This window comes from Schistocerca piceifrons, chromosome X, assembly GCF_021461385.2.
Source record: "Schistocerca piceifrons isolate TAMUIC-IGC-003096 chromosome X, iqSchPice1.1, whole genome shotgun sequence".
Classification (NCBI taxonomy): Eukaryota; Metazoa; Arthropoda; class Insecta; order Orthoptera; family Acrididae; genus Schistocerca; species Schistocerca piceifrons.
The window spans coordinates 976,729,013-977,017,370 of NC_060149.1; positions in this window are offsets into that span (position 1 = coordinate 976,729,013).

Sequence of the window (288,358 nt, forward strand, 5' to 3'; positions counted from 1 at the left end):
CTGTGTGTCATTGTGAAAGTGAAGGGCGAAGGGATAGAGTAAACCTACAGTAGAGCGTCGGAATCTAATACTGATCTCCCAGGAAACGCTCAAACAAACCACAAACAATGAGAAGTTTTAACCATCTTGTACATAAGTCGTCATTGCGCCTTTCGTATTAAATCCCGTTCAATATCTGTGTTTCATCGTAAATGTGAAGGTCCAAGTGAAAGAGTAAAGCTGCAGTAATGCATCGGAATCTAATACTGATCTACCAGGAAACGCTCAAAGCAAACCATAAACATCAAGGAAATTTACTCATCTTGTACTTACGTTGGCATTGCGCCTTTCGTATTAAATCCCGACGCCATTTCCGTGTTTCATCGTCAATGTGAAGGTCCAAGGGATAGAGTAAAACTGCAGTAGTGTATCGGAATCTAATACTGATCGCCCAAGAATCGCTTAAAGCAAACCTCAAAGAAAGCGAAGATATACTCTTCTTGTACTTAAGTTGGCATCGTGCCTTTTGTATTAAATCCCGACGCAATTTCTGTGTGTCATCGTCAATGTGAAGGTCAAAGGGATAGAAGAAAACTGCAGTAGTGCATCGGAATCAAATACTGATCTCCCAGGAAACGCTCAAAGCTAACCACAAACAATGTGAATATATACTCTTCTTGTACTTCAGTCAGCATTGTGCCTTTTGTATTAAATCCCGACGCAATATATGAGTTCATCGTCAATGAGAAGGTCCAATGGATAGATTAAAGCTGCACTATTGCATCCGAATCTAGTACTGATCTCCCAGGAATCGCTCAAAGCAAACCACAAACATCGAGAAGATTTACTCTTCATGTAGTTAAGTCGGCATTGTGCATTTTGTATTAAATTTCGGGGCAATTTCTGTGTTTTATGGTCAATGTGATGGTCCAAGGGATAGAGTAAAGCTGCAGTAGTGCATCGGAATCTAATACTGATCTCCCAGGAAACGTTCAAAGCAAACCGCAAACAAGGAGGAGATTTACTTTTCTTGTTCTTCAGTTGACATTGTAAATTTTGTTTTCAATCCCGACGCAATTTCTGTGTTACATCGGCAGTGTGAAGGTCCAAGGGATAGAGTAAAGATGCAGTAGTGCATCGGAATCTAATGCTGATCTTCCACGAAACGCTCAAAGCAAACCACAAACAATGATAAGATTTTCTCTTCATGTGCTTAAGTCCGCAGTGTGCATTTTGTATAAAATCCCGATGCTATTTCTGTGTTTCATCGTCAATGTGAAAGGCCAAGGGTTAGATAAAAATTGCAGTATTGGATTTGAATCTAGTACTGATCTCCCAGGAAACGCTCAAAGCAAACCACAAACATCGAGAAGATTTACCCTTCTTGTACTTAAGTCGGCATTGTGCATTTTGTATTAAATCCCGATGCTATTTCTGTGTTTCATCGTCAATGTGAAGGGCCAAGGGATAGGGTAAAGCTGCAGTAGTGCATCGAAATCTGATACTGATCTCGCAGGAAACTCTTAAACCAACCACATACAATGAGAAGTTTTAACCTTCTTGTACGTAAGTCGGCATTGTGCCTTTAGTGTTAAATCCCAAAGCAATTTCTGTGTGTCATCCTCAATGTGATGGTCCATGGGATAGAGTAAAGCTACAGTAGTGCATCGGAATCTAATACTGATCTCCCAGGAAACGCTCAAAGGAAACCACAAACAAAGACAACATTTACTCTTCTTGTACTTACGTCGGCATTGTGCCCTTTGTATTAAATCACGTCTCATTTTCTGTGCTTCGTCGTCACTGTGAAGGTCCGAGGGATAGAGTAAAGATGCAGTAGTGCATCGGAATCTAATACTGATCTCCCAGGAAACGCTAAAAGCAAACCACAAACAATGAGAAGATTTACTCTTCTTGTACTTATTACGTCATTGTGCCATTTGTGTTAAATCCTGACGCAATATCTGTGATCCATCGTGAATGTGAAGGTCCAAGGGATAGAGTAAAGCTTCAGTAGTGCATCGGAATCTAGTACTTATCCCCCAGGAAGCGCTCAGAGCAAACCACAGAAAATGAGAAGATTTACACTTCTTGTATTTAAGTCAGCAATGTGCCGTTTGTATTAAATCCCGACACATTTTCTTTGTTTCATCGTAAATGAGAAGATCCAAGGGATAGAGTAAAGCTGCAGTAGTGCAAACGAATCTAGTACTGATCTCCCAGGAAACACTCAAAGCAAACCACAAACAATGCGAATATTTACTCTTCTTGTACTTAAGTCGGCATTGTGCCTTTTGTATTAAATCCCGGGGCAATGTCTCCCTTTCATCGTCAATGTGAAGGTCCATGAGATAGAGTAAAGCTGCAGTAGTGCATCGGAAACTTATACTGAAATCCCAGGAAACGCACAAAGCAAACCACAAACAATGAAGGGATTTGCTCTTCTTGTACTTAAGTCGGCATTGTGCCTTTTGTATTTAATCCCGATGCAATTTCTTTGTTCAATCGTGAGTGTGAAGGTCCAAGGGATAGAGTAAAGCTGCAGTAGTGCAAACGAATCTAGTACTGATCTCCCAGGAAACGCTCAAAGCAAAGCACAAACATGAAGAAAATTTACTCTTCCTGTACTTAAGTTGGCATTGTGCCTTTCGTATTAAATCCCGACGCAATTTCTGTGTTTCATCGGCAATGTGAAGGTCCAAGGGTTAGAGTAAAGCTGCAGTGGTGCATCGGAATGTAATACTGATATATCAGGAAACGCTCGAAGCAAACCACAAGCAATGAGAAGATTTACTCTACCTGTACTCAAGTTGGCATTGTGCCTTTTGTATTATATCCCGACGCAATTTCTGTGATTCACCAACAATGTGAAAGTCCAAGGGATAGAGTATAGCTGCAGTAGTGCATCGGGAACTAATACTGATGTTCCAGGAAACGCTCAAAGCAAACCACAAACAATGAGAAGGTTTACCCCTCATGTACTTATGTCGGCGTTGTGCCTTTTGTATTAAATCCCGACGCAATTTCAGTCTTTCATCGTCAATGTAAGGTTCAAGAGATAGAGTAAAGCTGCAGTAGTGCATCGGAATCTAATACTGATCTCCCAGGAAACGCTCAAATTAAACCACAAACAATTAGAAGATTTACTCTTCCTGTTCTGAAGTCGGCATTGCGCCTTTTGTATTAAATCCCGTGGCAATTTCCGTGTTCCATCGTCAATGTGAAGGTCCAAGGGATAGTGTAAAGCTGAAGTAGTGCATTGGAATCTATTACTGATCTAACAGGAAACGCTCTAACAAACCACAAACAATGAGAAGATTTAACCTTCTTTTACTCAAGTCGCCATTGTGCCTTTTGTATTAAATCCGGACGAATTTCTGTGCTTCATCGTCAATGTGAAGTTCCAAACGATAGAGTAAAGCTGCACTAGTGCAACGGAATCTAATACTGAACTCCCAGGAAACGCTCAAAGCAAACCACAAGCAAAGAGAATCTTTACTCTTCTTGTACTTAAGTCGGCATTGTGCCAATTGTATTAATCCCCGACGCAATGTCTGTGTTTCATCGTCAATGTGAAGGTCTATGGGATAGAGTGAAGCTGCAATAGTGCAGCGGAATGTAATACAGATATCCCAGGAAACGCTCAAAGCAATCCACAAACAATGATAAGATTTAGCCTTCTTGTAAGTAAGTCGGTATTGTGCCTTTCGTATTAAAACACGACGCAATTTCTGTTTTTCATCGTCATTGTGAAGGTAAAAGGGAAAGAGTAAAGCTGCAGTAGTGCATCGGAATCTAATACTGATCTCCAAGGAAACGCTCAAAGCAAACCGCAAACAATGATAAGATTTACATTTCTGGTATTTAAGTCGGCATTGTGGCTTTTGTATTCAACTCCGACGCAATATCTTTGTTACATCGCCAATGTGAAGGTCCAACGGATAGTGTAAAGCTGCAGTAGTGCATCAGAATCTATTACTGATCTCCCAGGAAACGCTCGAACGAACCACAAACAATGAGAAGATTGAACTATCTTGTACATAAGACGGCATTGTGCCTTTCGTCTTAAATCCCGTTCAATTTCTGTGTATCATCGTCAATGTGAAGGTCCAGGGGATAGAGTAAAGCTGAAGTAGTGCATCGGAATCTAATACTGATTTTACAGGAACTGCTCAAAGCAAACCACAAACAATGAGAAGATTTACTCTTCTTGTACTTAAGTCGGCATTGTGCCTTTTTTATTAAATCGCGACGCAATTTCTGTGTTCCATCGTAAATGTGAAGTTCCAATGGATAGAGTAAAGCTGAAGTAGTGCATCGGAATCTAATACTGATCTCCCAGGAAACGCTCACAGCAAACCTCAAACAATGAGGGGATTTACTCCTCCTGTACTTAAGTTGGCATTGTGCCAATTGTATTAATTCTCGACGCAATTTCTGTGTTTCGTCATCAATGTGAAGGTAAAAGGGATAAAGTAAAGCTGCAGTAGTGCATCGGAATCTAATACTGATCTCCCAGGAAACGTTCAAACAAACCACAAACAATGAGAAGATTTACTCTTCTTGTACTTAAGTCGGCATTGTGAACCATGTATTAAATCCCGACGCCATTTCTGTGTTTCATCGTCAATGTGAAGGTCCTAGGGATAAAGTATTATTGCAATTGTGCATCGGAATGTAATACAGACATCCCAGGAAACGCTCAAAGCAAAAGGCAAACAATGAGAAGATTTACTCTTCTTGTACTCATGTTGGCATTGTGCCCTTTGTATTAAATCCCGACGCAATTTCTGTGCTTCTTCGACAATGTGAAAGTCGAGGTGTTAGAGTAAACCTGCAGTAGTGCATCGAAATCTAACACTGATCTTCCAGTTAACGCTGAAGGCAAACCACAAACAATGAGAAGCTATACTCTTCTTGTACTAAAGGCGGCATTGTGCCTTTTGTATTAAATCCCGACGCAATTTCTGTGTGTCATCGTCAATGTGAAGGTCAAAGGGATAGAAGAAAACTGCAGTAGTGCATCGGAATCAAATACTGATCTCCCAGGTAACGCTCAAAGCTAACCACAAACAATGTGAATATATACTCTTCTTGTACTTCAGTCAACATTGTGCCTTTTGTATTAAATCCCGACGCAATATATGAGTTCATCGTCAATGAGAAGGTCCAATGGTTAGATTAAAGCTGCACTATTGCATCCGAATCTAGTACTGATCTCCCAGGAATCGCTCAAAGCAAACCACAAACATCGAGAAGATTTACTCTTCATGTACTTAAGTTGGCATTGTGCATTTTGTATTAAATTTCGGGGCAATTTCTGTGTTTTATGGTCAATGTGATGGTCCAAGGGATAGAGTAAAGCTGCAGTAGTGCATCGGAATCTAACACTGATCTCCCAGGAAACGTTCAAAGCAAACCGCAAGCAAAGAGGAGATTTACTTTTCTTGTTCTTCAGTTGACATTGTAAATTTTGTTTTCAATCCCGACGCAATTTCTGTGTTACATCGGCAGTGTGAAGGTCCAAGGGATAGAGTAAAGATGCAGTAGTGCATCGGAATCTAATGCTGATCTTCCACGAAACGCTCAAAGCAAACCACAAACAATGATAAGATTTTCTCTTCTTGTGCTTAAGTCTGCAGTGTGCATTTTGTATAAAATCCCGATGCTATTTCTGTGTTTCATCGTCAATGTGAAAGGCCAAGGGTTAGATAAAAATTGCAGTATTGGATTTGAATCTAGTACTGATCTCCCAGGAAACGCTCAAAGCAAACCACAAACATCGAGAAGATTTACCCTTCTTGTACTTAAGTCGGCATTGTGCATTTTGTATTAAATCCCGATGCTATTTCTGTGTTTCATCGTCAATGTGAAGGGCCAAGGGATAGGGTAAAGCTGCAGTAGTGCATCGAAATCTGATACTGATCTCGCAGGAAACTCTTAAACCAACCACATACAATGAGAAGTTTTAACCTTCTTGTACTTAAGTCGGCAATGTGCCTTTAGTGTTAAATCCCAAAGCAATTTCTGTGTGTCATCCTCAATGTGATGGTCCATGGGATAGAGTAAAGCTACAGTAGTGCATCGGAATCTAATACTGATCTCCCAGGAAACGCTCAAAGGAAACCACAAACAAAGACAACATTTACTCTTCTTGTACTTACGTCGGCATTGTGCCCTTTGTATTAAATCACGACTCATTTTCTGTGCTTCGTCGTCACTGTGAAGGTCCGAGGGATAGAGTAAAGATGCAGTAGTGCATCGGAATCTAATACTGATCTCCCAGGAAACGCAAAAAGCAAACCACAAACAATGAGAAGATTTACTCTTCTTGTACTTATGACGTCATTGTGCCATTTGTGTTAAATCCTGACGCAATATCTGTGATCCATCGTGAATGTGAAGGTCCAAGGTATAGAGTAAAGCTTCAGTAGTGCATCGGAATCTAGTACTTATCCCCCAGGAAGCGCTCAGAGCAAACCACAGACAATGAGAAGATTTACACTTCTTGTATTTAAGTCGGCAATGTGCCGTTTGTATTAAATCCCGACACATTTTCTTTGTTTCATCGTAAATGTGAAGATCCAAGGGATAGAGTAAAGCTGCAGTAGTGCAAACGAATCTAGTACTGATCTCCCAGGAAACACTCAAAGCAAACCACAAACAATGCGAATATTTACTCTTCTTGTACTTAAGTCGGCATTGTGCCTTTTGTATTAAATCCCGCGGCAATGTCTGCGTTTCATCGTCAATGTGAAGGTCCATGAGATAGAGTAAAGCTGCAGTAGTGCATCGGAAACTTATACTGAAATCCCAGGAAACGCACAAAGCAAACCATAAACAATGAAGGGATTTGCTCTTCTTGTACTTAAGTCGGCATTGTGCCTTTTGTATTTAATCCCGACGCAACTTCTTTGTTCAATCGTGAGTGTGAAGGTCCAAGGGATAGAGTAAAGCTGCAGTAGTGCAAACGAATCTAGTACTGATCTCCCAGGAAACGCTCAAAGCAAACCACAAACATGAAGAAAATTTACTCTTCCTGTACTTAAGTTGGCATTGTGCCTTTCGTATTAAATCCCGACGCAATTTCTGTGTTTCATCGGCAATGTGAAGGTCCAAGGGTTAGAGTAAAGCTGCAGTGGTGCATCGGAATGTAATACTGATATATCAGGAAACGCTCGAAGCAAACCACAAGCAATGAGAAGATTTAATCTACCTGTACTCAAGTTGGCATTGTGCCTTTTGTATTATATCCCGACGCAATTTCTGTGATTCACCAACAATGTGAAAGTCCAAGGGATAGAGTAAAGCTGCAGTAGTGCATCGAAATCTTACATTGATCTCCAAGGAAACTTTCAAAGCAAACCACAAGCATTGAGAAGATTTAACCTTCTCGCACGTATGTCTTCATTGTGCCTTTTGTATTAAATTCCGGGGCAATTTCTGTGATTCATGGTCAATGTGAAGGTCCAGGGGATAGAGTAAAGCAGCAGTAGTGCAAACGAATCTAGTACTGATCTCCCAGGAAACGCTCAAAGTAAACCACAAACATCAAGAAAGTTTACTCTTCTTGTACTTAAGTTGACATTGTGCCTTTCGTATTAATTTCCGATTCAATTTCTGTGTTACATCGTCAATGTGAAGGTCCAAGGGATAGAGTAAAGCTGCAGTAGTCGATCGGAATCTAATACTGATCTCCAAGGAAACTCTCAATCAAACCACAAATAATGAGATAATTTGATTTTCTTGTACTTCAGTCGGCCTTGTGCCTTTTGTATTAAATCCCGAGGTAATTTCTGCGTTTCATCGTCAATGTGAAGGTCCATGGGATAGAATATAGCTGCAGTAGTGCATCGGAATCTAATACTGATCTCCCAGGAAACGCTCAAAGGAAATCACAACCAATTAACAGATTTACTCTTCTCGTACTTAAGTCGGCATTGTGCGATTTGTAATAAAACCCGATTCAATATCTGTGTTATATCGTCAATGTGAAGCCCCAAGGGATAGAGTAAATCTGCATTAGTGCATCGGAATCTAATACTGATCTCCCAGCAAGGGCTCAAGGCAAACCACAAACAATGCGAAGATTAACTCTTCATGTACTTAAGTCGGCATTGCGCCTTTTGTATTTAATCCCGACGTGATTTCTTAGTTCCATCGTGAGTGTGAAGGTCCATGGGATAGAGTAAAGCTGCAGTAGTGCAAACGAATCTATTACTGATCTCCCAGGAAACACTCAAAGCAAACCACAAACATCAAGAAAATTTACTCTTCCTGTACTTAAGTTGGCATTGTGCCTTTCGTATTAAATCCCGACGCAATTTCTGTATTTCATCGTCAATGTGAAGGACCAAGGGATAGAGTAAAGCTGCAGTTGTGCATCGGAATGTTATACTGATATATCAGGAAACGCTCGAAGCAAACCACAAGCAATGAGAAAATTTACTCTACTTGTACTCAAGTTGGCATTGTGCCTTTTGTATTATATCCCGACGCAATTTCTGTGTTTCACCAACAATGTGAAAGGCCAAGGGATAGAGTAAAGCTGCAGTAGTGCATCGAAATCTAACATTGATCTCCAAGGAAACTTTCAAAGCAAACCACAAGCATTGAGAAGAATTAACCTTCTTGTACTTAAGTCGGCATTGTGCCTTTTGTATTAAATCCCGACGCAATTTCTGTATTTCATCGCAATGTGAAGGTCCAAGGGATTGAGTAACGCTGCAGTTGTGCATCGGAATCTAATACTGATTTCCCAGGAAACGCTCAAACAAACCACAAACAATGACAAGATTTACTCTTCTTGTACTTAAGTCGGCATTCTGCCTTTTGTATTAAATCATAACGCAATTTCTGTGTTCCATCATGAATGTGAAGGTCCTAGGGATAGAGTAAAGCTGCAGTAGTCCAAACAAATCTAATACTGATCTCCCAGGAAACGCTCAAAGCAAACCACAAACAATGAGCAGATTTACTCTTCTTGTACTCAAGTCTGCATTGTGCCCTTTGTATTAAATCCCGACGCAATTTCTGTGTTCCATCGTGAATGTGAAGGTCCAATGGATAGAGTAAAGCTGCAGCAGTGCAAACGAATCTAGTACTGATCTCCCAGGAAACGCTCAAAGCAAACCACAAACATCGAGAAAATTTACTCTTCCTGTACCTAAGTTGGCATTGTGCCTTTCGTATTAAATCCCAACGCAATTTCTGTGTTTCATCGTCAATCAGAAGGTCCATGGAATGGAATAAAGCTGCAGTAGTGCATCGGATCCCAAATACTGGTCTTCCAGGAAACGCTCAAAACAAACCACAAACAATGCGAAGTAATATTCTTCCTGTACTTAAGTCGGCATTGTGAATTTCGTATTAAATCCCGACGCAATTTCTGTGTTTCATCGTCAACGTGTAGTTCCAAGGGATGGAGTAAGGCTGCAGTAGTGCATCGGAATCTAATACAGATCTATCAGGAAACGCACAAAGCAAACCACAAACAATGAGAAGATTTACTCTTCTTGTACTTAAGTCGGGATTGTGCCTTTTGTATTAAATCCAGACGCAATTTCGGTGTTTCATCGTCTATGTGAAGGTCCAAGGAATAGAGTAAAACTGCAGTAGTGCATCGGATTCTAATACTGATCTCCCACGAAACGCTCAAAGCAAACCACAGCCAATGAGAAGATTTACTCATCTTGTACTTAAGTCGGCATTGTGTCATTTGTATTAAATCCCGATGCTATATCTGTGTTATATCGTCAATGTGAAGGTCCAAGGGATAGAGTAAAGCAGCAGTAGTGCATCGGAATCTAATGCTGATCTCCCAGGAAACGCTCAATACAAACCGCAAAAAATGAAAAGATTTACTCTTCCTGTACTTACGTTCACATTGTAAACTTTGTTTTAAGCCCCAACGCAATTTCTGTGTTTCATCGTCAATCAGAAGGTCCAAGGGATAGAGTAAAGCTGCAGTAGTGCATCGGAATCTAATACTGAACTCCCAGGAAACGCTCAAAGGAAACCACAACCAATGAGAAGATTTACTCTTATTGTACTTAAGTCGTCATTGTGCCTGTTGTAATGAATCCCGACGCAATTTCAGTGTTTCCTCGTCAATGAGAAGGTCCAAGGGATAGAGTAAAGCTGCAGTAGTGCATCGGAATCTAATACTGATCTCCCAAGAAACGCTAAAAGCAAACCACAAACAATGAGAAGATTTACTCTTCTTGTACTTATGACGTCATTGTGCCATTTGTGTTAAATCCTGACGCAATATCTGTGATCCATCGTGAATGTGAAGGTCCAAGGGATAGAGTAAAGCTTCAGTAGTGCATCGGAATCTAGTACTTATCCCCCAGGAAGCGCTCAGAGCAAACCACAGACAATGAGAAGATTTACACTTCTTGTATTGAAGTCGGCAATGTGCCGTTTGTATTAAATCCCGACACATTTTCATTGTTTCATCGTAAATGTGAAGATCCAAGGGATAGAGTAAAGCTGCAGTAGTGCAAACGAATCTAGTACTGATCTCCCAGGAAACACTCAAAGCAAACCACAAACAATGCGAATATTTACTCTTCTTGTACTTAAGTCGGCATTGTGCCTTTTGTATTAAATCCCGCGGCAATGTCTGCGTTTCATCGTCAATGTGAAGGTCCATGAGATAGAATAAAGCTGCAGTAGTGCATCGGAAACTTATACTGAAATCCCAGGAAACGCACAAAGCAAACCACAAACAATGAAGGGATTTGCTCTTCTTTTACTTAAGTCGGCATTGTGCCTTTTGTATTTAATCCCGACGCAACTTCTTTGTTCAATCGTGAGTGTGAAGGTCCAAGGGATAGAGTAAAGCTGCAGTAGTGCAAACGAATCTAGTACTGATCTCCCAGGAAACGCTCAAAGCAAACCACAAACATGAAGAAAATTTACTCTTCCTGTACTTAAGTTGGCATTGTGCCTTTCGTATTAAATCCCGACGCAATTTCTGTGTTTCATCGGTAATGTGAAATTCCAAGGGTTAGAGTAAAGCTGCAGTGGTGCATCGGAATGTAATACTGATATATCAGGAAACGCTCGAAGCAAACGACAAGCAATGAGAAGATTTACTCTACCTGTACTCAAGTTGGCATTGTGCCTTTTGTATTATATCCCGACGCAATTTCTGTGATTCACCAACAATGTGAAAGTCCAAGGGATAGAGTAAAGCTGCAGTAGTGCATCGAAATCTAACATTGATCTCCAAGGAAACTTTCAAAGCAAACCACAAGCACTGAGAAGATTTAACCTTCTCGTACGTATGTCGGCATTGTGCCTTTTGTATTAAATTCCGGGGCAATTTCTGTGATTCATGGTCAATGTGAAGGTCCAGGGGATAGAGTAAAGCAGCAGTAGTGCAAACGAATCTAGTACTGATCTCCCAGGAAACGCTCAAAGTAAACCACAAACATCAAGAAAGTTTACTCTTCTTGTACTTAAGTTGACATTGTGCCTTTCGTATTAATTTCCGATTCAATTTCTGTGTTACATCGTCAATGTGAAGGTCCAAGGGATAGAGTAAAGCTGCAGTAGTCGATCGGAAACTAATACTGATCTCCAAGGAAACTCTCAATCAAACCACAAATAATGAGATAATTTGATCTTCTTGTACTTCGGTCGGCCTTGTGCCTTTTGTATTAAATCCCGAGGCAATTTCTGCGTTTCATCGTCAATGTGAAGGTCCATGGGATAGAATATAGCTGCAGTAGTGCATCGGAATCTAGTACTGATCTCCCAGGAAACGCTCAAACGAAATCACAACCAATGAACAGATTTACTCTTCTCGTACTTAAGTCGGCATTGTGCGATTTGTATTAAAACCCGATTCAATATCTGTGTTATATCGTCAATGTGAAGCCCCAAGGGATAGAGTAAATCTGCATTAGTGCATCGGAATCTAATACTGATCTCCCAGCAAGGGCTCAAGGCAAACCACAAACAATGCGAAGATTAACTCTTCATGTACTTAAGTCGGCATTGCGCCTTTTGTATTTAATCCCGACGTGATTTCTTAGTTCCATCGTGAGAGTGAAGGTCCATGGGATAGAGTAAAGCTGCAGTAGTGCAAACGAAACTATTACTGATCTCCCAGGAAACGCTCAAAGCAAACCACAAACATCAAGAAAATTTACTCTTCCTGTACTTAAGTTGGCATTGTGCCTTTCGTATTAAATCCCGACGCAATTTCTGTATTTCATCGTCAATGTGAAGGACCAAGGGATAGAGTAAAGCTGCAGTTGTGCATCGGAATGTTATACTGATATATCGGGAAACGCTCGAAGCAAACCACAAGCAATGAGAAAATTTACTCTACTTGTACTCAAGTTGGCATTGTGCCTTTTGTATTATATCCCCACGCAATTTCTGTGTTTCACCAACAATGTGAAAGTCCAAGGGATAGAGTAAAGCTGCAGTAGTGCATCGAAATCTAACATTGATCTCCAAGGAAACTTTCAAAGCAAACCACAAGCATTGAGAAGAATTAACCTTCTTGTACTTAAATCGGCATTGTGCCTTTTGTATTAAATCCCGACGCAATTTCTGTATTTCATCGCAATGTGAAGGTCCAAGGGATTGAGTAACGCTGCAGTTGTGCATCGGAATCTAATACTGATTTCCCAGGAAACGCTCAACCAACCACAAACAATGACAAGATTTACTCCTCTTGTACTTAAGTCGGCATTCTGCCTTTTGTATTAAATCATAACGCAATTTCTGTGTTCCATCATGAATGTGAAGGTCCTAGGGATAGAGTAAAGCTGCAGTAGTCCAAACAAATCTAATACTGATCTCCCAGGAAACGCTCAAAGCAAACCACAAACAATGAGCAGATTTACTCTTCTTGTACTTAAGTCTGCATTGTGCCCTTTGTATTAAATCCCGACGCAATTTCTGTGTTCCATCGTGAATGTGAAGGTCCTATGGATAGAGTAAAGCTGCAGTAGTGCAAACGAATCTAGTACTGATCTCCCAGGAAACGCTCAAAGCAAACCACAAACATCGAGAAAATTTACTCTTCCTGTACCTAAGTTGGCATTGCGCCTTTCGTATTAAATCCCAACGCAATTTCTGTGTTTCATCGTCAATCAGAAGGTCCATGGAATAGAATAAAGCTGCAGTAGAGCATCGGATCCCAAATACTGGTCTTCCAGGAAACGCTCAAAACAAACCACAAACAATGCGAAGATATATTCTTCCTGTACTTAAGTCGGCATTGTGAATTTCGTATTAAATCCCGACGCAATTTCTGTGTTTCATCGTCAACGTGTAGTTCCAAGGGATGGAGTAAGGCTGCAGTAGTGCATCGGAATCTAATACAGATCTATCAGGAAACGCACAAAGCAAACCACAAACAATGAGAAGATTTACTCTTCTTGTACTTAAGTCGGCATTGTGTCGTTTGTATTAAATCCCGATGCTATTTCTGTGTTATATCGTCAATGTGAAGGTCCAAGGGATAGAGTAAAGCAGCAGTAGTGCATCGGATTCTAATACTGATCTCCCACGAAACGCTCAAAGCAAAGCACAAACAATGAGATGATATACTCTTCTTGTACATAAGTCGGCATTGTGCATTTTGTATTAAATCCCGAAACAACTCCTATGTTTCATCGTCAATGTGAAGGTCCTGGGGACAGAGTAAAGCTGCAGTAGTGCATCGGAAACAAATACAGATCTCCCAGGAAACGCTCAAAGCAAACCAGAAACAATGAGAAGATTTACTCTTCTTGTACCTAAGTCGGCATTGTGCCTTTCGTGTTAAATCCCGGCACAATTTCTGTGTTTCATCGTCAATGTGAAGGTCCAAGTGATACAGTAAAGCTGCAGTAGTGCATCGGATTCAAATCTGATATCCCAGGAAACGCACAAAGTAAACCACAAGCAATGAGAGGATTTACTGTTCTTGTACTGAAGTTGGCATTGTGCCTTTTGTATTAAATCCCGACGCAATATCTGTATTTCATCGTCAATGTGAAAGTCCAAAGGATAGAGTAAAGCTGAAGTAGTGCATCGGAATCTACCACTGATCACCAAGGAAACGCTCAAAGTAAACCACAAACAATGAGAAGGTTTAACCTTCCTGTACTTAAGTCGGCATTGTGCCTTCTGTATTAAATCCCGCAGCAATTTCAGAGTTTCATCGTCAATGAGAAGGTCCTAGGGATAGAGTAAAGCTGCAGTAGCCCATCGGAATCTAGTACTGATCCCTTAAGAAACGCTCAAACAAACCACAAACAATGAGAAGATTTGTTCCTCTTGTACTTAAGTCGGCATTGTGCTTTTTGTATAAAATAACGATGCAATTTCAGTGTTTCATCGTGAATGTGAAGGTCAAAGTGATAGAGTAAAGCTGCAGTAGTGCATCGGAATCTAATACTGATCTCCCAGGAAACGCTCAAAGCAAACTGCCAACAATTAAAAGATTTGCTCATCTTGTACTTAAGTCGGCATTGTGCCAATTGTATTAAATCCTGACGCAATTACTGTGTTTCATCGTCAGTGTGAAAGTCTAAGAGAAAGAGTAAAGCTGCAGTAGTGCATCGCAATCTAATACTGATCTCCCAGGAATCTCTCAAAGCAACCCGCAAAAAGTGGGAAGATTTACTCTCCTTGTACTTAAGTTGACATTGTACATTTTGTTTTAAGCCCCAACGCAATTTCTGTGTTTCATCGTCAATCAGAAGGTGCATGGAATAGAGTCAAGCTGCAGTAGTGCATCGGATCCTAATACTGGTCTTCCAGGAAACGCTCAAAACAACCACATGCAAAGCGAAGATTTACTCTTCTTGTACTTAAGTCGGCATTGTGAATTTCGTATTAAATTGCGACGCAATTTCTGTGTATCATCGTCAATGTGTAGTTCCAAGGGATGGAGTAAGGCTGCAGTAGTGCATCGGAATCTAATACTGATCTCCCAGGAAACGCTCAAAACAAACCACAAACAAAGAGAAGATTTACTCTTCTTGTACTTAGGTCGTTATTGTGCCTTTCGTATTAAATCCGGGCGCAATTTCTGTGTTTCATCGTCAATGTGACGGTCCAAGTGATACAGTAAAGCTGCAGTTGTGCATAGGTATCTAATACTGATATCCCAGGGAACGCACAAAGTAAACCACAAGCATGAGAAAATTTACTCTTCTTGTACTTAAGTTGGCATTGTGCCTTTTGTATTAAATCCCGACGCAATTTCTGTGTTTCATCGTCAATGTGATGGTCTAAGAGAAAGAGTAAAGCTGCAGTAGTGCATCGCAGTCTAATACTGATCTCCCAGAAATCTCTCAAAGCAAACCGCAAAAAGTGAGAGGATTTACTCTTCTTGTACTTAAGTTGATATTGTAAATATTGTTTTAAGCCCCAACGCAATATTTGTGCTTCATCGTCAATCAGAAGGTCAATGGAATAGAGTAAAGCTGCAGTAGTGCATCGGATCCTAATACTGGTCTTCCAGGAAACGCTCAAAACAAACCACATACAATGCGAAGATTTACTCTTCTTGTACTTAAGTCGGCATTGTGAATTTCGTATTAAATCCCGACGCAATTTCTGTGTTTCATCGTCAATGTGTAGTTCCAAGGGATGGAGTAAGGCTGCAGTAGTGCATCAGAATCTAATACAGATCTCCCAGGAAACGCACAAAGCACACCACAAACGATGAAAAAATTTACTCCTCTTGTACTTAAGTCGGGATTGTGCCTTTTGTATTAAATCCCGACGCAATTTTTGTGTTTCATCGTCAATGTGAAGGTCCAAGGGATAGAGTAAAGCTGCAGTAGTGCATCGGAATCTAATACTGATCTCCCAGGAAACGCTCAAAGGAAACCACAACCAATAAGAAGATTTACTCTTCATGTACTTAAGTCGGCATTGTGTCATTTGTATTAAATCCCGATGCTATTTCTGTGTTATATCGTTAATGTGAAGGTCCGAGGGATTGAGTAAAGCAGCAGTAGTGCATCGGAATCTAATGCTGATCTCCCAGGAAACGCTCAAAGCAAACCGCAAAAAAATTAGAAGATTTACTCATCTTGTACTGAAGTTGACATTGTAAACTTTGTTTTAAGCCCCAACGCAATTTCTGTGTTTCATCGTCAATCAGAAGGTCCATGGAATAGAGTAAAGCTGCAGTAGTGCATCGGATCCTAATACTGGTCTTCCAGGAAACGCTCAAAACAAACCACAAAGAATGAGAAGATTTACTCTTCTTGTACTTAAGTCGTCATTGTGCCTTTTGTAATAAATCCCGACGCAGTTTCTGTGTTCCATCGTCAATGTGAAAGTCCAAGGGATACAGTAACGCTGCCGTGGTGCATCGGAATCTAATACTGATCTCCCTGAAAACGCACAAATCAAACCAAAAACAATGAGAAGATTTACTCTTCTTGTACTTAAGTCGGGATTGTGCCTTTTGTATGAAATCCCGACGCAATTTTTGTGTTTCATCGTCAATGTGAAGGTCCAAGTAATAGAGTAACGCTGCAGTAGTGCATCGGAATCTAATACTGATCTCCCAGGAAACGCTCAAAGGAAACCACAGCCAATGAGAAGATTTACTCATCTTGTACTTAAGTCGGCATTGTGTCATTTGTATTAAATCCCGATGCTATTTCTGCGTTATATCGTCAATGTGAAGGTCCAAGGGATAGAGTAAAGCAGCAGTAGTGCATCGGAATCTAATGCTGATCTCCCAGGAAACGCTCAATGCAAACCACAAAAAATGAGAAGATTTACTCTTCCTGTACTTATGTTCACATTGTAAACTTTGTTTTAAGCCCCAACGCAATTTCTGTGTTTCATCGTCAATCAGAAGGTCCAAGGGATAGAGTAAAGCTGCAGTAGTGCATCGGAATCTAATACTGAGCTCCCTGGAAACGCTCAAATCAAACCACAAACAATGAGATGATTTACTCTTCTTCCACTTAAGTCGGCATTGTGAATTTTGTATTAAATCCAGACGCAATTTCGGTGTTTCATCGTCTATGTGAAGGTCCAAGGAATAGAGTAAATCTGCATTAGTGCATCGGAATCTAATACTGATCTCCCAGCAAGGGCTCAAGGCAAACCACAAACAATGCGAAGATTAACTCTTCATGTGCTTAAGTCGGCATTGCGCCTTTTGTATTTAATCCCGGCGTGATTTCTTAGTTCCATCGTGAGTGTGAAGGTCCATGGGATAGAGTAAAGCTGCAGTAGTGCAAACGAATCTATTACTGATCTCCCAGGAAACACTCAAAGCAAACCACAAACATCAAGAAAATTTACTCTTCCTGTACTTAAGTTGGCATTGTGCCTTTCGTATTAAATCCCGACGCAATTTCTGTATTTCATCGTCAATGTGAAGGACCAAGGGATAGAGTAAAGCTGCAGTTGTGCATCGGAATGTTATACTGATATATCAGGAAACGCTCGAAGCAAACCACAAGCAATGAGAAAATTTACTCTACTTGTACTCAAGTTGGCATTGTGCCTTTTGTATTATATCCCGACGCAATTTCTGTGTTTCACCAACAATGTGAAAGGCCAAGGGATAGAGTAAAGCTGCAGTAGTGCATCGAAATCTAACATTGATCTCCAAGGAAACTTTCAAAGCAAACCACAAGCATTGAGAAGAATTAACCTTCTTGTACTTAAGTCGGCATTGTGCCTTTTGTATTAAATCCCGACGCAATTTCTGTATTTCATCGCAATGTGAAGGTCCAAGGGATTGAGTAACGCTGCAGTTGTGCATCGGAATCTAATACTGATTTCCCAGGAAACGCTCAAACAAACCACAAACAATGACAAGATTTACTCTTCTTGTACTTAAGTCGGCATTCTGCCTTTTGTATTAAATCATAACGCAATTTCTGTGTTCCATCATGAATGTGAAGGTCCTAGGGATAGAGTAAAGCTGCAGTAGTCCAAACAAATCTAATACTGATCTCCCAGGAAACGCTCAAAGCAAACCACAAACAATGAGCAGATTTACTCTTCTTGTACTTAAGTCTGCATTGTGCCCTTTGTATTAAATCCCGACGCAATTTCTGTGTTCCATCGTGAATGTGAAGGTCCTATGGATAGAGTAAAGCTGCAGTAGTGCAAACGAATCTAGTACTGATCTCCCAGGAAACGCTCAAAGCAAACCACAAACATCGAGAAAATTTACTCTTCCTGTACCTAAGTTGGCATTGTGCCTTTCGTATTAAATCCCGACGCAATTTCTGTGTTTCATCGTCAATCAGAAGGTCCATGGAATGGAATAAAGCTGCAGTAGTGCATCGGATCCCAAATACTGGTCTTCCAGGAAACGCTCAAAACAAACCACAAACAATGCGAAGTAATATTCTTCCTGTACTTAAGTCGGCATTGTGAATTTCGTATTAAATCCCGACGCAATTTCTGTGTTTCATCGTCAACGTGTAGTTCCAAGGGATGGAGTAAGGCTGCAGTAGTGCATCGGAATCTAATACAGATCTATCAGGAAACGCACAAAGCAAACCACAAACAATGAGAAGATTTACTCTTCTTGTACTTAAGTCGGGATTGTGCCTTTTGTATTAAATCCAGACGCAATTTCGGTGTTTCATCGTCTATGTGAAGGTCCAAGGAATAGAGTAAAACTGCAGTAGTGCATCGGATTCTAATACTGATCTCCCACGAAACGCTCAAAGCAAACCACAGCCAATGAGAAGATTTACTCATCTTGTACTTAAGTCGGCATTGTGTCATTTGTATTAAATCCCGATGCTATATCTGTGTTATATCGTCAATGTGAAGGTCCAAGGGATAGAGTAAAGCAGCAGTAGTGCATCGGAATCTAATGCTGATCTCCCAGGAAACGCTCAATACAAACCGCAAAAAATGAAAAGATTTACTCTTCCTGTACTTACGTTCACATTGTAAACTTTGTTTTAAGCCCCAACGCAATTTCTGTGTTTCATCGTCAATCAGAAGGTCCAAGGGATAGAGTAAAGCTGCAGTAGTGCATCGGAATCTAATACTGAACTCCCAGGAAACGCTCAAAGGAAACCACAACCAATGAGAAGATTTACTCTTATTGTACTTAAGTCGTCATTGTGCCTGTTGTAATGAATCCCGACGCAATTTCAGTGTTTCCTCGTCAATGAGAAGGTCCAAGGGATAGAGTAAAGCTGCAGTAGTGCATCGGAATCTAATACTGATCTCCCAAGAAACGCTAAAAGCAAACCACAAACAATGAGAAGATTTACTCTTCTTGTACTTATGACGTCATTGTGCCATTTGTGTTAAATCCTGACGCAATATCTGTGATCCATCGTGAATGTGAAGGTCCAAGGGATAGAGTAAAGCTTCAGTAGTGCATCGGAATCTAGTACTTATCCCCCAGGAAGCGCTCAGAGCAAACCACAGACAATGAGAAGATTTACACTTCTTGTATTGAAGTCGGCAATGTGCCGTTTGTATTAAATCCCGACACATTTTCTTTGTTTCATTGTAAATGTGAAGATCCAAGAGATAGAGTAAAGCTGCAGTAGTGCAAACGAATCTAGTACTGATCTCCCAGGAAACACTCAAAGCAAACCACAAACAATGCGAATATTTACTCTTCTTGTTCTTAAGTCGGCCTTGTGCCTTTTGTATTAAATCCCGCGGCAATGTCTGCGTTTCATCGTCAATGTGAAGGTCCGTGAGATAGAATAAAGCTGCAGTAGTGCATCGGAAACTTATACTGAAATCCCAGGAAACGCACAAAGCAAACCACAAACAATGAAGGGATTTGCTCTTCTTGTACTTAAGTCGGCATTGTGCCTTTTGTATTTAATCCCGACGCAACTTCTTTGTTCAATCGTGAGTGTGAAGGTCCAAGGGATAGAGTAAAGCTGCAGTAGTGCAAACGAATCTAGTACTGATCTCCCAGGAAACGCTCAAACAGAAATCACAACCAATGAACAGATTTACTCTTCTCGTACTTAAGTCGGCATTGTGCGATTTGTATTAAAACCCGATTCAATATCTGTGTTATATCGTCAATGTGAAGCCCCAAGGGATAGATTAAATCTGCATTAGTGCATCGGAATCTAATACTGATCTCCCAGCAAGGGCTCAAGGCAAACCACAAACAATGCGAAGATTAACTCTTCATGTACTTAAGTCGGCATTGCGCCTTTTGTATTTAATCCCGACGTGATTTCTTAGTTCCATCGTGAGTGTGAAGGTCCATGGGATAGAGTAAAGCTGCAGTAGTGCAAACGAAACTATTACTGATCTCCCAGGAAACGCTCAAAGCAAACCACAAACATCAAGAAAATTTACTCTTCCTGTACTTAAGTTGGCATTGTGCCTTTCGTATTAAATCCCGACGCAATTTCTGTATTTCATCGTCAATGTGAAGGACCAAGGGATAGAGTAAAGCTGCAGTAGTGCATCGAAATCTAACATTGATCTCCAAGGAAACTTTCAAAGCAAACCACAAGCATTGAGAAGAATTAACCTTCTTGTACTTAAATCGGCATTGTGCCTTTTGTATTAAATCCCGACGCAATTTCTGTATTTCATCGCAATGTGAAGGTCCAAGGGATTGAGTAACGCTGCAGTTGTGCATCGGAATCTAATACTGATTTCCCAGGAAACGCTCAACCAACCACAAACAATGACAAGATTTACTCTTCTTGTACTTAAGTCGGCATTCTGCCTTTTGTATTAAATCATAACGCAATTTCTGTGTTCCATCATGAATGTGAAGGTCCTAGGGATAGAGTAAAGCTGCAGTAGTCCAAACAAATCTAATACTGATCTCCCAGGAAACGCTCAAAGCAAACCACAAACAATGAGCAGATTTACTCTTCTTGTACTTAAGTCTGCATTGTGCCCTTTGTATTAAATCCCGACGCAATTTCTGTGTTCCATCGTGAATGTGAAGGTCCTATGGATAGAGTAAAGCTGCAGTAGTGCAAACGAATCAAGTACTGATCTCCCAGGAAACGCTCAAAGCAAACCACAAACATCGAGAAAATTTACTCTTCCTGTACCTAAGTTGGCATTGTGCCTTTCGTATTAAATCCCAACGCAATTTCTGTGTTTCATCGTCAATCAGAAGGTCCATGGAATAGAATAAAGCTGCAGTAGTGCATCGGATCCCAAATACTGGTCTTCCAGGAAACGCTCAAAACAAACCACAAACAATGCGAAGATATATTCTTCCTGTACTTAAGTCGGCATTGTGAATTTCGTATTAAATCCCGACGCAATTTCTGTGTTTCATCGTCAACGTGTAGTTCCAAGGGATGGAGTAAGGCTGCAGTAGTGCATCGGAATCTAATACAGATCTATCAGGAAACGCACAAAGCAAACCACAAACAATGAGAAGATTTACTCTTCTTGTACTTAAGTCGGCATTGTGTCGTTTGTATTAAATCCCGATGCTATTTCTGTGTTATATCGTCAATGTGAAGGTCCAAGGGATAGAGTAAAGCAGCAGTAGTGCATCGGATTCTAATACTGATCTCCCACGAAACGCTCAAAGCAAAGCACAAACAATGAGATGATATACTCTTCTTGTACATAAGTCGGCATTGTGCATTTTGTATTAAATCCCGAAGCAACTCCTATGTTTCATCGTCAATGTGAAGGTCCTGGGGACAGAGTAAAGCTGCAGTAGTGCATCGGAAACAAATACAGATCTCCCAGGAAACGCTCAAAGCAAACCAGAAACAATGAGAAGATTTACTCTTCTTGTACCTAAGTCGGCATTGTGCCTTTCGTGTTAAATCCCGGCACAATTTCTGTGTTTCATCGTCAATGTGAAGGTCCAAGTGATACAGTAAAGCTGCAGTAGTGCATCGGATTCAAATCTGATATCCCAGGAAACGCACAAAGTAAACCACAAGCAATGAGAGGATTTACTGTTCTTGTACTGAAGTTGGCATTGTGCCTTTTGTATTAAATCCCGACGGAATATCTGTATTTCATCGTCAATGTGAAAGTCCAAAGGATAGAGTAAAGCTGAAGTTGTGCATCGGAATCTACCACTGATCACCAAGGAAACGCTCAAAGTAAACCACAAACAATGAGAAGGTTTAACCTTCCTGTACTTAAGTCGGCATTGTGCCTTCTGTATTAAATCCCGCAGCAATTTCAGAGTTTCATCGTCAATGAGAAGGTCCTAGGGATAGAGTAAAGCTGCAGTAGCCCATCGGAATCTAGTACTGATCCCTTAAGAAACGCTCAAACTAACCACAAACAATGAGAAGATTTGTTCCTCTTGTACTTAAGTCGGCATTGTGCTTTTTGTATAAAATAACGATGCAATTTCAGTGTTTCATCGTGAATGTGAAGGTCAAAGTGATAGAGTAAAGCTGCAGTAGTGCATCGGAATCTAATACTGATCTCCCAGGAAACGCTCAAAGCAAACTGCCAACAATTAAAAGATTTGCTCATCTTGTACTTAAGTCGGCATTGTGCCAATTGTATTAAATCCCGACGCAATTACTGTGTTTCATCGTCAGTGTGAAAGTCTAAGAGAAAGAGTAAAGCTGCAGTAGTGCATCGCAGTCTAATACTGATCTCCCAGGAATCGCTCAAAGCAAACTGCCAACAATGAGAAGATTTACTCATTTGTTACTTAAGTAGGCATTGTGCCTAATGTGTCAAATCCCGGCGCAATATCTGTTTTGCATCGTCAATGTGAAGGTCAAACAGATAGATTAAAGCTGCAGTAACGTATCGGAATCTAATACTGATCTCCCAGGAAACGCTCAAAACAAACCACAAACAATGAGAAGATTTACTCTTCTTGTACTTAGGTCGTCATTGTGATTTTCGTATTAAATCCGGGCGCAATTTCTGTGTTTCATCGTCAATGTGACGGTCCAAGTGATACAGTAAAGCTGCAGTTGAGCGTCGGTATCTAATACTGATATCCCAGGGAACGCACAAAGTAAACCACAAACAATGAGCAGATTTACTCTTCTTGTACTTAAGTCTGCATTGTGCCCTTTGTATTAAATCCCGACGCAATTTCTGTGTTCCATCGTGAATGTGAAGGTCCTATGGATAGAGTAAAGCTGCAGTAGTGCAAACGAATCTAGTACTGATCTCCCAGGAAACGCTCAAAGCAAACCACAAACATCGAGAAAATTTACTCTTCCTGTACCTAAGTTGGCATTGTGCCTTTCGTATTAAATCCCGACGCAATTTCTGTGTTTCATCGTCAATCAGAAGGTCCATGGAATGGAATAAAGCTGCAGTAGTGCATCGGATCCCAAATACTGGTCTTCCAGGAAACGCTCAAAACAAACCACAAACAATGCGAAGTAATATTCTTCCTGTACTTAAGTCGGCATTGTGAATTTCGTATTAAATCCCGACGCAATTTCTGTGTTTCATCGTCAACGTGTAGTTCCAAGGGATGGAGTAAGGCTGCAGTAGTGCATCGGAATCTAATACAGATCTATCAGGAAACGCACAAAGCAAACCACAAACAATGAGAAGATTTACTCTTCTTGTACTTAAGTCGGGATTGTGCCTTTTGTATTAAATCCAGACGCAATTTCGGTGTTTCATCGTCTATGTGAAGGTCCAAGGAATAGAGTAAAACTGCAGTAGTGCATCGGATTCTAATACTGATCTCCCACGAAACGCTCAAAGCAAACCACAGCCAATGAGAAGATTTACTCATCTTGTACTTAAGTCGGCATTGTGTCATTTGTATTAAATCCCGATGCTATATCTGTGTTATATCGTCAATGTGAAGGTCCAAGGGATAGAGTAAAGCAGCAGTAGTGCATCGGAATCTAATGCTGATCTCCCAGGAAACGCTCAATACAAACCGCAAAAAATGAAAAGATTTACTCTTCCTGTACTTACGTTCACATTGTAAACTTTGTTTTAAGCCCCAACGCAATTTCTGTGTTTCATCGTCAATCAGAAGGTCCAAGGGATAGAGTAAAGCTGCAGTAGTGCATCGGAATCTAATACTGAACTCCCAGGAAACGCTCAAAGGAAACCACAACCAATGAGAAGATTTACTCTTATTGTACTTAAGTCGTCATTGTGCCTGTTGTAATGAATCCCGACGCAATTTCAGTGTTTCCTCGTCAATGAGAAGGTCCAAGGGATAGAGTAAAGCTGCAGTAGTGCATCGGAATCTAATACTGATCTCCCAAGAAACGCTAAAAGCAAACCACAAACAATGAGAAGATTTACTCTTCTTGTACTTATGACGTCATTGTGCCATTTGTGTTAAATCCTGACGCAATATCTGTGATCCATCGTGAATGTGAAGGTCCAAGGGATAGAGTAAAGCTTCAGTAGTGCATCGGAATCTAGTACTTATCCCCCAGGAAGCGCTCAGAGCAAACCACAGACAATGAGAAGATTTACACTTCTTGTATTGAAGTCGGCAATGTGCCGTTTGTATTAAATCCCGACACATTTTCTTTGTTTCATCGTAAATGTGAAGATCCAAGAGATAGAGTAAAGCTGCAGTAGTGCAAACGAATCTAGTACTGATCTCCCAGGAAACACTCAAAGCAAACCACAAACAATGCGAATATTTACTCTTCTTGTTCTTAAGTCGGCCTTGTGCCTTTTGTATTAAATCCCGCGGCAATGTCTGCGTTTCATCGTCAATGTGAAGGTCCGTGAGATAGAATAAAGCTGCAGTAGTGCATCGGAAACTTATACTGAAATCCCAGGAAACGCACAAAGCAAACCACAAACAATGAAGGGATTTGCTCTTCTTGTACTTAAGTCGGCATTGTGCCTTTTGTATTTAATCCCGACGCAACTTCTTTGTTCAATCGTGAGTGTGAAGGTCCAAGGGATAGAGTAAAGCTGCAGTAGTGCAAACGAATCTAGTACTGATCTCCCAGGAAACGCTCAAACAGAAATCACAACCAATGAACAGATTTACTCTTCTCGTACTTAAGTCGGCATTGTGCGATTTGTATTAAAACCCGATTCAATATCTGTGTTATATCGTCAATGTGAAGCCCCAAGGGATAGATTAAATCTGCATTAGTGCATCGGAATCTAATACTGATCTCCCAGCAAGGGCTCAAGGCAAACCACAAACAATGCGAAGATTAACTCTTCATGTACTTAAGTCGGCATTGCGCCTTTTGTATTTAATCCCGACGTGATTTCTTAGTTCCATCGTGAGTGTGAAGGTCCATGGGATAGAGTAAAGCTGCAGTAGTGCAAACGAAACTATTACTGATCTCCCAGGAAACGCTCAAAGCAAACCACAAACATCAAGAAAATTTACTCTTCCTGTACTTAAGTTGGCATTGTGCCTTTCGTATTAAATCCCGACGCAATTTCTGTATTTCATCGTCAATGTGAAGGACCAAGGGATAGAGTAAAGCTGCAGTAGTGCATCGAAATCTAACATTGATCTCCAAGGAAACTTTCAAAGCAAACCACAAGCATTGAGAAGAATTAACCTTCTTGTACTTAAATCGGCATTGTGCCTTTTGTATTAAATCCCGACGCAATTTCTGTATTTCATCGCAATGTGAAGGTCCAAGGGATTGAGTAACGCTGCAGTTGTGCATCGGAATCTAATACTGATTTCCCAGGAAACGCTCAACCAACCACAAACAATGACAAGATTTACTCTTCTTGTACTTAAGTCGGCATTCTGCCTTTTGTATTAAATCATAACGCAATTTCTGTGTTCCATCATGAATGTGAAGGTCCTAGGGATAGAGTAAAGCTGCAGTAGTCCAAACAAATCTAATACTGATCTCCCAGGAAACGCTCAAAGCAAACCACAAACAATGAGCAGATTTACTCTTCTTGTACTTAAGTCTGCATTGTGCCCTTTGTATTAAATCCCGACGCAATTTCTGTGTTCCATCGTGAATGTGAAGGTCCTATGGATAGAGTAAAGCTGCAGTAGTGCAAACGAATCAAGTACTGATCTCCCAGGAAACGCTCAAAGCAAACCACAAACATCGAGAAAATTTACTCTTCCTGTACCTAAGTTGGCATTGTGCCTTTCGTATTAAATCCCAACGCAATTTCTGTGTTTCATCGTCAATCAGAAGGTCCATGGAATAGAATAAAGCTGCAGTAGTGCATCGGATCCCAAATACTGGTCTTCCAGGAAACGCTCAAAACAAACCACAAACAATGCGAAGATATATTCTTCCTGTACTTAAGTCGGCATTGTGAATTTCGTATTAAATCCCGACGCAATTTCTGTGTTTCATCGTCAACGTGTAGTTCCAAGGGATGGAGTAAGGCTGCAGTAGTGCATCGGAATCTAATACAGATCTATCAGGAAACGCACAAAGCAAACCACAAACAATGAGAAGATTTACTCTTCTTGTACTTAAGTCGGCATTGTGTCGTTTGTATTAAATCCCGATGCTATTTCTGTGTTATATCGTCAATGTGAAGGTCCAAGGGATAGAGTAAAGCAGCAGTAGTGCATCGGATTCTAATACTGATCTCCCACGAAACGCTCAAAGCAAAGCACAAACAATGAGATGATATACTCTTCTTGTACATAAGTCGGCATTGTGCATTTTGTATTAAATCCCGAAGCAACTCCTATGTTTCATCGTCAATGTGAAGGTCCTGGGGACAGAGTAAAGCTGCAGTAGTGCATCGGAAACAAATACAGATCTCCCAGGAAACGCTCAAAGCAAACCAGAAACAATGAGAAGATTTACTCTTCTTGTACCTAAGTCGGCATTGTGCCTTTCGTGTTAAATCCCGGCACAATTTCTGTGTTTCATCGTCAATGTGAAGGTCCAAGTGATACAGTAAAGCTGCAGTAGTGCATCGGATTCAAATCTGATATCCCAGGAAACGCACAAAGTAAACCACAAGCAATGAGAGGATTTACTGTTCTTGTACTGAAGTTGGCATTGTGCCTTTTGTATTAAATCCCGACGGAATATCTGTATTTCATCGTCAATGTGAAAGTCCAAAGGATAGAGTAAAGCTGAAGTTGTGCATCGGAATCTACCACTGATCACCAAGGAAACGCTCAAAGTAAACCACAAACAATGAGAAGGTTTAACCTTCCTGTACTTAAGTCGGCATTGTGCCTTCTGTATTAAATCCCGCAGCAATTTCAGAGTTTCATCGTCAATGAGAAGGTCCTAGGGATAGAGTAAAGCTGCAGTAGCCCATCGGAATCTAGTACTGATCCCTTAAGAAACGCTCAAACTAACCACAAACAATGAGAAGATTTGTTCCTCTTGTACTTAAGTCGGCATTGTGCTTTTTGTATAAAATAACGATGCAATTTCAGTGTTTCATCGTGAATGTGAAGGTCAAAGTGATAGAGTAAAGCTGCAGTAGTGCATCGGAATCTAATACTGATCTCCCAGGAAACGCTCAAAGCAAACTGCCAACAATTAAAAGATTTGCTCATCTTGTACTTAAGTCGGCATTGTGCCAATTGTATTAAATCCCGACGCAATTACTGTGTTTCATCGTCAGTGTGAAAGTCTAAGAGAAAGAGTAAAGCTGCAGTAGTGCATCGCAGTCTAATACTGATCTCCCAGGAATCGCTCAAAGCAAACTGCCAACAATGAGAAGATTTACTCATTTGTTACTTAAGTAGGCATTGTGCCTAATGTGTCAAATCCCGGCGCAATATCTGTTTTGCATCGTCAATGTGAAGGTCAAACAGATAGATTAAAGCTGCAGTAACGTATCGGAATCTAATACTGATCTCCCAGGAAACGCTCAAAACAAACCACAAACAATGAGAAGATTTACTCTTCTTGTACTTAGGTCGTCATTGTGATTTTCGTATTAAATCCGGGCGCAATTTCTGTGTTTCATCGTCAATGTGACGGTCCAAGTGATACAGTAAAGCTGCAGTTGAGCGTCGGTATCTAATACTGATATCCCAGGGAACGCACAAAGTAAACCACAAGCATGAGAAAATTTACTCTTCTTGTACTTAAGATGGCATTGTGGCTTTTGTATTAAATCCCGACGCAATTTCTGTGTTTCATCGTCAATGTGATGGTCTAAGAGAAAGAGTAAAGCTGCAGTAGTGCATCGCAGTCTAATACTGATCTCCCTGAAATCTCTCAAAGCAAACCGCAAAAAGTGAGAGGACTTACTCTTCTTGTACTTAAGTTGATATTGTAAATTTTGTTTTAAGCCCCAACGCAATATTTGTGCTTCATCGTCAATCAGAAGGTCAATGGAATAGAGTAAAGCTGCAGTAGTGCATCGGATCCTAATACTGGTCTTCCAGGAAACGCTCAAAACAAACCACATACAATGCGAAGATTTACTCTTCTTGTACTTAAGTCGGCATTGTGAATTTCGTATTAAATCCCGACGCAATTTCTGTGTTTCATCGTCAATGTGTAGTTCCAAGGGATGGAGTAAGGCTGCAGTAGTGCATTGGAATCTAATACATATCTCCCACGAAACGCTCAAAGCAAACCACAAACAATGAGGTGATATACTCTTCTTGTACATAAGTCGGCATTGTGCCTTTTGTATTAAATCCCGACGAAATTTTTGTGTTTCATCGTCAATGTGAAGGTCCAAGGGATAGAGTAAAGCTGCAGTAGTGCATCGGAATCTAATACTGATCTCGCAGGAAACGCTCAAAGGAAACCAAAACCAATGAGAAGACTTACTCCTCATGTACTTAAGTCGGCATTGTGTCATTTGTATTACATCCCGATGCTATTTCTGTGTTATATCGTCAATGTGAAGGTCCGAGGGATTGAGTAAAGCAGCAGTAGTGCATCGGAATCTAATGCTGATCTCCCAGGAAACGCTCAAAGCAAACCGCAAAAAATTAGAAGATTTACTATTCATGTACTGAAGTTGACATTGTAAACTTTGTTTTAAGTACCAACGCAATTTCGGTGTTTCATCGTCAATCAGAAGGTCCATGGAATAGAGTAAAGCTGCAGTAGTGCATCGGATCCTAATGCTGGTCTTCCAGGAAACGTTCAAAACAAACCACAAACAATGAGAAGATTTACTCTTCTTGTACTTAAGTCGTCATTGTGCCTTTTGTAATAAATCCCGACGCAATTTCTGTGTTCCATCGTCAATGTGAAAGTCCAAGGGATACAGTAACGCTGCCGTGGTGCATCGGAATCTAATACTGATCTCCCTGAAAACGCACAAATCAAACCACAAACAATGAGATGATTTACTCTCCTTCCACTTAAGACGGCATTGTGAATTTTGTATTAAATCCCGGCGCAATTTCGGTGTTTCATCGTCTATGTGAAGGTCCAAGGAATAGAGTTAAGCAGCAGTAGTGCATCGGAATCTAATACTGACCTCCCAGGAAACGCTCCAAGCAGACTGCCAACAATGAGAAGATTTACTCATCTTGTACTTAAGTCGGCATTGTGCCGATTGTATTAAATCCCGGCGCAATATCTGTGTTTCATTGTCAATGTGAAGGTCCAATGGATAGATTAAAGCTGCAGTAGTGCATCGGAATCTAATACTGATCTCCCAGGAAACGCTCAAAGTAAACCACAACAAAGAGAAGATTTACTCTTCTTGTACTTAGATCGTCATAGTGCCTTGCGTATTAAATCCCGGCGCAATTTCTGTGTTTCATCGTCAACGTGACGGTCCAAGTGATACAGTGAAGCTGCAGTTGTGCATCGGTATCTTATACTGATATCCCAGGGAACCCACAAAGTAAACCACAAGCAATGGGAAGTTTTACTCTACTTGTACTGAAGTAGGCGCTGTGCCTTTTGTATTAAATCCCGACGCAATTTCTGTGTTTCATCGTCAATGTGAAAGTCCAAGGGATAGAGTAAAGCTGCAGTAGCACATCGGAATCTAGTACTGATCCCCTAGGAAACGCTCAAAGCAAACCACAAACGATGAGAAGATTTGTTCCTCTTGTACTTAAGTCGGCATTGTGTTTTTTTATTAAATCCCGACGCAATATCTGTGTTTCATCGTCAAAGTGAAGGTCTAAGGGATAAAGTAAAGCTGCAGTAGTGCATCGGAATCTAATACTGCTCTCCCAGGAAACGCTCAAAATAAACCTCAATCATTGAGAAGATTTACTCTTTTTGTACTTAAGTCGGCATTGTGCATTTTGTATTATATCCCGACGTAATTTCTGTGTGTCATTGTCAATGTGTAGTTCCATGGGATGTAGTAAGGCTGCAGTAGTGCATCGGAATCTAACGCTCATCTCCAAGGAAACACTCAAAGCAAACCGAAAAGAATGAGGAGATTTACTCTTCTTGTACTTAAGTCGGCATTGTGCCTTTTGTATTAAAGCCAGGCGCCGTATCTGTGTTTCATCGTCAATGTGAAGGTCCAAGGGATAGAGGAAAGCTGCGGTAGTGCATCGGAATCCTATACTGATCTCCCAGGAAATGCTCAAAGCAAACCACAAACAATGAGAAGATTTATTCTTCTTGTGATTAAGTCGGCATTGCGACTTTTGTATAAAATCGCGGTGCAATTTCTGTGTTTCGTCGTCAATGTGAAAGTCCAAGGGATAGAGTAAAGCTGCAGTAGTGCATCGGAATCTAATACAGATCTATCAGGAAAAGCTCAAAGCAAACCGCAAGCAATGAGAGGATTTACTCTCCTTGTACTTAAGTTCACATTGTGCCTTTTGTTTTAAATCCCGACGCTATATCTGTGTTTCATCGTCAATGTGATGGTCCAAGGGATAGAGTAAAGCTGCAGTAGTGCAACGAAATCTAATTCAGATCATCCAGGAAACGCTCAAAGCAAACCACAACAATGCGAAAATTTACTCTTCTTGTACTTAATTCGGCATTGTGCATTTTGTATTAAATCCCGACGCTATTTCTGTGATCCATCGTCAATGTGCAGGTCCGAGGGATAGAGTAAAGCTGCACTAGTGCATCGGAATCTAATACTGATCTCCCAGGAAACGCTCAAAGCAAACCACAAACAATAAGAAGATTTACTCTTCTTGTACATATGTCGGCATCGTGCCTTTTCTATTATATCCCGACGCAATTTCTGTGTTTCATCGTCAATGTGAACGTCCAAGGGATAGAGTAAAGCTGCAGTAGTGCATCGGAATATAACACAGAACTATAACGAAACGCTCGAAGAAAACCACAAACAATGAGAAGATTTAACCCTGTAGTACTTATCATGCAGTGAGCCTTCTGTATTAAATCCCGACGCAATTTCTGTGTTTCATCGTCAATGTGAAGGTCCAAGGGATAGAGTAAAGCTGCAGTTGTGCATCAGAATCTAATAATGATTTCCCAGGTAACGCTCAAAGCAAACCGCAAGCAATGAGAGGATTTACACTTCTTGTACTTAAGTTCACATTGTGCCTTTTGTTTTAGTTTCCGACGCAATATCTGTATTTCATCGTCTATCGGAAGGTCCCAAGGATAGAGTAAAGCTGCAGTAGTGCATGGGAATCTAATACAGATCTTGCGGGAAACGCTCTAAGCAAGCCACAAACCATACGATGATTTACTCTTCTTGTACTTAATTCGGCATTGTGCCTTTTGTATTAAATCCCGTCGCTATTTCTGTAGTCCGTCGTCAATGTGAAGGTCCAAGGGATAGAGTAAAGCTGCAGTAGTGCATCGGAATCTAATACTGATCTCCCAGGAAACGCTCAAAGCAAACCACAAACAAGGAGCAGATTAACTCTTCTTGTACTTAAGTCGGCATTGTGCCTTTAGTATTAAATCCCGACGCAATTTTTGTGTTTCATCGTCAATGTGAAGGTCCAAGGGATAGAGTAGTGCATCGGAATATAGTACTGATCTCCCAGGAAACGCTCAAAGGAAACCACAACCAATGGGAAGATTTACTCTTCTTGTACTTATGTCGGCATTATGTCATTTGTATTAAATCCGGATGCTATTTCTGTGTTTCCTCGTCAATGTGAGGGTCCAAGGGATAGAGTAAAGCTGCAGTAGTGCATCGGAATCTAATACTGATCTCCCTGGAAACGCTTAAAACAAACCACAAACAAGGAGCAGAATACCTCTTCTTGTACTTGAGTCGGCATTGTGCCTTTTGTATTAAATCCCGACGTAATTTCTATGTTTCATCGCCAATGCGAAGGTCCAAGTGATAGAGTATAGCTGCAGTAGTGCATCGGAATCTAATACTGATTTCCAAGGAAACGCTCAAAGCAAACCACAAACAATGAGAAGATTTACTCTTCTTGTACTTAAGTCGGCATTGTACCTTTTGTATTAAATCCGGGCGCAATTTCTGTGTTTCATCGTCAATGTGAAGGTCCAACAGATAGAGTAAAGCTGCAGTAGTGCATCGGAATCTAATACTGATCTCCCATGAAGTGCTCAAAGCAAACCACAAACAATGAGAAGATTTACTCTTCTTGTACTTAAGTCGGCATTGTGCCTTTTGTATTAAATCGCGGTGCAATTTCTGTTTTTTATTGTCAATGTGAATGTACAAGGGATGGAGTTCAGCTGCAGTAGTGCGTCGAAATCCAATACTGACCTCCCAGGAAATGCTCAAAGCAAACCACAAACAGTGAGAAGATTTACTCTTCTTGTACTTAAGTCGGCATTGTGCCTTTTCTATTAAATCCCGACGCAATATCTGTGTTTCATCGTCAATGTGAAGGTCCAAGGGATAGAGTAAAGCAGCAGTAGTGCATCGGAATCTACTACTGATCTCCCAAGAAACGCTCAAAGCAAACCAGAAGCAATGAGAAGATTTACTCTTCTTGTACTTAAGTCGACATTGTGCGTTTTGTATTTAATCCCGAAGCAATTTATATAATTCATCGTCAATGTGAAGGTCCAAGGGATAGAGTAAAGCTGCAGTAGTGCATCGGAATCTAATACTGATCTCCCAGGAAACGCTCAAAGCAAACCACAAACAATAAGAAGATTTACTCTTCTTGTACATATGTCTGCATCGTGCATTTTCTATTATATCCCGACGCAATTTCTGTGTTTCATCGTCAATGTGAACGTCCAAGGGATAGAGTAAAGCTGCAGTAGTGCATCGGAATATAACACAGAACTATAACGAAACGCTCGAAGTAAACCACAAACAATGAGAAGATTTAACCCTGTAGTACTTATTATGCATTGGGCCTTCTGTATTAAATCCCGACCCAATTTCTGTGTTTCATCGTCAATGCGAAGGTCCAAGGGATAGAGTAAAGCTGCAGTTGTGCATCGGAATCTAATAATGATCTCCCAGGTAACGCTCAAAGCAAAATGCAAACAATGAGAAGAATTACACTTCTTGGACTTAAGTTCACATTGTGCCTTTTGTTTTAGTTTCCGACGCAATATCTGTATTTCATCGTCTATCGGAAGGTCCCAGGGATAGAGTAAAGCTGCAGTAGTGCATGGGAATCTAATACAGATCTTGCGGGAAACGCTCTAAGCAAGCCACAAACCATACGATGATTTACTCTTCTTGTACTTAATTCCGCATTGTGCCTTTTGTATTAAATCCCGTCGCTATTTCTGTAGTCCGTCGTCAATGTGAAGGTCCAAGGGATAGAGTAAAGCTGCAGTAGTGCATCGGAATCTAATACTGATCTCCCAGGAAACGCTCAAAGCAAACCACAAACAAGGAGCAGATTAACTCTTTTTGTACTTTAGTCGGCATTGTGCCTTTTGTATTAAATCCCGACGCAATTTTTGTGTTTCATCGTCAATCGGAAGGTCCAAGGGATGGAGTAAAGCTGCAGTAGTGCAACGGAATCTAATACAGATCATCCAGGAAACGTTCAAAGCAAACCACAAACAATGCGTAGATTTACTCTTCTTGTACTTAATTCGGCATAGTGCACTTTGTATTGAATCCCGACGCTATTTCTGTGATCCATCGTCAATGTGAAGGTCCAAGGGATATAGTAACGCTGCACTATTGCTTCGGAATCTAATACTGATCTGCCAGCAAACGCCCAAAGCAAACCACAAACAATAAGAGGATTTATTCTTCTTGTACTTATGACGGCATTGTTCCTTTTGTATTAAATCCCGACGCAATATCTGTGTTCCATCGTCAATGTGAATGTCCAAGGGACAGAGTAAAGCTGCAGTAGTGCATCCGAATCTAATACTGATCCCCCACGAAACGCTCAAAGCAAACCACAAAGAATGAGAAGATTTACTCATCTTGTACTTAAGTCGGCATTGTGCCTTGTGTATTAAACCCCGACGCATTTTCTTTGTTTCATCGTCAATGCGAAGGTCCAAGTGATAGAGTATAGCTGCAGTAGTGCATTGGAATCTAATACTGATTTCCAAGGAAACGCTCAAAGCAAACCACAAACAATGAGAAGATTTACTCTTCTTGTACATATGTCGGCATTGTGCCTTTTGTATTAAATCCGGGCGCAATTTCTGTGTTTCATCGTCAATGTGAAGGTCCAACAAATAGAGTAAAGCTGCAGTAGTGCATCGGAATCTAATACTGATCTCCCATGAAGTGCTCAAAGCAAACCACAAACAATGAGAAGATTTACTCTTCTTGTACTTAAGTCGGCATTGTGCCTTTTGTATTAAATCGCGGTGCAATTTCTGTTTTTTATCGTCAATGTGAATGTACAAGGGATGGAGTTAAGCTGCAGTAGTGCGTCGAAATCCAACAATCATCACCAAGGAAACGCTCAAAGCAAACCACAAACAACGAGAAGATTAAACATTGATGTACTTATGTCGGCATTGTGCCATTTGTATTAAATCCCGACGCAATTTCTGTGTTTCATCGTCAATGAGAAGGTCCAAGGATAGATTAAAGCTCTATAAGTGCATCCGAATCTAGTACTGAACTCCCAGGAAACGCTCAAAGCAAACCACAACCAATGAGAAGATATACTCTTCTTGTAATTAAGTCGGCATTGTGCATTTTGTATTAAATCCCGACGCAATTACTATGTTTCATCGACAATGTGAAAGACCAAGGGATAGAGTAATGCTGCAGTAGTGCATCGGAATCTAACACTGATATCCCAGAAAACGCTCAAAGCAATCCACAAACAATGAGACGAATTACTCTTCTTGTACTTATGTCGGCTTTGTGCAATTTGTATTAAATCCCGACGCAATTTCTAAGTTTCATCGACAATGTGAAAGACCAAGGGATAGAGTAAAGCTGCAGTAGTGCATCGGAATCTAACACTGATCTCCCAGGACACGCTCAAATGAAACCACAAACATCGAAATGATTTACTCTTCTTGTACGTAAGTCGGCATTGTGCCTTTTGTATTAAATCCCGACGCAATTTCTGTGTTTCAACGTGATCGTGAATGTCCAAGGTATATAGTAAGGCCGCAGTGCTGCAACGGAATCGAATACTGATCTCAAAGCAAACGCTCAAAGCAAACCACAAACAGTGAGAAGATTTACTCTTCTTGTACTTAAGTCGGCATTGAGCCTTTTGAATTAAAACACGACGCAATTTCTGTGTTTCGTCGTCAATGTGAAGGTCCAAGGGATGGAGTAAAGCTGCAGTAGTGCATGGGAATCTAATACTGATCACACAGAAACGCTCAAAAGCAAACCATAAACAATGTGAAGATTTACTCTTCTTGTACTTAAGTCCGCACTGTGAATTTTGTATTAATCCCGACGCAATTTCTGTTTTTTATCGTCAATGTGAATGTCCAAGGGATGGAGTAAAGCTGCAATAGTGCATCGGAATCTAATACTGATCTCCCAGGAAACGCTCAGAGCAAACCACAAAAAATGAGAAGATATACTCTTCTTGTACTTAAGTCGGCATTGTGCCTTTTGTATTACGTCCCGACGAAATTTCTGTGTTTCATCGTCAATGTGAAGGTCCAAGGGATAGAGTAAAGCTGCAGTAGTGCATCGGAATCTAGTACTGATCTCCCAGGAAACGCTCAAAGGAAACCACAACCAATGAGAAGATTTACTCTTCTTGTACTTATGTCGGCATTGTGTCATTTGTATTAAATCCCGATGCTATTTCTGTGTTTCCTCGTCAATGTGAAGGTAAAAGGGATAGAGTAAAGCTGCAGTAGTGCATAGGAATCTAATACTGATCTCCCAGGAAACGCTTAAAACAAACCACAAACAAGGAGCAGAACAACTCTTCTTGTACTTGAGTCGGCATTGTGCCTTTTGTATTAAATCCCGACGTAATTTCTATGTTTCATCGTGAATGTGAAAGACCAAGGGATAGAGTAAAGCTGCAGTAATGCATCGGAATCTAAAACTGATCTCCCATGAAGTGCTCGAATGAAACAACAAACAATGAGAAGATTTACTCTTCTTGTACTTAAGTCGGCATTGTGCCTTCTGTATTAATTCGTGGTGCAATTTCTGTGTTTCATCGTCAATGTGAAGGTCCATGAGATAGAGTAAAGCTGCAGTAGTGCATCGGAATCTAATACTGATCTCCCAGGAAAAGCTCAAAGCAAACCGCAAACACTGAGAAGATTTACTCGTCTTGTACTGAAGTTCACATTGTGCCTTTTGTATTAAATCCCGACGCAATTTCTGTATTTCATCGTCAATCGGAAGGTCCAAGGGATGGAGTAAATCTGCAGTAGTGCAACGGAATCTAATACAGATCATTCAGGAAACGTTCAAAGCAAACCACAAACAATGCGTAGATTTACTCTTCTTGTACTTAATTCGGCATAGTGCATTATGTATTGAATCCCGACGCTATTTCTGTGATCCATCGTCATTGTGAAGGTCCAAGGGATATAGTAACGCTGCACTATTGCTTCGGAATATAATACTGATCTGCCAGCAAACGCTCAAAGCAAACCACAAACAATAAGAGGATTTATTCTTATTGTACTTATGACGGCATTGTGCCTTTTGTATTAAATCCCGACGCAATTTCTGTGTTCCATCGTCAATGTGAGCGTCCAAGGGATAGAGTAAAGCTGCAGTAGTGCATCCGAATCTAATACTGATCCCCCAAGAAACGCTCAAAGCAACCACAAAGAATGAGAAGATTTACTCCTTTTGTACTTAAGTCGGCATTGTGCCTTTTGTATTAAACCCCGACGCATTTTCTTTGTTTAATCGCCAATGCGAAGGTCCAAGTGATAGAGTATGGCTGCAGTAGTGCATCGGAATCTAATACTGATTTCCAAGGAAACGCTCAAAGCAAACCACAAACAATGAGAAGATTTACTCTTCTTGTACTTAAGTCGGCATTGTGCCTTTTGTATTAAATCCGGGCGCAATTTCTGTGATTCATCGTCAATGTGAAGGTCCAACAGATAGAGTAAAGCTGCAGTAGTGCATCGGAATCTAATACTGATCTCCCATGAAGTGCTCAAAGCAAACCACAAACAATGAGAAGATTTACTCTTCTTGTACTTAAGTCGGCATTGTACCTTTTGTATTAAATCGCGGTGCAATTTCTGTTTTTTATTGTCAATGTGAATGTACAAGGGATGGAGTTAAGCTGCAGTAGTGCGTCGAAATCCAATATTGACCTCCCAGGAAATGCTCAAAGCAAACCACAAACAGTGAGAAAATTTACTCTTCTTGTACTTAAGTCGGCATTGTGCCTTTTGTATTAAATCCCGACGCAATTTCTGTGTTTCATCGTCAATGAGAAGGTCCAAGGATAGATTAAAGCTCTATAAGTGCATCCGAATCTAGTACTGAACTCCCAGGAAACGCTCAAAGCAAACCACAAGCAATGAGACGAATTACTCTTCTTGTACTTATGTCGGCTTTGTGCAATTTGTATTAAATCCCGACGCAATTTCTATGTTTCATCGACAATGTGAAAGACCAAGGGATAGAGTAAAGCTGCAGTAGTGCATCGGAATCTAACACTGATGTTCCAGGACACGCTCAAATGAAACCACAAACATCGAAATGATTTACTCTTCTTGTACGTAAGTCGGCATTGTGCCTTTTGTATTAAATCCCGTCCCAATTTCTATGTTTCATCTACAATGTGAAAGACCAAGGGATAGAGTAAAGCTGCAGTAGTGCATCGGAATCTAATACTGATCACACAGAAACGCTCAAAAGCAAACCATAAACAATGTGAAGATTTACTCTTCTTGTACTTAAGTCCGCACTGTGAATTTTGTATTAATCCCGACGCAATTTCTGTTTTTTAACGTCAATGTGAATGTCCAAGGAATGGAGTAAAGCTGCAATAGTGCATCGGAATCTAATACTGATCTGACAGGAAACGCTCAGAGCAAACCACAAAAAATGAGAAGATATACTCTTCTTGTACTTAAGTCGGCATTGTGCCTTTTGTATTACTTCCCGACGAAATTTCTGTGTTTCATCGTCAATGTGAAGGTCCAAGGGATAGAGTAAAGCTGCAGTTGTGCATCAGAATCTAATAATGATCTCCCAGGTAACGCTCAAAGCTAAATGCAAACAATGAGTAGAATTACACTTCTTGTACTTAAGTTCACTTTATGCCTTTTGTTTTAGTTTCCGACGCAATATCTGTATTTCATCGTCTATCGGAAGGTCCCAGGGATGGAGTATAGCTGCAGTAGTGCATCGGAATCTAATACTGATTTCCAAGGAAACGCTCAAAGCAAACCACAAACAATGAGAAGATTTACTCTTCTTGTACATAAGTCGGCATTGTGCCTTTCGTATTAAATCCGGGCGCAATTTCTGTGTTTCATCGTCAATGTGAAGGTCCAACAGATAGAGTAAAGCTGCAGTAGTGCATCGGAATCTAATACTGATCTCCCATGAAGTGCTCAAAGCAAACCACAAACAATGAGAAGATTTACTCTTCTTGTACTTAAGTCGGCATTGTGCCTTTTGTATTAAATCCCGTCGCTATTTCTGTAGTCCGTCGTCAATGTGAAGGTCCAAGGGATAGAGTAAAGCTGCAGTAGTGCATCGGAATCTAATACTGATCTCCCAGGAAACGCTCAAAGCAAACCACAAACAAGGAGCAGATTCTCTCTTCTTGTACTTAAGTCGGCTTTGTGCCTTTTGTATTAAATCCCGACGCAATTTTTTGTGCTTCATCGTCAATGTGAAGGTCCAAGGGATAGAGTAAAGCTGCAGTAGTGCATCGGAATCTAGTACTGATCTCCCAGGAAACGCTCAAAGGAAACCACAACCAATGAGAAGATTTACTCTTCTTGTACTTATGTCGGCATTGTGTCATTTGTATTAAATCCCGATGCTATTTCTGTGTTTCCTCGTCAATGTGAAGGTAAAAGGGATAGAGTAAAGCTGCAATAGTGCATCGGAATCTAATACTGATCTCCCAGGAAACGCTCAGAGCAAACCACAAAAAATGAGAAGATATACTCTTCTTGTACTTAAGTCGGCATTGTGCCTTTTGTATTACTTTCCGACGAAATTTCTGTGTTTCATCGTCAATGTGAAGGTCCAAGGGATAGAGTAAAGCTGCAGTAGTGCATCGGAATCTAGTACTGTTCTCCCAGGAAACGCTCAAAGGAAACCACAACCAATGAGAAGATTTACTCTTCTTGTACTTATGTCGGCATTGTGTCATTTGTATTAAATCCCGATGCTATTTCTGTGTTTCCTCGTCAATGTGAAGGTAAAAGGGATAGAGTAAAGCTGCAGTAGTGCATAGGAATCTAATACTGATCTCCCAGGAAACGCTTAAAACAAACCACAAACAAGGAGCAGAACAACTCTTCTTGTACTTGAGTCGGCATTGTGCCTTTTGTATTAAATCCCGACGTAATTTCTATGTTTCATCGTGAATGTGAAGGACCAAGGGATAGAGTAAAGCTGCAGTAATGCATCGGAATCTAATACTGATTTCCCATGAAGTGCTCGAATGAAACAACAAACAATGAGAAGATTTACTCTTCTTGTACTTAAGTCGGCATTGTGCCTTTTGTATTAATTCGTGGTGCAATTTCTGTGTTTCATCGTCAATGTGAAGGTCCATGAGATAGAGTAAAGCTGCAGTAGTGCATCGGAATCTAATACTGATCTCCCAGGAAAAGCTCAAAGCAAACCGCAAAACACTGAGAAGATTTACTCGTCTTGTACTGAAGTTCACATTGTGCCTTTTGTATTAAATCCCGACGCAATTTCTGTATTTCATCGTCAATCGGAAGGTCCAAGGGATGGAGTAAATCTGCAGTAGTGCAACGGAATCTAATACAGATCATTCAGGAAACGTTCAAAGCAAACCACAAACAATGCGTAGATTTACTCTTCTTGTACTTAATTCGGCATAGTGCATTATGTATTGAATCCCGACGCTATTTCTGTGATCCATCGTCATTGTGAAGGTCCAAGGGATATAGTAACGCTGCACTATTGCTTCGGAATATAATACTGATCTGCCAGCAAACGCTCGAAGCAAACCACAAACAATAAGAGGATTTATTCTTCTTGTACTTATGACGGCATTGTGCCTTTTGTATTAAATCCCGACGCAATTTCTGTGTTCCATCGTCAATGTGAGCGTCCAAGGGATAGAGTAAAGCTGCAGTAGTGCATCCGAATCTAATACTGATCCCCCAAGAAACGCTCAAAGCAACCACAAAGAATGAGAAGATTTACTCTTCTTGTACTTAAGTCGGCATTGTGCCTTTTGTATTAAACCCCGACGCATTTTCTTTGTTTAATCGCCAATGCGAAGGTCTAAGTGATAGAGTATGGCTGCAGTAGTGCATCGGAATCTAATACTGATTTCCAAGGAAACGCTCAAAGCAAACCACAAACAATGAGAAGATTTACTCTTCTTGTACTTAAGTCGGCATTGTGCCTTTTGTATTAAATCCGGGCGCAATTTCTGTGATTCATCGTCAATGTGAAGGTCCAACAGATAGAGTAAAGCTGCAGTAGTGCATCGGAATCTAATACTGATCTCCCATGAAGTGCTCAAAGGAAACCACAAACAATGAGAAGATTTACTCTTCTTGTACTTAAGTCGGCATTGTACCTTTTGTATTAAATCGCGGTGCAATTTCTGTTTTATATTGTCAATGTGAATGTACAAGGGATGGAGTTAAGCTGCAGTAGTGCGTCGAAATCCAATATTGACCTCCCAGGAAATGCTCAAAGCAAACCACAAACAGTGAGAAGATTTACTCTTCTTGTACTTAAGTCGGCATTGTGCCTTTTGTATTAAATCCCGACGCAATTTCTGTGTTTCATCGTCAATGAGAAGGTCCAAGGATAGATTAAAGCTCTATAAGTGCATCCGAATCTAGTACTGAACTCCCAGGAAACGCTCAAAGCAAACCACAAGCAATGAGACGAATTAATCTTCTTGTACTTATGTCGTCTTTGTGCAATTTGTATTAAATCCCGACGCAATTTCTATGTTTCATCGACAATGTGAAAGACCAAGGGATAGAGTAAAGCTGCAGTAGTGCATCGGAATCTAACACTGATGTTCCAGGACACGCTCAAATGAAACCACAAACATCGAAATCATTTACTCTTCTTGTACGTAAGTCGGCATTGTGCATTTTGTATTACTTCCCGACGAAATTTCTGTGTTTCATCGTGAATGTGAAGGTCCAAGGGATAGAGTAAAGCTGCAGTTGTGCATCAGAATCTAATAATGATCTATCAGGTAACGCTCAAAGCTAAATGCAAACAATGAGTAGAATTACACTTCTTGTACTTAAGTTCACTTTGTGCCTTTTGTTTTAGTTTCCGACGCAATATCTGTATTTCATCGTCTATGGGAAGGTCCCAGGGATAGAGTATAGCTGCAGTAGTGCATCGGAATCTAATACTGATTTCCAAGGAAACGCTCAAAGCAAACCACAAACAATGAGAAGATTTACTCTTCTTGTACATAAGTCGGCATTGTGCCTTTCGTATTAAATCCGGGCGCAATTTCTGTGTTTCATCGTCAATGTGAAGGTCCAACAGATAGAGTAAAGCTGCAGTAGTGCATCGGAATCTAATACTGATCTCCCATGAAGTGCTCAAAGCAAACCACAGACAATGAGATGATTTACTCTTCTTGTACTTAAGTCGGCATTGTGCCTTTTGTATTAAATCCCGTCGTTATTTCTGTAGTCCGTCGTCAATGTGAAGGTCCAAGGGATAGAGTAAAGCTGCAGTAGTGCATCGGAATCTAATACTGATCTCCCAGGAAACGCTCAAAGCAAACCACAAACAAGGAGCAGATTAACTCTTCTTGTACTTAAGTCGGCTTTGTGCCTTTTGTATTAAATCCCGACGCAATTTTTTGTGCTTCATCGTCAATGTGAAGGTCCAAGGGATAGAGTAAAGCTGCAGTAGTGCATCGGAATCTAGTACTGATCTCCCAGGAAACGCTCAAAGGAAACCACAACCAATGAGAAGATTTACTCTTCTTGTACTTATGTCGGCATTGTGTCATTTGTATTAAACCCCGACGCATTTTCTTTGTTTAATCGCCAATGCGAAGGTCCAAGTGATAGAGTATGGCTGCAGTAGTGCATCGGAATCTAATACTGATTTCCAAGGAAACGCTCAAAGCAAACCACAAACAATGAGAAGATTTACTCTTCTTGTACTTAAGTCGGCATTGTGCCTTTTGTATTAAATCCGGGCGCAATTTCTGTGATTCATCGTCAATGTGAAGGTCCAACAGATAGAGTAAAGCTGCAGTAGTGCATCGGAATCTAATACTGATCTCCCATGAAGTGCTCAAAGCAAACCACAAACAATGAGAAGATTTACTCTTCTTGTACTTAAGTCAGCATTGTGCCTTTTGTATTAAATCCCGACGCAATTTCTGTGTTTCATCGTCAATGAGAAGGTCCAAGGATAGATTAAAGCTCTATAAGTGCATCCGAATCTAGTACTGAACTCCCAGGAAACGCTCAAAGCAAACCACAAGCAATGAGACGAATTAATCTTCTTGTACTTATGTCGGCTTTGTGCAATTTGTATTAAATCCCGACACAATTTCTATGTTTCATCGACAATGTGAAAGACCAAGGGATAGAGTAAAGCTGCAGTAGTGCATCGGAATCTAACACTGATGTTCCAGGACACGCTCAAATGAAACCACAAACATCGAAATGATTTACTCTTCTTGTACGTAAGTCGGCATTGTGCCTTTTGTATTAAATCCCGACGCAATTTCTATGTTTCATCGACAATGTGAAAGACCAAGGGATAGAGTAAAGCTGCAGTAGTGCATCGGAATCTAACACTGATATCCCAGAAAACGCTCAAAGCAAACCACAAACAATGAGACGAATTACTCTTCTTGTTCTTATGTCGGCTTTGTGCAATTTGTATTAAATCCCGACGCAATTTCTATGTTTCATCGACAATGTGAAAGACCAAGGGATAGAGTAAAGCTGCAGTAGTGCATCGGAATCTAACACTGATGTTCCAGGACACGCTCAAATGAAACCACAAACAACGAAATGATTTACTCTTCTTGTACATAAGTCGGCATTGTGCCTTTTGTATTAAATCCCGACGCAATATCTGTGTTTCAACGTGATCGTGAAGGTCCAAGGTATATAGTAAGGCTGCAGTACTGCAACGGAATCGAATACTGATCACAAAGCAAACGCTCAAAGCAAACCACAAACAGTGAGAAGATTTACTCTTCTTGTACTTAAGTCGGCATTGAGCCTCTTGAATTAAAACACGACGCAATTTCTGTGTTTCGTCGTCAATGTGAAGGTCCAAGGGATGGAGTAAAGCTGCAGTAGCGCATCGGAATCTAATACTGATCACACAGAAACGCTCAAAAGCAAACCATAAACAATGTGAAGATTTACTCTTCTTGTACTTAAGTCCGCACTGTGAATTTTGTATTAATCCCGACGCAATTTCTGTTTTTTATCGTCAATGTGAATGTCCAAGGGATGGAGTAAAGCTGCAATAGTGCATCGGAATCTAATACTGATCTCCCAGGAAACGCTCAGAGCAAACCACAAAAAATGAGAAGATATACTCTTCTTGTACTTAAGTCGGCATTGTGCCTTTTGTATTATATCCCGTCGCAATATCTGTGTTTCATCGTCAATGTGAACGTCCAAGGGATAGAGTAAAGCTGCAGTATTGCATCGGAATATAACTCTGATCTCCAAGGAAATGCTCAAAGTAAACCACAAACAATGAGAAGATTTAACCCCCTAGTACTTATTATGCATTGAGCATTCTGTATTAAATCCCGACGCAATTTCTGTGTTTCATCGTCAATGTGAAGGTACAAGGGATAGAGTAAAGCTGCAGTTGTGGATCGGAATGTAATACTGATCTCCCAGGTAACGCTCAAAGCAAAATGCAAACAATGAGAAGAATTACTCTTCTTGTACTTAAGTACACATTGTGCCTTTTGTTTTACTTTCCGACGCAATATCAGTGTTTCATTGTCTATCGGAATGTCCCAGGGATAGAGTATAGCTGCAGTAGTGCATCGGAATCTAATACTGATTTCCAAGGAAACGCTCAAAGCAAACCACAAACAATGAGAAGATTTACTCTTCTTGTACTTAAGTCGGCATTGTGCCTTTTGTATTAAATCCGGGCGCAATTTCTGTGATTCATCGTCAATGTCAAGGTCCAACAGATAGAGTAAAGCTGCAGTAGTGCATCGGAATCTAATACTGATCTCCCATGAAGTGCTCAAAGCAAACCACAAACAATGAGAAGATTTACTCTTCTTGTACTTAAGTCGGCATTGTGCCTTTTGTATTAAATCGCGGTGCAATTTCTGTTTTTTATTGTCAATGTGAATGTACAAGAGATTGAGTTAAGCTGCAGTAGTGCGTCGAAATCCAATATTGACCTCCCAGGAAATGCTCAAAGCAAACCACAAACAGTGAGAAGATTTACTCTTCTTGTACTTAAGTCGGCATTGTGCCTTTTGTATTAAATCCCGACGCAATATCTGTGTTTCATCGTCAATGTGATGGTCCAAGGGATAGAGTAAAGCAGCAGTAGTGCATCGGAATCTACTACTGATCACCCAGGAAACGCTCAAAGCAAACCAGAAGCAATGAGTAGATTTACTCTTCTTGTACTTAAGTCGGCATTGTTCGTTTTGAATTTAATCCCGAAGCAATTTATATAATTCATCGTCAAGTTGAAGGTCCAAGGGATAGAGTAAAGCTGCAGTAGTGCATCGGAATCTAATACTGATCTCCCAGGAAACGCTTAAAGCAAACCACAAACAATTGACAGATTAACTCTTCTTGTACGTCAGTCGGCATTGTGCATTTTGAATTAAATCCCTTCGCCGTATCTGTGTTTCATCGTCAATGTGAATGTCCAAGGGATAGAGGAAAGCTGCGGTAGTGCATCGGAATCCTATACTGATCTCCCAGGAAATGCTCAAAAGAAACCACAAACAATGAGAAGATTTACTCTTCTTGTGGTTAAGTCGGCATTGCGACTTTTGTATAAAATCGCGGTGCAATTTCTGTGTTTCGTCGTCAATGTGAAAGTCCAAGGGATAGAGTAAAGCTGCAGTAGTGCATCGGAATCTACCACAGATCTATCAGGAAACGCTCAATGCAAACCGCAAGCAATGAGAGGATTTACTCTTCTTGTACTTAAGTTCACATTGTGCCTTTTGTTTTAGATCCCGACGCAATATCTGTGTTTCATCGTCAATCGGAAGGTCCAAGGGATAGAGTAAAGCTGCAGTAGTGCAACGGAATCTAATTCAGATCATCCAGGAAACGCTAAAAGCAAACCACAACAATGCGAAGGTTTACTCTTCTTGTACTTAATTCGGCATTGTGCATTTTGTATTAAATCCCGATGCTATTTCTGTGATCCATCGTCAATGTGAAGGTCCGAGGGATAGAGTAAAGCTGCCCTAGTGCATCGGAATCTAATACTGATCTCTCAGGAAACGCTCAAAGCAAACCACAAACAATAAGAGGATTTACTCTTCTTGTACATATGTCTGCATCGTGCATTTTCTATTATATCCCGACGCAATTTCTGTGTTTCATCGTCAATGTGAACGTCCAAGGGATAGAGTAAAGCTGCAGTAGTGCATCGGAATACAACACAGAACTATAACGAAACGCTCGAGGTAAACCACAAACAATGAGAAGATTTAACCCTGTAGAACTTATTATGCATTTAGCCTTCTGTATTAAATCCCGAACCAATTTCTGTGTTTCATCGTCAATGTGAAGGTCCAAGGGATAGAGTAAAGATGCAGCTGTGCATCGGAATCTAATAATGATCTCCCAGGTAACGCTCAAAGCAAAATGCAAACAATGAGAAGAATTACACTTCTTGTACTTAAGTTCACATTGTGCCTTTTGTTTTAGTTTCCGACGCAATATCTGTATTTCATCGTCTATCGGAAGGTCCCAGGGATAGAGTAAAGCTGCAGTAGTGCATCGGAATCTAATACTGATCTCCCAGGAAACGCTCGAAGCAAACCACAAACAAGGAGCAGATTAACTCTTCTTGTACTTAAGTCGGCATTGTGCCTTTTGTATTAAGTCCCGACGCAATTTTTGTGTTTCATCGTCAATGTGAAGGTCCAAGGGATAGAGTAGTGCATCGGAATCTAGTACTGATCTCCCAGGAAACGCTCAAAGGAAACCACAACCAATGAGAAGATTTACTCTTCTTGTACTTATGTCGGCATTGTGTCATTTGTATTAAATCCCGATGTTATTTCTGTGTTTCCTCGTCAATGTGAAGGTCCAAGGATAGATTAAAGCTCTGTAAGTGCATCCGAATCTAATACTGAACTCCCAGGAAACGCTCAAAGCAAACCACAAGCAATGAGAAGATTTACTCTTCTTGTACTTAAGTCGGCATTGTGCATTTTGTATTAAATCCCGACGCAATTTCTATGTTTCATCGACAATGTGAAAGACCAAGGGATAGAGTAAAGCTGCAGTAGTGCATCGGAATCTAACACTGATATCCCAGAAAACGCTCAAAGCAAACCACAAACAATGAGACGAATTACTCTTCTTGTACTTATGTCGGCTTTGTGCAATTTGTATTAAATCCCGACGCAATTTCTATGTTTCATCGACAATGTGAAATACCAAGGGATAGAGTAAAGCTGCAGTAGTGCATCGGAATCTAACACTGATCTTCCAGGACACGCTCAAATGAAACCACAAACATCGAAATGATTTACTCTTCTTGTACGTAAGTCGGCACTGTGCCTTTTGTATTAAATCCCGACGCAATATCTGAGTTTCAACGTGATCGTGAAGGTCCAAGGTATATAGTAAGGCTGCAGTACTGCAACGGAATCGAATACTGATCTCAAAGCAAACGCTCAAAGCAAACCACAAACAGTGAGAAGATTTACTCTTCTTGTACTAAAGTCGGCATTGAGCCTCTTGAATTAAAACACGACGCAATTTCTGTGTTTCGTCGTCAATGTGAAGGTCCAAGGGATGGAGTAAAGCTGCAATAGTGCATCGGAATCTAATACTGATCTCCCAGGAAACGCTCAGAGCAAACCACAAAAAATGAGAAGATATACTCTTCTTGTACTTAAGTCGGCATTGTGCCTTTTGTATTACTTCCCGACGAAATTTCTGTGTTTCATCGTCAATGTGAAGGTCCAAGGGATAGAGTAAAGCTGCAGTAGTGCATCGGAATGTAATACTGATCTCCCAGGAAACGCTCAAAGCAAACCACAAACAAGGAGCAGATTAACTCTTCTTGTACTTAAGTCGGCATTGTGCCTATTGTATTAAATCCCGACGCAATTTTTGTGTTTCATCGTCAATGTGAAGGTCCAAGGGATAGAGTAGTGCATCGGAATCTAGTACTGATCTCCCAGGAAACGCTCAAAGGAAACCACAACCAATGAGAAGATTTACTCTTCTTGTACTTATGTCGGCATTGTGTCATTTGTATTAAATCCCGATGCTATTTCTGTGTTTCCTCGTCAATGTGAAGGTCCAAGGGATAGAGTAAAGCTGCAGTAGTGCATCGGAATCCAATACTGATCTCCCAGGAAACGCTTAAACCAAACCACAAACAAGGAGCAGAATAACTCTTCTTCTACTTGAGTCGGCATTGTGCCTTTTGTATTAAATCCCGACGTAATTTCTATGTTTCTTCGTGAATGTGAAGGTCCATGGGATGGAGTAAAGCTGCAGTAATGCATCGGAATCTAATACTGATCTCCCAAGAAGTGCTCAAATGAAACAACAAACAATGAGAAGATTTACTCTTCTTGTACTTAAGTCGGCATTGTGCCTTTTGTATTAAATCGCGGTGCTATTTCTGTGTTTCATCGTCAATGTGAAGGTCCATGAGATAGAGTAAAGCTGCAGTAGTGCATCGGAATCTAATACTGATCTCCCAGGAAAAGCTCAAAGCAAACCGCAAACACTGAGAAGATTTACTCGTCTTGTACTGAACTTCACATTGTGCCTTTTGTATTAAATCCCGACGCAATTTCTGTATTTCATCGTCAATCGGAAGGTCCAAGGGATGGAGAAAAGCTGCAGTAGTGCAACGGAATCTAATACAGATCATCCAGGAAACGTTCAAAGCAAACCACAAACAATGCGTAGATTTACTCTTCTTGTACTTATTTCGGCATAGTGCATTTTGTATTGAATCCCGACGCTATTTCTGTGATCCATCGTCAATGTGAAGGTCCAAGGGATATAGTAACGCTGCACTATTGCTTTGGAATCTAATACTGATCTGCCAGCAAACGCCCAAAGCAATCCACAAACAATAAGAGGATTTATTCTACATGTACTTATGACGGCATTGTTCCGTTTGTATTAAATCACGAAGCAATATCTGTGTTCCATCGTCAATGTGAACGTCCAAGGGACAGAGTATAGCTGCAGTAGTGCATCCGAATCTAATACTGATTTCCAAGGAAACGCTCAAAGCAAACCACAAACAATGAGAAGATTTACTCTTCTTGTACATAAGTCGGCATAGTGCCTTTTGTATTAAATCGCAGTGCAATTTCTGTTTTTTATCGTCAATGTGAATGTACAAGGGATGGAGTTAAGCTGCAGTAGTGCGTCGAAATCCAACAATCATCACCAAGGAAACGCTCAAAGCAAACCAGAAACAACGAGAAGATTAAACCTTCATGTACTTATGTCGGCATTGTGCCATTTGTATTAAATCCCGACGCAATTTCTGTGTTTCATCGTCAATGAGAAGGTCCAAGGATAGATTGAAGCTCTATAAGTGCATCCGAATCTAGTACTGAACTCCCAGGAAACGCTCAAAGCAAACCACAAGCAATGAGAAGATTTACTCTTCTTGTACTTAAGTCGGCATTGTGCATTTTGTATTAAATCCCGACGCAATTTCTATCTTTCATCGACAATGTGAAAGACCAAGGGATAGAGTAAAGCTGCAGTAGTGCATCGGAATCTAACACTGATCTTCCAGGACACGCTCAAATGAAACCACAAACATCGAAATGATTTACTCTTCTTGTACGTATTTCGGCATTGTGCCTTTTGTATTAAATCCCGACGCAATATCTGTGTTTCAACGTGATCGTGAAGGTCCAAGGTATATAGTAAGGCTGCAGTACTGCAATGGAATCGAATACTGATCTCGAAGCAAACGCTCAAAGCAAACCACAAACAGTGAGAAGATTTACTCTTCTTGTACTTAAGTCGGCATTGAGCCTCTTGAATTTAAACACGACGCAATTTCTGTGTTTCGTCGTCAATGTGAAGGTGCAAGGGATGGAGTAAAGCTGCAGTAGTGCATCGGAATCTAATACTGATCACACAGAAACGCTCAAAAGCAAACCATAAACAATGTGAAGATTTACTCTTCTTGTACTTAAGTCCGCACTGTGAATTTTGTATTAATCCCGACGCAATTTCTGTTTTTTATCGTCAATGTGAATGTCCAAGGGATGGAGTAAAGCTGCAATAGTGCATCGGAATCTAATACTGATCTCCCAGGAAACGCTCAGAGCAAACCACAAAAAATGAGAAGATATACTCTTCTTGTACTTAAGTCAGCATTGTGCCTTTTGTATTACTTCCCAACGAAATTTCTGTGTTTCATCGTCAATGTGAAGGTCCAAGGGATAGAGTAAAGCTGCAGTTGTGCATCGGAATCTAATAATGATCTCCCAGGTAACGCTCAAAGCAAACCACAACAATGCGAACATTTACTCTTCTTGTACTTAGTTCGGCATTGTGCATTTTGTATTAAATGCCGACGCTATTTCTGTCATCCATCGTCAATGTGAAGGTCCGAGGGATAGAGTAAAGCTGCACTAAGGCATCGGAATCTAATACTGATCTCCCAGGAAACGCTCAAAGCAAACCACAAACAATAAGAAGATTTACTCTTCTTATACTTATGTCGGCATTGTGCCTTTTGTATTATATCCCGTCGCAATTTCTGTGTTTCATCGTCAATGTGAACGTCCAAGGGATAGAGTAAAGCTGCAGTATTGCATCGGAATTTAACACTGATCTCCAACGAAACGCTCAAAGTAAACCACAAACAATGAGAAGATTTAACCCCCTAGTTCTTATTATGCATTGAGCCTTCTGTATTAAATCCCGACGCAATTTCTGTGTTTCATCGTCAATGTGAAGGTACAAGGGATAGAGTAAAGCTGCAGTTGTGGATCGGAATGTAATACTGATCTCCCAGGTAACGCTCAAAGCATAATGCAAACAATGAGAAGAATTACTCTTCTTGTACTTAAGTACACATTGTGCCTTTTGTTTTACTTTCCGACGCAATATCAGTGTTTCATCGTCTATCGGAATGTCCCAGGGATAGAGTAAAGCTGCTGTAGTGCATCGGAATCTAGTACTGATCTCCCAGGAATCGCTCATAACAAACCACAAACAAGGAGCAGATTAACTCTTCTTGTACTTGAGTCGGCATTGTGCCTTTTGTATTAAATCCCGACGTAATTTCTGTGTTTCATCGTGAATGTGAAGGTCCAAGGGGTAGAGTAAAGCTGCAGTAATGCATCGGAATCTAATACTGATCTCCCATGAAGTGCTCAAAGCAAACCACAAACAATGAGAAGATTTACTCTTCTTGTACTTAAGTCGGCATAGTGCATTTTGTATTGAATCCCGACGCTATTTCTGTGATCCATCGTCAATGTGAAGGTCCAAGGGATATAGTAACGCTGCACTATTGCTTCGGAATCTAATCCTGATCTGCCAGCAAACGTTCAAACCAAACCCCAAACAATAAGAGGATTTATTCATCTTGTACTTATGACGGCATTGTGCCTTTTGTATTAAATCCCGACGCAATTTCTGTGTTCCATCGTCAATGTGAACGTCCAAGGAATAGAGTAAAGCTGCAGTAGTGCATCCGAATCTAATACTGAACCCACAAGAAACGCTCAAAGCAAACCACAAAGAATGAGAAGATTTTTTCCTCTTGTACTTAAGTCGGCATTGTGCCTTTTGTATTAAACCCCGACGCATTTTCTTTGTTTCATCGTCAATGCGAAGGTCCAAGTGATAGAGTACAGCTGCAGTAGTCCATCGGAATCTAATACTGATTTCCAATGAAACGCTCAAAGCAAACCACAAACAATGAGAAGAATTACTCTCCTTGTACTTAAGTCGCCATTGTGCCTTTTGCATTAAATCCGAGCGCAATTTCTGTGTTTCATCGTCAATGTGAAGGTCCAACCGATAGAGTAAAGCTGCAGTAGTGCACCGGAATCTAATACTGATCTCCCATGAAGTACTCAAAGCAAACCACAAACAATGAGAAGATTTACTCTTCTTGTACTTAAGTCGGCATTGTGCATTTTGTATTAAATCCCAACGCAATTTCTATGTTTCATCGACAATGTGAAACACCAAGGGATAGAGTAAAGCTGCAGTAGTGCATCGGAATCTAACACTGATATCCCAGGAAACGCTCAAAGCAAACCACAAACAATTAGACGATTTACTCTTCCTGTACTTATGTCGGCTTTGTGCAATTTGTATTAAATCCCGACGCAATTTCTGTGTTTCATCGACAATGTGAAAGACCAAGGGATAGAGTAAAGCTGCAGTAGTGCATCGGAATCTAACACTGATGTCCCAGGACACGCTCAAATGAAACCACAAACATCGAAATGATTTACTCTTCTTGTACGTAAGTCGGCATTGTGCCTTTTGTATTAAATCCCGACGCAATTTCTGTGTTTCAACGTGATCGTGAAGGTCCAAGGTATATAGTAAAGCTGCAGTACTGCAACGGAATCGAATACTGATCTCAAAGCAAACGTTCAAAGCAAACCACAAACAGTGAGAAGATTTACACTTCTTCCACTTAAGTCCGCATTGTGAATTTTGTATTAAATCCCGACGCAATTTCTGTTTTTTATCGTCAATGTGAATGTCCAAGGGATGGAGTAAACCTGCAATAGTGCATCGGAATCTAATACTGATCTCCCAGGAAACGCTCAAAGCAAACCACAAACAATGAGCAGATTTACTCTTCTTGTACTTCAGTCGGCATTGTGCCTCTTGTATTAAATCCCGGCGCAGTATCTGTGTTTCATCGTCAATGTGAAGGTCCAAGGGATAGAGTACAGCTGCAGTAGTGCATCGGAATCCAATACTGACCTCCCACGAAATGCTCAAAGCAAACCACAAACAATGAGAAGATTTACTCTTCTTGTGCTTAAGTCGGCATTGCGCTTTTTGTATAATATCGCGGTGCAATCTCTGTGTTTCGTCGTCAATGTGAAAGTCCAAGGGATAGAGTAAAGCTGCAGTAGTGCATCGGCATGTAATACAGATCTGCCAGGAAACGCTCAAAGCAAACCGCAAGCAATGAGAGGATTTGCTCTTCTTGTACTTAATTTCACATTGTGCCTTTTGTTTTAGATCCCGACGCAATATCTGTCTTTCATCGTCAATCGGAAGGTCCAAGGGATAGAGTAAAGCTGCAGTAGTGCAACGGAATCTAATACAGATCATCCAGGAAACGCTCAAAGCAAACCACAACAATGCGAATATTTACTTTTCTTGTACTTAATTCGGCATTGTGCATTTTGCATTAAATCCCGACGCTATTTCTGTGATCCTTCGTCAATGTGAAGGTCCGAGGGATAGAGTAAAGCTGCACTAGTGCATCGGAATCTAATACTGATCTCCCAGGAAACGCTCAAAGCAAACCACAAACAATAAGAAGATTTACTCTTCTTGTACTTAATTTGGCATTGTGCCTTTTGTATTAAATCCCGCCGCTATTTCTGTCTTCCATCGTCTATGTGAAGCTCCAAGGGTTAGAGTAATGCTGTAGTAGTGCATAGGAATCTAATACTGATATCCCAGGAAACGCTCGAAGCAAATCACAAACAATGAGATGATCTACTCTTCTAGTACTTAAGTCGGCATTGTGCCTTTTGTATTAAATCCCGACGCTATTTCTGTGTTTCATCGTCAATGTGAAGGTCCAAAGGATACAGTAAAGCAGCAGTAGTGCATCGCAATCTAATTCTGATATCCCAGGAACCGCACAACGCAAACCACAAGCAATGAGAAAATTTGCTCTTCTTGAACTCAAGTTGGCATTGTGCCTTTTGTATTAAATCCCGAGGCAAATGCACTGTTTCATCGTCAATGTGAAAGTCCAGGGGATAGAGTAAACCTGCAGTAGTGCATCGGAATCTAACACTGATATCCAAGGAGACGCTCAAAGCAAACCACAAACAATGAGAAGATTTATCCCTCTTGTACTTAAGTCGACATTGTGCCTTCTGTATTAAATCCCGAAGCAATATCTGTGTTTCATCGTCAATGAGAAGATATAAGGGATAGAGTGAAGCTGCAGTAGTGCATCGGAATCTAGTTCTGATCCCCCAAGAAACGCTCAAAGCAACAACAAACAATGAGAAGATTTACTCCTCATGAACTTAAGTCGGCATTGTACCTTTTGTATTAAATCCGGGCGCAATTTCTCTGTTTCATCGTCAATAAGAAGGTCCAAGGGATTGCGTAAGTCTACAGTAGTGCATCGGAATTCAGTACTGATCTCCCAGGCAACGATCAAAGCAAACCACAAACAATGAGAAGACTTAACCTTCTTGTACTTAAGTCGGCATTGTGCCTTTTGTATTATATCCCGACGCTATTAGTGTGTTTCATCGTCAATGTGAAGGTCCAAGGGATACAGTAAAGCAGCAGTAGTGCATCGGAATCTAATTCTGATATCCCAAGAACCGCACAAAGCAAACCACAAGCAATGAGAAGATTTACTCTACTTGAACTCAAGTTGGCATTGTGCTTTTTGTATTAAATCCCGCGGCAATTTCTCCCTTTCATCGTCAATGTGAAAGTCCAAGGGATAGAGTAAAGCTGCAGTAGTGCATCGGAATCTAACACTGATCTCCAAGGAAACGCTCAAAGTAAACCACAAACAATGAGAAGATTTACCCTTCTTGTACTTAAGTCGGCTATGTTCCTTTTATATTAAATCCCAGCGCAATTTCTGTGTTTCATCGTCAAAGTGAAGGTCCAAGGGATAGAGTAAAACTGCAGTAGTGCGTCGGATCTAACACTGATCTCCAAGGAAACGCTCAAAGTAAACCACAAACAATGAGAAGATTTCCCCTTCTTGTACTTAAGTCGGCTTTGTTCCTTTTGTATTAAATCTCGGCGCAATTTCTGTGTTTCATCGTCAATGCGAAGGTCCAAGGGATAGAGTAATGCTGCAGTAGTCCTTAGGAATCAATTACTGATCTCCCAGGAGACGCTCAAACAAACCACAAACAATGAGAAGACTTAACCTTCTTGTACTTAAGTCGGCATTGTGCCTTTTGTATAATATCCCGACGCAGTTTCTGTGTTTCATCGTTAATGTGAAGGTCCAAGTTTTAGAGTAAAGCTGCAGTAGTGCATCATAATCTAATACTGATCTCCCAGGAAACGCTCAAAGCAAACCACACACAATGAGAAGATTTACTCTTCTTGTACTAAAGTTCACATTTTGCCTTTTGTTTTACATCCCGACGCAATCTCTGTGTTTCATCGCCATTCGGAAGGTCCAAGTTATAGAGTAAAGTTGCAGTAGTGCAAGGGAATCAAATACAGATCTGCCGGGAAACGTTCAAAGCTAATCACAAACTATGCGGAGATTTTCTCTTCTTGTACTTCATTCGGCATTGTGCCTTTTGTATTCAATCCCGTCGCAATTTCTGTGTTCCATCGTCATTGTGGAGGTTCAAGGGATAGAGTAAAGCTGCAGTAGTGCAACGGAATCTAATACTGATCTCGCAGGAAACACTCAAAACCAACCGCAAACAAAGATATATATTTACTCTTCTTTTACTTAAGTCGGCATTGTGCTTTATGTATTAAATCCTGACGCATTTTCTGAGTTTCATCGTCCATGTGAAGTTCCAAGGGATAGAGAAAAGCTGCAGTTGTGCATCGGAATCTAATACAGATCTCCCAGCATACGCTCAAAGCAAACAACAAACAATGAGAAGATTTACTCTTCTTGTACTTAAGTCGGCAATGTGCCTTTTGTATTAAAACCCGACGCTATTTCTGTGTTCCAACGTCATTGTGATGGTTCGAGGGATAGAGTAAAGCTGCAGTAGTGCATCGGAAACTAATACTGATCTCCCAATAAACGCTCAAAGCAAACCACAAACAAGGAGAAGATTTAATCTTGTTGTACTGAAGTCGGCATTGTGCTTTTGTAATTAATCCCGACGCAATTTCTGTGTTCCATCGTCAATGTAAAGGTCCAAGGGATAGAGTAAAGCTGCAGTAGTGCATCGGAATCTGGTACTGATTCCCCAGGCACGCTCAAAGGAAAACACAAACAATGAGAATATTTACTCTTCTTGTACTTAAGTCGGCATTAAGCCTTTCGTATTAAATCCCGACAAATTCTCTGTGTTTCATCGTCAAAGTGAAGGTTCAAGGGATAGAGTAAAGCTACAGTAGTGCATCGGAAACTAATACTGATCTCCCAGAGAACGCTCAAAGCAATCCACAAACAATGAGAAGATTTACTCTTCTTGTACTTATGTCGGCATTATACCTTTTCTATTAAGTCTCGGCGCAATATCTGTGTTTCATCGTCAATGTGAAGGTCCATGGGATAGAGCAAAGCTGCAGAAGTGAATCGGAATCTAATACTGATCTCCCAGGAAACGCTCAAAACCAAACACAAGCAATGAGAAGATTTACTCTTCTTGTACTTAAGTCGGCTTTGTGCCTTTTGTGTTAAAACCCAGCGCAATTTCTGTGTTTCATCGTCAATGTGGAGGTCGAAGGGATAGGGTAAGGCTGCAGTAGTGCATCGGAATGTAATTCTCATTTCCCAGGGAACGCTCAAAGCAAACCACAAACAAAGAGAATATTTTCTCATCTTGTTCTTAAGTCGGCATTAGGCTTTTTGTATTAAATCCCGACGCCATTTCTGTGTTTCATCGTCAATGTAAAGGTCCAAGGGATAGAGTAAAGCTGCTCTAGTGCATCGGAAACTAGTACTGATTCCCCAGGAACGCTCAAAGCAAACCACAAACAATGAGAAGATTTACTCCACTTATACTGAAGTCGGCATTGTGCCTTTTGTGTTAAATCCCAGCGCAATTTCTGTGTTTCATCGTCAATGTGAAGGTCCAAGGAATAGAGTAAAGCTGCAGTAGTGAATCGGAATGTAATACTGATCTCCCTGGAAACGCTCAAAGCATACCACAAACAATGAGAAGATTTACTGTATATGTACTGAAGTTGGCATTGTGCCTTTTGTTTTAAATCCCGACGCAATTTCAGTATTTCATCGACAATCTCTAGGTCCAAGGGATAGAGTAAAGCTGTAATAGTGCTTCGGAAACTAATACTGATCTCCAAAGAAACGCTCAAAGCAAACCACATACTATGAGAAGATTTACTCTTCTTGTACTTAAGTCTGAATTGTGTCTTTTCCATTAAATCCCGAAACAATTTCTGAGTTTCATCGTCAATGTGAAGGTCCAATTGATAGAGTAAAGCCGCTGTCGTGCATCGGAATCTTGTACTTATTCCCAAGGAACGCTCAAAGGAAAACACAAACAATGAGAAGATTTACTCTTCTTGCACATAAGTCGGCATTGTGCCTTTTGTATTTAATCCCGACGCAATTTATGTGTTTCATCGTCAATGTGAAGGTCTAAGGGATTAAGTAAAGCTGCAGTAGTGAATCGGAATCTAATACTGATCTCCCAGATAACGATCAAAGCAAACCACAAACAATGAGAAGATTTACTCTTCTTCTACATAAGTCGGCATTGTACGTTTTGTATTAAATCCCAACGCAATATCAGTGTTTCATCGTCAATGTAAAGGTCCTAGGGATAAGGTAAAGCTGCAGTAGTGCATCGGAATCTAGTACTGATTCCCCAGGAACGCTCAAAGCAAACCACAAACAATGTGAAGACTTACTCTTTTGTACTTAAGTCGGCATTGTGTCATTTCCAATAAATCCCAAAGCAATCTCTGTGTTTCATCGTCAATGTGAAGGTCCAAGGGATAGAGTAAAGCTTCAGTAGTGCATCGGAATCTTGTACTGATTCCCCAGGCACGCTCAAAGGAAAACACAAACAATGAGAAGATTTACTCTTCTTGTACTTAAGTCGGCATTGTGCTTTGGTATTTAATCCCGACGCAATTTCTGTCTTTCATCGTCAATGTAAAGGTCCAAGGGATAGAGTAAAGCTGCAGTAGTGCATCGGAATATAATAGTGATCTCCCTGGAATCGCTCAAACAAACCACAATGAGAAGATTTAACCTACTTGTACGTAAGACGGCATTTTTCTTTTCGTACTAAATCCCGACGCAATTTCTGTGTTTCATCGTTAATGTGAAGGTCCAAGGGATAGAGTAAAGCTGCAGCAGTGCATCGGAATCTAATACTGATCTCCCAGGAAACGCCCAAAGCAAACCACAAACAATGAGAAGATTTACTATATTTGTACTTAAGTTGTCATTGTGCCTTTTGTATTTAATCCCGACGCAATTTGTGTGTTTTATCGTCAATGTGAATGTCCAAGGGATAGAGTAATGCTGCAGTAGTGCATCGGAATCTGAACCTGATCTCCCAGGAGACGCTCAAAGCATACCGCAAAAATGAAAAGTTTTTTCCTTCTTGTACTTAGGCAGGCATTATCCTTTTCGTACTAATCCCGACACAATTTCTGTGTTTCATCGCGAATGCGGAGGTCCAAGGGAGGGAGTAAAGCTGCAGCAGTACATTGGAATCTAATACTGATCTCCCAGGAAACGCTCAAAGCAAACCTCAAACAATGAAACGATTTACTCTTCTTCTACTGAAGTCGTCATTGTGCTTTTGTATTAAATCCCGACGCAATTTCTGTGTTTCTTCGGCAATGTGAAGGTCCAAGGGATAGAGTAAAGCTGCAGTTGTGCATCGGAATGTAATACTGATCTCCCAGGAAACGCTCATACAAACCACAAACAATGAGAAGATTAATCCTGCTTGTACTTAAGTCGGCATTGTGCCTTTCGTATTAATTCCCGACGCAATTTATGTGTTTCATCGTCAATGAGACGGTCCAAGGAATACATAAAAGCTGCAGTAGTGCATCCCAATCTCATTCTGATCTCCAAGGAAACGCTCAAAGCAAACCACTAAAATGAGAAGATTTACTATATTTGTACTTAAGTTGGCATTGTGCCTTTAGTGTAAAATTGCGACGCAGTTTCAGTATTTCATCGTCAATCAGAAGGTCCAAGGGATAGAGCAAAGCTGCAGAAGTGAATCGGAATCTAATACTGATCTCCCAGGAAACGCTCAGAGCAAACCGCAAACAATGAAAAGATTAACTCTTCTTCTACTTAGGTCGGCATTGTGCCTTTTGTATTTAATCCCGACGCAATTTCTGTGTTTCATCGTCAATGTGAAGGTCCAAGGGATAGAGTAAAGCTGCAGTAGTGCATTGGAATCTAAACCTGATCTCCCAGGAGACGCTCAAAGCATTCCACAAAAAATGAAAAGTTTTTACCTTCTTGTACTTAAGCCGGCATTTTGCTTTTGGTACTAAATCCCGACACAAATTCTGTGTTTCATCGTTAATGTGGAGGTCCAAGGGATAGAGTAAAGCTACAGCAGTGCATCGGAATCTAATACTGATCTCCCAGGAAACTCTCAAAGCAAACCACAAGCAATGAGAAGATTTACTCTTCATGTGCTTAAGTCGGCATTGTGCCTTTTGCATTAAATCCCGACGCTATTTCTGTGTTCCAACGTCATTGTAATGGTCCGAGGGATAGAGTAAAGCTGCAGTAGTGCATCAGAAACTAATACTGATCTCCCAATAAACGCTCAAAGCAAACCACAAACAAGGAGAAGATTTAATCATCTTGTACTGAAGTCGGCATTGTGCTTTTGTAATTAATCACGACGCAATTTCTGTGTTTCATCGTCAATGTGAAGGTCCATGGGATAGAGCAAAGCTGCAGAAGTGAATCGGAATCTAATACTGATCTCCCAGGAAACGCTCAAAACCAAACACAAGCAATGAGAAGATTTACTCTTCTTGTACTTAAGTCGGCTTTGTGCCTTTTGTGTTAAAACCCAGCGCAATTTCTGTGTTTCATCGTCAATGTGGAGGTCGAAGGGATAGGGTAAGGCTGCAGTAGTGCATCGGAATGTAATTCTCATTTCCCAGGGAACGCTCAAAGCAAACCACAAAGAAAGAGAATATTTTCTCATCTTGTTCTTAAGTCGGCATTAGGCCCTTTGTATTAAATCCCGACGCCATTTCTGTGTTTTATCGTCAGTGTAAAGGTCCAAGGGATAGAGTAAAGCTGCTCTAGTGCATCGGAAACTAGTACTGATTCCCCAGGAACGCTCAAAGCAAACCACAAACAATGAGAAGATTTACTCCTCTTATACTGAAGTCGGCATTGTGCCTTTTGTGTTAAATCCCAGCGCAATTTCTGTGTGTCATCGTCAATGTGAAGGTCCAATGAATAGAGTAAAGCTGCAGTAGTGAATCGGAATCTAATACTGATCTCCCAGGAAACGCTCAAAGCAAACCACAAACAATGAGAAGATTTACTGTATATGTACTGAAGTTGGCATTGTGCCTTTTGTTTTAAATCCCGACGCAATTTCAGTATTTCATCGTCAATCTCTAGGTCCAAGGGATAGAGTAAAGCTGTAATAGTGTTTCGGAAACTAATACTGATCTCCAAAGAAACGCTCAAAGCAAACCACATACTATGAGAAGATTTACTCTTCTTGTACTTAAGTCTGAATTGTGTGTTTTGCATTAAATCCCGACGCAATATCTGTGTTTCATCGCCAATGTAAAGTTCCTAGGGATAGAGTAAAGCTGCAGTAGTGCATCGACCTGGTACTGATTCCCCAGGAACGGTCAATGCAAACCACAAACAATGAGAAGATTTACACTTCTTGTACTTAAGTCGGCATTGTGTCTTTTCCATTAAATCCCGAAACAATTTCTGAGTTTCATCGTCAATGTGAAGGTCCAATTGATAGAGTAAAGCCGCTGTCGTGCATCGGAATCTTGTACTGATTCCCAAGGAACGCTCAAAGGAAAACACAAACAATGAGAAGATTTTCTCTTCTTGCACATAAGTCGGCATTGTGCCTTTTGTATTTTATCCCGACGCAATTTCTGTGTTTAATCGTCAATGTGAAGGTCCTAGGTATACAGTAAAGCTGCAGAAGTGCATCAGAATCTAATACTGATCTCAAAGGAGCCGCTCAAAGCATACCACAAATAATGAAATGATTTAACCTTCGTATACTTAAGACGGCATTTTCCTTTTCTTACTAAATCCCAACGCAATATCTGTGTTTCATCGTTAATGTGAAGGTCCAAGGGATAGAGTAAAGCTGCAGCAGTGCATCGGGATCTAATACTGACCTCCCAGGAAACGCTCAAAGCAAACCACAAACAATGAGCGGATTTACTCTTCATGTACTTAAGTCGGCATTGTGCTTTTGTATTAAATCCCGACGCTATTTCTGTGTTCCAACGTCAATGTGAAGGTCCAAGGGATAGAGTAAAGCTGCAGTAGTGCATCGGAAACTTATACTGATCTCCCAGGAAACGCTCAAAGCAAACCACAAACAATGAGATTTACTCTTCTTGTACTGATGTCGGCATTGTGCTTTTGTAATTAATCCCGACGCAATTTCTGTGTTTCACAGTCAATGTAAAAGTCGAAGGGATAGAGTAAAGCTGCAGTAGTGCTTCGGAATCTGGTACTGATTCCCGAGGAACTCTCAAAGGAAAACACAAACAACGAGAAGATTTACTCTTCTTGTACTTAAGTCGGCATTGTGCCTTTTGTATTTAATCCCGACGCAATTTATGTGTTTCATCGTCAATGTGAAGGTCTAAGGGATTAAGTAAAGCTGCAGTAGTGAATCGGAATCTAATACTGATCTCCCAGGGAACGATCAAAGCAAACCACAAACAATGAGGAGATTTACTCTTCTTCTACATAAGTCGGCATTGTACCTTTTGTATTAAATCCCAACGCAATATCAGTGTTTCATCGTCAATGCGAAGGTCCAAGGGATAGAGTATAGCTGCACTAGGGCATCGGAATCTTATACGGTTATCCCTGGAAACGCTCAAAGCAAACCACAAACAATGAGAAGATTTGCTTTTCTTGTAGTTAAGTCGGCATTGCGCGTTTTGTATTAAATCCCGACGCAATATCTGTGTTTCATCGTCAATGTAAAGGTCCTAGGGATAGAGTAAAGCTGCAGTAGTGCATCGGAATCTAGTACTGATTCCCCAGGAACGCTCAAAGCAAACCACAAACAATGTGAAGACTTAATCTTTTGTACTTAAGTCGGCATTGTGTCATTTCCAATAAATCCCAAAGCAATCTCTGTGTTTCATCGTCAATGTGAAGGTCCAAGGGATAGAGTAAAGCTTCAGTAGTGCATCGGAATCTTGTACTGATTCCCCAGGCATGCTCAAAGGAAAACACAAACAATGAGAAGATTTACTCTTCTTGTACTTAAGTCGGCATTGTGCTTTGGTATTTAATCCCGACGCAATTTCTGTCTTTCATCGTCAATGTAAAGGTCCAAGGGATAGAGTAAAGCTGTGGTAGCGCATCGGAAACTAATACTGATCTCCCAGGGAACGCTCAAAGCAATCCACAAACAATGAGAAGATTTACTCTTCTTGTACTTAAGTCGGCATTGTGCCATTTGTATTAAATCCCGGCGCAATACCTGTGTTTCATCGTCAACGTAAAGGTGCAAGGGATAGAGTAAAGCTGCAGTAGTGCTTCGGAATCTATTACTGATCTCCCAGGAAACGCTCAAAGCAAACCACAAATAATGAGTAGATATACCCTTCTTGTACTGAAGTCGGCATTGTGCCTTTTGTGCTAAATTCCGACTCAAATTCTGTGTTTCATCGTCATTCTGATGGTCCAAGGTATAGTGTAAAGCTGAAGTAGTGCTTCGGAATCTAATACTGAACTCCCAGGAAACGCTCAAAGCAAACCACAAACAATGAGTAGACTTACTTTTCTTGTACTGAAGTCGGCATTATGCCTTTTGTACTAAATCCCGACGCAATATCTGTGTTTCATCGTCAATGTGAATGTACAAGGGTTGGGGTTATGCTAGAGTCGTGCATCGGAATCTAATACTGATCTCCCAGGAAACGCTCAGAGCAAACCACAAACAATGAGAAGATTTACTCTTCTTGTACTTAAGTCGGCATTAAGCCTTTCGTATTAAATCCCGACAAATTCTCTGTGTTTTATCGTCAATGTGAAGGTCCAAGGGATAGAGCAAAGCTGCAGAAGTGAATCGGAATCTAATACGGATCTCCCAGGAAACGCTCAAAGCAAACCACAAACAATGAGAAGATTTACTGTATATGTACTGAAGTTGGCATTGTGCCTTTTGTTTTAAATCCCGACGCAATTTCAGTATTTCATCGTCAATCTCTAGGTCCAAGGGATAGAGTAAAGCTGTAATAGTGCTTCGGAAACTAATACTGATCTCCCAAGAAACGCTCAAAGCAAACCACAAACTATGAGAAGATTTACTCTTCTTGTACTTAAGTCTGCATTGTGCGATTTGCATTAAACCCGACGCAATATCTGCGTTTCATCGTCAATGTAAAGTTCCTAGGAATAGAGTAAAGCTGCAGTAGTGCATCGATTTTGTACTCATTCCCCAGGAACGGTCAATGCAAACCACAAGCAATGAGAAGATTTACTCTTCTTGTACTTAAGTCGGCATTGTGCTTTTGTAATTAATCCCGACGCAATTTCTGTGTTTCATAGTCAATGTAAAGGTCGATGGGATAGAGTAAAGCTGCAGTAGTGCATCGGAATCTGGTACTGATTCCCGAGGAACCCTCAAAGGAAAACACAAACAACGAGAAGATTTACTCTTCCTGTACTTAAGTCGGCATTGTGCCTATTGTATTAAATCCCGACGCAATTTCTGTGTTTCATCGGCAATGTGAAATTCCAAGGGATAGAGTAATGCTGCAGTTGTGCATCGGAATGAAATACTGATCTCCCTGGAAACACACATACAAACCACAAACAATGAGAAGATTTATACTGCTTGTACATAAGACGGCATTGTGCCTTTTGTATTAAATCCCGACGCAATTTATGAGTTTCATCGTGAAAGTGAAGGTCGAAGGGATAGAGTAAGGCTGCATTAGTGCTTTGAAATCTAAAACTCATCTCCCAGGAAACGCTCAAAGCAAACCACAAACAAAGAGAATAGTTTCTCCTCTTGTACTTAAGTCGGTATTGTGCCTTTTGTATTAAATCCAGAAGCAATTTCTGTGTTTCATCGTCAATGTGAAGGTCCAATTGATAGAGTAAAGCCGCTGTCGTGCATCGGAATCTTGTACTTATTCCCAAGGAACGCTCAAAGGAAAACACAAACAATGAGAAGATTTACTCTTCTTGCACATAAGTCGGCATTGTGCCTTTTGTATTTAATCCCGACGCAATTTATGTGTTTCATCGTCAATGTGAAGGTCTAAGGGATTAAGTAAAGCTGCAGTAGTGAATCGGAATCTAATACTGATCTCCCAGATAACGAACAAAGCAAACCACAAACAATGAGAAGATTTACTCTTCTTCTACATAAGTCGGCATTGTACGTTTTGTATTAAATCCCAACGCAATATCAGTGTTTCATCGTCAATGTAAGGGTCCTAGGGATAAGGTAAAGCTGCAGTAGTGCATCGGAATCTAGTACTGATTCCCCAGGAACGCTCAAAGCAAACCACAAACAATGTGAAGACTTACTCTTTTGTACTTAAGTCGGCATTGTGTCATTTCCAATAAATCCCAAAGCAATCTCTGTGTTTCATCGTCAATGTGAAGGTCCAAGGGATAGAGTAAAGCTTCAGTAGTGCATCAGAATCTTGTACTGATTCCCCAGGCACGCTCAAAGGAAAACACAAACAATGAGAAGATTTACTCTTCTTGTACTTAAGTCTGCATTGTGCTTTGGTATTTAATCCCGACGCAATTTCTGTCTTTCATCGTCAATGTAAAGGTCCAAGGGATAGAGTAAAGCTGCAGTAGTGCATCGGAATATAATAGTGATCTCCCTGGAATCGCTCAAACAAACCACAATGAGAAGATTTAACCTACTTGTACGTAAGACGGCATTTTTCTTTTCGTACTAAATCCCGACGCAATTTCTGTGTTTCATCGTTAATGTGAAGGTCCAAGGGATAGAGTAAAGCTGCAGCAGTGCATCGGAATCTAATACTGATCTCCCAGGAAACGCCCAAAGCAAACCACAAACAATGAGAAGATTTACTATATTTGTACTTAAGTTGTCATTGTGCCTTTTGTATTTAATCCCGACGCAATTTGTGTGTTTTATCGTCAATGTGAATGTCCAAGGGATAGAGTAATGCTGCAGTAGTGCATCGGAATCTGATCCTGATCTCCCAGGAGACGCTCAAAGCATACCGCAAAAATGAAAAGTTTTTTCCTTCTTCTACTTAGGCAGGCATTATCCTTTTCGTACTAATCCCGACACAATTTCTGTGTTTCATCGCGAATGCGGAGGTCCAAGGGAGGGAGTAAAGCTGCAGCAGTGCATTGGAATCTAATACTGATCTCCCAGGAAACGCTCAAAGCAAACCTCAAACAATGAAAAGATTTACTCTTCTTCTACTGAAGTCGTCATTGTGCTTTTGTATTAAATCCCGACGCAATTTCTGTGTTTCTTCGGCAATGTGAAGGTCCAAGGGATAGAGTAAAGCTGCAGTTGTGCATCGGAATGTAATACTGATCTCCCAGGAAACGCTCATACAAACCACAAACAATGAGAAGATTAATCCTGCTTGTACTTAAGTCGGCATTGTGCCTTTCGTATTAATTCCCGACGCAATTTATGTGTTTCATCGTCAATGAGACGGTCCAAGGAATACATAAAAGCTGCAGTAGTGCATCCCAATCTCATTCTGATCTCCAAGGAAACGCTCAAAGCAAACCACTAAAATGAGAAGATTTACTATATTTGTACTTAAGTTGGCATTGTGCCTTTAGTGTAAAATTGCGACGCAGTTTCAGTATTTCATCGTCAATCAGAAGGTCCAAGGGATAGAGCAAAGCTGCAGAAGTGAATCGGAATCTAATACTGATCTCCCAGGAAACGCTCAGAGCAAACCGCAAACAATGAAAAGATTAACTCTTCTTCTACTTAGGTCGGCATTGTGCCTTTTGTATTTAATCCCGACGCAATTTCTGTGTTTCATCGTCAATGTGAAGGTCCAAGGGATAGAGTAAAGCTGCAGTAGTGCATTGGAATCTAAACCTGATCTCCCAGGAGACGCTCAAAGCATTCCACAAAAAATGAAAAGTTTTTACCTTCTTGTACTTAAGCCGGCATTTTGCTTTTGGTACTAAATCCCGACACAAATTCTGTGTTTCATCGTTAATGTGGAGGTCCAAGGGATAGAGTAAAGCTACAGCAGTGCATCGGAATCTAATACTGATCTCCCAGGAAACTCTCAAAGCAAACCACAAGCAATGAGAAGATTTACTCTTCATGTGCTTAAGTCGGCATTGTGCCTTTTGCATTAAATCCCGACGCTATTTCTGTGTTCCAACGTCATTTTAATGGTCCGAGGGATAGAGTAAAGCTGCAGTAGTGCATCAGAAACTAATACTGATCTCCCAATAAACGCTCAAAGCAAACCACAAACAAGGAGAAGATTTAATCTTCTTGTACTGAAGTCGGCATTGTGCTTTTGTAATTAATCACGACGCAATTTCTGTGTTTCATCGTCAATGTAAAGGTCCAAGGGATAGAGTAAAGCTGCAGTAGTGCATCGGAATCTGGTACTGATTCCGCAGGCACGCTCGAAGGAAAACACAATCAATGAGAAGATTTACTATTCATGTACTTAAGTCGGCATTGTGCCTTTCGTATTAAATCCCGACAAATTCTCTGTGTTTCATCGTCAATGTGAAGGTTCAAGGGATAGAGTAAAGCTACAGTAGTGCATCGGAAACTAATACTGATCTCCCAGAGAACGCTCAAAGCAATCCACAAACAATGAGAAGATTTACTCCTCTTGTATTGAAGTCGTCATTGTGCTTTTGTATTTAATCCCGACGCAATTTCTGTGTTTCTTCGGCAATGTGAAGGTCCAAGAGGTAGAGTAAGGCTGCAGTTGTGCATCGAAAAGTAATACTGATCTCCCAGGAAACGCTTATACAAACCATAAACAATGAGAAGATTAATCCTGCTTGTACTTAAGTCGCCATTGTGCCTTTTGTAATAATTCACGACGCAATTTATATGTTTCATCGTCAATGAGACGGTCCAAGGAATAGATAAATGCTGCAGTAGTGCATCCCAATCTAGTTCTGATCTCCCAGGAAACGCTCAAAGCAAACCACTAATAATGAGAAGATTTACTCTTCTTGTACTTAAGTCGGCATTGTGCCTTATGTACTAAATCCCGACGCATTTTCTGTGTTTCATCGTCAATGTAAAGTTCCAAGGTATATAGTAATGCTGCAGTAGTGCATCGGAATCTAGTACTGATCCCTAAGCAACGCTCAAGGCAAACCACAAACAATGAGAAGATTTACTCTTCTTGTACTTAAGTCGGCATTGCACCTTTTGTATTAAATCCCAACGCAATATCTGTGTTTCATCGTCAATGCGAAAGTCCAAGGGATAGAGTATAGCTGCACTAGTGCATCGGAATCTAATACGGGTCTCCCTGGTAACGCTAAAAGCAAACCACAAACAATGAGAAGATTTACTCTTCTTGTACTTAAGTCGGCATTGTGCCTTTTGAATTAATTCCCGACGCAAAATCTGTGTTTCGTCGTCAATGTAATGGTCCAAGGGATAGAGTAAAGCTGCAGTAGTGCATCGGAATCTTGTACTGATTCCCCAGGCACGCTCAAAGGAAAACACAAACATTGAGAGGATTTACTCTTCTTGTACTTAAGTCGACATTGTGCTATTTGTATTAAATCCCGGCGCAATATCTGTGTTTCACCGTCATTCTGAACGTCCAAGGGATAGAGTAAAGCTGCAGTTGTGCTTCGGAATCTAATACTGATCTCCCAGGAAACGCTCAAACAAACCACAAACAATGAGTAGATTTACTCTTCTTGTACTTAAGGCGGCCTTGTGCCTTTTGTATTAAATCCCGACGCAATTTATGTGTTTCATCGTTAATGTGGAGGTCCAAGGGATAGAGTAAAGCTGCAGTAGTGCATCGGAATATAATAGTGATCTCCCAGGAAACGCTCAAACAAACCACAAACAATGAGTAGATTTACTCTTCTTGTACTTAAGGCGGCATTGTGCCTTTTGTATTAAATCCCGACGCAATTTCTGTGTTTCATCGTTAATGTGGAAGTCCTAGGGGATAGAGTAAAGCTGTAGTAGTGCATCGGAAACTAGTACTGATTTCCCAGGAACGCTCAAAGCAAACCACAAACAATGAGAAAATTTACTTTTCTTGTACTTAAGTCGGCAATGTGCCTTTTGTATTAATTCCCGACGCAAATTCTGTGTTTCATCGTCAATGTGAAGGTGGATGGGATAGAGTAAGGCTGCAGTAGTGCGTCGGAATCTAATTCTCATTTCCCAGGGAACGCTCAAAGCAAACCACAAACATAGAGAATATTTTCTCCTCTTGTACGTATGTCGACATTATGCCTTTTGTATTAAATCCCGACGCATTTTCAGTGTTTCATCGTCAATGTAAAGGTAAAAGGGATAGAGTAAAGCTGCACTAGCGCCTCGGAATCTAGTACTGATTCCCCAGGAACGCTCAAAGCAAACCGCAAACAATAAGAAGATTTACTCCTCTTGTACTTAAGTGGGCATTGTGCCTTTTGTGTTACATCCCGGCGCAATTCCTGTGCTTCATCGTCAATGTGAAGGTCCAAGGAATAGAGTAAAGCTGCAGTAGTGAATCGGAATCCAATACTGATCTCCCAGCAAACGCTCAAAGCAAACCACAAATAATGAGAAGATATACTATATTTGTACTTAAGTTGGCATTGTGCCTTTTGTGTTAAATTCCGACGCAATTTCAGCATTTCATCGTCAATCAGAAGGTCCAATGGATAGAGTAAAGATGCAAAAGTGCTTCGGAAACTTATACTGACTTCCCAAGAAACGCTCAAAGCAAACCACAAACTATGAGATAATTTACTCTTCTTGTACTTAAGTCTGCATTGTGCGTTTTGCATTAAATCCCGACGCAATATCTGTGTTTCATCGTCAAAGTAAAGGTCCTATGGATAGAGTAAAGCTGAACTAGTGCATCGGAATCTAGTACTGATTCCCCAGGAACGCTCAAAGCAAACCGCAAGCAATGAGAAGATTTACTCCTATTGTACTTAAGTGGGCATTGTGCCTTTTGTGTTACATCCCGACGCAATTTCTGTGTCTCGTCGTCAATGTGAAGGGTCAACAGATAGAGTAAAGCTGCAGTAGTGCATCGGAATCTAATCCTGATCTCCCAGGAACCGCTCATACAAACCACAAACAATGTGAAGATTTATCCTGCTTGTACTTAAGTCAGCATTATGCCTCTTGCATTAAATCCCGACGCAATTTATGTGTTTCATCGTCAATGAGAAGGTCCAAGGGATAGATAAAAGGTGCAGTAGTGCATCTCAATCTAGTTCTGATCTCACAGGAAACGCTCAAAGGAAACCACAAACGATGAGAAAATTTACTCTTCTTGTACTTAAGTCGGCATTGTGCTTTTCGTATTAAATCCCGACAAATTTTCTGTGTTTCATCGTCAATGTGAAGGTCCAAGGGATAGAGTAAAGCTGCAGTAGTACAACGGAAACTAATACTGATCTCCCAGGGTACGCTCAGAGCAATCCACAAACTATGAGAAGATTTACTCTTCTTGTACTTAAGTCGACATTGTGCCATTTGTATTAAATCCCGGAGTAATATCTGAGTTTCATCGTCAATGTGAAGGTCCAAGGGCTAGAGTAAAGCTGCAGTAGTTCTTCGGAATCTAATACTGATCTTCCAGGAAACGCTAAAAGCAAATCACAAACAATAAGTAGATTTACTCTTCTTGTACTTAAGTCGGCATTGTGCCTTTTGTATTAAATCCCGACGCTAATTCTGTGTTTCATCGTCAATGTGAAGGTCCAAGGGATAGAGTAAAGCTGCACTAGTGCATCGGAATCTAATACTCATCTCCCAGGAAACGCTCAAAGCCAACCACAAACAAAGAGAAGATTTACTCTTCTTGTACTTAAGTCGGCATTGTGCCTTTTGCATTACATTCCGACGCAATTTCTGTGTTCATCGTCAATGTGAAGGTCCGAGGAATAGAGTAAAGCTGCAGTAGTGAATCGGAATCTAATACTGATCTCCCAGGAAGCTCAAAGCAAACCACAAACAATGAGAAGGTTTACTATTTTTGTACTTAAGTTGGCATTGTGCCTTTTGTTTTAAATCCCGACGCAATTTCAGTATCTCATCGTCAATCTGAAGGTCCAAGGGATAGAGTAAAGCTGCAATAGTGCTTCGGAAACTTATACTGATCTCACAAGAAACAATCAAAGCAAACCACAATCAATGAGAAGATTTACTCTTCTTGTACATAAGTCGGCATTGTGCAAGTTTCCTTAAATCCCGAAGCAATATCTGTGTTTCATCGTCAATGTAAAGGTCCTAGGGATAGAGTAAAAGTGCAGTAGTGCATCAGGATCTGGTACTGATTCCCCAGGAACGCTCAAAGCAAACCACAAACAAAGAGATTTACTCCTCTTGTACTTATGTCGGCATTGTGCCTTTTGTATTAAATCCCAGCGCAATTTCTGTGTTTCATCGTCAACGTGAAGGTCAAAGGGATACAGTAAAGCTGCAGTAGTTCATCGGAATATAATACTGATCTCCCAGGAAACGCTCAAACAAACCACAAACAATGAGAAGATTTAACCTGTTTGTACTTAAGTCGTCATTGTGCTTTTTGTATTCAATCCCGACGCAATTTCTGTGTATCATCGTCAATGTGAAGGTCGAAGGGATAGAGTAAAGCTGCAGTAGTCCATCGGATTCTGGTATTGATTCCCCAGGAACTCTCAAAGCAAACCTCAAACAATGAGAAGACTTACTCTTCTTGTACTTAAGTCGGCATTGTGTCTTTTGCATTAAATCCCGAAGCAATTTCTGTGTTTCATCGTCAATGTGAAGATCCAAGGGATAGAGTAAAGCTGCAGTAGTGCATCGGAATATAATAGTGATCTCCCAGTAAACGCTCAGACAAACCACAAAAAAAGAAAAGTTTTAACCTTCTTGTACTTAAGCCGGCATTTTCCTTTTCGTACTAAATCCCGACGCAATTTCTGTGTTTCATCGGTAATGTAAAGGTCCAAGGGATAGAGTAAAGCTGCAGTAGTGCATCGGAATCTAATACTGAACTCCCTGAAAACGCTCAAACAAACCACGAACAATGAGAAGATTTACAATTCTTCTAGTTAAGGTGGCGCTGTGCCTATTGTATTAAATCCCGACGGAATGTCAGTGTTTCATCATCAATGTGAAGGTCCAAAGAATAGAGTAAAACTGCAGTTGTGCTTCGGAACTGATTCTGATCTCCCAGCAAACGCTCAAAGCAAACCACAAACAATGAAAAGATTTACTCTCTTTGTACTTAAGTCGGCATTGTGCCTTTTGTATTAAATCCAGACGCAATTTCTGTGTTTTATCGTCAATTTTGAGGACCAAGGGATAGAGTATAGCTCCAGTAGTGCATCGGAATTTAATACTGATCTCCCAGGAAACTCCAACGCAAACCACAAACAAAGTGAATATTTTCTTCTCTTGTACTTAATTCGGCATTGTGCCATTTATATTAAATCCCGATGCAATTTCTGTGTGTAATCGTCAATGTGAAGGACCAACGGAGAGAGTAAGGCTGCAGTAGTGCATCGGAAACTAATACTGATATCCCAGGAAACCTTCAAAGCAAATCACAAACCATGAGAAGAATTGCTCTCCTTGAACTTAAGTTGGCATTGTGCCTTTTGTATTAATCCCGACGTAATTACTGTGTTTCATCGTCAATGTGAAGGTCCTAGGGATAGAGTAAAGCAGCAGTAGTGCATCGGATCTAATACTGATCTCCCAGGAAACGCTCAAAGCAAACAACAAACAAACAGGATATTTACTCCTCCTGTACTTAAGTTGGCATTGTGCCTTTAGTATTAAATCCCGACGCATTTTCTGTGTTTCATCGTCAATGTGAAGGTCCAAGAGATAGAGTTAAGCTGCAGTAGTGCATCGGAATGTAATACTGATCTCCCAGTAAACGCTCAAAGCAAACCACAAACAAAGAGAAGATTTACTCTTCTCGTACCTTTGTCTGCATTGTGCATTTTGTATTAAATCCCGATGAAATTTCTGTGTTTCCTCGTCAATGTGTAGGACCAGGAAATAAAGTAAAGTTGCAGTAGTGCATCGGAATCTAATACTCATCTCCCAGGAAACGCTCAAAGCAAACCACAAACAATGAGTGGATTTACTCTTCTTGTTCTTAAGTCTGCATTGTGCCTTTTGTAATAAATACCGAAGCAATTTTTGTGTTTCATCGTCAATGTGAAGTTCCAAGGGATAGAGCAATGCTGCAGTAGTGCATCGGAATCTAATACTGATACCCCAGAAACGCTCAAAGCAAACCACAAACAATGAAAAGATTTAATCTTTATGTACTTAAGTTTGCATTGTGATTTTTGGATCAAATCACGACTCAATATCTGTGTTTCAACGTCAATTTGAAGGTCCAAGGGATAGAGTAAAGCTGCAGTAGTGCATCGGAATCTAGTACTCTTCTCCCAGGAATCGCTCAAAGCAAACCAGAAACATTGAGGAGATTTACTCTTCTCGCACTTAAGTCGGCATTGTTTCTTTGGTATTAAAAGCCGACGCTATTTCTGTGTTTCATCGTCAATGTGAAGGTACAAGGGATAGAGCAATGCTGCAGTAGTGCAACGGAATCTAATACTGATCTCCCTGGAAACGCTCAAACAAACCACGAACAATGAGAAGATTTACTCTTCTTCTACTTAAGGTGGCGTTGCGCCTTTTGTATTAAATCCCGACGCAATTTCTACGTTTCATCGTCAATGGAAAGGTCCAAAGGATAGAGTAAAATTGCAGTTGTGGTTCGGAACTAATACTGACCTCCCAGGATACGCTCAAAGCAAACCACAAACAATGAGAAGATTTACTCTCCTTCTATTTAAGTCGGCATTTTGCATTTTGTATTAAATCCAGACGCAATTTCTGTGTTTCTTCGTCAATGTGGAGGTCCAAGGCATAGAGTAAAGCTGCAGTCGTGCATCGGAATCTAATACTGATTTCCCAGGAAACGCTCAAAGCAAACCACAAACAATGAGAAGATTTACTAATCTTGCACTTAAGTCGGCATTGTGCTTTTTGAATTAAGTCCCGGCGCAATTTCTGTGTTTCATCGTCAATGTGAATGTCCAAGGTATAGAGTAAAGCTGCAGGAGTGCATCAGAATCTAATACTGATCTCCCAGGAAATGCTCAAAGCAAACCACAAACAAAGAGGGTATTTACTCATCTTGTACTTATGTCGGCATTGTTCCTTTTGTATTAAATCCCGACGCATCTTCTGTCTTTCATCGTCAATGTAAAGGTCCAAGGGGTAGAGTAAAACTGCACAAGTGCATCGGAATCAAGTACTGATTCCCCAGGAACGCTCAAAGCAAACCACAAAAAATGAGAAGATTTACTCTTCTTGTACTTAAGTCGGCATTGTGCCTTTTGTATTAAATCCCAACGCAATTTCTGTGTTTCATTGTCAATGTGAATGTCCATGGGATAAAGTAAAGCTGCACTAGTGGATCGGAATCTAGTACTGATTCCCCAGGAACGCTTAAAGCATTCCACAAAGAATGAGAAGATTTATTCTTCTTGTACTTAAGTCGGCATTGTGTCTTTTGTATTAAATCCCAACGCAATATCTGTGTTTCATAGTAAATGTGAAGGTCCAAGGGATAGAGTAAAGCTGCGGTAGTGCATCGGAATCTAGTACTGATCTCCCAAGAAACGCTCAAAGCAATCCACAAACAATGGGAAGACTTACTCTTCTTGTACTTAAGTCGGCATTGTGCCTTTTGTATTAAATCCCGGAGCAATTTCTGTGTTTCATCGTCAATGTGAAGGCCCAAGGGATAGAGTGAAGCTGAGAAAGTGAATGGGAATCTAATACTGATCCTTCAGGAAACGCTCAAAGCAAACCACAAACATTGAGAAGATTTCCTCATCATGTACTTAAGTCGGCATTGTGCCTTTTGTATTAAACCCCGACGCAATTTCTATGCTGCATCGTCAATGTGAAGGTCCAAGGGATGGAGTAAAACGGCAGTAGTGCATCGGAATGTAATACTGAACTCCAAGGAAACGCTCAAAGCAAACCGCAAACAATGAGAAGATTCACTCTCCTTGTCCTTTAGTCGACATTATGCCTTTTGAGTTAAATCCAGACGCAATTTGTGTGTTTCATCGTCAATGTGGAGGTCCAAGGGATAGAGTAACGCTGCAGTAGTGAATCGGAATCTAATACTGATCTCCCAGGAAACGCTCGAAGCAAACCACAAACACAGAGAATATTTTCTCCTCTTGTACTTAAGTCGGCATTGTGCCTTTTGTATTAAATTCCGACGCCATTTCTGTGTTTCATCGTCAATGTGATCGTCCAAGCGATATAGTAAAGCTGCAGTAGTGCATCGGTATCTAATACTGATGTCCCTGGAAACGCTCAAACAAGCCGCGAACAATTAAAAGATTTACTCTTCTTCTACTTAGGTTGGCGTTGTGCTTTTTGTATTAAATCCCGACGCAATTTCAGTGTTTCATCGTCGATGTGAAGGTCCAACGGATAGAGTTAAGCTGCAGTAGTTGATCGTTATCTAATACTGATCGCCCAGGAAAAGCTCAAAGCAAACCACAATCAATGAGAAGAATTACACTTCCAGAACCGAAGTCTACATTGTGCCTATTGTATTAACTCCCGACACAATTTCTGTGTTTCATCGTCAATGTGCAGGTCCAAGGGATAGGGTAAAGCTGCAGTAGTCCATCGGAATCTAATACCGATCTCCCAGGAAACATTCAAAGCAAACCACAAACAATGAGAAGTTTTACTCCTCTAGTACTTAAGTCGGCATTGTGCCTTTTGTATTATGTCCCGGCGATATATCTGTGTTTGATCGTCAATGTGAAGGTCCAAGGTATAGGGTAAAGCTGGAGTAGTGCATCGGAATCTAATAATGATCTCCCAGGAAACGCTCAAAGCAAACCAAAAACTATGAGAAGAGTTATTCCTCTTGTACTTAAGTCGGCTTCTTGCCTTATGTATTAAATCCAGACGCTATTTTAATGTTTCATCGTAAATATGAAGGTCCAACGGATAGAGTATAGCTGCAGTAGTGCATCGGAATCTAATAGTGATCTCCCAGGAAACGCTCAAAGCAAAACACACAGTGAGAAGAAATACTCTTCTTTTACTTAAGTCGATATTGTGCCTCTTGTATTACATCCCGACGCAATTTCTGTGTTTCATCGTCAATGTGAAGGTCCATCGGATAGAGTAAAGCTGCATTAGTGGATCGGAATCTAATACTGATCCAACAGGAAACGCTCAAAGCAAACCACAAGCTATAAGAAGATTTAATCTTATTGCACTTAAGTCGTCATTGTGCCTTTTGTATTAAATCCCGACACTATTTCTGTGTTTCATTGTCACTGTGAAGGTTCAAGGTATAGAGTAAATCTGGAGTAGTGCATCGGAATCTAATAATGATCTCCCAGGAAACGCTCAAAGCAAACCACAGACTATGAGAAGATTTAATCTTCTTGTACTTAAGTCGGCTTCGTGCCTTATGTTTTAAATCCCGACGCTGCTTTAATGTTTCATCGTAAATATGAAGGTCCAACGGATAGAGTATAGCTGCAGTAGTGCATTAGAATCTAAAACTGATCTCCCAGGAGCCGCTCAAAGCATACCACAAAAAATGACAAGATTTAACCTTCTTGTACTTAAGACGGCATTTTTCATTTCGTACTAAATCCCAACGCCATTTCTGTGTTTCATCGTTAATGTGAAGGTCCTAGGGATAGAGTAAAGCTGCAGCAGTGCATCGGGATCTAATACTGATCTCCCAGGAAACGCTCAAAGCAAACCACAAACAATGAGAAAATTTACTCTTCATGTACTTAATTCGGCATTGTGCCTTTTGTATTAAATCCCGACGCTATTTCTGTGTTCCAACGTTAATGTGAAGGTCCAAGGGATAGAGTAAAGCTGCAGTAGTGCATCGGAAACTAATACTGATCTCCCAGGAATCGCTCAAAGGAAAACACAACCAATGAGAAGACTTACTCCTCTTGTACTTTACTCGGCATTGTGCCTTTTGTATTAAATCCCGACGCAATTTCTGTGTTTCATCGGCAATGTGAAAGTCCAAGGGATAGAGTAAATCTGCAGTTGTGCATCGGAATGTAATACTGATCTCCCAGGAAACACTGATACAAACCACAAACAATGAGAAAATTTATACTGCTTGTACATAATCGGCATTGTGCCTTTTGTGTTAAATCTCGACGCAATTTATGTGTTTCATCGTCAATGAGAAGGTCCAAGGGATAGAGTAAAGCTGCGGTAGTGAATCGGAATCTAATACTGATCTCCCAGGGAACGCTCAAAGCAAACCACAAACAATGAGAAGAATTACTATTCTTGTATTTAAGTTGGCATTGTGCCGTTTGTTTTAAACCCAGACGGAATTTCTGTGTTTCATCGTCAATCTGAATGTCCAAGGGATAGAGTAAAGCTGCAGTAGTGCTTCGGAATCTAATACTGATCTCCCAGGAAACGTTCAAAGCGAACCACAAACAATGAGTAGATTTACTCTTCTTGTACTTAAGTCGGCATTGTGCCTTTTGCATTACATCCCGACGCAATTTCTGTGTTTCATCGTCAATGTGAACGTCCAAGGGATAGAGTAAAGCTGCAGTAGTGCATCGGAATCTAATCCTGGCCTCCCAGGAGACGCTCAAATCATACCACCAAAAATGAAAAGATTTTACCTTCTTGTACTTAAGCCGGCATTTTTTTTTTCGTACTAAATCCCGACGCAATTTCTGTGTTTCATCGTTAATGCGAAGGTCCAAGGGATAGAGTAAAGCTGCAGTTGTGCATCGGAATGTAATACTGATCTCCCAGGATCCGCTCATACAAACCACAAACAATGTGAAGATTTATCCTGCTTGTACTTAAGTCAGCATTATGCCTCTTGTATTAAATCCCGACGCAATTTATGTGTTTCATCGTCAATGAGAAGGTCCAAGGAATAGATAAAAGCTGCAGTAGTGCATCTCAATCTAGTCCCGATCTCACAGGAAACGCTCAAAAGAAACCACAAACAAAGAGAAGATTTACTCTTCTTGTACTTAAGTCGGCATTGTGCCTTTTGCATTACATCCCGTCGCAATTTCTGTGTTCATCGTCAATGTGAAGGTCCGAGGAATAGAGTGAAGCTGCAGTAGTGAATCGGAATGTAATACTGATCTCCCAGGTAGCTTAAAGCAAACCACAAACAATGAGAAGATTTACTATTTTTGTACTTAAGTTGGCATTGTGCCTTTTGTCTTAAATCCCGACGCAATTTCAGTATCTCATCGTCAATCTGAAGGTCCAAGGGATAGAGTAAAGCTGCAATAGTGCTTCGGAAACTTATACTGATCTCCCAAGAAACGATCAAAGCAAACAACAAACAAAGCGATTTACTCCTCTTGTACTTATGTCTGCATTGTGCCTTTTGTATTAAATCCCAGCGCAATGTCTGTGCTTCATCGTCAATGTGAAGGTCAAAGGGATAGAGTAAAGCTGCAGTAGTGCATCGGAATATAATACTGATCTCCCAGGAAACGCTCAAACAAACCACAAACAATGAGAAGATTTAACCTGTTTGTACTTAAGTCGTCATTGTGCCTTTTGTATTTAATCCCGACGCAATCTCTGTGTTTCATCGGCAATGTGAAATTCCAAGGGATAGAGTAATGCTGCAGTTGTGCATCGGAATGAAATACTGATCTCCCTGGAAACACACATACAAACCACAAACAATGAGAAGATTTATACTGCTTGTACATAAGACGGCATTGTGCCTTTTGTATTAAATCCCGACGCAATTTATGAGTTTCATCGTGAAAGTGAAGGTCGAAGGGATAGAGTAAGGCTGCATTAGTGCTTCGAAATCTAAAACTCATCTCCCAGGAAACGCTCAAAGCAAACCACAAACAAAGAGAATAGTTTCTCCTCTTGTACTTAAGTCGGTATTGTGCCTTTTGTATTAAATCCAGAAGCAATTTCTGTGTTTCATCGTCAATGTGAAGGTCCAATTGATTGAGTAAAGCCGCTGTCGTGCATCGGAATCTTGTACTTATTCCCAAGGAACGCTCAAAGGAAAACACAAACAATGAGAAGATTTACTCTTCTTGCACATAAGTCGGCATTGTGCCTTTTGTATTTAATCCCGACGCAATTTATGTGTTTCATCGTCAATGTGAAGGTCTAAGGGATTAAGTAAAGCTGCAGTAGTGAATCGGAATCTAATACTGATCTCCCAGATAACGATCAAAGCAAACCACAAACAATGAGAAGATTTACTCTTCTTCTACATAAGTCGGCATTGTACGTTTTGTATTAAATCCCAACGCAATATCAGTGTTTCATCGTCAATGTAAAGGTCCTAGGGATAAGGTAAAGCTGCAGTAGTGCATCGGAATCTAGTACTGATTCCCCAGGAACGCTCAAAGCAAACCACAAACAATGTGAAGACTTACTCTTTTGTACTTAAGTCGGCATTGTGTCATTTCCAATAAATCCCAAAGCAATCTCTGTGTTTCATCGTCAATGTGAAGGTCCAAGGGATAGAGTAAAGCTTCAGTAGTGCATCGGAATCTTGTACTGATTCCCCAGGCACGCTCAAAGGAAAACACAAACAATGAGAAGATTTACTCTTCTTGTACTTAAGTCTGCATTGTGCTTTGGTATTTAATCCCGACGCAATTTCTGTCTTTCATCGTCAATGTAAAGGTTCAAGGGATAGAGTAAAGCTGCAGTAGTGCATCGGAATATAATAGTGATCTCCCTGGAATCGCTCAAACAAACCACAATGAGAAGATTTAACCTACTTGTACGTAAGACGGCATTTTTCTTTTCGTACTAAATCCCGACGCAATTTCTGTGTTTCATCGTTAATGTGAAGGGCCAAGGGATTGAGTAAAGCTGCAGCAGTGCATCGGAATCTAATACTGATCTCCCAGGAAACGCCCAAAGCAAACCACAAACAATGAGAAGATTTACTATATTTGTACTTAAGTTGTCATTGTGCCTTTTGTATTTAATCCCGACGCAATTTGTGTGTTTTATCGTCAATGTGAATGTCCAAGGGATAGAGTAATGCTGCAGTAGTGCATCGGAATCTGATCCTGATCTCCCAGGAGACGCTCAAAGCATACCGCAAAAATGAAAAGTTTTTTCCTTCTTCTACTTAGGCAGGCATTATCCTTTTCGTACTAATCCCGACACAATTTCTGTGTTTCATCGCGAATGCGGAGGTCCAAGGGAGGGAGTAAAGCTGCAGCAGTGCATTGGAATCTAATACTGATCTCCCAGGAAACGCTCAAAGCAAACCTCAAACAATGAAAAGATTTACTCTTCTTCTACTGAAGTCGTCATTGTGCTTTTGTATTAAATCCCGACGCAATTTCTGTGTTTCTTCGGCAATGTGAAGGTCCAAGGGATAGAGTAAAGCTGCAGTTGTGCATCGGAATGTAATACTGATCTCCCAGGAAACGCTCATACAAACCACAAACAATGAGAAGATTAATCCTGCTTGTACTTAAGTCGGCATTGTGCCTTTCGTATTAATTCCCGACGCAATTTATGTGTTTCATCGTCAATGAGACGGTCCAAGGAATACATAAAAGCTGCAGTAGTGCATCCCAATCTCATTCTGATCTCCAAGGAAACGCTCAAAGCAAACCACTAACAATGAGAAGATTTACTATATTTGTACTTAAGTTGGCATTGTGCCTTTAGTGTAAAATTGCGACGCAGTTTCAGTATTTCATCGTCAATCAGAAGGTCCAAGGGATAGAGCAAAGCTGCAGAAGTGAATCGGAATCTAATACTGATCTCCCAGGAAACGCTCAGAGCAAACCGCAAACAATGAAAAGATTAACTCTTCTTCTACTTAGGTCGGCATTGTGCCTTTTGTATTTAATCCCGACGCAATTTCTGTGTTTCATCGTCAATGTGAAGGTCCAAGGGATAGAGTAAAGCTGCAGTAGTGCATTGGAATCTAAACCTGATCTCCCAGGAGACGCTCAAAGCATTCCACAAAAAATGAAAAGTTTTTACCTTCTTGTACTTAAGCCAGCATTTTGCTTTTGGTACTAAATCCCGACACAAATTCTGTGTTTCATCGTTAATGTGGAGGTCCAAGGGATAGAGTAAAGCTACAGCAGTGCATCGGAATCTAATACTGATCTCCCAGGAAACTCTCAAAGCAAACCACAAGCAATGAGAAGATTTACTCTTCATGTGCTTAAGTCGGCATTGTGCCTTTTGCATTAAATCCCGACGCTATTTCTGTGTTCCAACGTCATTTTAATGGTCCGAGGGATAGAGTAAAGCTGCAGTAGTGCATCAGAAACTAATACTGATCTCCCAATAAACGCTCAAAGCAAACCACAAACAAGGAGAAGATTTAATCTTCTTGTACTGAAGTCGGCATTGTGCTTTTGTAATTAATCACGACGCAATTTCTGTGTTTCATCGTCAATGTAAAGGTCCAAGGGATAGAGTAAAGCTGCAGTAGTGCATCGGAATCTGGTACTGATTCCCCAGGCACGCTCGAAGGAAAACACAATCAATGAGAAGATTTACTATTCATGTACTTAAGTCGGCATTGTGCCTTTCGTATTAAATCCCGACAAATTCTCTGTGTTTCATCGTCAATGTGAAGGTTCAAGGGATAGAGTAAAGCTACAGTAGTGCATCGGAAACTAATACTGATCTCCCAGAGAACGCTCAAAGCAATCCACAAACAATGAGAAGATTTACTCTTCTTGTACTTATGTCGGCATTGTGCCTTTTGTATTAAGTCTCGGCGCAATATCTGTGTTTCATCGTCAATGTGAAGGTCCATGGGATAGAGCAAAGCTGCAGAAGTGAATCGGAATCTAATACTGATCTCCCAGGAAACGCTCAAAACCAAACACAAGCAATGAGAAGATTTACTCTTCTTGTACTTAAGTCGGCTTTGTGCCTTTTGTGTTAAAACCCAGCGCAATTTCTGTGTTTCATCGTCAATGTGGAGGTCGAAGGGATAGGGTAAGGCTACAGTAGTGCATCGGAATGTAATTCTCATTTCCCAGGGAACGCTCAAAGCAAACCACAAAGAAAGAGAATATTTTCTCATCTTGTTCTTAAGTCGGCATTAGGCCCTTTGTATTAAATCCCGACGCCATTTCTGTGTTTTATCGTCAATGTAAAGGTCCAAGGGATAGAGTAAAGCTGCTCTAGTGCATCGGAAACTAGTACTGATTCCCCAGGAACGCTCAAAGCAAACCACAAACAATGAGAAGATTTACTCCTCTTATACTGAAGTCGGCATTGTGCCTTTTGTGTTAAATCCCAGCGCAATTTCTGTGTGTCATCGTCAATGTGAAGGTCCAATGAATAGAGTAAAGCTGCAGTAGTGAATCGGAATCTAATACTGATCTCCCAGGAAACGCTCAAAGCAAACCACAAACAATGAGAAGATTTACTGTATATGTACTGAAGTTGGCATTGTGCCTTTTGTTTTAAATCCCGACGCAATTTCAGTATTTCATCGTCAATCTCTAGGTCCAAGGGATAGAGTAAAGCTGTAATAGTGTTTCGGAAACTAATACTGATCACCAAAGAAACGCTCAAAGCAAACCACATACTATGAGAAGATTTACTCTTCTTGTACTTAAGTCTGAATTGTGTGTTCTGCATTAAATCCCGACGCAATATCTGTGTTTCATCGTCAATGTAAAGTTCCTAGGGATAGAGTAAAGCTGCAGTAGTGCATCGACCTGGTACTGATTCCCCAGGAACGGTCAATGCAAACCACAAACAATGAGAAGATTTACACTTCTTGTACTTAAGTCGGCATTGTGTCTTTTCCATTAAATCCCGAAACAATTTCTGAGTTTCATCGTCAATGTGAAGATCCAATTGATAGAGTAAAGCCGCTGTCGTGCATCGGAATCTTGTACTGATTCCCAAGGAACGCTCAAAGGAAAACACAAACAATGAGAAGATTTTCTCTTCTTGCACATAAGTCGGCATTGTGCCTTTTGTATTTTATCCCGACGCAATTTCTGTGTTTAATCGTCAATGTGAAGGTCCTAGGTATACAGTAAAGCTGCAGAAGTGCATCAGAATCTAATACTGATCTCAAAGGAGCCGCTCAAAGCATACCACAAATAATGAAATGATTTAACCTTCGTATACTTAAGACGGCATTTTCCTTTTCTTACTAAATCCCAACGCAATATCTGTGTTTCATCGTTAATGTGAAGGTCCAAGGGATAGAATAAAGCTGCAGCAGTGCATCGGGATCTAATACTGACCTCCCAGGAAACGCTCAAAGCAAACCACAAACAATGAGCGGATTTACTCTTCATGTACTTAAGTCGGCATTGTGCTTTTGTATTAAATCCCGACGCTATTTCTGTGTTCCAACGTCAATGTGAAGGTCCAAGGGATAGAGTAAAGCTGCAGTAGTGCATCGGAAACTTATACTGATCTCCCAGGAAACGCTCAAAGCAAACCACAAACAATGAGATTTACTCTTCTTGTACTGATGTCGGCATTGTGCTTTTGTAATTAATCCCGACGCAATTTCTGTGTTTCACAGTCAATGTAAAAGTCGAAGGGATAGAGTAAAGCTGCAGTAGTGCTTCGGAATCTGGTACTGATTCCCGAGGAACTCTCAAAGGAAAACACAAACAACGAGAAGATTTACTCTTCTTGTACTTAAGTCGGCATTGTGCCTTTTGTATTTAATCCCGACGCAATTTATGTGTTTCATCGTCAATGTGAAGGTCTAAGGGATTAAGTAAAGCTGCAGTAGTGAATCGGAATCTAATACTAATCTCCCAGGGAACGATCAAAGCAAACCACAAACAATGAGGAGATTTACTCTTCTTCTACATAAGTCGGCATTGTACCTTTTGTATTAAATCCCAACGCAATATCAATGTTTCATCGTCAATGCGAAGGTCCAAGGGATAGAGTATAGCTGCACTAGGGCTTCGGAATCTTATACGGTTATCCCTGGAAACGCTCAAAGCAAACCACAAACAATGAGAAGATTTGCTTTTCTTGTACTTAAGTCGGCATTGCGCGTTTTGTATTAAATCCCGACGCAATATCTGTGTTTCATCGTCAATGTAATGGTCCTAGGGATAGAGTAAAGCTGCAGTAGTGCATCGGAATCTAGTACTGATTCCCCAGGAACGCTCAAAGCAAACCACAAACAATGTGAAGACTTAATCTTTTGTACTTAAGTCGGCATTGTGTCATTTCCAATAAATCCCAAAGCAATCTCTGTGTTTCATCGTCAATGTGAAGGTCCAAGGGATAGAGTAAAGCTTCAGTAGTGCATCGGAATCTTGTACTGATTCCCCAGGCACGCTCAAAGGAAAACACAAACAATGAGAAGATTTACTCTTCTTGTACTTAAGTCGGCATTGTGCTTTGGTATTTAATCCCGACGCAATTTCTGTCTTTCATCGTCAATGTAAAGGTCCAAGGGATAGAGTAAAGCTGTGGTAGCGCATCGGAAACTAATACTGATCTCCCAGGGAACGCTCAAAGCAATCCACAAACAATGAGAAGATTTACTCTTCTTGTACTTAAGTCGGCATTGTGCCATTTGTATTAAATCCCGGCGCAATACCTGTGTTTCATCGTCAACGTGAAGGTGCAAGGGATAGAGTAAAGCTGCAGTAGTGCTTCGGAATCTATTACTGATCTCCCAGGAAACGCTCAAAGCATACCACAAATAATGAGTAGATATACTCTTCTTGTACTGAAGTCGGCATTGTGCCTTTTGTGCTAAATTCCGACTCAAATTCTGTGTTTCATCGTCATTCTGATGGTCCAAGGTATAGTGTAAAGCTGAAGTAGTGCTTCGGAATCTAATACTGAACTCCCAGGAAACGCTCAAAGCAAACCACAAACAATGAGTAGACTTACCCTTCTTGTACTGAAGTCGGCATTATGCCTTTTGTACTAAATCCCGACGCAATATCTGTGTTTCATCGTCAATGTGAATGTACAAGGGTTGGGGTTATGCTAGAGTCGTGCATCGGAATCTAATACTGATCTCCCAGGAAACGCTCAGAGCAAACCACAAACAATGAGAAGATTTACTCTTCTTGTACTTAAGTCGGCATTAAGCCTTTCGTATTAAATCCCGACAAATTCTCTGTGTTTTATCGTCAATGTGAAGGTCCAAGGGATAGAGCAAAGCTGCAGAAGTGAATCGGAATCTAATACGGATCTCCCAGGAAACGCTCAAAGCAAACCACAAACAATGAGAAGATTTACTGTATATGTACTGAAGTTGGCATTGTGCCTTTTGTTTTAAATCCCGACGCAATTTCAGTATTTCATCGTCAATCTCTAGGTCCAAGGGATAGAGTAAAGCTGTAATAGTGCTTCGGAAACTAATACTGATCTCCCAAGAAACGCTCAAAGCAAACCACAAACTATGAGAAGATTTACTCTTCTTGTACTTAAGTCTGCATTGTGCGATTTGCATTAAACCCGACGCAATATCTGCGTTTCATCGTCAATGTAAAGTTCCTAGGAATAGAGTAAAGCTGCAGTAGTGCATCGATTTTGTACTGATTCCCCAGGAACGGTCAATGCAAACCACAAGCAATGAGAAGATTTACTCTTCTTGTACTTAAGTCGGCATTGTGTCTTTTCCATTAAATCCCGAAACAAATTCTGTGTTTCATCGTCAATGTGAAGGTCCAATTGATAGAGTAAACCTGCTGTCGTGCATCGGAATCTGGTACTGATTCCCGAGGAACGCTCAAAGTAAAACACAAACAATGAGAAGATTTACTCTACTTGCACATAAGTCGGCATTGTGCCTTTTGTATTTTTTCCCGACGCAATTTCTGTGTTTAATCGTCAATGTGAAGGTCCTAGGGATACAGCAAAGCTGCAGTAGTGCATCAGAATCTAATACTGATCCCAAAGGAGCCGCTCAAAGCATACCACAAATAAAGAAAAGATTTAACCTTCGTATACTTAAGACGGCATTATCCTTCTCGTACTAAATCCCAACGCAATATCTGTGTTTCATCGTTAATGTGAAGGTCCAAGGGACAGAGTAAAGCTGCAGCAGTGCATTGGGATGTAATACTGATCTCCCAGGAAACGCTCAAAGCAAACCACAAACAATGAGAGCGTTTACTCTTCATGTACTTAAGTCGGCATTGTGAATTTGTATTAAATCCCGACGCTATTTCTGTGTTCCAACGTCAATGTGAAGGTCCAAGGGATAGAGTAGAGCTGCAGTAGTACATCGGAAACTAATACTGATCTCTCAGGAAACCCTCAAAGCAAACCACAAACAATGAGATTTACTCTTCTTGTACTGAAGTCGGCATTGTGCTTTTGTAATTAATCCCGACGCAATTTCTGTGTTTCATAGTCAATGTAAAGGTCGATGGGATAGAGTAAAGCTGCAGTAGTGCATCGGAATCTGGTACTGATTCCCGAGGAACCCTCAAAGGAAAACACAAACAACGAGAAGATTTACTCTTCCTGTACTTAAGTCGGCATTGTGCCTATTGTATTAAATCCCGACGCAATTTCTGTGTTTCATCGGCAATGTCAAATTCCAAGGGATAGAGTAATGCTGCAGTTGTGCATCGGAATGAAATACTGATCTCCCTGGAAACACTCATACAAACCACAAACAATGAGAAGATTTATACTGCTTGTACATAAGACGGCATTGTGCCTTTTGTATTAAATCCCGACGCAATTTATGTGTTTCATCGTGAAAGTGAAGGTCGAAGGGATAGAGTAAGGCTGCATTAGTGCTTCGAAATCTAAAACTCATCTCCCAGGAAACGCTCAAAGCAAACCACAAACAAAGAGAATAGTTTCTCCTCTTGTACTTAAGTCGGTATTGTGCTTTTTGTATTAAATCCAGAAGCAATTTCTGTGTTTCATCGTCAATATGAAGGTCCAAGGGATAGAGTAAAGCTGCAGTAGTGCATCAGAATATAATAGTGATCTCCCAGGAAACGCTCAAACAAACCACAAACAATGAGTCGATTTACTCTTCTTGCACTGAAGTCGGCATTGTGACTTTTGTATTAAATCCCGACGCTATATCTGTGTTCTCACGTCAATGTGATGGTCCAAGGGATAGAGTGAAGCTGCAGTAGTGCATCGGAAACTAATACTGATCTCGCAGGAAAAGCTCAAAGCAAACCACAAACAATGAAAAGATTTACTCCTCTTGTATTGAAGTCGTCATTGTGCTTTTGTATTTAATCCCGACGCAATTTCTGTGTTTCTTCGGCAATGTGAAGGTCCAAGAGGTAGAGTAAGGCTGCAGTTGTGCATCGAAAAGTAATACTGATCTCCCAGGAAACGCTTATACAAACCATAAACAATGAGAAGATTAATCCTGCTTGTACTTAAGTCGCCATTGTGCCTTTTGTAATAATTCACGACGCAATTTATATGTTTCATCGTCAATGAGACGGTCCAAGGAATAGATAAATGCTGCAGTAGTGCATCCCAATCTAGTTCTGATCTCCCAGGAAACGCTCAAAGCAAACCACTAATAATGAGAAGATTTACTCTTCTTGTACTTAAGTCGGCATTGTGCCTTATGTACTAAATCCCGACGCATTTTCTGTGTTTCATCGTCAATGTAAAGTTCCAAGGTATATAGTAATGCTGCAGTAGTGCATCGGAATCTAGTACTGATCCCTAAGCAACGCTCAAGGCAAACCACAAACAATGAGAAGATTTACTCATCTTGTACTTAAGTCGGCATTGCACCTTTTGTATTAAATCCCAACGCAATATCTGTGTTTCATCGTCAATGCGAAAGTCCAAGGGATAGAGTATAGCTGCACTAGTGCATCGGAATCTAATACGGGTCTCCCTGGTAACGCTAAAAGCAAACCACAAACAATGAGAAGATTTACTCTTCTTGTACTTAAGTCGGCATTGTGCCTTTTGAATTAATTCCCGACGCAAAATCTGTGTTTCGTCGTCAATGTAATGGTCCAAGGGATAGAGTAAAGCTGCAGTAGTGCATCGGAATCTTGAACTGATTCCCCAGGCACGCTCAAAGGAAAACACAAACATTGAGAGGATTTACTCTTCTTGTACTTAAGTCGACATTGTGCTATTTGTATTAAATCCCGGCGCAATATCTGTGTTTCACCGTCATTCTGAACGTCCAAGGGATAGAGTAAAGCTGCAGTTGTGCTTCGGAATCTAATACTGATCTCCCAGGAAACGCTCAAACAAACCACAAACAATGAGTAGATTTACTCTTCTTGTACTTAAGGCGGCCTTGTGCCTTTTGTATTAAATCCCGACGCAATTTATGTGTTTCATCGTTAATGTGGAGGTCCAAGGGATAGAGTAAAGCTGCAGTAGTGCATCGGAATATAATAGTGATCTCCCAGGAAACGCTCAAACAAACCACAAACAATGAGTAGATTTACTCTTCTTGTACTTAAGGCGGCATTGTGCCTTTTGTATTAAATCCCGACGCAATTTCTGTGTTTCATCGTTAATGTGGAAGTCCTAGGGGATAGAGTAAAGCTGTAGTAGTGCATCGGAAACTAGTACTGATTTCCCAGGAACGCTCAAAGCAAACCACAAACAATGAGAAAATTTACTTTTCTTGTACTTAAGTCGGCAATGTGCCTTTTGTATTAATTCCCGACGCAAATTCTGTGTTTCATCGTCAATGTGAAGGTGGATGGGATAGAGTAAGGCTGCAGTAGTGCGTCGGAATCTAATTCTCATTTCCCAGGGAACGCTCAAAGCAAACCACAAACATAGAGAATATTTTCTCCTCTTGTACGTATGTCGACATTATGCCTTTTGTATTAAATCCCGACGCATTTTCAGTGTTTCATCGTCAATGTAAAGGTAAAAGGGATAGAGTAAAGCTGCACTAGCGCCTCGGAATCTAGTACTGATTCCCCAGGAACGCTCAAAGCAAACCGCAAACAATGAGAAGATTTACTCCTCTTGTACTTAAGTGGGCATTGTGCCTTTTGTGTTACATCCCGGCGCAATTCCTGTGCTTCATCGTCAATGTGACGGTCCAAGTGATACAGTAAAGCTGCAGTTGTGCATAGGTATCTAATACTGATATCCCAGGGAACGCACAAAGTAAACCACAAGCATGAGAAAATTTACTCTTCTTGTACTTAAGTTGGCATTGTGCCTTTTGTATTAAATCCCGACGCAATTTCTGTGTTTCATCGTCAATGTGATGGTCTAAGAGAAAGAGTAAAGCTGCAGTAGTGCATCGCAGTCTAATACTGATCTCCCAGAAATCTCTCAAAGCAAACCGCAAAAAGTGAGAGGATTTACTCTTCTTGTACTTAAGTTGATATTGTAAATATTGTTTTAAGCCCCAACGCAATATTTGTGCTTCATCGTCAATCAGAAGGTCAATGGAATAGAGTAAAGCTGCAGTAGTGCATCGGATCCTAATACTGGTCTTCCAGGAAACGCTCAAAACGAACCACATACAATGCGAAGATTTACTCTTCTTGTACTTAAGTCGGCATTGTGAATTTCGTATTAAATCCCGACGCAATTTCTGTGTTTCATCGTCAATGTGTAGTTCCAAGGGATGGAGTAAGGCTGCAGTAGTGCATCAGAATCTAATACAGATCTCCCAGGAAACGCACAAAGCACACCACAAACGATGAAAAAATTTACTCCTCTTGTACTTAAGTCGGGATTGTGCCTTTTGTATTAAATCCCGACGCAATTTTTGTGTTTCATCGTCAATGTGAAGGTCCAAGGGATAGAGTAAAGCTGCAGTAGTGCATCGGAATCTAATACTGATCTCCCAGGAAACGCTCAAAGGAAACCACAACCAATAAGAAGATTTACTCTTCATGTACTTAAGTCGGCATTGTGTCATTTGTATTAAATCCCGATGCTATTTCTGTGTTATATCGTTAATGTGAAGGTCCGAGGGATTGAGTAAAGCAGCAGTAGTGCATCGGAATCTAATGCTGATCTCCCAGGAAACGCTCAAAGCAAACCGCAAAAAAATTAGAAGATTTACTCATCTTGTACTGAAGTTGACATTGTAAACTTTGTTTTAAGCCCCAACGCAATTTCTGTGTTTCATCGTCAATCAGAAGGTCCATGGAATAGAGTAAAGCTGCAGTAGTGCATCGGATCCTAATACTGGTCTTCCAGGAAACGCTCAAAACAAACCACAAAGAATGAGAAGATTTACTCTTCTTGTACTTAAGTCGTCATTGTGCCTTTTGTAATAAATCCCGACGCAGTTTCTGTGTTCCATCGTCAATGTGAAAGTCCAAGGGATACAGTAACGCTGCCGTGGTGCATCGGAATCTAATACTGATCTCCCTGAAAACGCACAAATCAAACCAAAAACAATGAGAAGATTTACTCTTCTTGTACTTAAGTCGGGATTGTGCCTTTTGTATGAAATCCCGACGCAATTTTTGTGTTTCATCGTCAATGTGAAGGTCCAAGTAATAGAGTAACGCTGCAGTAGTGCATCGGAATCTAATACTGATCTCCCAGGAAACGCTCAAAGGAAACCACAGCCAATGAGAAGATTTACTCATCTTGTACTTAAGTCGGCATTGTGTCATTTGTATTAAATCCCGATGCTATTTCTGCGTTATATCGTCAATGTGAAGGTCCAAGGGATAGAGTAAAGCAGCAGTAGTGCATCGGAATCTAATGCTGATCTCCCAGGAAACGCTCAATGCAAACCACAAAAAATGAGAAGATTTACTCTTCCTGTACTTATGTTCACATTGTAAACTTTGTTTTAAGCCCCAACGCAATTTCTGTGTTTCATCGTCAATCAGAAGGTCCAAGGGATAGAGTAAAGCTGCAGTAGTGCATCGGAATCTAATACTGAGCTCCCTGGAAACGCTCAAATCAAACCACAAACAATGAGATGATTTACTCTTCTTCCACTTAAGTCGGCATTGTGAATTTTGTATTAAATCCAGACGCAATTTCGGTGTTTCATCGTCTATGTGAAGGTCCAAGGAATAGAGTAAATCTGCATTAGTGCATCGGAATCTAATACTGATCTCCCAGCAAGGGCTCAAGGCAAACCACAAACAATGCGAAGATTAACTCTTCATGTGCTTAAGTCGGCATTGCGCCTTTTGTGTTTAATCCCGGCGTGATTTCTTAGTTCCATCGTGAGTGTGAAGGTCCATGGGATAGAGTAAAGCTGCAGTAGTGCAAACGAATCTATTACTGATCTCCCAGGAAACACTCAAAGCAAACCACAAACATCAAGAAAATTTACTCTTCCTGTACTTAAGTTGGCATTGTGCCTTTCGTATTAAATCCCGACGCAATTTCTGTATTTCATCGTCAATGTGAAGGACCAAGGGATAGAGTAAAGCTGCAGTTGTGCATCGGAATGTTATACTGATATATCAGGAAACGCTCGAAGCAAACCACAAGCAATGAGAAAATTTACTCTACTTGTACTCAAGTTGGCATTGTGCCTTTTGTATTATATCCCGACGCAATTTCTGTGTTTCACCAACAATGTGAAAGGCCAAGGGATAGAGTAAAGCTGCAGTAGTGCATCGAAATCTAACATTGATCTCCAAGGAAACTTTCAAAGCAAACCACAAGCATTGAGAAGAATTAACCTTCTTGTACTTAAGTCGGCATTGTGCCTTTTGTATTAAATCCCGACGCAATTTCTGTATTTCATCGCAATGTGAAGGTCCAAGGGATTGAGTAACGCTGCAGTTGTGCATCGGAATCTAATACTGATTTCCCAGGAAACGCTCAAACAAACCACAAACAATGACAAGATTTACTCTTCTTGTACTTAAGTCGGCATTCTGCCTTTTGTATTAAATCATAACGCAATTTCTGTGTTCCATCATGAATGTGAAGGTCCTAGGGATAGAGTAAAGCTGCAGTAGTCCAAACAAATCTAATACTGATCTCCCAGGAAACGCTCAAAGCAAACCACAAACAATGAGCAGATTTACTCTTCTTGTACTTAAGTCTGCATTGTGCCCTTTGTATTAAATCCCGACGCAATTTCTGTGTTCCATCGTGAATGTGAAGGTCCTATGGATAGAGTAAAGCTGCAGTAGTGCAAACGAATCTAGTACTGATCTCCCAGGAAACGCTCAAAGCAAACCACAAACATCGAGAAAATTTACTCTTCCTGTACCTAAGTTGGCATTGTGCCTTTCGTATTAAATCCCGACGCAATTTCTGTGTTTCATCGTCAATCAGAAGGTCCATGGAATGGAATAAAGCTGCAGTAGTGCATCGGATCCCAAATACTGGTCTTCCAGGAAACGCTCAAAACAAACCACAAACAATGCGAAGTAATATTCTTCCTGTACTTAAGTCGGCATTGTGAATTTCGTATTAAATCCCGACGCAATTTCTGTGTTTCATCGTCAACGTGTAGTTCCAAGGGATGGAGTAAGGCTGCAGTAGTGCATCGGAATCTAATACAGATCTATCAGGAAACGCACAAAGCAAACCACAAACAATGAGAAGATTTACTCTTCTTGTACTTAAGTCGGGATTGTGCCTTTTGTATTAAATCCAGACGCAATTTCGGTGTTTCATCGTCTATGTGAAGGTCCAAGGAATAGAGTAAAACTGCAGTAGTGCATCGGATTCTAATACTGATCTCCCACGAAACGCTCAAAGCAAACCACAGCCAATGAGAAGATTTACTCATCTTGTACTTAAGTCGGCATTGTGTCATTTGTATTAAATCCCGATGCTATATCTGTGTTATATCGTCAATGTGAAGGTCCAAGGGATAGAGTAAAGCAGCAGTAGTGCATCGGAATCTAATGCTGATCTCCCAGGAAACGCTCAATACAAACCGCAAAAAATGAAAAGATTTACTCTTCCTGTACTTACGTTCACATTGTAAACTTTGTTTTAAGCCCCAACGCAATTTCTGTGTTTCATCGTCAATCAGAAGGTCCAAGGGATAGAGTAAAGCTGCAGTAGTGCATCGGAATCTAATACTGAACTCCCAGGAAACGCTCAAAGGAAACCACAACCAATGAGAAGATTTACTCTTATTGTACTTAAGTCGTCATTGTGCCTGTTGTAATGAATCCCGACGCAATTTCAGTGTTTCCTCGTCAATGAGAAGGTCCAAGGGATAGAGTAAAGCTGCAGTAGTGCATCGGAATCTAATACTGATCTCCCAAGAAACGCTAAAAGCAAACCACAAACAATGAGAAGATTTACTCTTCTTGTACTTATGACGTCATTGTGCCATTTGTGTTAAATCCTGACGCAATATCTGTGATCCATCGTGAATGTGAAGGTCCAAGGGATAGAGTAAAGCTTCAGTAGTGCATCGGAATCTAGTACTTATCCCCCAGGAAGCGCTCAGAGCAAACCACAGACAATGAGAAGATTTACACTTCTTGTATTGAAGTCGGCAATGTGCCGTTTGTATTAAATCCCGACACATTTTCTTTGTTTCATCGTAAATGTGAAGATCCAAGAGATAGAGTAAAGCTGCAGTAGTGCAAACGAATCTAGTACTGATCTCCCAGGAAACACTCAAAGCAAACCACAAACAATGCGAATATTTACTCTTCTTGTTCTTAAGTCGGCCTTGTGCCTTTTGTATTAAATCCCGCGGCAATGTCTGCGTTTCATCGTCAATGTGAAGGTCCGTGAGATAGAATAAAGCTGCAGTAGTGCATCGGAAACTTATACTGAAATCCCAGGAAACGCACAAAGCAAACCACAAACAATGAAGGGATTTGCTCTTCTTGTACTTAAGTCGGCATTGTGCCTTTTGTATTTAATCCCGACGCAACTTCTTTGTTCAATCGTGAGTGTGAAGGTCCAAGGGATAGAGTAAAGCTGCAGTAGTGCAAACGAATCTAGTACTGATCTCCCAGGAAACGCTCAAACAGAAATCACAACCAATGAACAGATTTACTCTTCTCGTACTTAAGTCGGCATTGTGCGATTTGTATTAAAACCCGATTCAATATCTGTGTTATATCGTCAATGTGAAGCCCCAAGGGATAGATTAAATCTGCATTAGTGCATCGGAATCTAATACTGATCTCCCAGCAAGGGCTCAAGGCAAACCACAAACAATGCGAAGATTAACTCTTCATGTACTTAAGTCGGCATTGCGCCTTTTGTATTTAATCCCGACGTGATTTCTTAGTTCCATCGTGAGTGTGAAGGTCCATGGGATAGAGTAAAGCTGCAGTAGTGCAAACGAAACTATTACTGATCTCCCAGGAAACGCTCAAAGCAAACCACAAACATCAAGAAAATTTACTCTTCCTGTACTTAAGTTGGCATTGTGCCTTTCGTATTAAATCCCGACGCAATTTCTGTATTTCATCGTCAATGTGAAGGACCAAGGGATAGAGTAAAGCTGCAGTAGTGCATCGAAATCTAACATTGATCTCCAAGGAAACTTTCAAAGCAAACCACAAGCATTGAGAAGAATTAACCTTCTTGTACTTAAATCGGCATTGTGCCTTTTGTATTAAATCCCGACGCAATTTCTGTATTTCATCGCAATGTGAAGGTCCAAGGGATTGAGTAACGCTGCAGTTGTGCATCGGAATCTAATACTGATTTCCCAGGAAACGCTCAACCAACCACAAACAATGACAAGATTTACTCTTCTTGTACTTAAGTCGGCATTCTGCCTTTTGTATTAAATCATAACGCAATTTCTGTGTTCCATCATGAATGTGAAGGTCCTAGGGATAGAGTAAAGCTGCAGTAGTCCAAACAAATCTAATACTGATCTCCCAGGAAACGCTCAAAGCAAACCACAAACAATGAGCAGATTTACTCTTCTTGTACTTAAGTCTGCATTGTGCCCTTTGTATTAAATCCCGACGCAATTTCTGTGTTCCATCGTGAATGTGAAGGTCCTATGGATAGAGTAAAGCTGCAGTAGTGCAAACGAATCAAGTACTGATCTCCCAGGAAACGCTCAAAGCAAACCACAAACATCGAGAAAATTTACTCTTCCTGTACCTAAGTTGGCATTGTGCCTTTCGTATTAAATCCCAACGCAATTTCTGTGTTTCATCGTCAATCAGAAGGTCCATGGAATAGAATAAAGCTGCAGTAGTGCATCGGATCCCAAATACTGGTCTTCCAGGAAACGCTCAAAACAAACCACAAACAATGCGAAGATATATTCTTCCTGTACTTAAGTCGGCATTGTGAATTTCGTATTAAATCCCGACGCAATTTCTGTGTTTCATCGTCAACGTGTAGTTCCAAGGGATGGAGTAAGGCTGCAGTAGTGCATCGGAATCTAATACAGATCTATCAGGAAACGCACAAAGCAAACCACAAACAATGAGAAGATTTACTCTTCTTGTACTTAAGTCGGCATTGTGTCGTTTGTATTAAATCCCGATGCTATTTCTGTGTTATATCGTCAATGTGAAGGTCCAAGGGATAGAGTAAAGCAGCAGTAGTGCATCGGATTCTAATACTGATCTCCCACGAAACGCTCAAAGCAAAGCACAAACAATGAGATGATATACTCTTCTTGTACATAAGTCGGCATTGTGCATTTTGTATTAAATCCCGAAGCAACTCCTATGTTTCATCGTCAATGTGAAGGTCCTGGGGACAGAGTAAAGCTGCAGTAGTGCATCGGAAACAAATACAGATCTCCCAGGAAACGCTCAAAGCAAACCAGAAACAATGAGAAGATTTACTCTTCTTGTACCTAAGTCGGCATTGTGCCTTTCGTGTTAAATCCCGGCACAATTTCTGTGTTTCATCGTCAATGTGAAGGTCCAAGTGATACAGTAAAGCTGCAGTAGTGCATCGGATTCAAATCTGATATCCCAGGAAACGCACAAAGTAAACCACAAGCAATGAGAGGATTTACTGTTCTTGTACTGAAGTTGGCATTGTGCCTTTTGTATTAAATCCCGACGGAATATCTGTATTTCATCGTCAATGTGAAAGTCCAAAGGATAGAGTAAAGCTGAAGTTGTGCATCGGAATCTACCACTGATCACCAAGGAAACGCTCAAAGTAAACCACAAACAATGAGAAGGTTTAACCTTCCTGTACTTAAGTCGGCATTGTGCCTTCTGTATTAAATCCCGCAGCAATTTCAGAGTTTCATCGTCAATGAGAAGGTCCTAGGGATAGAGTAAAGCTGCAGTAGCCCATCGGAATCTAGTACTGATCCCTTAAGAAACGCTCAAACTAACCACAAACAATGAGAAGATTTGTTCCTCTTGTACTTAAGTCGGCATTGTGCTTTTTGTATAAAATAACGATGCAATTTCAGTGTTTCATCGTGAATGTGAAGGTCAAAGTGATAGAGTAAAGCTGCAGTAGTGCATCGGAATCTAATACTGATCTCCCAGGAAACGCTCAAAGCAAACTGCCAACAATTAAAAGATTTGCTCATCTTGTACTTAAGTCGGCATTGTGCCAATTGTATTAAATCCCGACGCAATTACTGTGTTTCATCGTCAGTGTGAAAGTCTAAGAGAAAGAGTAAAGCTGCAGTAGTGCATCGCAGTCTAATACTGATCTCCCAGGAATCGCTCAAAGCAAACTGCCAACAATGAGAAGATTTACTCATTTGTTACTTAAGTAGGCATTGTGCCTAATGTGTCAAATCCCGGCGCAATATCTGTTTTGCATCGTCAATGTGAAGGTCAAACAGATAGATTAAAGCTGCAGTAACGTATCGGAATCTAATACTGATCTCCCAGGAAACGCTCAAAACAAACCACAAACAATGAGAAGATTTACTCTTCTTGTACTTAGGTCGTCATTGTGATTTTCGTATTAAATCCGGGCGCAATTTCTGTGTTTCATCGTCAATGTGACGGTCCAAGTGATACAGTAAAGCTGCAGTTGAGCGTCGGTATCTAATACTGATATCCCAGGGAACGCACAAAGTAAACCACAAGCATGAGAAAATTTACTCTTCTTGTACTTAAGATGGCATTGTGGCTTTTGTATTAAATCCCGACGCAATTTCTGTGTTTCATCGTCAATGTGATGGTCTAAGAGAAAGAGTAAAGCTGCAGTAGTGCATCGCAGTCTAATACTGATCTCCCTGAAATCTCTCAAAGCAAACCGCAAAAAGTGAGAGGACTTACTCTTCTTGTACTTAAGTTGATATTGTAAATTTTGTTTTAAGCCCCAACGCAATATTTGTGCTTCATCGTCAATCAGAAGGTCAATGGAATAGAGTAAAGCTGCAGTAGTGCATCGGATCCTAATACTGGTCTTCCAGGAAACGCTCAAAACAAACCACATACAATGCGAAGATTTACTCTTCTTGTACTTAAGTCGGCATTGTGAATTTCGTATTAAATCCCGACGCAATTTCTGTGTTTCATCGTCAATGTGTAGTTCCAAGGGATGGAGTAAGGCTGCAGTAGTGCATTGGAATCTAATACATATCTCCCACGAAACGCTCAAAGCAAACCACAAACAATGAGGTGATATACTCTTCTTGTACATAAGTCGGCATTGTGCCTTTTGTATTAAATCCCGACGAAATTTTTGTGTTTCATCGTCAATGTGAAGGTCCAAGGGATAGAGTAAAGCTGCAGTAGTGCATCGGAATCTAATACTGATCTCGCAGGAAACGCTCAAAGGAAACCAAAACCAATGAGAAGACTTACTCCTCATGTACTTAAGTCGGCATTGTGTCATTTGTATTACATCCCGATGCTATTTCTGTGTTATATCGTCAATGTGAAGGTCCGAGGGATTGAGTAAAGCAGCAGTAGTGCATCGGAATCTAATGCTGATCTCCCAGGAAACGCTCAAAGCAAACCGCAAAAAATTAGAAGATTTACTATTCATGTACTGAAGTTGACATTGTAAACTTTGTTTTAAGTACCAACGCAATTTCGGTGTTTCATCGTCAATCAGAAGGTCCATGGAATAGAGTAAAGCTGCAGTAGTGCATCGGATCCTAATGCTGGTCTTCCAGGAAACGTTCAAAACAAACCACAAACAATGAGAAGATTTACTCTTCTTGTACTTAAGTCGTCATTGTGCCTTTTGTAATAAATCCCGACGCAATTTCTGTGTTCCATCGTCAATGTGAAAGTCCAAGGGATACAGTAACGCTGCCGTGGTGCATCGGAATCTAATACTGATCTCCCTGAAAACGCACAAATCAAACCACAAACAATGAGATGATTTACTCTCCTTCCACTTAAGACGGCATTGTGAATTTTGTATTAAATCCCGGCGCAATTTCGGTGTTTCATCGTCTATGTGAAGGTCCAAGGAATAGAGTTAAGCAGCAGTAGTGCATCGGAATCTAATACTGACCTCCCAGGAAACGCTCCAAGCAGACTGCCAACAATGAGAAGATTTACTCATCTTGTACTTAAGTCGGCATTGTGCCGATTGTATTAAATCCCGGCGCAATATCTGTGTTTCATTGTCAATGTGAAGGTCCAATGGATAGATTAAAGCTGCAGTAGTGCATCGGAATCTAATACTGATCTCCCAGGAAACGCTCAAAGTAAACCACAACAAAGAGAAGATTTACTCTTCTTGTACTTAGATCGTCATAGTGCCTTGCGTATTAAATCCCGGCGCAATTTCTGTGTTTCATCGTCAACGTGACGGTCCAAGTGATACAGTGAAGCTGCAGTTGTGCATCGGTATCTTATACTGATATCCCAGGGAACCCACAAAGTAAACCACAAGCAATGGGAAGTTTTACTCTACTTGTACTGAAGTAGGCGCTGTGCCTTTTGTATTAAATCCCGACGCAATTTCTGTGTTTCATCGTCAATGTGAAAGTCCAAGGGATAGAGTAAAGCTGCAGTAGCACATCGGAATCTAGTACTGATCCCCTAGGAAACGCTCAAAGCAAACCACAAACGATGAGAAGATTTGTTCCTCTTGTACTTAAGTCGGCATTGTGTTTTTTTATTAAATCCCGACGCAATATCTGTGTTTCATCGTCAAAGTGAAGGTCTAAGGGATAAAGTAAAGCTGCAGTAGTGCATCGGAATCTAATACTGCTCTCCCAGGAAACGCTCAAAATAAACCTCAATCATTGAGAAGATTTACTCTTTTTGTACTTAAGTCGGCATTGTGCATTTTGTATTATATCCCGACGTAATTTCTGTGTGTCATTGTCAATGTGTAGTTCCATGGGATGTAGTAAGGCTGCAGTAGTGCATCGGAATCTAACGCTCATCTCCAAGGAAACACTCAAAGCAAACCGAAAAGAATGAGGAGATTTACTCTTCTTGTACTTAAGTCGGCATTGTGCCTTTTGTATTAAAGCCAGGCGCCGTATCTGTGTTTCATCGTCAATGTGAAGGTCCAAGGGATAGAGGAAAGCTGCGGTAGTGCATCGGAATCCTATACTGATCTCCCAGGAAATGCTCAAAGCAAACCACAAACAATGAGAAGATTTATTCTTCTTGTGATTAAGTCGGCATTGCGACTTTTGTATAAAATCGCGGTGCAATTTCTGTGTTTCGTCGTCAATGTGAAAGTCCAAGGGATAGAGTAAAGCTGCAGTAGTGCATCGGAATCTAATACAGATCTATCAGGAAAAGCTCAAAGCAAACCGCAAGCAATGAGAGGATTTACTCTCCTTGTACTTAAGTTCACATTGTGCCTTTTGTTTTAAATCCCGACGCTATATCTGTGTTTCATCGTCAATGTGATGGTCCAAGGGATAGAGTAAAGCTGCAGTAGTGCAACGAAATCTAATTCAGATCATCCAGGAAACGCTCAAAGCAAACCACAACAATGCGAAAATTTACTCTTCTTGTACTTAATTCGGCATTGTGCATTTTGTATTAAATCCCGACGCTATTTCTGTGATCCATCGTCAATGTGCAGGTCCGAGGGATAGAGTAAAGCTGCACTAGTGCATCGGAATCTAATACTGATCTCCCAGGAAACGCTCAAAGCAAACCACAAACAATAAGAAGATTTACTCTTCTTGTACATATGTCGGCATCGTGCCTTTTCTATTATATCCCGACGCAATTTCTGTGTTTCATCGTCAATGTGAACGTCCAAGGGATAGAGTAAAGCTGCAGTAGTGCATCGGAATATAACACAGAACTATAACGAAACGCTCGAAGAAAACCACAAACAATGAGAAGATTTAACCCTGTAGTACTTATCATGCAGTGAGCCTTCTGTATTAAATCCCGACGCAATTTCTGTGTTTCATCGTCAATGTGAAGGTCCAAGGGATAGAGTAAAGCTGCAGTTGTGCATCAGAATCTAATAATGATTTCCCAGGTAACGCTCAAAGCAAACCGCAAGCAATGAGAGGATTTACACTTCTTGTACTTAAGTTCACATTGTGCCTTTTGTTTTAGTTTCCGACGCAATATCTGTATTTCATCGTCTATCGGAAGGTCCCAAGGATAGAGTAAAGCTGCAGTAGTGCATGGGAATCTAATACAGATCTTGCGGGAAACGCTCTAAGCAAGCCACAAACCATACGATGATTTACTCTTCTTGTACTTAATTCGGCATTGTGCCTTTTGTATTAAATCCCGTCGCTATTTCTGTAGTCCGTCGTCAATGTGAAGGTCCAAGGGATAGAGTAAAGCTGCAGTAGTGCATCGGAATCTAATACTGATCTCCCAGGAAACGCTCAAAGCAAACCACAAACAAGGAGCAGATTAACTCTTCTTGTACTTAAGTCGGCATTGTGCCTTTAGTATTAAATCCCGACGCAATTTTTGTGTTTCATCGTCAATGTGAAGGTCCAAGGGATAGAGTAGTGCATCGGAATATAGTACTGATCTCCCAGGAAACGCTCAAAGGAAACCACAACCAATGGGAAGATTTACTCTTCTTGTACTTATGTCGGCATTATGTCATTTGTATTAAATCCGGATGCTATTTCTGTGTTTCCTCGTCAATGTGAGGGTCCAAGGGATAGAGTAAAGCTGCAGTAGTGCATCGGAATCTAATACTGATCTCCCTGGAAACGCTTAAAACAAACCACAAACAAGGAGCAGAATACCTCTTCTTGTACTTGAGTCGGCATTGTGCCTTTTGTATTAAATCCCGACGTAATTTCTATGTTTCATCGCCAATGCGAAGGTCCAAGTGATAGAGTATAGCTGCAGTAGTGCATCGGAATCTAATACTGATTTCCAAGGAAACGCTCAAAGCAAACCACAAACAATGAGAAGATTTACTCTTCTTGTACTTAAGTCGGCATTGTACCTTTTGTATTAAATCCGGGCGCAATTTCTGTGTTTCATCGTCAATGTGAAGGTCCAACAGATAGAGTAAAGCTGCAGTAGTGCATCGGAATCTAATACTGATCTCCCATGAAGTGCTCAAAGCAAACCACAAACAATGAGAAGATTTACTCTTCTTGTACTTAAGTCGGCATTGTGCCTTTTGTATTAAATCGCGGTGCAATTTCTGTTTTTTATTGTCAATGTGAATGTACAAGGGATGGAGTTCAGCTGCAGTAGTGCGTCGAAATCCAATACTGACCTCCCAGGAAATGCTCAAAGCAAACCACAAACAGTGAGAAGATTTACTCTTCTTGTACTTAAGTCGGCATTGTGCCTTTTCTATTAAATCCCGACGCAATATCTGTGTTTCATCGTCAATGTGAAGGTCCAAGGGATAGAGTAAAGCAGCAGTAGTGCATCGGAATCTACTACTGACCTCCCAAGAAACGCTCAAAGCAAACCAGAAGCAATGAGAAGATTTACTCTTCTTGTACTTAAGTCGACATTGTGCGTTTTGTATTTAATCCCGAAGCAATTTATATAATTCATCGTCAATGTGAAGGTCCAAGGGATAGAGTAAAGCTGCAGTAGTGCATCGGAATCTAATACTGATCTCCCAGGAAACGCTCAAAGCAAACCACAAACAATAAGAAGATTTACTCTTCTTGTACATATGTCTGCATCGTGCATTTTCTATTATATCCCGACGCAATTTCTGTGTTTCATCGTCAATGTGAACGTCCAAGGGATAGAGTAAAGCTGCAGTAGTGCATCGGAATATAACACAGAACTATAACGAAACGCTCGAAGTAAACCACAAACAATGAGAAGATTTAACCCTGTAGTACTTATTATGCATTGGGCCTTCTGTATTAAATCCCGACCCAATTTCTGTGTTTCATCGTCAATGCGAAGGTCCAAGGGATAGAGTAAAGCTGCAGTTGTGCATCGGAATCTAATAATGATCTCCCAGGTAACGCTCAAAGCAAAATGCAAACAATGAGAAGAATTACACTTCTTGGACTTAAGTTCACATTGTGCCTTTTGTTTTAGTTTCCGACGCAATATCTGTATTTCATCGTCTATCGGAAGGTCCCAGGGATAGAGTAAAGCTGCAGTAGTGCATGGGAATCTAATACAGATCTTGCGGGAAACGCTCTAAGCAAGCCACAAACCATACGATGATTTACTCTTCTTGTACTTAATTCCGCATTGTGCCTTTTGTATTAAATCCCGTCGCTATTTCTGTAGTCCGTCGTCAATGTGAAGGTCCAAGGGATAGAGTAAAGCTGCAGTAGTGCATCGGAATCTAATACTGATCTCCCAGGAAACGCTCAAAGCAAACCACAAACAAGGAGCAGATTAACTCTTTTTGTACTTTAGTCGGCATTGTGCCTTTTGTATTAAATCCCGACGCAATTTTTGTGTTTCATCGTCAATCGGAAGGTCCAAGGGATGGAGTAAAGCTGCAGTAGTGCAACGGAATCTAATACAGATCATCCAGGAAACGTTCAAAGCAAACCACAAACAATGCGTAGATTTACTCTTCTTGTACTTAATTCGGCATAGTGCACTTTGTATTGAATCCCGACGCTATTTCTGTGATCCATCGTCAATGTGAAGGTCCAAGGGATATAGTAACGCTGCACTATTGCTTCGGAATCTAATACTGATCTGCCAGCAAACGCCCAAAGCAAACCACAAACAATAAGAGGATTTATTCTTCTTGTACTTATGACGGCATTGTTCCTTTTGTATTAAATCCCGACGCAATATCTGTGTTCCATCGTCAATGTGAATGTCCAAGGGACAGAGTAAAGCTGCAGTAGTGCATCCGAATCTAATACTGATCCCCCAAGAAACGCTCAAAGCAAACCACAAAGAATGAGAAGATTTACTCATCTTGTACTTAAGTCGGCATTGTGCCTTGTGTATTAAACCCCGACGCATTTTCTTTGTTTCATCGTCAATGCGAAGGTCCAAGTGATAGAGTATAGCTGCAGTAGTGCATTGGAATCTAATACTGATTTCCAAGGAAACGCTCAAAGCAAACCACAAACAATGAGAAGATTTACTCTTCTTGTACATATGTCGGCATTGTGCCTTTTGTATTAAATCCGGGCGCAATTTCTGTGTTTCATCGTCAATGTGAAGGTCCAACAAATAGAGTAAAGCTGCAGTAGTGCATCGGAATCTAATACTGATCTCCCATGAAGTGCTCAAAGCAAACCACAAACAATGAGAAGATTTACTCTTCTTGTACTTAAGTCGGCATTGTGCCTTTTGTATTAAATCGCGGTGCAATTTCTGTTTTTTATCGTCAGTGTGAATGTACAAGGGATGGAGTTAAGCTGCAGTAGTGCGTCGAAATCCAACAATCATCACCAAGGAAACGCTCAAAGCAAACCACAAACAACGAGAAGATTAAACATTGATGTACTTATGTCGGCATTGTGCCATTTGTATTAAATCCCGACGCAATTTCTGTGTTTCATCGTCAATGAGAAGGTCCAAGGATAGATTAAAGCTCTATAAGTGCATCCGAATCTAGTACTGAACTCCCAGGAAACGCTCAAAGCAAACCACAACCAATGAGAAGATATACTCTTCTTGTAATTAAGTCGGCATTGTGCATTTTGTATTAAATCCCGACGCAATTACTATGTTTCATCGACAATGTGAAAGACCAAGGGATAGAGTAATGCTGCAGTAGTGCATCGGAATCTAACACTGATATCCCAGAAAACGCTCAAAGCAATCCACAAACAATGAGACGAATTACTCTTCTTGTACTTATGTCGGCTTTGTGCAATTTGTATTAAATCCCGACGCAATTTCTAAGTTTCATCGACAATGTGAAAGACCAAGGGATAGAGTAAAGCTGCAGTAGTGCATCGGAATCTAACACTGATCTCCCAGGACACGCTCAAATGAAACCACAAACATCGAAATGATTTACTCTTCTTGTACGTAAGTCGGCATTGTGCCTTTTGTATTAAATCCCGACGCAATTTCTGTGTTTCAACGTGATCGTGAATGTCCAAGGTATATAGTAAGGCCGCAGTGCTGCAACGGAATCGAATACTGATCTCAAAGCAAACGCTCAAAGCAAACCACAAACAGTGAGAAGATTTACTCTTCTTGTACTTAAGTCGGCATTGAGCCTTTTGAATTAAAACACGACGCAATTTCTGTGTTTCGTCGTCAATGTGAAGGTCCAAGGGATGGAGTAAAGCTGCAGTAGTGCATGGGAATCTAATACTGATCACACAGAAACGCTCAAAAGCAAACCATAAACAATGTGAAGATTTACTCTTCTTGTACTTAAGTCCGCACTGTGAATTTTGTATTAATCCCGACGCAATTTCTGTTTTTTATCGTCAATGTGAATGTCCAAGGGATGGAGTAAAGCTGCAATAGTGCATCGGAATCTAATACTGATCTCCCAGGAAACGCTCAGAGCAAACCACAAAAAATGAGAAGATATACTCTTCTTGTACTTAAGTCGGCATTGTGCCTTTTGTATTACGTCCCGACGAAATTTCTGTGTTTCATCGTCAATGTGAAGGTCCAAGGGATAGAGTAAAGCTGCAGTAGTGCATCGGAATCTAGTACTGATCTCCCAGGAAACGCTCAAAGGAAACCACAACCAATGAGAAGATTTACTCTTCTTGTACTTATGTCGGCATTGTGTCATTTGTATTAAATCCCGATGCTATTTCTGTGTTTCCTCGTCAATGTGAAGGTAAAAGGGATAGAGTAAAGCTGCAGTAGTGCATAGGAATCTAATACTGATCTCCCAGGAAACGCTTAAAACAAACCACAAACAAGGAGCAGAACAACTCTTCTTGTACTTGAGTCGGCATTGTGCCTTTTGTATTAAATCCCGACGTAATTTCTATGTTTCATCGTGAATGTGAAAGACCAAGGGATAGAGTAAAGCTGCAGTAATGCATCGGAATCTAAAACTGATCTCCCATGAAGTGCTCGAATGAAACAACAAACAATGGGAAGATTTACTCTTCTTGTACTTAAGTCGGCATTGTGCCTTCTGTATTAATTCGTGGTGCAATTTCTGTGTTTCATCGTCAATGTGAAGGTCCATGAGATAGAGTAAAGCTGCAGTAGTGCATCGGAATCTAATACTGATCTCCCAGGAAAAGCTCAAAGCAAACCGCAAACACTGAGAAGATTTACTCGTCTTGTACTGAAGTTCACATTGTGCCTTTTGTATTAAATCCCGACGCAATTTCTGTATTTCATCGTCAATCGGAAGGTCCAAGGGATGGAGTAAATCTGCAGTAGTGCAACGGAATCTAATACAGATCATTCAGGAAACGTTCAAAGCAAACCACAAACAATGCGTAGATTTACTCTTCTTGTACTTAATTCGGCATAGTGCATTATGTATTGAATCCCGACGCTATTTCTGTGATCCATCGTCATTGTGAAGGTCCAAGGGATATAGTAACGCTGCACTATTGCTTCGGAATATAATACTGATCTGCCAGCAAACGCTCAAAGCAAACCACAAACAATAAGAGGATTTATTCTTATTGTACTTATGACGGCATTGTGCCTTTTGTATTAAATCCCGACGCAATTTCTGTGTTCCATCGTCAATGTGAGCGTCCAAGGGATAGAGTAAAGCTGCAGTAGTGCATCCGAATCTAATACTGATCCCCCAAGAAACGCTCAAAGCAACCACAAAGAATGAGAAGATTTACTCCTTTTGTACTTAAGTCGGCATTGTGCCTTTTGTATTAAACCCCGACGCATTTTCTTTGTTTAATCGCCAATGCGAAGGTCCAAGTGATAGAGTATGGCTGCAGTAGTGCATCGGAATCTAATACTGATTTCCAAGGAAACGCTCAAAGCAAACCACAAACAATGAGAAGATTTACTCTTCTTGTACTTAAGTCGGCATTGTGCCTTTTGTATTAAATCCGGGCGCAATTTCTGTGATTCATCGTCAATGTGAAGGTCCAACAGATAGAGTAAAGCTGCAGTAGTGCATCGGAATCTAATACTGATCTCCCATGAAGTGCTCAAAGCAAACCACAAACAATGAGAAGATTTACTCTTCTTGTACTTAAGTCGGCATTGTACCTTTTGTATTAAATCGCGGTGCAATTTCTGTTTTTTATTGTCAATGTGAATGTACAAGGGATGGAGTTAAGCTGCAGTAGTGCGTCGAAATCCAATATTGACCTCCCAGGAAATGCTCAAAGCAAACCACAAACAGTGAGAAAATTTACTCTTCTTGTACTTAAGTCGGCATTGTGCCTTTTGTATTAAATCCCGACGCAATTTCTGTGTTTCATCGTCAATGAGAAGGTCCAAGGATAGATTAAAGCTCTATAAGTGCATCCGAATCTAGTACTGAACTCCCAGGAAACGCTCAAAGCAAACCACAAGCAATGAGACGAATTACTCTTCTTGTACTTATGTCGGCTTTGTGCAATTTGTATTAAATCCCGACGCAATTTCTATGTTTCATCGACAATGTGAAAGACCAAGGGATAGAGTAAAGCTGCAGTAGTGCATCGGAATCTAACACTGATGTTCCAGGACACGCTCAAATGAAACCACAAACATCGAAATGATTTACTCTTCTTGTACGTAAGTCGGCATTGTGCCTTTTGTATTAAATCCCGTCCCAATTTCTATGTTTCATCTACAATGTGAAAGACCAAGGGATAGAGTAAAGCTGCAGTAGTGCATCGGAATCTAATACTGATCACACAGAAACGCTCAAAAGCAAACCATAAACAATGTGAAGATTTACTCTTCTTGTACTTAAGTCCGCACTGTGAATTTTGTATTAATCCCGACGCAATTTCTGTTTTTTAACGTCAATGTGAATGTCCAAGGAATGGAGTAAAGCTGCAATAGTGCATCGGAATCTAATACTGATCTGACAGGAAACGCTCAGAGCAAACCACAAAAAATGAGAAGATATACTCTTCTTGTACTTAAGTCGGCATTGTGCCTTTTGTATTACTTCCCGACGAAATTTCTGTGTTTCATCGTCAATGTGAAGGTCCAAGGGATAGAGTAAAGCTGCAGTTGTGCATCAGAATCTAATAATGATCTCCCAGGTAACGCTCAAAGCTAAATGCAAACAATGAGTAGAATTACACTTCTTGTACTTAAGTTCACTTTATGCCTTTTGTTTTAGTTTCCGACGCAATATCTGTATTTCATCGTCTATCGGAAGGTCCCAGGGATGGAGTATAGCTGCAGTAGTGCATCGGAATCTAATACTGATTTCCAAGGAAACGCTCAAAGCAAACCACAAACAATGAGAAGATTTACTCTTCTTGTACATAAGTCGGCATTGTGCCTTTCGTATTAAATCCGGGCGCAATTTCTGTGTTTCATCGTCAATGTGAAGGTCCAACAGATAGAGTAAAGCTGCAGTAGTGCATCGGAATCTAATACTGATCTCCCATGAAGTGCTCAAAGCAAACCACAAACAATGAGAAGATTTACTCTTCTTGTACTTAAGTCGGCATTGTGCCTTTTGTATTAAATCCCGTCGCTATTTCTGTAGTCCGTCGTCAATGTGAAGGTCCAAGGGATAGAGTAAAGCTGCAGTAGTGCATCGGAATCTAATACTGATCTCCCAGGAAACGCTCAAAGCAAACCACAAACAAGGAGCAGATTCTCTCTTCTTGTACTTAAGTCGGCTTTGTGCCTTTTGTATTAAATCCCGACGCAATTTTTTGTGCTTCATCGTCAATGTGAAGGTCCAAGGGATAGAGTAAAGCTGCAGTAGTGCATCGGAATCTAGTACTGATCTCCCAGGAAACGCTCAAAGGAAACCACAACCAATGAGAAGATTTACTCTTCTTGTACTTATGTCGGCATTGTGTCATTTGTATTAAATCCCGATGCTATTTCTGTGTTTCCTCGTCAATGTGAAGGTAAAAGGGATAGAGTAAAGCTGCAATAGTGCATCGGAATCTAATACTGATCTCCCAGGAAACGCTCAGAGCAAACCACAAAAAATGAGAAGATATACTCTTCTTGTACTTAAGTCGGCATTGTGCCTTTTGTATTACTTTCCGACGAAATTTCTGTGTTTCATCGTCAATGTGAAGGTCCAAGGGATAGAGTAAAGCTGCAGTAGTGCATCGGAATCTAGTACTGTTCTCCCAGGAAACGCTCAAAGGAAACCACAACCAATGAGAAGATTTACTCTTCTTGTACTTATGTCGGCATTGTGTCATTTGTATTAAATCCCGATGCTATTTCTGTGTTTCCTCGTCAATGTGAAGGTAAAAGGGATAGAGTAAAGCTGCAGTAGTGCATAGGAATCTAATACTGATCTCCCAGGAAACGCTTAAAACAAACCACAAACAAGGAGCAGAACAACTCTTCTTGTACTTGAGTCGGCATTGTGCCTTTTGTATTAAATCCCGACGTAATTTCTATGTTTCATCGTGAATGTGAAGGACCAAGGGATAGAGTAAAGCTGCAGTAATGCATCGGAATCTAATACTGATTTCCCATGAAGTGCTCGAATGAAACAACAAACAATGAGAAGATTTACTCTTCTTGTACTTAAGTCGGCATTGTGCCTTTTGTATTAATTCGTGGTGCAATTTCTGTGTTTCATCGTCAATGTGAAGGTCCATGAGATAGAGTAAAGCTGCAGTAGTGCATCGGAATCTAATACTGATCTCCCAGGAAAAGCTCAAAGCAAACCGCAAAACACTGAGAAGATTTACTCGTCTTGTACTGAAGTTCACATTGTGCCTTTTGTATTAAATCCCGACGCAATTTCTGTATTTCATCGTCAATCGGAAGGTCCAAGGGATGGAGTAAATCTGCAGTAGTGCAACGGAATCTAATACAGATCATTCAGGAAACGTTCAAAGCAAACCACAAACAATGCGTAGATTTACTCTTCTTGTACTTAATTCGGCATAGTGCATTATGTATTGAATCCCGACGCTATTTCTGTGATCCATCGTCATTGTGAAGGTCCAAGGGATATAGTAACGCTGCACTATTGCTTCGGAATATAATACTGATCTGCCAGCAAACGCTCGAAGCAAACCACAAACAATAAGAGGATTTATTCTTCTTGTACTTATGACGGCATTGTGCCTTTTGTATTAAATCCCGACGCAATTTCTGTGTTCCATCGTCAATGTGAGCGTCCAAGGGATAGAGTAAAGCTGCAGTAGTGCATCCGAATCTAATACTGATCCCCCAAGAAACGCTCAAAGCAACCACAAAGAATGAGAAGATTTACTCTTCTTGTACTTAAGTCGGCATTGTGCCTTTTGTATTAAACCCCGACGCATTTTCTTTGTTTAATCGCCAATGCGAAGGTCTAAGTGATAGAGTATGGCTGCAGTAGTGCATCGGAATCTAATACTGATTTCCAAGGAAACGCTCAAAGCAAACCACAAACAATGAGAAGATTTACTCTTCTTGTACTTAAGTCGGCATTGTGCCTTTTGTATTAAATCCGGGCGCAATTTCTGTGATTCATCGTCAATGTGAAGGTCCAACAGATAGAGTAAAGCTGCAGTAGTGCATCGGAATCTAATACTGATCTCCCATGAAGTGCTCAAAGGAAACCACAAACAATGAGAAGATTTACTCTTCTTGTACTTAAGTCGGCATTGTACCTTTTGTATTAAATCGCGGTGCAATTTCTGTTTTATATTGTCAATGTGAATGTACAAGGGATGGAGTTAAGCTGCAGTAGTGCGTCGAAATCCAATATTGACCTCCCAGGAAATGCTCAAAGCAAACCACAAACAGTGAGAAGATTTACTCTTCTTGTACTTAAGTCGGCATTGTGCCTTTTGTATTAAATCCCGACGCAATTTCTGTGTTTCATCGTCAATGAGAAGGTCCAAGGATAGATTAAAGCTCTATAAGTGCATCCGAATCTAGTACTGAACTCCCAGGAAACGCTCAAAGCAAACCACAAGCAATGAGACGAATTAATCTTCTTGTACTTATGTCGTCTTTGTGCAATTTGTATTAAATCCCGACGCAATTTCTATGTTTCATCGACAATGTGAAAGACCAAGGGATAGAGTAAAGCTGCAGTAGTGCATCGGAATCTAACACTGATGTTCCAGGACACGCTCAAATGAAACCACAAACATCGAAATCATTTACTCTTCTTGTACGTAAGTCGGCATTGTGCATTTTGTATTACTTCCCGACGAAATTTCTGTGTTTCATCGTGAATGTGAAGGTCCAAGGGATAGAGTAAAGCTGCAGTTGTGCATCAGAATCTAATAATGATCTATCAGGTAACGCTCAAAGCTAAATGCAAACAATGAGTAGAATTACACTTCTTGTACTTAAGTTCACTTTGTGCCTTTTGTTTTAGTTTCCGACGCAATATCTGTATTTCATCGTCTATGGGAAGGTCCCAGGGATAGAGTATAGCTGCAGTAGTGCATCGGAATCTAATACTGATTTCCAAGGAAACGCTCAAAGCAAACCACAAACAATGAGAAGATTTACTCTTCTTGTACATAAGTCGGCATTGTGCCTTTCGTATTAAATCCGGGCGCAATTTCTGTGTTTCATCGTCAATGTGAAGGTCCAACAGATAGAGTAAAGCTGCAGTAGTGCATCGGAATCTAATACTGATCTCCCATGAAGTGCTCAAAGCAAACCACAGACAATGAGATGATTTACTCTTCTTGTACTTAAGTCGGCATTGTGCCTTTTGTATTAAATCCCGTCGTTATTTCTGTAGTCCGTCGTCAATGTGAAGGTCCAAGGGATAGAGTAAAGCTGCAGTAGTGCATCGGAATCTAATACTGATCTCCCAGGAAACGCTCAAAGCAAACCACAAACAAGGAGCAGATTAACTCTTCTTGTACTTAAGTCGGCTTTGTGCCTTTTGTATTAAATCCCGACGCAATTTTTTGTGCTTCATCGTCAATGTGAAGGTCCAAGGGATAGAGTAAAGCTGCAGTAGTGCATCGGAATCTAGTACTGATCTCCCAGGAAACGCTCAAAGGAAACCACAACCAATGAGAAGATTTACTCTTCTTGTACTTATGTCGGCATTGTGTCATTTGTATTAAACCCCGACGCATTTTCTTTGTTTAATCGCCAATGCGAAGGTCCAAGTGATAGAGTATGGCTGCAGTAGTGCATCGGAATCTAATACTGATTTCCAAGGAAACGCTCAAAGCAAACCACAAACAATGAGAAGATTTACTCTTCTTGTACTTAAGTCGGCATTGTGCCTTTTGTATTAAATCCGGGCGCAATTTCTGTGATTCATCGTCAATGTGAAGGTCCAACAGATAGAGTAAAGCTGCAGTAGTGCATCGGAATCTAATACTGATCTCCCATGAAGTGCTCAAAGCAAACCACAAACAATGAGAAGATTTACTCTTCTTGTACTTAAGTCAGCATTGTGCCTTTTGTATTAAATCCCGACGCAATTTCTGTGTTTCATCGTCAATGAGAAGGTCCAAGGATAGATTAAAGCTCTATAAGTGCATCCGAATCTAGTACTGAACTCCCAGGAAACGCTCAAAGCAAACCACAAGCAATGAGACGAATTAATCTTCTTGTACTTATGTCGGCTTTGTGCAATTTGTATTAAATCCCGACACAATTTCTATGTTTCATCGACAATGTGAAAGACCAAGGGATAGAGTAAAGCTGCAGTAGTGCATCGGAATCTAACACTGATGTTCCAGGACACGCTCAAATGAAACCACAAACATCGAAATGATTTACTCTTCTTGTACGTAAGTCGGCATTGTGCCTTTTGTATTAAATCCCGACGCAATTTCTATGTTTCATCGACAATGTGAAAGACCAAGGGATAGAGTAAAGCTGCAGTAGTGCATCGGAATCTAACACTGATATCCCAGAAAACGCTCAAAGCAAACCACAAACAATGAGACGAATTACTCTTCTTGTTCTTATGTCGGCTTTGTGCAATTTGTATTAAATCCCGACGCAATTTCTATGTTTCATCGACAATGTGAAAGACCAAGGGATAGAGTAAAGCTGCAGTAGTGCATCGGAATCTAACACTGATGTTCCAGGACACGCTCAAATGAAACCACAAACAACGAAATGATTTACTCTTCTTGTACATAAGTCGGCATTGTGCCTTTTGTATTAAATCCCGACGCAATATCTGTGTTTCAACGTGATCGTGAAGGTCCAAGGTATATAGTAAGGCTGCAGTACTGCAACGGAATCGAATACTGATCACAAAGCAAACGCTCAAAGCAAACCACAAACAGTGAGAAGATTTACTCTTCTTGTACTTAAGTCGGCATTGAGCCTCTTGAATTAAAACACGACGCAATTTCTGTGTTTCGTCGTCAATGTGAAGGTCCAAGGGATGGAGTAAAGCTGCAGTAGCGCATCGGAATCTAATACTGATCACACAGAAACGCTCAAAAGCAAACCATAAACAATGTGAAGATTTACTCTTCTTGTACTTAAGTCCGCACTGTGAATTTTGTATTAATCCCGACGCAATTTCTGTTTTTTATCGTCAATGTGAATGTCCAAGGGATGGAGTAAAGCTGCAATAGTGCATCGGAATCTAATACTGATCTCCCAGGAAACGCTCAGAGCAAACCACAAAAAATGAGAAGATATACTCTTCTTGTACTTAAGTCGGCATTGTGCCTTTTGTATTATATCCCGTCGCAATATCTGTGTTTCATCGTCAATGTGAACGTCCAAGGGATAGAGTAAAGCTGCAGTATTGCATCGGAATATAACTCTGATCTCCAAGGAAATGCTCAAAGTAAACCACAAACAATGAGAAGATTTAACCCCCTAGTACTTATTATGCATTGAGCATTCTGTATTAAATCCCGACGCAATTTCTGTGTTTCATCGTCAATGTGAAGGTACAAGGGATAGAGTAAAGCTGCAGTTGTGGATCGGAATGTAATACTGATCTCCCAGGTAACGCTCAAAGCAAAATGCAAACAATGAGAAGAATTACTCTTCTTGTACTTAAGTACACATTGTGCCTTTTGTTTTACTTTCCGACGCAATATCAGTGTTTCATTGTCTATCGGAATGTCCCAGGGATAGAGTATAGCTGCAGTAGTGCATCGGAATCTAATACTGATTTCCAAGGAAACGCTCAAAGCAAACCACAAACAATGAGAAGATTTACTCTTCTTGTACTTAAGTCGGCATTGTGCCTTTTGTATTAAATCCGGGCGCAATTTCTGTGATTCATCGTCAATGTCAAGGTCCAACAGATAGAGTAAAGCTGCAGTAGTGCATCGGAATCTAATACTGATCTCCCATGAAGTGCTCAAAGCAAACCACAAACAATGAGAAGATTTACTCTTCTTGTACTTAAGTCGGCATTGTGCCTTTTGTATTAAATCGCGGTGCAATTTCTGTTTTTTATTGTCAATGTGAATGTACAAGAGATTGAGTTAAGCTGCAGTAGTGCGTCGAAATCCAATATTGACCTCCCAGGAAATGCTCAAAGCAAACCACAAACAGTGAGAAGATTTACTCTTCTTGTACTTAAGTCGGCATTGTGCCTTTTGTATTAAATCCCGACGCAATATCTGTGTTTCATCGTCAATGTGATGGTCCAAGGGATAGAGTAAAGCAGCAGTAGTGCATCGGAATCTACTACTGATCACCCAGGAAACGCTCAAAGCAAACCAGAAGCAATGAGTAGATTTACTCTTCTTGTACTTAAGTCGGCATTGTTCGTTTTGAATTTAATCCCGAAGCAATTTATATAATTCATCGTCAAGTTGAAGGTCCAAGGGATAGAGTAAAGCAGCAGTAGTGCATCGGAATCTAATACTGATCTCCCAGGAAACGCTTAAAGCAAACCACAAACAATTGACAGATTAACTCTTCTTGTACGTCAGTCGGCATTGTGCATTTTGAATTAAATCCCTTCGCCGTATCTGTGTTTCATCGTCAATGTGAATGTCCAAGGGATAGAGGAAAGCTGCGGTAGTGCATCGGAATCCTATACTGATCTCCCAGGAAATGCTCAAAAGAAACCACAAACAATGAGAAGATTTACTCTTCTTGTGGTTAAGTCGGCATTGCGACTTTTGTATAAAATCGCGGTGCAATTTCTGTGTTTCGTCGTCAATGTGAAAGTCCAAGGGATAGAGTAAAGCTGCAGTAGTGCATCGGAATCTACCACAGATCTATCAGGAAACGCTCAATGCAAACCGCAAGCAATGAGAGGATTTACTCTTCTTGTACTTAAGTTCACATTGTGCCTTTTGTTTTAGATCCCGACGCAATATCTGTGTTTCATCGTCAATCGGAAGGTCCAAGAGATAGAGTAAAGCTGCAGTAGTGCAACGGAATCTAATTCAGATCATCCAGGAAACGCTAAAAGCAAACCACAACAATGCGAAGGTTTACTCTTCTTGTACTTAATTCGGCATTGTGCATTTTGTATTAAATCCCGATGCTATTTCTGTGATCCATCGTCAATGTGAAGGTCCGAGGGATAGAGTAAAGCTGCCCTAGTGCATCGGAATCTAATACTGATCTCTCAGGAAACGCTCAAAGCAAACCACAAACAATAAGAGGATTTACTCTTCTTGTACATATGTCTGCATCGTGCATTTTCTATTATATCCCGACGCAATTTCTGTGTTTCATCGTCAATGTGAACGTCCAAGGGATAGAGTAAAGCTGCAGTAGTGCATCGGAATACAACACAGAACTATAACGAAACGCTCGAGGTAAACCACAAACAATGAGAAGATTTAACCCTGTAGAACTTATTATGCATTTAGCCTTCTGTATTAAATCCCGAACCAATTTCTGTGTTTCATCGTCAATGTGAAGGTCCAAGGGATAGAGTAAAGATGCAGCTGTGCATCGGAATCTAATAATGATCTCCCAGGTAACGCTCAAAGCAAAATGCAAACAATGAGAAGAATTACACTTCTTGTACTTAAGTTCACATTGTGCCTTTTGTTTTAGTTTCCGACGCAATATCTGTATTTCATCGTCTATCGGAAGGTCCCAGGGATAGAGTAAAGCTGCAGTAGTGCATCGGAATCTAATACTGATCTCCCAGGAAACGCTCGAAGCAAACCACAAACAAGGAGCAGATTAACTCTTCTTGTACTTAAGTCGGCATTGTGCCTTTTGTATTAAGTCCCGACGCAATTTTTGTGTTTCATCGTCAATGTGAAGGTCCAAGGGATAGAGTAGTGCATCGGAATCTAGTACTGATCTCCCAGGAAACGCTCAAAGGAAACCACAACCAATGAGAAGATTTACTCTTCTTGTACTTATGTCGGCATTGTGTCATTTGTATTAAATCCCGATGTTATTTCTGTGTTTCCTCGTCAATGTGAAGGTCCAAGGATAGATTAAAGCTCTGTAAGTGCATCCGAATCTAATACTGAACTCCCAGGAAACGCTCAAAGCAAACCACAAGCAATGAGAAGATTTACTCTTCTTGTACTTAAGTCGGCATTGTGCATTTTGTATTAAATCCCGACGCAATTTCTATGTTTCATCGACAATGTGAAAGACCAAGGGATAGAGTAAAGCTGCAGTAGTGCATCGGAATCTAACACTGATATCCCAGAAAACGCTCAAAGCAAACCACAAACAATGAGACGAATTACTCTTCTTGTACTTATGTCGGCTTTGTGCAATTTGTATTAAATCCCGACGCAATTTCTATGTTTCATCGACAATGTGAAATACCAAGGGATAGAGTAAAGCTGCAGTAGTGCATCGGAATCTAACACTGATCTTCCAGGACACGCTCAAATGAAACCACAAACATCGAAATGATTTACTCTTCTTGTACGTAAGTCGGCACTGTGCCTTTTGTATTAAATCCCGACGCAATATCTGAGTTTCAACGTGATCGTGAAGGTCCAAGGTATATAGTAAGGCTGCAGTACTGCAACGGAATCGAATACTGATCTCAAAGCAAACGCTCAAAGCAAACCACAAACAGTGAGAAGATTTACTCTTCTTGTACTAAAGTCGGCATTGAGCCTCTTGAATTAAAACACGACGCAATTTCTGTGTTTCGTCGTCAATGTGAAGGTCCAAGGGATGGAGTAAAGCTGCAATAGTGCATCGGAATCTAATACTGATCTCCCAGGAAACGCTCAGAGCAAACCACAAAAAATGAGAAGATATACTCTTCTTGTACTTAAGTCGGCATTGTGCCTTTTGTATTACTTCCCGACGAAATTTCTGTGTTTCATCGTCAATGTGAAGGTCCAAGGGATAGAGTAAAGCTGCAGTAGTGCATCGGAATCTAATACTGATCTCCCAGGAAACGCTCAAAGCAAACCACAAACAAGGAGCAGATTAACTCTTCTTGTACTTAAGTCGGCATTGTGCCTATTGTATTAAATCCCGACGCAATTTTTGTGTTTCATCGTCAATGTGAAGGTCCAAGGGATAGAGTAGTGCATCGGAATCTAGTACTGATCTCCCAGGAAACGCTCAAAGGAAACCACAACCAATGAGAAGATTTACTCTTCTTGTACTTATGTCGGCATTGTGTCATTTGTATTAAATCCCGATGCTATTTCTGTGTTTCCTCGTCAATGTGAAGGTCCAAGGGATAGAGTAAAGCTGCAGTAGTGCATCGGAATCCAATACTGATCTCCCAGGAAACGCTTAAACCAAACCACAAACAAGGAGCAGAATAACTCTTCTTCTACTTGAGTCGGCATTGTGCCTTTTGTATTAAATCCCGACGTAATTTCTATGTTTCTTCGTGAATGTGAAGGTCCATGGGATGGAGTAAAGCTGCAGTAATGCATCGGAATCTAATACTGATCTCCCAAGAAGTGCTCAAATGAAACAACAAACAATGAGAAGATTTACTCTTCTTGTACTTAAGTCGGCATTGTGCCTTTTGTATTAAATCGCGGTGCTATTTCTGTGTTTCATCGTCAATGTGAAGGTCCATGAGATAGAGTAAAGCTGCAGTAGTGCATCGGAATCTAATACTGATCTCCCAGGAAAAGCTCAAAGCAAACCGCAAACACTGAGAAGATTTACTCGTCTTGTACTGAACTTCACATTGTGCCTTTTGTATTAAATCCCGACGCAATTTCTGTATTTCATCGTCAATCGGAAGGTCCAAGGGATGGAGAAAAGCTGCAGTAGTGCAACGGAATCTAATACAGATCATCCAGGAAACGTTCAAAGCAAACCACAAACAATGCGTAGATTTACTCTTCTTGTACTTATTTCGGCATAGTGCATTTTGTATTGAATCCCGACGCTATTTCTGTGATCCATCGTCAATGTGAAGGTCCAAGGGATATAGTAACGCTGCACTATTGCTTTGGAATCTAATACTGATCTGCCAGCAAACGCCCAAAGCAATCCACAAACAATAAGAGGATTTATTCTACATGTACTTATGACGGCATTGTTCCGTTTGTATTAAATCACGAAGCAATATCTGTGTTCCATCGTCAATGTGAACGTCCAAGGGACAGAGTATAGCTGCAGTAGTGCATCCGAATCTAATACTGATTTCCAAGGAAACGCTCAAAGCAAACCACAAACAATGAGAAGATTTACTCTTCTTGTACATAAGTCGGCATAGTGCCTTTTGTATTAAATCGCAGTGCAATTTCTGTTTTTTATCGTCAATGTGAATGTACAAGGGATGGAGTTAAGCTGCAGTAGTGCGTCGAAATCCAACAATCATCACCAAGGAAACGCTCAAAGCAAACCAGAAACAACGAGAAGATTAAACCTTCATGTACTTATGTCGGCATTGTGCCATTTGTATTAAATCCCGACGCAATTTCTGTGTTTCATCGTCAATGAGAAGGTCCAAGGATAGATTGAAGCTCTATAAGTGCATCCGAATCTAGTACTGAACTCCCAGGAAACGCTCAAAGCAAACCACAAGCAATGAGAAGATTTACTCTTCTTGTACTTAAGTCGGCATTGTGCATTTTGTATTAAATCCCGACGCAATTTCTATCTTTCATCGACAATGTGAAAGACCAAGGGATAGAGTAAAGCTGCAGTAGTGCATCGGAATCTAACACTGATCTTCCAGGACACGCTCAAATGAAACCACAAACATCGAAATGATTTACTCTTCTTGTACGTATTTCGGCATTGTGCCTTTTGTATTAAATCCCGACGCAATATCTGTGTTTCAACGTGATCGTGAAGGTCCAAGGTATATAGTAAGGCTGCAGTACTGCAATGGAATCGAATACTGATCTCGAAGCAAACGCTCAAAGCAAACCACAAACAGTGAGAAGATTTACTCTTCTTGTACTTAAGTCGGCATTGAGCCTCTTGAATTTAAACACGACGCAATTTCTGTGTTTCGTCGTCAATGTGAAGGTGCAAGGGATGGAGTAAAGCTGCAGTAGTGCATCGGAATCTAATACTGATCACACAGAAACGCTCAAAAGCAAACCATAAACAATGTGAAGATTTACTCTTCTTGTACTTAAGTCCGCACTGTGAATTTTGTATTAATCCCGACGCAATTTCTGTTTTTTATCGTCAATGTGAATGTCCAAGGGATGGAGTAAAGCTGCAATAGTGCATCGGAATCTAATACTGATCTCCCAGGAAACGCTCAGAGCAAACCACAAAAAATGAGAAGATATACTCTTCTTGTACTTAAGTCAGCATTGTGCCTTTTGTATTACTTCCCAACGAAATTTCTGTGTTTCATCGTCAATGTGAAGGTCCAAGGGATAGAGTAAAGCTGCAGTTGTGCATCGGAATCTAATAATGATCTCCCAGGTAACGCTCAAAGCAAACCACAACAATGCGAACATTTACTCTTCTTGTACTTAGTTCGGCATTGTGCATTTTGTATTAAATGCCGACGCTATTTCTGTCATCCATCGTCAATGTGAAGGTCCGAGGGATAGAGTAAAGCTGCACTAAGGCATCGGAATCTAATACTGATCTCCCAGGAAACGCTCAAAGCAAACCACAAACAATAAGAAGATTTACTCTTCTTATACTTATGTCGGCATTGTGCCTTTTGTATTATATCCCGTCGCAATTTCTGTGTTTCATCGTCAATGTGAACGTCCAAGGGATAGAGTAAAGCTGCAGTATTGCATCGGAATTTAACACTGATCTCCAACGAAACGCTCAAAGTAAACCACAAACAATGAGAAGATTTAACCCCCTAGTTCTTATTATGCATTGAGCCTTCTGTATTAAATCCCGACGCAATTTCTGTGTTTCATCGTCAATGTGAAGGTACAAGGGATAGAGTAAAGCTGCAGTTGTGGATCGGAATGTAATACTGATCTCCCAGGTAACGCTCAAAGCATAATGCAAACAATGAGAAGAATTACTCTTCTTGTACTTAAGTACACATTGTGCCTTTTGTTTTACTTTCCGACGCAATATCAGTGTTTCATCGTCTATCGGAATGTCCCAGGGATAGAGTAAAGCTGCTGTAGTGCATCGGAATCTAGTACTGATCTCCCAGGAATCGCTCATAACAAACCACAAACAAGGAGCAGATTAACTCTTCTTGTACTTGAGTCGGCATTGTGCCTTTTGTATTAAATCCCGACGTAATTTCTGTGTTTCATCGTGAATGTGAAGGTCCAAGGGGTAGAGTAAAGCTGCAGTAATGCATCGGAATCTAATACTGATCTCCCATGAAGTGCTCAAAGCAAACCACAAACAATGAGAAGATTTACTCTTCTTGTACTTAAGTCGGCATAGTGCATTTTGTATTGAATCCCGACGCTATTTCTGTGATCCATCGTCAATGTGAAGGTCCAAGGGATATAGTAACGCTGCACTATTGCTTCGGAATCTAATCCTGATCTGCCAGCAAACGTTCAAACCAAACCCCAAACAATAAGAGGATTTATTCATCTTGTACTTATGACGGCATTGTGCCTTTTGTATTAAATCCCGACGCAATTTCTGTGTTCCATCGTCAATGTGAACGTCCAAGGAATAGAGTAAAGCTGCAGTAGTGCATCCGAATCTAATACTGAACCCACAAGAAACGCTCAAAGCAAACCACAAAGAATGAGAAGATTTTTTCCTCTTGTACTTAAGTCGGCATTGTGCCTTTTGTATTAAACCCCGACGCATTTTCTTTGTTTCATCGTCAATGCGAAGGTCCAAGTGATAGAGTACAGCTGCAGTAGTCCATCGGAATCTAATACTGATTTCCAATGAAACGCTCAAAGCAAACCACAAACAATGAGAAGAATTACTCTCCTTGTACTTAAGTCGCCATTGTGCCTTTTGCATTAAATCCGAGCGCAATTTCTGTGTTTCATCGTCAATGTGAAGGTCCAACCGATAGAGTAAAGCTGCAGTAGTGCACCGGAATCTAATACTGATCTCCCATGAAGTACTCAAAGCAAACCACAAACAATGAGAAGATTTACTCTTCTTGTACTTAAGTCGGCATTGTGCATTTTGTATTAAATCCCAACGCAATTTCTATGTTTCATCGACAATGTGAAACACCAAGGGATAGAGTAAAGCTGCAGTAGTGCATCGGAATCTAACACTGATATCCCAGGAAACGCTCAAAGCAAACCACAAACAATTAGACGATTTACTCTTCCTGTACTTATGTCGGCTTTGTGCAATTTGTATTAAATCCCGACGCAATTTCTGTGTTTCATCGACAATGTGAAAGACCAAGGGATAGAGTAAAGCTGCAGTAGTGCATCGGAATCTAACACTGATGTCCCAGGACACGCTCAAATGAAACCACAAACATCGAAATGATTTACTCTTCTTGTACGTAAGTCGGCATTGTGCCTTTTGTATTAAATCCCGACGCAATTTCTGTGTTTCAACGTGATCGTGAAGGTCCAAGGTATATAGTAAAGCTGCAGTACTGCAACGGAATCGAATACTGATCTCAAAGCAAACGTTCAAAGCAAACCACAAACAGTGAGAAGATTTACACTTCTTCCACTTAAGTCCGCATTGTGAATTTTGTATTAAATCCCGACGCAATTTCTGTTTTTTATCGTCAATGTGAATGTCCAAGGGATGGAGTAAACCTGCAATAGTGCATCGGAATCTAATACTGATCTCCCAGGAAACGCTCAAAGCAAACCACAAACAATGAGCAGATTTACTCTTCTTGTACTTCAGTCGGCATTGTGCCTCTTGTATTAAATCCCGGCGCAGTATCTGTGTTTCATCGTCAATGTGAAGGTCCAAGGGATAGAGTACAGCTGCAGTAGTGCATCGGAATCCAATACTGACCTCCCACGAAATGCTCAAAGCAAACCACAAACAATGAGAAGATTTACTCTTCTTGTGCTTAAGTCGGCATTGCGCTTTTTGTATAATATCGCGGTGCAATCTCTGTGTTTCGTCGTCAATGTGAAAGTCCAAGGGATAGAGTAAAGCTGCAGTAGTGCATCGGCATGTAATACAGATCTGCCAGGAAACGCTCAAAGCAAACCGCAAGCAATGAGAGGATTTGCTCTTCTTGTACTTAATTTCACATTGTGCCTTTTGTTTTAGATCCCGACGCAATATCTGTCTTTCATCGTCAATCGGAAGGTCCAAGGGATAGAGTAAAGCTGCAGTAGTGCAACGGAATCTAATACAGATCATCCAGGAAACGCTCAAAGCAAACCACAACAATGCGAATATTTACTTTTCTTGTACTTAATTCGGCATTGTGCATTTTGCATTAAATCCCGACGCTATTTCTGTGATCCTTCGTCAATGTGAAGGTCCGAGGGATAGAGTAAAGCTGCACTAGTGCATCGGAATCTAATACTGATCTCCCAGGAAACGCTCAAAGCAAACCACAAACAATAAGAAGATTTACTCTTCTTGTACTTAATTTGGCATTGTGCCTTTTGTATTAAATCCCGCCGCTATTTCTGTCTTCCATCGTCTATGTGAAGCTCCAAGGGTTAGAGTAATGCTGTAGTAGTGCATCGGAATCTAATACTGATATCCCAGGAAACGCTCGAAGCAAATCACAAACAATGAGATGATCTACTCTTCTAGTACTTAAGTCGGCATTGTGCCTTTTGTATTAAATCCCGACGCTATTTCTGTGTTTCATCGTCAATGTGAAGGTCCAAAGGATACAGTAAAGCAGCAGTAGTGCATCGCAATCTAATTCTGATATCCCAGGAACCGCACAACGCAAACCACAAGCAATGAGAAAATTTGCTCTTCTTGAACTCAAGTTGGCATTGTGCCTTTTGTATTAAATCCCGAGGCAAATGCACTGTTTCATCGTCAATGTGAAAGTCCAGGGGATAGAGTAAACCTGCAGTAGTGCATCGGAATCTAACACTGATATCCAAGGAGACGCTCAAAGCAAACCACAAACAATGAGAAGATTTATCCCTCTTGTACTTAAGTCGACATTGTGCCTTCTGTATTAAATCCCGAAGCAATATCTGTGTTTCATCGTCAATGAGAAGATATAAGGGATAGAGTGAAGCTGCAGTAGTGCATCGGAATCTAGTTCTGATCCCCCAAGAAACGCTCAAAGCAACAACAAACAATGAGAAGATTTACTCCTCATGAACTTAAGTCGGCATTGTACCTTTTGTATTAAATCCGGGCGCAATTTCTCTGTTTCATCGTCAATAAGAAGGTCCAAGGGATTGCGTAAGTCTACAGTAGTGCATCGGAATTCAGTACTGATCTCCCAGGCAACGATCAAAGCAAACCACAAACAATGAGAAGACTTAACCTTCTTGTACTTAAGTCGGCATTGTGCCTTTTGTATTATATCCCGACGCTATTAGTGTGTTTCATCGTCAATGTGAAGGTCCAAGGGATACAGTAAAGCAGCAGTAGTGCATCGGAATCTAATTCTGATATCCCAAGAACCGCACAAAGCAAACCACAAGCAATGAGAAGATTTACTCTACTTGAACTCAAGTTGGCATTGTGCTTTTTGTATTAAATCCCGCGGCAATTTCTCCCTTTCATCGTCAATGTGAAAGTCCAAGGGATAGAGTAAAGCTGCAGTAGTGCATCGGAATCTAACACTGATCTCCAAGGAAACGCTCAAAGTAAACCACAAACAATGAGAAGATTTACCCTTCTTGTACTTAAGTCGGCTATGTTCCTTTTATATTAAATCCCAGCGCAATTTCTGTGTTTCATCGTCAAAGTGAAGGTCCAAGGGATAGAGTAAAACTGCAGTAGTGCGTCGGATCTAACACTGATCTCCAAGGAAACGCTCAAAGTAAACCACAAACAATGAGAAGATTTCCCCTTCTTGTACTTAAGTCGGCTTTGTTCCTTTTGTATTAAATCTCGGCGCAATTTCTGTGTTTCATCGTCAATGCGAAGGTCCAAGGGATAGAGTAATGCTGCAGTAGTCCTTAGGAATCAATTACTGATCTCCCAGGAGACGCTCAAACAAACCACAAACAATGAGAAGACTTAACCTTCTTGTACTTAAGTCGGCATTGTGCCTTTTGTATAATATCCCGACGCAGTTTCTGTGTTTCATCGTTAATGTGAAGGTCCAAGTTTTAGAGTAAAGCTGCAGTAGTGCATCATAATCTAATACTGATCTCCCAGGAAACGCTCAAAGCAAACCACACACAATGAGAAGATTTACTCTTCTTGTACTAAAGTTCACATTTTGCCTTTTGTTTTACATCCCGACGCAATCTCTGTGTTTCATCGCCATTCGGAAGGTCCAAGTTATAGAGTAAAGTTGCAGTAGTGCAAGGGAATCAAATACAGATCTGCCGGGAAACGTTCAAAGCTAATCACAAACTATGCGGAGATTTTCTCTTCTTGTACTTCATTCGGCATTGTGCCTTTTGTATTCAATCCCGTCGCAATTTCTGTGTTCCATCGTCATTGTGGAGGTTCAAGGGATAGAGTAAAGCTGCAGTAGTGCAACGGAATCTAATACTGATCTCGCAGGAAACACTCAAAACCAACCGCAAACAAAGATATATATTTACTCTTCTTTTACTTAAGTCGGCATTGTGCTTTATGTATTAAATCCTGACGCATTTTCTGAGTTTCATCGTCCATGTGAAGTTCCAAGGGATAGAGAAAAGCTGCAGTTGTGCATCGGAATCTAATACAGATCTCCCAGCATACGCTCAAAGCAAACAACAAACAATGAGAAGATTTACTCTTCTTGTACTTAAGTCGGCAATGTGCCTTTTGTATTAAAACCCGACGCTATTTCTGTGTTCCAACGTCATTGTGATGGTTCGAGGGATAGAGTAAAGCTGCAGTAGTGCATCGGAAACTAATACTGATCTCCCAATAAACGCTCAAAGCAAACCACAAACAAGGAGAAGATTTAATCTTGTTGTACTGAAGTCGGCATTGTGCTTTTGTAATTAATCCCGACGCAATTTCTGTGTTCCATCGTCAATGTAAAGGTCCAAGGGATAGAGTAAAGCTGCAGTAGTGCATCGGAATCTGGTACTGATTCCCCAGGCACGCTCAAAGGAAAACACAAACAATGAGAATATTTACTCTTCTTGTACTTAAGTCGGCATTAAGCCTTTCGTATTAAATCCCGACAAATTCTCTGTGTTTCATCGTCAAAGTGAAGGTTCAAGGGATAGAGTAAAGCTACAGTAGTGCATCGGAAACTAATACTGATCTCCCAGAGAACGCTCAAAGCAATCCACAAACAATGAGAAGATTTACTCTTCTTGTACTTATGTCGGCATTATACCTTTTCTATTAAGTCTCGGCGCAATATCTGTGTTTCATCGTCAATGTGAAGGTCCATGGGATAGAGCAAAGCTGCAGAAGTGAATCGGAATCTAATACTGATCTCCCAGGAAACGCTCAAAACCAAACACAAGCAATGAGAAGATTTACTCTTCTTGTACTTAAGTCGGCTTTGTGCCTTTTGTGTTAAAACCCAGCGCAATTTCTGTGTTTCATCGTCAATGTGGAGGTCGAAGGGATAGGGTAAGGCTGCAGTAGTGCATCGGAATGTAATTCTCATTTCCCAGGGAACGCTCAAAGCAAACCACAAACAAAGAGAATATTTTCTCATCTTGTTCTTAAGTCGGCATTAGGCTTTTTGTATTAAATCCCGACGCCATTTCTGTGTTTCATCGTCAATGTAAAGGTCCAAGGGATAGAGTAAAGCTGCTCTAGTGCATCGGAAACTAGTACTGATTCCCCAGGAACGCTCAAAGCAAACCACAAACAATGAGAAGATTTACTCCACTTATACTGAAGTCGGCATTGTGCCTTTTGTGTTAAATCCCAGCGCAATTTCTGTGTTTCATCGTCAATGTGAAGGTCCAAGGAATAGAGTAAAGCTGCAGTAGTGAATCGGAATGTAATACTGATCTCCCTGGAAACGCTCAAAGCATACCACAAACAATGAGAAGATTTACTGTATATGTACTGAAGTTGGCATTGTGCCTTTTGTTTTAAATCCCGACGCAATTTCAGTATTTCATCGACAATCTCTAGGTCCAAGGGATAGAGTAAAGCTGTAATAGTGCTTCGGAAACTAATACTGATCTCCAAAGAAACGCTCAAAGCAAACCACATACTATGAGAAGATTTACTCTTCTTGTACTTAAGTCTGAATTGTGTCTTTTCCATTAAATCCCGAAACAATTTCTGAGTTTCATCGTCAATGTGAAGGTCCAATTGATAGAGTAAAGCCGCTGTCGTGCATCGGAATCTTGTACTTATTCCCAAGGAACGCTCAAAGGAAAACACAAACAATGAGAAGATTTACTCTTCTTGCACATAAGTCGGCATTGTGCCTTTTGTATTTAATCCCTACGCAATTTATGTGTTTCATCGTCAATGTGAAGGTCTAAGGGATTAAGTAAAGCTGCAGTAGTGAATCGGAATCTAATACTGATCTCCCAGATAACGATCAAAGCAAACCACAAACAATGAGAAGATTTACTCTTCTTCTACATAAGTCGGCATTGTACGTTTTGTATTAAATCCCAACGCAATATCAGTGTTTCATCGTCAATGTAAAGGTCCTAGGGATAAGGTAAAGCTGCAGTAGTGCATCGGAATCTAGTACTGATTCCCCAGGAACGCTCAAAGCAAACCACAAACAATGTGAAGACTTACTCTTTTGTACTTAAGTCGGCATTGTGTCATTTCCAATAAATCCCAAAGCAATCTCTGTGTTTCATCGTCAATGTGAAGGTCCAAGGGATAGAGTAAAGCTTCAGTAGTGCATCGGAATCTTGTACTGATTCCCCAGGCACGCTCAAAGGAAAACACAAACAATGAGAAGATTTACTCTTCTTGTACTTAAGTCGGCATTGTGCTTTGGTATTTAATCCCGACGCAATTTCTGTCTTTCATCGTCAATGTAAAGGTCCAAGGGATAGAGTAAAGCTGCAGTAGTGCATCGGAATATAATAGTGATCTCCCTGGAATCGCTCAAACAAACCACAATGAGAAGATTTAACCTACTTGTACGTAAGACGGCATTTTTCTTTTCGTACTAAATCCCGACGCAATTTCTGTGTTTCATCGTTAATGTGAAGGTCCAAGGGATAGAGTAAAGCTGCAGCAGTGCATCGGAATCTAATACTGATCTCCCAGGAAACGCCCAAAGCAAACCACAAACAATGAGAAGATTTACTATATTTGTACTTAAGTTGTCATTGTGCCTTTTGTATTTAATCCCGACGCAATTTGTGTGTTTTATCGTCAATGTGAATGTCCAAGGGATAGAGTAATGCTGCAGTAGTGCATCGGAATCTGAACCTGATCTCCCAGGAGACGCTCAAAGCATACCGCAAAAATGAAAAGTTTTTTCCTTCTTGTACTTAGGCAGGCATTATCCTTTTCGTACTAATCCCGACACAATTTCTGTGTTTCATCGCGAATGCGGAGGTCCAAGGGAGGGAGTAAAGCTGCAGCAGTACATTGGAATCTAATACTGATCTCCCAGGAAACGCTCAAAGCAAACCTCAAACAATGAAACGATTTACTCTTCTTCTACTGAAGTCGTCATTGTGCTTTTGTATTAAATCCCGACGCAATTTCTGTGTTTCTTCGGCAATGTGAAGGTCCAAGGGATAGAGTAAAGCTGCAGTTGTGCATCGGAATGTAATACTGATCTCCCAGGAAACGCTCATACAAACCACAAACAATGAGAAGATTAATCCTGCTTGTACTTAAGTCGGCATTGTGCCTTTCGTATTAATTCCCGACGCAATTTATGTGTTTCATCGTCAATGAGACGGTCCAAGGAATACATAAAAGCTGCAGTAGTGCATCCCAATCTCATTCTGATCTCCAAGGAAACGCTCAAAGCAAACCACTAAAATGAGAAGATTTACTATATTTGTACTTAAGTTGGCATTGTGCCTTTAGTGTAAAATTGCGACGCAGTTTCAGTATTTCATCGTCAATCAGAAGGTCCAAGGGATAGAGCAAAGCTGCAGAAGTGAATCGGAATCTAATACTGATCTCCCAGGAAACGCTCAGAGCAAACCGCAAACAATGAAAAGATTAACTCTTCTTCTACTTAGGTCGGCATTGTGCCTTTTGTATTTAATCCCGACGCAATTTCTGTGTTTCATCGTCAATGTGAAGGTCCAAGGGATAGAGTAAAGCTGCAGTAGTGCATTGGAATCTAAACCTGATCTCCCAGGAGACGCTCAAAGCATTCCACAAAAAATGAAAAGTTTTTACCTTCTTGTACTTAAGCCGGCATTTTGCTTTTGGTACTAAATCCCGACACAAATTCTGTGTTTCATCGTTAATGTGGAGGTCCAAGGGATAGAGTAAAGCTACAGCAGTGCATCGGAATCTAATACTGATCTCCCAGGAAACTCTCAAAGCAAACCACAAGCAATGAGAAGATTTACTCTTCATGTGCTTAAGTCGGCATTGTGCCTTTTGCATTAAATCCCGACGCTATTTCTGTGTTCCAACGTCATTGTAATGGTCCGAGGGATAGAGTAAAGCTGCAGTAGTGCATCAGAAACTAATACTGATCTCCCAATAAACGCTCAAAGCAAACCACAAACAAGGAGAAGATTTAATCATCTTGTACTGAAGTCGGCATTGTGCTTTTGTAATTAATCACGACGCAATTTCTGTGTTTCATCGTCAATGTGAAGGTCCATGGGATAGAGCAAAGCTGCAGAAGTGAATCGGAATCTAATACTGATCTCCCAGGAAACGCTCAAAACCAAACACAAGCAATGAGAAGATTTACTCTTCTTGTACTTAAGTCGGCTTTGTGCCTTTTGTGTTAAAACCCAGCGCAATTTCTGTGTTTCATCGTCAATGTGGAGGTCGAAGGGATAGGGTAAGGCTGCAGTAGTGCATCGGAATGTAATTCTCATTTCCCAGGGAACGCTCAAAGCAAACCACAAAGAAAGAGAATATTTTCTCATCTTGTTCTTAAGTCGGCATTAGGCCCTTTGTATTAAATCCCGACGCCATTTCTGTGTTTTATCGTCAGTGTAAAGGTCCAAGGGATAGAGTAAAGCTGCTCTAGTGCATCGGAAACTAGTACTGATTCCCCAGGAACGCTCAAAGCAAACCACAAACAATGAGAAGATTTACTCCTCTTATACTGAAGTCGGCATTGTGCCTTTTGTGTTAAATCCCAGCGCAATTTCTGTGTGTCATCGTCAATGTGAAGGTCCAATGAATAGAGTAAAGCTGCAGTAGTGAATCGGAATCTAATACTGATCTCCCAGGAAACGCTCAAAGCAAACCACAAACAATGAGAAGATTTACTGTATATGTACTGAAGTTGGCATTGTGCCTTTTGTTTTAAATCCCGACGCAATTTCAGTATTTCATCGTCAATCTCTAGGTCCAAGGGATAGAGTAAAGCTGTAATAGTGTTTCGGAAACTAATACTGATCTCCAAAGAAACGCTCAAAGCAAACCACATACTATGAGAAGATTTACTCTTCTTGTACTTAAGTCTGAATTGTGTGTTTTGCATTAAATCCCGACGCAATATCTGTGTTTCATCGCCAATGTAAAGTTCCTAGGGATAGAGTAAAGCTGCAGTAGTGCATCGACCTGGTACTGATTCCCCAGGAACGGTCAATGCAAACCACAAACAATGAGAAGATTTACACTTCTTGTACTTAAGTCGGCATTGTGTCTTTTCCATTAAATCCCGAAACAATTTCTGAGTTTCATCGTCAATGTGAAGGTCCAATTGATAGAGTAAAGCCGCTGTCGTGCATCGGAATCTTGTACTGATTCCCAAGGAACGCTCAAAGGAAAACACAAACAATGAGAAGATTTTCTCTTCTTGCACATAAGTCGGCATTGTGCCTTTTGTATTTTATCCCGACGCAATTTCTGTGTTTAATCGTCAATGTGAAGGTCCTAGGTATACAGTAAAGCTGCAGAAGTGCATCAGAATCTAATACTGATCTCAAAGGAGCCGCTCAAAGCATACCACAAATAATGAAATGATTTAACCTTCGTATACTTAAGACGGCATTTTCCTTTTCTTACTAAATCCCAACGCAATATCTGTGTTTCATCGTTAATGTGAAGGTCCAAGGGATAGAGTAAAGCTGCAGCAGTGCATCGGGATCTAATACTGACCTCCCAGGAAACGCTCAAAGCAAACCACAAACAATGAGCGGATTTACTCTTCATGTACTTAAGTCGGCATTGTGCTTTTGTATTAAATCCCGACGCTATTTCTGTGTTCCAACGTCAATGTGAAGGTCCAAGGGATAGAGTAAAGCTGCAGTAGTGCATCGGAAACTTATACTGATCTCCCAGGAAACGCTCAAAGCAAACCACAAACAATGAGATTTACTCTTCTTGTACTGATGTCGGCATTGTGCTTTTGTAATTAATCCCGACGCAATTTCTGTGTTTCACAGTCAATGTAAAAGTCGAAGGGATAGAGTAAAGCTGCAGTAGTGCTTCGGAATCTGGTACTGATTCCCGAGGAACTCTCAAAGGAAAACACAAACAACGAGAAGATTTACTCTTCTTGTACTTAAGTCGGCATTGTGCCTTTTGTATTTAATCCCGACGCAATTTATGTGTTTCATCGTCAATGTGAAGGTCTAAGGGATTAAGTAAAGCTGCAGTAGTGAATCGGAATCTAATACTGATCTCCCAGGGAACGATCAAAGCAAACCACAAACAATGAGGAGATTTACTCTTCTTCTACATAAGTCGGCATTGTACCTTTTGTATTAAATCCCAACGCAATATCAGTGTTTCATCGTCAATGCGAAGGTCCAAGGGATAGAGTATAGCTGCACTAGGGCATCGGAATCTTATACGGTTATCCCTGGAAACGCTCAAAGCAAACCACAAACAATGAGAAGATTTGCTTTTCTTGTAGTTAAGTCGGCATTGCGCGTTTTGTATTAAATCCCGACGCAATATCTGTGTTTCATCGTCAATGTAAAGGTCCTAGGGATAGAGTAAAGCTGCAGTAGTGCATCGGAATCTAGTACTGATTCCCCAGGAACGCTCAAAGCAAACCACAAACAATGTGAAGACTTAATCTTTTGTACTTAAGTCGGCATTGTGTCATTTCCAATAAATCCCAAAGCAATCTCTGTGTTTCATCGTCAATGTGAAGGTCCAAGGGATAGAGTAAAGCTTCAGTAGTGCATCGGAATCTTGTACTGATTCCCCAGGCATGCTCAAAGGAAAACACAAACAATGAGAAGATTTACTCTTCTTGTACTTAAGTCGGCATTGTGCTTTGGTATTTAATCCCGACGCAATTTCTGTCTTTCATCGTCAATGTAAAGGTCCAAGGGATAGAGTAAAGCTGTGGTAGCGCATCGGAAACTAATACTGATCTCCCAGGGAACGCTCAAAGCAATCCACAAACAATGAGAAGATTTACTCTTCTTGTACTTAAGTCGGCATTGTGCCATTTGTATTAAATCCCGGCGCAATACCTGTGTTTCATCGTCAACGTAAAGGTGCAAGGGATAGAGTAAAGCTGCAGTAGTGCTTCGGAATCTATTACTGATCTCCCAGGAAACGCTCAAAGCAAACCACAAATAATGAGTAGATATACCCTTCTTGTACTGAAGTCGGCATTGTGCCTTTTGTGCTAAATTCCGACTCAAATTCTGTGTTTCATCGTCATTCTGATGGTCCAAGGTATAGTGTAAAGCTGAAGTAGTGCTTCGGAATCTAATACTGAACTCCCAGGAAACGCTCAAAGCAAACCACAAACAATGAGTAGACTTACTTTTCTTGTACTGAAGTCGGCATTATGCCTTTTGTACTAAATCCCGACGCAATATCTGTGTTTCATCGTCAATGTGAATGTACAAGGGTTGGGGTTATGCTAGAGTCGTGCATCGGAATCTAATACTGATCTCCCAGGAAACGCTCAGAGCAAACCACAAACAATGAGAAGATTTACTCTTCTTGTACTTAAGTCGGCATTAAGCCTTTCGTATTAAATCCCGACAAATTCTCTGTGTTTTATCGTCAATGTGAAGGTCCAAGGGATAGAGCAAAGCTGCAGAAGTGAATCGGAATCTAATACGGATCTCCCAGGAAACGCTCAAAGCAAACCACAAACAATGAGAAGATTTACTGTATATGTACTGAAGTTGGCATTGTGCCTTTTGTTTTAAATCCCGACGCAATTTCAGTATTTCATCGTCAATCTCTAGGTCCAAGGGATAGAGTAAAGCTGTAATAGTGCTTCGGAAACTAATACTGATCTCCCAAGAAACGCTCAAAGCAAACCACAAACTATGAGAAGATTTACTCTTCTTGTACTTAAGTCTGCATTGTGCGATTTGCATTAAACCCGACGCAATATCTGCGTTTCATCGTCAATGTAAAGTTCCTAGGAATAGAGTAAAGCTGCAGTAGTGCATCGATTTTGTACTCATTCCCCAGGAACGGTCAATGCAAACCACAAGCAATGAGAAGATTTACTCTTCTTGTACTTAAGTCGGCATTGTGCTTTTGTAATTAATCCCGACGCAATTTCTGTGTTTCATAGTCAATGTAAAGGTCGATGGGATAGAGTAAAGCTGCAGTAGTGCATCGGAATCTGGTACTGATTCCCGAGGAACCCTCAAAGGAAAACACAAACAACGAGAAGATTTACTCTTCCTGTACTTAAGTCGGCATTGTGCCTATTGTATTAAATCCCGACGCAATTTCTGTGTTTCATCGGCAATGTGAAATTCCAAGGGATAGAGTAATGCTGCAGTTGTGCATCGGAATGAAATACTGATCTCCCTGGAAACACACATACAAACCACAAACAATGAGAAGATTTATACTGCTTGTACATAAGACGGCATTGTGCCTTTTGTATTAAATCCCGACGCAATTTATGAGTTTCATCGTGAAAGTGAAGGTCGAAGGGATAGAGTAAGGCTGCATTAGTGCTTTGAAATCTAAAACTCATCTCCCAGGAAACGCTCAAAGCAAACCACAAACAAAGAGAATAGTTTCTCCTCTTGTACTTAAGTCGGTATTGTGCCTTTTGTATTAAATCCAGAAGCAATTTCTGTGTTTCATCGTCAATGTGAAGGTCCAATTGATAGAGTAAAGCCGCTGTCGTGCATCGGAATCTTGTACTTATTCCCAAGGAACGCTCAAAGGAAAACACAAACAATGAGAAGATTTACTCTTCTTGCACATAAGTCGGCATTGTGCCTTTTGTATTTAATCCCGACGCAATTTATGTGTTTCATCGTCAATGTGAAGGTCTAAGGGATTAAGTAAAGCTGCAGTAGTGAATCGGAATCTAATACTGATCTCCCAGATAACGAACAAAGCAAACCACAAACAATGAGAAGATTTACTCTTCTTCTACATAAGTCGGCATTGTACGTTTTGTATTAAATCCCAACGCAATATCAGTGTTTCATCGTCAATGTAAGGGTCCTAGGGATAAGGTAAAGCTGCAGTAGTGCATCGGAATCTAGTACTGATTCCCCAGGAACGCTCAAAGCAAACCACAAACAATGTGAAGACTTACTCTTTTGTACTTAAGTCGGCATTGTGTCATTTCCAATAAATCCCAAAGCAATCTCTGTGTTTCATCGTCAATGTGAAGGTCCAAGGGATAGAGTAAAGCTTCAGTAGTGCATCGGAATCTTGTACTGATTCCCCAGGCACGCTCAAAGGAAAACACAAACAATGAGAAGATTTACTCTTCTTGTACTTAAGTCTGCATTGTGCTTTGGTATTTAATCCCGACGCAATTTCTGTCTTTCATCGTCAATGTAAAGGTCCAAGGGATAGAGTAAAGCTGCAGTAGTGCATCGGAATATAATAGTGATCTCCCTGGAATCGCTCAAACAAACCACAATGAGAAGATTTAACCTACTTGTACGTAAGACGGCATTTTTCTTTTCGTACTAAATCCCGACGCAATTTCTGTGTTTCATCGTTAATGTGAAGGTCCAAGGGATAGAGTAAAGCTGCAGCAGTGCATCGGAATCTAATACTGATCTCCCAGGAAACGCCCAAAGCAAACCACAAACAATGAGAAGATTTACTATATTTGTACTTAAGTTGTCATTGTGCCTTTTGTATTTAATCCCGACGCAATTTGTGTGTTTTATCGTCAATGTGAATGTCCAAGGGATAGAGTAATGCTGCAGTAGTGCATCGGAATCTGATCCTGATCTCCCAGGAGACGCTCAAAGCATACCGCAAAAATGAAAAGTTTTTTCCTTCTTCTACTTAGGCAGGCATTATCCTTTTCGTACTAATCCCGACACAATTTCTGTGTTTCATCGCGAATGCGGAGGTCCAAGGGAGGGAGTAAAGCTGCAGCAGTGCATTGGAATCTAATACTGATCTCCCAGGAAACGCTCAAAGCAAACCTCAAACAATGAAAAGATTTACTCTTCTTCTACTGAAGTCGTCATTGTGCTTTTGTATTAAATCCCGACGCAATTTCTGTGTTTCTTCGGCAATGTGAAGGTCCAAGGGATAGAGTAAAGCTGCAGTTGTGCATCGGAATGTAATACTGATCTCCCAGGAAACGCTCATACAAACCACAAACAATGAGAAGATTAATCCTGCTTGTACTTAAGTCGGCATTGTGCCTTTCGTATTAATTCCCGACGCAATTTATGTGTTTCATCGTCAATGAGACGGTCCAAGGAATACATAAAAGCTGCAGTAGTGCATCCCAATCTCATTCTGATCTCCAAGGAAACGCTCAAAGCAAACCACTAAAATGAGAAGATTTACTATATTTGTACTTAAGTTGGCATTGTGCCTTTAGTGTAAAATTGCGACGCAGTTTCAGTATTTCATCGTCAATCAGAAGGTCCAAGGGATAGAGCAAAGCTGCAGAAGTGAATCGGAATCTAATACTGATCTCCCAGGAAACGCTCAGAGCAAACCGCAAACAATGAAAAGATTAACTCTTCTTCTACTTAGGTCGGCATTGTGCCTTTTGTATTTAATCCCGACGCAATTTCTGTGTTTCATCGTCAATGTGAAGGTCCAAGGGATAGAGTAAAGCTGCAGTAGTGCATTGGAATCTAAACCTGATCTCCCAGGAGACGCTCAAAGCATTCCACAAAAAATGAAAAGTTTTTACCTTCTTGTACTTAAGCCGGCATTTTGCTTTTGGTACTAAATCCCGACACAAATTCTGTGTTTCATCGTTAATGTGGAGGTCCAAGGGATAGAGTAAAGCTACAGCAGTGCATCGGAATCTAATACTGATCTCCCAGGAAACTCTCAAAGCAAACCACAAGCAATGAGAAGATTTACTCTTCATGTGCTTAAGTCGGCATTGTGCCTTTTGCATTAAATCCCGACGCTATTTCTGTGTTCCAACGTCATTTTAATGGTCCGAGGGATAGAGTAAAGCTGCAGTAGTGCATCAGAAACTAATACTGATCTCCCAATAAACGCTCAAAGCAAACCACAAACAAGGAGAAGATTTAATCTTCTTGTACTGAAGTCGGCATTGTGCTTTTGTAATTAATCACGACGCAATTTCTGTGTTTCATCGTCAATGTAAAGGTCCAAGGGATAGAGTAAAGCTGCAGTAGTGCATCGGAATCTGGTACTGATTCCGCAGGCACGCTCGAAGGAAAACACAATCAATGAGAAGATTTACTATTCATGTACTTAAGTCGGCATTGTGCCTTTCGTATTAAATCCCGACAAATTCTCTGTGTTTCATCGTCAATGTGAAGGTTCAAGGGATAGAGTAAAGCTACAGTAGTGCATCGGAAACTAATACTGATCTCCCAGAGAACGCTCAAAGCAATCCACAAACAATGAGAAGATTTACTCCTCTTGTATTGAAGTCGTCATTGTGCTTTTGTATTTAATCCCGACGCAATTTCTGTGTTTCTTCGGCAATGTGAAGGTCCAAGAGGTAGAGTAAGGCTGCAGTTGTGCATCGAAAAGTAATACTGATCTCCCAGGAAACGCTTATACAAACCATAAACAATGAGAAGATTAATCCTGCTTGTACTTAAGTCGCCATTGTGCCTTTTGTAATAATTCACGACGCAATTTATATGTTTCATCGTCAATGAGACGGTCCAAGGAATAGATAAATGCTGCAGTAGTGCATCCCAATCTAGTTCTGATCTCCCAGGAAACGCTCAAAGCAAACCACTAATAATGAGAAGATTTACTCTTCTTGTACTTAAGTCGGCATTGTGCCTTATGTACTAAATCCCGACGCATTTTCTGTGTTTCATCGTCAATGTAAAGTTCCAAGGTATATAGTAATGCTGCAGTAGTGCATCGGAATCTAGTACTGATCCCTAAGCAACGCTCAAGGCAAACCACAAACAATGAGAAGATTTACTCTTCTTGTACTTAAGTCGGCATTGCACCTTTTGTATTAAATCCCAACGCAATATCTGTGTTTCATCGTCAATGCGAAAGTCCAAGGGATAGAGTATAGCTGCACTAGTGCATCGGAATCTAATACGGGTCTCCCTGGTAACGCTAAAAGCAAACCACAAACAATGAGAAGATTTACTCTTCTTGTACTTAAGTCGGCATTGTGCCTTTTGAATTAATTCCCGACGCAAAATCTGTGTTTCGTCGTCAATGTAATGGTCCAAGGGATAGAGTAAAGCTGCAGTAGTGCATCGGAATCTTGTACTGATTCCCCAGGCACGCTCAAAGGAAAACACAAACATTGAGAGGATTTACTCTTCTTGTACTTAAGTCGACATTGTGCTATTTGTATTAAATCCCGGCGCAATATCTGTGTTTCACCGTCATTCTGAACGTCCAAGGGATAGAGTAAAGCTGCAGTTGTGCTTCGGAATCTAATACTGATCTCCCAGGAAACGCTCAAACAAACCACAAACAATGAGTAGATTTACTCTTCTTGTACTTAAGGCGGCCTTGTGCCTTTTGTATTAAATCCCGACGCAATTTATGTGTTTCATCGTTAATGTGGAGGTCCAAGGGATAGAGTAAAGCTGCAGTAGTGCATCGGAATATAATAGTGATCTCCCAGGAAACGCTCAAACAAACCACAAACAATGAGTAGATTTACTCTTCTTGTACTTAAGGCGGCATTGTGCCTTTTGTATTAAATCCCGACGCAATTTCTGTGTTTCATCGTTAATGTGGAAGTCCTAGGGGATAGAGTAAAGCTGTAGTAGTGCATCGGAAACTAGTACTGATTTCCCAGGAACGCTCAAAGCAAACCACAAACAATGAGAAAATTTACTTTTCTTGTACTTAAGTCGGCAATGTGCCTTTTGTATTAATTCCCGACGCAAATTCTGTGTTTCATCGTCAATGTGAAGGTGGATGGGATAGAGTAAGGCTGCAGTAGTGCGTCGGAATCTAATTCTCATTTCCCAGGGAACGCTCAAAGCAAACCACAAACATAGAGAATATTTTCTCCTCTTGTACGTATGTCGACATTATGCCTTTTGTATTAAATCCCGACGCATTTTCAGTGTTTCATCGTCAATGTAAAGGTAAAAGGGATAGAGTAAAGCTGCACTAGCGCCTCGGAATCTAGTACTGATTCCCCAGGAACGCTCAAAGCAAACCGCAAACAATAAGAAGATTTACTCCTCTTGTACTTAAGTGGGCATTGTGCCTTTTGTGTTACATCCCGGCGCAATTCCTGTGCTTCATCGTCAATGTGAAGGTCCAAGGAATAGAGTAAAGCTGCAGTAGTGAATCGGAATCCAATACTGATCTCCCAGCAAACGCTCAAAGCAAACCACAAATAATGAGAAGATATACTATATTTGTACTTAAGTTGGCATTGTGCCTTTTGTGTTAAATTCCGACGCAATTTCAGCATTTCATCGTCAATCAGAAGGTCCAATGGATAGAGTAAAGATGCAAAAGTGCTTCGGAAACTTATACTGACTTCCCAAGAAACGCTCAAAGCAAACCACAAACTATGAGATAATTTACTCTTCTTGTACTTAAGTCTGCATTGTGCGTTTTGCATTAAATCCCGACGCAATATCTGTGTTTCATCGTCAAAGTAAAGGTCCTATGGATAGAGTAAAGCTGAACTAGTGCATCGGAATCTAGTACTGATTCCCCAGGAACGCTCAAAGCAAACCGCAAGCAATGAGAAGATTTACTCCTATTGTACTTAAGTGGGCATTGTGCCTTTTGTGTTACATCCCGACGCAATTTCTGTGTCTCGTCGTCAATGTGAAGGGTCAACAGATAGAGTAAAGCTGCAGTAGTGCATCGGAATCTAATCCTGATCTCCCAGGAACCGCTCATACAAACCACAAACAATGTGAAGATTTATCCTGCTTGTACTTAAGTCAGCATTATGCCTCTTGCATTAAATCCCGACGCAATTTATGTGTTTCATCGTCAATGAGAAGGTCCAAGGGATAGATAAAAGGTGCAGTAGTGCATCTCAATCTAGTTCTGATCTCACAGGAAACGCTCAAAGGAAACCACAAACGATGAGAAAATTTACTCTTCTTGTACTTAAGTCGGCATTGTGCTTTTCGTATTAAATCCCGACAAATTTTCTGTGTTTCATCGTCAATGTGAAGGTCCAAGGGATAGAGTAAAGCTGCAGTAGTACAACGGAAACTAATACTGATCTCCCAGGGTACGCTCAGAGCAATCCACAAACTATGAGAAGATTTACTCTTCTTGTACTTAAGTCGACATTGTGCCATTTGTATTAAATCCCGGAGTAATATCTGAGTTTCATCGTCAATGTGAAGGTCCAAGGGCTAGAGTAAAGCTGCAGTAGTTCTTCGGAATCTAATACTGATCTTCCAGGAAACGCTAAAAGCAAATCACAAACAATAAGTAGATTTACTCTTCTTGTACTTAAGTCGGCATTGTGCCTTTTGTATTAAATCCCGACGCTAATTCTGTGTTTCATCGTCAATGTGAAGGTCCAAGGGATAGAGTAAAGCTGCACTAGTGCATCGGAATCTAATACTCATCTCCCAGGAAACGCTCAAAGCCAACCACAAACAAAGAGAAGATTTACTCTTCTTGTACTTAAGTCGGCATTGTGCCTTTTGCATTACATTCCGACGCAATTTCTGTGTTCATCGTCAATGTGAAGGTCCGAGGAATAGAGTAAAGCTGCAGTAGTGAATCGGAATCTAATACTGATCTCCCAGGAAGCTCAAAGCAAACCACAAACAATGAGAAGGTTTACTATTTTTGTACTTAAGTTGGCATTGTGCCTTTTGTTTTAAATCCCGACGCAATTTCAGTATCTCATCGTCAATCTGAAGGTCCAAGGGATAGAGTAAAGCTGCAATAGTGCTTCGGAAACTTATACTGATCTCACAAGAAACAATCAAAGCAAACCACAATCAATGAGAAGATTTACTCTTCTTGTACATAAGTCGGCATTGTGCAAGTTTCCTTAAATCCCGAAGCAATATCTGTGTTTCATCGTCAATGTAAAGGTCCTAGGGATAGAGTAAAAGTGCAGTAGTGCATCAGGATCTGGTACTGATTCCCCAGGAACGCTCAAAGCAAACCACAAACAAAGAGATTTACTCCTCTTGTACTTATGTCGGCATTGTGCCTTTTGTATTAAATCCCAGCGCAATTTCTGTGTTTCATCGTCAACGTGAAGGTCAAAGGGATACAGTAAAGCTGCAGTAGTTCATCGGAATATAATACTGATCTCCCAGGAAACGCTCAAACAAACCACAAACAATGAGAAGATTTAACCTGTTTGTACTTAAGTCGTCATTGTGCTTTTTGTATTCAATCCCGACGCAATTTCTGTGTATCATCGTCAATGTGAAGGTCGAAGGGATAGAGTAAAGCTGCAGTAGTCCATCGGATTCTGGTATTGATTCCCCAGGAACTCTCAAAGCAAACCTCAAACAATGAGAAGACTTACTCTTCTTGTACTTAAGTCGGCATTGTGTCTTTTGCATTAAATCCCGAAGCAATTTCTGTGTTTCATCGTCAATGTGAAGATCCAAGGGATAGAGTAAAGCTGCAGTAGTGCATCGGAATATAATAGTGATCTCCCAGTAAACGCTCAGACAAACCACAAAAAAAGAAAAGTTTTAACCTTCTTGTACTTAAGCCGGCATTTTCCTTTTCGTACTAAATCCCGACGCAATTTCTGTGTTTCATCGGTAATGTAAAGGTCCAAGGGATAGAGTAAAGCTGCAGTAGTGCATCGGAATCTAATACTGAACTCCCTGAAAACGCTCAAACAAACCACGAACAATGAGAAGATTTACAATTCTTCTAGTTAAGGTGGCGCTGTGCCTATTGTATTAAATCCCGACGGAATGTCAGTGTTTCATCATCAATGTGAAGGTCCAAAGAATAGAGTAAAACTGCAGTTGTGCTTCGGAACTGATTCTGATCTCCCAGCAAACGCTCAAAGCAAACCACAAACAATGAAAAGATTTACTCTCTTTGTACTTAAGTCGGCATTGTGCCTTTTGTATTAAATCCAGACGCAATTTCTGTGTTTTATCGTCAATTTTGAGGACCAAGGGATAGAGTATAGCTCCAGTAGTGCATCGGAATTTAATACTGATCTCCCAGGAAACTCCAACGCAAACCACAAACAAAGTGAATATTTTCTTCTCTTGTACTTAATTCGGCATTGTGCCATTTATATTAAATCCCGATGCAATTTCTGTGTGTAATCGTCAATGTGAAGGACCAACGGAGAGAGTAAGGCTGCAGTAGTGCATCGGAAACTAATACTGATATCCCAGGAAACCTTCAAAGCAAATCACAAACCATGAGAAGAATTGCTCTCCTTGAACTTAAGTTGGCATTGTGCCTTTTGTATTAATCCCGACGTAATTACTGTGTTTCATCGTCAATGTGAAGGTCCTAGGGATAGAGTAAAGCAGCAGTAGTGCATCGGATCTAATACTGATCTCCCAGGAAACGCTCAAAGCAAACAACAAACAAACAGGATATTTACTCCTCCTGTACTTAAGTTGGCATTGTGCCTTTAGTATTAAATCCCGACGCATTTTCTGTGTTTCATCGTCAATGTGAAGGTCCAAGAGATAGAGTTAAGCTGCAGTAGTGCATCGGAATGTAATACTGATCTCCCAGTAAACGCTCAAAGCAAACCACAAACAAAGAGAAGATTTACTCTTCTCGTACCTTTGTCTGCATTGTGCATTTTGTATTAAATCCCGATGAAATTTCTGTGTTTCCTCGTCAATGTGTAGGACCAGGAAATAAAGTAAAGTTGCAGTAGTGCATCGGAATCTAATACTCATCTCCCAGGAAACGCTCAAAGCAAACCACAAACAATGAGTGGATTTACTCTTCTTGTTCTTAAGTCTGCATTGTGCCTTTTGTAATAAATACCGAAGCAATTTTTGTGTTTCATCGTCAATGTGAAGTTCCAAGGGATAGAGCAATGCTGCAGTAGTGCATCGGAATCTAATACTGATACCCCAGAAACGCTCAAAGCAAACCACAAACAATGAAAAGATTTAATCTTTATGTACTTAAGTTTGCATTGTGATTTTTGGATCAAATCACGACTCAATATCTGTGTTTCAACGTCAATTTGAAGGTCCAAGGGATAGAGTAAAGCTGCAGTAGTGCATCGGAATCTAGTACTCTTCTCCCAGGAATCGCTCAAAGCAAACCAGAAACATTGAGGAGATTTACTCTTCTCGCACTTAAGTCGGCATTGTTTCTTTGGTATTAAAAGCCGACGCTATTTCTGTGTTTCATCGTCAATGTGAAGGTACAAGGGATAGAGCAATGCTGCAGTAGTGCAACGGAATCTAATACTGATCTCCCTGGAAACGCTCAAACAAACCACGAACAATGAGAAGATTTACTCTTCTTCTACTTAAGGTGGCGTTGCGCCTTTTGTATTAAATCCCGACGCAATTTCTACGTTTCATCGTCAATGGAAAGGTCCAAAGGATAGAGTAAAATTGCAGTTGTGGTTCGGAACTAATACTGACCTCCCAGGATACGCTCAAAGCAAACCACAAACAATGAGAAGATTTACTCTCCTTCTATTTAAGTCGGCATTTTGCATTTTGTATTAAATCCAGACGCAATTTCTGTGTTTCTTCGTCAATGTGGAGGTCCAAGGCATAGAGTAAAGCTGCAGTCGTGCATCGGAATCTAATACTGATTTCCCAGGAAACGCTCAAAGCAAACCACAAACAATGAGAAGATTTACTAATCTTGCACTTAAGTCGGCATTGTGCTTTTTGAATTAAGTCCCGGCGCAATTTCTGTCTTTCATCGTCAATGTGAATGTCCAAGGTATAGAGTAAAGCTGCAGGAGTGCATCAGAATCTAATACTGATCTCCCAGGAAATGCTCAAAGCAAACCACAAACAAAGAGGGTATTTACTCATCTTGTACTTATGTCGGCATTGTTCCTTTTGTATTAAATCCCGACGCATCTTCTGTCTTTCATCGTCAATGTAAAGGTCCAAGGGGTAGAGTAAAACTGCACAAGTGCATCGGAATCAAGTACTGATTCCCCAGGAACGCTCAAAGCAAACCACAAAAAATGAGAAGATTTACTCTTCTTGTACTTAAGTCGGCATTGTGCCTTTTGTATTAAATCCCAACGCAATTTCTGTGTTTCATTGTCAATGTGAATGTCCATGGGATAAAGTAAAGCTGCACTAGTGGATCGGAATCTAGTACTGATTCCCCAGGAACGCTTAAAGCATTCCACAAAGAATGAGAAGATTTATTCTTCTTGTACTTAAGTCGGCATTGTGTCTTTTGTATTAAATCCCAACGCAATATCTGTGTTTCATAGTAAATGTGAAGGTCCAAGGGATAGAGTAAAGCTGCGGTAGTGCATCGGAATCTAGTACTGATCTCCCAAGAAACGCTCAAAGCAATCCACAAACAATGGGAAGACTTACTCTTCTTGTACTTAAGTCGGCATTGTGCCTTTTGTATTAAATCCCGGAGCAATTTCTGTGTTTCATCGTCAATGTGAAGGCCCAAGGGATAGAGTGAAGCTGAGAAAGTGAATGGGAATCTAATACTGATCCTTCAGGAAACGCTCAAAGCAAACCACAAACATTGAGAAGATTTCCTCATCATGTACTTAAGTCGGCATTGTGCCTTTTGTATTAAACCCCGACGCAATTTCTATGCTGCATCGTCAATGTGAAGGTCCAAGGGATGGAGTAAAACGGCAGTAGTGCATCGGAATGTAATACTGAACTCCAAGGAAACGCTCAAAGCAAACCGCAAACAATGAGAAGATTCACTCTCCTTGTCCTTTAGTCGACATTATGCCTTTTGAGTTAAATCCAGACGCAATTTGTGTGTTTCATCGTCAATGTGGAGGTCCAAGGGATAGAGTAACGCTGCAGTAGTGAATCGGAATCTAATACTGATCTCCCAGGAAACGCTCGAAGCAAACCACAAACACAGAGAATATTTTCTCCTCTTGTACTTAAGTCGGCATTGTGCCTTTTGTATTAAATTCCGACGCCATTTCTGTGTTTCATCGTCAATGTGATCGTCCAAGCGATATAGTAAAGCTGCAGTAGTGCATCGGTATCTAATACTGATGTCCCTGGAAACGCTCAAACAAGCCGCGAACAATTAAAAGATTTACTCTTCTTCTACTTAGGTTGGCGTTGTGCTTTTTGTATTAAATCCCGACGCAATTTCAGTGTTTCATCGTCGATGTGAAGGTCCAACGGATAGAGTTAAGCTGCAGTAGTTGATCGTTATCTAATACTGATCGCCCAGGAAAAGCTCAAAGCAAACCACAATCAATGAGAAGAATTACACTTCCAGAACCGAAGTCTACATTGTGCCTATTGTATTAACTCCCGACACAATTTCTGTGTTTCATCGTCAATGTGCAGGTCCAAGGGATAGGGTAAAGCTGCAGTAGTCCATCGGAATCTAATACCGATCTCCCAGGAAACATTCAAAGCAAACCACAAACAATGAGAAGTTTTACTCCTCTAGTACTTAAGTCGGCATTGTGCCTTTTGTATTATGTCCCGGCGATATATCTGTGTTTGATCGTCAATGTGAAGGTCCAAGGTATAGGGTAAAGCTGGAGTAGTGCATCGGAATCTAATAATGATCTCCCAGGAAACGCTCAAAGCAAACCAAAAACTATGAGAAGAGTTATTCCTCTTGTACTTAAGTCGGCTTCTTGCCTTATGTATTAAATCCAGACGCTATTTTAATGTTTCATCGTAAATATGAAGGTCCAACGGATAGAGTATAGCTGCAGTAGTGCATCGGAATCTAATAGTGATCTCCCAGGAAACGCTCAAAGCAAAACACACAGTGAGAAGAAATACTCTTCTTTTACTTAAGTCGATATTGTGCCTCTTGTATTACATCCCGACGCAATTTCTGTGTTTCATCGTCAATGTGAAGGTCCATCGGATAGAGTAAAGCTGCATTAGTGGATCGGAATCTAATACTGATCCAACAGGAAACGCTCAAAGCAAACCACAAGCTATAAGAAGATTTAATCTTATTGCACTTAAGTCGTCATTGTGCCTTTTGTATTAAATCCCGACACTATTTCTGTGTTTCATTGTCACTGTGAAGGTTCAAGGTATAGAGTAAATCTGGAGTAGTGCATCGGAATCTAATAATGATCTCCCAGGAAACGCTCAAAGCAAACCACAGACTATGAGAAGATTTAATCTTCTTGTACTTAAGTCGGCTTCGTGCCTTATGTTTTAAATCCCGACGCTGCTTTAATGTTTCATCGTAAATATGAAGGTCCAACGGATAGAGTATAGCTGCAGTAGTGCATTAGAATCTAAAACTGATCTCCCAGGAGCCGCTCAAAGCATACCACAAAAAATGACAAGATTTAACCTTCTTGTACTTAAGACGGCATTTTTCATTTCGTACTAAATCCCAACGCCATTTCTGTGTTTCATCGTTAATGTGAAGGTCCTAGGGATAGAGTAAAGCTGCAGCAGTGCATCGGGATCTAATACTGATCTCCCAGGAAACGCTCAAAGCAAACCACAAACAATGAGAAAATTTACTCTTCATGTACTTAATTCGGCATTGTGCCTTTTGTATTAAATCCCGACGCTATTTCTGTGTTCCAACGTTAATGTGAAGGTCCAAGGGATAGAGTAAAGCTGCAGTAGTGCATCGGAAACTAATACTGATCTCCCAGGAATCGCTCAAAGGAAAACACAACCAATGAGAAGACTTACTCCTCTTGTACTTTACTCGGCATTGTGCCTTTTGTATTAAATCCCGACGCAATTTCTGTGTTTCATCGGCAATGTGAAAGTCCAAGGGATAGAGTAAATCTGCAGTTGTGCATCGGAATGTAATACTGATCTCCCAGGAAACACTGATACAAACCACAAACAATGAGAAAATTTATACTGCTTGTACATAATCGGCATTGTGCCTTTTGTGTTAAATCTCGACGCAATTTATGTGTTTCATCGTCAATGAGAAGGTCCAAGGGATAGAGTAAAGCTGCGGTAGTGAATCGGAATCTAATACTGATCTCCCAGGGAACGCTCAAAGCAAACCACAAACAATGAGAAGAATTACTATTCTTGTATTTAAGTTGGCATTGTGCCGTTTGTTTTAAACCCAGACGGAATTTCTGTGTTTCATCGTCAATCTGAATGTCCAAGGGATAGAGTAAAGCTGCAGTAGTGCTTCGGAATCTAATACTGATCTCCCAGGAAACGTTCAAAGCGAACCACAAACAATGAGTAGATTTACTCTTCTTGTACTTAAGTCGGCATTGTGCCTTTTGCATTACATCCCGACGCAATTTCTGTGTTTCATCGTCAATGTGAACGTCCAAGGGATAGAGTAAAGCTGCAGTAGTGCATCGGAATCTAATCCTGGCCTCCCAGGAGACGCTCAAATCATACCACCAAAAATGAAAAGATTTTACCTTCTTGTACTTAAGCCGGCATTTTTTTTTTCGTACTAAATCCCGACGCAATTTCTGTGTTTCATCGTTAATGCGAAGGTCCAAGGGATAGAGTAAAGCTGCAGTTGTGCATCGGAATGTAATACTGATCTCCCAGGATCCGCTCATACAAACCACAAACAATGTGAAGATTTATCCTGCTTGTACTTAAGTCAGCATTATGCCTCTTGTATTAAATCCCGACGCAATTTATGTGTTTCATCGTCAATGAGAAGGTCCAAGGAATAGATAAAAGCTGCAGTAGTGCATCTCAATCTAGTCCCGATCTCACAGGAAACGCTCAAAAGAAACCACAAACAAAGAGAAGATTTACTCTTCTTGTACTTAAGTCGGCATTGTGCCTTTTGCATTACATCCCGTCGCAATTTCTGTGTTCATCGTCAATGTGAAGGTCCGAGGAATAGAGTGAAGCTGCAGTAGTGAATCGGAATGTAATACTGATCTCCCAGGTAGCTTAAAGCAAACCACAAACAATGAGAAGATTTACTATTTTTGTACTTAAGTTGGCATTGTGCCTTTTGTCTTAAATCCCGACGCAATTTCAGTATCTCATCGTCAATCTGAAGGTCCAAGGGATAGAGTAAAGCTGCAATAGTGCTTCGGAAACTTATACTGATCTCCCAAGAAACGATCAAAGCAAACAACAAACAAAGCGATTTACTCCTCTTGTACTTATGTCGGCATTGTGCCTTTTGTATTAAATCCCAGCGCAATGTCTGTGCTTCATCGTCAATGTGAAGGTCAAAGGGATAGAGTAAAGCTGCAGTAGTGCATCGGAATATAATACTGATCTCTCAGGAAACGCTCAAACAAACCACAAACAATGAGAAGATTTAACCTGTTTGTACTTAAGTCGTCATTGTGCCTTTTGTATTTAATCCCGACGCAATCTCTGTGTTTCATCGGCAATGTGAAATTCCAAGGGATAGAGTAATGCTGCAGTTGTGCATCGGAATGAAATACTGATCTCCCTGGAAACACACATACAAACCACAAACAATGAGAAGATTTATACTGCTTGTACATAAGACGGCATTGTGCCTTTTGTATTAAATCCCGACGCAATTTATGAGTTTCATCGTGAAAGTGAAGGTCGAAGGGATAGAGTAAGGCTGCATTAGTGCTTCGAAATCTAAAACTCATCTCCCAGGAAACGCTCAAAGCAAACCACAAACAAAGAGAATAGTTTCTCCTCTTGTACTTAAGTCGGTATTGTGCCTTTTGTATTAAATCCAGAAGCAATTTCTGTGTTTCATCGTCAATGTGAAGGTCCAATTGATTGAGTAAAGCCGCTGTCGTGCATCGGAATCTTGTACTTATTCCCAAGGAACGCTCAAAGGAAAACACAAACAATGAGAAGATTTACTCTTCTTGCACATAAGTCGGCATTGTGCCTTTTGTATTTAATCCCGACGCAATTTATGTGTTTCATCGTCAATGTGAAGGTCTAAGGGATTAAGTAAAGCTGCAGTAGTGAATCGGAATCTAATACTGATCTCCCAGATAACGATCAAAGCAAACCACAAACAATGAGAAGATTTACTCTTCTTCTACATAAGTCGGCATTGTACGTTTTGTATTAAATCCCAACGCAATATCAGTGTTTCATCGTCAATGTAAAGGTCCTAGGGATAAGGTAAAGCTGCAGTAGTGCATCGGAATCTAGTACTGATTCCCCAGGAACGCTCAAAGCAAACCACAAACAATGTGAAGACTTACTCTTTTGTACTTAAGTCGGCATTGTGTCATTTCCAATAAATCCCAAAGCAATCTCTGTGTTTCATCGTCAATGTGAAGGTCCAAGGGATAGAGTAAAGCTTCAGTAGTGCATCGGAATCTTGTACTGATTCCCCAGGCACGCTCAAAGGAAAACACAAACAATGAGAAGATTTACTCTTCTTGTACTTAAGTCTGCATTGTGCTTTGGTATTTAATCCCGACGCAATTTCTGTCTTTCATCGTCAATGTAAAGGTTCAAGGGATAGAGTAAAGCTGCAGTAGTGCATCGGAATATAATAGTGATCTCCCTGGAATCGCTCAAACAAACCACAATGAGAAGATTTAACCTACTTGTACGTAAGACGGCATTTTTCTTTTCGTACTAAATCCCGACGCAATTTCTGTGTTTCATCGTTAATGTGAAGGGCCAAGGGATTGAGTAAAGCTGCAGCAGTGCATCGGAATCTAATACTGATCTCCCAGGAAACGCCCAAAGCAAACCACAAACAATGAGAAGATTTACTATATTTGTACTTAAGTTGTCATTGTGCCTTTTGTATTTAATCCCGACGCAATTTGTGTGTTTTATCGTCAATGTGAATGTCCAAGGGATAGAGTAATGCTGCAGTAGTGCATCGGAATCTGATCCTGATCTCCCAGGAGACGCTCAAAGCATACCGCAAAAATGAAAAGTTTTTTCCTTCTTCTACTTAGGCAGGCATTATCCTTTTCGTACTAATCCCGACACAATTTCTGTGTTTCATCGCGAATGCGGAGGTCCAAGGGAGGGAGTAAAGCTGCAGCAGTGCATTGGAATCTAATACTGATCTCCCAGGAAACGCTCAAAGCAAACCTCAAACAATGAAAAGATTTACTCTTCTTCTACTGAAGTCGTCATTGTGCTTTTGTATTAAATCCCGACGCAATTTCTGTGTTTCTTCGGCAATGTGAAGGTCCAAGGGATAGAGTAAAGCTGCAGTTGTGCATCGGAATGTAATACTGATCTCCCAGGAAACGCTCATACAAACCACAAACAATGAGAAGATTAATCCTGCTTGTACTTAAGTCGGCATTGTGCCTTTCGTATTAATTCCCGACGCAATTTATGTGTTTCATCGTCAATGAGACGGTCCAAGGAATACATAAAAGCTGCAGTAGTGCATCCCAATCTCATTCTGATCTCCAAGGAAACGCTCAAAGCAAACCACTAACAATGAGAAGATTTACTATATTTGTACTTAAGTTGGCATTGTGCCTTTAGTGTAAAATTGCGACGCAGTTTCAGTATTTCATCGTCAATCAGAAGGTCCAAGGGATAGAGCAAAGCTGCAGAAGTGAATCGGAATCTAATACTGATCTCCCAGGAAACGCTCAGAGCAAACCGCAAACAATGAAAAGATTAACTCTTCTTCTACTTAGGTCGGCATTGTGCCTTTTGTATTTAATCCCGACGCAATTTCTGTGTTTCATCGTCAATGTGAAGGTCCAAGGGATAGAGTAAAGCTGCAGTAGTGCATTGGAATCTAAACCTGATCTCCCAGGAGACGCTCAAAGCATTCCACAAAAAATGAAAAGTTTTTACCTTCTTGTACTTAAGCCAGCATTTTGCTTTTGGTACTAAATCCCGACACAAATTCTGTGTTTCATCGTTAATGTGGAGGTCCAAGGGATAGAGTAAAGCTACAGCAGTGCATCGGAATCTAATACTGATCTCCCAGGAAACTCTCAAAGCAAACCACAAGCAATGAGAAGATTTACTCTTCATGTGCTTAAGTCGGCATTGTGCCTTTTGCATTAAATCCCGACGCTATTTCTGTGTTCCAACGTCATTTTAATGGTCCGAGGGATAGAGTAAAGCTGCAGTAGTGCATCAGAAACTAATACTGATCTCCCAATAAACGCTCAAAGCAAACCACAAACAAGGAGAAGATTTAATCTTCTTGTACTGAAGTCGGCATTGTGCTTTTGTAATTAATCACGACGCAATTTCTGTGTTTCATCGTCAATGTAAAGGTCCAAGGGATAGAGTAAAGCTGCAGTAGTGCATCGGAATCTGGTACTGATTCCCCAGGCACGCTCGAAGGAAAACACAATCAATGAGAAGATTTACTATTCATGTACTTAAGTCGGCATTGTGCCTTTCGTATTAAATCCCGACAAATTCTCTGTGTTTCATCGTCAATGTGAAGGTTCAAGGGATAGAGTAAAGCTACAGTAGTGCATCGGAAACTAATACTGATCTCCCAGAGAACGCTCAAAGCAATCCACAAACAATGAGAAGATTTACTCTTCTTGTACTTATGTCGGCATTGTGCCTTTTGTATTAAGTCTCGGCGCAATATCTGTGTTTCATCGTCAATGTGAAGGTCCATGGGATAGAGCAAAGCTGCAGAAGTGAATCGGAATCTAATACTGATCTCCCAGGAAACGCTCAAAACCAAACACAAGCAATGAGAAGATTTACTCTTCTTGTACTTAAGTCGGCTTTGTGCCTTTTGTGTTAAAACCCAGCGCAATTTCTGTGTTTCATCGTCAATGTGGAGGTCGAAGGGATAGGGTAAGGCTACAGTAGTGCATCGGAATGTAATTCTCATTTCCCAGGGAACGCTCAAAGCAAACCACAAAGAAAGAGAATATTTTCTCATCTTGTTCTTAAGTCGGCATTAGGCCCTTTGTATTAAATCCCGACGCCATTTCTGTGTTTTATCGTCAATGTAAAGGTCCAAGGGATAGAGTAAAGCTGCTCTAGTGCATCGGAAACTAGTACTGATTCCCCAGGAACGCTCAAAGCAAACCACAAACAATGAGAAGATTTACTCCTCTTATACTGAAGTCGGCATTGTGCCTTTTGTGTTAAATCCCAGCGCAATTTCTGTGTGTCATCGTCAATGTGAAGGTCCAATGAATAGAGTAAAGCTGCAGTAGTGAATCGGAATCTAATACTGATCTCCCAGGAAACGCTCAAAGCAAACCACAAACAATGAGAAGATTTACTGTATATGTACTGAAGTTGGCATTGTGCCTTTTGTTTTAAATCCCGACGCAATTTCAGTATTTCATCGTCAATCTCTAGGTCCAAGGGATAGAGTAAAGCTGTAATAGTGTTTCGGAAACTAATACTGATCACCAAAGAAACGCTCAAAGCAAACCACATACTATGAGAAGATTTACTCTTCTTGTACTTAAGTCTGAATTGTGTGTTCTGCATTAAATCCCGACGCAATATCTGTGTTTCATCGTCAATGTAAAGTTCCTAGGGATAGAGTAAAGCTGCAGTAGTGCATCGACCTGGTACTGATTCCCCAGGAACGGTCAATGCAAACCACAAACAATGAGAAGATTTACACTTCTTGTACTTAAGTCGGCATTGTGTCTTTTCCATTAAATCCCGAAACAATTTCTGAGTTTCATCGTCAATGTGAAGATCCAATTGATAGAGTAAAGCCGCTGTCGTGCATCGGAATCTTGTACTGATTCCCAAGGAACGCTCAAAGGAAAACACAAACAATGAGAAGATTTTCTCTTCTTGCACATAAGTCGGCATTGTGCCTTTTGTATTTTATCCCGACGCAATTTCTGTGTTTAATCGTCAATGTGAAGGTCCTAGGTATACAGTAAAGCTGCAGAAGTGCATCAGAATCTAATACTGATCTCAAAGGAGCCGCTCAAAGCATACCACAAATAATGAAATGATTTAACCTTCGTATACTTAAGACGGCATTTTCCTTTTCTTACTAAATCCCAACGCAATATCTGTGTTTCATCGTTAATGTGAAGGTCCAAGGGATAGAATAAAGCTGCAGCAGTGCATCGGGATCTAATACTGACCTCCCAGGAAACGCTCAAAGCAAACCACAAACAATGAGCGGATTTACTCTTCATGTACTTAAGTCGGCATTGTGCTTTTGTATTAAATCCCGACGCTATTTCTGTGTTCCAACGTCAATGTGAAGGTCCAAGGGATAGAGTAAAGCTGCAGTAGTGCATCGGAAACTTATACTGATCTCCCAGGAAACGCTCAAAGCAAACCACAAACAATGAGATTTACTCTTCTTGTACTGATGTCGGCATTGTGCTTTTGTAATTAATCCCGACGCAATTTCTGTGTTTCACAGTCAATGTAAAAGTCGAAGGGATAGAGTAAAGCTGCAGTAGTGCTTCGGAATCTGGTACTGATTCCCGAGGAACTCTCAAAGGAAAACACAAACAACGAGAAGATTTACTCTTCTTGTACTTAAGTCGGCATTGTGCCTTTTGTATTTAATCCCGACGCAATTTATGTGTTTCATCGTCAATGTGAAGGTCTAAGGGATTAAGTAAAGCTGCAGTAGTGAATCGGAATCTAATACTAATCTCCCAGGGAACGATCAAAGCAAACCACAAACAATGAGGAGATTTACTCTTCTTCTACATAAGTCGGCATTGTACCTTTTGTATTAAATCCCAACGCAATATCAATGTTTCATCGTCAATGCGAAGGTCCAAGGGATAGAGTATAGCTGCACTAGGGCTTCGGAATCTTATACGGTTATCCCTGGAAACGCTCAAAGCAAACCACAAACAATGAGAAGATTTGCTTTTCTTGTACTTAAGTCGGCATTGCGCGTTTTGTATTAAATCCCGACGCAATATCTGTGTTTCATCGTCAATGTAATGGTCCTAGGGATAGAGTAAAGCTGCAGTAGTGCATCGGAATCTAGTACTGATTCCCCAGGAACGCTCAAAGCAAACCACAAACAATGTGAAGACTTAATCTTTTGTACTTAAGTCGGCATTGTGTCATTTCCAATAAATCCCAAAGCAATCTCTGTGTTTCATCGTCAATGTGAAGGTCCAAGGGATAGAGTAAAGCTTCAGTAGTGCATCGGAATCTTGTACTGATTCCCCAGGCACGCTCAAAGGAAAACACAAACAATGAGAAGATTTACTCTTCTTGTACTTAAGTCGGCATTGTGCTTTGGTATTTAATCCCGACGCAATTTCTGTCTTTCATCGTCAATGTAAAGGTCCAAGGGATAGAGTAAAGCTGTGGTAGCGCATCGGAAACTAATACTGATCTCCCAGGGAACGCTCAAAGCAATCCACAAACAATGAGAAGATTTACTCTTCTTGTACTTAAGTCGGCATTGTGCCATTTGTATTAAATCCCGGCGCAATACCTGTGTTTCATCGTCAACGTGAAGGTGCAAGGGATAGAGTAAAGCTGCAGTAGTGCTTCGGAATCTATTACTGATCTCCCAGGAAACGCTCAAAGCATACCACAAATAATGAGTAGATATACTCTTCTTGTACTGAAGTCGGCATTGTGCCTTTTGTGCTAAATTCCGACTCAAATTCTGTGTTTCATCGTCATTCTGATGGTCCAAGGTATAGTGTAAAGCTGAAGTAGTGCTTCGGAATCTAATACTGAACTCCCAGGAAACGCTCAAAGCAAACCACAAACAATGAGTAGACTTACCCTTCTTGTACTGAAGTCGGCATTATGCCTTTTGTACTAAATCCCGACGCAATATCTGTGTTTCATCGTCAATGTGAATGTACAAGGGTTGGGGTTATGCTAGAGTCGTGCATCGGAATCTAATACTGATCTCCCAGGAAACGCTCAGAGCAAACCACAAACAATGAGAAGATTTACTCTTCTTGTACTTAAGTCGGCATTAAGCCTTTCGTATTAAATCCCGACAAATTCTCTGTGTTTTATCGTCAATGTGAAGGTCCAAGGGATAGAGCAAAGCTGCAGAAGTGAATCGGAATCTAATACGGATCTCCCAGGAAACGCTCAAAGCAAACCACAAACAATGAGAAGATTTACTGTATATGTACTGAAGTTGGCATTGTGCCTTTTGTTTTAAATCCCGACGCAATTTCAGTATTTCATCGTCAATCTCTAGGTCCAAGGGATAGAGTAAAGCTGTAATAGTGCTTCGGAAACTAATACTGATCTCCCAAGAAACGCTCAAAGCAAACCACAAACTATGAGAAGATTTACTCTTCTTGTACTTAAGTCTGCATTGTGCGATTTGCATTAAACCCGACGCAATATCTGCGTTTCATCGTCAATGTAAAGTTCCTAGGAATAGAGTAAAGCTGCAGTAGTGCATCGATTTTGTACTGATTCCCCAGGAACGGTCAATGCAAACCACAAGCAATGAGAAGATTTACTCTTCTTGTACTTAAGTCGGCATTGTGTCTTTTCCATTAAATCCCGAAACAAATTCTGTGTTTCATCGTCAATGTGAAGGTCCAATTGATAGAGTAAACCTGCTGTCGTGCATCGGAATCTGGTACTGATTCCCGAGGAACGCTCAAAGTAAAACACAAACAATGAGAAGATTTACTCTACTTGCACATAAGTCGGCATTGTGCCTTTTGTATTTTTTCCCGACGCAATTTCTGTGTTTAATCGTCAATGTGAAGGTCCTAGGGATACAGCAAAGCTGCAGTAGTGCATCAGAATCTAATACTGATCCCAAAGGAGCCGCTCAAAGCATACCACAAATAAAGAAAAGATTTAACCTTCGTATACTTAAGACGGCATTATCCTTCTCGTACTAAATCCCAACGCAATATCTGTGTTTCATCGTTAATGTGAAGGTCCAAGGGACAGAGTAAAGCTGCAGCAGTGCATTGGGATGTAATACTGATCTCCCAGGAAACGCTCAAAGCAAACCACAAACAATGAGAGCGTTTACTCTTCATGTACTTAAGTCGGCATTGTGAATTTGTATTAAATCCCGACGCTATTTCTGTGTTCCAACGTCAATGTGAAGGTCCAAGGGATAGAGTAGAGCTGCAGTAGTACATCGGAAACTAATACTGATCTCTCAGGAAACCCTCAAAGCAAACCACAAACAATGAGATTTACTCTTCTTGTACTGAAGTCGGCATTGTGCTTTTGTAATTAATCCCGACGCAATTTCTGTGTTTCATAGTCAATGTAAAGGTCGATGGGATAGAGTAAAGCTGCAGTAGTGCATCGGAATCTGGTACTGATTCCCGAGGAACCCTCAAAGGAAAACACAAACAACGAGAAGATTTACTCTTCCTGTACTTAAGTCGGCATTGTGCCTATTGTATTAAATCCCGACGCAATTTCTGTGTTTCATCGGCAATGTCAAATTCCAAGGGATAGAGTAATGCTGCAGTTGTGCATCGGAATGAAATACTGATCTCCCTGGAAACACTCATACAAACCACAAACAATGAGAAGATTTATACTGCTTGTACATAAGACGGCATTGTGCCTTTTGTATTAAATCCCGACGCAATTTATGTGTTTCATCGTGAAAGTGAAGGTCGAAGGGATAGAGTAAGGCTGCATTAGTGCTTCGAAATCTAAAACTCATCTCCCAGGAAACGCTCAAAGCAAACCACAAACAAAGAGAATAGTTTCTCCTCTTGTACTTAAGTCGGTATTGTGCTTTTTGTATTAAATCCAGAAGCAATTTCTGTGTTTCATCGTCAATATGAAGGTCCAAGGGATAGAGTAAAGCTGCAGTAGTGCATCAGAATATAATAGTGATCTCCCAGGAAACGCTCAAACAAACCACAAACAATGAGTCGATTTACTCTTCTTGCACTGAAGTCGGCATTGTGACTTTTGTATTAAATCCCGACGCTATATCTGTGTTCTCACGTCAATGTGATGGTCCAAGGGATAGAGTGAAGCTGCAGTAGTGCATCGGAAACTAATACTGATCTCGCAGGAAAAGCTCAAAGCAAACCACAAACAATGAAAAGATTTACTCCTCTTGTATTGAAGTCGTCATTGTGCTTTTGTATTTAATCCCGACGCAATTTCTGTGTTTCTTCGGCAATGTGAAGGTCCAAGAGGTAGAGTAAGGCTGCAGTTGTGCATCGAAAAGTAATACTGATCTCCCAGGAAACGCTTATACAAACCATAAACAATGAGAAGATTAATCCTGCTTGTACTTAAGTCGCCATTGTGCCTTTTGTAATAATTCACGACGCAATTTATATGTTTCATCGTCAATGAGACGGTCCAAGGAATAGATAAATGCTGCAGTAGTGCATCCCAATCTAGTTCTGATCTCCCAGGAAACGCTCAAAGCAAACCACTAATAATGAGAAGATTTACTCTTCTTGTACTTAAGTCGGCATTGTGCCTTATGTACTAAATCCCGACGCATTTTCTGTGTTTCATCGTCAATGTAAAGTTCCAAGGTATATAGTAATGCTGCAGTAGTGCATCGGAATCTAGTACTGATCCCTAAGCAACGCTCAAGGCAAACCACAAACAATGAGAAGATTTACTCATCTTGTACTTAAGTCGGCATTGCACCTTTTGTATTAAATCCCAACGCAATATCTGTGTTTCATCGTCAATGCGAAAGTCCAAGGGATAGAGTATAGCTGCACTAGTGCATCGGAATCTAATACGGGTCTCCCTGGTAACGCTAAAAGCAAACCACAAACAATGAGAAGATTTACTCTTCTTGTACTTAAGTCGGCATTGTGCCTTTTGAATTAATTCCCGACGCAAAATCTGTGTTTCGTCGTCAATGTAATGGTCCAAGGGATAGAGTAAAGCTGCAGTAGTGCATCGGAATCTTGAACTGATTCCCCAGGCACGCTCAAAGGAAAACACAAACATTGAGAGGATTTACTCTTCTTGTACTTAAGTCGACATTGTGCTATTTGTATTAAATCCCGGCGCAATATCTGTGTTTCACCGTCATTCTGAACGTCCAAGGGATAGAGTAAAGCTGCAGTTGTGCTTCGGAATCTAATACTGATCTCCCAGGAAACGCTCAAACAAACCACAAACAATGAGTAGATTTACTCTTCTTGTACTTAAGGCGGCCTTGTGCCTTTTGTATTAAATCCCGACGCAATTTATGTGTTTCATCGTTAATGTGGAGGTCCAAGGGATAGAGTAAAGCTGCAGTAGTGCATCGGAATATAATAGTGATCTCCCAGGAAACGCTCAAACAAACCACAAACAATGAGTAGATTTACTCTTCTTGTACTTAAGGCGGCATTGTGCCTTTTGTATTAAATCCCGACGCAATTTCTGTGTTTCATCGTTAATGTGGAAGTCCTAGGGGATAGAGTAAAGCTGTAGTAGTGCATCGGAAACTAGTACTGATTTCCCAGGAACGCTCAAAGCAAACCACAAACAATGAGAAAATTTACTTTTCTTGTACTTAAGTCGGCAATGTGCCTTTTGTATTAATTCCCGACGCAAATTCTGTGTTTCATCGTCAATGTGAAGGTGGATGGGATAGAGTAAGGCTGCAGTAGTGCGTCGGAATCTAATTCTCATTTCCCAGGGAACGCTCAAAGCAAACCACAAACATAGAGAATATTTTCTCCTCTTGTACGTATGTCGACATTATGCCTTTTGTATTAAATCCCGACGCATTTTCAGTGTTTCATCGTCAATGTAAAGGTAAAAGGGATAGAGTAAAGCTGCACTAGCGCCTCGGAATCTAGTACTGATTCCCCAGGAACGCTCAAAGCAAACCGCAAACAATGAGAAGATTTACTCCTCTTGTACTTAAGTGGGCATTGTGCCTTTTGTGTTACATCCCGGCGCAATTCCTGTGCTTCATCGTCAATGTGAAGGTCCAAGGAATAGAGTAAAGCTGCAGTAGTGAATCGGAATCCAATACTGATCTCCCAGCAAACGCTCAAAGCAAACCACAAATAATGAGAAGATATACTATATTTGTACTTAAGTTGGCATTGTGCCTTTTGTGTTAAATTCCGACGCAATTTCAGCATTTCATCGTCAATCAGAAGGTCCAATGGATAGAGTAAAGATGCAAAAGTGCTTCGGAAACTTATACTGACTTCCCAAGAAACGCTCAAAGCAAACCACAAACTATGAGATAATTTACTCTTCTTGTACTTAAGTCTGCATTGTGCGTTTTGCATTAAATCCCGACGCAATATCTGTGTTTCATCGTCAAAGTAAAGGTCCTATGGATAGAGTAAAGCTGAACTAGTGCATCGGAATCTAGTACTGATTCCCCAGGAACGCTCAAAGCAAACCGCAAGCAATGAGAAGATTTACTCCTATTGTACTTAAGTGGGCATTGTGCCTTTTGTGTTACATCCCGACGCAATTTCTGTGTCTCGTCGTCAATGTGAAGGGTCAACAGATAGAGTAAAGCTGCAGTAGTGCATCGGAATCTAATCCTGATCTCCCAGGAACCGCTCATACAAACCACAAACAATGTGAAGATTTATCCTGCTTGTACTTAAGTCAGCATTATGCCTCTTGCATTAAATCCCGACGCAATTTATGTGTTTCATCGTCAATGAGAAGGTCCAAGGGATAGATAAAAGGTGCAGTAGTGCATCTCAATCTAGTTCTGATCTCACAGGAAACGCTCAAAGGAAACCACAAACGATGAGAAAATTTACTCTTCTTGTACTTAAGTCGGCATTGTGCTTTTCGTATTAAATCCCGACAAATTTTCTGTGTTTCATCGTCAATGTGAAGGTCCAAGGGATAGAGTAAAGCTGCAGTAGTACAACGGAAACTAATACTGATCTCCCAGGGTACGCTCAGAGCAATCCACAAACTATGAGAAGATTTACTCTTCTTGTACTTAAGTCGACATTGTACCATTTGTATTAAATCCCGGAGTAATATCTGAGTTTCATCGTCAATGTGAAGGTCCAAGGGCTAGAGTAAAGCTGCAGTAGTTCTTCGGAATCTAATACTGATCTTCCAGGAAACGCTAAAAGCAAATCACAAACAATAAGTAGATTTACTCTTCTTGTACTTAAGTCGGCATTGTGCCTTTTGTATTAAATCCCGACGCTAATTCTGTGTTTCATCGTCAATGTGAAGGTCCAAGGGATAGAGTAAAGCTGCACTAGTGCATCGGAATCTAATACTCATCTCCCAGGAAACGCTCAAAGCCAACCACAAACAAAGAGAAGATTTACTCTTCTTGTACTTAAGTCGGCATTGTGCCTTTTGCATTACATTCCGACGCAATTTCTGTGTTCATCGTCAATGTGAAGGTCCGAGGAATAGAGTAAAGCTGCAGTAGTGAATCGGAATCTAATACTGATCTCCCAGGAAGCTCAAAGCAAACCACAAACAATGAGAAGGTTTACTATTTTTGTACTTAAGTTGGCATTGTGCCTTTTGTTTTAAATCCCGACGCAATTTCAGTATCTCATCGTCAATCTGAAGGTCCAAGGGATAGAGTAAAGCTGCAATAGTGCTTCGGAAACTTATACTGATCTCACAAGAAACAATCAAAGCAAACCACAACCATTGAGAAGATTTACTCTTCTTGTACATAAGTCGGCATTGTGCGTGTTTCCTTAAATCCCGAAGCAATATCTGTGTTTCATCGTCAATGTAAAGGTCCTAGGGATAGAGTAAAAGTGCAGTAGTGCATCAGGATCTGGTACTGATTCCCCAGGAACGCTCAAAGCAAACCACAAACAAAGAGATTTACTCCTCTTGTACTTATGTCGGCATTGTGCCTTTTGTATTAAATCCCAGCGCAATTTCTGTGTTTCATCGTCAACGTGAAGGTCAAAGGGATACAGTAAAGCTGCAGTAGTTCATCGGAATATAATACTGATCTCCCAGGAAACGCTCAAACAAACCACAAACAATGAGAAGATTTAACCTGTTTGTACTTAAGTCGTCATTGTGCTTTTTGTATTCAATCCCGACGCAATTTCTGTGTATCATCGTCAATGTGAAGGTCGAAGGGATAGAGTAAAGCTGCAGTAGTCCATCGGATTCTGGTATTGATTCCCCAGGAACTCTCAAAGCAAACCTCAAACAATGAGAAGACTTACTCTTCTTGTACTTAAGTCGGCATTGTGTCTTTTGCATTAAATCCCGAAGCAATTTCTGTGTTTCATCGTCAATGTGAAGATCCAAGGGATAGAGTAAAGCTGCAGTAGTGCATCGGAATATAATAGTGATCTCCCAGTAAACGCTCAGACAAACCACAAAAAAAGAAAAGTTTTAACCTTCTTGTACTTAAGCCGGCATTTTCCTTTTCGTACTAAATCCCGACGCAATTTCTGTGTTTCATCGGTAATGTAAAGGTCCAAGGGATAGAGTAAAGCTGCAGTAGTGCATCGGAATCTAATACTGAACTCCCTGAAAACGCTCAAACAAACCACGAACAATGAGAAGATTTACAATTCTTCTAGTTAAGGTGGCGCTGTGCCTATTGTATTAAATCCCGACGGAATGTCAGTGTTTCATCATCAATGTGAAGGTCCAAAGAATAGAGTAAAACTGCAGTTGTGCTTCGGAACTGATTCTGATCTCCCAGCAAACGCTCAAAGCAAACCACAAACAATGAGAAGATTTACTCTCTTTGTACTTAAGTCGGCATTGTGCCTTTTGTATTAAATCCAGACGCAATTTCTGTGTTTTATCGTCAATTTTGAGGACCAAGGGATAGAGTATAGCTCCAGTAGTGCATCGGAATTTAATACTGATCTCCCAGGAAACTCCAACGCAAACCACAAACAAAGTGAATATTTTCTCCTCTTGTACTTAATTCGGCATTGTGCCATTTATATTAAATCCCGATGCAATTTCTGTGTGTAATCGTCAATGTGAAGGTCCAACGGAGAGAGTAAGGCTGCAGTAGTGCATCGGAAACTAATACTGATATCCCAGGAAACCTTCAAAGCAAATCACAAACCATGAGAAGAATTGCTCTCCTTGAACTTAAGTTGGCATTGTGCCTTTTGTATTAATCCCGACGTAATTACTGTGTTTCATCGTCAATGTGAAGGTCCTAGGGATAGAGTAAAGCAGCAGTAGTGCATCGGATCTAATACTGATCTCCCAGGAAACGCTCAAAGCAAACAACAAACAAACAGGATATTTACTCCTCCTGTACTTAAGTTGGCATTGTGCCTTTAGTATTAAATCCCGACGCATTTTCTGTGTTTCATCGTCAATGTGAAGGTCCAAGAGATAGAGTTAAGCTGCAGTAGTGCATCGGAATGTAATACTGATCTCCCAGTAAACGCTCAAAGCAAACCACAAACAAAGAGAAGATTTACTCTTCTCGTACCTTTGTCTGCATTGTGCATTTTGTATTAAATCCCGATGAAATTTCTGTGTTTCCTCGTCAATGTGTAGGACCAGGAAATAAAGTAAAGTTGCAGTAGTGCATCGGAATCTAATACTCATCTCCCAGGAAACGCTCAAAGCAAACCACAAACAATGAGTGGATTTACTCTTCTTGTTCTTAAGTCTGCATTGTGCCTTTTGTAATAAATACCGAAGCAATTTTTGTGTTTCATCGTCAATGTGAAGTTCCAAGGGATAGAGCAATGCTGCAGTAGTGCATCGGAATCTAATACTGATACCCCAGAAACGCTCAAAGCAAACCACAAACAATGAAAAGATTTACTCTTTATGTACTTAAGTTTGCATTGTGATTTTTGGATCAAATCACGACTCAATATCTGTGTTTCAACGTCAATTTGAAGGTCCAAGGGATAGAGTAAAGCTGCAGTAGTGCATCGGAATCTAGTACTCTTCTCCCAGGAATCGCTCAAAGCAAACCAGAAACATTGAGGAGATTTACTCTTCTCGCACTTAAGTCGGCATTGTTTCTTTGGTATTAAAAGCCGACGCTATTTCTGTGTTTCATCGTCAATGTGAAGGTACAAGGGATAGAGCAATGCTGCAGTAGTGCAACGGAATCTAATACTGATCTCCCTGGAAACGCTCAAACAAACCACGAACAATGAGAAGATTTACTCTTCTTCTACTTAAGGTGGCGTTGCGCCTTTTGTATTAAATCCCGACGCAATTTCTACGTTTCATCGTCAATGGAAAGGTCCAAAGGATAGAGTAAAATTGCAGTTGTGGTTCGGAACTAATACTGACCTCCCAGGATACGCTCAAAGCAAACCACAAACAATGAGAAGATTTACTCTCCTTCTATTTAAGTCGGCATTTTGCATTTTGTATTAAATCCAGACGCAATTTCTGTGTTTCTTCGTCAATGTGGAGGTCCAAGGCATAGAGTAAAGCTGCAGTCGTGCATCGGAATCTAATACTGATTTCCCAGGAAACGCTCAAAGCAAACCACAAACAATGAGAAGATTTACTAATCTTGCACTTAAGTCGGCATTGTGCTTTTTGAATTAAGTCCCGGCGCAATTTCTGTGTTTCATCGTCAATGTGAATGTCCAAGGTATAGAGTAAAGCTGCAGGAGTGCATCAGAATCTAATACTGATCTCCCAGGAAATGCTCAAAGCATACCACAAACAAAGAGGGTATTTACTCATCTTGTACTTATGTCGGCATTGTGCCTTTTGTATTAAATCCCGACGCATCTTCTGTCTTTCATCGTCAATGTAAAGGTCCAAGGGGTAGAGTAAAACTGCACAAGTGCATCGGAATCAAGTACTGATTCCCCAGGAACGCTCAAAGCAAACCACAAAAAATGAGAAGATTTACTCTTCTTGTACTTAAGTCGGCATTGTGCCTTTTGTATTAAATCCCAACGCAATTTCTGTGTTTCATTGTCAATGTGAATGTCCATGGGATAAAGTAAAGCTGCACTAGTGGATCGGAATCTAGTACTGATTCCCCAGGAACGCTTAAAGCATTCCACAAAGAATGAGAAGATTTATTCTTCTTGTACTTAAGTCGGCATTGTGTCTTTTGTATTAAATCCCAACGCAATATCTGTGTTTCATAGTAAATGTGAAGGTCCAAGGGATAGAGTAAAGCTGCGGTAGTGCATCGGAATCTAGTACTGATCTCCCAAGAAACGCTCAAAGCAATCCACAAACAATGGGAAGACTTACTCTTCTTGTACTTAAGTCGGCATTGTGCCTTTTGTATTAAATCCCGGAGCAATTTCTGTGTTTCATCGTCAATGTGAAGGCCCAAGGGATAGAGTGAAGCTGAGAAAGTGAATGGGAATCTAATACTGATCCTTCAGGAAACGCTCAAAGCAAACCACAAACATTGAGAAGATTTCCTCATCATGTACTTAAGTCGGCATTGTGCCTTTTGTATTAAACCCCGACGCAATTTCTATGCTGCATCGTCAATGTGAAGGTCCAAGGGATGGAGTAAAACGGCAGTAGTGCATCGGAATGTAATACTGAACTCCAAGGAAACGCTCAAAGCAAACCGCAAACAATGAGAAGATTCACTCTCCTTGTCCTTTAGTCGACATTATGCCTTTTGAGTTAAATCCAGACGCAATTTGTGTGTTTCATCGTCAATGTGGAGGTCCAAGGGATAGAGTAACGCTGCAGTAGTGAATCGGAATCTAATACTGATCTCCCAGGAAACGCTCGAAGCAAACCACAAACACAGAGAATATTTTCTCCTCTTGTACTTAAGTCGGCATTGTGCCTTTTGTATTAAATTCCGACGCCATTTCTGTGTTTCATCGTCAATGTGATCGTCCAAGCGATATAGTAAAGCTGCAGTAGTGCATCGGTATCTAATACTGATGTCCCTGGAAACGCTCAAACAAGCCGCGAACAATTAAAAGATTTACTCTTCTTCTACTTAGGTTGGCGTTGTGCTTTTTGTATTAAATCCCGACGCAATTTCAGTGTTTCATCGTCGATGTGAAGGTCCAACGGATAGAGTTAAGCTGCAGTAGTTGATCGTTATCTAATACTGATCGCCCAGGAAAAGCTCAAAGCAAACCACAATCAATGAGAAGAATTACACTTCCAGAACCGAAGTCTACATTGTGCCTATTGTATTAACTCCCGACCCAATTTCTGTGTTTCATCGTCAATGTGCAGGTCCAAGGGATAGGGTAAAGCTGCAGTAGTCCATCGGAATCTAATACCGATCTCCCAGGAAACATTCAAAGCAAACCACAAACAATGAGAAGTTTTACTCCTCTAGTACTTAAGTCGGCATTGTGCCTTTTGTATTATGTCCCGGCGATATATCTGTGTTTGATCGTCAATGTGAAGGTCCAAGGTATAGGGTAAAGCTGGAGTAGTGCATCGGAATCTAATAATGATCTCCCAGGAAACGCTCAAAGCAAACCAAAAACTATGAGAAGAGTTATTCCTCTTGTACTTAAGTCGGCTTCTTGCCTTATGTATTAAATCCAGACGCTATTTTAATGTTTCATCGTAAATATGAAGGTCCAACGGATAGAGTATAGCTGCAGTAGTGCATCGGAATCTAATAGTGATCTCCCAGGAAACGCTCAAAGCAAAACACACAGTGAGAAGAAATACTCTTCTTTTACTTAAGTCGATATTGTGCCTCTTGTATTACATCCCGACGCAATTTCTGTGTTTCATCGTCAATGTGAAGGTCCATCGGATAGAGTAAAGCTGCATTAGTGGATCGGAATCTAATACTGATCCAACAGGAAACGCTCAAAGCAAACCACAAGCTATAAGAAGATTTAATCTTATTGCACTTAAGTCGTCATTGTGCCTTTTGTATTAAATCCCGACACTATTTCTGTGTTTCATTGTCACTGTGAAGGTTCAAGGTATAGAGTAAATCTGGAGTAGTGCATCGGAATCTAATAATGATCTCCCAGGAAACGCTCAAAGCAAACCACAGACTATGAGAAGATTTAATCTTCTTGTACTTAAGTCGGCTTCGTGCCTTATGTTTTAAATCCCGACGCTGTTTTAATGTTTCATCGTAAATATGAAGGTCCAACGGATAGAGTATAGCTGCAGTAGTGCATTAGAATCTAAAACTGATCTCCCAGGAGCCGCTCAAAGCATACCACAAAAAATGACAAGATTTAACCTTCTTGTACTTAAGACGGCATTTTTCATTTCGTACTAAATCCCAACGCAATTTCTGTGTTTCATCGTTAATGTGAAGGTCCTAGGGATAGAGTAAAGCTGCAGCAGTGCATCGGGATCTAATACTGATCTCCCAGGGAACGCTCAAAGCAAACCACAAACAATGAGAAGAATTACTATTCTTGTATTTAAGTTGGCATTGTGCCGTTTGTTTTAAACCCAGACGGAATTTCTGTGTTTCATCGTCAATCTGAATGTCCAAGGGATAGAGTAAAGCTGCAGTAGTGCTTCGGAATCTAATACTGATCTCCCAGGAAACGTTCAAAGCGAACCACAAACAATGAGTAGATTTACTCTTCTTGTACTTAAGTCGGCATTGTGCCTTTTGCATTACATCCCGACGCAATTTCTGTGTTTCATCGTCAATGTGAACGTCCAAGGGATAGAGTAAAGCTGCAGTAGTGCATCGGAATCTAATCCTGGCCTCCCAGGAGACGCTCAAATCATACCACCAAAAATGAAAAGATTTTACCTTCTTGTACTTAAGCCGGCATTTTTCTTTTCGTACTAAATCCCGACGCAATTTCTGTGTTTCATCGTTAATGCGAAGGTCCAAGGGATAGAGTAAAGCTGCAGTTGTGCATCGGAATGTAATACTGATCTCCCAGGATCCGCTCATACAAACCACAAACAATGTGAAGATTTATCCTGCTTGTACTTAAGTCAGCATTATGCCTCTTGTATTAAATCCCGACGCAATTTATGTGTTTCATCGTCAATGAGAAGGTCCAAGGAATAGATAAAAGCTGCAGTAGTGCATCTCAATCTAGTCCCGATCTCACAGGAAACGCTCAAAAGAAACCACAAACAAAGAGAAGATTTACTCTTCTTGTACTTAAGTCGGCATTGTGCCTTTTGCATTACATCCCGTCGCAATTTCTGTGTTCATCGTCAATGTGAAGGTCCGAGGAATAGAGTGAAGCTGCAGTAGTGAATCGGAATGTAATACTGATCTCCCAGGTAGCTTAAAGCAAACCACAAACAATGAGAAGATTTACTATTTTTGTACTTAAGTTGGCATTGTGCCTTTTGTCTTAAATCCCGACGCAATTTCAGTATCTCATCGTCAATCTGAAGGTCCAAGGGATAGAGTAAAGCTGCAATAGTGCTTCGGAAACTTATTCTGATCTCCCAAGAAACGATCAAAGCAAACAACAAACAAAGCGATTTACTCCTCTTGTACTTATGTCGGCATTGTGCCTTTTGTATTAAATCCCAGCGCAATGTCTGTGCTTCATCGTCAATGTGAAGGTCAAAGGGATAGAGTAAAGCTGCAGTAGTGCATCGGAATATAATACTGATCTCCCAGGAAACGCTCAAACAAACCACAAACAATGAGAAGATTTAACCTGTTTGTACTTAAGTCGTCATTGTGCCTTTTGTATTTAATCCCGACGCAATCTCTGTGTACTATCGACAATGTGAAGGTCCAAGGTATAGAGTAAAGCTGCAGTAGTGCATCGGATTCTGGTATTGATTCCCCAGGAACGCTCAAAGCAAACCTCACACAATGAGAAGACTTACCCTTCTTGTACTTAAGCCGGCATTTTCCATATCGTACCAAATCCCGACGCAATTTGTGTGTTTCATCGATAATGTGAAGGTCCAAGGGATAGAGTAAAGCTGCAGCAGTGCATCGGAATCCAATACTGATCTCCCAGGAAACGCTCAAAGCAAACCACAAACAATGAGAAGATTTACTCTCTTTGTACTTAAGTCGGAATTGTGCCTTTTGTATTAAATCCAGACGCAATTTCTGTGTTTTATCGTCAATTTGGAGGTCCAAGGGATAGAGTATAGCTCCAGTAGTGCATCGGAATTTAATACTGATCTCCCAGGAAACTCCAAAGAAAACCACAAACAAAGTGAATATTTTCTCCTCTTGTACTTAATTCGGCATTGTGCAATTTGTATTAAATCCCGATGCATTTTCTGTGTGTCATCGTCAGTGTGAAGGTCCAAAGGATAGAGAAAAGCTGCAGTAGTGCATCGGAAAGTAATACTGATATCCCAGGAAACCTTCAAAGCAAATCACAAACCATGAGAAGAATTGCTCTCCTTGTACTTAAGTTGGCATTGTACCTTTTGTATTAATCCCGACGTAATTACTGTGTTTCATCATCAATGTGAAGCTCCTAGGGATAGAGTAAAGCAGCAGTAGTGGATCTGATCTCCCAGGAAACGCTCAAAGCAAACAACAAACAAAGAGGATATTTACTCCTCCTGTACTTAAGTTGGCATTGTGCCTTTAGTATTAAATCCCGACGCATTTTCTGTGTTTCATCATCAATATGAAGGTCCAAGGGATAGAGTGAAGCTGCAGTAGTGCATCGGAATCTAGTACTGATCCCTCAGGAATTGCTCAAAGGAAACCACAAACAATGAGAAGATTTACTCTTCTTGTACTTAAGTCGGCACTGTGCTTTTGTATTATATCCCGACCCAATTTCTGTTTTATCGTCAATGTGAGGGTCCAAGGGATAGAGTAAAGCTGCAGTAGTGCATCGGAATCTAGTTCTGATCTCCCAGGAAACGATCAAAGCAAACCACAAACGGTGAGAAGATTTACTCTTCTTGCACTTAAGTCGGCATTGTGGCTTTTGTATTAAATCCCGACGCTATTTCTGTGTTTCATCGTCAATGTGAAGGTCCAAGGGATTGAGTAAAGTTGCAGTAGTGCATCGGAATCTAATACTGATCTCCCAGGAAACGCTCAAAACAAACCACAAACAGTGAGAAGATTTACACATCTTGCGCTTAAGTCAGCATTCTGCTTTTTGTATTAAATCCCGTCGTAATTTCTGTGTTTCATCGTCAATGTGAAGGTCCAAGAGATAGCGTTAAGCTGCAGTAGTCCATCGGAATGTAATACTGATCTCCCAGTAAACGCTCAAAGCAAACCACAAAGAAAGAGAAGATTTACTCTTCTTGTACCTTTGTCTGCATTGTACCTTTTATATTAAATCCCGATGAAATTTCTGTGTTTCCTCGTCAATGTGTAGGACCAGGAAATAGAGTGAAGTTGCAGTAGTGCATCGGACTCTAATACTCATCTCCCAGGAAACGCTCAAAGCAAACCACAAACAATGAGAGGATTTACTCTTCTTTTTCTGAAGTCTGCATTGTGGCTTTTGTAATAAATACCGAAGCAATTTCTGTGTTTCATCGTCAATGTGAAGTTCCAAGGGATAGAGCAATGCTGCAGGAGTGCATCGGAATCTAATACTGATACCACAGGAAACGCTCAAAGCAAACCACAAACAATGAAAAGATTTACTCTTTATGTACTTAAGTTTGTATTGTGATATTTGTATCAAATCACGACTCAATATCTGTGTTTCAACGTCAATTTGAAGGTCCAAGGGATAGAGTAAAGCAGCAGTAGTGCATCGGAATCTAATACTCTTCTCCCAGGAAACGCTCAAAGCAAACCAGAAACATTGAGGAGATTTACTGTTCCTGTACTTAAGTCATTATTGTCCCTTTGGTATTAAGTCCCGACGCAATTTCTGTGTTTCATCATCAATGGGAAGGTCCAAGGGATAGAGTAAAGCTGCAGTAGTGCTTCGGAATCTAATACTATTCTCCCAGGAGACGCTCAAAGCAAACCAGAAACATTGAGGAGATTTACTCTTCTCGCACTTAAGCCGGCATTGTGCATTTGCTATTAAAACCCGACGCTATTTCTGTGTTTCATCGTCAATGTGAAGGTACAAGGGATATAGTAAAGCTGCAGTAGTGCAACGGAATCTAATACTGATCTCCCAGGAAACGCTCAAACAAACCACGAACAATGAGAAGATTTACTCTTATTCTACTTAAGGTGGCGTTGCGCCTTTTGTATTAAATCCCGACGCAATTTCTTCGTTTCATCGTCAATGGAAAGGTCCAAAGGATAGAGTAAAATTGGAGTTGTGGTTCGGAACTAATACTGACCTCCCAGGATACGCTCAAAGCAAACCACAAACAATGAGAAGATTTACTCTCCTTGCATTTAAGTCGGCATATTGCATTTTGTATTAAATCCAGACGCAATTTTTGTGTTTCTTCGTCAATGTGGAGGTCCAAGGGATAGAGTAAAACTCCAGTAGTGCATCGGAATCTAATACTGATCTCCCAGGATACGCTCAAAGCAAACCACAAACAATGAGAAGATTTAACCTTACTGTACTTAAGTTGGCATTGTGATTTTTGTATTAAATAACGATGCAATTTCTGTGTTTCATCGTCAATGTGAACGTCCAAGGGATATAGTAATGATGGTGTAGTGCATCGGAATTTGATACTGATCTCCCTGGAAACGCTCAAACAAACCACGAACAATGAGAAGATTTACTCTTCTTCTCCCTAAGTTGGCGTTGTGCCTTTTGCATGAAATCCAGACGCAATATCTGTGTTACATCGTCAATGTGAAGGTGCATGGGATAGAGTAAAGCTGCAGTAGTGCATCGGAATCTAATACTGATTTCCCCGGAAATCCTCAAAGCAAGCCACAGCAATGAGAAGATTTACTCTTCTTGTACTTATCGGCATTGTGCCTTTTGTATTAAATCCCGACACAGTTTTTGTGTTTCATCGTCAATGTGAAGGTCGAAGGGATAGAGTAAAGCTGCAGTAGTGCATCGGAATCAAATACTGATCTACCAGGAAACGCTCAAAGCTAATCACAAACAATGAGAAGATTTACAATTCGTGTACTTAAGTATGGATTGTGCCTTTTGTATTATATCCCAGCAATATTTCTGTGTTTCAGCGATAATGTGAAGGTCCAAGGATAGAGTAAAGCTGCAGTAGTGCATCGGAATCTAGTACTGATTCCCCAGGAACGCTTAAAGCAAACCACAAAGAATGGGAAGATTTAATCTTCTTGTACTTAAGTCGGCATTGTGTCTTTTGTATTAAATCCCAACGCAATATCTGTGTTTCATAGTAAATGTGAAGGTCCAAGGGATAGAGTAAAGCTGCAGTAGTGCATCGGAATCTAATACTGATCTCCCAAGAAACGCTCAAAGCAATCCACAAACAATGGGAAGACTTACTCTTCTTGTACTTATGTCGGCATTGTGCATTTTGTATTAAATCCCGGAGCAATTTCTGTGTTTCATCGTCAATGTGAAGGCCCGAGGGATAGGGTGAAGCTGAAAAAGTGAATCGGAATCTAATACTGATCTCCCAGGAAACGCTCAAAGCAAACCACAAACATTGAGAAGATTTCCTCATCATGTACTTAAGTCGGCATTGTGCCATTTGTATTAAAACCTGACGCAATTTCTGTGCTTCATCGTCAATGTGAAGGTCCAAGGGATGGAGTAAAACGGCAGTAGTGCATCGGAATGTAATACTGAACTCCAAGGAAACGCTCAAAGCAAACCACAAACAATGAGAAGATTCACTCTCCTTGTCCTTTAGTCGGCATTGTGCCTTTTGAGTTAAATCCAGACGCAATTTGTGTGTTTCTTCGTCAATGTGGAGGTCCAAGGGATAGAGTAAAGCTGCAGTAGTGAATCGGAATCTAATAGTGATCTCCCAGGAAACGCTCGGAGCAAACCACAAACACAGAGAAAATTTTCTCCTCTTGTACTTAAGTCGGCATTGTGCCTTTTGTATTACATTCCGACGCCATTTCTGTGTTTCATCGTCAATGTGATGGTCCAAGCGATATAGTAAAGCTGCAGTAGTGCATCGGTATCTAATACTGATGTCCCTGGAAACGCTCAAACAAGCCACGAACAATTAAAAGATTTACTCTTTTTCTACTTAGGTTGGCGTTGTGCCTTTTGTATTAAATCCCGACGCAATTTGTGTGTTTCATCGTCAATGTGAAGGTCCAACGGATACAGTTAAGTTGCAGTAGTGGATCGTTATCTAATACTGATCGCCCAGGAAAAGCTCAAAGCAAACCACAAACAATGAGAAGATTTACACTTCCAGAACCGAAGTCGACATTGTGCCTATCGTATTAACTTCCGACCCAATTTCTGTGTTTCATCGTCAATGTGCAGGTCCAAGGTATGGGGTAAAGCTGCAGTAGTCCATCGGAATCTAATACCGATCTACAGGAAACATTCAAAGCAAACCACAAACAATGAGAAGTTTTACTCCTCTTGTACTTAAGTCGACATTGTGTCTTTTGTATTATGTCCCGGCGATATATCTGTGTTTGATCGTCAATGTGAAGGTCCAAGGTATAGAGTAAAGCTGGAGTAGTGCATCGGAATCTAATAATGATCTCCCAGGAAACGCTCAAAACAAACCAAAGACTATGAGAAGAGTTATTCCTCTTGTACATAAGTCGGCTTCTTGCCTTATGTATTAAATCCCGACGCTATTTTAATGTTTCATCGTAAATATGAAGGTCCAACGCATAGGGTATAGCTGCAGTAGTGCATCGGAATCTAATAGTGATCTCCCAGGAAACGCTCAAAGCGAACCACAAACAATGAGTAGATATACTCTTCTTGTACTTAAGTTGGCATTGTGCCTTTTAAATTATTCCCGACGCAAATTCTGTGTTTCAACGTCAATGTGAAGGTCCAAGGGACAGAGTAAAGCTGCAGCAGTGCATCGGGATCTAATACTGATCTCCCAGGAAACGCTCAAAAGAAAACACAACCAATGGGAAGACTTACTCCTCTTGTACATTACTCGGCATTGTGCCTTTTGTATTAAATCCCGACGCAATTTCTGTGTTTCATCGGCAATGTGAAAGTCCAAGGGATAGAGTAAATCTGCAGTTGTGCATCGGAATGTAATACTGATCTCCCAGGAAACACTCATACAAACCACAAAGAAAGAGAAGATTTATACTGCTTGTACATAATCGGCATTGTGCCTTTTGTGTTAAATCCCGACGCAATTTATGTGTTTCATCGTCAATGAGAAGGTCCAAGGGATAGAGTAAAGCCGCTGTAGTGAATCGGAATCTAATACTGATCTCCCAGGGAACGCTCAAAGCAAACCACAAACAATGAGAAGATTTACTATTCTTGTACTTCAGTTGGCATTGTGCCGTTTGTTTTAAACCCAGACGGAATTTCTGTGTTTCATCGTCAATTTGAAAGTCCAAGGGATAGAGTAAAGCTGCAGTAGTGCTTCGGAATCTAATACTGATCTCCCAGGAAACGCTCAAAGCGAACCACAAACAATGAGTAGATATACTCTTCTTGTACTTAAGTTGGCATTGTGCCTTTTAAATTATTCCCGACGCAAATTCTGTGTTTCAACGTCAATGTGAAGGTCCAAGCTGCACTAGTGCATTGGAATCTAATATTGATCTCCCAGGAAACGCTCAAAACCAGCCACAAACAATGAGAAGATTTACTCTTCTTATACTTTAGTCGGCATTGTGCCTTTTGCATTACATCCCGACGCCATTTCTGTGTTTCATCGTCAATGTGAAGGACCAAGTGATATAGTAATGCTGCAGTAGTGCATCGGAATCAAATAATGATCTCCCAGGAAACGCTCAAACAAACCACGAACAATGAGAGGATTTACTTTACTTCTACTCAATTTGGCGTTGTGCCTTTTGTATTAAATCTCCACGCAATTTCCGAGTTTCATGGTCAATGTGAAAGTCCAAGGGATTGAGTAAAGCTGCAGTAGTGCATCGGAATCTATTACTGATCTCCCAGGAAACGCTCAAAACAAACCACAAACTATGAGAAGATTTACTAATCTTGTACTTAAGTCGACATTGTTCTTCTTGTATTAAATCCTGGCGCAGTTTCTGTGTTTCATCGTCAATATGAAGGTCCATCGGATTGAGTAAAGCTGCATTAGTGGATCGGAATCTAATACTGATCAACCAGGAAAGGCTCAAAGCAAACCACAAGCAATAAGAAGATTTAATCTTATTGCACGTAAGTCGTCATTGTGCCTTTTGTATTAAATCCCGACACTATTTCTGTGTTTCATCGTCACTGTGAAGGTTCAAGGTATAGAGTAAATCTGGAGTAGTGCATCGGAATCTAATAATGATCTCCCAGGAAACGCACAAAGTAAACCACAGACTATGAGAAGATTTACTCTTCTTGTACTTAAGTCGGCTTCGTGACTTATGTTTTAAATCCCGACGCTGTTTTAATGTTTCATCGTAAATATGAAGGTCCAACGAATAGAGTATAGCTGCAGTAGTGCATCAGAATCTAATACTGATCTCCCAGGAGCCGCTCAAAGCATACCAAAAAAAATGACAGGATTTAACCTTCTTGTACTTAAGACGGCATTTTTCTTTTCGTTATAAATCCCAACGCCATTTCTGTGTTTCATCGTTATGTGAAGGTCCAAGGGACAGAGTAAAGCTGCAGCAGTGCATCGGGATCTAATACTGATCTCCCAGGAAACGCTCAAAGCAAACCACAAACAATGAGAAAATTTACTCTTCATGTACTTAATTCGGCATTGTGCCTTTTGTATTAAATCCCGACGCTATTTCTGTGTTCCAACGTTAATGTGAAGGTCCAAGGGATAGAGTAAAGCTGCAGTAGTGCATCGGAAACTAATACTGATCTCCCAGGAAACGCTCAAAGGAAAACACAACCAATGAGACGACTTACTCCTCTTGTACTTTACTCGGCATTGTGCCTTTTGTATTAAATCCCGACGCAATTTCTGTGTTTCATCGGCAATGTGAACGTCCAAGGGATAGAGTAAATCTGCAGTTGTGCATCGGAATGTAATACTGATCTCCCAGGAAACACTCATACAAACCACAAAGAAAGAGAAGATTTATACTGCTTGTACATAATCGGCATTGTGCCTTTTGTGTTAAATCCCGACGCAATTTATGTGTTTCATCGTCAATGAGAAGGTCCAAGGGATAGAGTAAAGCCGCTGTAGTGAATCGGAAACTAATACTGATCTCCCAGGAAACGCTCAAAGGAAAACACAACCAATGAGACGACTTACTCCTCTTGTACTTTACTCGGCATTGTGCCTTTTGTATTAAATCCCGACGCTATTTCTGTGTTCCAACGTTAATGTGAAGGTCCAAGGGATAGAGTAAAGCTGCAGTAGTGCTTCGGAATCTAATACTGATCTCCCAGGAAACGCTCAAAGCGAACCACAAACAAAAAGTAGATATACTCTTCTTGCACTTAAGTCGGCATTGTGCCTTTTAAATTATTCCCGACGCAAAATCTGTGTTTCATCGTCAATGTGAAGGTCCAAGGGATAGAGTAAAGCTGCACTAGTGCATCGGAATCTAATATTGATCTTCCAGGAAACGCTCAAAGCCAGCCACAAACAATGAGAAGATTTACTCTTCTTATACTTTAGTCGGCATTGTGCCTTTTGCATTACATCTCGACGCCATTCCTGTGTTTCATCGTCAATGTGAAGGTCCAACGGATAAAGCTGCAGTAGTGCATCGGAATCTAATCCTGATCTTCCAGGAGACGGTCAAGTCATACCACAAAAATAGAAAATATTTTACCTTCTTGTACTTAAGCCGGCATTTTTCTTTTCGTACTTAATCCCGATGCAATTTCTGTGTTTCATCGTTAATGTGAAGGTCCAAGGGATAGAGTAAAGCTGCAGTTGTGCATCGGAATGTAATACTGATCTCCCAGGAACCGCTCATAAAAACCACAAACAATATGATGATTTATCCTACTTATACTTAAGTCAGCTTTATGCCTCTTGTATTAAATCCCGACGCAATTTATGTGTTTCATCGTCAATGAGAAGGTCCAAGGAATAGATAAAAGCTGCAGTAGTGCATCTCAATGTAGTTCTGATCTCACAGGAAACACTCAAAAGAAACCACAAACAATGAGAAAATTTACTCTTCTTGTACTTAAGTCGACATTGTGCCTTTTGTATTAAATCCCGGAGCAATATCTGATTTTCATCGTCAATGTGAAGGTCCAAGGGATAGAGTAAAGCTGCACTAGTGCATCGGAATCTAATACTGATCTCCCAGTAAACACTCAAAGCCAACCACAAACAAACAGAAGATTTACTCTTCTTGTACTTAAGTCGGCATTGTGCCTTTTGCATTACATCCCGACGCAATTTCTGTGTTCATCGTCATTGTGAAGGTCCGAGGAATAGAGTAAAGCTGCAGTAGTGAATCGGAATCTAGTACTGATCCCCCAGGAAACGCTCTAAGCAAACCACAAACAATGAGAAGATTTACTCTTCTTGTACTTAAGTCGGCATTGTGCCTTTTGCATTACATCCCAACACAATTTCTGTGTTTCATCGTGAATGTGAAGGTCCAAGGGATAGAGTAAAGCTGCAGTAGTGCATCGGAATCTAGTTCTGATCTCCCAGGAAACGATCAAAGCAAACCACAAACGATGAGAAGATTTACTCTTCTTGTACTTAAGTCGGCACTGTGGCTTTTGTATTAAATCCCGACGCTATTTCTGTGTTTCATCGTCAATGTGAAGGTCCAAAAGATTGAGTAAAGGTGCAGTAGTGCATCGGAATCTAATACTGATCTCCCAGGAAACGCTCAAAGCAAACCACAAACAGTGAGAAGATTTACTCATCTTGCACTTAAGTCGGCATTGTGCTTTTTGTATTAAATACCGTCGTAATTTCTGTGTTTCATCATCAATGTGAAGGTCCAAGAGATAGCGTTAAGCTGCAGTAGTGCATCGGAATGTAATACTGATCTCCCAGTAAACGCTCAAAGCAAACCACAAAGAAAGAGAAGATTTACTCTTCTTGTACCTTTGTCTGCATTGTGCCTTTTGTATTAAATCCCGATGAAATTTCTGTGTTTCCTCGTCAATGTGTAGGACCAGGAAATAGAGTAAAGTTGCAGTAGTGCATCGGAATCTAATACTCATCCCCCAGGAAACGCTCAAAGCAAACCACAAACAATAAGAGGATTTACTCTTCTTGTTCTGAAGTCTTGCAATGTGCCTTTTGTAATAAATACCGAAGCAATTTCTGTGTTTCATCGTCAATGTGAAGTTCCAAGGGATAGAGCAATGCTGCAGTAGTGCATCGGAATCTAATACTGATACCCCAGGAAACGCTCAAAGCAAACCACAAACAATGAAAAGATTTACTCTTTATGTACTTAAGTTTGCATTGTGATTTTTGGATCAAATCACGACTCAATATCTGTGTTTCAACGTCAATTTGAAGGTCCAAGGGATAGGGTAAAGCTGCAGTAGTGCTTCGGAATCTAATACTATTCTCCCAGGACACGCTCAAAGCAAACCAGAAACATTGAGGAGATTTACTCTTCTCGCACTTAAGTCGGCATTGTGCCTTTGGTATTAAAAGCCGACGCTATTTCTGTGTTTCATCGTCAATGTGAAGGTACAAGAGACACAGTAAAGCTGCAGTAGTGCAACGGAATCTAATACTGATCTCCCAGGAAACGCTCAAAGCAAACCACAAACAATGAGAAGATTTACTCATCTTGCACTTAAGCCGGCATTGTGCTTTTGGAGTTAAGTCCCAGCGCAATTTCTGTGTTTCATCGTCAATGTGAATGTGCAAGGGATAGAGTAAAGCTGCAGGAGTACATCGGAATCTAATACTGATCTCCCAGGAAATGCTCAAAGCAAAACACAAACAAAGAGGATATTTACTCATCATGTACTTAAATCGGCATTGTGCCTTTTGTATTAAATCCCGACGCATTTTCTGTCTTTCATCGTCAATGTAAAGGTCCAAGGGGTAGAGTAAAGCTGCACAAGTGCATCGGAATCTAGTACTGATTCCCCAGGAACGCTCAAAGCAAACCACAAAAAATGAGAAGATTTACTCTCCTTGTACTTCAGTCGGCATTGTGTATTTTGTATTAAATCCCAACGCAATTTCTGTGTTTCATTGTCAATGTCAATGTCCATGGGATAAAGTAAACCTGCACTAGTGGATCGGAATCTAGTACTGATTCCCCAGGAACGCTTAAAGCAAGGCAGAACGAATGAGAAGATTTATTCTTCTTGTACTTAAGTCGGGATTGTGTCTTTTGTATTAAATCCCAACGCAATATCTGTGTTTCATAGTAAATGTGAAGGTCCAAGGGATAGAGTAAAGCTGCAGTAGTGCATCGGAGTCTAATACTGATCTCCCAAGAAACGCTCAAAGCAATCCACAAACAATGGGAAGACTTACTCTTCTTGTACTTAAGTCGGCATTGTGCCTTTTGTATTAAATCCCGGCGCAATTTCTGTGCTTCATCGTCAATGTGAAGGTCCAACGGATGGAGTAAAACGGCAGTAGTGCATCGGAATGTAATACTGAACTCCAAGGAAACGCTCAAAGCAAACCGCAAACAATGAGAAGATTTACTCTCCTCGTCCTTTAGTCGGCATTGTGCCCTTTGAGTTAAATCCAAATGCAATTTGTGTGTTTCATCGTCAATGTGGAGGTCCAAGGGATAGAGTAAAGCTGCAGTAGTGAATCGGAATCTAATACTGATCTCCCAGGAAACGCTCGAAGCAAACCACAAACACAAAGAATATTTTCTCCTCTTGCACTTAAGTCGGCATTGTGCCTGTTTTACTAAATCCCGACGCAATTTCTGTGCTTCATCGTCAATGTGAAGGTCCAAGGGATAGAGTAAAGCTGCAGTAGTGTATCGGAATCTAATACTGATCTCCCCGGATCCGCTCAATCAAACCACGAACAATGAAAAGATTTACTCTTCTTCTACCTAACTTGGCGTTGTGCCTTTTGTATTAAATCCCGACGCAATTTCTGTGTTGTATCATCAATGTGAAGGTCTAAGGGATAGAGCAAAACGGCAGTAGTGCATCGGAATGTAATAGTGAAATCCCAGGAAACGCTCAAAGCAATCCACAAACAATGAGAAGATTTACTCTTCTTGTACTTAAGTCGGCATTGTGCCATTTGTATTAAATCCCGGCGCAATACCTGTGTTTCATCGTCAACGTGAAGGTGCAAGGGATAGAGTAAAGCTGCAGTAGTGCTTCGGAATCTATTACTGATCTCCCAGGAAACGCTCAAAGCAAACCACAAATAATGAGTAGATATACTCTTCTTGTACTGAAGTCGGCATTGTGCCTTTTGTGCTAAATTCCGACTCAAATTCTGTGTCATCGTCATTCTGATGGTCCAAGGGATAGTGTAAAGCTGAAGTAGTGCTTCGGAATCTAATACTGAACTCCCAGGAAACGCTCAAAGCAAACCACAAACAATGAGTAGACTTACTCTTCTTGTACTGAAGTCGGCATTATGCCTTTTGTACTAAATCCCGACGCAATATCTGTGTTTCATCGTCAATGTGAATGTACAAGGGTTGGGGTTATGCTAGAGTCGTGCATCGGAATCTAATACTGATCTCCCAGGAAACGCTCAGAGCAAACCACAAACAATGAGAAGATTTACTCTTCTTGTACTTAAGTCGGCATTAAGCCTTTCGTATTAAATCCCGACAAATTCTCTGTGTTTTATCGTCAATGTGAATGTCCAAGGGATAGAGCAAAGCTGCAGAAGTGAATCGGAATCTAATACGGATCTCCCAGGAAACGCTCAAAGCAAACCACAAACAATGAGAAGATTTACTGTATATGTACTGAAGTTGGCATTGTGCCTTTTGTTTTAAATCCCGACGCAATTTCAGTATTTCATCGTCAATCTCTAGGTCCAAGGGATAGAGTAAAGCTGTAATAGTGCTTCGGAAACTAATACTGATCTCCCAAGAAACGCTCAAAGCAAACCACAAACTATGAGAAGATTTACTCTTCTTGTACTTAAGTCTGCATTGTGCGATTTGCATTAAACCCGACGCAATATCTGCGTTTCATCGTCAATGTAAAGTTCCTAGGAATAGAGTAAAGCTGCAGTAGTGCATCGATTTTGTACTGATTCCCCAGGAACGGTCAATGCAAACCACAAGCAATGTGAAGATTTACTCTTCTTGTACTTAAGTCGGCATTGTGTCTTTTCCATTAAATCCCGAAACAAATTCTGTGTTTCATCGTCAATGTGAAGGTCCAATTGATAGAGTAAACCTGCTGTCGTGCATCGGAATCTGGTACTGATTCCCGAGGAACGCTCAAAGTAAAACACAAACAATGAGAAGATTTACTCTTCTTGCACATAAGTCGGCATTGTGCCTTTTGTATTTTTTCCCGACGCAATTTCTGTGTTTAATCGTCAATGTGAAGGTCCTAGGGATACAGCAAAGCTGCAGTAGTGCATCAGAATCTAATACTGATCCCAAAGGAGCCGCTCAAAGCATACCACAAATAAAGAAAAGATTTAACCTTCGTATACTTAAGACGGCATTTTCCTTCTCGTACTAAATCCCAACGCAATATCTGTGTTTCATCGTTAATGTGAAGGTCCAAGGGACAGAGTAAAGCTGCAGCAGTGCATCGGGATGTAATACTGATCTCCCAGGAAACGCTCAAAGCAAACCACAAACAATGAGAGCATTTACTCTTCATGTACTTAAGTCGGCATTGTGAATTTGTATTAAATCCCGACGCTATTTCTGTGTTCCAACGTCAATGTGAAGGTCCAAGGGATAGAGTAGAGCTGCAGTAGTACATCGGAAACTAATACTGATCTCTCAGGAAACCCTCAAAGCAAACCACAAACAATGAGATTTACTCATCTTGTACTGAAGTCGGCATTGTGCTTTTGTAATTAATCCCGACGCAATTTCTGTGTTTCATAGTCAATGTAAAGGTCGATGGGATAGAGTAAAGCTGCAGTAGTGCATCGGAATCTGGTACTGATTCCCGAGGAACCCTCAAAGGAAAACACAAACAACGAGAAGATTTACTCTTCCTGTACTTAAGTCGGCATTGTGCCTATTGTATTAAATCCCGACGCAATTTCTGTGTTTCATCGGCAATGTGAAATTCCAAGGGATAGAGTAATGCTGCAGTTGTGCATCAGAATGAAATACTGATCTCCCTGGAAACACTCATACAAACCACAAACAATGAGAAGATTTATACTGCTTGTACATAAGACGGCATTGTGCCTTTTGTATTAAATCCCGACGCAATTTATGTGTTTCATCGTGAAAGTGAAGGTCGAAGGGATAGAGTAAGGCTGCATTAGTGCTTCGAAATCTAAAACTCATCTCCCAGGAAACGCTCAAAGCAAACCACAAACAAAGAGAATAGTTTCTCCTCTTGTACTTAAGTCGGTATTGTGCCTTTTGTATTAAATCCAGAAGCAATTTCTGTGTTTCATCGTCAATATGAAGGTCCAAGGGATAGAGTAAAGCTGCAGTAGTGCATCGGAATATAATAGTGATCTCCCAGGAAACGCTCAAACAAACCACAAACAATGAGTCGATTTACTCTTCTTGCACTGAAGTCGGCATTGTGACTTTTGTATTAAATCCCGACGCTATATCTGTGGTCTCACGTCAATGTGATGGTCCAAGGGATAGAGTGAAGCTGCAGTAGTGCATCGGAAACTAATACTGATCTCGCAGGAAAAGCTCAAAGCAAACCACAAACAATGAAAAGATTTACTCCTCTTGTATTGAAGTCGTCATTGTGCTTTTGTATTTAATCCCGACGCAATTTCTGTGTTTCTTCGGCAATGTGAAGGTCCAAGAGGTAGAGTAAGGCTGCAGTTGTGCATCGAAATGTAATACTGATCTCCCAGGAAACGCTTATACAAACCATAAACAATGAGAAGATTAATCCTGCTTGTACTTAAGTCGCCATTGTGCCTTTTGTAATAATTCACGACGCAATTTATATGTTTCATCGTCAATGAGACGGTCCAAGGAATAGATAAATGCTGCAGTAGTGCATCCCAATCTAGTTCTGATCTCCCAGGAAACGCTCAAAGCAAACCACTAATAATGAGAAGATTTACTCTTCTTGTACTTAAGTCGGCATTGTGCCTTATGTACTAAATCCCGACGCATTTTCTGTGTTTCATCGTCAATGTAAAGTTCCAAGGTATATAGTAATGCTGCAGTAGTGCATCGGAATCTAGTACTGATCCCTAAGCAACGCTCAAGGCAAACCACAAACAATGAGAAGATTTACTCTTCTTGTACTTAAGTCGGCATTGCACCTTTTGTATTAAATCCCAACGCAATATCTGTGTTTCATCGTCAATGCGAAAGTCCAAGGGATAGAGTATAGCTGCACTAGTGTATCGGAATCTAATACGGGTCTCCCTGGTAACGCTAAAAGCAAACCACAAACAATGAGAAGATTTACTCTTCTAGTACTTAAGTTGGCATTGTGCCTTTTGAATTAATTCCCGACGCAAAATCTGTGTTTCGTCGTCAATGTAATGGTCCAAGGGATAGAGTAAAGCTGCAGTAGTGCATCGGAATCTTGTACTGATTCCCCAGGCACGCTCAAAGGAAAACACAAACATTGAGAGGATTTACTCTTCTTGTACTTAAGTCGGCATTGTGCCATTTGTATTAAATCCCGGCGCAATATCTGTGTTTCACCGTCATTCTGAACGTCCAAGGGATAGAGTAAAGCTGCAGTTGTGCTTCGGAATCTAATACTGATCTCCCAGGAAACGCTCAAACAAACCACAAACAACGAGTAGATTTACTCTTCTTGTACTTAAGGCGGCCTTGTGCCTTTTGTATTAAATCCCGACGCAATTTATGTGTTTCATCGTTAATGTGGAGGTCCAAGGGATAGAGTAAAGCTGCAGTAGTGCATCGGAATATAATAGTGATCTCCCAGGAAACGCTCAAACAAACCACAAACAATGAGTAGATTTACTCTTCTTGTACTTAAGGCGGCATTGTGCCTTTTGTATTAAATCCCGACGCAATTTCTGTGTTTCATCGTTAATGTGGAAGTCCTAGGGGATAGAGTAAAGCTGTAGTAGTGCATCGGAAACTAGTACTGATTTCCCAGGAACGCTCAAAGCAAACCACAAACAATGAGAAAATTTACTTTTCTTGTACTTAAGTCGGCAATGTGCCTTTTGTATTAATTCCCGACGCAAATTCTGTGTTTCATCGTCAATGTGAAGGTGGATGGGATAGAGTAAGGCTGCAGTAGTGCGTCGGAATCTAATTCTCATTTCCCAGGGAACGCTCAAAGCAAACCACAAACAAAGAGAATATTTTCTCCTCTTGTACGTATGTCGACATTATGCCTTTTGTATTAAATCCCGACGCATTTTCAGTGTTTCATCGTCAATGTAAAGGTAAAAGGGATAGAGTAAAGCTGCACTAGCGCCTCGGAATCTAGTACTGATTCCCCAGGAACGCTCAAAGCAAACCGCAAACAATGAGAAGATTTACTCCTCTTGTACTTAAGTGGGCATTGTGCCTTTTGTGTTACATCCCGGCGCAATTCCTGTGCTTCATCGTGAATGTGAAGGTCCAAGGAATAGAGTAAAGCTGCAGTAGTGAATCGGAATCCAATACTGATCTCCCAGCAAACGCTCAAAGCAAACCACAAATAATGAGAAGATATACTATATTTGTACTTAAGTTGGCATTGTGCCTTTTGTGTTAAATTCCGACGCAATTTCAGCATTTCATCGTCAATCAGAAGGTCCAATGGATAGAGTAAAGATGCAAAAGTGCTTCGGAAACTTATACTGACTTCCCAAGAAACGCTCAAAGCAAACCACAAACTATGAGATAATTTACTCTTCTTGTACTTAAGTCTGCATTGTGCGTTTTGCATTAAATCCCGACGCAATATCTGTGTTTCATCGTCAAAGTAAAGGTCCTATGGATAAAGTAAAGCTGAACTAGTGCATCGGAATCTAGTACTGATTCCCCAGGAACGCTCAAAGCAAACCGCAAGCAATGAGAAGATTTACTCCTATTGTACTTAAGTGGGCATTGTGCCTTTTGTGTTACATCCCGACGCAATTTCTGTGTCTCGTCGTCAATGTGAAGGGTCAACAGATAGAGTAAAGCTGCAGTAGTGCATCGGAATCTAATCCTGATCTCCCAGGAACCGCTCATACAAACCACAAACAATGTGAAGATTTATCCTGCTTGTACTTAAGTCAGCATTATGCCTCTTGCATTAAATCCCGACGCAATTTATGTGTTTCATCGTCAATGAGAAGGTCCAAGGGATAGATAAAAGCTGCAGTAGTGCATCTCAATGTAGTTCTGATCTCACAGGAAACGCTCAAAGGAAACCACAAACGATGAGAAAATTTACTCTTCTTGTACTTAAGTCGGCATTGTGCTTTTCGTATTAAATCCCGACAAATTTTCTGTGTTTCATCGTCAATGTGAAGGTCCAAGGGATAGAGTAAAGCTGCAGTAGTACAACGGAAACTAATACTGATCTCCCAGGGTACGCTCAGAGCAATCCACAAACTCTGAGAAGATTTACTCTTCTTGTACTTAAGTCGACATTGTGCCATTTGTATTAAATCCCGGAGTAATATCTGAGTTTCATCGTCAATGTGAAGGTCCAAGGGCTAGAGTAAAGCTGCAGTAGTTCTTCGGAATCTAATACTGATCTTCCAGGAAACGCTAAAAGCAAACCACAAACAATAAGTAGATTTACTCTTCTTGTACTTAAGTCGGCATTGTGCCTTTTGTATTAAATCCCGACGCAAATTCTGTGTTTCATCGTCAATGTGAAGGTCCAAGGGATAGAGTAAAGCTGCACTAGTGCATCGGAATCTAATACTCATCTCCCAGGAAACGCTCAAAGCCAACCACAAACAAAGAGAAGATTTACTCTTCTTGTACTTAAGTCGGCATTGTGCCTTTTGCTTTACATTCCGACGCAATTTCTGTGTTCATCGTCAATGTGAAGGTCCGAGGAATAGAGTAAAGCTGCAGTAGTGAATCGGAATCTAATACTGATCTCCCAGGAAGCTCAAAGCAAACCACAAACAATGAGAAGGTTTACTATTTTTGTACTTAAGTTGGCATTGTGCCTTTTGTTTTAAATCCCGACGCAATTTCAGTATCTCATCGTCAATCTGAAGGTCCAAGGGATAGAGTAAAGCTGCAATAGTGCTTCGGAAACTTATACTGATCTCACAAGAAACAATCAAAGCAAACCACAATCAATGAGAAGATTTACTCTTCTTGTACATAAGTCGGCATTGTGCGTGTTGCCTTAAATCCCGAAGCAATATCTGTGTTTCATCGTCAATGTAAAGGTCCTAGGGATAGAGTAAAAGTGCAGTAGTGCATCAGGATCTGGTACTGATTCCCCAGGAACGCTCAAAGCAAACCACAAACAAAGAGATTTACTCCTCTTGTACTTATGTCGGCATTGTGCCTTTTGTATTAAATCCCAGCGCAATTTCTGTGTTTCATCGTCAACGTGAAGGTCAAAGGGATACAGTAAAGCTGCAGTAGTTCATCGGAATATAATACTGATCTCCCAGGAAACGCTCAAACAAACCACAAACAATGAGAAGATTTAACCTGTTTGTACTTAAGTCGTCATTGTGCCTTTTGTATTCAATCCCGACGCAATTTCTGTGTATCATCGTCAATGTGAAGGTCGAAGGGATAGAGTAAAGCTGCAGTAGTGCATCGGATTCTGGTATTGATTCCCCAGGAACTCTCAAAGCAAACCTCAAACAATGAGAAGACTTACTCTTCTTGTACTTAAGTCGGCATTGTGTCTTTTGCATTAAATCCCGAAGCAATTTCTGTGTTTCATCGTCAATGTGAAGATCCAAGGGATAGAGTAAAGCTGCAGTAGTGCATCGGAATATAATAGTGATCTCCCAGTAAACGCTCAGACAAACCAGAAAAAAAGAAAAGTTTTAACCTTCTTGTACTTAAGCCGGCATTTTCCTTTTCGTACTAAATCCCGACGCAATTTCTGTGTTTCATCGGTAATGTAAAGGTCCAAGGGATAGAGTAAAGCTGCAGTAGTGCATCGGAATCTAATACTGAACTCCCTGAAAACGCTCAAACAAACCACGAACAATGAGAAGATTTACAATTCTTCTAGTTAAGGTGGCGCTGTGACTATTGTATTAAATCCCGACGGAATGTCAGTGTTTCATCATCAATGTGAAGGTCCAAGGAATAGAGTAAAACTGCAGTTGTGCTTCGGAACTGATTCTGATCTCCCAGCAAACGCTCAAAGCAAACCACAAACAATGAGAAGATTTACTCTCTTTGTACTTAAGTCGGCATTGTGCCTTTTGTATTAAATCCAGACGCAATTTCTGTGTTTTATCGTCAATTTTGAGGACCAAGGGATAGAGTATAGCTCCAGTAGTGCATCGGAATTTAATACTGATCTCCCAGGAAACTCCAACGCAAACCACAAACAAAGTGAATATTTTCTCCTCTTGTACTTAATTCGGCATTGTGCCATTTATATTAAATCCCGATGCAATTTCTGTGTGTAATCGTCAATGTGAAGGTCCAACGGAGAGAGTAAGGCTGCAGTAGTGCATCGGAAACTAATACTGATATCCCAGGAAACCTTCAAAGCAAATCACAAACCATGAGAAGAATTGCTCTCCTTGTACTTAAGTTGGCATTGTGCCTTTTGTATTAATCCCGACGTAATTACTGTGTTTCATCGTCAATGTGAAGGTCCTAGGGATAGAGTAAAGCAGCAGTAGTGCATCGGATCTGATACTGATCTCCCAGGAAACGCTCAAAGCAAACAACAAACAAACAGGATATTTACTCCTCCTGTACTTAAGTTGGCATTGTGCCTTTAGTATTAAATCCCGACGCATTTTCTGTGTTTCATCGTCAATGTGAAGGTCCAAGGGATAGAGTTAAGCTGCAGTAGTGCATCGGAATGTAATACTGCTCTCCCAGTAAACGCTCAAAGCAAACCACAAACAAAGAGAAGATTTACTCTTCTCGTACCTTTGTCTGCATTGTGCATTTTGTATTAAATCCCGATGAAATTTCTGTGTTTCCTCGTCAATGTGTAGGACCAGGAAATAAAGTAAAGTTGCAGTAGTGCATCGGAATCTAATACTCATCTCCCAGGAAACGCTCAAAGCAAACCACAAACAATGAGTGGATTTACTCTTCTTGTTCTTAAGTCTGCATTGTGCCTTTTGTAATAAATACCGAAGCAATTTTTGTGTTTCATCGTCAATGTGAAGTTCCAAGGGATAGAGCAATGCTGCAGTAGTGCATCGGAATCTAATACTGATACCCCAGAAACGCTCAAAGCAAACCACAAACAATGAAAAGATTTACTCTTTATGTACTTAAGTTTGCATTGTGATTTTTGGATCAAATCACGACTCAATATCTGTGTTTCAACGTCAATTTGAAGGTCCAAGGGATAGAGTAAAGCTGCAGTAGTGCATCGGAATCTAGTACTCTTCTCACAGGAATCGCTCAAAGCAAACCAGAAACATTGAGGAGATTTACTCTTCTCGCACTTAAGTCGGCATTGTTTCTTTGGTATTAAAAGCCGACGCTATTTCTGTGTTTCATCGTCAATGTGAAGGTACAAGGGATAGAGCAATGCTGCAGTAGTGCAACGGAATCTAATACTGATCTCCCTGGAAACGCTCAAACAAACCACGAACAATGAGAAGATTTACTCTTCTTCTACTTAAGGTGGCGTTGCGCCTTTTGTATTAAATCCCGACGCAATTTCTACGTTTCATCGTCAATGGAAAGGACCAAAGGATAGAGTAAAATTGCAGTTGTGGTTCGGAACTAATACTGACCTCCCAGAATACGCTCAAAGCAAACCAAAAACAATGAGAAGATTTACTCTCATTCTATTTAAGTCGGCGTTTTGCATTTTGTATTAAATCCAGACGCAATTTCTGTGTTTCTTCGTCAATGTGGAGGTCCAAGGCATAGAGTAAAGCTGCAGTCGTGCATCGGAATCTAATACTGATTTCCCAGGAAACGCTCAAAGCAAACCACAAACAATGAGAAGATTTACTAATCTTGCACTTAAGTCGGCATTGTGCTTTTTGAATTAAGTCCCGGCGCAATTTCTGTGTATCATCGTCAATGTGAATGTGCAAGGTATAGAGTAAAGCTGCAGGAGTGCATCAGAATCTAATACTGATCTCCCAGGAAATGCTCAAAGCAAACCACAAACCAAGAGGATATTTACTCATCTTGTACTTATGTCGGCATTGTGCCTTTTGTATTAAATCCCGACGCATCTTCTGTCTTTCATCGTCAATGTAAAGGTCCAAGGGGTAGAGTAAAACTGCACAAGTGCATCGGAATCAAGTACTGATTCCCCAGGAACGCTCAAAGCAAACCACAAAAAATGAGAAGATATACTCTTCTTGTACTTAAGTCGGCATTGTGCCTTTTGTATTAAATCCCAACGCAATTTCTGTGTTTCATTGTCAATGTGAATGTCCATGGGATAAAGTAAAGCTGCACTAGTGGATCGGAATCTAGTACTGATTCCCCAGGAACGCTTAAAGCATTCCACAAAGAATGAGAAGATTTATTCTTCTTGTACTTAAGTCGGCATTGTGTCTTTTGTATTAAATCCCAACGCAATATCTGTGTTTCATAGTAAATGTGAAGGTCCAAGGGATAGAGTAAAGCTGCGGTAGTGCATCGGAATCTAGTACTGATCTCCCAAGAAACGCTCAAAGCAATCCACAAACAATGGGAAGACTTACTCTTCTTGTACTTAAGTCGGCATTGTGCCTTTTGTATTAAATCCCGGAGCAATTTCTGTGTTTCATCGTCAATGTGAAGGCCCAAGGGATAGAGTGAAGCTGAGAAAGTGAATCGGAATCTAATACTGATCCTTCAGGAAACGCTCAAAGCAAACCACAAACATTGAGAAGATTTCCTCATCATGTACTTAAGTCGGCATTGTGCCTTTTGTATTAAACCCCGACGCAATTTCTATGCTTCATCGTCAATGTGAAGGTCCAAGGGATGGAGTAAAACGGCAGTAGTGCATCGGAATGTAATACTGAGCTCCAAGGAAACGCTCAAAGCAAACCGCAAACAATGAGAAGATTCACTCTCCTTGTCCTTTAGTCGACATTATGCCTTTTGAGTTAAATCCAGACGCAATTTGTGTGTTTCATCGTCAATGTGGAGGTCCAAGGGATAGAGTAACGCTGCAGTAGTGAATCGGAATCTAATACTGATCTCCCAGGAAACGCTCGAAGCAAACCACAAACACAGAGAATATTTTCTCCTCTTGTACTTAAGTCGGCATTGTGCCTTTTGTATTAAATTCCGACGCCATTTCTGTGTTTCATCGTCAATGTGATCGTCCAAGCGATATAGTAAAGCTGCAGTAGTGCATCGGTATCTAATACTGATGTCCCTGGAAACGCTCAAACAAGCCGCGAACAATTAAAAGATTTACTCTTCTTCTACTTAGGTTGGCGTTGTGCTTTTTGTATTAAATCCCGACGCAATTTCAGTGTTTCATCGTCGATGTGAAGGTCCAACAGATAGAGTTAAGCTGCAGTAGTTGATCGTTATCTAATACTGATCGCCCAGGAAAAGCTCAAAGCAAACCACAATCAATGAGAAGAATTACACTTCCAGAACCGAAGTCTACATTGTGCCTATTGTATTAACTCCCGACACAATTTCTGTGTTTCATCGTCAATGTGCAGGTCCAAGGGATAGGGTAAAGCTGCAGTAGTCCATCGGAATCTAATACCGATCTCCCAGGAAACATTCAAAGCAAACCACAAACAATGAGAAGTTTTACTCCTCTAGTACTTAAGTCGGCATTGTGCCTTTTGTATTATGTCCCGGCGATATATCTGTGTTTGATCGTCAATGTGAAGGTCCAAGGTATAGGGTAAAGCTGGAGTAGTGCATCGGAATCTAATAGTGATCTCCCAGGAAACGCTCAAAGCAAAACACACAGTGAGAAGAAATACTCTTCTTTTACTTAAGTCGATATTGTGCCTCTTGTATTACATCCCGACGCAATTTCTGTGTTTCATCGTCAATGTGAATGTCCATCGGATAGAGTAAAGCTGCATTAGTGGATCGGAATCTAATACTGATCCCCCAGGAAACGCTCAAAGCAAACCACAAGCTATAAGAAGATTTAATCTTATTGCACTTAAGTCGTCATTGTGCCTTTTGTATTAAATCCCGACACTATTTCTGTGTTTCATTGTCACTGTGAAGGTTCAAGGTATAGAGTAAATCTGGAGTAGTGCATCGGAATCTAATAACGATCTCCCAGGAAACGCTCAAAGCAAACCACAGACTATGAGAAGATTTAATCTTCTTGTACTTAAGTCGGCTTCGTGCCTTATGTTTTAAATCCCGACGCTGTTTTAATGTTTCATCGTAAATATGAAGGTCCAACGGATAGAGTATAGCTGCAGTAGTGCATTAGAATCTAAAACTGATCTCCCAGGAGCCGCTCAAAGCATACCACAAAAAATGACAAGATTTAACCTTCTTGTACTTAAGACGGCATTTTTCATTTCGTACTAAATCCCAACGCAATTTCTGTGTTTCATCGTTAATGTGAAGGTCCTAGGGATAGAGTAAAGCTGCAGCAGTGCATCGGGATCTAATACTGATCTCCCAGGAAACGCTCAAAGCAAACCACAAACAATGAGAAAATTTACTCTTCATGTACTTAATTCGGCATTGTGCCTTTTGTATTAAATCCCGACGCTATTTCTGTGTTCCAACGTTAATGTGAAGGTCCAAGGGATAGAGTAAAGCTGCAGGAGTGCATCAGAATCTAATACTGATCTCCCAGGAAATGCTCAAAGCAAACCACAAACCAAGAGGATATTTACTCATCTTGTACTTATGTCGGCATTGTGCCTTTTGTATTAAATCCCGACGCAATTTCTGTGTTTCATCGGCAATGTGAACGTCCAAGGGATAGAGTAAATCTGCAGTTGTGCATCGGAATGTAATACTGATCTCCCAGGAAACACTCATACAAACCACAAAGAAAGAGAAGATTTATACTGCTTGTACATAATCGGCATTGTGCCTTTTGTGTTAAATCCCGACGCAATTTATGTGTTTCATCGTCAATGAGAAGGTCCAAGGGATAGAGTAAAGCCGCTGTAGTGAATCGGAATCTAATACTGATCTCCCAGGGAACGCTCAAAGTAAACCACAAACAATGAGAAGATTTACTATTCTTGTACTTCAGTTGGCATTGTGCCGTTTGTTTTAAACCCAGACGGAATTTCTGTGTTTCATCGTCAATCTGAAAGTCCAAGGGATAGAGTAAAGCTGCAGTAGTGCTTCGGAATCTAATACTGATCTCCCAGGAAACGCTCAAAGCGAACCACAAACAAAGAGTAGATATACTCTTCTTGTACTTAAGTCGGCTTTGTGCCTTTTAAATTATTCCCGACGCAAATTCTGTGTTTCATCGTCAATGTGAAGGTCCAAGGGATAGAGTAAAGCTGCACTAGTGCATCGGAATCTAATATTGATCTTCCAGGAAACGCTCAAAGCCAGCCACAAACAATGAGAAGATTTACTCTTCTTATACTTTAGTCGGCATTGTGCCTTTTGCATTACATCTCGACGCCATTCCTGTGTTTCATCGTCAATGTGAAGGTCCAACGGATAAAGCTGCAGTAGTGCATCGGAATCTAATCCTGTTCTCCCAGGAGACGGTCAAGTCATACCACAAAAAATGAAAAGATTTTACCTTCTTGTACTTAAGCCGGCATTTTTCTTTTCGTACTTAATCCCGATGCAATTTCTGTGTTTCATCGTTAATGTGAAGGTCCAAGGGATAGACTAAAGCTGCAGTTGTGCATCGGAATGTAATACTGATCTCCCAGGAACCGCTCATAAAAACCACAAACAATGTGATGATTTATCCTGCTTGTACTTAAGTCAGCTTTATGCCTCTTTTATTAAATCCCGACGCAATTTATGTGTTTCATCGTCAATGAGAAGGTCCAAGGAATAGATAAAAGCTGCAGTAGTGCATCTCAATGTAGTTCTGATCTCACAGGAAACACTCAAAAGAAACCACAAACAATGAGAAAATTTACTCTTCTTGTACTTAAGTCGACATTGTGCCTTTTGTATTAAATTCCGGAGCAATATCTGATTTTCATCATCAATGTGAAGGTCCAAGGGATAGAGTAAAGCTGCACTAGTGCATCGGAATCTAATACTGATGTCCCAGTATACGCTCAAAGCCAACCACAAACAAACAGAAGATTTACTCTTCTTGTACTTAAGTCGGCATTGTGCCTTTTGCATTACATCCCGACGCAATTTCTGTGTTCATCGTCATTGTGAAGGTCCGAGGAATAGAGTAAAACTGCAGTAGTGAATCGGAATCTAGTACTGATCCCCCAGGAAACGCTCAAAGCAAACCACAAACAATGAGAAGATTTACTCTTCTTGTACTTAAGACGGCATTGTGGTTTTGTATTATATCCCTACCCAATTTCTGTTTCATCGTGAATGTGAAGGTCCAAGGGATAGAGTAAAGCTGCAGTAGTGCATCGGAATCTAGTTCTGATCTCCCAGGAAACGATCAAAGCAAACCACAAACGATGAGAAGATTTACTCTTCTTGTACTTAAGTCGGCACTGTGGCTTTTGTATTAAATCCCGACACTATTTCTGTGTTTCATCGTCAATGTGAAGGTCCAAAAGATTGAGTAAAGGTGCAGTAGTGCATCGGAATCTAATACTGATCTCCCAGGAAACGCTCAAAGCAAACCACAAACAGTGAGAAGATTTACTCATCTTGCACTTAAGTCGGCATTGTGCTTTTTGTATTAAATACCGTCGTAATTTCTGTGTTTCATCATCAATGTGAAGGTCCAAGAGATAGCGTTAAGCTGCAGTAGTGCATCGGAATGTAATACTGATCTCCCAGTAAACGCTCAAAGCAAACCACAAAGAAAGAGAAGATTTACTCTTCTTGTACCTTTGTCTGCATTGTGCCTTTTGTATTAAATCCCGATGAAATTTCTGTGTTTCCTCGTCAATGTGTAGGACCAGGAAATAGAGTAAAGTTGCAGTAGTGCATCGGAATCTAATACTCATCCCCCAGGAAACGCTCAAAGCAAACCACAAACAATAAGAGGATTTACTCTTCTTGTTCTGAAGTCTTGCAATGTGCCTTTTGTAATAAATACCGAAGCAATTTCTGTGTTTCATCGTCAATGTGAAGTTCCAAGGGATAGAGCAATGCTGCAGTAGTGCATCGGAATCTAATACTGATACCCCAGGAAACGCTCAAAGCAAACCACAAACAATGAAAAGATTTACTCTTTATGTACTTAAGTTTGCATTGTGATTTTTGGATCAAATCACGACTCAATATCTGTGTTTCAACGTCAATTTGAAGGTCCAAGGGATAGGGTAAAGCTGCAGTAGTGCTTCGGAATCTAATACTATTCTCCCAGGACACGCTCAAAGCAAACCAGAAACATTGAGGAGATTTACTCTTCTCGCACTTAAGTCGGCATTGTGCCTTTGGTATTAAAAGCCGACGCTATTTCTGTGTTTCATCGTCAATGTGAAGGTACAAGAGATACAGTAAAGCTGCAGTAGTGCAACGGAATCTAATACTGATCTCCCAGGAAACGCTCAAAGCAAACCACAAACAATGAGAAGATTTACTCATCTTGCACTTAAGCCGGCATTGTGCTTTTGGAGTTAAGTCCCAGCGCAATTTCTGTGTTTCATCGTCAATGTGAATGTGCAAGGGATAGAGTAAAGCTGCAGGAGTGCATCGGAATCTAATACTGATCTCCCAGGAAATGCTCAAAGCAAACCACAAACAAAGAGGATATTTACTCATCATGTACTTAAATCGGCATTGTGCCTTTTGTATTAAATCCCGACGCATTTTCTGTCTTTCATCGTCAATGTAAAGGTCCAAGGGGTAGAGTAAAGCTGCACAAGTGCATCGGAATCTAGTACTGATTCCCCAGGAACGCTCAAAGCAAACCACAAGAAATGAGAAGATTTACTCTCCTTGTACTTCAGTCGGCATTGTGTATTTTGTATTAAATCCCAACGCAATTTCTGTGTTTCATTGTCAATGTGAATGTCCATGGGATAAAGTAAACCTGCACTAGTGGATCGGAATCTAGTACTGATTCCCCAGGAACGCTTAAAGCAAAGCAGAAAGAATGAGAAGATTTATTCTTATTGTACTTTAGTCGGGATTGTGTCTTTTGTATTAAATCCCAACGCAATATCTGTGTTTCATAGTAAATGTGAAGGTCCAAGGGATAGAGTAAAGCTGCAGTAGTGCATCGGAGTCTAATACTGATCTCCCAAGAAACGCTCAAAGCAATCCACAAACAATGGGAAGACTTACTCTTCTTGTACTTAAGTCGGCATTGTGCCTTTTGTATTAAATCCCGGCGCAATTTCTGTGCTTCATCGTCAATGTGAAGGTCCAACGGATGGAGTAAAACGGCAGTAGTGCATCGGAATGTAATACTGAACTCCAAGGAAACGCTCAAAGCAAACCGCAAACAATGAGAAGATTTACTCTCCTCGTCCTTTAGTCGGCATTGTGCCCTTTGACTTAAATCCAAATGCAATTTGTGTGTTTCATCGTCAATGTGGAGGTCCAAGGGATAGAGTAAAGCTGCAGTAGTGAATCGGAATCTAATACTGATCTCCCAGGAAACGCTCGAAGCAAACCACAAACACAAAGAATATTTTCTCCTCTTGCACTTAAGTCGGCATTGTGCCTGTTTTACTAAATCCCGACGCAATTTCTGTGCTTCATGGTCGATGTGAAGGTCCAAGGGATAGAGTAAAGCTGCAGTAGTGTATCGGAATCTAATACTGATCTCCCCGGATCCGCTCAAACAAACCACGAACAATGAAAAGATTTACTCTTCTTCTACCTAACTTGGCGTTGTGCCTTTTGTATTAAATCCCGACGCAATTTCTGTGTTGTATCATCAATGTGAAGGTCTAAGGGATAGAGCAAAACGGCAGTAGTGCATCGGAATGTAATAGTGAAATCCCAGGAAACGCTCAAAGCAAACCACAAACATTGAGAAGATTCACTCTCCTTGTCCTTTATTCGGCATTGTGCCTTTTGAGTTAAATCCAGACGCAATTTGTGTGTTTCATCGTCAATGTGGAGGTCCAAGGGATAGAGTAAAGCTGCAGTAGTGAAACTGAATCTAATACTGATCTCCCAGGAAACATTCAAAGCAAACCACAAATGTTGAGAAGTTTTACTCTTCTTGTACTTAAGTCGGCATTGTGCCTTTTGTATTATGTCCCGGCGATATTTCTGTGTTTGATCGTCAATGTGAAGGTCCAAGGTATAGAGTAAAGCTGGAGTAGTGCATCGGAATTTAATAATGATCTCCCAGGAAACGCTCAAAGCAAACCACAAACTATGAGAAGAGTTATTCCTCTTGTACTTAAGTTGGTTTCTTGCCTTATCTATTAAATCCCGACGCTATTTTAATGTTTCATCGTAAATATGAAGGTCCAACGGATAGAGTATAGCTGCAGTAGTGCATAGGAATCTAATAGTGATATCCCAGGAAACGCTCAAAGCAAAACACACAGTGAGAAGAAATACTCTTCTTGTACTTAAGTCGATATTGTGCCTCTTGTATTACATCCCGACGAAATATCTGTGTTTCATCGTAAATGTGAACGACCAAGTGATATAGTAATGCTGCAGTAGTGCATCGGAATCTAATAATGATCTCCCAGGAAACGCTCAAACAAACCACGAACAATGGGAAGATTTACTTTTCTTCTACTCAATTTGGCGTTGTGCCTTTTGTATTAAATCACCACGCAATTTTCGAGTTTCATGGTCAATGTGAATGTCCAAGGGATTGAGTAAAGCTGCAGTAGTTCATCGGAATCTATTACTGTCCTCCCAGGAAACGCTCAAAGCAAACCACAAACTATGAGAAGATTTACTCTTCTTGTACTTAAGTCGACATTGTTTTTCTTGTATTAAATCCCGGCGCAATTTCTGTGTTTCATCGTCAATGTGAAGGTCCATCGGATAGAGTAAAGCTGCATTAGTGGATCGGAATCTAATACTGATCCCCCAGGAAACGCTCAAAGCAAACCACAAGCAATAAGAAGATTTAATCTTATTGCACTTAAGTCGTCATTGTGCCTTTTGTATTAAATCCCGACACTATTTCTGTGTTTCATCGTCACTCTGAAGGTTCAAGGTATAGAGTAAATCTGGAGTAGTGCATCGGAATCTAATAATGATCTCCCAGGAAACGCTAAAACCAAACCACAAACAAAGAGAATATTAACTCCCCTTGCACACAAGTCGGCATTGTGCATTTTGTATTATATCCCGACGCAATTTCTGTGTTTCATCGTCTATGGTAAGGTACAAGGGATAGATTAATCCTCTTGTACTTAAGTCGGCTTCGTGCCTTATGTATTAAATCCCGACGCTATTTTAATGTTTCATCGTAAATATGAAGGTCCAACGGTTATAGTATAGCTGCAGTAGTGCATCGGAATCTAATAGTGATCTCCCAGGAAACGCTCAAAGCAAAACACACAGTGAGAAGAAATACTCTTCTTTTACTTAAGTCGATATTGTGCCTTTTGTATTACATCCCGACGCAATTTCTGTGTTTCATCGTCAATGTGAAGGACCAAGTCATATAGTAATGCTGCAGTAGTGCATCGGAATCTAATTCTGATCTCCCAGGAAACGCGCAAAGCAAACCTCAAACACTGAGAAGATTTACTGTTCTTGTACTTATGTCGGCATTGTGCCTTTTGAATTAAATCCCGACGCAATTTCTGTGATTCGTCGTAAATGTGAAGGTCCAAGTGATATAGTAATGCTGCAGTAGTGCATCGGAATCTAATAATGATCTCCCAGGAAACGCTCAAACAAACCACGAACAATGAGAAGATTTACTCTTCTTCTACTCAATTTGGCGTTGTGCCTTTTGTATTAAATCCCCACGCAATTTTCGAAATTCATGGTCAATGTGAATGTCCAAGGGATTGTGTAAAGCTGCAGTAGTGCATCGGAATCTATTACTGATCTCCCAGGAAACGCTCAAAGCAAACCACAAAGTATGAGAAAATTTACTCTTCTTGTAGTTAAGTCGACATTGTTCTTCTTGTATTAAATCCCGACGCAATTTCTGTGTTTCATCGTCAATGTGAAGGTCCATCGGATTGAGTTAAGCTGCATTAGTGTATCGGAATCTAATACTGATCACCCAGGAACCGCTCAATGCAAACCACAGACAATAAGATGATTTACTTATCTTGTACTTAAGACGGCATTGAGCCTTTTGTATTAAACCCCGACACAATTTCTGTGTTTCATCGTCAATGAGAAGGTCCATTGGATACAGTAACGCTGCAGTAGTGCATCGGAATATAATACTGAACTCCCAGGAAACGCTCAAAAGAAACCACAAGCAATAAGAAGATTTTCTTTTATTGCACTTAAGTCGTCATTGTGCCTTTTGTATTAAAACCCGACACTATTTCTGTGTTTCATCGTCAATGTGAAGGTTCAAGGTATAGAGTAAAGCTGGAGTAGTGCATCGGATTCTAATAATGATCTCCCAGGAAACGCTCAAATCAAACCACAAACTATGAGAAGATTTAATCTTCTTGTACTTAAGTCGGCTTCGTGCCTTATGTATTAAATCCTGACGCTATTTTAATGTTTCATCATAAATATGAAGGTCCAACGGACAGAGTATAGGTGCAGTAGTGCATCGGAATTTAATAGTGATTCCCCAGGAAACGCTCAAAGCAAAACACAAACAGTGAGAAGAAATAATCTTCTTGTACTTAAGTCGGCATTGTCCCTCTTGTATTACATCCCGACGCAATTTCTGTGATTCATCGTCAATGTGAAGGACCAAGGGATGGAGTAGGACTGCAGTAGTGCATCAGAATCTAATACTGATCCCCCAGGAAACGCTCAAAGCAAACCACAAACAATGAGAAGACGTACTCCTCTTGTACTTAAGTCGTCATTGTGCCTTTTGTATTAAATCCTGACGCAATTCCTGTGTTACATCGTCAATGTGAAAGTCCAAGGGATAGAGTAATGCTGTAGTAGTGCATCGGAATCTAATACTCATCTCAGAGGAAACGCTCAACGCAGACCACAAACAATGATAGGATTTACTCTCCTGATCCTTTAGTCGGCATTGTGCCTTTTGAGTTAAATCCAGACGCAATTTGTGTGTTTCATCGTCAATGTGGAGGTTCAAGGGATAGAGTAAAGCTGCAGTAGTGAATCGGAATCTCTTACTGATCCCCCAGGAAACGCTCGAAGCAAACCACAAACACAGAGAATATTTTCTCCTCTTGTACTTAAGTCGGCATTGTGCCTTTTGTATTAATTCCCGACGGAATTTCTGTGTTTCATCGTCAATGTGAAGGTGCAAGGGATAGAGTAAAGCTGCAGTTGTGGATCGGAATCTAATACTGATCACCCCGGATCCGCTGAAACAAACCACGAACAATGAAAAGATTTACTCTTCTTCTACTTAAGTTGGCGTTATGCCTCTTGTATTAAATTCCGACGCAATTTCTGTGTTTCATCATCAATGTGAAGGTCTAAGGGATAGAGTAAAACGGCAGTAGTGCATCGGAATGTAATACTGAACTCCCAGGAAACGCTTAAAGCAAACCACAAACAATGAGAAGATTTACTCTCCTTGTCCTTTAATCGGCATTGTGCCATTTGAGTTAAATACAGACGCAATTAGTGTGTTTCATCGACAATGCGGAGGTCCAAGGGATAGAGTAAAGCTGCAGTAGTGAATCGGAATCTAATACTGATCTCCCAGGAAATGCTCGAAGCAAACCACAAACACAGAGAATATTTTCTCCTCGTGTACTTAAGTCGGCATTGTGCCTTTTGTATTAAATTCCGACGCCATTTCTGTGTTTCATCGTCAATGTGTTGGCCCAAGCGATATAGTAAAGCTGCAGTAGTGCATCGGAATCTAATACTGATGTCCCAGGAAACGCCCAAACAAGCCACGAACAATTAAAAGATTTACTCTTCTTCTACTTAGGTTGGCGTTGTGCCTTTTGTATTAAATCCCGACGCAATTTCTGTGTTTCATCGTCAATGTGAAGATCCGAGGGATAGAGGAAAGCTGCAGTTGTGCGTCGGAATCTAATACTAAACTCCCAGGAAACGCTCAAAGCAAACAACAAACAATGAGAAAAATTCCTCTTCAAGTACTTAAGTCGGCAATGTGCCTTTTGTATTAAAATCCGATGCAATTGCTGTGTTTCATTTTCGATGTGAAGGTACAAGGGATAGAGTGAAGCTTCAGTAGTGCTTCGGAATCTAATACTGATCACCAAGGAAACGCTCAAAGCAAACCACAAACAATGAGAAAATTTACACTTCCTGTACCGAAGTCGGCATTATGCCTTTTGTTTTTAAATCCCGACGCAATTTTGTGTTTCATCGTCAATGTGAAGCTCCAACGGATAGTGTTAAGCTGCAGTAGTGGATCGTTATCTAATACTGATCGCCCAGGAAACGCTCAGAGCAAACCACAAACAATGAGAGGATTTACTCATCTTGTACTTAAGTCGGCATTGTGTATTTTGTATTAAATTCCGACGCAATTCCTGTGATTAATTGTCAATGTGAAGGCCCAAGGGGTAGAGTAAAGCTGCAGTAGTGCATCGGAATCTAATACTCATCTTCTAGGAGACACTGAAAGCAAACCAGAAACATTGGGAAGATTTCCTCTTCTTGTACCTAAGTCGGCATTGTGCCTTTTGTATTAAATTCCGACGCCATTTCTGTGTTTCGTCGTCAATGTGATGGACCAAGCGATACAGTAAAGCTGCAGTAGTGCATCGGAATCTTATAATGATGTCTCAGGAAACGCTCAAACAAAGCACGAACAATTAAAAGAATCACTCTTCTTCTACGTAGGTTGGCGTTGTGCCATTTGTATTAAAACACGACGCAATTTTTGTGTTTCATTGTCGATGTGAAGGTACAAGGGATAGAGTGAAGCTGCAATAGTGGATCGTTATCTAATACTGATCGCCCAGCATACGCTCAGTGCAAACCACAAACAATGAGAAGATTAACACTTCCTGTACCGAAGTCGGCATTGTGCCTTTTTTATTAAATCCTGACCCAATTTCTGTGTTTCATCGTCAAAGTGCAGGTCCGAGGGATAGAATAAAGCTGCAGCAGTGCATCGGAATCTAATAGTGATATCCCAGGAAACGCTCAAAGCAAACCACAAACAGTGAGAAGAAATACTCTTCTTGTACTTATGTCGTCATTGTGCCTTTTGTATTACATCCCGACGCATTCATCGTCAATGCGAAGGCCCAAGGGATGGAGTAAGGCAGCAGTAGTGCATTGGAATGTTCTACTGATTCCCCAGGAAACGCTCAAAGCAAACCGCAATCAATAAGGAGATGATCTCTTTTTGTACTTAAGTAGGCATTGTGCCTTTTGTATTAAATCCTGGCACATTTTCTGTGTTTCATCGTCAATGTGAAGATGAAAGGTGTAGGGTAAAGCTGCAGTAGTGCATCGGAATCTAATACTGATCCCCCAGGAACGATCTAAGCAAACCACAAACAATGAGAAGATTTACCCTTCTTGTACTTAAGTCGCCATTGAGCCTTTTGTATTAAACCCCGACGCAATATCTGTGTTTCATCGTCATTGTGTAGGTCCAAGGGATAGAGTAAGGCTGTAGTAGTGCATCGGAATCTAATACTGATCTCCCAGGAAACGCTCAAAGCAAACCACAGACAATGAGAATATATACTCCTCTAGTACTTAAGTTGGCATTGTGCCTTTTGTATGAAATCCCGATTCATTTTCTTTGTTTCATCAACAATGTGAAAGTCCAAGGTATAGAGTAAAGCTGCAGTAGTGCATCGGAATCTAGTACTTATACCCCAGGAAACGCTCAAAGCAAACCGCAATCAATAAGGAGATGTTTTCCTTTTGTATTTAAGTAGGCATTGTGCCTTTTGTATTAAATCCCGGCACATTTTCTGTGTTTCATCGTCAATGTGAAGGTCCAAGGGGTAGGGTAAAGCTCAGTAGTGCATCGGAATCTAATACTGATCCCCCAGGAAGGATCTAAGCAAACCACAAAGAATGGGAAGATTTACTCTTCTTGTACTTAAGTCGCCATTGAGCCTTTTGTGTTAAACACCGACGCAATATCTGTGTTTCATCGTCACTGTGAAGGACCAAGGGATAGAGTAAAGCTGCAGTAGGTCATCGGAAACTAATATTGATATCCCAGGAAACGCTCAAACCATCCACAAACAATTAGGAGAATTACTCTTCCTGTACTTAAGTCGGCATTGTGCCTTTTGTATTACATCCCGACGCAATTTCTGTGTTTCATCGTCAATGCGAAGGCCCAAGTGATGGAGTAAGGCAGCAGTAATGCATCGGAATCTACTACTGATCGCCCAGGAAGCGCTCTAAGCAAACCGCAAACAATGGGTAGATATACTCCTCTTGTACTTAAGTCGGCATAGTACTTTTGTATGTGATCCCGACGATATTTCTGTGTTTCATCGTCTATGTGAAAGTCCAAGGGATAGAGTAAAACTGCAGTAGTACATCGGAATCTAATACTGATCTCCCAGGAAACACTAAAAGCAACCCACAAACTATGAGAAGATCTACTCTACTTGTACTCTAGTTGGCATTGTGCCTTTTGTATTAAATCCAGACGCAATTTCTGTGTTTCATCGTCAATGTGCAGGACCAAGGCATAGAGTGAAACTGTAGTAGTGGAGCGGAATCTAATACTCATCTCCCAGGAAACGCTCAAAGCTAACCACAAACCATGAGAAGATTTACTCTTCTTGTACTTAAGTCGGTATTGAGCCTTTTGCATTAAGCGCCGACGCAATTTCTGTGTTTCATCGTCAATGTGAAGGTCCAAGGGATACAGTAAGACTGCAGTAGTGCATCAGAATCAAATACTGATGTCACAGGAAACGCTCAAAGCAAACCAAAAACAATGATACGATCTACGCTTCTTGTACGTAAGTGTGCATTTCGCCTTTTGTAATAAATCCCGACGCAATTTCTGTGTTTCGTCGTCAATATGAAGGTCCCAAGGATAGAGCAAAGCTGCAGTAGTGCATCGGAATCTAATACTGTTCTCCCAGGAAACGCTCAAAGCAAACCACAAACATTGCGAACGTTTACTCTTCTTGTACTTGAGTCGGCATTGTGCGTTTTGTGTTTAATCCCAATGCAATTCCTGTGTTTCATCGTCAGTGTGAAGGTCCAAGGGATATAGTAAAGCTGCAGTAGTGCATCGGAATCTCATACTGATATCCCAGGAAACGCTCAAAGCAAACCACAAACAATGAGAAGATTTACTCTCCTTGTACTTTAGTCGGCATTGTGCCATTTGTATTAAATCCAGACGCAATTTCTGTGTTTCATCGTCTATGTTGAGGTCCAAGGGATAGAGTAAAGCTGCAGTAGTGCAATGGAATCTAATACTGATCTCCCAGGAAATGCTCAAAGCATACCACAAATCAAGAGAATATTTTCTCCTCTTCTACTTAGTTCGGCATTGTGCCTTTTGTATTAAATCCCGACGCATTTTCTGTGTTTCATTGTCAATGTGAAGTTCCAAAGGATTGAGTAAAGCTGCAGTAGTGCATCGTATTCTGGTACTGATCCCCCAGGAAACGCTCAAAGCAAACCATAAACAATAAGAGTTGTTACTCTTCTGGTACTTAAGTCGGCATTGTACCTTTTGTATTATATCCTGACGCAATATCTGTGTTTCATCGTCATTGTGTAGGTCCAAGGGATAGAGTAAGGCTGTAGTAGTGCATCGGAATCTAATACTGATCTCCCAGGAAACGCTCAAAGCAAACCACAAACAATGAGAATAAATACTCCTCTAGTACTTAAGTCGGCATTGTGCCTTTTGTATGAAATCCCGATTCATTTTCTTTGTTTCATCAACAATGTGAAAGTCCAAGGTATAGAGTAAAGCTGCAGTAGTGCATCGGAATCTAGTACTGATACCCCAGGAAACGCTCAAAGCAAACCGCAATCAATAAGGAGATGTTCTCCTTTTGTATTAAAGTAGGCATTGTGCCTTTTGTATTAAATCCCGGCACATTTTCTGTGTTTCATCGTCAATGTGAAGGTCCAAGGGGTAGGGTAAAGCTGCAGTAGTACATCGGAATCTAATACTGATCCCCCAGGAACGATCTAAGCAAACCACAAAGAATGAGAAGATTTACTCTTCTTGTACTTAAGTCGCCATTGAACCTTTTGTATTAAACCCCGACGCAATATCTGTGTTTGATCGTCACTGTGAAGGACCAAGGGATAGAGTAAAGCTGCAGTAGGGCAATGGAAACTAATAGTGATATCCCAGGAAACGCTCAAACCATCCACGAACAATTAGGAGAATTACTCTTCTTGTACATAAGTCGGCATTGTGCCTTTTGTATTACATCCCGACGCAACGTCTGTGTTTCATCGTCAATGCGAAGGCCCAAGTGATGGAGTAAGGCAGCAGTAATGCTTCGGAATCTACTACTGATCGCCCAGGAAGCGCTCTAAGCAAACCGCAAACAATGGGTAGATATACTCCTCTTGTACTTAAGTCGGCATAGTGCCTTTTGTATGTGATCCCGACGATATTTCTGTGTTTCATCGTCTATGTGAAGGTCCAAGGGATAGAGTAAAGCTGCAGTAGTGCGTCAGAATTTATTACTGGTCTCCACGGAAACGCTCAAAGCAATCCACAAACAATGAGAAGATTTACTCTTCTTGTACTTAAGTCGGGATTGTGCCTTTTGTATTAATTGCCGACGCAATTTCTAAGTTTCATCGTCAATGCGAAGGTCCAAGGTATGGAATAAAGCTGCACAAGTGCATCGGAATCTAATACTGATCTCCCAGTAAACGCTCAAAGCAAACCACAACAATGAGAACATATACTCTGCTTGTACTTAAGTAGGCATTGTGCCTTTTCTATTATATCCCGACGCGTTTCTGTGTTTCATCGTCTAAGCAAAGGCCCAAGGGATAGAGTAAAGCTGCAGTAGTGCTACGGAATCTAATACTGATCTCCCAGGAAACGCTCAAAGCTAACCACAAACCATGAAAAGATTTACTCTTCTTGTACTTAAGTCGCCATTGAGCCTTTTGTATTAAACCCCGACGCAATATCTGTGTTTCATCGTCACTGTGAAGGACCAAGGGATAGAGTAAAGCTGCAGTAGGGCATCGGAAACTAATAGTGATATCCCAGGAAACGCTCAAACCATCCACAAACAATTAGGAGAATTACTCATCTTGTACTTAAGTCGGCATTGTGCCTTTTGTATTACATCCCGACGCAATTTCTGTGTTTCATCGTCAATGCGAAGGCCCAAGTGATGGAGTAAGGCAGCAGTAATGCATCGGAATTTACTACTGATCGCCCAGGAAGCGCTCTAAGCAAACTGCAAGCAATGGGTAGAAATACTCCTCTTGTACTTAAGTCGGCATAGTGCCTTTTGTATGTGACCCCGACGATATTTCTGTGTTTCATCGTCTATGTGAAGGTCCAAGGGAGAGAGTAAAACTGCAGTAGTGCATCGGAATCTAATACTGATCTCTAAGGAAACGCTAAAAGCAACACACAAACTATGAGAAGATCTACTCTCCTTGTACTTTAGTTGGCATTTTGCCTTTTGTATTAAATCCAGACGCAATTTCTGTGTTTCATCGTGAATGTGGAGGACAAAGGCCTAGAGTGAAACTGTAGTAATGGATCGGAATCTAATACTGATCTCCCAGGAAACGCTCAAAGCCAACCACAAGCAAAGAAAATATTTTCTCCTGTTGTACTTAAGTCGGCATTGTGCCTTTTGTATCAAATCCCGACGCATATACTGTGTTTCATCGTCAATGTGAAGGTCCAAAGGATAGAGTAAAGCTGCAGTAGTGCATCGGAATCTAGTACTGATCCCCCAGGAAACGCTCAAAGCAAACCACAAACAATAAGGATATTTACTCTTCTGGTACTTAAGTCGGCATTGTGCCATTTGTATTAAATCCCGACGCGATTTCTGTGTTTCATCGTCAATGTAAATGTCCAAGGGATAGAGTAAAGGAGCAGAAGTGCATCGGAATCTAATACTGATCTGCCATGTAACGCTCAGAGCAAACCACAAACTATGAGAAGATTTAACCTTCTTGTACCTAAGTCGGCATTGTGCCTTTCGTGATAAATCCCGACGCAATTACTGTGGTTCATCGTTAGTGTGATGTTCCAAGTGAGAGAGTAAAGCTGCAGTAGTGCGTCATTATCTATTACTAGTCTCCACGGAAACGCTGAAAGCAAACCACAAACAATGAGAAGATTTACTCTTCTGGTACTTAAGTCGGGATTGTGCCTTTTGTATTAATTGCCGACGCAATTTCTAAATTTCATCGTCAATGCGAAGGTCCAAGGTATGGAGTAAAGCTGAACAAGCGCATCGGAATCTAATACTGATCTCCCAGTAAACGCTCAAAGCAAACCACAACAATGAGAACAAATACTCTGCTTGTACTTAAGTAGGCATTGTGCCTTTTCAATTATATCCCGACGCGTTTCTGTGTTTCATCGTCTAAGCAAAGGCCCAAGGGATAGAGTAAAGCTGCAGTAGTGCTACGGAATCTAATACTGATCTCCCAGGAAACGCTCAAAGCTAACCACAAACCATGAGAAGATTTACTCTTCTTGTACTTAAGTCGGTATTGAGCCTTTTGTATTAAGCGCCGACGCAATTTCTGCGTTTCATCGTAACTGTGAAGGACCAAGGGATAGAGTAAAGCTGCAGTAGTGCATCGGAAACTAATAGTGATATCCCAGGAAACGCTCAAAACAAGCCACAAACAATTTGAAGATTTACTCTTCTTGTACTTAAGTCGGCATTGTGTCTTTTGCATTAAATCCCGACGCAATTCCTGTGTTCATCGTCAATGTGAAGATCCAAGGGATACAGTAAGGCTGCAGTAGTGCGTCAGAATCAAATACTGATCTCACAGGAAACGCTCAAAGCAAACCAAAAACAATGATAAGATCTACGCTTCTTGTACGTAAGTCAGCATTGCGCCTTTTGTATTAAATCCCGACGCAATTTCTGTGTTTCGTCGTCAATATGAAGATCCCAGGGATAGAGCAAAGCTGCAGTAGTGCATCGGAATCTAATACTGTTCTCCCAGGAAACGCTCAAAGCAAAACACAAACAATGAGAAGGTTTACTCTTCTTGTACTTGAGTCGGCATTGTGAGTTTTGTGTTTAATCCCGATGCCATTTCTGTGTTTCATTGTCAATGTGAAGGTCCAAGGGATAGAGTAAAGCTGCAGTAGTGCATCGAAATCTAATACTGTTCTCCCAGGAAACGCTCAAAGCAAACGACAAACAATGAGAAGGTTTACTCTCCTTGTACTTTAGTCGGCATTGTGCCTTTTGTATTAAATCCAAACGCAATTTCTGTGTTTCATCGTCAATGTTGAGGTCCAAGGGATAGAGTAAAGCTGCAGTAGTGCAATGGAATCTAATACTGATCTCCCAGGAAATGCTCAAAGCAAACCACAAATCAAGAGAATATTTTTTCCTCTTGTACTTAGTTCGGCATTGTGCCTTTTGTATTAAATCCCGACGCATTTTCTGTGTTTCATTGTCAATGTGAAGTTCCAAAGGATTGAGTAAAGCTGCAGTAGTGCATCGGAATCTGGTACTCATCCCCCAGGAAACGCTCTAAGCAAACCATAAACAATGAGAGTCTTTACTCTTCTGGTACTTAAGTCGGCATTGTACCTTTTGTATTATATCCTGACGCAATATCTGTGTTTCATCGTCATTGTGTAGGTCCAAGGGATAGAGTAAGGCTGTAGTAGTGCATCGGAATCTAATACTGATCTCCCAGGAAACGCTCAAAGCAAACCACAAACAATGAGAATATATACTCCTCTTGTACTTAAGTCGGCATTGTGTCTTTTGTATTACATCCCGACGCAATTTCTGTGTTTCATCGTCAATGCGAAGGCCCAAGTGATGGAGTAAGGTAGCAGTAATTTATCGGAATCTACTACTGATCGCCCAGGAAGCGCTCTAAGCAAACCGCAAACAATGGGTAGATATACTCCTCTTGTACTTAAGTCGGCATAGTGCCTTTTGTATGTGATCCCGACGATATTTCTGTGTATCATCGTCTATGTGAAGGTCCAAGGGATAGAGTAAAACTGCAGTAGTGCATCGGAATCTAATACTGATCTCCCAGGAAACGCTAAAAGCAACCCACAAATTATGAGAAGATCTACTCTCCTTGTACTTTTGTTGCCATTGTGCCTTTTGTATTAAATCCAGACGCAATTTCTGTGTTTCATCGTCAATGTGGAGGACCAAGGCATAGAGTGAAACTGTAGTAGTGGATCGGAATTTAATACTGATCTCCCAGGAAACGCTCAAAGCAAACCACAAACAAAGAAAATACTTTCTCCTGTTGTACTTAAGTCGGCATTGTGCCTTTTGTATTAAATCCCGACGCATATACTGTGTTTCATCGTCAATGTGAAGGTCCAAAGGATAGAGTAAACCTGCAGTAGTGCATCGGAATCTAGTACTGATCCCCCAGGAAACGCTCAAAGCAAACCACAAACAATTAGGATATTTACTCTTCTGGTACTTAAGTCGGCAATGTACCTTTTGAATTAAATCCTAACGCAATTTATGTGTATCATCGTCAATGTGAAGTTCCAAGGGATAGAGTAAAGCTGCAGTAGTGCATCGGAATCTAGTACTGATCTCCCAGGAAACGCAAAAAGCGAACCACAGACGATGAGAAGATTTACTTTCCTTGTACTTAAGTCTTTATTGTGCCCTTTGTATTAAATCCCGACACTATTTCTGTGTTTCATCGTCAATGTGAAAGTCCACGGCATAGAGTAATGCTGCAGTAGTGCAACGGAATTTAAGACTGATCTCCCAAGAAACTCTCAAAGCAAACCACAAACAGTTAGAAGATTTACTCTTCTTGTACTTAAGTCGGCAATGTGCCTTTTGTATTAAGTCCCGACGCAATTTCTGTGTCATCGTCAATGTGAAGGTCCAAGGGATAGAGTGAAGCTGCTGTTGTGCATCGAAATCTAATACTGATATCCCAGGAAACGCTCAAACCAAACCACAAACAAAGAGAATAATTACTCCACTTGTACTTAAGTTGGCTTTGTGCCTTTTGTATTAAATCCCGACGCAATTTCTGTGTTTTATCGTCAATGTTAAGGTCCAACGGATAGATTAAAGCTGCAGTAGTGCATTCGAATCCTGTACTGATCTCCCAGGGAACGCTCAAATCAAACCACAAACAAAGTGAAGATTTACTCTTCTTGTACATAAGTCGGCGTTGTGCCTTTCGTATTAAATCCTGACGCAATTTCTGTGTTTCATCGTCAATGTAAATGTCCAAAGGATAGAGTAAAGGAGCAGTAGTGCATCGGAATCTAATACTGATCTGCCATGTAACGCCCAGAGCAAACCACAAACTATGAGAAGATTTAACCTTCTTGTACCTAAGTCGGCATTGTGCCTTTCGTGATAAATCCCGACGCAATTTCTGTGGTTCATCGTTAATGTGAAGTTCCAAGTGAGAGAGTAAAGCTGCAGTAGTGCGTCAGAATCTATTACTGGTCTCCACGGAAACGCTCAAAGCAAACCACAAACAATGAGAAGATTTACTCTTCTTGTACTTAAGTTGGGATTGTGCCTTTTGTATTAATTGCCGACGCAATTTCTTAGTTTCATCGTCAATGCAAAGGTCCAAGGTATGGAGTATAGCTGCACAAGTGTATCGGAATCTAATACTGATCTCCCAGTAAACGCTCAAAGCAAACCACAATAATGAGAACATATACTCTGCTTGTACTCAAGTAGGCATTGTACCTTTTCTATTATATCCCGACGCGTTTTCTGTGTTTCATCGTCTAAGCAAAGGCCCAAGGGATAGAGTAAAGCTGCAGTAGTGCTACGGAATCTAATACTGATCTCCAGGGAAACGCTCAAAGCCAACCACAAACCATGAGAAGATTTACTCTTCTTGTACTTAAGTCGGTATTGAGCCTTTTGTATTAAGCGCCGACGCAATTTCTGTGTTTCATCGTAACTGTGAAGGACCAAGGGATAGAGTAAAGCTGCAGTAGTGCATCGGAAACTAATAGTGATATCCCAGGAAACGCTCAAAACAAACCACAAACAATTTGAAGATTTACTCTTCTTGTACTTAAGGCGGCATTGTGTCTTTTGCATTAAATCCCGACGCAATTTCTGTGTTTCATCGTCAATGTGAAGATCCAAGGGATACAGTAAGGCTGCAGTAGTGCATCAGAATCAAATACTGATCTCACAGGAAACGCTCAAAGCAAACCAAAAACAATCATAAGATCTACGCTTCTTGTACGTAAGTCGGCATTGTGCCTTTTGTGTTAAATCCCGACAAAAAATTTCTGTGTTTCGTCGTCAATGTGAAAGTCCCAGGGATAGAGCAAAGCTGCAGTAGTGCATCGGAATCTAATACTGTTCTCCCAGGAAACGCTCAAAGCAAACCACAAACAATGAGAAGGTTTACTCTTCTTGTACTTGAGTCGGCATTGTGCCTATTGTATTAAATCCCGACGCATATACTGTGTTTCATCGTCAACGTGAAGGTCCAAAGGATAGAGTAAAGCTGCAGTAGTGCATCGGAATCTAATACTGAACTCCCAGGAAAGGCTCAAAGCAAACCACAAACAATGAGGAGATTTACTCTCCTTGTACTTCAGTTGGCATTGTACTTTTTGTATTGAATCCTGACGCAATTACTGGGTTTCATCGTCAATGTGAAGGTCCAACGGATTGAGTAAAGCTGCAGTAGTGCATCGGAATCTAATAGTGATCTCCCAGGAAACGCTCAAAGCAAACCACAAACAAAGATAATGTATACTCCTCTTGTACTTAGCTCGGCTTTGTGCCTTTTGTATTAAATCCCGACGCATTTTCATTGTATCATCATCAATGTGAAGGTCCAAGGGATAGAATAAAGCTGCAGTTGTGCATCGGAATCTAGTACTGATCCCCCAGGAAACGCTGAAAGCAAACCACAAACGATGAGAAGATTTACTTTCCTAGTACTTAAGTCTTTATTGTGCCCTTTGTATTAAATCCCGACACTATTTCTGTGTTTCATCGTCAATGTGAAGGTCCACGGCATAGAGTAATGCTGCAGTAGTGCAACGGAATTTAAGACTGATCTCCCAAGAAACGCTCAAAGCAAACCACAAACAGTTAGAAGATTTACTCTTCTTGTACTTAAGTCGGCGTTGTGCATTTTGTATTAAATCCCGACGCAATTTCTGTGTTTCATCGTCAATGTAAATGTCCAAGGGACAGAGTAAAGCTGCAGTAGTGCATCGGAATCTAATACTGATCTGCCATGTAACGCTCAGAGCAAACCACAAACTATGAGAAGATTTAACCTTCTTGTATCTAAGTCGGCATTGTGCCTTTAGTGATAAATCCCGACGCAATTTCTGTGGTTCATCGTTAATGTGAAGTTCCAAGTGAGAGAGTAATGCAGCAGTAGTCCGTCGGAATCTATTACTGGTCTCCAAGGAAACGCTCAAAGCAAACCACAAACAATGAGAAGATTTACTCTTCTTGTACTTAAGTCGGGATTATGCCTGTTGTATTAATTGCCGACGCAATTTCTAAGTTTCATCGTCAATGCGAAGGTCCAAGGTATGAAGTAAAGCAGCACAAGTGCATCGGAATCTAATACTGATATCCCAGGAAACGCTCAAAGCAAACCACAACAATGAGAACATGTACTCTGCTTGTACTTAAGTACGCATTGTGCCTTTTCTGTTATATCCCGACGTGTTTTCTGTGTTTCATCGTCTAAGCAAAGGCCCAAGGGATAGAGTAAAGCTCCAGTAGTGCATCGGAAACTAATAGTGATATCCCAGGAACGCTCAAAACAAACCACAAACAATTTGAAGATTTACTCCTCTTGTACTTAAGTCGGCATTGTGTCTTATGCATTAAATCCCAACGCAATTTCTGTGTATCATCGTCAAAGTGAAGGTCCCAGGGATACAGTAAGGCTGCAGTAGTGCATCAGAATCAAATACTGATCTCACAGGAAACGCTCAAAGCTAACCAAAAACAATGATAAGATCTACGCTTCTTGTACGTAAGTCGGCATTGTGCCTTTTGTAATAAATCCCGACGCAATTTCTGTGTTTCGTCGTCAATGTGAAGGTATCAGGGATAGAGCAAAGCTGCAGTAGTGCATCGGAATGTAATACTGTTCTCCCAGGAAACGCTCAAAGCAAACCACAAACAATGAGAAGGTTTACTCCTCTTGTACTTGAGACGGCGTTGTGCGTTTTGTGTTTAATCCCGATGCAATTTCTGTGTTTCATCGTCCATGTGAAGGTCCACGGGATAGAATAATGCTGCAGTAGTGCATCGGAATCTAATACTGATCTCCCAGGAAACGCTCCAAGCAAACAACAAACACAGAGAATATATACTCCTCTTGTACTTAAGTCGGCATTGTGCCTTTTGTATTAAATCCCGACGCATTTTCTTTTTTACATCAACAATGTGAAAGTCCAAGGTATAGAGTAAAGCTGCAGTAGTGCATCGGAATCTAGTACTGATACCAAAGGAAACGCTCAAAGCAATCCACAAGCAAAGAGAATATTTTCACCGCTTGTACTTAGTTCAGCATTGTGCCGTTTGTATTAAATCCCGACGCATTTTCTGTGTTTCATTGTCAATGTGAAGTTCCAAAGGATTGAGTAAAGCTGCAGTAGTGCATCGGAATCTAGTACTGATCCCCCAGGAAACGCTCAAAGCAAACCATAAACAATAAGAGTATTTACTCTTCTGGTACTTAAGTCGGCATTGTACCATTTGTATTATATCCCGACGCAATACCTATGTTTCATCGTCATTGTGTAGGTCAAAGGGATAGAGTAAGGCTGTAGTAGTGCATCGTAATCTAATACTGATCTCCCAGGAAACGCTCAAAGCAAACCACAAACAATGAGAAGATTGTCTCTCCTTGTACTTAAGTTGTCATTGTGCCTTTTGTATTAAATCCTGACGCAATTACTGTGTTTCATCGTCAATGTGAAGGTCCAAGGGATAGAGTAAAGCTGCAGTAGTGCATCGGAATCTAATACTGATCTCCCAGGAAACGCTGCAAACAAACAACAAATACAGAGAATATATACTCCTCTTGTACTTAAGTCGGCATTGTGCCTTTTGTATTAAATCCGGACGCATTTTCTTTTTTACATCAACAATGTGAAAGTCCAAGGTATAGAGTAAAGCTGCAGTAGTACATCGGAATCTAGTACTGATACCCCAGGAAACGCCCAAAGCAAACCACAAACAATGAGAAGATTTACTCCTCTTGTACTTAAGTCGGCATTGTGCCTTTCGTATTAAATCCCAACGCAATTTCTGTGTTTCTTCGTCAATGTGAAGGTCCAAGGGATAGAGTAAAGCTTCAGTAGTGCATCGGAATCTAGTACTGATCTCACAGGTAACGCAAAAATCTAACCACAAACGATGAGAAGATTTACTCTTCTTGTACCAAAGACATCATTGTGCCTTTTGTATTCAATCCCGACGCTATTTCTGTGTTTCATCGCCAATGTGAAGGTCCAAGTATAGAGTAAAGCTGCAGTAATGCATCGGAATTTACGACTGATCTGGCAGGAAACGCTCAAAATAACCACAAACAGTGAGAAGATTTGCTCTTCTTGTACTTAAGTCAGCATTGTGCCTTTAGTATTAAATCCCGACGGAATTTCTGTGTGTCTTCGTCAATGTGAACGTCCAAGGGATAGAGTAAAGCTGCGGTAGTGCATCGGAATCTAATACTGATCTCCCAGGAGACGCTAAAACCAAACCACAAACAAAGAGAATATTTACTCCCCTTGTACTTAAGTCGGCATTGTGCATTTTGTATTATATCCCGACGCATATTCTGTGTTTCATCGTCTATGGTAAGGGCCAAGGGATAGATTTAAGCTACAGTAGTGCATTGGAATCCAGTACTGAACTCCCAGGAAACACTCAAATCAAAGCACTAACACTGAGAGGTTTTGCTGTTGTTGTACTTAAGACGGCATTGTGCGTTTTGTATTAAATCCCGACGCAATTTCTGTGTTTCAACGTCAATGTGAAGGTCCAGGGGATAGAGTAAAGCTGCTGTAGTGCATCGGAATCTAATTCTGACCTCCCAGGAAACGCTCGAAGCAAACAACAAACAATGAGAAGATTTACTCTTCTTGTACTTAAGTCGGCAATGTGCCTTTTGTATTAAATCCCGACGCAATTTCTGGGCTTCATCGTCAATGTGAAGGTCCAAATGATGGAGTAAAACTGCAGTTGTACTTTGGAACTATTACTGATCTTCCAGGAAACGCTCAAAGGAAACCACAAACAACGAAAAGATTTAATCTTCTTGTACTTACGTTGCAATGTGCCTTTTGTATTTAATCCCGGCGCAATTTCTGTTTTTCATCGTCAATGTGAAGGGAAAAGGGATAGAATAAAGCTGCAGTAGTGCATCGGAATCTAATACTGATCTCCCAGGAAACGATCAAACCAAACCACAAACAATGAGAAGATTTTCTCTTGTTGTACTTAAGTCGGCATTGTGCCTTTTGTATTAAATTCGGACGCAATTTCTGTGTTTCATCATCAATGTGAAGTTCCAAGGTATAAAGCTGCAGTAGTGCATCAGAAACTAATACTGATCTTCCAGGAAACGCTCAAAGCAAACCACAAACAATGAGACGATTTACTCTTCTTGTACATAAAGCGGTATTGTGCATTTTGTATTAAATACCGAGGCAATTTCTCTGCTTCATCGTCAATGTGAAGGCCCGAAGGATAGAGTAAAGCTGCAGTAGTGCATCGGAATCTAATACTTATTTCCCAGGAAACGCTCAAAGCAAACCACAAACAATGAGAACATTTACCCTTCTTGTACATAAGTCAGCTTTGTGCCTTTTGTATTAAATCCCGAAGCACTCTCTGTGTTTCAGCGTAAATGTGAACGTCCAAGGGATAGAGTAAAGCTGCAGTAGTGCATCGGAATCTAATACTGAACTCCCAGGAAACATTCAAAGCAAACCACAAACAATGAGATGATCCGCTCTTCTTGTACTTAAGTCGGCATTGTGCTTTTGTATTAAATCCCGACGCAATTTCTGTGTTTCGTCCTCAATGTGAAGGTCCAAGGGATAGAGTAAAGCAGCAGTAGTGCATGGGAATCTAATACTGATCCCCCAGAAAACGCTCAAAGCATACCACAAACAATAAGAATATTTACTCTTCTGGTACTTAAGTCATCATTGTGCCTTTTGTATTAAATCACAATGCAATATCTGTGTTTCATCGTCAATGTGAAGGTACAAGAGATAGAGTAAAGCTGCAGTAGTGCATCGGAAACTAATACATGATCTCCCAGGAAACGCTCCCAGCAAACCACAAACAAAGAGAGTATATACTCCTCTTGTACTTAAGACGGCATTGTGCCTTTTGTTTTAAATACCGACGCAATTTCTTTGTTTCATCAGCAATGTGAAAGTCCAAGGGATAGAGTAAAGCAGCAGTAGTGCAACGGAATCTAGTACTGATCTCCCAAGAAACGATAAAAGCAAACCACAAGCGATGAGAAGATTTTCACTTCCTGTACTTAAGTCATCATTGTGCATTTTGTATTAAATCCCGACGCTATTTCTGTGTTTCATCGTCAATGTGAAGGTCCAAGGGATAGAGTTAAGCTGCAGTAGAGCATCGGAATTTAAGATTGATCTCCCAGGAAACACTCAAAGCAAACCACAAACAGTGAGAAGATTTACTCTTTTTGTACTTAAGTCTACCTTTGTGCCTATTGTATTAAATCCCGACGCAATTTCTGTGATTCATTGTCAATGTGTGGGTCCAAGGGATAGATTAAAGCTACAGTAGTGCATTCGAATCCAGTACTGATCTCCCAGGAAACGCTCAAATCAAACCACAAAAAATGAAAAAATTTACTCTTCCTGTACTTAAGTCCCCATTGTGCCTTTTGTATTAAATTCCGACGCAATTTCTGTGTTTCAACGTCAATGTGAAAGTCCAGGGGATAGAGTAAAGCTGCACTAGTGCATCGGAATCAAATACTGATCTCCCAGGAATCGCTCAAAGCAAACCACAAACAATGAGAAGATTTACTCCTCTTGTACTTAAGTCGGCATTGTGCCTTTCGTACTAAATCCCAACGCAATTTCTTGGTTTCATCGTCAATGTGAAGGTACAAAAGATGGAGTAATACTGCATTTGTGCTTCGGAACTATTACTGATCTCCCAGGAAACGCTCAAAGGAAACCACAAACAATGAGAAGATTTAATCTTCTTGTACTTACGTCGCAATGTGCCTTTTGTATTTAATCCCGACGCAATTTCTGTGTTTCATTGTCATTGTGAAGGTCCAAGGGTTAGAGTAAAGCTGCAGTAGTGCATCGGAATCTAATACTGATCTCCCAGGAAACGCTCAAACCAAACCACAAACAATGAGAAGATTTTCTCTTCTTGTACTTAAGTCGGTATTGTGCATTTTGTATTAAATACCGATTCAATTTCTCTGTTTCATGGTCAATATGAAGACCCGAGGCATAGAGTAAAGCTGCAGTAATGCAATGGAATCTAATACTGCTCTCCCAGGAAAAGGTCAAAGCAAACCACAAACAAAGAGAATATATACTCCTCTTGAGCTTAAGACGGCATTGTTCCTTTTGTATTAAATCCGGACGCATTTTCTTTGTTTCATTAAGAATGTGAAGGACCAATGGATAGAGTAAAGCTGCAGTAGTGCATCGGAATCTAATACTGATCTCCCAGGAAATGCTCAAAGCAAACCACAAACAATGAGAAGATTTACTCTTCTTGTACTTAAGTCGGCATTGTGCCTTTTGTATTAAATCCCGACGCAATTTCTTGGTTTCATCGGCGATGTGAAGGACCAAAGGATGGAGAAAAACTGCAGTTGTGCTTCGGAACTAATACTGATCTCCCAGGATACGCTCAAAGCAAACCACAATCATTGAGAAGATTTACTCTTAATGTACTTACGTCGGCAATGAGCTTTTTGTATTTAATCCCGACGCAATTTCTGTGTTTCATCGTCAATGAGAGGGTCCAAGGGATAGAACAAAGCTGCAGTAGTGCATCGGAATCTAATACTGATCTCCCAGGAATCTCTAAAAGCAAACTACAAACAATGAGAAGATTTACTCTTCTTGTACATTAGTCGGCAATGTGCCTCTTGTATTAAATCCCGACGCATTTTCTGTCTTTCATCATCAATGTGAAGGTCCAAGGGATAGATTAAAGCTGAATTGTGCATCGGAATCTAATACTCATCTCCCAGGAAACGCTCAAAGCAAACCAGAAACTTTGAGAACATATACTCTTCTTGTACTTAAGTCGGCATTGTGACTGTTGTATTAAATCCCGACGGAATTTCTGTGTTTCATCGTCAATGTGAAGGTCCAAGGGATAGAGTAAAGCTACAGTAGTGCATCGGAATCTAATACTGATCTCCCCGGAAACGCTCAAACTAACCACGAACAATGAGAAGATTTAGTCTTCTTGTACTTAGGTCGGCATTGTACCTTTTGTATCAAATCCCTACACAATTTCTGTGTTTCATCGTCAATGTGAAGGTCCAAGGTACAGAGTTAAGCTGCAGTAGTGCATCGGAATCAAATACTGATCTACCAGGAAACGCTCAAATCTAGTCAAAAACAATGTGAAGATTTACTCTTCTTGTAATTAAGCCGGCATTGTGCCTTTTGTATTATATCCCGGCGATATTTCTGTGTTTTATCGCCAATTCGAAGGTCCAAGTATAGAGTAAAGCTGCAGTAGAGCATCGGAATCTAATACCGATATCCCAGGAAACGCTCAAAGCAAACCACAAACAATGAGAAGATTAACTCTACTTGTATTTAAGTCGGCATTGTACCTTTTGTATTATCTTGCGGCGATATTTCTGTGTTTCATCGTCAATGTGAAAGTCCAAGGGGTGGAGTAAAGCTGCAGAAGTGCATCGGAATCCAATACTGATCTCCCAGGAAACGCTCAAAACAAAATCACAAACAATGAGAAGATTTACTCTTCCTCTACGTAAGTCGGCAATGTGCTTTTTGTATTAAATCCCGACGCAATTTCTGTGTTTCATCGTCAATGTGATGGTCCAAGTGATAGAGTAAAGCTGCAGTAGAGCATCGGAATCTAATACCGATCTCCCAGGAAACGCTCAAAGCAAACCACAAACAATGAGAAGATTAACTCTACTTGTATTTAAGTCGCGCATTGTGCCTTTTGTATTATCTTGCGGCGACATTTCTGTGTTTCATCGTCAATGTGAAGGTCCAAGGGAAGGAGTAAAGCTGCAGTAGTGCATCGCAATCTAATACTCATATCCCAGGAAACGCTCAAAGCAAACGAGAAACATTGAGAAGATTTACTCTTCTTGTACTTAAGCCGGCATCGTGCTTTTTGTATTAAACCCCTTCGCATTTTCTGGGTTTCATCGTCAATGTGAAGGTCCAAGTGGTTGAGTAAAGCTGCAGTAGTGCATCGGAATCTAATACTGATCTCCAAAGAAACGCACAAAGCAAACCACAAACAATATGAAGATTTACTCTCCTTGCACTTGAGTCGTCATTGTGCCTTTTGTATTAAATCGCGAAACTATTTCAGTGTTTCACCGTAAATGAAAAGGTCCAAGGGATAGAGTAACGCTGCAGTAGTGCATCGGAATCTTATTGTGATCCCCCAGGTAACGCTTAAAGCAAACCACATACAGTGAGAAGAACTACTCTTCTTGTACTTAAGTCAGCTTTGTGCCTTTTGTATTACTTCCCGACGAAATTTCTGTGTTTCATCGTCAATGTGAAGGTCCAAGGGATAGAGTAAAGCAGCAGTAATGCATCGGAATGTAATACCGATCTCCCAGGAAACGCTCAAAGCAAACCACAAACAATGATAAGCTTTATTCTTCTTGTTTTTAAGTCGGCATTGTGCCTTTTGTATTTTTTCGCTGCGATATCTCTGTGTTTCATCGTCAATGTGGTCCAAGGGATAGAGTAAAGCTGCAGTAGTGCATCGGAATCTAATACTCGTCTCCCAGGAAACGCTCAAAGCAACCCAGAAACATTGAGAAGATTTACTCTTCTTGTACTTAAGTCGGCATTGTGCATTTTGTAATAAATCCCGACGCTATTTCTGTGTTTCCTCGTCAATGTGAAGGACCAAGGGATAGAGCAAAGATGCAGTTGTGCGTCGGAATCCAATACTGATGTAACAGGAAACGCTCACAGCAAACCACAAACAGTGAGAAGAATTACTCTCCTTGTACTTAAGTCGGCATTTTGCTTTTGTATTAAAACCCGACGCAATATCTGTGTTTCATTGTCGATGTGAAGGTCTAAGGGATAGAGTAATGCTGGAGTAGTGCATCAGAATCTAATACTGATCTCCCAGGAAATGCTCAAAGCAACCCACAAACCATGAGAAGATTTACTCTTCTTGTACTTAAGTCTGCATTGTGCTTTTTGTATTAAACCCCGACGCAAATTCTGTGTTTCGTCGTCAATGTGATGGTCCAACGGATAGAGTAAAGCTGCAGTAGTGCATCGGAATCTAATACTGATCTCCCAGGAAACTCTCAAAGCAAACCACAAACAATGAGAAGAATTACTCTTCTTGTACTTAAGTCGGCATTGTGCCTTTTGCAATACTTCCCGACGCAATTTCTGTGTTTCATCGTCAATGTTAAGGACCAAGGGATGGAGTAAGGCTGCAGCTGTGCATCGGAATCTACTACTGATACCCCAGGAAACGTTCAAAGCAAACCACAAACAATGAGAATATATACTTCTCTTGTACTTAAATCGGCATTGTGCTTTTGTATTAAATCCCCACGCAATTTCTGTCTTTCCTCGTCAATGTGAAGGTCTAAGGGATAGAGAAGTGCTGGAGTAGTGCATCGGAATCTAATACTGATCTCCCAGGAAATGCTCAAAGCAAACTACAAACCATGAGAAGATTTACTCTTCTTGTACTTAAGTCTGCATTGTGCCTTTTGTATTAAACCTCGACGCAAATTCTGCGTTTCGTCGCAAATGTGATGGTCGAACGGATAGAGTAAAGCTGCAGTAGTGCATCGGAATCTAATACTGATCTCCCAGGAAACGCTCAAAGCAATCCACAAACAATGAGAAGATTAACTCTTCTTGTACTTACGTCGGCAATGTGCCTTTTGTATTTAATCCCGATGCAATATCTGTGTTTCATCGACATTGTGAAGGTACTTAGGGATAGAGTAAAGCTGCAGTAGTGCATCGGAATCTAATACTGGCCTTCCAGGAAACTCTCAAAGCTAACCACAAACAATGAGAATATTTACTCTTTTTGTACTTAAGTCGGCATTGTGCCTTTTGTATTAAATACCGACACAATATCTGTGTTCCATCGTCAATGTGAAGGTCCAAGGGATAGAGTAAAGCAGCAGTAGTGCATCGGAATCAAGTACTGATCTCCCAGGAAACGCTCAAAGCTAACCAAAGACAATGAGAAGATTTACTCCTCTTGTACTTAAGTCGGCATTGTGCCTTTTGTATTATATCACGTCGCAATTTCTGTGTTTCATCGTCAATGTGAAGGTCAAAGGGATAGAGTAAAGCTGCAGTAGTGTATCGGAACCTAATACCGATCTCCCAGGAAACGCTCAAACAAACCACAAACAATGAGAAGATTTACTCTTCTTGTACTTAAGTCGGCATTGTGGTTTTTGTGTTAAATCCCGACGCAATTTCTGGGTTTCGTCGTCAATGTGAAGGTCCAAGCGATAGAGTAAAGCTGCACTAGTGCATCGGAATCTAATAGTGATCCCCCAGGAAAAGCTCAAAGCAAACCACAAACAATGAGAAGATTTACTCTTTTTGTACTGACGTCGGCGTTGAGCCTTTTGTATTAAACCCCGAAGCAATTTCTGTGTTTCATCGTCAATGTGAAGGTCCAAGGGTTAGACTAAAGCTGCAGTAGTGCATCTAAATCTAATAGTGATAACCCAGGAAACGCTCAAAGCAACCACAAAGAATTAAAAAATTTACTCTCTTTGTATTTAAGTCGGCATTGTGTCTTTGCATTAAATCCCGACGCAATTTACGTATATCATCGTTAATGTGAAGTTCCAAGGGATACAGTAACGCTGCAGTAGTGCATCGGAAATAAATAGTGATCTCCCAGGAAACGCTCAAAGCAAAAAACAAACAATGAGAAGAATTACTCTTCTTCTACTTATGTCGGCATTGTGCCTTTTGTAATACTCCCCGACCCAATTTCTGTGTTTCATCGTCAATGTTAAGGACCAAGGGATGGAGTAAGGCAGCAGCTGTGCATCGGAATCTAATACTGATCCCCCAGGAAACGTTCAAAGCAAACCACAACAATGAGAAGATATACTTCTCTTGTACTTAAGTCGGCATTGTGCTTTTGTATTAAATCCTGACGCAATTTCTGTGTTTCATCGTCAATGTGAAGGTCTAAGGGATAGGGTAATGCTGCAGTAGTGCATCGGAATCTAATACTGATCTCCCAGGAAATGCTCAAAGCAAACCACAAACCATGAGAAGATATACTCTTCTTGTACTTAAGTCAGCATTGTGCCTTATGTATTAAACCCAAAAGCAATTACTGTGTTTCGTCGTCAATGTGACGGTCCAACGGATAGAGTAAAGCTGCAGTAGTGCATCGGAATCTAATACTGATCTCCTAGGAAACGCTCAAAGCAAACCACAAACAATGAGAAGATTTACTCTTCCTGTACTTACGTCGGCAATCTGCTTATTGTATTTAATCCCGACGCAATATCTGTGTTTCATCGTCATTGTGAAGGTACTTAGGGATAGAGTAAAGCTGCAGTAGTGCAACGGAATCTAATACTGACCTCCCAGGAAACGCTCAAAGCTAACCACAAACAATGAGAATATTTACTCTTTTTGTACTTAAGTCGGGATTGTGCCTTTTGTATTATATCCCGGCGATATTTCCCTGTTTAATCGTCAATGTGAAGGTCCAAAGAAAGAGTAAACTGCAGTTGTGCATCGGAATCTAATAATGAACTCCCAGGAAACGCTCAAAGCAAACCACAAATAATTAGGAGATTTACTCTTCTTGTACTTAAGTCGGCATTGTGTCTTTTGCATTAAATCCTGACGCAATTTCTGGGTTTCATCGTCAATGTGAAGGTCCTTGGAATACAGTAACGCTGCAGTAGTACATCGGATTCTAATACTGATCTCCCAGGAAACGCTCAAAGCAAACCACAAACAATGAGAAGATTTAATCTTCTTCTTAGATTCGAGTCGGGTTTGTGCATTTTGTATTAAATCCCGAAGCAATTTCTGTGTTTCATCGTAAATGTGAAGGCCCAAGGGATAGAGTGTAGCTGCAGTAGTGCATCGGAATCTAATACTGATCTCCCAGAAAACACTCAAAGCAAACCACATATAGTGAGAAGAATTACTCTTCTTGTACTAAAGTCAGCATTGTGCCGGTTGTATTACATCCCGACGCAATTTCTGTGTTTCATCGTCAATGTGAAGGACCAAGGGATGGAGTAAAGCTGCAGTAGTGCATCGGAATCTAATACTGATCCCCCAGGAAACGCTCAAAGCCATCCCCAAACAATGAGAATATATACTCGTCTTGTACTTAAGTCGGCATTGTGCCGTTTGTAATACATCCCTAAGCAATTTCTGTGTTTTATCGTTAATGTGATGGTGAAAGGGATAGAGTAAAGCCGCAGTAGTGCATCGGAATCTAATACTGATCGCAAATGAAACGCTCAAAGCAAACCACAAACAATGTGAAGATTTACACATCCTGTACTGAAGTCGGCATTGTTCCTTGTGTATTAAATCCCGTTGCAATTTCTGTGATTCGTCGTCAATGTGAAGGTCGAACGGATAGAGTAAAGCTGCAGTAGTGCATCGGAATCTAATACGGATCTCCCAGGAAACGCTCAAAGCAAACCACAAACAATGAGAAGATTTACTCTTCTTGTACTTAAGGCGGCATTGAGCCTTATGTATTACGCCCCGACGCAAATTCTGTGTTTCATGAACAATCTGAAGATCCAAGGGATAGAGTAATGCTGCAGGAGGGCATCGGAATCTAATATTGATATCTGAGGAAACGCTCAAGGCAAACCACAAACAATTAGTAGATTTACGTTTCTTGTACTTAAGTCGGCATTGTGTCTTTTGCATTAAATTCCGACGCAATTTCAGTGTTTCATCGTCAATGTTAAGGTCCAAGAGATAGAGTAAAGCTGCAGTAGTGAATGGGAATGTAATACTGATCTCCCAGGAATTGCTCAAAGGAAGCCATAAACAATAAGAAGATTTGCCTTTCTATTACTTAAGTCCTCATTGTGCCTTTAGTATTAAATCCCGACGCAATTTCTGAGTTTCATCGTCAATGAGCAGGTCCAAGGGATAGATTAATGCAACGGTAGTGCATTCGAATCTAGTACTGATCTTCCACGCAACGCTTAAAGCAAACCACAAACAATGAGACGGTTTAAACTTCTTGTACTTAAGTCGGCTTTGTGACTTTTGTGTTAAATCCCTACGCTATTTCTGGGTTTCTTCGTCAATGTTAAGGGCCAAGGGATACAGTAACACTGCAGTAGTGCATCGGAATCTAATCCTGATCTCCCAGGAAACGCTCAAAGAAAACCACAAACAATGAGGAGATTTAATCTTCTTGTATTCAAGTCCGGTTTGTGCTTCTGTATTACATCCCGACGCAATTTCTGTGTTTCATCGTAAATGTGAAAGTCCTAGGGATAGAGTAAAGCTGCAGTAGTGCATCAAAATCTAATACTGATCTCCCAGGAAACGTTCAAAACAAACCACAAACAGTCAGAAGAATTACTCTTCTTGTACCTAAGTCGGCATTGTGCCCTTTGTATTACATGTCGACGCAATTTCACTGTTTCATCGTCAATGTGAAGGACCAAGGGATGGAGTAAAGCTGCAGTAGTGCATCGGAATCTAATACTGATCCCCCAGGAAACGCTCTAAGCAAACCACAAACAATGAGGATATATACCCCTCTTGTACTTAATTCTGGATTATGCCTTTCGTATTAAATCCCGACGCTATTTCTGTGTTTCATCGCAATGTGGAGGTCCAAGGGATAGAGTAAAGCTGCAGAAGTGCATCGTAATATAATACTGATCTCCCAGGAAACGCTCAAAGAAAACCACAAACAATGAGGAGATTTAATCTTCTTGTATTCAAGTCCGGTTTGTGCTTCTGTATTACATCACGACGCAATTTCTGTGTTTCATCGGCAATGTGAAGGTGCAAGGAACAGAGTAAATCTGCAGTAGTGCATCGGCATGTGATACTCATCTCCCAGGAAACGCTCAAAACAAACCACAAACAATGAGAAGATTTAACCTTCTGGTGCTTAAGTCAGAATGTGAGTTCCGTATTAAATCTCGACGCAATTTCTGTGTACCATCGTCAATGTGAAGTTTAAAGGGTTAGAGTAAAGCTGCAGTAGTGCATCGGAATCTAATACGGATCTCCCAGGAAACGCTCAAACAAACCACAAACAATGAGAAGATTTAACCTTCTTGTACTTAAGTCTACATTGTGCCCTTTGTCTTAAATCCCAACGCCATTCCGGTGTTTCATCGCCAATGTGAAGGTCCAAGGGATAGAGTAAAGCTGCAGTAGTGCATCGGAATGTAATACTGATATCCCAGGAACTTCACAAAGCAAACCACAAACAATGATAAGATTTACTCTTCTTGAACTCAATTTGGCATTGTTCCTTTTGTATTAAATCGCGATGCAATATCTATGTTTCATCGACAATGTGAAAGTCCAAGGGATTGAATAAACTTGGAGTAGTGTATCGGAATCTGATACAGATCTATCAGGAAACGCTCAAAACAAACCACAAACAATGAGAAGATTTAACCTTCTGGTGCTTAAGTCGGCATTGTGAGTTCCGTATTAAATCCCGGCGCAATTTCTGTGATTTAGCGTAAATGTGAAAGTGAAAGGGATAGAGTCAAGCTGCAGTAGTTCATCGGAATCTAATACTGATATCCCAGGAAACACTCAAAGCAAATCACAAACAATGAGAAGATGTACCCTTCTTGTATTTAAGTCGGCATTGTGCCTTTTGTATTAAATCCCGCTGCTATTTCTGTGTTCCATCGTCAATGTGAATGTCCAAGGGTTAGAGTAAAGCTGCAGTAGTGCATCGGAATCTAATACGGATCACCCAGGAAACACTCAAACAAGCCACAAACAATGAGAAGACTTAACTTTCTTGTACTTAAGTCGGCATTGTGCCTTTAGTCTTAGATCCCGACGCCATTTCGGTGTTTCATCGCCAATGTGAAGGTCCAAGGTATAGAGTAAAGCTGCAGTAGTGCATCGGAATGTAATACTGATATCCCAGGAAACGCACAAAGCATACCACAATCAATGAGAAGATTTACTCTTCTTGTACTCAAGTTGGCATTTTGCCTTTTGTATTAAATCCCGACGCAATTTCTGTGTTTCATCGTCAATGAGCCAATACAAGGGATAGATTAAAGCAGCAGTAGTGCATCCGGATCTAGTACTGATCTCCCACGAAACGCTCAAAGCAAACCACAAACAATGAGAAGATTTACTCTTCTTGTACTTAAGTCGGCATTGTGCCTTTTGTATTAAATCCCGACGCAATTTATGTGTTTCATCGACTATGTGAAAGTCCAAATGATAGAGGGAGCAGCAGTAGTGCATCGGCATGTAATAGTGATCCCCCAGGAAACGCCCAAAGCAAACCACAAACAATGAGAAGGTTTACTCTTCTTGTACTTAGGTAGGTATCGTGCCATTTATATTACATCCCGAAGAAATTTCTGTGTTTTATTGTCATTGTGAAGGTGAAACGGATAGAGTAAAGCTGCAGTCGTGCATCGGAATCTAGTACTGATTCCCCAGGAAAGCTCAAAGCAAACCAAAAACAATAAGAAGAGTTACTCTCCTTGTACTTAAGTCGGCATTGTGCATTATTATTAAATCCCGACGCAATTGCTGTGTTTTATCGTCAGTGTGAGGGTGAAAGGGATAGAGTAAAGCTGCAGTAGTCCAACGGAATTTTATACTGATCTCCCAGGAAACGCTCAAAGCAAACCACAAACAATTAGAACATTTACTATTCTTGTACTTAAGTAGGCACTGTGCCTGTTGTTTAAAATCCCGACGCAATTTCTGAGTTCCATCGTCAATGTGAATTTTAAAGGGTTAGAGTAAAGCTGCGGTAGTGCATCGGAATCTAATACGGATCTCCCAGGAAACGCTCAAACAAACCACAAACAATGAGAAGATTTAACCTTCTTGTACTTGAGTGTACATTGTGCCCTTTGTCTTAAATCCCAACGCCATTCCGGTGTTTCATCGCCAATGTGAAGGTCCAAGGGATAGAGTAAAGCTGCAGTAGTGCATCGGAATGTAATACTGATATCCCAGGAAACTCATAAAGCAAACCACAAACAATGAGAAGATTTACTCTTCTTGAACTCAAGTTGGCATTGTGCCTTTTGTATTAAATCACGACGCAATATCTGTGTTTCATCGACAATGTGAAAGTCCAAGGGATAGTGTAAACTTGGAGTAGTGTATCGGAATCTGCTACAGATCTATCAGGAAACGCTCAAAGCAAACCACAAACAATCTGAACATTTAACCTTCTTGAACCTAATTTGGCATTGTGCCTTTCGATTTAAATCCCGACGCAATTTCTGTCTTTCATCGTTAATGTGAAGGTCCAAGGGATGGAGTAAAGCTGCAGTAGTGCATCGGAATCTGGTACTTATCCCCCAGGAAACGCTCAAAGCAAACCACAAACAAAATGAACATTTACTCTTCTTGTACTTAAGTCTGCATTGTGCCTTTTGTATTAAATCCCGACGCAATTTCTGTGTTTCATCGTCAATGTGAAGGTCCAAGGGATGGAGTAAAGCTGCAGTAGTGCATCGGAATCTAATACTGATCTCCCAGGAAACGCTCAAAGCAAACTGCAACAATGAGACAATTTACTCTTCTTGTACTTAAGTCGGTCTTGTGCTTATTGTATTAAATACCGACTTAATTACTCTGTTTCAACGTCAGTGTGAAGGCCCGAGGGATAGAGTAAAGCTGCAGTAGTGCATCGGAATTTAATACTGATCTCCCAGGAAACGCTCCAAGCAAACCACAAACAAAGAGAATATTTACTCTTCTTGTACATAAGTCGGCATTGTGCGTTCTGTATTGCATCCCGACACAATTTCTGTGTTTCATCGTCAATGTGAAGGTCCAAGGGATAGGGAAAAGCGGCAGTAGTGCAACGGAATCAAATACTGATCTCCCAGCAAACGCTCAAACCTAACCAAAAACAATGAGAAGATTTGCTCTTCTTGTACTGAAGTCGGCGTTGTGCCTTTTGTATTATATCCCGGCGCTATTTCTGTGTTTCATCGTCAATGTGAATGTCCAAAGGATAGAGTAAAGCTGCAGTAGTGCATCGGAATCAAACACTGATCTCCCAGGAAACGCCCAAAGCAAACCACAAAAAATGAGAAGATTTACTCTTCTTGCACTTAAGTCCGCATTGTGCCTTTTCTATTACATCACGACACAATTTCTGTGTTTTGTTGTCAATGTAAAGGTCCAAGGTATAGAGTAAAGCTGCAGTAGTGCATCGGAATCTAATACTGATCTCCCAGGATACACTCAAAGCAAACCAAAAACAATGAGAAGATTTACTCATCTTGTACTTAAGTCGGCATTGAGCCTTTTGTATTAAACCCCAACGCAATTTCCGTGTTTCATCGTCAATGTGAAGGGCCAAGGGATACAATAAAGCTGCAGTAGTGCATCGGAATCCAATAGTGATATCCCAGGAAACGCTCAAAGCAAACCACCAACAATTAGAATGTTTACTTTTCTCGTACATTTGTCGGTATTGTGCCTATTCTATTGAATCCCGACCCATTATCTGTGTTTCATGGTCAATGAAACGGTCCAAGGGATAAAGTAAAGCTGCAGTATTGAATCGGAATCTAATACTGATCTCCCAGGAATAGCCGAAAGCAAACCACAAAGATAGAGAATATTTACTCCTCTTGTACATAGGTCAGCATTGTGCATTTTGTATTATATCCCGACGGATTATCTGTGTTTCAGCATCAATGTGAAGGTCCAAGGGATAGCGTAAAGCTGCAGTAGTGCATCGGAATCTGATACTGATCTCCCAGGAACGCTCAAAGCAAACCACAAACAAAAAGAACATTTACACTTCTTGTACTTATGTTGGCATTGTGCCATTTCTATTAAATCCCGACGCAAATTTAGTGTTTCATCGTCACTGTGAAAGTCCAAGGGATAGAGTAAAGCTGCAGTAGTTCATCGGAATCTAATACTGATCTCCCAGGAAACGCTCAAAGCAAACCACAAACAATGTGACAATTTACTCTTTTTGTACTTAAGCCGGTATTGTGCTTATTGTATTAAATACCGACTCTAATACTCTGTTTCATCGTCAATGTGAAGGCCCGAGGGATGGAGTAAAGCTGCAGTAGTGCATCGGAATCTAATACTGATCTCCCAGGAACGCTCAAAGCAAACCACAAGCAATGACAATATTTACTTTTCTTGTATTTATGTCGGCATTGTGCCTTTTGTATTGTATCCCGACACAATTTCTGTGTTTCATCGTCAATGAGAAGGTCCATGGGATAGGGAGAAGCTGCAGTAGTGCAACGGAATCAAATACTGATCTCCCAGGAAACGCTCAAAGCAAACCACAACAATGAGACAATTTACTCTACTTGTACTTAAGTCGGTATTGTGCTTATTGTATTAAATTCCGACTCAATTATTCTGTTTCGTCGTCAATGTGATGGCCCGAGGGATAGAGTAAAGCTGCAGTAGTGCATCGGAATGTAATACTGATCTCCCAGGAAACGCTCCAAGCAAACCACAAACAAAGAGAATATTTACTTTTCTTGTACATAAGTCGGCAGTGTGCCTTCTGTATTGTATCCCGACACAATGTCTGTGTTTCAACGTCAATGTGAAGGTCCAAGGGATAGGGCAAAGCTGCAGTAGTGCAACGGAATCAAATACTGATCCCCCACAAAACGTTCAAAGCAAACCACAAACAATGAGAAGATTTACTCTACTTGTACTTAAGTCGGCATTGTGCCTTTTGTATTAAATCCCGACGCAATTTCTGTGTTTCATCGTCAATGTGAAGGTCCAAATGATGGAGCAAAGCAGCGGTAGTGCATCTGAATCTAAGGCTGATCTCCCAGGAAACGCTCAAAGCAAACCACAAACGGTGAGAAGATTTACTCTTCTTGTACTTAAGTTGGCATTGCGCCTTTTGTATCAAATCCCGACGCAATTTCAGTGTTTCATCGCCAATGTGAATGTCCAAGGGATAGAGTAAAGCTGCAGTAGTGCATCGGAATGTAATACTGATCTCGCATGAAACGCTCATAGCAAACCACAACAATGAGACAATTTACTCTTCTTGTACTTAAGTCGGTATTGTGCTTATTGTATTAAATTCCGACTCAATTACTCTGTTTCATCGTCAATGTGAAGGCCCGAGGGATAGAGTAAAGCTGCAGTAGTGCATCGGAATGTAATACTGATCTCCCAGGAAACGCTCCAAGCAAACCACAAACAAAGAGAATATTTACTCTTCTTGTACATAAGTCGGCAGTGTGCCTTCTGTATTGTATCCCGACACAATGTCTGTGTTTCAACGTCAATGTGAAGGTCCAAGGGATAGGGCAAAGCTGCAGTAGTGCAACGGAATCAAATACTGATCTCCCAGGAAACGCTCAAACCTAACGAAAAATAATGAGAAAATTTACTCTTCTTGTACTTAAGTCGGCGTTGTGCCTTTCGTATTATATCCCGGCGATATTTCTGTGCTTCATCGTCAATGTGAATGCCCAAGGGATAGAGTAAAGCTGCAGTAGTGCATCGGAATCAAATACTGATCCCCCAGGAAACGCCCAAAGCAAACCACAAACAATGAGAATACTGATCTCTCAGGAAACGCTCAAATCTGACCAAAAACAATGAGAAAATTTACTCTTCTTGTACTTAAGTCGTCATTGTGCCTTTTGTATTAAATACCGACGCAATTTCTCTGTTTCATCGTTAATTTGAAGGCCCAAGGGGTAGGGTAAAGCTGCAGTAGTGCATCGGAATCAAATATTGATCCCCCAGGAAACGCCCAAAGCAAACCACAAACAATGAGAAGATTTACTCTTCTTGTACTTAAGTCCGCAGTGTGCCTTTTGTATTAAATCCCGACACAATTTCTGTGTTTTGTCGTGAATGTAAAGGTCCAAGGTATAGAGTAAAGCTGCCCTAGTGCATCGGAATCTAATACTGATCTCCCAGGAAACACTCAAAGCAAACCACAAACAATGAGAAGATTTACTCATCTTGTACTTAAGTCGGCATTGAGCCTTTTGTATTAAACCCCGACGCAATTTCTGTGTTTCATCGTCAATGGGAAGGGCCAAGGGATACAATAAAGCTGCAGTAGTGCATCGGAATCCAATAGTGATATCCCAGGAAACGCTCAAAGCAAACCACCAACAATTAGAATGTTTACTTTTCTCATACTTATGTCGGTATTGTGCGTTTTCTATTGAATCCCGACGCATTATCTGTGTTTCATCGTCAATGAAACGGTCCAAGGGATAGAGTAAAGCTGCAGTAGTGCATCGGAATCTAGTACTGATTCCCCAGGAAGGCTCAATGCAAATCAAAACAATGAAAAATTTTCTCTTCTCGCACTTAAGTCGGCATTGTGCCTTTTGTATTAAATCCCAATGCAATATCTGTTTCTCATCGTAAATGTGAAAGTCCAAGCGGTAGAGTAACACTGCAGTGGTGCATCGGGATCTAATACTGATCTCCCAGGAAACTCTCAAAGCAAACCACAAACAATGAGAAGATTTCTTGTACTTAAGTCGGCATTATGCCTTTTGTATTAAATCCGGACGCAATTTTGGTGTTTAATCGTCAATGTGAAGGTGAAAGGGATATAGTAAAGCTGCAGTAGTGCATCGGAATCTAATCTTGATCTCCCAGGAAACGCTCAAGGCAAACCACAAACAATGAGAAGATTTACACTTCTAGTACTTAAGTCGGGATTATGCCTTTTGTTTTAAACCCCGACGCTATTTGTGTGTTTCATCGTCAAAGTGAAGCTCCAAGGGATAGAGTAAAGCTGCAGTAGTGCATCGGATTGTAATACAGATCTCCCAGGAAACGCTCAAAGCAAACCACTAACAAAGAGAATATTTACTTTTCTTGTACTTATGTCGATATTGTGCTTTTTCTGCTAAATCCCGACGCATTTTCTGTGTTTCACCGTCAATGTAACGGTCCAAGGGATAGAGTAAAGCTGCAGTATTGCATCGGAATATAATACTGATCTCCCAGGAATAGCCGAAAGCAAACCACAAAGATAGAGAATATTTACTCCTCTTGTACTTAGGTCAGCATTGTGCATTTTGTATTAAAGCCCGACGGATTATCTGTGTTTCAGCATCAATGTGAAGGTCCAAGGGATAGCGTAAAGCTGCAGTAGTGCATCGGAATCTAATACTGATCTCACAGGAACGCTCAAAGCAAACCACAAACAAAAAGAAGATTTACTCTTCTTGTACTTAAGTCTGCATTATGCCTTCTGTATTATATCCCGGCGATATTTCTGTGTTTCATCATCAACGTGAAGGTCCAAGGAAAGAGTAAAGCTGCAGTAGTGCATCGGAATCTAATACTTATCTCCCAGGAAATGATCAAAGCAAACCACAAACAATGAGAAGATTTACTCTTCATGTACTTAAGACGGCATTGTGCCTTTTGTATTAAATCCCGCCGCAATTTCTGTGTTTCATCGTCAATGTGAAGGTCCAAGGGATAGAGTAAAGTTGCAGTAGTGCATAGGAATGTAATCCTGATCTCCCAGCAAACGCTCAAAGCAAACCACAAACAATGAGAAGATTTACTCTTCTCGTACTTAAGTCGGCATTGTGCCTCTTGTATAATATCCAGGCGATATTTCTGTGTTTCATCTTCAATGTGAACTTCCAAGGATAGAGTAAAGCTGCAGTAGTGCATCGGAATCTAATACTCATCTCCCTGGAAACGCTCAAAGCAAACCGGAAACATTGAGAAGATTTACTCTTCTTGTACTTAAGTCGCCATTGTGCCTTTTGTATCAAATCCCGACGCAATATCTGTGTTTCACCGTCAATGTGAAGGTCCTAGGGATAGTATAAAGCTGCAGTAGTGCGTCGGAATCTAATACTGATCTCACAAGGAACGTTCAAAGCAAACCAAAAACAATAAGAAGATTTACACTTCTTGTACTTATGTCGGCATTTTGCCTTTAGTATTAAACCCCTACGCAATTTCTGTGTTTCATCGTCAATGTGAAGGTCCAAGATATAGAGTAAAGCTGCAGTAGTGCATCGGAATCTAATACTGATCTCCCAGGAAACGCTCAAAGCAAACCACAAACAATGAGAAGATTTACTCTTCTTGTACTTAAGACGGCATTGTGCCTTTTGTATTAAATCCCGCCGCAATTTCTGTGTTTCATCGTCAATGTGAAGGTGCAAGGGATAGAGTAAAGTTGCAGTAGTGCATCGGAATGTAATCCTGATCTCCCAGCAAACGCTCAAAGCAAACCACAAACAATGAGAAGATTTACTCTTCTCGTACTTAAGTCGGCATTGTGCCTCTTGTATAATATCCAGGCGATATTTCTGTGTTTCATCTACAATGGGAAGGTCCAAGGATAGAGTAAAGCTGCAGTAGTGCATCGGAATCTAATACTGATCTCCCAGGAAACGCTCAAAGCAAACCACAAACAATGAGAAGATTTACACTTCATGTACTTAAGTCGGCATTGTGCCTTTTGTATTATAACCTGGCGATATTTCTGTGTTTCATCGTCAATGTAAAGGTCCATGGATAGAGTGAAGCTGCAGTGGTGCTTCGGAATCTAATAGTCATCTCCCAGAAAACGCTCAAAGCAAACCAGAAACATTGAGAAGATTTTCTCTTCTTGTACTTAAGTCGGCATTGTGCCTTTTGTATTAATTCCCGACGCAATTTCTGTGTTTCACCGTCAATGTGAAGGTCGTAGGGATGGTACAAAGCTGCAGTAGTGCGTCGGAAAATAGTACTGATCTCCCAGGAAACGATCAAAGCAAACCACAAACAATGAGATGATGTACTCTTCTTGTACTTAAGTCGGCTTTGTGCCTTTTGTATTATATCCCGGCGATATTCCTGTGTTTCATCATCAATGTGAAGGTCCAAGGATAGAGTAACGCTGCAGTAGTGCATCTGAATCTAATAGTGATCTCCCAGGAAACACTCATAGCAAACCACAAACAATGAGAAGATTTACTGTTCTTGTACATACGTCGGCATAGTGCTTTTTGTATTAAATCCCGACGCAGTTTCTCTGTTTCGTCGTCAATGTGAAGGTCCAAGGGATAGAGTAAAGCTGCTGTAGCGCATCGGAATGTAATACTGATCTCCCAGGAACGCTCAAAGCTGACCAAAAACAGTGAGAAGACTTACTCTTCTTGTAGTTAAGTCGGCATTGTGCCTTTTGTATTAAATACCGTTGCAATTTCAGTGTTTCATCGTCAATATGAAGGTCCAAGCGACAGAGTAAAGCTGCAATAGTGCATCAGAATCAAATACCGATCTTCCAGGAAACGCTCAAAGCAAACCGCAAACAATGAGAAGTTTTATTCTTCTTGTGCTTAAGTCAGCATTTTGCCTTTTGTATTATATCCTGGGGATATTTCTGTGTTTCAATGTCAATCTGAAGGTCCAAGGATAGAGTGAAGCTGCATTAGTGCATCGGAATCTAATACTGATCTCCCAGGAAACGCACGAAGCAAGCCACAAACAATGAGAAGATTTACTCCTCTTGTACTTAAGTCGGCATTGTGCCTTTTGTTTAAAATCCCGGCGAAATTTCTTTGTTTCATCATCAATGTGAATGTCCAAGGGATAGAGTAAAGCTGCAGTAGTGCATCGGAATCTAATACCGATCTCCCAGGAAACGCTCAAACCAATCCACAATGAGTAGATTTACTCTTCTCGTACTAAAGTCGGCATTGTGCCTCTTGTATTATATCCAGGCGATATTTCTGTGTTTCATCGTCAATGTAAAGGTCCAAGGATAGAGTGAAGCTGCAGTGGTGCATCGGAAACTAATATTCATCTCCCAGGAAACGCTCAAAGCAAACCAGAAACATTGAGAAGATTTACTCTTCTTGTACTTAAGTCGGCATTGTGCCTTTTGTATTAAATCCCGACGCAATTTCTGTGTTTCACCGTCAATGTAAATGTCCTAGGGATGGTATAAAGCTGCAGTCGTGCGTCGGAAAATAGTACTGATCTCCCAGGAAACGAACAAAGCAAACCACAAACAATGAGAAGATATACTCTTCTTGTACTTAAGTCGGCATTGTGCCCTTTGTATTATATCCCGGCGATATTCCTGTGTTTCATCTTCAATGTGAAGGTCCAAGGATAGAGTAACGCTCCAGTAGTGCATCTGAATCTAATAGTGATCTCCCAGGAAACACTCAAAGCAAACAACAAACAATGAGAAGATTTACTGTTCTTGTACTTAAGTCGGCATTGTGCATTTTATATTAAATCCTGACGCTATTTCTTTGTTTCATCGTCAATTTGAATGACCAACGTATAGAGTAAAGCTGCAGTAGTGCATCGGAATCTAATACTCATCTCCCAGGATACGCTCAAAGCAAACCAGAAACAATGAGAAGATTTACTCTTCATGTACTTAAGTCGGCATTGTGCCTTTTGTATTAAATTCCGATGCCATTTCTGTATTTCATCGTCATTGTGAAGGTCCAAGGGATAAAGTGAAGCTGCAGTAGTGCATCGAAATCTAATTCTGATCTCCCAGGAAAGGCTCAAAGCAAAACACAAACAATGAGAAGATGAACTCTTCTTGTACTTATGTCGGCATTGCGCCTTTTTTATTAAACACCGACGCAATTTTTGTGTTTCATCGTCAATGTGAAGGTCCAAGGTGTACAGTAAAGCTGCAGCAGTGCAACGGAATGTAATACTGATCTGCCAGGAAACGCTCAAAGCAAACCACAAGCAATGAGGAGATTTAATCTTCTTGTACTTAAGTTGGCATTGTGCCTTTTGTAGTAAATCCCGACGCAATATCTGTGTTTCATCGTCAATGTGTAGATCCAAGGAATAGAGTAAAGCTGCTGTAGTGCATCGGAATCTATTACTGATTCCCGGGAAACGCTCATAGCAAACCACAAACAATGAGAAGATTTACTCTTCTTGTACTTAAGTCAGCATTGTGCTTTTGTATTATATTCTGGGGATATTTCTGTGTTACGTTGTCAATCTGAAGGTCCAAGGATAGAGTAAAGCTGCATTAGTGCATCGGAATCTAATACTGATCTCCCAGGAAATGCACAAAGCAAACCACATGCAATGAGAAGAATTACTCCTCTTGTACTTAAGTCGGCATTGTGCCTTTTGTATTAAATCCCATCGCAATTTCTTAGTTTCATCGTCAATGTGAATGCCCAAGGGATAGAGTAAAGCTGCAGTAATGCATCGGAATCTAATACCGATCTCCCAGGAAACGCTCAAAGCAAACCACAATAAGAAGATTAACTCTTCTCGTACTTAAGTCGGCATTGTGCCTCTTGTATTATATTCAGGCGATATGTCTGTTTTTCAACGTCAATGTGAAGGTCCAAGGATAGAGTAGCGCTACAGTAGTGCACCTGAATCTAATAGTGATCTCCCTGGAAACGCTCAAAGCAAACCACAAACAATGAGAAGATTTACTGATCTTGTACTTAAGTCGGCATTGTGCCTTTTGTATTAAATCCCAACGCCATTTATTTGTTTCATCGTCAATGAGAATGACCAACGGATATAGTAAAGCTGCAGTAGTGTATCGAAATCTAATACTCATCTCCAAGGAAACGCTCAAAGCAAACCAGAAACATTGAGTAGATTTACTCTTCATGTACTTACGTCGGCATAGTGCTTTTTGTATTAAATCCCGACACAGTTAATGTGTTTCATCGTCAATGTGAAGGTCCAGGGGATAGAGTAAAGCTGCAGTAGTGCATCGGAATGTAATACTGATATCCCAGGAAACGCTCAAAGCAAACCAGAAACCATGAGAAGATTAACTCTTCTTGTACTTAAGTCGGCAATGTGCCTTTTGTATTAAATACCGACGCCATTTCTGTTTTTCATCGTCAATGTGAAGGTCCAAGGGATAAAGTAAAGCTGCAGTCGTGCATCGGAAACTAATCCTGATCTCCCAGGAAAGGCTCAAAGCAAAACACAAACAAAGAGATGATATACTCTTCTTGTACTGAAGTCGGTATTGTGCCTTTTGTATTAAATACCGACGCAATCTCTCTGTTTCATCGTCAATGTGAAGGTCCAAGGGATATAGTAAAGCTGCAGTAGTGCATCGGAATCTATTAACGATCTCCCAGGAGACGCTCAAAGCAAACCACAAACATTGAGCAGGTTTACTCTTCTTGTACTTATGTCGACAATGTGCCTTTTGCGTTAAAGCCCGAGGCAATTTCTGTGTTTCATCGTAAATGTGAACGTGCAAGGGATAGAGTAAAGCTGCTGTAGTGCTTTGGAACAAATACTGATCTCCCAGGAAACGCTCAATGCAAACCATAAACAATCAGAAGATTTACTCTACTTGTACTCAAGTCGTAATTGTGCATTTTATATTAAATCCCGACGCAATTTCTGTGTTTCATCGTCAAAGTGAAGGTCCAAGGGATAGAGTAAAGCTGCAGAAGTGCATCGGAATCTAATACTGATCTCCCAGGAAACGCTCAAATCATACCACAAAAAATGGGAAGATTTTCTCTTCTGGTACTTAAGTTGGCATTGTGCCTTTTGTATTAAACACCGACGCAATTTTTGTGTTTCATCGTCAATGTCAAGGTCCGAAGGATAGAGTAAAGCTGCAGTAGTTCATCGGAATCTAATACTGGTCTCCTAGGAAACGCTCTAAGCAAACCAGAAACAATGAAAAGATTTACTCTTCTTGTACTTAAGTCGGCAATGTGCCTTTCGTATTAAATACCGACGACATTTCTGTTTTTCATCGTCAATGTGAAGCTCCAAGGGATAAAGTAAAGCTGCAGTAGTGCATTGGAATCTAATTCTGATCTCCCAGGAAAGGCTCAAAGCAAAACACAAACAGTGAGAAGATTAACTTTTTTTGTACTTATGTCGGCATTGCGCCTTTATTATTAAGTCCAGACGCAATATCTGTGTTTCATCGTCAATGTAAATGTCCAAGGTGTACAGTAAAGCTGCAGCAGTGCAACGGAATGTAATACTGATCTGCCAGGAAACGTTCAAAGCAAACCACAAGCAATGAGAAGATTTACTCTTCTTGTACTTAAGTTGGCATTGTGCCTTTTGTAGTAAATCCCGACGCAATATCTGTGTTTCATCGTCAATGCGTAGATCCAGGGGATAGAGTAAAGTTGCAGTAGTGCATCGGAATATATTACTGATTCCCAGGAAACGCTCAAAGCAAACCACAAACAATGAGAAGAATCACTCTTCTAGTACTTAAGTCGACATTGTGAGTTTTGTATCAAATCCTGACGCAATTTCAGAGTTTCATCGTCAATGTGAAGGTCCAAGGGATAGTGTAAAGCTGCAGTAGTGCATCGGAATCTAATACTGATCCCCCAGGAAATGCTGAAAGCAAACCAAAATAATGAGAAGATTTACTCTTCATGTACTTAAGGCGGCATTGTGCCTTTTGTATTAAATCCCAAGGCAATTTCTGTGTTTCATCGTCAATGTGAAGGTCCAAGTGATAGAGCAAAGCTGCAGTAGTGCATCGGAATCTAATACTGATCTCCCAGGAAACGCACAAAGCAAACCACAAAAAATGAGAAGATTTACTCCTCTTGTACTTAAGTCGGCATTGTGCCTGTTGTATTAAATTCCGTCGCAATTTCTTTGTTTCATCGTCAATGTGAATGTCCAAGGGTAGGAGTAAAGCTGCAGTAGTGCATCGGAATCTAATACCGATCTCCCAGGAAGCGCTCAAAGCAAACCACAATGAGTAGATTTACTCATCTCGTACTTAAGTCGGCATTGTGCCTCTTGTATTAAATCCAGGCGATATTTTTGTGTTACATCGTCAATGTAAAGATCCAAGGATAGAGTGACGCTGCAGTGGTGCATCGGAATCTAATACTCATCTCCCAGGGATCGCTCAAAGCTAACTAGAAACATTGAGAAGATTGACTCTTCTTGTACTTAAGTCGGCATTGTGCCTTTTGTATTAAATCCCGTCGCAATTTCTGTGTTTCACCGTCTACGTGATGGTCCTAGGGATGGAATAAAGCTGCAGTAGTGCGTCGGAAAATAGTACAGATCTCCCAGGAAACGATCAAAGCAAACCACAAACAATGAGAAAATTTACTCTTCTTTTACTTAAGTCGGCATTGTGCCTTTTGTATTATATCCCGGCGATATTCCTGTGTCTCATCACCAATGAGTAGGTCCAAGGATAAGGTAACGCTGCAGTAGTGCATCTGAATCTATTAGTGATCTCCCACGAAACACTCAAAGCAAACCACAAACAATGAGAAGATTTACTGTTCTTGTACTTAAGCCGGCATTGTGCCTTTTGTATTAAATCCCAACGCCATTTCTTTGTTTCATCGTCAATGAGAATGTCCAACGGATAGAGTAAAGCTGCAGTAGTGCATCGGAATCTAATACTCATCTCCCAGGAAACGCTCAAAGCAAACCAGAACATTGAGTAGATTTACTCTTCATGTACTAATTCGGCATAGTGCTTTTTGTATTAAATCCCGACGCAGTTTCTGTGTTTCATCGTCAATGTGAAGGTCCAAGGGATAGAGTAAAGCTGCAGTAGTGCATCGGAATCTAATACTGATCTCCCAGGAACGGTCAAAGCAAACCACAAACAATGAGTAGATTTATTCTTCTTGTATTTAAGTCGGCATTGTGCCTTTTGTATAAAATCTCGGCGCAATTTCATTGTTTCATCGTCAATGTGAATGTCCAAGGGATAGAGTAAAGCTGCAGTAGTGCATCGGAATCTAATACCGATCTCCCAGGAAACGCTCAAAGCAATCCACAATGAGTAGATTTACTCTTCTCGTACTAAAGTCGGCATTGTGCCTCTTGTATTATATCCAGGCGATATTTCTGTGTTTCATCGTCAATGTAAAGGTCCAAGGATAGAGTGAAGCTGCAGTGGTGCTTCGGAAACTAATATTCATCTCCCAGGAAACGCTCAAAGCAAACCAGAAACATTGAGAAGATTTACTCTTCTTGTACTTAAGTCGGCATTGTGCCTTTTGTATTAAATCCCGACGCAATTTCTGTGTTTCACCGTCAATGTGAAGGTCCTAGGGATAGTATAAAGCTGCAGTCGTGCGTCGGAAAATAGTACAGATCTCCCAGGAAACGATCAAAGCAAACCACAAACAATGAGAAAATTTACTCTTCTTGTACTTAAGTCGGCATTGTGCCTTTTGTATTATATCCCGGCGATATTCCTGTGTCTCATCACCAATGAGAAGGTCCAAGGATAAGGTAATGCTGCAGTAGTGCATCTGAATCTATTAGTGATCTCCCAGGAAACACTCAAAGCAAACCACAAACAATGAGAAGATTTACTGTTCTTGTACTTAAGCCGGCATTGTCCCTTTTGTATTAAATCCCAACGCCATTTCTTTGTTTCATCGTCAATGAGAATGTCCAACGGATAGAGTAAAGCTGCAGTAGTGCATCGGAATCTAATACTCATCTCCCAGGAAACGCTCAAAGCAAACCAGAAACATTGAGTAGATTTACTCTTCAAGTACTTAAGTCGGCATAGTGCCTTTTGTATTAAATCCCGACGCAGTTTCTGTGTTTCATCGTCAATGTGAAGGTCCAAGGGATAGAGTAAAGCTGCAGTAGTGCATCGGAATCTAACACTGATCTCCCTGGAACGCTCAAAGCAAACCACAAACAATGAGTAGATTTATTCTTCTTGTACTTAAGTCGGCATTGTGCCTTTTGTATTAAAGCCCAAGGCAATTTCTGTGTTTCATCGTCAATGTGAAGGTCCAAGGGATAGAGTAAAGCTGCAGTAGTGCATCGGAATGTAAAACAGACCTCCCAGGAAACGCTCAAACCCAACCAAAAACAAGGAGAAGATTTACTCTTCCTTTACTTAAGTCGGCATTGTGCCTTTTGTATTAAATCCCGTCGCAATATCTGTGTTTCATCGTCAATTTGACGGTCCAAGGGATAGAGTAAAGCTGCAGTAGTGTATCTGAATCTATTACCGATCTCCCAGGAAAGGCTCAAAGCAAACCTCAAACTATGTGAAGATTTACTCTTCTTGTACATAAGTCGGCATTGTGCCTTTTGTAATAAATCCCGACGCAATTTCTGTTTTTGATCGGCAATGTGAAAGTCCAAGGGATAGAGCAAAGCTGCAGTAGTGCATTGGAATCTAATTCTGATCTCCCAAGAAAGGCTCAAAGCAAAACACAAACAATGAGATGATTTACTCTTCTTGTACTTAAGTCGGTATTCTGCCTTTTGTATTAAATACTGACGCAATCTCTCTGTTTCATCGTCAATGTGAAGGCCCAAGGGATAGAGTAAAGCTGCAGTAGTGCATCGCAATATATTACTGAATTCACAGGAAACGCTCGAAGCAAACCACAAACAATGAGAAGATTTACCGTTCTTGTACTTAAGTCGGCATTGTGCGTTTTGTATTAATTCACGACGCAATTTCTGTGTTTCTTCGTCAATGTGAAAGTCCAAGGGATAAGGTAAAGCTGGAGTAGTGCATCGTAATCTATTACTGATCTCCCAGGAGTCGCTCAAAGCAAACCAAACACAATGAGAAGATTGACTCTTCTTGTACTTAAGTCGGCATTGTGCTTTTTGTATTAAATACCGACGCAATTTCTGTGTTTCATCGTCAATTTGAATGTCCAACGTATAGAGTAAAGCTGCAGTAGTGCATCGAAATCTAATACTCATCTCCCAGGAAACGCTCAAAGCAAACCAGAAACAATGAGAAGATTTACTCTTCTTGTACTTAAGTCGGCATTGTGCCATTTGTATTAAATACCGACGCCATTTCTGTTTTTCATCGTCAATGTGAAGGTCCAAGGGATGAAGTAAAGCTGCATTAGGGCATCGGAATCTAATTCTGATCTCCCAGGAAAGGCTCGAAGCAAAACACAAACAATGAGAAGATTAACTCTTCTTGTACTTAAGTTGGCATTGTGCCTTTTGTAGTAAATCCCGACGCAATATCTGTGTTTCATCGTCAATGTGTAGATCCAAAGGATAGAGTAAATCTGCTCTAGTGCATCGGAATCTATTACTGATTCCCAGGAAACGCTCAGAGCAAACCACAAACAATGAGAAGAATCACTCTTCTAGTACTTAAGTCGACATTGTGAGATATGTATTAAATCCTGACGCAATTTCTGAAATTCATCGTCAATGAGAATGTCCAACGGATAGAGTAAAGCTGCAGTAGTGCATCGAAATCTAATACTCATCTCCAAGGAAACGCTCAAAGCAAACCAGAAACATTGAGTAGACTTACTCTTCATAAGTTTCATCGTCAATGTGAAGGTCCAGGGGATAGAGTAAAGCTGCAGTAGTGCATCGGAATCTAATACTGATCTCCCAGGAACGCTGAAAGCAAACCACAAACAATGAGTAGATCTAATCTTCTTGTACATAAGTCGGCATTGTGCCTTTTGTATTAAAGCCCGAGGCAATTTCTGTGTTTCATCGTCAATGTGAAGGTCCAAGGGATAGAGTAGAGCTGCAGTAGTGCATCGGAATGTAATACTGATCTCCCAGGAAACGCTCAAATCTAACCAAAAACAATGAGAAGATTTACTCTTCCTTTACTTAAGTCGGCATTGTGCCTTTTGTATTAAATACCGACGCAATATCTGTGTTTCATCGTCAATTTGACGGTCCAAGGGATAGAGTAAAGCTGCAGTAGTGTATCTGAATCTATTACCGATCTCCCAGGAAACGCTCATAGCAAACCTCAAACTATGAGAAGATTTACTCTTCTTGTACATAAGTCGGCATTGTGCCATTTGTAATAAATCCCGACGCAATTTCTGTGTTTCATCGGCAATGTGAAGGTCCAAGGGATAGATTAAAACTGCAGTGGTGCATCGGAATCTATTACTGATCTCCCAGGAAACGCTCAATGCAAACCAGAAACAATGAGAAGATTTACTCTTCTTGTACTTAAGTCGGCAATGTGCCTTTTGTATTAAATACCGACGCCATTTCTGTTTTTCATCGTCAATGTGAAGGTCCAAGGGATAAAGTAAAGCTGCAGTAGTGCATCGGAATCTATTACTGATCTCCCAGGAGACACTCAAAACAAACCAAACACAATGAGAAGATTGACTCTTGTTGAACTTAAGTCGGCATTGTGCTCTTTGTATTAAATACCGACGCAATTTCTTTGTTTCATCGTCAATTTGAATGTCTAACGTATAGAGTAAAGCTGCAGTAGTGCATCGGAATTCAATACTTATCTCCCAGGAAACGCTCAAAGCAAACCACAAACAATGAGTAGATTTACTCTTCTTGTACTTAAGTCGGCATTGTGCATTTTATATTAAATCCAGACGCAATATCTGAGTTTCAACGTCAAAGTGAAGGTCAAAGGGATAGAGTAAAGCTGCAGAAGTGCATCGGAATCTAAGACTGATCTCCCAGGAAACGCTCAAATCATACCGTAAACAACGGGAAGATTTTCTCTTCTGGTACTTATGTCGGCATTGTGCCTTTTGTAGTAAATCCCGAGGCAATTTCTGTGTTTCAACGTCAAAGTGAAGGTCAAAGGGATAGAGTAAAACTGCAGAAGTGCATCGGAATCTAATACTGATCTCCCAGGAAACGCTCAAATCATACCAAAAACAATGGGAAGATTTGCTCTACTGGTACTTAAGTCGGAATTGTGCCTTTTGTATTAAACACCGACGCAATTTTTGTGTTTCATCGTCAATGTGAAGGTTCGAAGCATAGAGTACAGCTGCAGTAGTTCATCGGAATCTGATACTGGTCTCCTAGGAAACGCTCTAAGCATACCAAAAACAATGAGAAGATTTACTCTTCTTGTTCATAAGTCGGCATTGTGAATTTTGTATTAAATCCCGAAGCAATTTCTGTGTATCATCGTCAATTTGCAGCTTCATGGGAAGGAGTATGGCTGCAGTACTGCAATGGAATCTAATACTGATCTCCCAGGAAACGCTCAATGCAAACCGCAAGAAATGAGAAGACTTACTCTTCCTGTACTGAAGTTGGCATTGTGCCTTTGTTTTAAATACAGACGCAATTTTTGTGTTTCATCGTCAATGTGAAGGTCCGACGGATAAAGCTGCAGTAGTGCATTGGAATCTAATACTGATCCCCCAGGAAACGGTCAAAGCAAACCACAAACGATGAGAAGATTTAATTTTCTTGAACTTAATTCGGCATTGTGCTTTTGTATTAAATCCCGATGCAAATTCTGCGTCTCATCGTCAATGTGAAAGTCCAAGTGATAGAGTAAAGCTGCAGTAGTGCATCGGAATCTAATACCGATCTCCCAGTAAACGCTCAAAGCAAACCACAAGCAATGAGAAGATTCACTCTTCCTGTACTTAAGTCGGCATTGTGCCTTTTGTAATAAATCCCGACGCAATTTCTGTATTTCATCGTCAATGTGAAAGTCCAAGGCTTAGACTAAAGCTGCAGTAATGCATCGGAATCTAATACTGATCCCCCAGGAAACGCTCAAAGCACACCACAAACAGTGAGAAGATTTACTCTTCTTGTACTTAAGTCGGAATTGCGCATTTTGTATTAAACCCCGACGCAATTTCTGTGTTTCATTGTCTATGTGAATGTCCAAGGGATAGAGGAAAGCTGCAGAGTGCATCGGAATCAAATACTTATCTCCCAGGAAACGCTCAATTCAAACCAGAAACAATGAGAAGATTTACACATCCTGTACTGAAGTCGGCTTTGTGCCTTTTGTAATGAATCCCGACGCAATAACTTGGTTTCATCGTCAATGTGAAGGTCCAAGGGATACAGTAAAGCTGCAGTAGTGCATCGGAATCTGATACTGATCTCACAGGAAACGCTCAAAGCTAACCAAAAACAATATGAAGATTTACTCTTCTTGTACTTAAGTCGACATTTTGCGTTATGTATTAAACCCCTACGCTATTTCTGTGTTTCATCGTCAATGTGAGGGTTCAAGGGATAGGGTAAAGCTGCAGTAGTGCATCGGAATCTAATACTGATCTCCCAGGAAACTCTCAAAGCAAACCACGGACAATGAGAAGATTTACTCTTCTTGTACTTAAAACGGCATTGTGCATTTTGTAATAAATCCTGACGCAAATTCTGTGTTTCATCGTCAATGTGAATGTGCAAGAGATTGAGTAAAGCTGCAGATGTGCATCGGAATCTAGTACTGATCCCACAGGAAATGCTCAAAGCAATCCACTAACAATGAGAAGATTTACTCTTCTTGTACTTAAGTCGGCATTGCGCCTTTTGTATTAAACCCCGACGCAATTTCTCTGTTTCATCGTCAATGTGAAGGTCCAAGGGATAGAGGAAAGCTGCAGAGTGCATCGGAATCAAATACTGATCTCCCAGGAAACGCTCAATTCAAACCACAAGCAATGAGAAGATTTACACATCCTGTACTGAATTTGGCTTTGTGCCTTTTGTATTAAATCCCAACGCAATATCTGCGTTTCATCGTCAATGTGGTTTTTCCTAGGATAGAGTAAAGCTGAATTAGTGCATCAAAATCTAAGACTGATCTCCCATGAAACGCTGAAATGAAACGACAAACAATGAGAAGAATTACTCTTCTTGTATCTATGTTGGCATAGTTCCTTTTGTATCAAATGCCAACGCAATTTCTGTGTTTCATTGTCAATGTGAAGAACCAAGGGATATAGTTAGGCTGCAATAGTGGATCTGTGGATCTGAATCTAATACTGATCTCCCATGAAAAGCTCTGGGGAAAACCACAAACAGTAAGTAGATTTACTATTCTTGGACTTACGTCGGCATTGTGGTTTTGGTATTAAATCCCGACGCAATTTCTATGCTTCATCGTCAATGTGATTTTTCCAAGGGATAGAGCAAAGCTGCAGTAGTGCATCAAAAGCTGAGACTGATCTCCGATTAAACGCTCAAACAAACCACAAACAATGAGGAGATTTACTCTACTTGTACTTAAGTCGGCATTGTGCCTTTTGTAGTAAATCCCGACGCAATAACTGTGTTTCATCGTCAATGTGGAGGTCCAAGGGATACAGTAAAGCTGCAGTAGTGCATCGGAATCTAATACTGCTCTCACAGGAAACGCTCAAAGCTAACCAAAAACAATAAGAAGGTTTACTCTTCTTGTACTTATGTCGGCATTTTGCCTTATGTATTAAACCCCTATTCTATTTCTGTGTTTCATCGACAATGTGAGGGTCCTAGGGATAGGGTAAAGCTGCAGTAGTGCATCGGAATCTAATACTGATCTCCCAGGAAACTCTCAAAGCAAACCACGGACAATGAGAAGATTTACCCTTCTTGTACTAAAAACGGCATTGTGCATTTTGTATTAAATCCCGACGCAATTTCTGTGTTTCATCGTCAATGTGAATGTGCAAAGGACTGAGTAAAGCGTCAGAAGTCCATCGGAATCTACTACAGATCTTCCAGAAAACTCTCAAAGCAAACCACAAACAATGAGAAGATTCTCTTTTCTTGTACCTATTCCGGCATTGAGCCTGTTGTATTAAATCCCGACGCAATTTCTGTGTTTCATCGTCAATGTGAAGGTCCAAGGGATAGAGTAAAACTGCGGTAGTGCATCGGAATCTAATACTGATCCCCCAGCAATCACTCAAAGCAAACCGCAAACTATGAGAAGATTTTCTTTTCTTGTACCTATTCCGGCATTGTGCATTGTGTATTAAATCCCGACGCAATTTCTGTGTGTCGTCGTCAATGTGAAGGTCCAATGGATTCAGTAAAGCTGCAGTAGTGCATCTGAATCTAATACTTATCTCCCATGAAACGCTTAAAGCAAACCACAAACAATGAGAAGATTTACTCTTGTTCTACTGAAGTCGGCATTGTGCCTTTTGTGTTAAATCCCGACGCAAATTCTGTTTTTCGTCGTCAATGTGAAGATCCAAGGGATAGAGTAAAGCTGCAGTAATGCATCGGAATCTGATACTGAGCTCCCAGGAAACGCTCAAAGCAAACCACGAAAAATGAGAAGATTTACTCTTCTTGTGCTTAAGTCGGCATTGTGTATTAAATCCCGAAGCAATTTCTGTGTTTCATCGACAATGTGAAGGTCTGAGGGATAGTGTAAAACTGCAGTAGTGCATCGGAATCTAATACTGATGACCCAGAAAACGCTCAAAGCAAACTACAAACAATGAGAAGATTTACTCCTCCTGTATTAAAGTCGGCATTGTGCCTTTTGTATCTAATCCCGAAGCAATTTCTGTGTTTCATCGTCAATGTGAAGGTCCAACGGATAAAGAAAAGCTGCGGTAGTTCATCGGAATCAAATACTAATCAACCAGGAAACGCTCAAAGCAAACCTCAAACAATGAGAAGATTTACTTTTCTTGTACTTAAGGCGGCATTGGGCCTTTTCTATTAAACCGCGACGCAATATCTGTGTTTGGTCGTCAATGTGAAAGTCCAAGTGATACAGTAAAGCTGCAGTAGTGCATCGGAATTTAATAGTTCAATTCCAGTATACGCTCAAAGAAAACCACAAACAATGAGAAGATTTACTCTTCTTGTACTTACGTCGGCTTTTTGCCTTTAGTATTATATCCCGACGCTATTTCTGTGTTTCATCGTCAATGTGAAGGTCCAAGGGATAGAGTAAAGCTGCAGTAGTGCATCGGAATCTAATACTGATCTCCCAGGAAACGCTCAAAGCAAACCAGAAACAATGAGAAGATTTACTCTTCTTGTACTGAAGACGGAATTGTGAGTTTTGTATTAAACCGTGACGCAATTTCTGTGTTTGATCGTCAATGTGAAGGTCCAAGTGATACAGTAAAGCTGCAGTAGTGCATCGGAATTTAATAGTTCAATTCCAGTATACTCTCAAAGAAAACCACAAACAATAAGAATTTTTACTCTTCTTGTACATAAGTCGGCATTGTGCCTTTTGTATTAAATCCCGACGCAATTTCTGTGTTTCATCGTCAATGTGAAGGTCCAAGGGATAGAGTAAAGCAGCAGTAGTGCATCGGAATCTAATACTGATCACCGAGGTAACGCTCAAGGCAAACCACAAACAATGAGAAGATTTACTCTTCTTGTGCTTAAGTCATCATTGTTCCTTTTGAATTTAATCCCGTCGCAATTTCTGTGTTTCATCGTCAATGTGAAGGTCCAAGGGATAGAGTAAAGCTGCAGTAATGAATCGGAATCTAATACCAATGTTACAGGAAACGCTCCAAGCAAAGCAAAAACAATAGGAAGATTTACTCTTCTTGTACTTAAGTCGGCATTGTGCCTTTTGTAGTAAATCCCGACGCAATATCTGTGTCTCATCGTCAATGTGGAGGTCCAAGGAATAGAGTAAAGCTGCAGTAGTGCTTCGGAATCTAATACTGATCACCCAAGAATCGCACAAAGATGACAAAAAACAATGCGACGATTTACTCTTCTTGTACATAAGTCGGCATTGTGCCATTTGTATTAAACACCGACGCAATTTTTGTGTTTCATCGTCAATGTGAAGGTCCAATTGATAGAGCAATGCTGCAGAGGAGCGACGGAATCTAATACTGATCTCCCGGGAAACGCTCAAAGCAAACCACAAACAATGAGAAGATTTACTCTTCCAGCACTGACGTCGGCATAGTGCCTTTTGTATTAAATCCCGACGCAATTTCTGTGTTTCATCGACAAATTGAAAGTCCAAGAGATAGTGTGATGCTGCAGTAGTGCATCAGAATGTAATACTGATTTCCCAGGAAACGCTCAAAGCATACCACAAACAGTGACAAGATTATCTCTTCTTTTACTTAGGTCGGCATTGTGCATTTTGTATTAAATACCGACGCAATTTTTGTGTTTCATCGTCAATGTGAAGGTCCAGAGGATGGAGTAAAGCTGCAGTAGTGCATTGGAATCTAATACAGATCTCCAAGGAAACGCTCAAAGCAAACAACAAACAATGAGAAGATTTACTGTTCTTGTAGTTAAGTCGGCATTGTGCGTTTTGTATTAAATCCCGACGCCATTTCAGTGTTTCATCGACAGTGTGAAGGTCCAAGTGATAGCGTAAAGCTGCAATAGTGCATCGGAATCTAATACTGATCACCCAGAAAACGCTCAAAGCAAAACACAAACGATGAGAAGTTTTACTCTTCTTGTACATAACGCGGCATTGTGCCTTTTCTATTAAATCCCGACGCAATTTCTGTTTCATCGTCAATGTGAAGGTCCAAAGGATAGAGTAAAGCTGCAGTAGTGCATCGGAATCTAATACTGATCTCCCAGGAAACGCTCAAAGCAAACCACAAACAATGAGATGAAATGCTCTTCTTGTACTTAAGTTGGCATTGTACAATTTGTATTGAATTCCGACGCAATTTCTGTGTTTCAACGTCAATGTGAAAGTCCAAGGAATAGAGAAAAGCTGCAATAGTGCATCGGAATCTAATACTGATCTCGCATGAAACGCTAAAAGAAAAACGACAAACAATGAAAAGATTTACTCTTCTTGTACCTAAGTCGGCATTGTGCCTTTTGTGTTAAATCCCGACGCAAATTCTGTTTTTCGTCGTTAATGTGAAGGTCCAAGGGATAGAGTAAGGCTGCAGTAGTGCATCGGTATCTAATACTGATCTCCCAGGAAACGCTCAAAGCAGACCACTGACATTGGGCAGATTTACTCTTCTTTAACTTAAATCATCATTCAGCCTATTGTATTTAATCCCGACGCAATTTCTGTGTTTCATCGTCAATGCGAAGATCCAAGGGATAGTGTAAAGCTGCAGTAGCGAATCGGAATCTAATACCGATGTCACAGGAAACGCTCAGAGCAAACCACAAACAATGGGAAGATTTACTCTACTTGTACTTAAGTAGCCATTGTGCATTTTGTGTTAAATCCCGACGCCATTTCTGTCTTTCATCGACAATGTGAAGGTCCAAGGGTGGCAGTAAGGCTGCAGTAGTGAATCGGAATCTAATACCGATGTCACAGGAAACGCTCAAAGCAAACCAAAACAATAAGAAGATTTTCTCTTCTTGTACTTAAATCGGCATTTTGCCTTTTGTATTAAATCCCGACGCTATATCTGTGTTTCATCGTCAATGTGAAGGTCCTAGAGATAGAGTAAAGCTGCAGTTGTGCATCGGAATCTAATACTGAATTCCCAGGAAACGCTCAAGGCAACCACGGACTATGAGAAGATTTACTCTTCTTGTACTTAAGTCGGCATTTTGCTTTTGTATTAAGTCGCGACGTCATATCTGTGTTTGATCGTCAATGTGAAGGTCCTAGGAATAGAGCAAAGCTGCAGTAATGCATCGGAATGTAATACTGATCTCTCATGAAACACTCAAAGCAAACCGCAAACAATGAGAAGATTTACTCTTCTTGTACTTAAGTCGGCATTGTGCCTTAAGTAGTAAATCCCGACGCAGTATCTGTGTTTCATCGTCAATGTGGAGGTCCAAGGAATTGAGTAAAGCTGAAGTAGTGCTTGGGAATCTAATACTGATCACCCAGGAATCGCTCAAAGATGACCAAAAACAATGCGAAGATTTACTCTTCTTGTACATAAGTCGGCATAGTGCCTTTTGCATTTAATTCCAACGCAATTTCTGTGTTTCATCGACAAAGTGAAAGTCCAAGAGATAGTGTGAAGCTGCAGTAGTGCATCAGAATGTAATACTGATCTCCCAGGAAACGCTCAAAACAAACCACAAACAAAGAGAAGATTTACTCTTCTTGTACTTAAGTCGGCATCGTGCCTTTTGTATTAAATCCCGCCGCAATTTCTGTGTTTCATCGTTAAAGTGAAGGTCCAAGGGATAGAGAAAAGCTGCAGAAATGCATCGTAATCTAATACTGAGCTTCCAGGCAACGCTCAAATCATACCACAAACAATGAGAAGATTTTCTCCTCTTGTACTTAAGTCGGCATAGTGCCTTTTGCATTTAATCCCAACACAATTTCTGTGTTTCATCGACAAAGTGAAAGTCCAAGAGATAGTGTGAAGCTGCAGTAGTGCATCAGAATGTAATACTGATCTCCCAGGAAAAGCTCAAAACAAACCACAAACAAAGAGAAGATTTACTCTTCTTGTACTTAAGTCGGCATTCTGTCTTTTGTATTACACTCCGACGCAATTTCTGTGTTTCATCGCGAATGTAAAGGTCCAAGGGGTAGAGTAAAGCTGCAGTAATCCATCGGAAACTAATACTGATCTCCCAGGAAACGCTCATTTCAAACCACAAACAATGAGAAGATTTACACTTCCTGTACTGAAGTCGGCGTTGTGCATTTTGTATTAAATCCCGACGTAATTTCGGTTTTTCATCCTCAATGTGAAGGTCCAAGGAATAGAGTGAAGCAGCAGTAGTGCTTCGGAATCTAATACTGATCTCCCATGAAACGCTCACAGAAAAACGACAAACAATGAAATGGTTCACTCTGCTAGTACTTCAGTCGGCATTGTGCATTTTGTATTAAATCCCGACGCAATTTCTGTTTTTCGTCGTCAATGTGAAGGTCCAAGGGATAGTGTAAAGCTGCAGTAGTGCATCTTAATCTAATACTGAGCTCCCAGGAAACGCTCAAAGCAAACCACTGACAATGAGAAAATTTTCTCTTCTTGTACGTAAGTCGGCATTGTGCATTTAGTATTAAATCCAGACGCAATTTCTGTGTTTCATCGTCAATGTGAAGGTCCAAGGGATAGCGTAAAGCTGCAGTAGTGAATCTGAATCTAATACCGATGACACAGGAAACTCTCAAAGCAAACCAAGAACAATAGGAGGATTTACTCATCTTGTTCTTAAGTCGACATTGTGCCTTTTGTAGTAAATCCCGACACAATATCTGTGTTTCGTCATCTATGTGAAGGTCCATGGGATACAGTAAAGCTGCAGCAGTGCACCGGAATCTTACATTGATCCTCCAGAAAACGCTCAAAGCAAACCAGAAACAATGAGAAGATTTACTGTTCTTGTGCTTAAGTCGGCATTGTGCGTTTTGCACTAAATTCGGACGCCATTTCAGTGTTTCATCGACAATGTGAAGGTCCAAGTGATGGCGTAAAGCTGCAATAGTGCATCGGAATCTAATACTGATCACCCAGAAAACACTCAAAGCAAAACACAAACAATGAGAAGTTTTACTCTTCTTGTACATAACGCGGCATTGTGCCTTTTCTATTAAATCCCGACGCAATTTCTGTGTTTCATCGTCAATGTGAAGGTCCAAGGGATAGAGTAAAGTTGCAGTAGTGCATCGGAATCTAATACTGATCTCCCAGGAAACGCTCAAAGCAAACCACTGACAATGGGCAGAATTACTCTTCTTTAACTTAAATCATCATTCTGTCTTTTGTATTTAATCCCGACTCAATTTCTGTGTTTCATCGTCAATGCGAAGTTCCAAGGGAAAGAGTAAAGCTGCAGTAGCGAATCGGAATCTAATACCGATGTCACAGGAAACGCCCGGAGCAAACCACAAACAATGGGAAGATTTACTCTACTTGTACTTAAGTAGGCATTATGCATTTTGTGTTAAATCCCGACGCCATTTCTGTATTTCATCTACATTGTGAAGGTCCAAGGGTGGCAGTAAAGCTGCAGTAGTGAATCGGAATCTAATACCGATGTCACAGGAAACGCTCAAAGCAAACCAAAACAATAAGAAGATTTTCTCTTCATGTACTTAAGTCGGCATTTTGCTTTTTGTATTAAATCCCGACGCTATATCTGTGTTTCATCGTCAATGTGAAGGTCCAAGAGATAGAGTAAAGCTGCAGTTGTGCATCGGAATCTAATACTGACCTAGAAGGAAATGCTCAAGGCAACCACGGACAATGAGACGATTTACTCTTCTTGTACTTAAGTCGGCATTTTGCTTTTGTATTAAATCCCGACGTCATTTCTGTGTTTCATCGTCAATGTGAAGGTCCTAGAATTAGAGTAAAGCTGCAGTAATGCATCTGAATCTAATACTGATCTCTCAGGAAACGCTCAAAGCTAACCACAAACAATGAGAAGATTTACTCTTCTTGTACTTAAGACGGCATTGTGCCTTGTGTAGTAAATTTCGACGCAATATCTGTGTTTCATCGTCAAAGTGGAGGTTCAAGGAATTGAGTAAAGCTGAAGTAGTGCTTGGGAATCTAATACTGATCACCCAGGAATTGCTCAAAGATGACCAAAAACAATGCGAAGATTTACTCTTCTTGTACATAAGTCGGCATTGTGCATTTTGTATTAAATCCCGCCGCAATTTCTGTGTTTCATCGTTAAAGTGAAGGTCCAAGGGATAGAGAAAAGCTGCAGAAATGCATCGGAATCTAATACTGAGCTTCCAGGCAACGCTCAAATCATACCACAAACAATGAGTAGATTTACTCTTCTTGTACTTAAGTCGGCATTCTGTCTTTTGTATTACACTCCGACGCAATTTCTGTGTTTCATCGCGTATGTAAAGGTCCAAGGGATAGAGTAAAGCTGCAGTAATCCATCGGAAACTAATACTGATCTCCCAGGAAACGCTCATTTCAAACCACAAACAATGAGAAGATTTACACTTCCTGTACTGAAGTCGGCGTTGTGCATTTTGTATTAAATCCCGACGTAATTTCTGTTTTTCATCCTCAATGTGAAGGTCCAAGGGATGGAGTAAAGCTGCAGTAGTGCATCGGAATGTAATACTGATCTCGCAGGAAACGCTCAAAGCAAACCACAAACAATGAGAAAAATTACTCTTCTTGTATTTAAGTCGGCATTATGCAATTTGTATTAAATCCCAAAGCAATTTCTGTGTTTCACCGTCAGTGTGAAGGTGCAAGGGATAGAGTAAAGCTGCAGTAGTGAATCGGAATCTAATACCGATGTCACAGGAAACGCTCAAAGCTAACCACAAACAAAGAGAAGATTTACTCTTCTTGTACTTAAGTCGGCATCGTGCCTTTTGTATTAAATCCCGCCGCAATTTCTGTGTTTCATCGTTAAAGTGAAGGTCCAAGGGATAGAGAAAAGCTGCAGAAATGCATCGTAATCTAATACTGAGCTTCCAGGCAACGCTCAAATCATACCACAAACAATGAGAAGATTTTCTCCTCTTGTACTTAAGTCGGCATAGTGCCTTTTGCATTTAATCCCAACACAATTTCTGTGTTTCATCGACAAAGTGAAAGTCCAAGAGATAGTGTGAAGCTGCAGTAGTGCATCAGAATGTAATACTGATCTCCCAGGAAACGCTCAAAACAAACCACAAACAAAGAGAAGATTTACTCTTCTTGTACTTAAGTCGGCATTCTGTCTTTTGTATTACACTCCGACGCAATTTCTGTGTTTCATCGCGAATGTAAAGGTCCAAGGGGTAGAGTAAAGCTGCAGTAATCCATCGGAAACTAATACTGATCTCCCAGGAAACGCTCATTTCAAACCACAAACAATGAGAAGATTTACACTTCCTGTACTGAAGTCGGCGTTGTGCATTTTGTATTAAATCCCGACGTAATTTCGGTTTTTCATCCTCAATGTGAAGGTCCAAGGAATAGAGTGAAGCAGCAGTAGTGCTTCGGAATCTAATACTGATCTCCCATGAAACGCTCACAGAAAAACGACAAACAATGAAATGGTTCACTCTGCTAGTACTTCAGTCGGCATTGTGCATTTTGTATTAAATCCCGACGCAATTTCTGTTTTTCGTCGTCAATGTGAAGGTCCAAGGGATAGTGTAAAGCTGCAGTAGTGCATCTTAATCTAATACTGAGCTCCCAGGAAACGCTCAAAGCAAACCACTGACAATGAGAAAATTTTCTCTTCTTGTACGTAAGTCGGCATTGTGCATTTAGTATTAAATCCAGACGCAATTTCTGTGTTTCATCGTCAATGTGAAGGTCCAAGGGATAGCGTAATGCTGCAGTAGTGAATCTGAATCTAATACCGATGACACAGGAAACTCTCAAAGCAAACCAAGAACAATAGGAGGATTTACTCATCTTGTTCTTAAGTCGACATTGTGCCTTTTGTAGTAAATCCCGACACAATATCTGTGTTTCGTCATCTATGTGAAGGTCCATGGGATACAGTAAAGCTGCAGCAGTGCACCGGAATCTTACATTGATCCTCCAGAAAACGCTCAAAGCAAACCAGAAACAATGAGAAGATTTACTGTTCTTGTGCTTAAGTCGGCATTGTGCGTTTTGCACTAAATTCGGACGCCATTTCAGTGTTTCATCGACAATGTGAAGGTCCAAGTGATGGCGTAAAGCTGCAATAGTGCATCGGAATCTAATACTGATCACCCAGAAAACACTCAAAGCAAAACACAAACAATGAGAAGTTTTACTCTTCTTGTACATAACGCGGCATTGTGCCTTTTCTATTAAATCCCGACGCAATTTCTGTGTTTCATCGTCAATGTGAAGGTCCAAGGGATAGAGTAAAGTTGCAGTAGTGCATCGGAATCTAATACTGATCTCCCAGGAAACGCTCAAAGCAAACCACTGACAATGGGCAGAATTACTCTTCTTTAACTTAAATCATCATTCTGTCTTTTGTATTTAATCCCGACTCAATTTCTGTGTTTCATCGTCAATGCGAAGTTCCAAGGGAAAGAGTAAAGCTGCAGTAGCGAATCGGAATCTAATACCGATGTCACAGGAAACGCCCGGAGCAAACCACAAACAATGGGAAGATTTACTCTACTTGTACATAAGTAGGCATTATGCATTTTGTGTTAAATCCCGACGCCATTTCTGTATTTCATCTACATTGTGAAGGTCCAAGGGTGGCAGTAAAGCTGCAGTAGTGAATCGGAATCTAATACCGATGTCACAGGAAACGCTCAAAGCAAACCAAAACAATAAGAAGATTTTCTCTTCATGTACTTAAGTCGGCATTTTGCTTTTTGTATTAAATCCCGACGCTATATCTGTGTTTCATCGTCAATGTGAAGGTCCAAGAGATAGAGTAAAGCTGCAGTTGTGCATCGGAATCTAATACTGACCTAGAAGGAAATGCTCAAGGCAACCACGGACAATGAGACGATTTACTCTTCTTGTACTTAAGTCGGCATTTTGCTTTTGTATTAAATCCCGACGTCATTTCTGTGTTTCATCGTCAATGTGAAGGTCCTAGAATTAGAGTAAAGCTGCAGTAATGCATCTGAATCTAATACTGATCTCTCAGGAAACGCTCAAAGCTAACCACAAACAATGAGAAGATTTACTCTTCTTGTACTTAAGACGGCATTGTGCCTTGTGTAGTAAATTTCGACGCAATATCTGTGTTTCATCGTCAAAGTGGAGGTTCAAGGAATTGAGTAAAGCTGAAGTAGTGCTTGGGAATCTAATACTGATCACCCAGGAATTGCTCAAAGATGACCAAAAACAATGCGAAGATTTACTCTTCTTGTACATAAGTCGGCATTGTGCATTTTGTATTAAATCCCGCCGCAATTTCTGTGTTTCATCGTTAAAGTGAAGGTCCAAGGGATAGAGAAAAGCTGCAGAAATGCATCGGAATCTAATACTGAGCTTCCAGGCAACGCTCAAATCATACCACAAACAATGAGAAGATTTTCTCTTCTTGTACTTAAGTCGGCATAGTGCCTTTTGCATTTAATCCCAACGCAATTTCTGTGTTTCGTCGACAAAGTGAAAGTCCAAGAGATAGTGTGAAGCTGCAGTAGTGCATCAGAATGTAATACTGATCTCCCAGGAAACGCTCAAAACAAACCACAAACAAAGAGAAGATTTACTCTTCTTGTACTTAAGTCGGCATTCTGTCTTTTGTATTACACTCCGACGCAATTTCTGTGTTTCATCGCGTATGTAAAGGTCCAAGGGATAGAGTAAAGCTGCAGTAATCCATCGGAAACTAATACTGATCTCCCAGGAAACGCTCATTTCAAACCACAAACAATGAGAAGATTTACACTTCCTGTACTGAAGTCGGCGTTGTGCATTTTGTATTAAATCCCGACGTAATTTCTGTTTTTCATCCTCAATGTGAAGGTCCAAGGGATGGAGTAAAGCTGCAGTAGTGCATCGGAATGTAATACTGATCTCGCAGGAAACGCTCAAAGCAAACCACAAACAATGAGAAAAATTACTCTTCTTGTATTTAAGTCGGCATTATGCAATTTGTATTAAATCCCAAAGCAATTTCTGTGTTTCACCGTCAGTGTGAAGGTGCAAGGGATAGAGTAAAGCTGCAGTAGTGAATCGGAATCTAATACCGATGTCACAGGAAACGCTCAAAGCTAACCACAAACAATGAAAAGATTTACTCTTCTTGTACTTAAGTCGGCATTGTGCACTTTGTGTTAAATCCCGACGCCATTTATGTGTTTCATCGACAATGTGAAGTTCCAATGGATGCAGTAAAGCTGCGGTAGTGAATCGGAATCTAATACCTATGTCACAGGAAACGCTCAAAGCAAACCAAAAACAATAAGAAGATTTTCTCTTCTTGTACTTAGGTCGGCATTTTGCCTTTTGTAGTAAATCCCGACGCAATAATTGGGTTTCATCGTCAGTGTGAAGATCCAAGGGATACAGTAAAGCTGCAGTAGTGCATCGGAATATAATACAGAGCTCCCAGGAAACGCTCAAAGCAAACCACAAACAACGAGAAGATTTACTCTTCTTGTACTTCAGTAGGCATTGTGCATTTCGTGATAAATCCCGACGCCATTTCTGTGTTTCACCGTCAATGTGAAGGTCCAAGGAATAGAGTAAAGCAGCAGTAGTGCATCGGAATCGAATACTGATCTCCAATCATTAGCTGAAAGCAAACCAGAAAGAATGAGAACATTTACTCTTCTAGTACTTAAGCCGGCATTGTGCGTTTTGTATTACATCCCGACGCCATTTCTGTGTTTCATCGACAATGTGAATGTCCGAGTGATAGAGTAAAGCTGCAATAGTGCATCGGAATCTAACACTGATCTCCGAGAAAACGCTCAAAGCAAACCACAAACAATGAGAAGTTTTACTCTTCTTGTACATAAGTCGGCATTGTGCCTTTTGTATTAAATCCCGACGCTATTACTGTGTTTCATTGTCAATGTGAAGGTCCAGGGTATTGAGTAAAGCTGCAGTTGTGCATCGGAAACTAATACTGAACTCCCAGGAAACGCTCAAGGCAACCACAGACAATGAGAAGATTTACTCTTCTTAAACTTAAGTCGGCATTGGGCTTTTGTATCAAATCCCGAAGCCATTTCTGTGTTTCATCGTCAATGTGAAGGTCCTAGGGATAGAGTAAAGCTGCAGTAAAGCATCGGAATCTAATACTGATCTCCCAGGAAACGCTCAAAACAAACCACAAACAATGAGAAGATTTACTCTTCTTGTACTTAAGTCGGCATCGTGCCTTTTGTATTAAATCCCGACGCAATTTCTGTGTTGCATCGACAAAGTGAGAGTCAAAGAGATATTGTAAAGCTGCAGTAGTGCATCAGAATGTAATACTGATCTCCTAGGAAACGCTCAAAACAAACCACAAACAATGAGAAGCTCTACTCTTCTTGTACTTAACTCGGCATTGTGCCTTTTGTATTAAATCCCGACGCAATTTCTGTGTTTCATCATCATTATGAATCTCCAAGGGATAGACTATAGCTGCAGTAGTGCATCGGAATCTAGTACTGATCTGCCAGGAAACGCTCGAAGCAAACCAGAAACAATGAGAAGATTTACTCTTCTTGTACTTAAGTCGGCTTTGTGCCTTTTGTAGTAAATCCCGACGCAATATCTGTGTTTCATCGTCAATGTGGAGGTCCAAGGAATAAGGTAAAGCTGCAGTAGTGCTTGGGAATCTAATACTGATCATCCAGGAATCGCTCAAAGATGACCAAAAACAATGCGAAGATTTACTCTCTTTGTACATATGTCGGCATTGCGCATTTTGTATTAAATCCCGCCGCAATTTCTGTGTTTCATCGTCAAAGTGAAGGTCCAAGGGAAAGAGTAAATATGCAGAAGTGCATCGGAATCTAATACTGATCTCCCTGGAAAGGCTCAAATCATAAAACAAACAATGAGAAAATTTTCTTTTCTTGTACTTAAGTCGGCATTGTCCCTTTTGTATTAAATCCCGACGCAAATTCTCTGTTTCATCAACAATGTGAAGCTCGAAGGAATAGAGTATAGCTGCAGTAGTGCATCGGAATCTAATGCTGATCTCCCAGGAAACGCTGTAAGAAAAACCACTAAAAATGAGAAAATTTACTCTTCTTGCACTTAAGTCGGCATTGTGTCTTATGTAGTAATTCCCGACGCGATATCTGTGTTTCATCGACAATGAGAAGGTGCAAGGAATAGAGTAAAGCTGCAGTAGTGCATCGGAATCTAATACTGATCACTCAGGAAACTCTCAAAGATGACCAGAAACAATGCGAAGGTTTACTCCTCTTGTACTTAAGTCGGCACTGGGCCTTTTGTATTAAATCCCGCCGCAATTTCTTTGTTTCGACGTCAATGTGAAGGTCCAAGGGATAGAGTATAGCTGCAGAAGTACATCGGAATCTAATACGGATCTCCAGGGAAACGCTCAAATCAAACCACAAACAGTGGGAAGAATTACTCTTCATGTACTTAAGTTGGCATTGTGCATTTTGTATTAAATCCCGACGCAATTTCTGTGTTTCATCGTCAATGTGAAGGTCCAAGGGATAGAGTAAAGCTGCAGAAGTGCTTCGGAATCTAAGACTGATCTCCAGGGAAACGCTCAAATCATACCACAAACAGTGAGAAGATTTTCTCTTCTTGTACTTAAGTCGGTATTGTGCCTTTTGTATTAAATACCGAAGCAATTTTTGTGTTTCATCGTCAATGTGAAGGTCCAAGGGATAGAGTAATGCTGCAGATGTGTGTCGGAATCTGATCTCCTAGGAAACGCTTAAAGCAAACCACAAACAATGGGAAGATTTACTCATCCTGTACTGAGGTCAGCATTGTGCCTTTTATATTAGATCCCAACGCAATTTCTGTGTTTCATCGTCACTGTGAAGGTCCAAGGGATAGAGTAAAGCTGCAGTAGTGCATCGGAATCTAATACTGATCACTCAGGTAACGCTCAAAGCAAACCACAAACATTGAGAAGATTTACTCTTCTTGTACTTAATTCGGCATTGTGCCTCTTGTGTTAAATCCCGACGCAATTATTGTGTTTCATCGTCAATGTAAAGGTCCAAGGGATAGGGAATGCTGCAGTAGTGCATCGGAATCTAATACTGATCTCCCAGGAAACGCTCAAAGCAAACCACAAGCAATGAGAAGATTTTCTCTTCTTGTACTTAAGTCGGCATTGTGCCTTTTGTATTAAATCTCTACGCAATTTCTGTGTTTCATCGTCAATGTGAAGGTCCACGGGATAGAGTAAAGCTGCAGAAGTGCATCGGAATCTAATATTGATCTCCTAGGAAACGCTCAAAGCATACCACAAACAATGAGAAGATTTACTCTTCTTGTACTTAAGTCAGCATTGTGTATTTTGTATTAAATCCCGACGCAATTTCTGTGTTTGATAGTCAATGTGAAGGTCCAAGGGATAGAGAAAAGCTGCAGTAGTGGATCGGAATCTATTACTCATATCCCAGGAATCGTTCAAAGCAAACTGCAAATAATGAGAAGATTTACTCTTCCTGTACTGAAGTCGGCATTGTGCCTTTTGTATTAAATACCGACGCAATTTTTGTGTTTCACTGTCAATGTGAAGGTCCAAGGGAAAGAGTAATACTGCAGAGGTGCGTCGGAATCGATTACTGATCTCCCAAGAAACGCTCAAAGCAAACCACAAACAATGAGAATATTTACTCTTCTTGTCCTTAAGTCTGTATTGTGCCTTTTGTATTAAATCCCGACGCAATTTCTGGGTTTCATCGTCAATGTGAAGGTCCAAGGGATAGAATGTAGCTGCTGTAGTGCATCGGAATCTAATGCTGATCCCCCAGGAATCGCTCAAACAAACCACAAACAATGAGAAGAATTACTCTTCTTGTACTTAAGTCGGCATTGTGGCTTTTATATTACAGCCCGACGCAATTTCTGAGCTTCATCGTCAATGTGAAGGTCCAAGCGAATTAGTAAAGCTGCAGTAGTGCATTGGAATCTAATACTGATCCCCCAGGAAACGCTCAATACAAACCACAAACAATGTGAAGATTAACTCTTCTTGTACTTAAGTCGGCATTGAGCTTTTTGTATTAAACGACCCACAATTTCTGTGTTTCATCGTCAATGTGAACTTCCAGGGGAAAGAGTAAAGCTGCAGTAGTGCATCGGAATCTATTAGTGATATGCCAGGAAACGCTCAAAGCAACCACAAACAATGAGGAGATTTACTCTTCTTGTACTTAAGTCGGCATTGTGTTTTTTGTATTAAATCCCGACGCAGTTTCCGTGTTTCATCGTCAATGTGAAGGGCCATGGAATAGAGTAAAGCTGCAGTAGTGCATCGGAATCTAATACTGATCACCGATGAAACGCTCACAGAAAAACGACAAACAATGAAAAGATTTACTCTTCTTGTACTTAAGGCGGCATTGTGCCTTTTGTATTAAATCCCGACGCGATATCTGTGTTTCATCGGCAATGTGAAGGGCCAAGGGATACAGTAAAGCTGCAGTAGTGCATCGGAATCTAATACTGAGCTCCCAGGAAACGCTCAAAGCAAACCACACACAATGAGAAGATTTACTCTTCTTGTACTTAAGACGGCATTGTGATTTTTGTATTAAATCCCGACACCATTTCTTTGTTTCTTCGTCAATGTAAAGGTTCGAGAGATAGAGTAAAGCTGCAATAGTGCCTCGGAATCTAATACTGATCTCCCAGAAAACACTCATAGCAAACCACAAACAATGAGAAGTTGTACTCTTCTTGTCCATAAGTCGGCATTCTGCCTTTTTTATTAAATCCCGACGCAATTTCTGTGTTTCATCGTCAATGTCAAGGTCCAAGGGATAGAGTAAAGCTGCAGTAGTGCATCGGACTGTAATACCGAACTAACAGGAAACGCTCAAAGCAACCACTAACAATGAGAAGATTTACTATTCTTGTACTTAAGTCGGCATTGTGCCCTCTGTATGAAATCCCGACGGAATTTCTGTGTTTCATCGTCAATGTGTATTTTCAACGCATAGAGTAAAGCTACAGTAGTGCATCGGAATTTAATACTGATTCTCCAGGAAACGCTCAAATCAAAGCACAAGCGTAATCAAATACTGATCCTCCAGGAAACGCTCAAAGCAAACCACAAGCAATGTGAAGATATACTCCTCTGGTACTTATATCGGCATTCTGACTTTTGTAGTAAATCCCGACGCAATTTCTCTTTTTCATCGTCAATGTGAAGGTCCAAGGGATGGAGTAAAGCTGCAGTAGTGCATCGGAATCTAATACTAATCTCCCAGGAAACGCTCAAAGCAAACCACAAACAATGAGATCATATGCTCTTCTTGTACTTAAGTTGGCATTGTACAATTTGTATTAAATCCCGACGCAATTTCTGTGTTTCATCGTCAATGTGAAGGTCCAAGGAATAAAGTAAAGCTGCAGTAGTGCATCGGAATCTAATACTGATCTCCCATGAGACGCTAAAAGAAGAACGACAAACAATGAAAAGATTTACTCTACTTGTATTTAAGTCGGCATTGTGCTTTTGAATTAAATCACGACGCAAATTCTGTTTTCCGTCGTCAATATGAAGGTCCAAGGGATAGAGTAAGGCTGCAGTAGTGCATCGGAATCTAATACTGATCTCCCAGGAAACGCTCAAAGCAAACCACTGACAATGGGCAGATTTACTCTTCTTTTACTTAAATCAGCATTCTGCCTTTTGTATTTAATCCCGACGCAATTACTGTGATTTATCGTCAATGCGAAGTTCCAAGAGATAGAGTAAAGCTGCAGTAGTGAATCGGAATCTAATACCGATGTCACAGGAAATGCTCAAAGCAAACCAGAAACAATGAGAAGATTTACTTTACTTGTACTTAAGTAGGCATTGTGCATTTTATATTAAATCCAGACGCCATTTCTGTGTTTCATCGACAATGTGAAGGGCCAAGGGATGCAGTAAAGCTGCAGTAGTGAATCGGAATCTAATACCGATGTCACAGGAAACGCTCAAAGCAAACCTCAAACATTGAGAAGATATGCTCTTATTGTACTTAAGTTGGCACTGTACATTTTGTATTAAATCCCGAAGCAATATCTGTGTTTCATCGTCAATGTGAAGGTCCAAGGGATAGAGTAATGCTGCAGATGTGCATCGATATCTGAACTCTCAGGAAACGCTCAAAGCAAACCACAAACAATGAGAAGATTCACTCTTCTTGTACTTCAGTCGGCATTGTGCCTTTTGTATTAAATCCCGACGCAATTTCTGATTTTCGTCGTCAATGTGAATGTCCAAGGGATAGCGTAAAGCTGCAGTAGTGCATCTTAATTTAATACTGAGCTCCCAGGAAACGCTCAAAGCAAACCACAAACAATGAGAAGGTTTACTGTTCTTGTACTTAAGTCGGCATTGCGCGTTTTGTATTATATCCCGACGACGTTTCAGTGTTTCATCGACAATGTGAAGGTCCGAGTGATAGCGTAAAGCTGCAATAGTGCATCGGAATCTAATATTGATCTCCCAGAAAACGCTCAAAGCAGACCACAAACGATGAGAAGTTTTACTCTTCTTGTACATAACGCGGCATTGCGCCTTTTGTATTAAATACCGACGCAATATCTGTGTTTCATCGTCAATGTGAAGGTCCAAGGGATAGAGTAAAGCTGCAGTAGTGCATCGGAATGTAATACTGATCTCCCATTAAACGCTCATAGCAAACCACAAACAATGAGATGATATGCTCTTCTTGTACTTAAGTTGGCATTGTACAATTTGTATGAAATCCCGACGCAATATCTGTGTTTCATCGTCAATGTGAAGGTCCAAGGAATAGAGTAAAGCAGCAGTAGTGCATCGGAATCTATTGCTGATCTCCCATGAAACGGAAAAAGAAAAACGACAAACAATGAAAAGATTTACTCTTCTTGTACTTAAGTCGGCATTGTACATTTTGTATTAAATCCCGACGCAAATTCTGTTTTTCGTCGTCAATGTGAAAGTCCAAGGGATTGAGTTAGGCTGCAGTAATGCATCGGAATCTAATATTGATCTCCCAGGAAACACTCAAAGCAAACCACTGACAATGGGCAGATTTACTCTTCTTGTACTTAAATCATCATTGTGCCTTTTGTATTTAATCCCGACGCAATTTCTGTGTTTCATCGTCAATGCGAAGTTCCAAGGGATAGAGTAAAGCTGCAGTAGTGAATCGGAATCTAATACCGAAGTCACAGGAAACGCTCAAAACTAACCACAAACAATGAGAAGATTTACTCATCTTGTACATAAGTAGGCATTGTGCCTTTTGTATTAAATATCGACGCTATATCTGTGTTTCATTGTCAATGTGAAGGTCCAGGGTATTGAGTAAAGCAGCAGTTGTGCATCGGAATCTAATACTGTTCTCCCAGGAAACGCTCAAATCATACCACAAACAATTAGAAGATTTCCTCTTCTTGTACTTAAGTCGACATTGTGCCTTTTGTATTAAATCCCCACGCAATTTTTGTGTTTCATCGTCAATGTGAAGGTCCAATTGATAGAGTAATGCTGCAGAGGTGCGTCGGAATCTAATGCTGATCTCCCAGGAAACGCTCAAAGCAAACCACAAACACTGAGAAGATTTACTCTTCCAGTACTGAAGTCAGCGTAGTGCCTTTTGCATTAAATCCCGACGCAATATCTGTGTTTCATCGACAATGTGACAGTACAAGGGATAGAGTAAAGCTGCAGTAGTGCATCGGAATCTAAAACTGATAACTCAGGAAACGCTCAAAGCAAACCTCAAACAATGAGAAGATATGCTCTTATTGTACTGAAGTTGGCATTTTACATTTTGTATTAAATCCCGAAGCAATATCTGTGTTTCATCGTCAATGTGAAGGTCAAAGGGATAGAGTAATGCTGCAGATGTGCATCGGTATCTGATCTCTCAGGAAACGCTCAAAGCAAACCACAAACAATGGGAAGAATTACGCTTCATGTACTGAAGTCAGCATTGTGCCTTTTGTATTAAATCCCGACGCAATATCTGTGTTTCATCGTCAATGTGAAGGTCCAAGGGATAGAGTAATGCTGCAGATGTGCATCGGTATCTGATCTCTCAGGAAACGCTCAAAGCAAACCACAAACAATGAGAAGATTCACTCTTCTTGTACTTCAGTCAACATTGTGCCTTTTGTATTAAATCCCGACGCAATTTCTGTTTTTCGTCATCAATGTGAATGTCCAAGGGATAGCGTAAAGCTGCAGTAGTGCATCTTAATTTAATACTGAGCTCCCAGGAAACGCTCAAAGCAAACCACAAACAATGAGAAGATTTTCTGTTCTTGTACATAAGTCGGCATTGCGCGTTTTGTATTATATCCCGACGACATTTCAGTGTTTCATCGACAATGTGAAGGTCCGAGTGATAGCGTAAAGCTGCAATAGTGCATCGGAATCTAATACTGATCTCCCAGAAAACGCTCAAAGCAAACCACAAACGATGAGAAGTTTTACTCTTCTTGTACATAACGCGGCATTGCGCCTTTTGTATTAAATACCGACGCAATATCTGTGTTTCATTGTCAATGTGAAGGTCCAAGGGAGAGAGTAAAGCTGCAGTAGTGCATCGGAATGTAATACTGATCTCCCATTAAACGCTCATAGCAAACCACAAAGAATGAGATGATATGCTCTTCTTGTACTTAAGTTGGCATTGTACAATTTGTATTAAATCCCGACGCAATTTCTGTAATTCATCGTCAATGTTAAGGACCAAGGAATAGAGCAAAGCAGCAGTAGTGCATCGGAATCTATTACTGATCTCCCATGAAACGCAAAAAAAAACGACAAACAATGAAAAGATTTACTCTTCTTGTACTTAAGACGGCATTGTGCATTTTGTATTAAATCCCGACGCAAATTCTGTTTTTCGTCGTCAATGTGAAAGTCAAAGGGATGCAGTAAAGCTGCAGTAGTTAATCGGAATCTAATACCGATGTCACAGGAAACGCTCAAAGCAAACCAAAAACAGTAAGAAGATTTTTTCTTCTTGTACTTAAGTCGGCAATTTGCCTTTTGTAGTAAATCCCGACGCAATAATTGGGTTTCATCGTCAGTGTGAAGATCCAAGGTATACATTAAAGCTACAGTAGTGCATCGGGATCTAATACAGAGATCCCAGGAAACGCTCAAGGCAAACCACAAACAACGAGAAGATTTACTCTTCTTGTACTTCAGTAGGCATTGTGCATTTTGTGTTAAATCCCGCCGTAATTTCTGTGTTTCACCGTCAATGTGAAGGTCCAAGGGATAGAGTAATGCAGCAGTAGTGCATCGGAATCGAATACTGATCTCCCATCAAACGCTCAAAGTAAACCCGAAAAAAAGGGAAGATTTACTCTTCTTGTACATAAGTAGGCATTGTGCCTTTTGTATTAAATATCGACGCTATATCTGTGTTTCATTTTCAATGTGAGGGTCCAGGGTATTGAGTAAAGCAGCAGCTGTGCATCGTAATCTAATACTGAACTCCCAGGGAACGCACAAAACAAAACACAAACAATGAGATGATCTACTCCTCTTGTATTTAAATCGGCATTGTGCCTTTTGTATAAACTCCCGACGCAATTTCTGTGTTTCATCATCAATATGAAACCCCAAGGGATAGACTATAACTGCAGTAGTGCATCGGAATCTAATACTGATCTCCCAGGAAACGCTCAAAGCAAACTACAAACAATGAGAAGATTTACTCTTCTTGTACTTAGGTCGGCATTGTACCTTTTGTAGCAAATCCCGACGCAATATCTGTGTTTCATCGTCAATGTGGAGGTCCAAGGAATAAGGTAAAGCTGCTGTAGTGCATCGGAATCTAATATTGATCTCCCAGGAAACACTCAAAACATACCAGAAACAATGAGAAGAATTACTCTTCTTGTACATAAGTCGGCATTGTTTCTTTTGTACTATATCCCGTCGCAATATCTGTGATTCATCGACAAAGTGAATGTCCAAGAGATAGTGTAAAGCTGCAGTAGTGCATCAAAACGTAATACTGAACTCCCAGGAAATGATCAAAACAAACCGCAAACAATGAGAAGATTTACTCTTCTGTACTGAAGTCAGCATTGTGCCTTTTGTATTAAATCCCGACGCAATTTCTGAGTTACATCGTCAATGTGAAGCTCCAAAGGATAGAGTATAGCTGCAGTAGTGCATCGGAATCGACTACTGATCCCTCAAGAAACGTTCAAAGCAGACCAAAAACAATAAGAAGATTTATATTTCTTGTACTTATGTCGGCATTTTGCCTTTTGTATTAAACCCCTAAGCCATTTCTGTGTTTCATCGTCAATGTGAAGGTCCAAGGAATAGAGTAAAGCTGCAGTAGTACATCGGAATCTAATACTCATCACCCAGGAAACGCTCAAAGATGACCAAAACAATGCGAAGATTCATTCTTCTTGTACGTAAGTTTGCATTGTGCCTTTTGTATTAAATCCCGCCGCAATTTCTTTGTTTCATCGTCAATGTGAAGGTCCAAGGGATAGAGTAATGCTGCAGTGGTGCACCGGAATACAATACTGATCTCCTAGGAAACGCTCGAAGCAAACCACAAACAATGAGAAGATTTACTCTTCCTGTACTGAAGTCGACATTGTGCCTTTTCTATTAGATCCCGACGCAATTTCTGTGTTTCATCGTGAATGTAAAGGTCCAAGGGATAGAGTAAAGCTGCTGTAGTGCATCGGAATCTAATACTGATCCCACAGGAGACGATCAAAGCAAACCACAAACAATGAGAAGATTTAGTCTTCTTGTACTTAAGTTGGCATTGTGCCTTTTGTATCAGAACCCCGACGCAATTTCTGTGTTTCATTGTCAATGTGAAGGTCGAAGGGATAGAGTAAAGCTGCAGTAGTTCATCGGAATCTAATAGTGATATCCCAGGATACGCTCAAAGCAAACCACAAACAATAAGATGATTTACTCCTCTTGAACTTAAGTCGGCATTGTGCCTTTTGTATCAAATCCCGACACATTTTCTGTGTTTCATCTTCAATGTGAAGGTCCAAGGGATAGAGTAAAGCTGCAGTAGTGCATCGGAATCAAATACTTATCTCCAATGAAACGCTCAAAGGAAAACCACAAACAATGTAAAGATTTACTCTTCTTGTACTGAAGTCGGCATTGTGCCTTTTGTATTAAATCCCGACGCAATCTCTGTGTTTCATTGTGAATGTGAAAGCCCAAGCGATAGAGTAAAGCTGCAGTTGCGAATCGGAATCTAATACTGAACTCCCAGCAAACGCTCAAAGCAAACCACAAACAATGAAAAGACTTACTGTTCTTGTACTTAAGTCATCATTGTGCCTTTTGTATTAAATCCCGACGCAATTTCTGTGTTTAATCGTCAGTGTGAAGGTCCAAGGGATAGAGTAAAGCTGCAGTAGTGATTGGAATCTATTACTGATCTCACAGGAAACGCTCGAAACAAAACAAAAACAGTAAGAAAATTTACTCTTCTTGTGCTTATGTCGGCATTTTGCCTTTTGTTTTAAACCCCTACGCAATATCTGTGTTTTATCATCAATGTGAAGGTCCAAGAAATAGGGTAAAGCTTCAGTAGTGCATCGGAATCTAATACTGTTCACCCAGGAAACGCTCAAAGCTGACCAAAAACAATGTGAAGATTTACTCTTCTTGCACTTAAGTCGGCATTGTGCCTTTAGTATTAAATCTCGCCACAATTTCTTTGTTTCACCGTCAGTGTGAAGGTCCAAGAGATAGAGTAAAGCTGCAGTAGTGCTTCGGAATCTAATAGTATGTTTCCTAGGAATCGCACAAAGCAAACCACAACAATGAGAATATTTACCCTTCTTGTACTTAAGTCGGCATTGTGCCTTTTGCATTAAATCCCGACGCAATTTCTGTCTTTCATCGTCAATGTGAAGGTTCCAGGGGTGAGAGTAAAGCTGCAGTAGTGCATCGGAATCTAATACTGATCCCACAGGAAACGCTCAAAGCAAACCACAAACAATGTGAAGATTTGCTCTTCTTGTACTTAAGTTGGCATTGTACATTTTGCATTAAATCCCGACACATTTTCTGTGTTTCATCGTCAATGTGAAGGTCCAAAGGATAGAGTAAAGCAGCAGAAGTGCATCGGAACCTAATACTTATCTCCCATGAAACGCACAAAGAAAAACCACAAACAATGAAAAATTTACTCTTCTTGTACCTAAGCCGGCATTGTGCCTTTTGTATTAAATCCCGACGCAATTTCTGTGGTTCATCGTAATGTGAAGCTCCAAGGGATAGAGTATAGCTGCAGTAGTGCATCGAAATCTAGTACCGATCTCCTAGGAAACGCTCTAAGCAAACCACAAACAATGAGAAGATTTTCTCTTCTTGTACTTAAGTCGGAATTGTGACTTTTGTACTAAATCCCGACGCAATTTCTGTGTTTCATCGTCAATGTGAAGATCCAAGGGATAGAGCAAACCTGCAGTAGTGGATCGGAATCTAATACCCATCTCCCAGGAAACACTCAAAGTAAAACCGCAAACAATGTGAAGACTTACTCTTCCTGTACTGAAGTGGGCATTGTGCCGTTTGTGTTAAATACCAATGCAATTTCTGTGTTTCATCGTCAATGTGAAGGTCCAAGGAATAGAATAAAGCTGCTTTAGTGCATCGGAATCTAATACTGATCTCCCAGGAAACGCTTAATTCAAAACACAAACAATTAGAAGATCTACACTTCCTGCACTGAAGTCAGCATTGTGCCATTTGTATCAAAACACGACGAAATTTCTGTGTTTCATCGTCAATGTGAAGGTCCAAGGGATAGAGTAAAGCTGCAGTTGTGCATCGGAATCTAATACTGATCTCCCAGGAAACTCTGAATTACAACCACAAACAAATAGAAGATTTACACTTCCTACACTGAAGTTGGCATTGTGCCATTTGTACCAAATCCCGACGCAATTTCTGTGTTTCATCGTCAATGTGAAGGTCCAAGGGATAGAGTAAAGCTGCAGTAGTGCATCGGAATCTAATACTGATCTCCCAAGAAACGCTTAATTCAAACAACAAACAATTAGAAGATTTACTCCTCTTGTACTTATGTTGGCATTGTGCATTTTGTATTAAATCCCGACGCAATTTCAGTGTTACATCCTGAATGTGAAGGTCCAAGGGATAGAGTAAAGCTGGAGTAGTGCATCGGAATCTAATACTGAACTCCCAGCAAACGTTCAAAGCAAACCAGAAACAATGAGAAGATTTACTCTTCTTGTGCTTAAAACGGCATTGTGACTTTTGTATTAAATCCCGACACAATTTCTGTGTCATCGTCAATGTGAAGGTGCAAGGGATAGAGTACAGCTGCAGAAGTGCATCGGAATCTAATACTGATCTATCAGCAACGCTCAAAGCAAACCACGAACAACGAAAGAATTTACTCTTCTTGTACTTCAGTCGGCATTGTGCTTTTGTATTAAATCCCGTAGCAATTTCGGTGTATCAATGTCAATCTGAAGCTCCAAGGGAAGGAATATAGCTGCAGTAGTGCATCGGAATCTAATACCGATCTTCCAGGAAACGCTCAAAGCAAACTACTGACAATAAGAAGATTTACTCTTCTTGTACTTAAGTCATCATTGTGCCTTTTGTATTAAATCCCGACGCGATTTCTGTGTTTCATCATTAGTGTGAAGGTCCAAGGGATAGAGTAAAGCTGCAGTAGTGAATCGGAATTCAAAACCGATGTCACAGGAAACGCTCAAAGCAAACCAAAAACAATAAGAAGATTAACTCTTCTTGTACTTAAGTCAGCATCATGCCTTTTGATTTTAATTCCGACACAATTTCTGTTTTTGTCGTCAATGTGAAGGTCCAAGCGATAGAGTAAATTTGCAGTGGTGCATCGAAATCTAATGCTGATCTCCCAGGAAACGCTCAAAGCAAACCAGAAACAATGAGAAGATTTACTCTTCTTGTACTTAAGTCGGCATTTTGCCTTTTGTATTAAATCCCAACGCAATTTCTGTGTTTCATCGTCAATGTGAAGGTCCAAGGGATGGAGTAAAGCTGCGGTAGTGCATCGGAATCTAATACTGATCTCCCAGCAAACGCTCAAAGCAAACCACAAACAATGAGAGGATTTACTCATCTTGTACTAAAGTCAGAATTGTGCTTTGTATTAAATCCCGAAGCAATTTCGGTGTATCAATGTCAATGTGAAGCCCCAAGGGAAGGAGTATAGCTGGAGTAGTGCATCGGAATCTAATACTGATCTTCCAGGAAGCGCTCAAAGCAAACTACTGACAATAAGAAGATTTACTCTTCTTGTACTTAAGTCATCATTGTGCCGTTTGTATTAAATCAAGACGCGATTTCTGTGTTTCATCGTTAGTGTGAAGGTCCAAGGGATAGAGTAAAGCTGCAGTAGTGAATCGGAATTCAATACCGATGTCACAGGAAACGCTCAAAGCAAACCAAAAACAATCAGAAGATTAACTCCTCTTGTACTTAAGTCGGCATCGTGCCTTTTGATTTAAATTCCGACACAATTTTTGTCTTTCGTCGTCAATGTGAAGGTCCATGGGATAGAGTAAAGCTGCAGTAGTGAATCGGAATCCAATACCGATGTCACAGGAATCGCTCAAAGCAAACCAAAAACAATAAGAAGATTTACTCATCTGGTACTTAAGTCGGCATTGTGCCTTTTGTAGCAAATCCCGCCGCACTATCTGTGTTTCATCGTCAATGTGAAGGTGCAAGGGATACAAAAAAGCTGCAGTAGTGCATCGGAATCTAATACTGATCTCACAGGAAACGTTCAAAGCAAACCAAAAACAATAAGAAGATTTACTCTTCCTGTACTTCAATCGGCATTTTGCATTTTGTATTAATTCACGACACAATTTCTGTGTTTCATCGTCAATGTGAAGGTCCAAGGGATAGACTAAAGCTGCAGTAGTGCATCGGAATCTACTACTGAACTCCCAGGAATCACTCAAAGCAAACCACAAACAATGAGAAGATTTGCTCTTCTTGTACTTAAGTCGGCATTGGGCATTTTGTATTAAATCCCGAGCAATATCTGTGTTTCATCGTCAATGTGAAGGTCCTAGGGATAGAGTATAGCTGCAGTAGTGCATCGGTGTCTAATACTGATCTCCCAGGTAACGCTCAAAGCAAACCATATTCAATGGGAAGATTTACTCATCTTGTACGTAAGTCATCATTGTTCCTTTTGCATTAAATCCCGACGCAATTTCTGTGTTTCATTGTCAATGTGAATGTCCAAGTAATAGAGCAAAGCTGCAGTAGTGCTTCGGAATCTACTACCGATCTCAGAGGAAACGCTCACAGGAAACGAAAAACAATAAGAAGATTTACTCTTCTTGTACTTAAGTCGGCCTTGTGCATTTTTGTATTAAATCCCCACGCAATTTCTGTGTTTCATCGTCAATGTGAGGGTCCAAGGTAGAGTAAAGCTGCAGTAGTGCGTCAGAATCTAATACTGATCTCCCAGGAAACGCTCAAAGCAAACCAAAAACAATAAGAAGAATTCCTCATCTTGTACTTATGTCGGCATTTTGCCTTTTGTATTTAACCCCAACGCAATTTATGTGTTTCATCGTCAATGTGAAGGTCCAAAGAATAGAGTAAAGCTTCAGTAGTGCATCGGAATCTAATACTGATCACCCAGGAAACGCCCAAAGCTGACCAAATACAAGGTGAAGATTTACTCTTCTTGTACTTAAGTCGGCATTGTGCTTTTGAATTAAATCTCGCCGCAATTTCTTTTTTTCACAGTCAATGTAACGGTCCAATTGAAAGAGTAAAGCTGCAGGTGTGCATCGGAATCTAATAGTATGGTTCCCAGGAAACGCTCAAAGCAAACCACAAACAATGAGAATATTTATTCTTCTTGTACGTAAGTCGGCATTGTGCCTTTTGCCTTAAATCCCGACGCAATTTCTGTGTTTCATTGTCAATGTGAAGGTCCAGGGTATAGAGTAAAGCTGCATTAGTGCATCGGAATGTAATACTGATCCCCCAGGAATAGCTCAAAGCAAACCACAAACTATGAGAGGATTTACTCTACTTGTACTTAAGTCGGCATTGTGCCTTTTGTATTAGACCCCGACGCAATATCTGTGTTTCAACGTCAATGACAAGGACCAAGGGATATATTAAAGCTGCAGCAGTGCATCGGAATCTAATACTGATCTCCCAGGAAAAGCTTAATTCAAACCACCAACAATTAGAAGAATTACACTTCCTGTAATGAAGTTGGCATTGTGACATTTGTATTAAATCCCGATGCAATTTCTCTGTTTCATCGACAGTGTGAAGGTCCAGCGGATATAGTGAAGCTGCAGTAATGCATTGGAACCTAATACTGATCCCACAGGAAACGCTCAAAGCAAACCTCAAACAATGAGAAGATTTACTCTTCTTGAACTTAAGCCGGCACTGTGCCTTTTGTATTAAGCCCCGACGCAATTTCTGTGTTTCATCGTCAATGTGTCGGTCCAAGGGATAGAGTAAAGCTGCAGTAGTGCATCGGAATCTAATAATGATCTCCCAGGAAACGCTGAATTAAAACCGCAAACAATTAGAAGATTTACACTTCCTGCACTGAAGTAGCATTGTGCCATTTGTACCAAATCCCGACGCAATTTCTGTGTTTCATCGTCAATATGAAGGTCCAAGGGACAGAGTAAAGCTGCAGTAGTGCATCAGAATCTAATACTGATCCCCCAAGAAACGCTCAATTCTAACCACAGACAATTAGAAGATTTACTATTCTTGTACCTATGTCGACATTGTGCATTTTGCATTACATCCCGAAGCAATTTCTGTGTTACATCGTCAATGTGAAGGTCCAAGGGATAGAGTAAAGCTGCAGTACTGAATCGGAATTCAATACCGATGTCACAGGAAACGCTCAAAGCAAACCAAAAACAATAAGAAGATTAACTCTTCTTGTACTTAAGTCGGCATCGTGACTTTTGTTTTAAATTCCGACACAATTTGTGTGTTTCATCGTCAATGTGAAGGTCCAAGGGATGGAGTAAAGCTGCGGTAGTGATTCGGAATCTAATTCTGATCTCAAAGCAAACGCTCAGAGCAAACCATAAACAATGAGAGGATTTACTCTTCTTGTACTTAAGTCGGCATTGTGTTTTGTGTTAAATCCCGAAGCAATTTCGGTGTATCAATGTCAATGTGAAGCTCCAACGGAAGGTGTATAGCTGCAGTAGTGCATCGGAATCTAATACTGATCTCCCAGGAAGCGCTCAAAGCAAACTACTGACAATAAGAATATTTACCCTTCTTGTACCTAAGTCATCATTGTGCCTTTTGTATTAAATACCGACTTAATTTCTGTGTTCCATCGTCAGTGTGAAGGTCCAAGGGATAGAGTAAAGCTGCAGTAGTGAATCGGAATCCAATACCGATGTCACAGGAAACGCTCAAAGCAAACCAAAAACAATAAGAGGATTTACTCTTCTTGTACTTAAGTCGGCATTGTGCCTTTTATAGTAAATCCCGACGCACTATCTGTGTTTCATCGTCAATGCGAAGGTTCAAGGGATACAGTAAAGCTGCAGTAGTGCATCGGAATCTAATACTGATCTCACAGGAAACGTTCAAAGCAAACCAAAAACAATAAGAAGATTTACTCTTCTTGTACTTCAATCGGCATTTTGCCTTTTGTATCAAATCCCGACGCAATTTCTGTGTTTTATCGTCAATGTAAAGGTCCAAGGGATAGACTAAAGCTGCAGTAGTGCATCGGAATCATATTCTGTTCCCCAAGGAAACGCTCAAGCAAACCACGAACGATGTGAAGATATACTCCTCTTGTACTTAAGTCGGCATTGTGCCTTTTGTATTACATCCCGACGCAATTTCTGTGTTTCATCGTCAATGTGAAGGTCCTAGGGAGAGAGTATAGCTGCAGTAGTGCATCGGAGTCTAATACTGATCTCCCAGGTAACGCTCAAAGCAAACCACATTCAATGAGAAAATTTACTCTTCTTGTACTTAAGGCGGCATTGCGCCATTCGTATTAAATCCCGACGCAATTTCTGTGTTTCATCGTCAATGTGAAGGTCCATGGATAGAGTAAAGCTGCAGTTGTGCATCGGTTTCTAATAGTATTTTTCAGAGGAAACGCTCAAATCAAACCACAAACAATGAGAATATTTACTCTTCTTGTACTTAAGTCGGCTTTTTGCCTTTTGCATTAAATCCCGACGCAATTTCTGTATTTCATCGTCAATCTGAAGGTCCAAGGGATAGAGTAAAGCTGCAGTAGTGCATCGGAGTCTAATACTGGTCCCCCAGAAAAAGCTCAAAGCAAACCACAAACAGTTAGAAGATTTACTCTTCCTGTACATAAGTCGGCATTGTGCCTTTTGTATTACATCTCGCCGCAATTTCTTTGTTTCAACGTCAATATGAAGGTCCAAGAAATAGAGTGAAGCTGCAGTTGTGCATCGGAATCTAATACTGAACTCCCAGGAAACGCTTAATTCAAACTACAAACAATTAGAAGATTTACACTTCCTGTACTGAAGTCGGCATTGTGCCATTTGAATTAAATCCCGACGCAATTTCTGTGTTTCATCGACAATGTGAACGTCCAAGGGATGGTGTAAAGCTGCAGTAGCGCATCGGAATGTAATACCGATCTCTTAGGAAACGCTCAAAACAAACCACAAACAATGAGAAAATTTGCTCTTCTTGTACTTAAGTCTGCATTGGGCATTTAGTATTAAATCCCGAAGCAATTTCTGTGTATCATCGTCAATGTGAAGCTCCAAGGGAAGGAGTATAGTTGCAGTAGTGCATCGGAATCTAGTACTGAACTCCCAGGAAACTGTCAAAGGAAACCACTGACAATGAGAAGATTTACTCATCCTGTACTTAAGTCATCATTGTTCCTTTTGCAATAAATCCCGACGCAATTTCCGTGTTTCATTGTCAATGTGAATGTCCAAGGTATAGAGCAAAGCTGCAGTAGTGCATCGGAATCTACTACCGATCTCAGAGGAAACGCTCACAGGAAACTAAAAACAATAAGAAGATTTACTCTTCTTGTACTTTAGTCGGGATTGTGCTTTTTGTATTAACTCCCGACGCAATTTCTGTGTTTCATCGTCAATGTGAAGGTCCTAGGGATATAGTATAGCTACAGTAATGAATCGTAGTCTAATACTGATCTCTCAGGAAACGCTCAAAGCATACCAAATTCAATAAGAAGATTTACTCTTCTTGTACTTAAGGCGGCATTGCGCCATTCGTATTAAATCCCGACGCAATTTCTGTGTTTCATCGTCAATGTGAAGGTCCATGGATAGAGTAAAGCTGGAGTTGTGCATCGGTTTCTAATAGTATTTTTCAGAGGAAACGCTCAAATCAAACCACAAACAATGAGAATATTTACTCTTCTGGTACTTAAGTCGGCTCTTTGCCTTTTGCATTAAATCCCGACGCAATTTCTGTATTTCATCGTCAATGTGAAGGTCCAAGGGATAGAGTAAAGCAGCAGTAGTGCATCGGAGTCTAATACTGGTCCCCCAGAAAAAGCTCAAAGCAAACCACAAACAGTTAGAAGATTTACTCTTCCTGTACATAAGTGGGCATTGTGCCTTTCGTATTAAATCTCGCCGCAATTTCTTTGTTTCAACGTCAATATGAAGGTCCAAGAAATAGAGTAAAGCTGCAGTTGTGCATCGGAATCTAATACTGAACTCCCAGGAAACGCTTAATTCAAACCACAAACAATTAGAAGATTTACACTTCCTGTACTGAAGTCGGCATTGAGCCATTTGTATTAAATCCCGACGCAATAGCTGTGTTTCATCGTCAATGTTAAGGTCCAAGGAATAGAGTAAAGATGCAGTAGTGCCCGAAATCTAATAGTGATATCCCAGGAACCGCTCAAAGCAAACCCCAAACAATGAGAAGATTTACTCTTCTTGAACGCAAGTCGGCATTGTGCCTTTTGTATTAAATCCCGACGCAATTGCTGTGATTCATCGTCAATGTTAAGGTCCAAGGAATAGAGTAAAGCTGCAGTAGTGCATCGGAATCTAATACTGATCTCCCAGGAAACGCTCAAATCAAACCACAAACAGTGAGAAGAAATACTCTTCTTGTACTTAAGTTGGCATTTTGCCTTTTGTATTAAATCCAAACGCAATTTCTGTGTTTCCTCGTCAATGTGCAGGTCCAAGGGATGGATTAAAACTGCAGTAGTGCATCGGAATCAAATACTGATCTCCCAGCAAACGCTCAAAGCAAACCGCAAACAATGAGAAGAATTACTCTTCTTGTACTTAAGTCGGCATTGTGCCCTTTGTATTAAATCCCGACGCAATTTCTGTGTTTCATTGTCAATGTGAATGTCCAATTGATAGAGTAAAGCTGCAGTAGTGCATCGGAATCTAACACTGATCCCCCAGGAAACGCTCATAGCAAATCACAAAAAATTAGAAGATACACTCAACCTGTCCTTAAGTCGGCATTGTACCTTTTGTATTAATTCCCGACGCAATTTCTGTTTCTCGTCGTCAATGTGAAGGTCCAAGCGAAAGAGTAAAGCATCAGTAGTGCATCGTAATCTAATAGTGAGCTCCCAGGAAACGCTCAAAACAAACCACTAACAATGAGAAGAGTTACTCTTCTTGTACTTAAGTCCGCATTGTGCCTTTTGTATTAATTCCCGACGCAATTTCTGTGTTTCATCGACAATGTGAACGTCCAAGGGATGGTGTAAAGCTGCAGTAGCGCATCGGAATATAATACCGATCTCTTAGGAAACGCTCAAAACAAACCGCAAACATTGAGAAAATTTGCTCTTCTTGTACTTAAGTCGGCATTGGGCAATTAGTATTAAATCCCGAAGCAATTTCTGTGTATCACCGTCAATGTGAAGCTCCAAGGGAAGGAGTATAGTTGCTGTAGTGCTTCTGAATCTGGTACTGAACTCCCAGTAAACGCTCAAAGGAAACCACTGACAATGAGAAGATTTACTCACCTTGTACTTAAGTCATCATTGTTCATTTTGCATTAAATTCCGACGCAATTTCTATGTTTCATCGACAATGTGAATGTCCAAGGTATAGAGCAAAGCTGCAGTAGTGCATCGGAATCTACTACCGATCTCAGAGGAAACGCTCACAGGAAACTAAAAACAATATGAAGATTTACTCTTCTTGTACTTAAGTCGGCATTGTGCCTTTTGTAAAAAATCCCGATGCAATATCTGTGTTTCATCGTCAATGCGAAGGTCCAAGGGATGGAGTAAAGCTGCAGAAGTGCATCGGAATCTAGTACTGATCTTGCAGAAATCGCTCAAAGCAAACCACAAACAATGAGAAGATTTTCTCATCTTGTACTTAAGTTGGCATTGTGCTTTTTGTGTTAAATCCCGATGCAATTTCTGTGTTTCATCGTCAATGTGAAGGTCCTAGGGATAGAGTATAGCTACAGTAATGAATCGTAGTCTAATAATAATCTCTCAGGAAACGCTCAAAGCAAACCAGATACAATGAGGAGATTTACTCTTTTTGTACATAAGGCGGCATTCTGTATTTTTGTATTAAATCCCAACGCAATTTCTGTTTTTCATCGTCAATGTGAAGGTCCAAGGTAGAGTAAAGCTGCAGTAGTGCGTCAGAATCTAATACTGTTCTCCCAGGAAACGCTCAAAGCAAACCAAAAACAATAAGAAGATTTACTCTTCTTGTACTTATGTCGGCATTTCGCCTTTTGTATTAAACCCTAACGCAATTTCTGTGTTTCATCGTCAATGTGAAGGTCCAAAGAATAGAGTAAAGCTTCAGTAGTGCATCGGAATCTAATACTGAGCTCCCAGGTGACGCTCAAAGCAAACCACAAACAATGAGAAGATTTTCTCAACATCTACATAAGTCAGCTTTGTGCCTTTTGTATTAATTCCCGACGCAATGTCTGTGTTTCATCGACAATGTGACTCTGCAAGGGATAGAGCAAAGCTGCAGTAGTGCATAGGAATCTACTACGTATCTCAGAGGAAACGCTCATAGGAAACCAAAAACAATAAGAAGATTTACTCTTCTTGTACTTATGTCGGCATTTTGCCTTTTGTATTAAACCCCAACGCAATTTCTGTGTTTCATCGTCAATGTGAAGGTCCAAGGAATAGAGTAAAGCTTCAGTAGTGCATCGGAATCTATTACTGATCACCCAGGAAACGCCCAAAGCTGACCAAATACAATGTGAAGATTTACTCTTCTTGTACTTAAGTCGGCATTGTGCCTTTTGTATTATATCTCGCCGCAATTTCTTTGTTTCACGTCAATGTGAAGGTCCAAGGGATAGAGTAAAGCTGCAGTAGTGCATCGGAATCTAATAGCATGTTTCCCAGGAAACGCTCAAAGTAAACTACAAACAATGAGAATATTTACTCTTCTTGTACGTAAGTCGGCATTGTGCCCTTTGCATTAAATCCCGACGCAATTTCTGTGTTTCATTGTCAATGTGAGGGTCCAAGGGATAGAGTAAAGCTGCATTAGTGCATCGGAATGTAATACTGAACCCCCAGGAATAGCTCAAAGCGAACCACAAACTATGCGAGGACGTACTCTTCTTGTACTAAAGTCGGCATTGTGCCTTTTGTATTAAACCCCGACTCAATATCTGTGTTTCATCGTCAATCTGAAGGTCCAACGGATATAGTAAAGCTGCAGTAATGCATTGGAATCTAATACTGATCCCATAGGAAACGCTCGTAGGAAACCACAAACAATGAGAATATTTACTCTTCTTGTACTTAAGTCGGCTTTTTGCCTTTTGCATTAAATCCCGACGCAATTTCTGTATTTCATCGTCAATCTGAAGGTCCAAGGGATAGAGTAAAGCTGCAGTAGTGCATCGGAGTCTAATACTGGTCCCCCAGAAAAAGCTCAAAGCAAACCACAAACAGTTAGAAGATTTACTCTTCCTGTACATAAGTCGGCATTGTGCCTTTTGTATTACATCTCGCCGCAATTTCTTTGTTTCAACGTCAATATGAAGGTCCAAGAAATAGAGTGAAGCTGCAGTTGTGCATCGGAATCTAATACTGAACTCCCAGGAAACGCTTAATTCAAACTACAAACAATTAGAAGATTTACACTTCCTGTACTGAAGTCGGCATTGTGCCATTTGAATTAAATCCCGACGCAATTTCTGTGTTTCATCGACAATGTGAACGTCCAAGGGATGGTGTAAAGCTGCAGTAGCGCATCGGAATGTAATACCGATCTCTTAGGAAACGCTCAAAACAAACCACAAACAATGAGAAAATTTGCTCTTCTTGTACTTAAGTCTGCATTGGGCATTTAGTATTAAATCCCGAAGCAATTTCTGTGTATCATCGTCAATGTGAAGCTCCAAGGGAAGGAGTATAGTTGCAGTAGTGCATCGGAATCTAGTACTGAACTCCCAGGAAACTGTCAAAGGAAACCACTGACAATGAGAAGATTTACTCATCCTGTACTTAAGTCATCATTGTTCCTTTTGCAATAAATCCCGACACAATTTCCGTGTTTCATTGTCAATGTGAATGTCCAAGGTATAGAGCAAAGCTGCAGTAGTGCATCGGAATCTACTACCGATCTCAGAGGAAACGCTCACAGGAAACTAAAAACAATAAGAAGATTTACTCTTCTTGTACTTTAGTCGGGATTGTGCTTTTTGTATTAACTCCCGACGCAATTTCTGTGTTTCATCGTCAATGTGAAGGTCCTAGGGATATAGTATAGCTACAGTAATGAATCGTAGTCTAATACTGATCTCTCAGGAAACGCTCAAAGCATACCAAATTCAATAAGAAGATTTACTCTTCTTGTACTTAAGGCGGCATTGCGCCATTCGTATTAAATCCCGACGCAATTTCTGTGTTTCATCGTCAATGTGAAGGTCCATGGATAGAGTAAAGCTGGAGTTGTGCATCGGTTTCTAATAGTATTTTTCAGAGGAAACGCTCAAATCAAACCACAAACAATGAGAATATTTACTCTTCTGGTACTTAAGTCGGCTCTTTGCCTTTTGCATTAAATCCCGACGCAATTTCTGTATTTCATCGTCAATGTGAAGGTCCAAGGGATAGAGTAAAGCAGCAGTAGTGCATCGGAGTCTAATACTGGTCCCCCAGAAAAAGCTCAAAGCAAACCACAAACAGTTAGAAGATTTACTCTTCCTGTACATAAGTGGGCATTGTGCCTTTCGTATTAAATCTCGCCGCAATTTCTTTGTTTCAACGTCAATATGAAGGTCCAAGAAATAGAGTAAAGCTGCAGTTGTGCATCGGAATCTAATACTGAACTCCCAGGAAACGCTTAATTCAAACCACAAACAATTAGAAGATTTACACTTCCTGTACTGAAGTCGGCATTGAGCCATTTGTATTAAATCCCGACGCAATAGCTGTGTTTCATCGTCAATGTTAAGGTCCAAGGAATAGAGTAAAACTGCAGTAGTGCATTGGAATCTAATACTGATCTCCCAGGAAACATTCAAATCCAACCACAAACAGTGAGAAGAATTACTCTTCTTGTACTTAAGTTGGAATTTTGCCTTTTGTATTAAATCCCAACGCAATTTCTGTGTTTCATCGTCAATGTGAAGGTCCAAGGAATAGAGTAAAGATGCAGTAGTGCCCGAAATCTAATAGTGATATCCCAGGAACCGCTCAAAGCAAACCCCAAACAATGAGAAGATTTACTCTTCTTGAACGCAAGTCGGCATTGTGCCTTTTGTATAAAATCCCGACGCAATTGCTGTGATTCATCGTCAATGTTAAGGTCCAAGGAATAGAGTAAAGCTGCAGTAGTGCATCGGAATCTAATACTGATCTCCCAGGAAACGCTCAAATCAAACCACAAACAGTGAGAAGAAATACTCTTCTTGTACTTAAGTTGGCATTTTGCCTTTTGTATTAAATCCAAACGCAATTTCTGTGTTTCCTCGTCAATGTGCAGGTCCAAGGGATGGATTAAAACTGCAGTAGTGCATCGGAATCAAATACTGATCTCCCAGCAAACGCTCAAAGCAAACCGCAAACAATGAGAAGAATTACTCTTCTTGTACTTAAGTCGGCATTGTGCCCTTTGTATTAAATCCCGACGCAATTTCTGTGTTTCATTGTCAATGTGAATGTCCAATTGATAGAGTAAAGCTGCAGTAGTGCATCGGAATCTAACACTGATCCCCCAGGAAACGCTCATAGCAAATCACAAAAAATTAGAAGATACACTCAACCTGTCCTTAAGTCGGCATTGTACCTTTTGTATTAATTCCCGACGCAATTTCTGTTTCTCGTCGTCAATGTGAAGGTCCAAGCGAAAGAGTAAAGCATCAGTAGTGCATCGTAATCTAATAGTGAGCTCCCAGGAAACGCTCAAAACAAACCACTAACAATGAGAAGAGTTACTCTTCTTGTACTTAAGTCCGCATTGTGCCTTTTGTATTAATTCCCGACGCAATTTCTGTGTTTCATCGACAATGTGAACGTCCAAGGGATGGTGTAAAGCTGCAGTAGCGCATCGGAATATAATACCGATCTCTTAGGAAACGCTCAAAACAAACCGCAAACATTGAGAAAATTTGCTCTTCTTGTACTTAAGTCGGCATTGGGCAATTAGTATTAAATCCCGAAGCAATTTCTGTGTATCACCGTCAATGTGAAGCTCCAAGGGAAGGAGTATAGTTGCTGTAGTGCTTCTGAATCTGGTACTGAACTCCCAGGAAACGCTCAAAGGAAACCACTGACAATGAGAAGATTTACTCACCTTGTACTTAAGTCATCATTGTTCATTTTGCATTAAATTCCGACGCAATTTCTATGTTTCATCGACAATGTGAATGTCCAAGGTATAGAGCAAAGCTGCAGTAGTGCATCGGAATCTACTACCGATCTCAGAGGAAACGCTCACAGGAAACTAAAAACAATATGAAGATTTACTCTTCTTGTACTTAAGTCGGCATTGTGCCTTTTGTAAAAAATCCCGATGCAATATCTGTGTTTCATCGTCAATGCGAAGGTCCAAGGGATGGAGTAAAGCTGCAGAAGTGCATCGGAATCTAGTACTGATCTTGCAGAAATCGCTCAAAGCAAACCACAAACAATGAGAAGATTTTCTCATCTTGTACTTAAGTTGGCATTGTGCTTTTTGTGTTAAATCCCGATGCAATTTCTGTGTTTCATCGTCAATGTGAAGGTCCTAGGGATAGAGTATAGCTACAGTAATGAATCGTAGTCTAATAATAATCTCTCAGGAAACGCTCAAAGCAAACCAGATACAATGAGGAGATTTACTCTTTTTGTACATAAGGCGGCATTCTGTATTTTTGTATTAAATCCCAACGCAATTTCTGTTTTTCATCGTCAATGTGAAGGTCCAAGGTAGAGTAAAGCTGCAGTAGTGCGTCAGAATCTAATACTGTTCTCCCAGGAAACGCTCAAAGCAAACCAAAAACAATAAGAAGATTTACTCTTCTTGTACTTATGTCGGCATTTCGCCTTTTGTATTAAACCCTAACGCAATTTCTGTGTTTCATCGTCAATGTGAAGGTCCAAAGAATAGAGTAAAGCTTCAGTAGTGCATCGGAATCTAATACTGAGCTCCCAGGTGACGCTCAAAGCAAACCACAAACAATGAGAAGATTTTCTCAACATCTACATAAGTCAGCTTTGTGCCTTTTGTATTAATTCCCGACGCAATGTCTGTGTTTCATCGACAATGTGACTCTGCAAGGGATAGAGCAAAGCTGCAGTAGTGCATAGGAATCTACTACGTATCTCAGAGGAAACGCTCATAGGAAACCAAAAACAATAAGAAGATTTACTCTTCTTGTACTTATGTCGGCATTTTGCCTTTTGTATTAAACCCCAACGCAATTTCTGTGTTTCATCGTCAATGTGAAGGTCCAAGGAATAGAGTAAAGCTTCAGTAGTGCATCGGAATCTATTACTGATCACCCAGGAAACGCCCAAAGCTGACCAAATACAATGTGAAGATTTACTCTTCTTGTACTTAAGTCGGCATTGTGCCTTTTGTATTATATCTCGCCGCAATTTCTTTGTTTCACGTCAATGTGAAGGTCCAAGGGATAGAGTAAAGCTGCAGTAGTGCATCGGAATCTAATAGCATGTTTCCCAGGAAACGCTCAAAGTAAACTACAAACAATGAGAATATTTACTCTTCTTGTACGTAAGTCGGCATTGTGCCCTTTGCATTAAATCCCGACGCAATTGCTGTGTTTCATTGTCAATGTGAGGGTCCAAGGGATAGAGTAAAGCTGCATTAGTGCATCGGAATGTAATACTGAACCCCCAGGAATAGCTCAAAGCGAACCACAAACTATGCGAGGACGTACTCTTCTTGTACTAAAGTCGGCATTGTGCCTTTTGTATTAAACCCCGACTCAATATCTGTGTTTCATCGTCAATCTGAAGGTCCAACGGATATAGTAAAGCTGCAGTAATGCATTGGAATCTAATACTGATCCCATAGGAAACGCTCGTAGGAAACCACAAACAATGAGAAGATTTACTCTTCTTGTACTATAATCGGCATTTTGCCTTTTGTATTAAACCCCTACGCAATTTCTGTGTTTCATCGTGAATCTGAAGCTCCAAGGGACAGAGTAAAGCTGCAGTAGTGCATCAGAATCTAATACTGATCCCCCAAGAAACGCTCAATTCTAACCACAGACAATTAGAAGATTTACTATTCTTGTACCTATGTCGACATTGTGCATTTTGCATTACATCCCGAAGCAATTTCTGTGTTACATCGTCAATGTGAAGGTCCAAGGGATAGAGTAAAGCTGCAGTACTGAATCGGAATTCAATACCGATGTCACAGGAAACGCTCAAAGCAAACCAAAAACAATAAGAAGATTAACTCTTCTTGTACTTAAGTCGGCATCGTGCCTTTTGTTTTAAATTCCGACACAATTTGTGTGTTTCATCGTCAATGTGAAGGTCCAAGGGATGGAGTAAAGCTGCGGTAGTGATTCGGAATCTAATTCTGATCTCAAAGCAAACGCTCAGAGCAAACCATAAACAATGAGAGGATTTACTCTTCTTGTACTTAAGTCGGCATTGTGTTTTGTGTTAAATCCCGAAGCAATTTCGGTGTATCAATGTCAATGTGAAGCTCCAACGGAAGGTGTATAGCTGCAGTAGTGCATCGGAATCTAATACTGATCTCCCAGGAAGCGCTCAAAGCAAACTACTGACAATAAGAATATTTACCCTTCTTGTACCTAAGTCATCATTGTGCCTTTTGTATTAAATACCGACTTAATTTCTGTGTTCCATCGTCAGTGTGAAGGTCCAAGGGATAGAGTAAAGCTGCAGTAGCGAATCGGAATCCAATACCGATGTCACAGGAAACGCTCAAAGCAAACCAAAAACAATAAGAGGATTTACTCTTCTTGTACTTAAGTCGGCATTGTGCCTTTTATAGTAAATCCCGACGCACTATCTGTGTTTCATCGTCAATGCGAAGGTTCAAGGGATACAGTAAAGCTGCAGTAGTGCATCGGAATCTAATACTGATCTCACAGGAAACGTTCAAAGCAAACCAAAAACGATAAGAAGATTTACTCTTCTTGTACTTCAATCGGCATTTTGCCTTTTGTATCAAATCCCGACGCAATTTCTGTGTTTTATCGTCAATGTAAAGGTCCAAGGGATAGACTAAAGCTGCAGTAGTGCATCGGAATCTAATACTGATCTCCCAGGAAACGCTCAAAGCAAACCAGATACAAAGAGAAGATTTACGCTTCATTTACTTAAGTCGGCATTGTGCCTTTTGTATTAAATCCCGACGCAAATTCTGTGTTTCATCGTCATTGTGAAGGTCCAAGGGATGGAGTAAGGCTGCAGTAGTGCATCGGAATCATATTCTGTTCCCCAAGGAAACGCTCAAGCAAACCACGAACGATGTGAAGATATACTCCTCTTGTACTTAAGTCGGCATTGTGCCTTTTGTATTATCTCCCGACGCAATTTCTGTGTTTCATCGTCAATGTGAAGGTCCTAGGGAGAGAGTATAGCTGCAGTAGTGCATCGGAGTCTAATACTGATCTCCCAGGTAACGCTCAAAGCAAACCACATTCAATGAGAAAATTTACTCTTCTTGTACTTAAGGCGGCATTGCGCCATTCGTATTAAATCCCGACGCAATTTCTGTGTTTCATCGTCAATGTGAAGGTCCATGGATAGAGTAAAGCTGCAGTTGTGCATCGGTTTCTAATAGTATTTTTCAGAGGAAACGCTCAAATCAAACCACAAACAATGAGAATATTTACTCTTCTTGTACTTAAGTCGGCTTTTTGCCTTTTGCATTAAATCCCGACGCAATTTCTGTATTTCATCGTCAATCTGAAGGTCCAAGGGATAGAGTAGAGCTGCAGTAGTGCATCGGAGTCTAATACTGGTCCCCCAGAAAAAGCTCAAAGCAAACCACAAACACTTAGAAGATTTACTCTTCCTGTACATAAGTCGGCATTGTGCCTTTTGTATTACATCTCGCCGCAATTTCTTTGTTTCAACGTCAATATGAAGGTCCAAGAAATAGAGTGAAGCTGCAGTTGTGCATCGGAATCTAATACTGAACTCCCAGGAAACGCTTAATTCAAACTACAAACAATTAGAAGATTTACACTTCCTGTACTGAAGTCGGCATTGTGCCATTTGAATTAAATCCCGACGCAATTTCTGTGTTTCATCGACAATGTGAACGTCCAAGGGATGGTGTAAAGCTGCAGTAGCGCATCGGAATGTAATACCGATCTCTTAGGAAACGCTCAAAACAAACCACAAACAATGAGAAAATTTGCTCTTCTTGTACTTAAGTCTGCATTGGGCATTTAGTATTAAATCCCGAAGCAATTTCTGTGTATCATCGTCAATGTGAAGCTCCAAGGGAAGGAGTATAGTTGCAGTAGTGCATCGGAATCTAGTACTGAACTCCCAGGAAACTGTCAAAGGAAACCACTGACAATGAGAAGATTTACTCATCCTGTACTTAAGTCATCATTGTTCCTTTTGCAATAAATCCCGACGCAATTTCCGTGTTTCATTGTCAATGTGAATGTCCAAGGTATAGAGCAAAGCTGCAGTAGTGCATCGGAATCTACTACCGATCTCAGAGGAAACGCTCACAGGAAACTAAAATGAATAAGAAGATTTACTCTTCTTGTACTTTAGTCGGGATTGTGCTTTTTGTATTAACTCCCGACGCAATTTCTGTGTTTCATCGTCAATGTGAAGGTCCTAGGGATATAGTATAGCTACAGTAATGAATCGTAGTCTAATACTGATCTCTCAGGAAACGCTCAAAGCATACCAAATTCAATAAGAAGATTTACTCTTCTTGTACTTAAGGCGGCATTGCGCCATTCGTATTAAATCCCGACGCAATTTCTGTGTTTCATCGTCAATGTGAAGGTCCATGGATAGAGTAAAGCTGGAGTTGTGCATCGGTTTCTAATAGTATTTTTCAGAGGAAACGCTCAAATCAAACCACAAACAATGAGAATATTTACTCTTCTGGTACTTAAGTCGGCTCTTTGCCTTTTGCATTAAATCCCGACGCAATTTCTGTATTTCATCGTCAATGTGAAGGTCCAAGGGATAGAGTAAAGCAGCAGTAGTGCATCGGAGTCTAATACTGGTCCCCCAGAAAAAGCTCAAAGCAAACCACAAACAGTTAGAAGATTTACTCTTCCTGTACATAAGTGGGCATTGTGCCTTTCGTATTAAATCTCGCCGCAATTTCTTTGTTTCAACGTCAATATGAAGGTCCAAGAAATAGAGTAAAGCTGCAGTTGTGCATCGGAATCTAATACTGAACTCCCAGGAAACGCTTAATTCAAACCACAAACAATTAGAAGATTTACACTTCCTGTACTGAAGTCGGCATTGAGCCATTTGTATTAAATCCCGACGCAATAGCTGTGTTTCATCGTCAATGTTAAGGTCCAAGGAATAGAGTAAAACTGCAGTAGTGCATTGGAATCTAATACTGATCTCCCAGGAAACATTCAAATCCAACCACAAACAGTGAGAAGAATTACTCTTCTTGTACTTAAGTTGGAATTTTGCCTTTTGTATTAAATCCCAACGCAATTTCTGTGTTTCATCGTCAATGTGAAGGTCCAAGGAATAGAGTAAAGATGCAGTAGTGCCCGAAATCTAATAGTGATATCCCAGGAACCGCTCAAAGCAAACCCCAAACAATGAGAAGATTTACTCTTCTTGAACGCAAGTCGGCATTGTGCCTTTTGTATTAAATCCCGACGCAATTGCTGTGATTCATCGTCAATGTTAAGGTCCAAGGAATAGAGTAAAGCTGCAGTAGTGCATCGGAATCTAATACTGATCTCCCAGGAAACGCTCAAATCAAACCACAAACAGTGAGAAGAAATACTCTTCTTGTACTTAAGTTGGCATTTTGCCTTTTGTATTAAATCCAAACGCAATTTCTGTGTTTCCTCGTCAATGTGCAGGTCCAAGGGATGGATTAAAACTGCAGTAGTGCATCGGAATCAAATACTGATCTCCCAGCAAACGCTCAAAGCAAACCGCAAACAATGAGAAGAATTACTCTTCTTGTACTTAAGTCGGCATTGTGCCCTTTGTATTAAATCCCGACGCAATTTCTGTGTTTCATTGTCAATGTGAATGTCCAATTGATAGAGTAAAGCTGCAGTAGTGCATCGGAATCTAACACTGATCCCCCAGGAAACGCTCATAGCAAATCACAAAAAATTAGAAGATACACTCAACCTGTCCTTAAGTCGGCATTGTACCTTTTGTATTAATTCCCGACGCAATTTCTGTTTCTCGTCGTCAATGTGAAGGTCCAAGCGAAAGAGTAAAGCATCAGTAGTGCATCGTAATCTAATAGTGAGCTCCCAGGAAACGCTCAAAACAAACCACTAACAATGAGAAGAGTTACTCTTCTTGTACTTAAGTCCGCATTGTGCCTTTTGTATTAATTCCCGACGCAATTTCTTTGTTTCATCGACAATGTGAACGTCCAAGGGATGGTGTAAAGCTGCAGTAGCGCATCGGAATATAATACCGATCTCTTAGGAAACGCTCAAAACAAACCGCAAACATTGAGAAAATTTGCTCTTCTTGTACTTAAGTCGGCATTGGGCAATTAGTATTAAATCCCGAAGCAATTTCTGTGTATCACCGTCAATGTGAAGCTCCAAGGGAAGGAGTATAGTTGCTGTAGTGCTTCTGAATCTGGTACTGAACTCCCAGGAAACGCTCAAAGGAAACCACTGACAATGAGAAGATTTACTCACCTTGTACTTAAGTCATCATTGTTCATTTTGCATTAAATTCCGACGCAATTTCTATGTTTCATCGACAATGTGAATGTCCAAGGTATAGAGCAAAGCTGCAGTAGTGCATCGGAATCTACTACCGATCTCAGAGGAAACGCTCACAGGAAACTAAAAACAATATGAAGATTTACTCTTCTTGTACTTAAGTCGGCATTGTGCCTTTTGTAAAAAATCCCGATGCAATATCTGTGTTTCATCGTCAATGCGAAGGTCCAAGGGATGGAGTAAAGCTGCAGAAGTGCATCGGAATCTAGTACTGATCTTGCAGAAATCGCTCAAAGCAAACCACAAACAATGAGAAGATTTTCTCATCTTGTACTTAAGTTGGCATTGTGCTTTTTGTGTTAAATCCCGATGCAATTTCTGTGTTTCATCGTCAATGTGAAGGTCCTAGGGATAGAGTATAGCTACAGTAATGAATCGTAGTCTAATAATAGTCTCTCAGGAAACGCTCAAAGCAAACCAGATACAATGAGGAGATTTACTCTTTTTGTACATAAGGCGGCATTCTGTATTTTTGTATTAAATCCCAACGCAATTTCTGTTTTTCATCGTCAATGTGAAGGTCCAAGGTAGAGTAAAGCTGCAGTAGTGCGTCAGAATCTAATACTGTTCTCCCAGGAAACGCTCAAAGCAAACCAAAAACAATAAGAAGATTTACTCTTCTTGTACTTATGTCGGCATTTCGCCTTTTGTATTAAACCCTAACGCAATTTCTGTGTTTCATCGTCAATGTGAAGGTCCAAAGAATAGAGTAAAGCTTCAGTAGTGCATCGGAATCTAATACTGAGCTCCCAGGTGACGCTCAAAGCAAACCACAAACAATGAGAAGATTTTCTCAACATCTACATAAGTCAGCTTTGTGCCTTTTGTATTAATTCCCGACGCAATGTCTGTGTTTCATCGACAATGTGACTCTGCAAGGGATAGAGCAAAGCTGCAGTAGTGCATAGGAATCTACTACGTATCTCAGAGGAAACGCTCATAGGAAACCAAAAACAATAAGAAGATTTACTCTTGTTGTACTTATGTCGGCATTTTGCCTTCTGTATTAAACCCCAACGCAATTTCTGTGTTTCATCGTCAATGTGAAGGTCCAAGGAATAGAGTAAAGCTTCAGTAGTGCATCGGAATCTATTACTGATCACCCAGGAAACGCCCAAAGCTGACCAAATACAATGTGAAGATTTACTCTTCTTGTACTTAAGTCGGCATTGTGCCTTTTGTATTATATCTCGCCGCAATTTCTTTGTTTCACGTCAATGTGAAGGTCCAAGGGATAGAGTAAAACTGCAGTAGTGCATCGGAATCTAATAGCATGTTTCCCAGGAAACGCTCAAAGTAAACTACAAACAATGAGAATATTTACTCTTCTTGTACGTAAGTCGGCATTGTGCCCTTTGCATTAAATCCCGACGCAATTTCTGTGTTTCATTGTCAATGTGAGGGTCCAAGGGATAGAGTAAAGCTGCATTAGTGCATCGGAATGTAATACTGAACCCCCAGGAATAGCTCAAAGCGAACCACAAACTATGCGAGGACGTACTCTTCTTGTACTAAAGTCGGCATTGTGCCTTTTGTATTAAACCCCGACTCAATATCTGTGTTTCATCGTCAATCTGAAGGTCCAACGGATATAGTAAAGCTGCAGTAATGCATTGGAATCTAATACTGATCCCATAGGAAACGCTCGTAGGAAACCACAAACAATGAGAAGATTTACTCTTCTTGTACTATAATCGGCATTTTGCCTTTTGTATTAAACCCCTACGCAATTTCTGTGTTTCATCGTGAATGTGAAGCTCCAAGGGATGGAGTGAAGCTGCAGTAGTGCATCGGAATCTAATACTGATCTCTCAGGAAACTCTCAAAGCAAACCATGCACAATGAGAAGATTTACTCTACTTGTACTTAAAACGGCATTGTGACTTTGTTTTAAATCCCGACGCAATTTCTGTGTTTGACCTTCAATGTGAAGGTGCAAGGGATAGAGTAAAGATGCAGTAGTGCATCGTAATCTAATACAGATCTCCCAGAAAACGCTCAAAGCAAACAACAAACAACGATATTATTATCTCTTCTCGTACTTTGGTCGGCATTGTGCCTTTTGTATTAAATCCCGACGCAATTTCCTTGTTTCATCGTCTATGTGAAGGTCCAAGGGATAGAGTAAAGCTGCAGTAGTGCATCGGAATCTAATACTGAGCACCCACGCAATTCTCAAAGCAAACCACAGGCAAAGAGAGGATTTACTCTTCTGGTACTTAAGTCGGCATTCTGCCTTTTTGTATTAAATCCCGACGCAATTTCTGTGTTACATCGACATTGTGAAGGTCCAAGGGATAGAGTAAAGCTGCAGAAGTGCATCGGAATCAAATACAGATCCCCCAGGAAACGCTCAAAGCAAACCAATATCAATGGAATGATATACTCCTCTTGTACTTAAGTCGCCATTGTGTCTTTTGTATTAAATCCAGACGCATTTTCTGTATTTCATCGTCAATGTGAAGGTCCAAGGGATAAAGTAAAGCTGGAGTAGTGCATCGGAATCTAATAGTGAGCTCCCAGGAGACGCACAAAGCAAACCACAAACAATGAGAAGATTTTCTCTTCTTGTACATAAGTCGGCATTGTGCCTTTTGTATTAAGTCCCGACGCAATTTCTGTGTTTCGTCGACAATGTGAACGTCAAAGGGATAGTGTAAAGCTGCAGTAGCGCATCGGAATGTAATACTGATCTCATAGGAAACGCTCAAAGCAAACCACAAACAATGAGAAGATTTACTCTTTTTGCACTTAAGTCGGCATTGGGCCTTTTGTATTAAATCCCAAAGCAATTTCTGTGTATCATCGTCAATGTGAAGCTCCAAGGGAAGGAGTATAGCTTCAGTAGTGCATCGGAATCTAATACTGATCTTCCAGGAAACGCTCAAAGCAAACCACTGACAATGAGAAGTTTTACTCTTCTTGTACTCAAGAAGTCAACATTGAGGCTTTTGTATTAAATCCAGACGCAATTCTGTGTTTCATCGTTGATGTGAATGTGCAAGGGATAGAGTAAAGCTGCAGTAGTGCATCGGAATCAAATACTGATCCTCCAGGAAACGCTCAAAGCAAACCACTATCAATGTAATGATATACTCCACTTTACTTAAGTCCCCATTGTGTCTCTTTTATTAAATCCCGACGCATTTTCTGTGTTTCATCGTCAATGTGAAGGTCCAAGGAATAGAGTAAAGCTGTAGTAGTGCATCGGAATCTAATAGTATGTTACCCAGGAAACGCTCAAAGCAAACCACAAACAATGAGAATATTTACTCTACTTGTACTTAATTCGGCATTGTGCCTTTTGCATTATATCCCGTCGCAATTTCGGTGTTTCATCGTCAATGTGAAGGTCCAAGGGATAGAGTAAAGCGGCAGAAGTGCATCGGAATGTAATACTGATACCCCAGGAATCGCTAAAAGCAAACCACAAACAATGAGAAGATTTACTCTTCTTGTACTAAAATCGGCATTTTACTTTTTGTATTAAATCCCTACGCAATTTCTGTGTTTCATCATCAATGTGAAGCTCACAGGGATGGAGTAAAGCTGCAGTAGTGCCTCGGAATCTAATACTGATCTCCCAGGAAACTCTCAAAGCAAACCATGCAGAATGAGTACATATACTCTACTTGTACTTAA